Raw genomic sequence first — 287,342 nt, 5'->3', positions numbered from 1 at the left:
GGCGGAAACAATTGTGATAGATCTGTCGTCTTTTAGGTCATTGAGGGCTTTCCTTTCTTGGCGGGACACATTGGTCGTCTGCTGCTTGGTAGATGCCTTTGCTAGTATTAAGAGCCAATGGTAAACAAAATCCTACACAACCACCACAACCAAAGGGATGTGTTTATCAAATAGTATGCAATTGTGGGATTGCATACATCGGGGAGACAAAGCGACCATTAAATAAAAGGATAGATGACCACAAGTCGAAAGCAGCAACCAACAACTCAGCTGTAGCTGAACATTTGAACTCCAACCCTCGCCACAGAGTCCAATGGTCCAACGTAAAACCACTATGCAAGAATATAAGCAACAAGAGAGCGCGCCGATTACATGAAGCCATTCATATACGACGACACAAACCAACGATGAACAGAGATCAAGGATTGTTCCTTCCCAGGGCGTATGATATTCTTATCACATAATCAAGGCTAAGCATAATTCTTCTTTTTTCTTTCTTATCATATTTAATACTTATCAATATTCCAGTAATAACTTTAAGTTTGTAATAACCATCATAATATGCAAAAATGACAACTAATAATTCCCAACTATTTTTGCTTTTCAGGCATTTCTGCTTTTCAGGCCTGCGGTTATTGTAATTTAATGCACTCAATATTTCTAACCCTGCTTTTCCACATCACCATAACATCCAGTGAAGTACCACTCAATATTTTAAATTGTCAGCCTTCAGGGGACTATTCATCATTTGTGCAGTCATTGTTCTAAGGGTTTTTCGTATATCAGTGTAATCACTCGCATCAACATCCACATATCAATTATTTTGGTCATAACACAAATCAAATCTCATCTTCGTGGGATGTTGTCATTATCAAAACCTCATCAAATCGTTGTAAATACTCCACAACAATCCATCCTTTTACCATTTGTATTTATTTCAGTGAAAGGGGTCGTTGATAACATTTCATCAATTTTCATTTTCTTGCAACGTTTGTATTATTAAAACCCACTAATCATTGTGTATACTCCACAACAACTTATCCATTAATCAATTAGTCAATTTTTTAGGTTAATTGGTATTATTACTTATTAGCGTACAATTAAATCAGATTACCATTAGGTACACGTAATTAAGTTACATCCCTGGTTTGTCATCATTAACTTAGCATTGTGGTGTACATGTATATATTGTCCTGTCATATTTTCATTTTTTATCATAGCTTGATAATGACTAGAGAAGCCTAGTCGAAACGTCGCTCAGTAAAAAGCAGTAATTGTATTCCATAGAATTGTGACCTGTATACTCCAGTTCAATTACTAAATGCCATTGAAACAGTTTACATTTAACAGCACTTTGAACTACAACATAACTACAGTAAATTAATATTAATTTGGTTATCTAGTGGAGGATACTCAAAATATAAGTATGTCCTGTATAAAGTTGTTTTTCTTTTTTAAAAAAAAAAACGTTGACCCTTCATTTCTTTATGGGGAGATTATTTAGATTTCTTTTTAAAGCTCCCCTTATAGATGCATTATGTAAGATTAGATAAAGGTAATGAAAAGGGAACATCTTGAAACTTTTAGCCAAATTATTTCATTGTGACCTACGTTAGTGCTTTTGTGAACAAAGAATTCTTCGAAAATCGCCAATTGTCAATACTAATTTGTAAGCATCTGATTTCAGTTTTAGGGCTATTAAGCACAATTCATAGCATGTCCCAAGAGATTGGTCTTGAACTCATGAGCTGACCAGGCATATCTTTATGAAAACCAATAAACATTTATACAGTTTGACAACCCTTGTCTTATTAACTTAGTAACAACACTACACTCTACAGTGGCTGTACTTTGCATATTTCTAGAATTGTTGGGGAGACCGGAAAGGGGTGATGAAGTCATGCAGTAGGGCGAATGAACATAATAGAGGATCCTATCACCAATTAATTACACCGAATGAACAATCCTAAATATTCGTTACACGTAAATATCCTGTCATAATATAAATCAAACCGACTAAAAATAATAGATGGATTTTTTTTATTAATTAGGAACAAAAATATTTAGTCACTAGAACAATATTATTTCAAGGTTTAATTATTTATTTCCTTTCAAGAAAACTGTTACCAGTAAATCATTATAAAAATAACATGATTAAAACTAGGTGATATCAGTAAATTTACATAAAGACGCTGATCCACACATGGACTTCCCTAGGTCAGCCTTGAAAATACATTTCTATATATAATGAAATTAAATGGGTATGTGTTCTACATTTCTCCCCAAACCGGGCTAATGCAGGCGGGTATACGTCCTGCAATCTGCCCGTACATCATCGAATTTCAACAGTCAAGTGTTCCACCCTTACACGCTAGTACAGGAGCCACACCTCTGCTCCGAGTTCAATCCGATCAGCATTAATAAACAAAAATATTTTGAAACTGGAATAAAATTCAATTGAACGTACGATATATATTGAAGAGTAAACTTGAAATAAGAAGCAATCAACTAACAGAATTGGAAATGTCGAACTGTGTGTTGTATAATTCCGTAATATACTCTTCACTTTCATAACCATGCTCAGTTCACGATACAGTTTTCATTGTATCACCTTTACCGGTATGGGATTTTTACCTGTTCTTAGTTTGGTAACATTTACATTTGGATTATATTTGACAAATGGTTCTATGGTTCAAATGGAAAATTTCAAAATGTATCCCAGACAATATTGTCCAGGAGAACGAAAAATGTATGTTCAAGTAAAAAGTAAAGCAATGTGTGCTGTCAGGTTATTGCAAGAAGAAGAGAAAATAGCCAATATATGTAAAATGGAGAACAAACTATTTTGTGAAATCCTTAAAAATTCTGTGACTGAGTGCGAATCATCTATGGACAAATATTCAGCTTGCTCGGTTTTACTGTCCAAGAAGGTTTGTTGTTTTCTAGGTATTGCCATCTTTATCATGTCTGTTCATGGCTGCTGTCCACCGTTATCTTGTGTCTAAATGATAGCAAACGACATTTTTATTTCGTGGACGTATGCTTTCATCATTCTCTGGAGTTATACTCCAAGAAAACCCCATTAAGTCTTATCTTGTGGCACACAATAGTTAATCTATACAAAGCCTTTTAAATTAAAGATACATTATCTGAGATAAGATAAAGAGCTGGCAGTTGTCACTATAATGGTTAAAAACTAAATAATGTAAAGACAATTTGTTGAAAATTTCAGTCTGTACGATAAAAAACATAGTCTCGATCACCCATTTCAAATCGGATCATAATCCAGTAAATATCACAGGCTAGCGATGTCATTGAGAGTTGATTATGGTCTGGATAAGTTAATTAATGTCTAATAATTTAGATAACATTTCAGGCCTAAAGAAAGACCTGCAATTGGCAGAGTTAGCTCTTGCATAATGTATGTTTAACGTACCAACAAGCTAGGCCCCAACGGACTTATCGCTTACTGTATGTCATCTGTTAATTTTCGACTTCTTCCCCTATTATATATATTGAAGTTTGTTCAAAGAAAGCTGATCGCGCCCCTTGTTGTTCGGGTCGCTTAACGGTGTAGCTTTAAAATTTTCATAATTTTCTTAAGATAAGTATTCCGAAAAAAATGCAAAAATATTTAATACGATGCAGATTAGCTATATGGTACTCGTTTTGGTGATTTTGACACCACCATGTAAAGTCGTTTAATCTCTGTCCCGTTATACACTTTTCTAGAAATTACCAAGTGACCCTACAACAAGTGTATATTCTACAAGTACTAGTGTATCTACTACAACAATCGCAACTACTACATCAAGTCCAGCTACTACAACAAGTCCAACTACTACAGCTACTGGCATATCTCAGTCCTGTCAAAATGGCGGAAGTGTCACTCCAACAGGAAGTTGTTTATGCGTTGATGGTTGTTATGGAGATGTATGTCTTGAGTGTTATACAGGTAATCCAGGAATAATAAAATACTATATAATCTTTTGTAAATATACTAGTAAATCTGCTTTGGCTATATTTGGAACCATTTGATAAAAATAAATCTATTATTTCTCATGATTTGGCAGGTTATTTGCTTTAGAGGAGTTTTGAATTCAAAGGTGTTGAGCAAAAACATTTCCTTGTAACACTATACTTGAATACAGAAATCTTTACGTCAACGAGACGTAACATAGTTAGGGGAGTGAATCTAGGGAGCATGGTCCCCACTCCCCATCCCAAGGTGTGATCGGTGGTCCCCAGTATAATCATATATTTAGCACAAACTTTAGAATGTCATGGGGGTGGCCAGCAAATATCTATTGTACGTGAAAATAAAATGTACAATTATATACGATTCAAATTGCGTGTTTAATCCGCATGAGTTTATGATATTCCAATAATCGAATGTATTTGTTGTTTTCTTTTAGACTGTGACAGTGCCTATGAGGGCGGAATAAAGAATGGGCTAGCCAAGGTTCTCATCAAACCAGCGGATGCCCCGTCTCCGTTTTTTGTCTACTGTGGCATGAGTGACGCGGGAAGTAAAACCGTTGTGATGAAAACATCTAATGGGAACAGGAACCAGTTTGCCAAATCTTGGGATGAATTCAAGGTGTCATTTGGCGATGCTAATACCAGCGAAGGATATTGGGTAGGTCTAGAGTCCTTATTTTACATCCTGAAGGGCAAGGATTACACCGCCACTTTTCATCTGCTGACCTTGGCGACGGCTAGAGAGAGTCTGGTAAAATATGTAGGACTATCAATGCAAGATGAGAGCAATAATTACCGCCTATCATTCAAGTCTATACTTTATGACGGTCAAGCCGAAAATGGACTGGGGTCGACAACAGATACCCTAGTTTTTAGTACCAATGACAAAGATGTTAGCGGTTGTTGTGCAATCCACAATGCTCCATGGTGGTATGATGCCACAAATTGTTGGGATGCTCGTCCAATGACAACTGAATACGTCATGATGTGGCCTTTCAGCGATGTGGAGGAGGAAATAGAAGATTTTAACATCACCGTACATATCTAGGTGTAGATCAACAGTTTACTGTTATAAACAGTTTCCAATCAGTCATTCCTTCTAGGAAAGCGTCAGAAAAAAGTCTCTATTGATTTGGGTTATGGATTTGTTGGTGATCTTAGTACTTTCGTGCTTTATATGGATTTATTTCAATTGGGTTTGTCCCGGGAAAACTGTCACAAATAGTTCAGCAATATTTCTATTCTTGTTCACGTTATAATGATTTTAATTTCCAATCTTGGTGTATATTTAAAAGGCATTAAAGCTTTCAACAAGATAATAAATGCATTAGAACTTTAAACATTCAAAGATGTTACTACTTCCTGTACCCAAGCATCTTGTCATCAAAAATCCAGAAATATTTATACTTAGACACCTCCAGATTGTATCTCTCATACGAACTTTTTGTGTTATCACCTATCAACCGTCTATACAGTTATTAGGGGTTGATATTGAGGTACATTTACCTCCAATAGAAACATTTCACGTGCACAAGGTTGATACTTGGCGATAATCTTTATATTTTGTGTCGAGGTGTCAGTTAGATAGCAACGTTTTTGGATGTTTTTTATTCGAAATAAAAATCCTAAGAAATCGGTTGCTATCAACTACATATTTTACCCTGAAAGGGATGAGGTGTACAGCAAACAAAGACTAGACTTCCGATGCCAATTTATTTGAAAAGGTGGTCGAGATATGAAAATAAATACAAGATGAAATAACTTTATTTATCATCAAAATACTTAAACTAACTTTTTGTTAAGCTTTATTAACTTTCAAAAGTCTAAAAGAGAAACATATTAAAATTGGCTATTTCTCGGCAATGGAACATTATTATATTATCAGTATGTTTTTTTTTTTTAAAAATTGCAACTCGAGGATGTCATTCGTATTGAAAGGGATGAAAATAAGTTTTTGCTCAAATAACGTCACCTTGGGCGCAGACGGAAAATTTCGTATTCTCACTGATTATGGCCCATGTTGGCGTTGCTAAACTCATATGCTATTAATTAAATGCAAATTAATGGTGTATCACAGTGACAATAAGTGAAACCACAAGCGTGCGCTGAACTTTTGAAAAGCATGGATTGCTTTTGATTTATTTATCGATATGGACAGCTTAATACATTATAAACTTTACATTCTTAAATTAAGCAAAATGAAGAAATAGAATATATTCTTTTCAAAGGTCAGCGGTCAAAATTACTTCACATTCAACTTCCGACTACTCTACCGAAACTGAAATTTATGTTATAGGTCCGCTTCGTTACAAAAGAAACAGGACTTCAATGAATTGACAAATATTTCTCTACTGCATATGTTTTAATTTTCAATATTATACCCAACCATGAATGTTTTAATCATTATACATTGTTGTAATTAACACAATAATTAACGCACGAAAAATATTTTTACGTCTAAAAGTATACAAAAAGTGTTATTTCAAAGAAAATAAAACATACCGTAATCATTGTAAATCAATGCGAAGGCGCGTGACAGTGATTGTGCTTATGCTGTAAACTGTAACCGAAATCATATTAAATATTATGAAACATGTTTTGTCATAATATGTAACTAGGATGAGGGCCCCCATATGGGGGGGGGGGCTGAGGGTGGCATATGCTCGGGTCCGACGGCAAATTATCTAAGTGCATACCAGAAACATTCAAAGGGTGACCCATGAAGATTTATGGACTAGGCTAAGATAGGATATCACCGGCCTTTCCTTCCCCTAAACCTGTGTAACCAGTTCATATTTCAGCAAATAATTTTTTTTACACATAAGTTGATTTAATAATTAATTGTTTAGATAAAGTGTTAAAAGTATAAAAATTGTATTTTAAAATTTCTTCAACCATAAAAAATTAATTGAGTGCAGGTACTGGCTGAAGAAAGCAGTTACAAAATGCAAGGGAGGGGCATCAGTAAAACTTTTGCCCTGGGGTGCCACATAGGCTTGTGAGGGCAGGGACTAGGATTAAAATTGATTAGTGAATTGGCTACAACGGTCCCACTTATTAACTGACAAGCACTATTTATTTTGTCAATAACGCTGATGTGCCCGACAAGGAAATATATGTTATAGATATGCAAATGTTACACATAATCTAGATAAGAAACAATCTGATTAAAACACAGATCCTATTTCGTTTCGTTTTTTATAGCTCCAAATTTCGTTTTATTTGTCTGTACTAGACTAGGATCTGGAAGAGTTGATATATAACAGGCGTTGGCGCGAGGGATTAGCTAATGAAACCATCTGTTACGGCGATCCCCAATCCCATTCAGACATTCTGAACAAAATATTGTTTATAAAAAAAATAAATATACGTCGTGTACAAGAGAACCTTTAAGGGTCGCGCATGACTAAATTATGAATGGCCTATCCGAATTTGTTAAAAAAAACACCGCTTGGTTAACTTTACTGACAATATTTGCAGATAAACGAAACTTGAGTCACTACATTGGGCCGAGTATGTTTATTAGTTCTAAGAGTATAAGATTAAAGGGGGCAAGTCTCCGACTCAGTATCATCCACATTCTTCGACATTGCAAACATGACTTATTGGTCAATGTAAATAAATACTGATGTTATCTTACCATGAAACGACGATCTTCTGGATAACCAATATTTAAGACAAAATGAAAATTTTAAAATTGGCACACGAATCGTATAAGAATGCTTTCGAACGCTTTTTCTAATGAAGCTACTTGATGAACGAGACTAAACAGAAGAATACTACTGATGTAGACTGGAATAACCATACACCAAAGACTGCCATTCAATTTGGACGCTTCGCGTATTTCGCCGAACATAACTAATTAGAAATTACAGTAAAATCTGAAACGATTGAATGTAATTCAGCTTATATACATTCATATTACATTATTGTATGCATTGCTACCCATTTGTGTCCGTTTCTAGGTGCCAAAGAAAAGCGATTTAGCTCATTTAACTTATTCTAAAGATGTTACATGCATTATTAAAAAAAATTAAGTTTCCTAGGTAAAACTAAAGGCATCCATTCATAGCTAAAAACAAACACATTAGTGTACCACAAAGTTTTTAGCTACATTCTCGAAGCTAATCATATCCAACATTTAAATGATTTTCATAAAATATTGACAAAATTGTGGATAACTGAAATCATCGGTCGCGTTCTACTATTCACAAAAAAAACCCCAGCTCCTGTAAGTGATTAGTGGGGTATAACAACGATGATGTTTGTTTCTGGCGTTGTTTTGATAAAAAAAAAAAAAATTAAAGTAGCTAAATCTCTAACTCAATATCATCAAAAATCCTCGACATTGAAAATACGAATTATTTGTCAATTCAAATCAACATTGGTCTTGTGATCTTTCGGGGAAAAGATGGGCTTCTGATATCCAATATTCAAGACAAAATAAACATTTTACCATTGGTACACGAATCGTGTACCATAATGCGTTTCAGCGCCATTTGGAACAAGGGACTCAAAGAACGCGGCTAGACATATTCCACAAGTCGTGTCAAATGGTGACGCTATATTCTTATCTGGAAAGCATGCGCAATAAATATCATCGGTGTAGACTGGAATAACCAGACGCTAAAGATTGCCATTCAATTGAGACTTCTGGCGTATTTCGCCGAACATAACTGATTAGAAATTACAGTCAAAACAGAAACGGTTGAATGTAAATCAGTTTATATACATTCACATTACATTATTATATGCGTTGCGACCCATTTGTGTCAATTTCTAGGTCACAAGTATTAGCGATTTAGCTCCTTTAAAGCATAAAGAAAAACACAAAGAAACTAAATATCACTCAGTACATCGTTTTGAAGATGTCCCTAAAAATCAAGAGAAATCTACCAACACATGCGTGGGTCTTTCATATTAATTCATTTTTTTTTAAAAGTAGGAGATAATATAACTGACATGTTACCGTAATTCAAGCGTGTGTCGGGGATCGGTTGGGTATGTATTTCACAATACAGTCCCGGCGCGTTTATTATGAGTGATAAAAGAAACTTTTTCTATTTTCAAAGCTTATTTTCAGTAAAAAAAAAGGAGATCCTAAAACAGATCTTGGTATGTAAAAACATCATTTACATAACAATAGATACATTTTATATTAATAGAAATACATTCAGACATACCCCCTTGAGATTATTGTTATAATGATCAGGGGCGGATCCAGAGTGGGGAGGTTTGGGGGGTCCACCCCGCACAGCTACATAACATTTTTTGTAAAACGGGCGTGTTCTTTATCATCAAATGATGGGATGAGAGGTGCATTCAAAGCGCGAAATAATGATATAAACATATGTGATATCACAGTTAATGCTTTGCATCAATGAAATTGCATCACAATGTGATCCTATTAATTCATAATAAAGATTGACGTCGAACGGGGTTTTGGATCTCTCTCCTTAAAAAACTCAGTGTGCATGTATACCTACATAATTTGGAGACGATGATGGCATTTATGCATTGTCAAAGTCAAATTTCCATAACAGGAAACTGGCAACCCCTCTCCTCACATTTGGATTTTAAAATAAAAGCTATTAGTGTTTGCCTGTTATGTGTTAAAATATGTATGTTTTCATCCAGCGATATCTTATAGGAATTTCGTGAAACCGGGAATAGTATAACTGTTAAGCCGAAAGTGGTAGTGTAGTACCAGAAGGTCCATGATATACTCCCACTCGAGCTGTCCTCATACCCCAAATTGCAGCCTTAGGGCAGCCCTGGTGTAGCCGACATCCCCGAACAGATGGGTAGAATATGCTGTGTTACCAACTAAGAATACCTAGATGATATCATTAGAAAATAAAGTCCGGTTCTCCCTTGAATAACCTTCAATGCCAATTGGATACTTTTATATTAAACCAAATTAAGATATCCGAATCATGACCTAAACATTTACGGGGTCATGCTGATTAATTTGTTACCACGTGGGGGTGGATCGCGGCGACGAAGCGCGAACATACATAAATGACAGACATCTTTGATTTGATTTATATATAGATAACGTAATCTACATTTCATCACGTTTTAACGACCAAATATGTCATTTTATGCAGATACACGGTTTCTTAAATTGATTTAAAGATAGGCCTTTTAGAGACCCAACATTGAAAATGGAAAGGTCTTCAAAGAATACCGATATAATCTGAATGATTTCTACTCCCTTTTATGTCCTCCTAACACAATCCTCATTCCGTTCTACTCCACTAACCCCTGGGTTAATCTATGGGGAGGACACGTTTTCAAGTTATCTGCCCTTGATAATTGTGCTATTTTTATCGACCAATCCCATAAATCGTTAATTGTTAATTACAAAGGAAGTTGGCAAAGGGAAGTAACTCTAATCGGACAAGGGTTGGAGTTAGCCTAAATTAGAGAAGTCCAAATTATGCTAAATGCATATTTATTAACAACAAATTATACATGTATAATATTATATTAATGAAGACTGGACGTTTATGTAGGTTCAAAAGTTTTAACGCGAATCGATCGTTCGTTCGTTCGCTCGCGGAGTTTTACTCCACGTGATATCGTAGACAAGTACTGTGAAATCTTGTTCTTAGTGTTTAACGTCCGCTTCCACCGAAGGTGATATCGCAGACAAGTCTCTTTTTTTATCTTAGAGCACGCGTGGGGTCTTTCCTGTGGGAGTAAACCCACGAGGTTGAGAAGGCACATACGTTCACACCAGGGATCGAAATCACAGCCGGAAATTGCCAAGTATATGTTCAATAATAATAAACATTACAGAATGAAACATTTCAGACAAAGAACGAATAGTAATAATAATAACAAAAGCCAAACATATAGATGTTATACATATTTGAAATCGGCGAAACATAACTACAGATTTTGATAATACAATTAAATATAAATGAATTAGAAATATATACACTATTTACATAAATCATTCAGTAAATGGACATGAATATGGTTATCTACCCTTATAAAAATGAAGGCGAAACGACAGGTTTGTAAACTGTTCTTTGATTGGTTCGTAGACCCATAGCTACAATCAAGGCCAGGGCAGATAATTTGAAATCGTTGAAACCGAATGGATTAATCCAGGGTATAGTGGAGTAGAACGGAATGAGTACACTGGGGATACCGAGGATGAATCCTCACATGTGTTTGTTGGATAGATACACTCTCTAGATATTCGATAGAGAAGGGGAATCCAACAATCTGATTAAAATACAGATCTATATTTCGTTTCGTTCTTTTATAATTTCGATGGCTTACACTACATGAAGATCTGACCGGTTGCAGTAAAAGGTTGCTTCAGAGCTCGTTGACGTTTCTAGTGGTTTACCCAAAGTTCCGTGCATCGCACGCCAAGAAGTCGCCTTAACAGATGGTTTCATTGGCTAATCCCTCACGCAATCCAAAACGCAGGTTATATAACAACTCTTCCAGATCCTAGTGTAGTACAGACAAATAAAACGAAATTTTCTGATGTAAAAACGAAACGAAATAGGATCTGTGTTTTAATCAGATTGGGAATCCAAGAATTGCGAAAGATTATCAGCTTGGCTGTCTCTTTTTTACATGAAAAAATGATTAATACAGACCACCAAGTTAAATCAACCTTAAACCCAATTCGATTAGTAACTCAGATTTGATTAAAGGTCAAATGTTTACAATGCTTCGCAGTCCAATACATCCAGAAGTATTTTGTAATGTTTTGTCCTCGAACAGAATTCTTCCTTAGTAATCAGATGCCTATCGTCAATACCGATTTCATCAAATAGACTATCGGTGAATATTCTGGCTTCTTCCAGTGTCGATTCTTTATTAATCATTTTCTGCATGGCCTGCAAATATAAAGTTGTTAAAACAAAGTTTTAAAAATTGGGAATGGCTTAAAGTACGCTATAGATAAAACATGAAACATAAATATTAAGGACATAGACATCAAAATCTGTCTTAAATCATAGATACTTAATTTGGTTATAAGCTATGTGCCATAACCGACAAGAGTGGCACAGAATGGGGTAATTTTTAGCGTTTTTCGAAATTCTATTAGGATTATCGCCTGTATTATTGCTTAGATGCGTGCTGGGCGGGTACGCAAAAACAAAATAAACCGGAAATGGTTCATACCGCTCGAATCTGATGAGATTTCCTACCAGAGTATGGGGTGTGTGTGTGGCTATGTACCCTCCCTTCCGAGAATGTGCCCTCTCTTCTGAAAAGGTGCCCTCGAATTTCGAAAGAGTTACCTCAAATATGCAAGGAGATGCCCAAGTCAGTGTTATCATATTGCCCTAATGACAATATCGTGCCAGCTTTACCTGCTGCCATTCCTTTGTTTCAACCAAATCAAGGGATACTAAAACCAAAAACCAATCGCGCTCAATGCACGTACAATCACCATCGATCAATCCTCCCTGTTTTGTTGGCTTTCAGCTTCAGTGTGACAGGAAACCAGTTAACCTTGCTGGTGATCCACCCAGTGATCGACTGATCCTGGCTGGTATCCTCTGATTTAGGTTTCGATTTTAAAATCATTGCCGTTTGAAGCCATTTATAATCACAATTCCGCATTTAGCCAGGGTCGGGTTGGTTTTGTTGGGGCCCCATCGCAGTGAAAAATTCGTGAAACGATGAGAAAATGAAACTAGTTTGATTCACTATTCCTTTACCTCATAAATCATATTTCTCCTCGGATTGAGGCCATCTAAATTGTGTGTCCTCTCGCAAATGGCAAAAAATCACAAGGTTTCAATACGGGTTTCAACATTATAATCATAATCATAATGTCTAACCAGTGTCAAACATATATCGTGGGTCAGATATGCTAGAAATCGAATCTAGCATGTTCCACACATATAGTCAGTGTTGTGGGCATCTCTCATGGGAGGGTTGGGAACATTATCGCCAACGAGTTAGAAATGACTAAAGTTTCTGCAAGATGATGGTCAAAGCACCTGACTGGATCAGAAACGACGTGTCAGATTCCTGACGTCCCGTGACAATCTGCGCCGCTTTGATGCAGATCCTGATAATTTTTTGACCAGATTTGTAATCATGGATGAGACCTGTTTCGAAACATGAAAAAAGAAACTAGCCAGTCGTCATTTTGATGACGCCATGTCAGTTGTGAATGATTGGTTTTTTGGAGTTTTTTTTTTTAGTGTGGCTCAAGAAAATGGGGACTGTACAAAAAGAACTGGAAACAGATAGGCTTAGAACTGTTCAGCCAGACCTCATATTGTATACATTGACATGATATCTTAGTATTTCAAATGCAACACAAGACTTTGTATTGTTTTGTAGTTGACCATTTATTTATGAGATTTCAGAATGTTGTTTATGTTAGTTCATGGATCACAATCTATTCGCCAGAGTTACCATATTGTTCAAACATACATTATGCAAGAGCTAAATCTACCCATTGCCAGTCTTTCTCTAGGCCTGAAATGTTATCTAAATTATTAGTTAGCCAGACCATAATCAACTCTCGATGTCATCGCTAGTCTGTGGTATTTACTGGATTAGGAACCGATTTGCTGCTCAACTTTCATTCGTGATTAAATCATGAAATGGATAATCGAGAATATGTTTTTTTTTATTGTTCCTACTTTAGTAATGATGATCGAGGCTATGCCGAAAATTCAATCGCTAAATTCTCGGTCCCATAATCTATCTTTAAGAATCATATGTAATTTGTTTTAGTAGTGCTTAACACAGATGATAAATATTGCGTATTAATTTAACCTCTTAAATACCACTAGAAAGGCTGTGTTCCTTCATAGTGGTCCACAGTTAAAAATAATAAGGTAGTTTACACCACTTCGGGTGGAAACTAGTTGCCACCTAAATAGGGGTAACTCTTAGCCTTTAGTGGTGTAAACCGATAACACCCAACTAGTGTAGAACATTAGTGTAGTGCAATTAACGCCATATTTTACAAAAAATGTTGTAACGCAAGGTACGGTGTAAAATTTACACTTTATTCGGAGGAATGTTTCCCTAAAATAATTACATCGGTTGGTGTAAATGCAATAAAACACTTGTAGGGAGATAGTTCATCCCAAACACCCTTTAGCGGCTACAATTACACCTATCCTGGTGTTCAGTACTCATGAATATCGATTACACTTTTACCACCCAATAAACGCTGTATAATTAACGCTGTTTTATGATTTATTCCCCAATAATAGTTACACCCTTTGGTGTAAATGCAGTATAACACTGGTAGTGGTGTAGCTTATCCAAAACACCCCACAATAACACCTATTCGGGTGTTCAGTAGTCATGAATATCGGTTACACTTGTTAGGTGTAGTTCTTTAGTTGGTTACCCTTGGAAATGTATTACATTCAAAAAACGCTAGCTGTGGTGTAGAGTTTACACTTAATTAATACTGCTTATAGTTTTTAATTACACCCATTTTTAACAATGTATATGTCTACCTGTTTAGTATTGTTCCCAAAAATCTTTAAGAATATTTCAAGCACGACTCTCACTTGTCGGTCACGGTGTCTGGGAGGGGTGGGTTGGTGGACAAGAAAAGTGAGCCAATTCGTTCAGACGGGAGAAAAGACGAGATTGCAACATGGACAGAATTTGATGATGAATAGGCGGGGACACCACTGTCAAGACAACATGTTTCTTCTCGCATTGTAGAGGTAACCATTGAAATGGAAAATACCAAATTAGCCACAAAACGACCGTCCTTCCTATTTCGTTGAGACGTTAAACCACACCCAATTGTTCTTATAGAAATGTGATTTTTTAGGTACGATATTATTATGTATACAAAAATTAGGAATAGGGAATAAGTCATATGCATTTCGGCTTATAGAAATGATAAATAAGGGCGCTCTGTAAATATATCATATTTAAATATCAGTTGTAATGATATAAGCAATTTAATTTATGTAAATGTTTCATTGTAAGGGTTAGAGCAGATAAGTGTAAAAACTATGGAATCGAAGTACAGACACCTCTAGGGCTTATAGCGGATGATCAGTCAAGAGAGAGAAAGAGAGAGAGAAAGAGGGAGAGAGAAAGAGAGAGAGAAAGAGAGAGCGATGGTCTAACGTCCACTTGACACAAACTAGGTCATTTCGGGACTAAAACATGGTTCAATTTTATTTCAATAATTCTCTTGCGTGCCTGGGTCTTTAGTCGTGGGAGGAAACCGGAGGACCCGGAGAAAACACAAGGTTGGCCAGGCGAACCTACTCATTGTCACGTACAACCGTTGAATCAAAACCACGCCAGTTGACTCAATGACAGACCTTATGATACCCCGCGCACGTGCTAACTATTCGGCCACCCAACCCCCCGTTCAGTCAATAACGAATACACAATGTAATTATGTTATAATAAATAGAGATAACAAATATTTGTGTTGAAATAATTCGAAATGTATTTCTTTATTTTAATAACCGATTTTTTCCATGAAATATTTTTTAAATAATTATAATTCATGTATAATATTTTAACTGTCGTTTTTCGAGACACTGTACTGATATGTAAAATAACAGTAAAATGTCGAATGGTCTGCATTGACATAATTAGGCGTGATTTGTCTTTCTAGATATATACAAGCAATGTTTGCATTATAATATTATGTCAATAATAATTCATTGATAGAACTAAGTAAATGGGGATAATGTGTTAAATTTGAGACAAATGTTCAAATTGCCCGAGTTCCTGTCTATGGGGCGTCGTTTGTAAATTAATTATTTAGCTTTTTATATAGCAAAAAACACTAGATTTAATTTAAATTTATATATATAGTTAAATCTCGACTTTTGTGCAAATTTTTCACTTTTAATATTTATACTAAAAATACAACAAAAACTCAATATTTAACATAGTATATATAAATATTTCTTGATTTGTCTCTATTTTCATATTTAACATTTAGCATTGAATATTAAGACCAAAACAAGAGATTTGATGATATATAAAGATTTAGCTAAATATTTAGTTAAATGTTTAAACATTTAGCTAAATATATATTTAGTTAAATGTTAAAATATTTAGTTAAATTTTTATATATTTAGTTAAACATTTATATATTTAGCTAAATAATATATATTTAGCTAATTAATATATATTTAGCTAAATAATTATATATTTAGCTAAACATATAGTTAAATTTACAAAGCGCAACCGTACCACGCCGTTTGTAAAATAATTATTGTTGTAAGCGACTTCACACTAAACGATGACGTAGTGTACAACTTTCCATTGACTGCACAACAGAGTACTATCTGGTACCTGAACGCTCAGAATAGTTCTTACACCCGCAATTCGTTAATAATGCCTACATATATGTAACGTTAGATATCGATCACAAATATATATTTAGTTAAATATTTATACATTTAGCTAAACATATTTATTTAGCATGATATTTATATATTTAGTTAACTGTTTATATATTTAACTAAATATATATATTTAGTTAAATGTTTATATATTTAGTTAAATATTTATATATTTAACTAAATATATATATATAGCTAAATGTTTATATATTTAGCTAAATGTTTATATATTAAGCTAAATATTTAACTTTAGATTTTTCAGTGATTTAGTATTTAGCATTTATACCTAAGAAAAACAGCTCATTTAGCTATATATTTAACTAAGCGATGTGAAATCAAGATATAACATTTAAAGTTTTTCATAGACCAAAAACTCGACTTTTTGCTACAATATTTTTTGATATTTACATATATGCCATTTTTGTTCTAATATTTATCTAAATACATATATTCGGAGTTAAATCTAATGTTTTTTGCTATAAAAAAAATTAAATAATTATTTTACAAACGGCGCCCCATACCTGTCCCATAACCGATTTGCATGGTACTCGGCCGACAGCGAAAAATATTTAACTAAAACTGGACTGCTCCCAAACCAGCAGCAGGCAACACTATGGTGGCTGTTAGCGGCCATTCAAATGAATCTAAATCGTCGCCTTGTGAAGAAGGCGACAAGTCGACGAAATCACCCTCCGGCACGACAAAATAACCCGACGATCGTCGCCTTCATTTCGTCGACTTGTCGGGTCAATTCTGTCGACTTGTCGACTTGTCGCCTTCGACTTATTCACAACCCCACAAGTCGACAAGTCGACAAAATACAATTATTTCGACTTGTCGTGTGGCGACTTGTGGCCTCGGAAGTCAAATTCGAGCTTGCGCATTTGCTGATTGGATAACTTGCATGCGCACAGATTAACTTGTATTTTGTCGACTTGTCGGGTTGTGAATAAGTTGACGCGACAAGTCGACAAGTCTACAGAATTGACTCGACAAGTCGACGAAATAAAGGTGACGATCGTCGGGTTATTTTGTCGTGTTGGCGGGTTGATTTCGTCGACTTGTTGACTTCTTCATAAGGCGACGATTAACAGCCACCATACAACACGCTTTACGAACAAGAATTTGTATCAGACGGGTACCCCTTCGGTTCTCCCTGCCTAACAATCTAAAAATCATCAGGGAAATGTCACTTTGTTTCACGATTGAGGGGAATGCGGTCCTCCCATTATTTTTTTATTTTTTTTTATTTTTATACAAAACCTCAAATTTGCCTCTGTTGACCTCGCCATGATCTGTCAGTATGATTGAACTATTAATTGTACAATTCGATCAAATCTAAGCACGTTTACTTACATACGTTATATCTACTATTTCAGACTTTGTTATAAATCCATCACCATTGATATCATAAACATCAAACGCCCATTCCAGTTTGGTATTAATATCTTCACTTGTACTACAGCCAATTCCCATTAGAAACTCTTTTACATCTACCAAACCATTCTTATTTAGGTCAAACGTTCGGAACACGTGCTTGGTGAAAGGCCCTGGGTCTCCACTGAATGTCATATTATAAACCTCACAAAATTCTTGTTGTGTCAAAACCTTTTTATCTCCACAATGTTTTGAAAATATGGCTATCCATTCTTTTAGCTCCTCCTTGTCAAAATGATACTTTTTACAAAGATCTTCAAGATTTTCAGGTCCGATACGTCTCTGTGCTCCATGCTTATTCCCCATTGTACATGCGTTCGCATGGATGACTTACAAATATAATCTATAAGATGATAAGCAAAATAGAATATTGAAGAGCTACCCTTCTGTCCGAAACTGGTGAAATTGTACCTCTTAAGATTTCACTCGGCCTGTATAACTTCCTAGTTTTATCGTGTATTACTTAATCTAGACTGTAATATATATACTGTTTCATCTGACTGCACATAAGATATATTAAAGGTGTCGTACTTCAAACTCAAAACTTTAGGTCGAATTTTAAAAATAAAAAGTAAGTCTGTCGAATAATTCTGTTATAGAATCCTTACATGTTCACGTGAAATCGAATCACAAACCCCCACACCGAGTTTATGCCTTTCACGTTTTAAAATCACTTTGAACCTACAAAAAAATCCTTATAAAGGACATTCTAGTGTGTGGGACGATTTTAATAACGAATTATCGGAAAAGGTATTCATTCGATCAACTTCGTAAATGTAAGGTAATTGCTTTAAGTTGGTGTTGAGAAAATGTGGATGTTGAGTTAAGACACAAACTAAATAATGTGCTTATAATGTGTGAAAATGACATGCTTTTCGTGTATTTTATTAAAAATAGACTGTTTTTGAATACTAAGGTTGGTCTGCCACATAGTTTATTTTAGTCTTTCTGCAGCGGCTACTATGATTGTCTCTTTAAATTGCTTACACAATTAAGGTGTGTGAGGGGCATTTATACATAACATTTTAACAATGTATTCCGGCATGATTTAGAGGTATGATTTGTTAAAGTCACCTTGAATAGGCGAGATTGGGTGGCTTTGGTGAATAAGGGGGCTCATATTCTGAGTATAAAAACCATCAAAACAGTCTTTGTCATTGGTATTTTTAAATAACTGAATGAATTATTTGAAAATATGGAATACTTAGAACGCTTTAACAAAAAGCAACCTATATTTTTGAAAGGGTGTTATTTTCACTGTTTTTCTCCAAACTCACAATGACAGAACAATAAAAACAGAAGAATGCCCATCATGTGTACCGAACCCATACCCCTCGCAGTGTTTCGTTTTATTAGAGCTAATCCCAGTTAAAACTGCTGTAATGGAAGCAATTTCTGTTCCAAATTATGACTGGTCAATAGTCCGTCAATAGTCCGATTAACAACTAATAGCTAACTGCGTAACAATATCAGCACACTTTAAACAGAGCTCCAAATTAGACCAAATATGTTTACATAATGTTACGTCATGACTCACGGATTACGCCTAATTAATCAGTGCATAGCAGAATATTGCAGAAAAACTAATTGCGTGACAAACGGGGCTATCAAAACGAATACCATGTAAACAATACTGTTTGAAGACGAACAATACTTTCACCGTATTTAATACCTTGAATCACTGTCCAAAGTTTTAGGGAAGACCCCAGATTAAACGAAGGGCTGTCATATTGCTGTACTTGGGATAGATTTGATTGAACGGGAAGAATAGGCACACTCCCTCAAAAGCTCAAGTATCAGAAGCCAATCCAGCAATGGCCAGAGAGGGATTTAGTTTGATTTAGTTTAGTTAGTTTGATAATATGTCCGAAATTAAGTTTTAAACGATAATATTTAGTTCCCTCAATTCAATAGAATATGCTTTTGAGAAATTAGATGAGATATATCCATTACATCTGCTCACAGCGCCCGATAGCTTGGTCGTTGTCTGTTAATTCCATGCACTTTAAATCCGTGAACAATACTCTCGCGCCATTGTGTATCAAATCATTCAAGTATAAGGGTATAATCCTTTAATCCAGCCCCTGATAGTTCCTTTCCAGAGACTGGATTAATCAGTCTATGTTGAGATTCTGAAGCTGGCCTTTCCGCCAGTTCCCGATATCCTTCAAAGGCAGCCTCACACAATTCGCGACTAGCTTCTTTCAAGATCAACCATATTATGTATAAATACGTTTTCATTGTTTATTTCGCAAATAAGAGAACTTACACCGCGCAAAACACAAAAGTAATGCATCGAAAATGTGGGGCTTAACGTAATATCGCAAGGCAACCTAGGGGGTATGTTAGTGTCTAGTTCAGTGGTTCTCAACCTTTTTTTGCCAACCACACACCTTGGAAAATATGAAAAAATAGCGGCACACCTGGCTAAATATATATGAAAAATAATTGAATTTTGCAAAATAAAAAAAAAAATCATAGACGACATACAACAGTAGACAAATACTAGTCGATCATATAGACACATAGAGTGACTCAAACTAAATAAAGAAAAACACAGCATTGAACTAACTAGTAGACACCAGTGACGCAATCGGGATCAGGTGGTTTATCGCATTTTCTTAGTGTGCCTTTCAAAATTTCGCGGCACACGTAGGAAGATCCCTTGGCACACAGGTGTGCCGCGGCACACTTCTTGAGAATCACTGGTCTAGTTTAATAAGGACTCCTTAATACATTCTTCTTTCTGTATAGGCGGTTCACTCCACGTTCGACCACAAATTTTATTACCTCCAAAATCCTGGCCCCCATCTACATAGCATTGAACTATCCCACTAATTAAGAGATGATGAAGTTTCCTCATCTGAATTGAAAAGAAAAATAATCAATTCCTCATCATCGTCTTGTGGTTTAGATCCAATTCCAACTCACTTGCTGAAATCATGTTTGGACGAAATTCTACCCATTCTAACCTCCATTGTTAATGCATCGTTGATGTCTGGTATTTTTCCAACAGTCTTAAAAGAAGCTGAAAAAATCGAACCTTGACAAAAATATTCTTAAAAGATATAGACATGTGTCTAATTTATCGTTTGCCTCCAAATTGATTGAGAAAGTTGTCTCCATAAAATTTAAACAAAAGCTAAAACGCAATAATTTAAATGATAGTTTTCAGTCAGTCTATAAAAGTTTACACAGCACAGAAACGGCCTTGGTTCGAGTTTGTAATAACATTCTCTTAAAACTGGATGATAACGCTGTGAAACTTGTTCTATTAGATCTTAGTGCTGCATTTGATACTATTGATCAGGATGTACTTATTAAACGACTTCATGACAGATTTGGTATCAGGGGTTTGGCATTACAATGGTTCAATCTTACCTCAGTCAAAGAACACAATCCGTAAAAATCAATAATCAAAAATCAAAACCTGTGAACTTATGTTACGGTGTTCCACAAGGTTCTGTACTTGGTCCTCTCCTTTTCACAGCCCATACTTCACCTCTTGGAGACTTGATCAAAGAATTTGGTATTGATTATCATCTATATGCCGATGATTGACAACTCTATATTGCATTTAAACAAGGTACTCAAAAAGATGAAATATATAATTTACAACTCTGCATTCAGCCAATAAAAAAGTGGATGTCCACCAACTTTCTTAAACCAAACGACGAAAAAACAGAGATATTAACGATCGGATAAGTTTAGAAGATCACAAATAGACGAACCTCCAATCAATATCGGTGATATTGCTCTATGGGGGAGAAATGATGTTCGTGATTTTGGTGTACAGTTAGATTGTAACTTTGATTTTAAACACCATGTTTCAATGATATGTAAATCAACTAATTACCATCTTTTTAACATCGGTCGTATTAGAAACTTTATTGATCTAAAAACAGCAAAATTGTTAGTCAATTCACTTGTAACATCTCGTCTTGATTACTGCAATTCCATTCTGTTTAATATCCCCTCATATCAAATAAATCAGCTACAGAAGATCCAAAATAAGGCAGCCCGTATTGTAACAAGAACCAAACAACGTTATCATATTACTCCAGTATTAAAGATTCTACATTGGTTACCTATTGAATCGCGTATCAACTGGAAAATCCTCTCCTTAACGTACCTGGCTCTCCATTCTGAAGACTCTCCACACTATCTTCAATCTCTACTCCATCGATACACTCCAACTAGAACTCCCAGAATAACAATTTACTGGCACAACCAAAAACTAAATCGCCCTACGGTAAGAGATCTTTTGCTTACGCTGCACCAATGTTATGGAATTCTCTACCCGAACACATAAAAAACTCGCAATCCCTGGTAACTTTTAAAAAATTGTTAAAAACAGAACTTTTAAGCAAAGTTTCATGTAGTGATTGTGATGACTTTTAAAAATTTTAATACTTTTAAGCAAAGTTTTATGGAGTGTCTGTGATGACTTTTAAAAATTGCACTTGTCAACAAAGTTTTATGTAGCGATTGTGATGACTTTTAATAACCGAACTTTTTAGCTTGCGCTGTAATTTTAGTAACTTCATATTTCTTAAATTTTCCGTGATTATATGTATTATTCATTTTTATTTATTCTGCATCTACCATTTTTAGAAAATGTAATAGCGCCGCGCCCGCGTAGCAGTAATTTTTACTGGAATGCAGACGCTTTATAAATTCATTATATTATTATTATCTAAATTACTTCTTACTTATTTTATATGATTTCTATATACATTATTTTTTCATTCTCTTTTTTGTTTGGATATTGTTTTTATGGAAGAATCTAGATCATATAAACTGTTGTTATAAGCTGTAGTCGAAATGGGATCTAGTTTAGCTAGGGAGATGGTACATAAGTAGATATCATAAAACCACAAGACCGTATAAACTGCTTGTCATAATCTGTAGTTGAAATGGAATGTTGGCGAAATACCGTATAGGCTATTGAAGGAAACAATAATAAAAGACGTTCACTACGCGCTGTACCGTGGCGATGCAGTCATTCTACTTCATGTGCACAGCAAGTGTTTTTCTATTAACATAAGTGAGAGAGAGAGAGAGAGATCGGGGTTTAATGTCCACTCGACACAAACTCAGTTATTTCGGGCCTAACATATGGTTCAATTTATTTCAATAATTCGCTTGGGCGTAGGGGTCTTTTAGCAATGGGAGGAAACAGGGGGACCCGGAGAAAACCTACGAGGTTGGACAGGCGACCCTACAACCAGGGAATCGAAACCACGCCAGTTGACTTAATGACAGATCTTATGATACAGCGCACACGCGCTAACCATTGGACCATCCAACGGTTGGATTCCACCACCCCCCACCATTAACATAAATACTTAACATAGCATGAAGTTAACTTTCTTGTTCATTTAATGTATGTTTTTAAAATATATAATAAATACCACCTATATTATTTCAGTATACATGTAGATCCAGTCCAAAATTTACTGCGATAAGTTTGTCAATTTGTACGTCTTCTGTGAAAGATACACCTGGTGAACGATACTGCTTCACTGCTTTTGTGTAACCGATGTTTCTCGGGTGAAATTAAAATAATATCAAAATTTGCATAGTATTTAAGAAAAACATTGGCTGCCAGGCAACGAAACATGCGCCCACAAGTAGCTGTATGATACAGACCACAAAGAAAAATTGTTACATTATTACTGTTATTACTATGTCCTCTATAACCATTACAATACTAAGAGCCGGAGGACTGCATGATACATAAACAAAAGTCACATGACAAACCTGCGGACAAGACACGCAATATACACAGAAGTTGCATCTAAAAAACAACAAATCAAATAAATGGATCCGGAAGTCAATCGTAAGTTAGAATGCAACTTTCCTGACAACAATTCATATGGGGAGCACTGCTCACCTTCATTGACATCACTATTTCATTTTTCTGTAGTGAGGTGACAATTTGCAAAGAGGAGGTAAACAGATCTCATTATCTTGTAGATGTTTATTTTCAGTTATGATATTTACATGTATTCAAATTAAACTCAGATCCCAACTAAAATTTAACAAGTCGTTCAGAGATAAATAACTGCCTTTAAAGTAGTTCAAAGTCTTTAAGGTTTTTGATTTTTGGATAATGAATTTAGTATGTTTATTTGGATAATGAATTTAGCATGTTTAGTTGGAACACCAATTTTTCTGATTTTTGTGTAATTGTTTAGGAACTGGAAAATGTATTCTAGTTTTCATTGAATATGTGTCCATGTTTTGAGGATAGAAATTGTTTTTCTAAGAAATGCTTTCTAATAGCTAAAGTCAAACATGTTGATTATTAACAGAAAAAAAAAACCAACTTAATAATGAAGCAGTATGAAGTCATATTAGAAAGAAAAATCATGATAATGGAATAATGATGTCATAACTTGGTCTGAAGTTTCCTGCCATCAGACCACATAAGATTGTTAAAATTTCAAAATGATTATATTCACAGATCTTTTATTCTGGTAGTAGTCTGGAAACCAGGTCATATAATCTGCATTTCTTGTAAAATCAAATGTTCTGCCAAAGTTTGGCATATACATCTTATTGTTGTATGTTATACCTTGCCAGTTATGACTTGCGTTAGGCACATTTATTTCACAAGATATTAAAATGTCTAGAGTTATATTAATACTATCATCCTCTTCGTTTCTGTGTACTTATATACAGAACTGAAAAAAAAAATAAACAATAATTATCCTTCACAACTAATGCTTTTTTAACTTATCCTGAATGGGATTAAAAGCACATATTATTGTAATATGGGTGTATATAAAGTGATTTGCATTCAAATTTTATTTTTATTATATTGTAAATATGTATGTCGTTTGTGAATCAGCCATTGATTCTAGGATGTTTTTCTTTGTTCATTACAAATGGTGCTCGAAACCATTATTTTCAAAGTACACAACCTTGTGTACTGAATTTAAAGTTTTCATTGTTTCTTAAACATAGCATCCCATATTTTCATGGTAAGATAACACCATCAATATTGCTTTTATTGGACCAATATTGAATTCTAATTCGTGTTTTTGATTTCGAATATTATGGACCAATAGTGAGTGTAGAGGTTTAGCTCAAGATAAATTTTATGGCACAAATATAATCCTAGGACACCTTAGTATAGAAAAGTTTTTCATCAACTACTGAAACCATTATTTTAGTCCAAATAAATCTCATTAGCAATTTGGTGTAATCAGATGTCAGAACCAGCGGCTGCCAGGCAGGATACGCCCACATTTTCGAGAGATGGATAGAGAACAAGCTAAAAAGAAAGTGATTTTTCCTACAATCAAGGGCCATAATTCAGGAAATTACAATTCTATCTGCGCAAATATCGAAAAGAACCAAGTTTCAACAAAATCGGATAAAAATTGTGACCTCTATAGGGTCCTCAACCTTGATATACCATATTTTTACGCTATTTCAGAACGAAGTGCGGCCATTTTGTATGTCAGTTTTGGGCCGATTTTCACAAAATTCGAACTCAGCCATCCTTAGGGTGTAACGGTGATATAATAATACGTTTTTTTAAATCGGATAAAAATTATGACCTCTATAGGGTCCACAAGCTAAAAACGCGATTTTTCGTACAATCAGGGGCCATAATTCAAGAAGTAACGGTCTAATATGCGCGAATATCGAAAAGAACAGAGATCTTTGGGTTATAAACTTACATTTCAAGTTTCAACAAAATCGGATAACAATTATGACCTCTATAGTGTCCACAACCTTGATATACCATATTTTTATGCTATTTGAGAACGAACGGCGGCCATTTTGTCTGTCAATTTTGGGCTGATTTTCACGAAATTCAAACTCAGCCGTCCTAAGGGTGTAACGGTGATATAATAATATGGTTTTTTAAATCGGATAAATATTATGACCTCTATAGGGTCCACAAGCTAAAAACGCGATTTTTCGTACAATCAGGAGCCATAATTCAGGAAGTTACGGTCCGATATGCCCAATATAAAAAGGAACCGAGATCTTTGGGTTATAAACTTACATTTCAAGTTTCAACAAAATCGGATCAAAATTGTGACCTCTATAGGGTCCACAACCTTGATATACCATATTTTTATGCTATTTGAGAACGAACGGCGGCCATTTTGTCTGTCAATTTTGGGCCGATTTTCATGAAATTCGAACTCAGTCGTCCTTAGAATATCGACAGGAACCAAGATCTTTGGGTTATAAACTTACATTTCAAGTTTCAACAAAATCAGATAAAAATTGTGACGTCTACAGTGTTCACAAGCTAAAAACGTGATTTTTCGTAAAATCAGGGGCCATAATCCATGAAGTTAAAGTCCGATACATGCCAATATCGAAAGGAACCGAGATCTTAGCTAGGGTGATAAACCTATATTTCAAGTTTCATTGAAATCGGATAAAAACTTTGACCTGTAGACTGTTCACAAACAATTGTGGACGGACAGACGTCGGGACGTCCGGACGGACAGGGGCGACGACAATATACGTCCATATGAAAATGTGGGCGTATAAAAATCAATAAACATCTTGACACTGTTGTGGCCCTTTATTTATCAATACCCCTGGATAAAACATATTTTAAACTGGCCTAAATGAGACAAAATGCTTAGAAAAGCATCAAAGAGTCATGACCGTCTGTTATCCGCAAAAATCGACAATGCAGGAAATTTCAATTTAAACTTTAACAAAATGGCCATACAAACAAGAGAAATGTGAGAGACAGAGAGAAAGACCATCAGAGAAGGAACTTCATTCACACTGAACCTCTTTCTCACCTGAAACCGATAATGTCCAGATACAGAAGCACTGTGAATAACACTTGCCAATAAATAAGGCGCATGACCATCGATTTAACGTTGAATAAACAAACGCGCCAATCATTGTCACTGTTTTGATCTCACTCCACTCTAATCCTAAACATGATTGCACCCAAATGAGCAGAAATACTGTCTCAGAACTTCCAGACTTTATAAAATTCTGGTGTAATCCCGGAACACGCCCCTGTAAATCTCAGTCAATCAATATAATTCTTTTTGTTCTTCTACATGATGAAAGAATATGTAATAGTTTTAAGACAATAACTTACCATTATTGCCTCTAATAAATGCATCTCCATACTTATTTTTTAATTGACCATTTACATATTCTTCTGTTTGCTCTAAGGCAATATTCATATAACCATCTAAGCATGCCAAAACACCTTCAATATAATTCATAAAGAAATTTAAAATCTAAATTAAAACAAAGATAACAGTGAAGTTTTATGTAGGTAAACTACTAAACTTTTTTGCTGTTCTTAGAACATATCACTCCGATCACTGTGTTGGATACATCAAAGGGCACGCAATAGTTTCAAATGGTAATCACTGTAATTGTACAGTAACTATTGCTCCTACGAACACAATGACATCCATTTGTTCTTTATCAAATTTCTAAATGTGGCCGAAGGATTAGAAAAGTGCCATACATGTAAGTGTCATGGCAGTCCGTGATTACAACCAGCGGCTGCCAGGCAAGATACGCCCACATTTTGCAAGAGATGGATAGAGAACAAGCTAAAATAAAAAAAACGGTTTTCCATACAATCAGGGGCCATAATTCAGGAAGTTATGATCTGAAATGCACGAATATCGAAATGGACTGAGATATTTGGGATATAAAGATATACTATTCAAAAAAAGTAGGGGATATTTGATTTTGGGGGCATAATACTAAAATATGCAAATGACTACGAAAAAAGTCACTATAGAACCTAACAGAAGAAACATTTCCAGTTACATGTGACGCCCAAACGCACCAATAGCTACCGCATGGAATGCAGGTGATGCTTGGGATCATCATGGGGGTCCAACCCAAGATTTGCACGACTCTGACTTTGAATGTTACAGTCATTGTGGCATTGAATTCCAGGGTGGAAACATCAGTTTAATTGTTTTAGTGACCAGAAAACAAATTTTGATATGCGTCGGCTTACCCAAAATGAAAGGTTACGTGCCCTTGGCATGCTACAGATCGGCACAACACAGGCGGTTGTGGCGCGGACGATGAATGTTTCTCAGTCTGTCATAAGCAGGCTATGGTCCAGATACCGTGATACACAATCTGTACAGGACAGACCACGCTCAGGTCGACCAAGGGCGACAACTCAAGCCCAGGATCGATTTATCCGTACCTTGGCCTTGAGAAATCGTGTCATCACAGCAAATCAGATCAGCGCTCGTCTTCAAACAGACACTGGTGTGAGAGTGAGTGGCCAGACGATTCGGAATCGACTGCATAGGGGTCACCTTCGCGCCCGACGTCCTCGCGTGATCCCTTGTTTGAGAGATCATCACATTCAGGCAAGACGTCGTTGGTGTAGGGATCGTCAACACTGGGATAATCGACGCTGGAGCAATGTGATGTTTTCAGATGAGTCAAGGTTCACTGTTGATTTTTTGGACAGACGTAGGAGGGTGTGGCGTCGTCGAAACGAGCGCTTCCAAGACGTTAACGTCATCAGACATGATCGATTTGGGGGTGGTTCTGTTATGGTGTGGGGAGGCATCACTGTTGCTGGAAGAACGGCTTTACATGTTGTTGCAGGGCGTGTTACAGGCCAGTACTACCGGGACAACATCTTGGCAGTCCATGTTGTGCCGTTCGCACGACGTCATGGCCGCCGTTTCATCTTCCAGGATGACAACGCAAGATGTCACAGGGCCAGGATCGTTACAGGTTACCTCCAACAACAGAACATCACCACATTACCTTGGCCAGCACTGAGTCCCGACCTCTCCCCCATCGAGCATGTCTGGGACATGCTTGGACAGAGGTTACGTCAACGTCAACAAAGTCCTGCCAATGTCCAAGAACTTGCTGCTGCGTTGCAACAGGAATGGGACAATCTGGACCAAAATGACCTTAGACGTCTCATTAGGAGTATGCCACGTCGGATCAATGCTTGTTTGGCAAACAGAGGAGGATTTACCCGTTACTGACTTGGTTGTGATGCTGTGGTAACTTTGCTGTTTGACCCCGGCTATCATTTTACCCTTATAATGGTCAGTCTGTGCCTTACTTAGTCTAACGATCATTTGGAATAAATCGATGAATGTGAACTTCATTTCATTTTGTCATTTGTTTCTTCGTCAGTTTCATTAGGTGACTTTAATAACACTTAAAAATCAAATATCCCCTACTTTTTTTGAATAGTATATATTTTAAGTTATCAATATCTGATAACCACAAGCTAAAAACACCATTTTTTGTACAATCGGGCCATAATTCTGGAAGTTACAATCCGATATCCGCAAATATCGAAAGAAACCAAGATCTCTGGGTTATAAACATACATTTTAAGTTTCATCAAATTTAGATGAAAATTGTAACCTCTAAAGTGTCCACAAGATAAAAACGTGATTTTTCGTACAATCTGGGGCCATAATCCATGAAGTTTCGATCCTATACATGCCAATATCGAAAGGAACCAAGATCTTTCGGAGATAAACCTATAAATCGGATAAGAATTGTGACCTGTAGAGTGTCCACTAACAAATTGTGGACCGACGGATGTCTGGACGGACAGAGGCGACGACAATATAATTCCACATGAAAATGTGAGCGTATAAAAATCCCTATGACTTCAATAGTTAATGAACATTACTTGAGATAGCTATTGCACTTATAGTTCTTTTGAGAAATTATTGCTTACATTTGTGTTGCTGTATTGTAAAAACTTGTACATGTATATATGTAATAACAACTAATGGATTTAATAATGAATGCTTCCACGACGATTATCTCGTTTTTATCAAGCAAATGATAAATAGGTAAAACCCTAAGTATGTATACTGTAATATGAAGCCATAATTAAATATATAATATAAAAAGCACTTCAACTTTAGGCCATCACATCCTGTTCTTATTTAAGCATAATAGCTTAGGGTTATGTTTTACATTCTATTAAACATACATTATGCAAGAGCTAAATCTGTCTATTGCAGGTCTTTCTTTACGCCTGGAATGTTATCTAAATTATTAATTAGACATTAATTAACCTATCCAGGCCATAATCAACTTTAGTGGATTATGAGCCGATTTACTGCATAACTTTCCTTCACAATTTAACGATTAAATGGATAATCGAGACTATGCTGTTTATCATACTGACTTTAATAATGATGATCGAGGCTAGGCGGAAATTTAAATCGCTTAGTTCTCGGTTCATAGTGGATCAATTTGAATGAAATTTTCAGCAAATTGCTTTTACATTATCTAGTTTTTAACTATTATAGTCAGAACTGCCAAGTCATTATCGAATCTCCCATAATGTATCTTTAAGTAACAGTACATAATATTTATTAACAGATAATATATTAATCACTCAGTAAAGTACTACTTTGATCAAGTGCTTATACGTATACATGTACATCTTAAAATGCATGATTGCGCCTTTAAACAAAGGGGATGGACTCAACAAATTTCCTTTCTTTCCCTCCCATTCCCACCCAGCCTCTCAATCACAACTGGCTCTTCTGACAAGATTGTTAGGAAACATTTGTCTGCGATATCACCTTCAGTGGAAGCGGATGTTAAACCCTAAGAACATACAGATTTATATGTTATCAAAATGTTGCATGTTATAAGCCAGTAATTATAATTCCATATATAAGTTTTACTTCGCTAAATTCTTGTTGTATGATTAAGTGTAATTGATTGTCAATTCTTTACCTCTATAATCAACTCCTGAGTTCAGTTTAACCACTACTGGTCTACCAATTATTTGTTTTAGAAACTCACTAGGTGTCTGTTTATTACTCATCTTGATTAGCTGTAAAAAGGAAACAAGTGGTTACTATGCAATATACGAACGAAGAACAAGCTAAAAAGCAATTTTTCGTACGATCAGGGACCATAATTCAATATGTTACGGTCCGACATGCGACAAATACAAAAGCAACCAAGATCTTTGGAATATAAACATATCTTACGTTCCATCAAAATTGGATAAAATATGCAATATATCGAAAAGTTCTGAGATCTTTGGGATATAAACAAATATCTTAAGTTTATCAAAATCTTATAAAAAAAATGTGACCTGTAGAGAGTTCACAATACTTTTACACTATTTGGGTAAGAGGAGCAGCCATTTTGTCGTGCAGTATTAGTCCGATTTTCATGAAATTCGAACTTGAATGTAATTAGGGTGTAACGGTTATATGTTAGAATGTTTTTTAAAATCAGATAAAAATTGTGACCTCTACAGGGAATACAAGCTAAAGAAACGATTTCTGGTATATATCAGGAGCCATAATCCACAAAGTTACATGTGCGGTCTGATAAGCGTGAATAAATCGAAAGGAATCGAGATCTTTGGGTTATAGACGTACATTTCAAGTTTCATCAAAATCAGATCAAAATTGTGACATTTACTTTAGTGTGTCCACAAACTAAAAACATGACTTTTTGTACAACCAGGGGCCATAATCCATGAAGTTACAGTCTGATACATGTCAATATTGAAAGGAACTGAGATCTATGGGATGTAACCCTATAATTCAAGTTTCGTCAAACTCGAATAAAATTTGTGACCTGAAGAGGTGTCCACAAACAAAATGTGGACGGACAGGGGCGACAACAATATACGTCCACATGAAACTGTGGGCATATAGAAATTAATGTGCTATTATGTTATGCAGTTCTTATCTGTTTTACAACTTTCATACTCATAACGACTAAATAAATATTTCCGTGTCTCTTCTCAAGCAGAGCTAATTATTGTAGAAAAACAGCGCAAGTTTTGTATGCATAACAATTTCGTGGACTTTTTGTCATGTTCACTTTATGATTGTAGCGAGGAAATATCAGGCATTAACCAAGATATGAATGAGATGGATTTAACATTGAAGTCAATCGGGAGAGTCAGTGATAAAGGGAAATAACTACAATGGCATACATGGTGTAAAAAGTTACATTTTTTGCAAATTACCAAAGATTAATTGCAGGCTCCTGATATGCTACTACACACTTGATGATAATAGGTTATTACGGAATGTGTTGGATTGGAAATGAAATGAAATGGGTATAACATCCTACTGTCCTGCTCCTACTGGGCTAATGAAGACGGGCATACACCATTCAATGTGCTATGAGGGAAATTTTGCCCATGCAATTGCACTATGGCCTACTGTTATATCGAATTCCAACTGCCAGGGGATCTTTTACGTGCACGCCCATGTATACATTGGACCTCGGTTTTTCTGTCCCATCCGAATGACTAGACAGCTGTCCTTGTCAGCCCCTCTGTCCTGCACCTCTGACAAGGGGAAACAACATCGGACAAACCTGATGAACTTTCTCGGTCAATGCAGGGATCGAACACGCAACCGTCAGCCTGATCATTTAGCACTAACCCGTGCTAATCATTCGGCCATCCACTCCCACCCACCCCGTATAAAGGAAGACAACCTGAACAGACACATTTTTCCAATAGAGTGCAAAGTACACTTTGCACAATTTGACCCTCTGTTATTAAAACAATTTATGTACCAGTTACCAGTAATACAGGTTATTATTGTCCTTCTATTTATCATTTAGTACCAACAGCCACACATATCCAATTGAGTGTGAAGTACATTTTACACAATTTGCCTATCTGTTATTAAAATACCAGTAATTACCAGTAATATAGGTTAATGTCCTTCTATTTATCACCAACTGGGCTAATGAAGACTTCAAAAATGTTTGGACGTCAAAACTCTCTCCCTCTTTCTCTTCGCAATGCCCCCTCCCTGAACTCATTCCGCATCTATAACGGTGTGAGATTACTCCTACAACTGTGCATGCGCTAAACTGTAATCACACACCAAGGACATCCCACACCTTCAAAGAACAGGATAGGCCCCCTAAACTGGGTAAAACTGGCAATGTGCATGTCAATTTACCAAATCTCGTCTAAGCAAGGTTACATCATAGAAAGTTTTGTTACATATTTTTAACGTCAGTGTACTGTCAATGAAAATAATTCTCACACTTGTTTTTTTTTTTTTTAAACAAAATTAATCATACAATTTAGATTTAAATTAATATTGAATATTTTTTGTATCCCTTGAGAAACTTAAAGTAGCTAAGTCTCTAACTCAATATCATCCAAAGTCTTACACGTTGAAAACACAAATTATTTGTCAATTCAAATCAACATTGATGTTGTTATCTTACCGGGAAAAGGTAGGCTTCTGATATCCAATATTTAAGACAAAATAAACATTTTACCATTGGTACACGAATCGTGTACGGTTACCATAGTGCGTTTCGTCGTCATTTTAACAAGTGACCAGAAAGAGCAGGCTAGACATATTCCACAACTCATTTCATACGGCGACGCCATAACTTACCTGGAGAGCATACGCAAGACTGGAATAACCAGACGCTTGAAATTTCTATTCGGTTGAGACTCATGCCGTATTTCGCTGGACCTAACTGATTTGAAATTAGAGTCAAAATGGAAACAATTGAATGTAAATCAGTTTATATACAATCAGATTACATTTTTATATGAGTTGCGACCGATTTGGGTCAATTTTTAGGACCCAAATATTAGCGATTTAGCTCCTTTAATTGTAAAGGTGTTATCACATCACTCATCAGCCTCGCTCTACTCGGGCAATATGCCTGTACTAACATATTAGTGCATCCACCATCATACCGTGGTATTGCCTAATGGTAATGGTTCGGGGTAGGCTAACGGTAAATTGAAATTATGAACAATTTGGGAGCTGAAATTTTCATTAAATTTCCTGATTTTACCAGTGGAAAAAAACGGTGGTTATACTGGTTAACCCTGATATAGAGCGAAGCTCTACAGTATCGCGCGAAGCGCGGTGCTTGAGCAAAGCTCTTTTCCGGTAACACAGGAGCGTAGCTGAAATTGTCACCCACAGACTGTTGATTAAAAAAAATTCAGACCGGAACCGGATACACTGGGCAAAACAGGCAATGCGCATGTCAACTTACCAAATCTCGCCTAAGCGAGATTACGCGCCTCATATAACTATTTCTATGACGCGTCTAATCAATGACGTCACATATTTTTGACGTCAATGAAAATAATTCTCACACTTTTTTGTTCTTTTTTAAAAAACAAAATTAATGTATACAATTTAGATCTAGATCTAAATGAAAATCAATTTGGAAAAACTAAATTATTTAACATTTTTTGTATCACTTGAGAAAATTAATTATAAGGTTTTATATTTGACAATAATCAGCTTCGCTCTACTCAGGCAATGCCTGTTACATATTATTAAATGTAAGCATACTTAATTAAGAACTGTGAAAGCTTCTTGATACCGCCATTAATCAAGAATTCTCGTAAATTATCGCCGGAACAATTAGATTTGTGATTATCCAGTCAACCGCTAAGTGCAGTATAGTAATATCCAAGGACTGGAAAATCATATCTAAACTCTCGCGACATGCAAAACGAGATCCAAGATGTCAGCTTCCATGTCGTTAAATGCTTGCAGAGTATATTCTAATTTATTTACAATATCTAAACCACACCATGGTTATTTTCGTCAGTTAAATATTGTTCCTAAAGAGACCAAGAGTTATTGGACACCCAAGAGTTATTTTGGAAAAATGCCGTTTCTTTATTACGCAATGCCAGAGTCAACAAAATCGATTAAAGTGTCCTTGAACCTGTCTCCAGTTTCAACCCACACTCTTAGCAGACGACATAAACAACGCCAGCAGCAGGCTGGTTGGTTGTGCCTCAGAACCTGGCCTACTACCGTCGATTTAATCTCAACAGAACAGACATGTAGATTCCATAGCTCACCATTAGTGTTTCAAAACAATAAGGCATGTTGGAAATGCGGAAAGAAAATAGATGCTAAGAGTGAATTATTTTTCTGTGAGTGTGGTATTGTGCAAAAAGTGACACCAAATATATCTTACTTCACATTATTTGATTTATCAGAAAATTATAAAATTGATATTTGGAAACTGTACGAGGCATACATTAACTTACAGAAACGACTGCACCCCGATAAATTCACGCAAGCATCTGAAGTAAGGATCATGCATTTGCTTAGTATTTTTGTTTTTAGTGTAATCATCTTTAAATGTCTTTATATTTAAAGGACCTAAGTCCGAAACTCAAAATCCTCCAAAATCTTCGACATCGAAAACACGAATTATTGGTCAATTTAAATCAACATTGATGATGTAAACTTACCGGGAAACGATGAGCTTCTGATATCCGATATTTAAGATAAAATAATTTTTTTAACATTGGTATACACGAATCGTGTACCATAATGCGCTTCAGCCCCAGTTGTGAGAGACTCGAGGGACGAGGCTAGACACATTGCACCAAATCAAATGGAGTTATGTAGACTAGAATAACTAGACACTAGAAATTTGCACTCGATTGAGGTTGCTGACTTATTTCGCCGAACATAACTGATTTGAAATTGGAGTAAAAACGGAAACCATTAAATGTAAATCAGTTTATATACATTCATATTACAGTATTATATGCGTTGCGACCCACGTTTGTGAATTTCTAGGTCCCAAATGTTAGCGATTTAGCTCCTTTAAGTAAGACCCCCCAAAACAATTTGTAATTTAAATTAGATTTTATTTATATTTTTTTTTTCTTTTGTTCTGGAATAAGCTAAACTACATTGTAGTCCAACAGCTTGTATTTTTATTTACAGTGAGTACAGAGGGACATTGTAAACAGACAAACTGTCTTGTGCTATAATTAAGATGTAATTAAATGGTTTCTTTTTATGTATTTTAGGAGGAAAAGTTATATGCTGAAAAACAGTCATCCTTAATTAATAAGGCATACACAACTTTATCAAAGCCACTTAGCAGAGCAATCTACATGCTTAAAATTCACAATAAACCTATTGAAGAGGATAGTGCCTTATCAGATCCAGAATTTTTAGCTGAAGTTATGGAAATTAATGAAGAACTAGCAGAGTTATCTTCACCAGAAAATTTAAAGGATCTTGAAGAACAAAACTTGGATAAAATAGATTTGTGTATAAATCAAGTTGCAGAAGCATTTGACAATAATGACATAGTAGCTGCTCATAAATTAGTTGTTAAATATCAGTATTATGCTAATATAACTGAAAAAATAAAAGAAATTCATAGAAAATTGATGGTTTAAACTTAGAAGTACAGTATTTTAGAACATTTTTATGCATTGAATTTAATTATAAACTTACATTTATTATGTATATATATATTTATTAATTTTTTCAACATATATCAGGATAAGGATAAAACCAATCGAATACCAATGCAATATACCAGTTATTTATATAGCCATTGCGTGTCTCCTAAACCTTGTAATAATGTTAGAGAGTGAAACCAGTGGAACTATAAACTACATGTATCAGTTATTTTTGATTGTCCAGTGTATCCTCATAAGAACAAACCCTATGGAATATTAATGCATTTCTGCAAATATGTGTGGAGTTATTCTGCTAGTGAGTGTATGCTATAATGTGTTATTGTCCAACACTGATATAAAATTTGTATGATGATTTGTTATGTATACATATTTGTAGAATTAGTCAGTTTTATACCTCACATTGCCTTATTTTTTATATTGTCTAATTACAAAATATGGTGATCAGTTTTATACTTCCATCAAAATACTGATTGTATGCTCTTAATAGGTAAGATTAGATAAAGAGCTGACAGTTCTCATTATAATAGTTAACCAGCGGTTCTCATACAAGATACGCCCACATTTTGCAAGCGATGGATGGAGAACAAGCTAGAAAAAAAAATGTGATTTTTCGTACAATCAGGGGCCATAATCTATTAAGTTATTGTTTGGGATGTGTGAATATAGAAAGGAACCAAGATCTTTGGGATATAAACATGTGTTTTAAGTTTCATCAAAATTGGATAAAAATTGTGACCTCCATAGGGTAAACAACCTTGGTATTACGCATACTTTTACACTATTTGCGTTCAAGGAGCGGGCAGTTTTGGTCCGATTTTTACAAAATTCGAACTCAACCATCATTTAAACGATTTTGTGAACTCTAGAGGGTCCATAAGCTAAAATCGTGAGTTTTTTTCATACAGTCGGGTCATAATCGAAGAAGAAATAGTCCAATATCCACGAATAATAAAAGGGACCAAGATCTTTGTAATATAAACGCATGTTTTAAGTTTCATCAAAATCGGATCAAAATTGTGACCTCTAGAGGGTCCACAACCTTGATATTACATACTTTAACACTATTTGCGTACCGGAAGCGGCCATTTTGTCCATCAGTTTCGATCCGATTTTCACGAAATTCGAAGTCAACCATCTTTATGGTGTAACGGTAATATATTCAAACGTTTTATTAAAGCGGATAAATAATAAAAACTGTGACCTGTAGAAAGACCACAAGCTAAAAACACGTAAAATGTGGGCATATAAAAAATAGATAATGAAAAGAGAATATGCTGAAAATTTTAGTCAAATTACTTCACCCTGAGCCTAGATATTGGCGATACAATTATAGCCTAGCCTTGATACGATAATAAACAAAGTCTCGATTATCCATTTTTACTGTAACCTAAACCTAAAAACTAAACTACATGTAGTTAATATAGAGATAGGCTACCTAAAACTAAAGAAAAACCTGCAATAGGCAGATTTCGCTCTTGCATAATACATGTTTAATATGGGGATACCTAAAACTAAAAATGGACCAATACTTTTTGAAATATGTTTACAATTTAAACATACATTATGCAAGAGCTAAATCTGTCTATTGCAGGTCTTTCTTTGGGCCTGAAATGTTATATAAATTGTTAATTAGACATTAATTAACTTATCCAGACCATAATCAACTCTAGATGGCATCGCTAGCCTGCGATCTTAAGTGGATTGTGAGCCGATTTACTGCATAACTTTCCTTCTTGATTTAACGATTAAATGGATAATCGAGACTATGCTGCTTATCATACTGACTTTAGTAATGATGAACGAGGCTAGACGGAAATTTCATTTCGCTTAGTTCTGGGTTCATAGCGGATCAATTTCAATGAAATTTTCAGCAAATTGCCTTTACGTTATTTAGTTTTTAACTATTATACTGCCAACTCATTATCATATCTCCCATAATGTATCTTTAATGTTTATAATTTTATTATAGCACTACTGAAAGGTCGGGGTGGGGGGGTCGCCGAATGGTTAGCGCATGCATGTTGTATCATAAGGTCTGTCATTGAGTCAACTGGCGTGGTTTCGATTCCCCGGCTGTACGTGACAAGGAGTAGGGTGGCCTGACCAACCACATGGGTTTTCTCCGGGTCCTCCAGTCTCCTCCCTCTGCTAAAAGACCCCTACCCGCAAGCGAATTATTGAAATAAAATTGAGTGGAGTGGACGTTAAACCCCATTTCTCTCTCTCTCACTACTGAAAGGTCACGTTTAATTCTTTCTGGAAATATCTGTGCTAAATAATGTTTCTTCAAACATCTAAATGTATCACCGTAAATCATTTACATAGCATATAGGAACAAATACAGATACTGGGATGCATATATTGTGGTATTAACCAGACAATAGATTCTCGGAAGAAAATTTATTTAATAATATAAATATTTTGTGAATATGATAGTATTTAATATTTTATTAACAGCTTTTAGGAATTCCATTCTAGTTTATAACGGAAGGGAGCTAACCTCATTCAATTCTCTTCTGAGAAGGGAGCAGACCACAAATTACTACCCTTATTTGGTACCGGTAGTTCCATCTATATCTTCTTTTCTGTCTCCCTCTCTCCATTTCTGCATGGCCATGGCGTTGCGTTTCAATTGTAGATAATCTGAATCTAACCAAGAGTGATATCAAAGAAAAAGTAAGTCCCTTGTTTTAAAGTCTGGGAAAGCTATTCCATGAAGAATGTATCAATTTGTCGTCTCCCGGCCGGTGCATGTTATTCTTTAAGATACGTGTACCTTCCACGAACATATTTGTAGTGGAGTTATTTTCAATAAAAGGTTGGTATGTATGGAAAATAGAGATACTCAATTTTATAAGAAAAATACTGGATTCCAGGAACGCTATATAGGTGTTGATCAAATAGCTAACGGTTATACGCCCAGTAGACTCTGCGATTAAGGGTCGGAAAATGAAGAATAGTCCAAAAATTTACCCAGGCTTTGATATTTATAATAAATGGACAGTCAAGTCACGTGAGAAACAAGGCGGCTTAAAATTCTTGCGACATGGGGTAGATTTCTTGAGATCAGTATGTTTAGAGACGATTTGAAGAAAACCTTTGATATATGAATTAGTTTGAATATGTGTTCATAAAATCACAACTTTTACGCGTGAAGGCATCTTTAAAAGTAGCGCCCTGTCATCTGACAACGTTTAACTTTAATTAATATGATTTTCCCTAGATATTCTCAAACCCATATCACTGTAAAATGTACATGTGGAGAATTTTGGTTATATGTCTGGTTCAGTGGCGTATAACTAAAGTTTGGTTATTTACCACCCTCATCCTTGATTCTCTTTGCCATGTTCCTATAATATATATAAAATTAAAGAATCATATTATCTTACACGTTCGCCAAGACGATACTCTGGCACTGAAAAACATTCATATGATAATATATATATGGTGAATCTTTTGGAAGAGTATTTGCGGTTACATTCCAACAGTGATTGTCTGCTATTTGCATTGATGTCTGATTCTCACATCACAGGATCCCAAAGATGCCACGGATTTCTCTAAACATGTCCACGAATAAGCAAATAGACCATATATTCGTCTCTCGTATGGAGGACTTGCCGGCTTGGGAGAAGTTATATGAAAACCTGCGATGAGGAAGGATTCCCTATCAACGGGTCGCTTATTTCACAGTTTTCAGGATAAAGATTTTCGCCTTCATGCATATTCACCCCGAAATTTTTTCCATATACGCATTAGGTTTATATACTCTTCAAAAAAAGTAGGGGATATTCAGAAACAATCTAAAACTGTGGAAATGCTCTGCTGTTTTTATTAGAGGTAACCAGTGTATATTAATAACAGGAGAATTGCCTACACATGAACATAAACAGTTCATATGGGCGGCTTGTTTGAAGGCCCCATTTCACTCGCAAAAAGATACACTGCCAAAAGTGGAAATGGTCGTTTTTGATTTTTGTCTTAATAATGAGTAATTGCTCCACCAATCCTCAGACATTCAGCAATTCGTCGTGGCATGCTCCTAATCAACCGTCCACTTAGGATTTGGCGCAAGCTGACCCACTCCTCTTGCAGTGCCACGGCCAATTCTTGCAGTGTTGTCGGTTGACGTTGACATCGACGAACATGTCTCCCGATAAAATTAAACGTAACACACTAAAGCAAAGATACGCTAAACAGTAAATCGTATGCAAGAACCGATAGGAAAGCAAACATGGATAGGATAAACCAGCAAGCGGCAGTTTTCATCAACCCTTCCTTGAAGTGGCAAATTTGACAATGAACCCCTCCAACGTGTATGCCGCTATTGCGTGTCGCATGTGCAGTTCAGTGGTTCTGTTGGGGCGATAAGTTCTTCATCTGTGAACATGCTCTCAAAGCATGTCAAGTGTCCATTACTATTTATCATATCACAACCTGCGTAGGTATTTGCATTCCAATATCCCCTACTTTTTTTGAAGAGTATTCACAGAATGTTAGCTGCTACATTTGTAGTGGTGCATGGAGCACGACGGAAGACAAGACATCAGTAGATGAAACATTTCTAACAGATTATATTCGCAATATCAGCCTTTTATATGGCACATTATTTTCTACTCTTTGTTTTAAAAGTCCTAATTAAAAAAAAAAATTAAGACAAATAAAATTAAAGGCACAAGCCAAATTGTTCACGTATTTAAACAGTCTAAAATATTTATTTGGCATCTGTCTCTAAAATATTAAATTTATCACGGATAACCCACTCTTAAATAGGTATACTCAGGCTGATTATTTAACTTTTAATTATAAAATCAAAATCAAAATACCAACGTTAGACAATGTCCCGGCATGGATTCAACCAGATTTAAATTTGGTGGACAACAAAATGGCGGCGGTCTATAGCGAGCAGCCTAGACTGATTAAACTTTTATTCCACATAGACCTACCTTTGTAAATACTGCAAGTAATTGAACTATAATTAGACTGATATTCCTGTTAGAGATTCACCTTTCACAATATTCTAGTTTGCAGATTATTCATATTGCTTAGAACGGTGCCTCGGGGGCATTAAAATAAGGAGTTGTTATTTTCTAAATACGAACTTCTGATTTTTGAGAGAAAAAAACCCCCAAAACCTATTCATTTATTATCTAATTAATAGACATCGATGTAAACTTTAAAAAGTCATAACTTAGGTTATAAATTGTTCAGTTTGAAATTAGTTTGAATACATTTAATTATTATACACATGTAAGCTATTTATTGAATGTCCACTTAAATGTATTCGAATAGCAATCACCATATTCGAATATTTTCGAATATTTACATTATTTATTCTATTTGCTCTCAGATATCATTAAAGGCGACCTTCCTTGCCACATTTACATTCAAAGCTCATTTAGATTCCTAACTGCGGCTTGTATATATGGGGGTGGGGGTGGGGGTGGCCGAATGGTTAGCGTGTGTGCGATGTATCATAAGATCTGTCATCGAGTCAACTGGTTTCGATTCCCCGGTTGTACGTGACAAGGACTAGGGTCACCTTTCCAAGCTCGTGGGTTTTCTCCGGCTCCTCCGGTTTCCTCCCACTGCTAATGACCCCTACGCGAAAGCGCATTATTGAAATAAAATTGAACCGTATTATGTTAGTCCCGAAATGAACTAGTTTGTGTCGAGTGGACGTTAACCCCCTCTCCCTCCCTCCCTCTCCCTCAGCTTGTAAGGGTGCCACCCCTACATAGATATACCGTCTTCAGAGACAGTTATTCGGTAAAGTAGCCAGGGAGCTCGATGCTGTATTCTGGGTGAAAGCTAAATCAGTGAGTGACATCCTTGAGAGACTTCACATTATAATGTGTAGCGAATCTCACGTACGACGTCATCTATATATGCCATTGTGATGAATTTACTTCGATTCGTCATGAAGAAACAGCTGGGTGAACCCACATTCATCACCAACATGAAGAGACTGTTTTCTGCTTATATGGAAAAGTGACTAGACGACAATGATTTCCGTGAAATGATGGAAATTGCTGCAGTGCTAAACGCACGAATGAAAGAGGTGCCTTTCGTTTCGGATGCAGCGCGGAAGAATTCCTATACATTGCTGATGAAAAAACTTGTTTTGATGTCGTGGATGTCTAGTGCATTGTTCACAAGTCAACAGAGGTTTCACGTATTTAGTAATTGATTAGGAATTATAATAAATTGAATATAAACCACTGTAAATATATTGAAAATATCCGAATAGTATACAAATTTCAAGACCCGTCGAATATTCGAATAGTATCCGTGTTCGAATATCGATCTTTGGTGTACTACACTAAAAAGTATAAGCAAACAATTTTAGAGGGACATAGGACGTAAACTCAATTTTGTTTACGTTCCACTATTGTAAATGTCAATTGGTATCAACATGACGACCAAATATCCTAATGAAATAGAAAAATAGTGGTTTCTCAAAAAATTGAATTATAAACGAAAAATTGACAAAAAGTATAGATGCGTACCATTTCGCATTTTTCTCCAGCACTGTTCGGTTGGCTAATAATGCAACATAACATAAAATTCCACACTGATCCGCAGTGAATATTCGCTTGGCCTCTACAATCACTGATAAGGATGACATTGATGCGACTTAATGACTACAAAATATTAACTTTTTTCTTTCGACAAATTAAATTCTGAAACATTTTTTTTTAGTATTAGTTAAATAAATAAAGGTGTTTGAAGTATATCTTGATAAAAAATATTCCATATTTAGCGTAAATAGGTACAGAAAATAGTACGCGGGGGCGTAAAATGGGTAAACGATATAATTCTGCCCGTACCAGTTCATATTACTACGTTCGATGTAAACAACGCACGTGTGACCATCAATTTGACGTTTTTTTCTGTTTGTTTACTCTGAATTCTTTCAGAAGTACATTTTTTACCGTCTAATCTGATTGACCTGCTCGTGTTTGTTTTAAAACAACAAAAACAAGCCACAGAAGTAATCTTTTTTGGCGTTATCGATGCCATCTTGCTTTGTTGGTAAACATTGTGATGTGACGTCACCCTTAGAACTACAGCGGTCTGACCTTTTAAAGGTCAGTCATCTTGGACAGAGATAAAAGACGGATGTCGCATTTGGTCTGTAAAACAGATTGATAAAATTCGTGCACGTCTAGTCTCCCACAGGTGCGAGTTTTCTAGGGGCCATGTACAGTAGCGGATCTAGAAGCTGGGAATAGGGGGTGGGGTGGGGCGGTTCCAAATCTAGGGCGCGAATACCACCCCGCAATGAATGTCAACAAAATTGTGGCTATAACATGTCCCGGTAGAACATAGATACATGTAGTATTGTATACCGGTAATTATATAGTTGTTCGCCGATCGTTGTCTCGCCGGTTAGCAGTTATATCTAAGTTCATGTCATATGATGATTGTGGCTATAACACTGAGCAACCTGGGAAAATTTTGAAAAATTGAACCAATATCCTGGCATTTGAGGTCATTGCTGGGGGAAATTCTTGTGGACGAGAGGACCAGAATGTGAGTCAAAGGGACAGAATCTCGAGATCTGTCCCTGTCAATTCCGTCTGTTTTTCAAGAGTTGACAGAACATTTCTACAGTCTGACGCCCCACGACCCACACACCAGTTCACTATAAATTTCAGATATGTAACTGAGCTTTTAATTTTTTGGGACTGGGCCTGAAAATTTTAGTCAATGTCATGGCAAATAAAACCAAATTCTCGTTAATGAGAGGATAAGAAATGGGACAGAATCTTGAGACCTATCTGTCAATTTCGGCTGTTTTGTAAGAGTAGAAATAACAATTCTATAGTCTGTCGACCAACGACCCACTCACTAATGGTACTACTAACATAGTGATTTACTGTAACTGTGAATATGATAGATGGTATAAGAAAGAGGAGTTGAAGAATGATGACATAATGCAATTGAGCGCCGATATGTAACTGAGCTTTTAATTTTTGAGGACTAGGCCTGAGGGGACTTTATCTAAATGGGGCGCTTACTTGGTCTCTAAAATGCCATTACCTAGACTTTGGGGGGAGATTTTGCAGAATTCTGATGGTCAGAAAAAACTTACAACATGAGTAAAATACCTTTCAATTTCTCCTGGGATTGAATATGCAACAAGTAAAAATTCTTAAGTGAAATAGATCGCCTTAAAATTTCATAATTTAAAGATATTTTTTACGTATTTCTGAAACAAACTATACTTCCGATAACTTCTGATTGTCAGAAAACACTTACAACATGAGTAAAATACCTTTCAATTTCTCCTGGGATTGAATATGCAACAAGTAAAAATTCTTAAGTGAAATAGATCGCCTTAAAATTTCATAATTTAAAGATTTTTTTACGTATTTCCAAAACAAACTATACTTCCGATAACTTCTTACCAACCGCTCGACTAATATTATTCGTATGATGACAATCAAGAATATATTTTGAAATATCAAAATCTTCGTAACAAGCTCTCTCAATTTCTTAGACCAACATACCCATAATAGGGATTTTTTTTTCAAACATGTCAAGCCGACTAGGTTATCTTATACTATACCGTTGCAATTTAGGTGCACGGATTCACACAAAAATATTCCCTTCTATTTTGCCATTGTTTGTTTACCTCATTAATTTATTTAGTCTGAGACCGACTGCGGTGAGCACTTTTTGAGACCGACTATTTTTTTCCCATGGGTGGAAAACATTTCTTAGAACAACATACCCACAACAGAATAAGAGTGAAAAACATTTTTTTCAAACATGACAAGCATACTTTTGGTTATTTTATACTGTACTATAGTTTTGTGTGACGTATGTAATTTAGGCTCACAGATTCACGCAAATACATAGTATTTGGGATCTATTCTGGCATTGTTTATTTACCTCATTAAAGTCGCCGATGCATAATTTTGAGACCGACTGCAGTGGCTGCACTTATTTTGAGACCGACTACTTTTATCCCGGGGGGAAATTTTGTTCTTAGACCAACATACTTACAACAGAATAAGAGTGAAACACAACATTTTTTCAAACATGATAAGTTGACAAGGTTATTTTATACTAAAGTTTTGCGTGGGTAGCGTGACGTATGCAGTAAGCAGTTATTTTGAGACCGACTGCTGTTATTTTGGGACCGACTGCATTGATTTTGCGACCGACTATTTGTTTTCCTGGGAGGGGGGGGGGGATTTACCGCCCTGGCAACACACTAATTGACTGCTGTATTTCGGTTGATAATATAGGCCTATAGTTGAACGTGTTCAAGCGTGACACTACGGGGTAGATGTGTGACACTTTCGTCCAGGTTTGAGTTTACTATCCTTTCTAACTCAGACCAGAACGGCTTAAACGTGGCAAGAGCCACATACTTCTTGATAGTTTTACATAAGGTTCGCGCTAGGATGATGTGTTCACCCTAGCTTCTAAGCCGAGGAGGCTATGGATATGTTCCCCTTGAGCTCCGAAAAATGTTTTCCCTACGGTCTAATCATGATATCTGAAGGTAAATCAAACCAGCTCTCTCCTATATAGATATCATAATGCGTCATCTATTAGGGCGGGACATACCATTTTTGGGTAAGTGTTTCGTATAGGCACCGTTTTACGTCAACACTATTCTAGTTAATTGTATTAATAATAAATGTCGGTGAGTTAGTCTAAGATAGTAGTAGAACAATGCAAGCTACTTCATTACCCTAGTTTTCGTCACACATCATGTAGGTAACGAATTTCTATATTAAACAGAACACCTTTCTTATAACTAAAATAAACCCTATAGTATTACAACACGCCCCTTTGCAATGCGTTAAATAAGCAGGGTTGCTTAATTAACGCCTATTATGCAATAAATACAATACAATATCAATACTTAAAAGCTCTGACTATGTCAATTAAAATTTCAAGTCCTAATACTAAAATATAATTATACTGAAAAAAATTGTACAATAATATAAGTTCACTGATTCACTGCCAATATAAATACTCGGTTATAGTTCCAACACAATAAAAAAAAAAACCAACATTGTTTCAATGTCAATAAGTTCACTGTTTCTAACACTACATAATTTAAATCCTGTTCAGAATTTGTCTGTTATTTGCACTGTAAACTTTGGTGATCCGTTAACAATCCTTTCATTTCCTCTTTAGAACCATACATGTATCTGCTTATATGCCGGAATTCCGCTGTCTGGTTCGTCGTTGCTGTGCGTTAAGATAAGGTACATTACTTCCCGTAACCGACCAGTGTACTTGCTTAATCAGACCACTAATTATTCATTTACATTACCCTTAATTTATGACATTTATTTTAATATTAATTGGATACGGTTATAATTTAATCATATTCATACCCTTATGCTTATGTAAAATTAAACTTTTTTCCTCGTTGTGAATAAGCCCGTATTAATCCTTAATTGTATTTACTTTTAACTGAATAAACTATTGACGTTATAGAACTTAATCTGTCACTTTTTAAAATATTATACACTAATAGTATTAATTATTACGTCTCACCTACCTGTGCTATAAACCCACAGTTAACATTGAGTATATAGGATGGAAAGGTGTACCTTTCAATATATAACGTTGGTGAAGTGTCAAAAGGGTGTATCTAAGAATTTCTAAAGATTAAGAAATAGAACCTTTTGCATTTCAAAATTTCCAAAAATCAAGATACAACATTTGGACACATGATACCCAGAACAGTTCTAATTGGCATAGAAATACACAGCTTAGACAGAAATGTGCATATTAATTGGGAGATTTTAAAAATGCAAAAAAGTGTATTTGACTAATTTCCCGAGATACACCCTTTTGACACTTCACCGACGATAAGATACTCTACGGCCCACGAGAGGTTCTCATACGGTAAATAAATCAAATTAGACAGTTACGCCCTTTTTTCTAATTTCCATATAGTTACTCCCAATAATCATCTTAAATGTTTTTTGTCTCGTGAATTCATTGCTTTCTGAATTGGAAGAAAACAGCATCTTGAAATAAATGTGATCAATATTTATTTCAAGACCTGGTTGTACTCTACTCCTGGTTGTAATAACAATTCAACCACAAGCCGGAAGTTATTATATTCCTCACGTTTAACACATATAACAAATAACAATTAAAAAATAAGTTCTTGACTTTTCCGTTAACATTAGTATGGTTTTACGTATACACTACGCATGACATATCGGGGAATTCAAAATTTATTCGACAGCTAACCGCACATTCGAATCCCACTTTAAATTATCCATTTTACCATGGTATGTTTTCCCGCTTTTAACACATACTTTGAACTTATTTTCCTTTATACTTTTTTAACAAAACAACACGAAAATCTGGAAACGGGTACATTGCTTAAGCTACTCGCTATATTGCAGGACCCCGTGTTTCCTTTAAAAACTTCATTAGAACCTTATACCGACCCACACGCTATCCCGCGAATTTAAAAAGGGCCATTCAGTTTTAAATTTACTTCGGGCAAGCCTTTGCCCTGAACCTAAACGCATTTACCGCGATTTTACACAGGTCAATACCCGCTTAAACACATATACACATTACTTGAACAGAACAGTTCATTACATACATTTACAAAAACACGTCTTCAATCTCCCTAAGATTTTTCGAAGTGTTATTACGATCTATGTCTGAATAATTCTTATGGAGTTTTGCGTCAAACGCGCAAACCCTCCATTTCCGAACATTCTTCATGCCTAGACCGGAGACATCATTTATTTTCTTTTACCTAGCTTTACTGTTTCAATTTTAGGAATCTTTCGTTTCATTACTTTCATTATTTATTTCCTACGTTTATAGAAAGTTACCCATGTTTAAACCTAAACCATATTTTTTTTCCTATTTACTTAGATTTTCTTAATTTAATTATTTTAACATTTTAACGTCCCTTTTAACCTTTATTTTTTAAAGCAAATTCCTAACCTCTAAAATGTCATTAACTCTACCCCTTGGGCTTTTTGGCTTTCCATGGTCAATTTACCAGGAAATATGTACCTACCTAAAAACCACTGGGAACGTCTTCTTCTTGCAATGATTTCCTCCAGGGTCGACATCCTTAAAGTTGCAATTTCATATTTTTACGTTATATTTTTAAAATTTATTAAAATAAAGCCTTAAAATAGATGGTATCTATAAACAGTCCTACCTTGTTAAAGAATAATCCTATTAATCCTATAATTCATTATTGCCAGTTGAGAAATTGGCAAAAATATCATTTTCCTCTTCAAATTCAAACGTTTGAGAATAGCTACTCCATGGTGGAGAATAGAAAACAAGGGTGGTAATTGGGGGTAATTGTGTTATTATTTCCGGTGTAAATGAGTTTTAAGTGTGAGAATGACACCTATAATCGTATAATAGTGAGTTGACAACCTATTGAGCAAAAGACATAGAAATTATTATGTTTTGACTTTCTTAGAAAATATGAAATTGTAACTTTAAGTCAACGGCACCAAAAAGAGATTACTGTGACACTACGGGGTAGGTGTGTGACACTTTCGTCCAGGCGTTTTTTCGACTTCGCGTTGTGGGATAAATTATTTCAATCATCAATTAACTGACCCTGGAACACCGTTTATGTTGTTACTAAGTCTATATAATTTAACAAATACAGCAAACTACAAAGTTATGATAGTACTTTTCGAGTTATTAAAATATCCACGGTCTGAGTTTAATATCCTTTCTAACTCAGACCAGAACGGCTTAAACGTGGCAAGGGCCACATACTTCTTGATAGTTCTACATAAGGTTCGCGCGAGGATGATGTGTTCACCCTAGCTTCTAAGCCGAGGAGGCTATAGGTATGTTTCCCTTGAGCTCCGAATAATGTCTTCATGATATCTGAAGGTAAATCAAACCAGCTCTCTCCTATATAGATATTATAATGCGTCATCTATTAGGGCGGGACAATTACCATTTTTGGGTAAGTGTTTCGTATAGGCACCGTTTTACGTCAACACTATTCTAGTTAATTGTACTAATCCGTGCACGAGATGATTGGACTATAGTACCCTACTTCCAGCAATGGATACTGACATAAATGTCGGTGAGTTAGTCTAAGACAGTAGTAGAATAATGCAAGCTACTTCATTACCCTAGTTTTCGTCACACATCATGTAGGTAACGAATTCTGTATTAAACAGAACACCTTTCTTATAACTAAAATATACCCTATAGTATTACACAAGCAAAGGGCAAAAAGAGGTTTGCACTATAAACGGAAATCATATGGTCCAATGCGGTGCGAATCGAACATTTTGACAAAATGGATTCGATTTCGGGGATTCAGGGGCATAACATTAATGTGACCCCCTCCCCCATGAAAAAAATAAGTGCCGTCACTCCAGTTGGTCTAAAAATAATGCATCGGCGATTAAATCAATTAACGAGGTAAAGCCAAAATAGAAGGGAAAATTCCGTGTATGTATGATTGCTTTGATTATATATCACGATATGCGCCTGTTTTTCAAAGCTCAAATTAGTAAAACCTGTTGTGTATGCGTTCAGTAATGACACAGTAACGCCCCAATCAAGTATCGACTCGTGCGTACATGTGAGTGTGACCTGGCGGACACGATCGATCTTGACAAAATCGCCGATCCGTAATCAAACTTAAAGGAGCTAAGTCGCTAATATTTGGGACCTAGAAATTGACACAAATGGGTCGCAACGCATACAATAATGTAACATGAATGTATATAAATTGATTTACATTCAATCGTTTCTGTTTTTACTGTAATTTCTGTGATGGATAATGGCCGAAGACTGTCCATTATGTAAATAGAAAGAACAACTGAAGGGCGTTAGCCCCGAAGTTTTTCTTTGTATTTTCATCATGGACAGTCTGAGGCTATTATCAAACTTAAAACATGGCACCATAGAGATACAAATAATGGATAGTTTTCTAAAACAACAAGCCATAAAATAATGGATATATTCTTAAAACAACATGCACATGCTCATACAAGTTAATACAATGCAAGCATACACAGACAGTCCAAAATATTCGACATGGAGACGACATGTTTATAACATAGTTGAAAACAAATATTAACAATAATGAGAATATATGTGATAAGCATTTGGATACTGATTAAATTGGTAGTGTACTCAATATGGAAGATAATAGTCGTAAAAATTGTGATGTTCTTGGTATGGGAGAATGATAGCCGTCAAAGTTGTGATGGAAAGGCCGCTCACGAGAATGATTTAGATATTGATAATAATCTTAGTACTGTGGTTAATATGGAGGGTACTAGCCGTTCAAATTTTGAATTAAAATTTAATATATACTCTGATATAAGTGATCAAAGGCACAAACCAATTCACGAAATTCAAACTCAACTGTCATTATGGTGTAAAAATTGTGACCTGTATAGGTTCCACAGGCTCAAAACACGTTTTTTTTTTGTTCAATCAGGGGCCATAATTCAGGAAGTTATGGTCCGATATGTGCCAATATCGCAAGGAATCGAGATCTTTGGGTTATAACATGTTCAGTTTCATCAAAATGGGCTAATAATTGTGACCTCTAGTGTGTACAGTTGGGGGCCATAATCCATGAAGTTACGGTCTCATACAAGTCAATAACGAAAGGAACCAAGATATTTGGGATATATACCTATAATTTCAAGTTATAACCTGTAGAGTGTCCACAAAGGAGGTGTGAAAATGTGGGCGTATAAAAACGTATCATCGATCTAGTGCCGAACGTACTATTAAACGGACAAGTGGCATATAACGGACGGATTTAAGTGCAATTCTTTATGTAGACAAACACGTGAAATCAACGTTCGGTCATGTGACATTTCGGTAACTATGAGGTTTTAAAGTAATTTCATGTTCTGTAATTTAATTTGTTCAGAGAATAAATTATCCCAAAATACATGTTCATTTTTCAGATAAATGTCTATTATTGGTATTTTCTTAAACAAGCGTCTATTATTTATAAAACTGTTTAAGAAAAGCGTACATTCTCCTATATACGGGTTAAAAACATCAAAGGGTGACGTCATATCTATGTTTTAAAATCAGTTAGGTTCGGCGAAATACGCCAGTATTCTCAATCGAATTTCCATCTCTAGCGTCTGGTTATTCCACTCTACGCCGATAGTATTTATTGGGCATGCTCTCCAGATAAGAATATAGCGTCACCGTTTGACATAACTTGTGGAATATGCCTAGGCTCGTTTTTCGAGTCCCTTATTACACATAGCGCTGAAATGTATTATGGTACAAGATTCGTGTACCAATTGTAAAATGTTTATTTTGTCTTTAAATATTGGATATCAGAAGGCTATCTTTTCCCGTTAAGATCATAACATCAATGTTGATTTAAACCGACAAATAAATCGTGTTTTCAATGTCGAAGATTTTGGATGATATTGAGTTAGAGACTTAGCTACTTTAAGCGGACGCTTGATGAAAATATGAGGACATAGTCATATATTTGCTAATATAGTCACCACAACAATATATCGAAGATATAGGTCCATGTAAACGATGTATATTATCACTTTCATAAGTTGTCACAGATTCATTGCACATTCTAAATTCTTAAAAATAACATGAATTCCCATGCGTAGTACTCAATTTTACTCATGTTATAGCTTATATAAGTATTTTCCATTTCTGACCATCAGTAATCTTCCCCCAAAGTCCAGGAAATGGCATTTTTTCAGGGACTCTCGATTCAAAATCTCCCAGGGGCAGCATGCCCCCAGACCCCCCTAGAAAACTCGCACCAGCGGTGTTCGTGTTAGGGACATGTGCATCAGTTGATATGTACGCCCCTGAGTGCATTCTGGGGTATATTCTGACGAGTAACTCAAGTTAAATGTTGGATATTCAGCGCTTTATAAATAGATTATTATTATTATTATTATATTAATAATGCGAAACATTTTTTTTTGTTTGTATTAGAATATGACTTTCAAACATAAATCAAGATAAGAATCTCAGCCATATAACGTCATTTTCAAAGACAGTTACCAATAGTCGATCAAGTTACAAACATCGTATCAATTCAGGATCATTACCGGGCCCGTATCTAGACACCATTAAGCGGGGGGGGGGGGCATTACCTTTCGGTAGGGGGGCGAACATTTTGAGGAAATTTTCGGAAAGGTCATTCTAACAGACTGTTGTAATCATCATGCTATGTAGTTACCTAGGCGTCTAATAAGCATTTTAAAATAAGTATTCAAACAAACAAAAAATCGTGATTTTTTAAATTTATTTAAAACTATTTTAGATTAGTACAAAAAAATGGTTTATAAAGTAATGAGATACCGTGGGATTAATATGCGCATAGTCGCCTGAATTATACCTCCTCCTGCTTAGGGAAGCGTAGTTTTTTTAGGTTAATATAAGGAACTGTGTATACTTTAATGATTGTTAGCAATTTCTGAGAGCGGGGGGGCGAGCATTTCACGCGGGGGGGGGGGGGGGCATGCCCCCCACGCCCCCCTGTAGATACGGGCCCGATCATTACTGAACCCAAAACTTGCCCCCCCCCCCCCCCACACACACACATAAAAAGGACACATTTAGGGGCCCCAGTCGGAACATTTGTTCGACTTTACCCTACGTATATGCGATACTGAATAGACGACAATTGCTTTTTGTAAATTATTTGTATACTCTTCAAAGGAGGGGTTGGATGGCCGAATGGTTAGCATGTGCGCGCTGTATCATAAGGTCTGTCATTGAGTCAACTGGCGTGGTTTCGATTCCCCGGCTGTACGTGACAAGTAGTGTCGCCTGTCCAACCTTGTGGGTTTTCTCCGGGTCCTCCGGTTTCCTCCCAATGCTAAAGAAGACCCCTACGCGCAAGCGAATTATTGAAATAAAGTTGAATTAGCCGTGTGTTAGTCTCGAAATGACCCAGTCTGTGTCGAGTGGACGTTAAACCCCATCTCTCTTATTGAAAAAATCGAATCCTCGTGCGTCACACCATGGTCAGATTATGTTATTGTTTTTCTTTTATAATTTATTATTTAGTAGCCTACAATAGTAGCCATGGACCTTATATTAATATAATTATAAGGTTCATGATCGTAGCAGGAGCCTATGTGAAATTCAAGCGACAATACATTTGTGGTAGCCTTCACAAATTGGTCGATATCATATTTTTTTAAACGTACACCCAGAAGCCCTAAGATGAGTTTAAAAATAAAGGGTACGGTCATCAAAATATATTTTGATGCAACACTACGTTGGGCTTAATTACATACATATACATAACATAACGCATTCTTTGCCTATCGTCAGACGGCATCACGTCATTTGGGACTCACGTCATTTGGGACTCAACATAAACGACATTTGGGACTCAGTTGACGACGTTTGGGACTTGATTTGGGAATCAACACAAACGACATACACAAACGATCAGACTCGTTCAGTCGTTGTGCCTTTAACATCATGTAGGCTTGTATTTTAACCATGGGGCTATAAAATACCAACTTCTAGATTTAAAGGTATGCGATAAACTAATGTCAGGTTGTCGCGCTCTGCAATTTAAAAAAAACCGACTCAGCTATCATCACTATAAATTTTAAGTCAAGACCCTTAAAATACTGTCTTGACGGCGCTAAAAATAAATACTAGCTCTGTTTAACTGATCGACCAATCAGCTTTTGAGGTTGTTTACGTCTTGTTTTTCCGCTGAGAAGAAAGATTGTGACCTTTTGTGTATCAATTATTGAGCTAGATTTGACGATATTTTAGGATGGATTTAATTGTTTCACCGTAGATCATCATGTTATAGAACTCAGCTATACATATGTGAAAAGTATGGCGAAGAAAACTCGCCAGAAGCCATAATATAGGACATTTTCAAAGGAATAGTCGACGAGCAGAAGTTCAAGGCTGCTTGGTCGAGTTATTTTTTTTTTCACATTGGAAACGACAATATATTTCTGATAAAATATGGTACATGTCGTTTTTAGTAAGTTTTTGCGTGTCCCAACATTATTACCAATCCGTTTACCTGTGTGCTTAAAAGCCAGAGCTCGGGGAATGTCCTCAGTGCTGGCGGATGCTACCACGATATGACTATAATCGTGTTTGTGACCGTACTGATTTCATTCATTACTTCGGAAGTTGAATATATAATGCACGAACTGGGTGAAGAACAATATTCTAGACATATTATTTAGGTTACTACCATTCTAAACATACAAGCTACATAAAATGGATACTCTACGCCCACCGTTTATTATGAAGATTGTATTTGTGTGGATATTTATCATATTAAAATACGTCAGTTCAAAGGAAGACGTAGGTAAGTCATGCAATGAGATTATGTATAAACTTTCTAGGTCACGGTAACCCCGTTTTAGTCCAGAGCGGGCAAGTACACAACGTCTCGACCTAATTTAATGGGTATAAAATAAGGTAAAAGATTAGTTTTGACAGATAAAGAAGGTTGTCATTACACATACTGTAATTTATGTTTTATTATGGCTTCAATTTTGGTCACAATTACAACTAGAACTGTATACAAGACAAGCACAATATGGCAATATAATATGGATGCCCATGATGTCATGCATACTCATCCTGTGTAAGAGGCTGACTGTATAAAATATAGTAAATAATAATATTACATGGAAGACCTGTCAAGTGTCAAGTCTAGGATAGGTTGACTGTTCTATGAGGAAATCCTGAAGAGAAAGTCCTTTAAACAATATAGGTCATCTATTGGTGTCTTGCCAAAGGCATTGAAATGATTGTGATCCTAGTGTCTAAATAACCAGAGTAATTTGCTCTCCAAATTTAGGTAGTGCCTGATGTTAATATTTAAGTATTTTGATAAAATAATAAAAAAAAAACCTGCGATATAAATATTGTAATCGTTTTAATTGCTTTTAGACCTTTCTTTTCTTTTCAATACCGGTAAGCTTTTACATTCCATTTCCATATATTAGATACATGTATCAGCAGTTGTCCAAAATCCATTCTGATAAGATTTCTTTATAAATTACATGCGTATAATAGGCCTACTCATAGAGCGACGTTTACTGTCCAAAAAATTTCGGGATGTAATTTTTTTTTACCTTCGGTATATACATGTAGGACGAAACGGAGTATATCAGTATAGACAAATGCCGGACTTCTGCTGAAAATACGGTAATTTTGGAGGGATTTGAAACAGGTACGGGTCAGCAGTAGTCCGCACGCTTTCATTCTATCGTATTACGACATCACTTTATTTTTTAGGAATATTACTGACATAAATTTGAATACCGTACAGGAATTAAATATGAAAAATAACAAGGTGCACCTATTTTTTTTATTATGTACAAATTTGAATATTTTGTTGACACATGATTTTTGTGTGTGGTCTAAAGCTGCCTGATTAAGTAATGATAATAGTTACATGTACATGTATATCCCTTTATTTTCGGTAAATATGTCCGACAAGAAAAATTTAAAAATCCCTTCACTGCCTACATGGGTCTTCATGTACCTACATTGTACATGTACATATGTGTACATTGAGTTTCCATACCATACCAAATGATCCTTGATATTTTTCAGTGATACATGTACATGTAGGCCCTATAGACCTACGTACATGTATGTATGTCCTCTATAAAATGTCCCATAAATCAAATATTTTCATATTTTTGCAACATAATGTACATAACCTACATGTACTGTACATGTGTCTTATTCTACATTTATAAACATAAAGCATAAAGATAATATGATCGGTGTTACTTTTTATCCATTTCCGAAGCAGTCAATTAACAATAAACGATGTAAACACTGGGATGTGGGCATCCTCATAATGACCATTCTGTAATTTCAACAGAACGGCACCGGTACCATTATGTTTGTTCAACAAAAGGAAGATAGACTAATTTTAAAACATTGACAGCAGTTTTGTCTCGCACATTTAAATGAATAAAAATGTTCAGGTAGAGTTGTTATTTAAAACGATTTATATACATGTATGATGTATGTAAAAAAATGTAATTAAAAACGGTTATACATGTAGGCTACATGTAGCTATGTATCTCATTACACAGGGGCCTACATGTATATTCGGCAATAGTGTAGCCTACCTTTTTTTTTGTCCCCCACCTGTCCATCACACTTTTTGAGGCACAATAACTCTCCTTCTAATTGAGCTACAATATTCAAAAATTGGTTTAGATGTTCATTTGATGAATGCCTTAATGGAGTTTGCAGATGAGCATTGTCTGCTTGGACTGAGCAGAGATAAGCAATTTAATTGGTTGATTGATGCCTTGGGACACAATAACTTTGGTTCTTATTAAAGGGGCATTACGGTAGATTAGACAAAGAGTGACACTACAGTTCTCACTAATGTTTCAAAACTAGATAATGTAAAGGGAATTTGCTGATGACATCGAGAGTTGATTATGGTCTGGATACATATAAGTTGCATATATATGTTTAAGTGAGAGTGATGAAACTTTGTGTGTCTTGACTGAGTTCAATAATTAACATTTTCTGCTAAAGCTAAACAATTTCATTCGTTGATGCTTTGGTACAAGATACATGTAACTTTGATTATACATGTATGCATACATGTATGTATGTACATTAACTGATTGAGGGAAATTATGAAACAAGGTACCAGTACTTCAAAATGTTGACTGAGTTCGATCGTAGGCATTTTTTGCTTAGACGATTTATAGATACAGTAATCAGTTTTATGGCTCGATACATGTACTTTTCAAAAAGATAAATGTGCAATTAATTAATATGTGTCATCTATTTATTTGGGGATTGTGGCGGGAGACATCAGCTTATTGTTTTTATATGGTTGTATATTGCTGTCGCCCCTGTCCGTATGTACGTCTGTGGTCTGCAAATTCTTCTGAACACTCTACAGACTTATATATGATTGTTTTGAAATTCATACATGTTGTTTACATATGAAGAATCCTATTTAATTTCAGTGATTACCGTTAATGGCCCTTGTTTCATTTTGTTGCACCTTGTGAATTCTCTAACGACAAAACTTATCATCCGATCTGTATAAAATTTATATGCATCAATTAAATTAGTGAAACAAAAAAGCTTATTGAATTTCAGCAAATACATTTATTATGTATAGAGTTATGGCTCTTGTTTCACTTTATTGCACCTTGTGAACGCTCTAATGACAAAACTTATCATCTGATCTGTATGAAATTTAAAGTCTCTATCTCAGTGTTATCCATGTGTCTTCCACATTGCGAATACAACTTATTGGTCAGTTTAAATCAAGATTGATGTTGTTACATGTATCTTACTGTGAAAAGGTGGGCTTCTGATATCCAATATTTAAGACGAAATGAAAATTTAAAATCGACATGCAAATCACGTGCCAGAATGCTTTCGAGCGCTATGTAATGTACATGTAACAACTCGATGAACGAGGCTAAACATACATGTACATCTACAGGAGAATACTACTGGTGACTGGTGTACATGAAAGTAGACTGGAATACCCAGACTGCAATTCAGTTTTGACTCTTTGCATATTTCGTTGAACATAACTGATTAAATTACAGTAAAAACAAAACGATTGAATACAAATCATTGTAAACATGTACATTCATATTATTATATGTGTTGTGAGTTGTGACCCGTTTCTGTCGATTTCTAGGTGCCAAAGAATAGAGATTTAGATCCTTTAAATTATTAAAACGAAGACGCCTATTGAATTTCAGCAATTTGCATTAATTTACTTCTCACGAGTTATGGCCCTAGTTTCACTTTGTTATCATCCGATCTTTATAACATTTATATGCATCATTTAGCTTGAAACGAAGAAACTTATTGATTGAATTACAGAAGTTTCTGTTAATTACTTCTAGAGTTATGGCCTGTGTTTCACATTGAAACCCTGTGAATCCTTGAACAACAAAAGTTATCTTCTGATCTGTATACTATGAAATTTATATGCATCATTTGAATTAGTGAAACAATGAAAATGATTAAACTTCAGCAATTTAATTACTTCTAGAGTTATGGCCCATGTTTCACTTTTTTGGACCTTGTGAATGCTTGAACTTTGAACAACAAAAATTATCTTCTAATTTGTACATGTATGAAATTTATCTAAATCATTCAAATTACCGTAGTGAAACGAGAAGCTGCATTTCAACAATTTGTATAAATTTCTTCCAGAGTTACATGTAAAGGTGCTTGTTTGTTTTAGTTTGTAAAACCTTGTAAACCTTCAAATTGTCTTGTAAATGCCCCCCTGCCCCCATTACCTTCAAAAGAATAAATATGCGCCAATTCTTGTTGACCGCTGTGGGCGTATGTTTTGTTGCTTGGCAAGCTATCTTTAAAATTTACAGCTCCAATAGGATATGCTTAATGAATACAGCATAAACGAGAACATTATGTGGGCCATACAGAAACTCATACACCCTCTCCCACCCCTTAAAAAATGTAGGTGCTAAAATTCCAGTTTCTAGTTGTCCTCTAACATCAGATAAACCAATGATTTCCCATATAAATAATGATCCTGACCTTCAGGATAGTCGGCATACATGTTCGTATGTACAATGTAGTTATATGTAATGTAATGTATTAATTTATGTTAGTCATTCGGCCAAACTTGAAAAAGGCCAAAGTACAAAAACGGTGGTGAATGGCAGTGTTTTATACTCCATCACATGACCTTGCACTTGGAAAACCCCATTTTGATGTCATTCCAGAGTACATGTGGGTAGCTATTGCTGTTACACATTCCTCCATCTATTGTCCACAATTTCTTATGAACACTCTAACGACTACAGTTTAATATCCAATCTTTTTGAAATTTATGTTGTTTACATTATTAATTCTAGAGTTATGGCCTTTTTTGTTTCACTTTGTTTAATCTTATGAATGCTTTACATGGTAACTGCAAAAGTTATTGTCCAATCTGTATGAAATTCATTTATTATTTCTGGAGTTAGAGTTACCGGTATGGGCATGGCTCTTGTTTGACTTTGTGAACGCTTTAACGAAACAAGTTATTATTTGATCTGTATGAAATTTATATGCATTACATGTAGTTGGATTAGTAAAACGGAGAAGCCTATGGAATTACAACAATTTCTGTTAATCCATGTAACTTCTAGAATTACATGGACAACCCTTGTTTCGCTTTGCAGAACCTTGTGAATGCTCAAATGTCAAAAGTTATCATTTGATCTGTATGAAATTTATAGGATACATGTATATGTACGCTTTATTTAGCCCTTGTTTCTCACACCAAAGTTATCATTAGATCTGTATGACATTTACATGTATCTTATTTAAATTAGAAGAATTGAATACATGTAGCATGTCATATTTCCTTTAATGACTTTTAGAGTAAGTTACATGTGTACATGTATGGTCCTGCTTTCACTTCTAGAACATGTACATGTACATATAGAACCTTGTGAACGATGTAACAAAAAGTTATCATCTCTGATCTGCATGAAATATAGAAAAGCGAACAAATCTATATATTTAATTTCGACAATTTCTGTTAATTATTTCTAGAGTTATTTCCTTTAATGACTTTCAGAGAACTAGTACATTTGTACAAATGTACATGTATGGTCTTGCTTTCTTTTTGTAGAAGAATATACATGTACATGTATCAACTTATGAAAGCTGTAACAAAAAAGTTATCATCTGATCTGTATAAAATTTATATGCATAGAAAAGAAACAATAATTAATTTCAACAATTTCTGTTAATTATTTCTAGAGTTATTTCCCTTTTTATACGCCCACTTTTTCATGTGGATGTATATTGTTGTCGCCCCTGTCCGTTAGGACGTCACAATTCTTATCCGATTTTGCCGAAACTTGAAATATAGGTTTATCTCCAAAAGATCTCGGCTGCTTTCGATATTGGCATGTATTGGATCGAAACTTCATGGATTATGGCCCCTGTTTGTACGAAAAATCACGTTTTTAGCTTGTGGACACTATAGAGGTCACAATTTTTATCCAATTTTGTTGAAACTTGAAATATAAGTTTATAACCCAAAGATTTCGGTTCCTTTCGATATTCGCGCATACCGGACCTTAATTTCCTGAATTATGGCGCCTGATTGTACGAAAAATCACGTTTTTAGCTTATGGACCCTATAGAGGTTATAATTTTTATCCGATTTAAAAAAACGTTTTATTATATCACCGTTACGCCCTAAGGACGACTGAGTTCGAATTTCGTGAAAATCGCCCCAAAATTGACAGACAAAATGGCTGCCGTTCTTTCTCAAATAGGGTAAAGTATATCAAGGTTGTGGACCCTATAGAGGTCACAATTTTTATACGATTTTGTTGAAACTTGAAATGTAAGTTTATAACCCAAAGATCTCGGTTCCTTTCTATATTCAAGCATATCGGACTGTAACTTCCTGAATTATGGCCCCTGATTGTACGAAAAATCGCGTTTTTAGCTTGTGGACCCTTTAGAGGTCATAATTTTTATCCGATTTAAAAAAAAACATTTTATTTTATGACCGTTACACCCTAAGGACGGCTGAGTTCGAATTTCATGATTGTACGAAAAATCAAGTTTTTAGCTTGTGGACCCTATAGAGGTCATAATTTTTATTCAATTTAAAAAAACGTATTATTATATCACTGTTACACCCTAAGGACGACTGAGTTCGAATTTCGTGAAAATCGTCCCAAAACTGACAGAAAAAATGGCCGCCCCTCGTTCCTTTCGATATTTGCGCATATCGAATTGTAATTTCCTGAATTATGGCCCTTGATTGTAGGGAAAATCACTTTCTTTTTAGCTTGTTCTCTGTCCATCTCTCGAAAATGTGGGCGTATCCTGCCTGGCAGCCGCTGGTTATTCTTTGTAAAACCTTGTTAACAGTAACACTCGAACCATAAAAGTTATCATCTGATCTGTATGAAATTGATTTCAGTGTCTTGTAATGCTCCTGCAAGAAAATTAATATGCAACAACCCTTGTCAATGGCTTGTCCAATTTAGCTGCTATTGCCTGGCAACCTATCTTTAATTTTACATACATGTTTGTACTGTATCCCCGCGAAACAAATGTATTACAAACTTAGTACAACAAACAACCAGCCAAGGAATTTCATAATTTGTTACGTGTCTTGCAGTCTCTACTATTACTAATCGCTAGCGATTTCTTAACATCTTAATATGTACATGTATTTAACCACTTTTTTTTTCACTGACCCTGAAGCAAATTTGGATCTGAACACTTGGTCTTACTACATGACTGTGTTTCGATGAAGCTTGGAAAACTATAAATTTTACTTTGAAAAGATGTTCACTGCATGGAATATAAATGAATTTCAAGTTACTTACATGTATTATGTATTAACAGTCATTGCTCATGCTTAAAAATATTGTTCAATATTTTTGTTAACAGTAGAGGAGTACATGTATAATTTTTCATCAGTGTTATTGCCATTGCGTAAATTTGTCTTCAAACTTTTGTCAAAAATGTTACCTATTCTACATGTAGGCTACATGTACATGTAGCTACATATATGATTGTATGTCAAAATATTGGACAGTGCTGCTCCATGGGACTGTATTGTGGAATGTGTACAAATGTACATGTACCTCCTACAATTTAGAGAGATCAGACTGTCTGCTTTCCTCATTACATTTGTAATCTGATACAAGAATCCATGTTTATAGTGCAGGATACATTAGACTGTCTACATTCAGACTTCTTAAATAATGTGGTCATATTAAATGCTGTCACATCATGAGTACATGTACAATGTAGGTCCATTGTCCACTGTGGACATTCTAAAGACTGCATTCGTTTTCATCTGTTCTTTTTAGGTTTAGGTTAATGATGCTACTGTTATTGCCCTTGAGCACTTTGTAGAATCTTGTAAACACTCTCGACGACGAAGGTAATCTTCTGATCTCACTTACCGACCCTATTTCTCTTGGCCATGCATGTACATTGCCAAGAAATCTTACACACAGATTTGGTATGTCGGAGACAATCTCCCTTAAATTTCATTTTTTTAAATTCAAATCAACAGTCCCATCAAAATTTTGAAAAATTCACGGAGATGTCTTGTATTCATGAACTTCAAAATCATGATAATGATTTATCTATGAAATATGTTATATACATGTAAATTTATACTTTTACTTTATAAATATAGCCTAGAGAACATTCTGTTTGGGTGAAAGCCCTATACTACAAACCAGTATGACTGGTAAATAAATTTTTGAAAACAAGTACATTTCAGACACATGTGTACATGTATAATATAATGCAAAAACTTCCCAAAAGTTAATTAATCTGAATGTCAATTTCCAGACTGTTAACTAAATGTATGTGAATTTGCCACAGTATTGCTCTCACTGATTATTCTTGGGTCAGGTCCATCCTTAGGTGTTGGCCTGGGGACACAGAAGTTGACAAAGGAATGCGTTTTTTTGTCAGTATTTATCCGAAATATTTGTTAATTGTGGTACATGTACATACATGTACATGTATGTATATGATACAGATAAATCTTGTTCATTTGAAGTCTTTCTAATTATATACACCTCTTCGGTAATAAATGATCAACTATAAAGCATTTGTAAAAACCTTTACTGCCTTGTACTTGTACATGTAGGGTGTGTCGATTAATGGATTTTACTATACATGTACTGGTACATGTAGATCCAGGTATCGAATTTGCATGATAATTATACTTATCCGGCCAGATTTATTTCATTATAGTAAATTTGGTATACCGGTACAGTGCGGTACTTGCCATTGTGATCTCGTATTTAAATTTTATTGTAAGGCAAAGTTCACTTTTCCAAAGCCTTAAAGTTGTGTACAACTGTATGACTAACTGAAATTTTAATAGAAACGGGATATCAAATAACAAAACTTCAACTTCGAAGGAGTACTGAAATGTTTCCGTATGTCAGGTCACGGCTTGTCACGTCAACAATCAAGCTGCACCATGAGCTATTGAGCATAGTAACATCCAATGCCTATTAAAGTGGAAAAACATGTTATTTTCAACTCTTAATAAAACCGGAAGTTATACTTCAAGACCAAACTTTTTGGTATTACCGGTAGTTGTTAGTAGACGTCAGGGTCATCATGTACATGTATGCAAATTGCAATGGTCAAGGGTCATCGAAGGGCTAGGTCACCAGATAATAGGTCAAAAGTCAAAAATATTTCAAAGTTAAACCGGAAGTAAACAAATTGAATACATGTATATTATTTTGAAGTCATCAAAGTTTCAATTTGATACATGTACCTCAATTACTAACAGATACATGGCATCTTGAATGTTGAATAAAATGCTCAAGAAAATTTTTGTAAATCCTTGATGCTAAAGCTAATCGAACAAACATCCAAATTTCAAAAAAACATTAGTTAGATCCCGTATAGGATTCATTCAAAGAATCCAAAAACCAAACCCAACGACTGATGTGTTGAGAAACAACCGAGATATAGGCAATCTGAGATTATTTTTTGTCCCATCGGTAAAACACTGCCTGTATGTCAAAAATTTATATTTAATTTTAATAAAGAGTTCCACAGAGGCCAACCAACCACATTTAGGTTGGCAGAATGTTTGCACCATGTGCAGTTTTGGCTGCAAACTCAGATTAAAATCATCAAAAAAAAGAAAGGTCCAAAACACATAAAAACCCGTACATGTACATGTAGCATCATAAGTACAAATATCTACTCCTAGTTTTGGTCTGCCATTTACATCATCTTCCCTAAACATTATAAACCTACATGTACTTATTATAAGCCTAATTTTCAAGCCTTATTTTTATTTAAAAATGGACAAAATGCCAGAATTAACTGCTTATAATTTCAAGACCATTAATTTTCACAGTCGGAAGTACATGTACATGTACTTGTACATTAATTCAATCCTAAATAAATTTTTCTTGAAATTTGAGTTTGGGGGTCTTAATTCTTATATCAACATGTTCATTTGTATACTGTGATTGTTAATTTTTATCAAATCACTCTTAAAGATTTATTTGTTGATTTGAAGATCTACATGATCAGTAATATTATTCTTGTAAATGAAATGAGGTTTAACGTCCTTCATGTTAATGACTGGTCTAATGAAGACGGGCACACGCCATACAGTGTGCTATACAATGAGGAAAATTTTGCCTGGGCAGTGGCACTATGGCCTACCGTTATATTGAATTTGAACTGCCAAGGGATCTTGTATGTGCATGCCAATGTATACACAGGTCCTCGGTTTTTTGTCCCATCCGAATGACTAAACAGCTACCCTTGTCAGGCCCTCCGTCCTGCGCCGCTGGAAAATCCCAATGAAGTTTCTCTGTCATTGTTCTTGTAAGAGAATGATATATGACTATCCTCTAATTCACTACCACCGTGCAACTTACATGTATGTTCGACTCACTTTGCTATTTATACAATTACATGTACTAATTAAAGACTTACATGTACATTGCACTTACAACAAATTGAGTACCATTGTATCAAGCAAACTTCAATAAAAAATAAATTTGACAGTTTGCTTGCAGGCCTACAGTACGTGTATTACAAGATATCCTGCTTCTTATAATGGTGTCCTTATTGATTAAATGTCTAAACAAATTCTCTTTTATTTCAGCTTGTACAAGTAAAGATATTCGTAACGATGTTGACAACTTGAGGGAATTAGAGAATTGTACCACTATAGAAGGATACTTGCACATCACATTAATAGAACGAGGTGTGGAAGCAGATTTTGAAAAATATCAATTCCCGAAGCTGGTTGAAATCAGCGGTCATTTACTGCTTTACAGAGTTAGTGGATTGAAAACGTTAAGACGCATATTTCCGAATTTAGCAGTCATTCGAGGTCAGGAGTTATTTCATAACTATGCTTTAACTGCATATGAAATGCAAGACCTTGAAGAATTAGGTCTTGTCAGTTTAACCGCCATTAAGAGAGGAGCCGTCCGATTGGAAAAAAATTCAAAACTTTGTTATGTTGACACAATTGATTGGGCCAAATTGATTGATAGTAAGGAACCAAAAGATAATGTCTTCATTGAAAATAAAGATGAACAAGAATGTGTGAATATCTGCCCTGACAGCTGTGAAAGATCTAAAGTTGATGGGAAACTTGCAAAGCGTTGTTGGAGTTCAAGTGACTGTCAAAAAGGCATGAGTAAGTTAAATTTACTTTTATAATTCAAATGTCTCGTGTTTGTTTTTACAAGACTGATCTGTTATATAATTGTTAAAATATAACATCAAATGTCATGTACACATTAAAAAACAGGAGTTTATTTGATGAGAAAATGGCGTCTGAATAGGTTAGATTGAACAGTAAAAATGTCAATAAAGCATGATAAAAAAAACACATGCCAATAAATCCATTTCGTTATCTCAGTCTGTTATCAGCATGTCCGCTTACAAATTACTCAGTACTGAGCTGAACATCATGCAGTGGTTGGTTATTGCTCAGAAGCCATAATTTATGTACACATACACGTTCAGGTAGTCTGAGAGCTTTGATCTGCAAAATAATCCTGATAATAAATCATCTTTTTTTCCCCTACTTGAACTTGCCATATTTTACAGTTATATACATGTACTATAGTAGGAGCAGGTACATGTACATGCACCCGTGGGTATGCACTGAAAACCTGTATTTCTCAGTTACATAGAATATACATGTACAATGTAGGTACCAGTCGAACTTTACATGTACATTATATGCACTGAAAACCTGTATTTCACAGTTAGGTATATATCGTACATGTACATCTTGTACGCAAATAGTGTTGTGGACCCTCTAGAAATCACAATTTTTTTATTGATGTATATCCAAAAGATTGCAGCTCCTTTTGATATTTGCGCTTATCGGACCGTAACTTCCTAGACTATGGCCCCAGATAGTACGATAAATCATGTTTTTAACTTGTGGTCCCTCTGGAGCTCACAATTTTATGCGATATTAAAATCCTTCAAAATATCACTGTTACACCCTTATGACGCTTGAGTTTGAATTTTGTACAGATCGACCGAAACTGCACAACAAAATGGCCACTTTTCGCATGCAAATAGTGTAAAAGTATGTACATTTGCGGACCCTCTAGAGGTCACAATTTTTATCCGATTTTGATGAAACTTAAAATATATGTTTACGTGAAACTTAAAATATATGTTTACATGTATATCCCAAAGATCTCAGTTCCTGTTGATATTCCTGGATTATGGCTCCTGATGTATGAAAAATTGCTTTTTTTTTTAGTTTGTTCTGTCCATCGCTTCTACAATGTGGGCGTATCTTGTGTGACAACCGCTTGTACATGTACATGTATGTTTGTAATAATTATAATTATAAACGACCAGCGATGGGAAACAATTTTCTGAAAATAATATTAACATTTTAATTTTGCAAATGATTGGCCCATGCGCGGACCGGCCCGAGCCCAAAATCTGAAGAAGAAAAAAAACTATTGTTGCGACACTCCAGAATTGTTGAGCAAGTACACACTGTTTAGTATTATAAGAACCGTAAAGAAGGATAAATAAATGAAGAACAGGGATATTACAGGATAATATTATTAACAGTGTTAATCCCGCCCGAGCAACGTATACATGTATGTATCTATTTTATTGAAGGCATATGCAATAAAACAAAAATTCCCATCGAAAATGGGGTTTGGGGGCACCCCTGCTCAGCACTTTGTATCCATGACTAAGGCAGTTATCAATACCCCTGTCTTGTATAGAATGACTATTCCCAAAAAGAGGCAAACAAACTGCTTCCCATATTTCATAGGTGTTAAGAGATTCTTAGGAAGTAAACGGTTTAATTATTCTGTTGCTTAAGTGAGATATGACTAAATTTAATTGCTCAACTCAAAAATAAATAGATCACAATTACTTAAGTCATTTTTCTCAGCCTGTATTGACCCTACATTTTAAAAACCGCCACTGTCAAAATAAATATGGCTATTATCATGAATGATTTGAGTACAAAAACTGTATCTTCAGTGTCATCTAGCACATACATGTACATGTACAGACAGAGAAGTTTTTGTTTTTTTTCGCTTATCTAAAAACATAAAAAATGTGTTGAGCACTTGTGATATGATCGTGACGATATGTGGTCTTCCATGAAAATACTGATAAAGTACACCTCTATGGTACCTGCAATAAATTAATTACCTACAAGTAACATTATGTTAAAGAAAGTAACATTTATACATGTATGCTAAATATTGTTTTATATAATTAAGTAATGTGTTTTTATACGCCCACATTTTCATGTGGACGTGGACGTTAAGGCTGGGAATCGATATGAAATTTCAATATCGATTATCGGCAAGAATTTGTCAGCGATTATCGATAATAATCGATTATCAATCATTCTTCCGGAAAAACCGAACTTTACTGACCTGTTATTTGTGTTGATCGAGTTACAGTAGTGTTATTATCCTAGTCTAATACTGTGCCGATGTACGTAAAAAAAATCAATTAATGTAAAATAATTAGTTGCTAAATGTAGGATTAACTTGAGTATTATTCTAAGTTTTGTTCTTGATTTGAACCTTTTTTTTATTCCAATATCTCCGATAAATACAAAGACAATACATGTACATGGTTTCTCTTTGCAAGTTACTGGCGATCACACAGTGTTACTAATAATAGAATAAAATATAATAAAAGGCGTCTATTGATTGGACAATAAAAAAATAATTACCGGCTTTCAAAGTAGATTTTTTATGATTGGTTAATTTTGACGAAAACCAAAGTAGAATTCTTCCAAGAAATTACGAGAGATATAGATATTTTCCCGGGAAGTCAAAAACGTGTTTTGTATGGGCTGTATCTGACATGATTTAGTAATAAAAGCTGAGTTGATCATTAATAATACAATTAGTTTTATCGTGAAAGCAGACAATTTCTCTACAAATCAATCAAGAGCAAAAAAGGGAGATAATTCTAATTTTACTATATCACGTGTGATCGTCATTGTTCACAAAGTTCGTGACCTATTTTAGTTTCAACTAGTAATAACAACAAAAACAACGAAAATATTAAGATAATGTATTTAATCTTAAAGTTTAGTTTTTTTTACAATAATATATATTTAAAATGTGCCAGTTTGTAAGCAGAGGGGGGAAATAGTTGTTGTGTTGACGTTGTGTATTCGTTCATTCGTCTGCATGCCAGACTACGGCAAGTTCAGTCATGTGAAAGTGACCGTAACTTGCCGTCAGAAGGTAAATATATCGATATTTGAATTTCAGTATCGATTATCGTATCGCTAAATAACTTCTACCGATTATCGATTATATCGATATTTTTGCACAGCCTTAGTGGACGTACATGTATATTGTCGTTGCCCCTGTCCATCCAGAGGTCTATCCATCCACAATTTGTTTGTGGACACTGTACAGGTCACAATTTTTATCCGATTTTGACCAAACTTGAAATATAGGTCTATTTCCCAAAGATCTCGGTTCCTTTCGATATTCGCATGTATCGGACCATAGCTTCATGGATTATGGCCCCTGATTGTACAAAAAATCACGTTTTTAGTTTATGGACACTCTAGAGGTCATAATTTTGATCCGATTTTGATGAAACTTGAAATGCATGTTTATAACCCAAATATCTTGTTTCCTTTCGATATTCGCGCATATCGGATCAGAGCTTCCTGAATTACATGTATGGCCCCTCATTTTACGAAAAATTGCGTTTTTAGCTTGTGGTCTCTCTAGAGGTCACAATTTTTATCCCTTTAAAAAACTGTTTTAGTATATCACTGTTACACCCTAATAATGGTTGAGTTTGAATTTCGTGAAAATCGGATGAATACTGCGGGCCAAAATGGCCGCTTCTTGTACACAAATAGTGTAAAATATGGTATATCAAGGTTATAGAACCTCTAGAGGTCACAATATTCATGCTATTTTGATGAAACATGGAATGCCATGTTTACATGTATATCCCAAAGATTTTGGTTCCTTTTTATATTTGCGCATAATTGGATTGTAACTTCCTGAATTATGGCTCCTGATTGTACGAAAAATCACGCCTTTAACTTGTGGTCCCTCTAGAGGTCACAATTTTTATCCGATTTAAAAAAACGTTTTAGCATTTCACCATTACTCCCTAATGAGGATTGAATTTGACTATCACGAAAATCGGACGAAAACTGTCAGACAAAATGGACGTTCATATGGTATATGAATGTTATGGACCCTCTAGAGGTCACAATTTTCATCCGATTTTGATGAAACTTGGAATGCATGTTTATATCCCAAAGATCTTGATTCCTTTCAATATTCGTGCATATCGGATTGTAACTTCCTGAATTATGGCCCCTGATTGTACGAAAAATCACGCTTTTAACTTGAGGTCCCTATAGAGGTCACAATTTTTATCCGATTTAAAAAAACGTTTTAGCTTTTCACCGTTACACCATAATGACGGCTGAGTTCGAATTTCGTGAAAATCGGCCTAAAACTGACAGACAAAATGGCCGCCCTACGTTCTCAAATAGCGTAAAAATATGGTATATCAAGGTTGTGGACCCTATAGAGGTCACAATTTTTATCCGATTTTGTTGAAACTTGAAATGTAAGTTCATAACCCAAAGATCTCGGTTCCTTTCGATATTCGCGCATAACGGACGGTAACTTCCTGAATAATGGTCCCTGATTGTACAAAATATCGCGTTTTTATCTTGTGGGCCCTATAGAGGTCATAATTGTTATCCGATTTAAAAAACCATATTATTATATCACCGTTACACCCTAAGGACGGCCGAGTTCAAATTTCATGAAAATCGGCCCAAAACTGACAGACAAAATGGCCGCACTTTGTTCTCATATAGCGTAAAAATATGGTATATCTAGGTTGTGGCCCTATAGAGGTCACAATTTTAATCCAATTTTGATGAAACTTGAAATGTAAGTTTATAACCCAAAGATCTCGGTTCCTTTCGATATTCGCGCATATCGGACCGTAACTTCCTGAATTATGGCCCCTGATTGTACAAAAAATTGCGTTTTTAGCTTGTGGACCCTATGGAGGTCATAATTTTTATCCGATTTAAAAAAACGTATTATTATATCACTGTACACCCTAAGGATGACTGAGTTCGAATTTCGTGAAAATCGGCCCAAAACTGACAGACAAAATGGCCGCCCTTCGTTCTCAAATAGCGTAAAAATATGGTATATCAAGGTTGTGGACCCTATGGAGGTCACAATTTTAATTCAATTTTGATGAAACTTGAAATGTAAGTTTATAACCCAAAGATCTCGGTTCCTTTCGATATTCGCGCATATCGGAACGTAACTTCCTGAATTATGGCCCCTGATTGTACGAAAAATCGCGTTATTAGCTTGTGGACCCTATAGAGGTAATAATTTTTATCCGATTTAAAAAAATGTATTATTATATCACCGTTACACCCTAAGGATGACTGGGTTCGAATTTCGTTAAAATCGGCCCAAAACTGACAGACAAAATGGCCGCCCTTTGTTCTCAAATAGCTTAAAAATATGGTATATCAAGGTTGTGAAATGTAAGTTTATAACCCAAAGATCTCGGTTCCTTCCGATTTGGATGAAACTTTAAATATAGAATATATGTTTTTATCATAAAGATCTTCGTTCCTTTTGATAATCACACATATCCAAACGTAATTTCCTGGATTATGGCCCCTGATTGGTCGAAAAATCACATTTTTAGCTTGTGGATTCTCTATTTTTTTTACAATTTTAAAAATTGTTGAGATATATCACCATTCCAAAATGGTCATATTTACTATTTTGACTGATAATTTTGCAAATTTAACCATGATATTTTCTCTTAGAGTATGACAACGATTCGACTCCATAAAGAACTGGTATTATATTTTGGGGTCTTATAAAACAAGCTGCCGTATTTTGTTTCGCAGTACGCCAGTAGGGCCTATTTATTTGTTTGGCCTGTTTTTAATCCAAGCCAAGAGATTATCTACTGTTGATATATTGATTTTGTTTTAATTAAATGTTTAATTAATTTGAGTACATTTTAGTATAGATTAAGACGTGGAAAATTAGATATTGTCTTAAAATAGGGGGACTTTAAAAATGCAGTCTATGTGCACTGTGTACAAACAGCTACATGTACAGTAGCTGCAAGAGGCAAGTGTCACATTTCCTCTCAAGTTTTAATTTTTGCTAGAATTTTTTTTTTCTTTTAAACTGTAAAAAATAGTGTGATAAATATTATGAACCATATTGTGTTCGTGGTCTGACAACCTGTTGCACGATTTATTAATAAATAGGACAAATTTTAGCAGATCTACAATGTACATGTATAAACTGATTATTAAGTACATGTACATGAGTACACCTGCATGTGAATAACATGATAATACATGTATCTGCAAAGTATGTAACATTATGCCTACAGATACATTATTATTATTGTCTACATTGTTCATCCAACTTATATTTTATATACATGTAATGAAACACTACTATGATAATAATCTTATAGTACATGTACTTTAACATTTGTAATCTTACACTACATGTACATGTACATATTGTATTTGTAGTTCATGAGCATGTGGTGAAGTCATGCCATTTAGATAATGCATGTAAAGTTACCACCAATAATTAAAAGTAACTTCGCAATAATGAAGCTATCTTTTGTAACTGGATACAAAAATGGACAAATAGACTTTTTGGATCATTTTCATTGGTCCAGTCGGAGCAGAACTGTAGAACGTTAAACCCCATTTCATTTCATTTCATTTCTTTAAAAGCAGTGTTAATTTCTAAAGCCGACTGGTTTTGCTCCCAATGTTGGGTGAGAAAATTCCATAGGCCATAGGATTTTCCTGTATTTTTACCCCATGTTTGGATGGGTAGAAAAAGTCCTGGTCCCTTATATAGGTTGGTGTGTACATAAAAGAAGCCTTGGCAGTTGCGTTCTGAAATAATTTCCCCTATAGCACACTGCATAGAGTATGTCCATCTTCATCCGCCTGGTTGGTGCACAATACATGTACATGTACTTGTAGGATGTTAACCCCATTTCACTTTACTGACCAAAAGTGCTTATCATAACTAGATGTAGATACATACATGTACATGTATAACGTCATGTACACATACATGCATTTCAGTACCTTCCTGGGAAAAAATTGTACTATTCTGCAGGTATAAGATGGATAAATCTTTTAACTGGCATTATCAGAACACTTATATTCAATTGCTGGTTAGTGGGTCTTTCTGTCCTTTCGCAACTTTATTTCTGCTAGTGCCTAGCTACATTTTGGCACTTTTACCGATTAGTTTTAAACATCGTAAGAGAGTAAATTTTGAAAATGAAAAATAAAGAAAATAATACTAGTCGGATAGAATTTTCTTGGCGGGCTGGGATGATCACCATCTAATTTTTTTTATTTTGCCTAACTTCGAACATCGGCAACATAGATGTACATGTAAACATGTATAGCAATCTGATTGTTTGTATAAACAATATTTTATTCACAGAACTTGATTTATTAAGACTATTTACGGAAACATAAAAATTCTGCGTTTTTTTTTAAGCACTTGCCCATTATTTCTTTAATTTCAGGACACAGGGTTTGGTTGCATTATGTTTATATCACAAAGATCTTGGTTCTTTTCAATAATCGCGCACATCCAAACATAACAGCCTGGATTATGGCCCCTGACTGTTCGAAACATCGCATTTTTAGCTCTAGAGGTCACAATTTTTATCCGATTTTAAAAAACGTTTAAATGTATCACCGTTAAACCCTAATGACGGTTGAGTTCGAATTTTGTGAAAATCAGACCGAAACTGCCTGACAAAATGGCCGCTCCATGTATGCAAATAGTGTAAAAGTATGTAATATCTTGGTTGTGGACCCTGTAGAAGTCACAATTTTTATCCGATTTTGATGAAACTTAAATATATCTTTATAATATATCCGAAATATCTCAGTCCCTTTCGATATTTGCACATTTCAGACCATAACTTCCTGGATTATGGCCCCTGAGTGAATGAAAAATCTTTCTTTTTTTTGGCTTGATCTCTATCCATCTCCTGCAAAATGTGGGCATATCTTGCCTGGCATCCACTGGGATTCATTGGACGACAAACGGCACAATGATCATGTGACAAACACACGACTTGTATAGCCTTCAATAATAACAACAATATTTTAAAAAATAATCCACTCTGTCTATTGACCTAATTCCAACCCTTGTCATGTGTCATAAGGATTCAGCATTGGAGATTATGTTGGAAAAATATATTATTATTAATGACTGTTTCTCGGTGTATGAGGCATTTGATCAGGGGGTTATATTCAATGAAGATTTTTAAAATTTAACTAACAACTGGACAGTGAAACCATCAAATATATGATCCAATTATTATTTTGATATGTACTGGTGCCTGGAATGTATACGAAGCGTTGAAGACTCGTGGTTCACAAGCCATGCCAAAATCATCTTCCATTTAATTTTCACAATGCAACTTACTGGACCTGTAATGAATATTCAGCAAGCTTGTTTTGGTTTTCTTACTGGATTATCATTATTATTACCGTTAAATGTGATAATAAATCTACAAGTGTACTTTTTTTTTCTTTTTTAAGGCTGTGCTTCTAAATGTGGAGCTGGTAATTTTTGTAATTCTGTAAATGGTGAATGTTGTGATGGCTACTGTATTGGAGGTTGTACGGGACCGAGTAAAGCTGACTGCTTAGCCTGTAAAGAAGTACTGTATAAAAATCAGTGTGAACCACGTTGTGGACCAGGAACATATAAGGTGTGTATGAACTTAATTTCATTTTAAACTAAATAGTATTAAACATAAAAAGGTTGGTATCGCTTGATTACCTAGCTGTAGGTACATGTAATACATTTAGTATCATTTACTGGTACATGTGATCGTAGCCTTCAGACCATGGTTTATGTTCAGTTTCAGTACATTTTATTTTATGTGAAATTTGCCATTATTAGGGATCATTTAATTTATCTAATGTTTAAATTATGATTTCCTGACATTTATAACAGAGTTGTGGGAATCTAGACATAATACAATTTTTTAGGCCTGTTAAGCTATACATGTATAATCTAGATTGTAAACTGTAACAATCTAGTTAACCCTTGTACATGTACATGTACTGGTATTCAGTTGCTGTAACCGACATGTACAGCTGTATGCATGTACATGTATACGATCATCCACGTTCACTGATATATGTTTTGTTATTCCACATTCCTCCACTTTCAAAATTTAAGGATACAAAATTTAAGTTACATCTTTCTGCAAGATAAATCTGATACCATAATTATATTTTTTTTCTTGTCTACAGTACATGGAAAGACGTTGTTTAGAAGATAAACAGTGTATCAATATGGAAAGACGTATTGGCAAAGAAGAATGGAAAATTCTTCGCCGTCAAGCAGGACAAGAAGGAGAATGTGTAGAAGAATGTCCAAAAGGTTTTACTAAAAATGATTCTAGTGGAATTAGTGAATGTTCCAGATGTTCTGCCCATTGTCCAAAAGGTACGTGATTCTACTGTATGTATGAGCAAATGGATTAAGATGAAGTATTTAATATAAATAAACGAATCATTAGGGAATTAAAATAATTACTAAACAACCAAACTTTTGCTTATAGTTTATAGACTCGATTTACCAGATTGTCAATAATCATTGTCCTTACGATATTTAAATGATACAAACATAATGGCTTAGGTGTTATTTAGTGAATAATCTAGACTAGATGATTAAAATGAAAATCGTAGGTTATATGCCATTATGTCATCAATGTTCAGACAATCTCATAGACAAACAATTTAAGATAAAAACGGATTTAACATCCAACTGTTCTGCACCAACTGGGTTAATGCAGTGTACTATGAGGGATATTTTGCCCAGACGTCAATGTTTCTGTTGACTCCATCTATCAAGGGTTCTGTTACAAGCATGCCAATGAGTACATGGATGGACCTCAGTTGTCCTTTGGCAGGTGCGTCATCATGCTGCACCACTGAAGCTGGCAAACCAGTCTGAGAAATCCTTTGGAACTTCTAAGCCAACAAGTGCCTTGGATAAAACGTGGGACCTCCGGATTAGTGAGCAATCACCGTACTTACTGAGCCACTGTGGTTCGCTATAGATGAACAATATGGCGACATGTTGTCTTTGGGTACTATGGATGACTGTAACTGTCATCTGTCCAAGTAGATAATCAGTACTACAATGATTTAGCACCAACATATTTGTGTGAATGTAGAGGAGTTCTTTTTTCTCACATTGGGGAATGTTATTACTTTTTTACATTTACATGCAATATTTATCTTTTCTTATGAAGGGGGGTTGGATGGCTAAATGGTTAGCGTGCGCGCGCTGTATCATAAAGTCTGTCATTGAGTCGACTGGCGTGGTTTCGAATCCCCTGTTGTACGTGACAAGGAGTAGGGTCGCCTGTCCAACCTCGTGGGTTTTCTCCGGGTCCTCCGGTTTCCTCCCACTGCTAAAGACCCCTATGCGCAAGCGAATTATTGAAATAAAATAAAACCATATGTTAGTCCCGAAATGACCTAGTTTGTGTCGAGTGGACGTTAAACCCCATTTCTCTCTCTCTCTCTCTTTTTTCTAATGAAATTTGTAAAGACCAAGAAATAAATAATGTTTTTGTATTTTTTTTTTAGTGTGTACAGGCCGTGTAATTGACAGCATTGATTCAGCTCAAACATTAAAGGGCTGTACTACGATAACTGGACCACTAGAGATAGAAGTTGATGGCGGAAGTAAGTTCCAAGTTTTTATTATATTTATAGTCACACATACCCTTACTATTTTCTTTAAACATACATTATGCAAGAGCTAAATCTGCCGATTTCACGTCTTTCTTTATGCCTGAAATCTTCTCTAAATTATTAATTAGACATTAATTAACTTATCCAGGCCATAATCAATCTCTCGATGTCATCGCTAGCCTACTACGATAATTATTGGATTAGGATCCGAATTGCTGCTCAACTTTCATTCATGATTTAATCATGAAATGGATAATCGAGACTTATGTTTTTTATCGTACCGACTTTAGTAACGGTGATCGAGGCTAGGCAGAAAATTCAATTGCTAAATTCTCGGTTCAAAGTGGATCAATTTCACTAAAAAATTTAACATATTCCCTTTACATTATCTATTTTTTTTACTATTATAGTGAGAACTGCCAGCTCTTTATCTAATCTCGCATAATGTATCTTTAATTTAGAATGAGAACTACTGACATTAATAACAATATTAAGGACAAAAGTTCATACAGATGTCATCCTTGTTTAAGAAAATTATGCAAATATGTGAGACTATGTCAATGTGTACAAATCAAGAAATAACCAGTAAAGACATAAAATCATTTAAGATTAGACAACTCTGTCAACTGTGCCAGTACTTATGTTGTTTATTGTTTAAGGGCGTTGCCATGTCTTAAGATTCGCACTAACTTTTCAAACTATTTCTCTGTGATATTTTAGTACCTCTCTCCTTTTCCCTTAAAAACACAAATCGTCAACAGAAAGAAACGTTCACTGCGCCGGATGGGTCAGGATTGTTGGTGAAAGGGAGGGAATCCCTGACCTTGGTTGATCGAAAAATAGTATCCGAATTTGTTTTGAACGTTTCGATTAGTATAGTAGCTCGTCTTTCTTTGTTTCTCCATAGAAATATGCTTCTGTAGCCTGGTTTTGGTCATTTCTGATACACAGAAACTAGAGTAGGGGGAATTCATTCGATCTCGAATAACTAGTCTTTTTGACAGGTGCCAATAACGAAAAAATGGCTCCATTCATTTTCTTTGTTTTGTGGGACAAAGATCTCATATTATTTTCATAAACTACACAGACAGGAGCGGCAAAGTCTACTCATCGCTAATTCATGATATTTTGTCCAATTTTATACAAATAGTATTATTTATTACACGAATACATCACAATTCGAAAGGACCTTTTTTTTGTAACCAATGAAAACGTTGAAAAAATACAAGTTCTACTCAACCGATTTTAACAAACTTGGCATCAATTTGATGGGACCAATTGAGATTATATGAAATAGATTTTATTTCAGACCAGTTTACATAACGACCTATGAATTTTTTTTGATTTTCTGGAATTTTGGCATTATTATTGGCACCATGAAAAAACACTCCCGTAATTTTATTAAACACTAGCTTAGCTATTTGCATGCCAAAAATTATTTAATTCGGATCAGGCAAGACTGAGAAAATTGGGTATTTTTAAGCCAATTTCAAAATTTAATATCTCTAAATCAAGAAAAGATATGTGCCCAAACTATGACTTAAATCACAGCTTCAGATGTCTATTTAACGATCATACTAAATTTATGTGGAACAGAGTTTAAAAAATAATATAAAATTAATTGTAAAGTTACCATAGGTTAGACATGGCAACGCCCTTAACATGTAAAACCTGTAGAATGCAATATGTAGGCCAAATCATTACTCAGTTCAGCACTAGGCAAAAATAAAATAAGAATAAGGTAATATAAAGTTTAAAAAACCTGGCCACACCCCTTCATTAATCCCCCCATTTTAATATGCCTGGTCATAATTTCGTGCGTTCCATGTACAAAGAATTCCTGATAAAAATCAGAAAAAATTAAACATGCCATAGCAGAAAGTCTGTGAATGCATAGACTTGATTCAGTTTGGCCTTACGGTTTAAATGAGTTAAATTCAGGGGGTTTCAAAATCATTCATAATCATGCATAATTTTCCTTACTTGTAAAATTTTACCTTTATTATAAGCTACTTTTCATGTTTCGTATCATAAGTCAATGACTTCATCATTCCTATGATGTCAGAACTTCCTACAATGTCATAACTGACTTCTAATCATTTTGTATTTAATTCTTCAGCTAAACGATGTTTTTTTTTATTTTGATTTTGTATTCTATTAATTATTGTATATTAACACATGGAACTGTAGTCGTATATTGCCATTGCCTCTGTCCGTCGTCCACAATTTCTTGTGGACACTCTACAGACTACATTTATTATCTGATCAGTTTGAAATTTATTTATGCATTGTTTACATTAGTTAGACACAGAAGCCTATTAATTATTTAATTTCAACAATTTTTGTTAATTACTTCTAGAGTTATGGTTCTTGTTTTACTTTGTTGAAACTTCAGAATGCTCTAACGACTAAAATTATCATCTGATCTGCATTAAATTTACATGTACAATTTAAATTAGTAATATGAAGAATCATATTGAATTTCAACAATTTCCTATGATAACTTCTAGAGTTATGGCCCTCGTTGAACCTTGTGAATTAGATAAGAGAAAACGAAAAAAAATAGAAAAAGTCTGTGCATCACCAAGTATAGAATGAATAAAAACAAGGGAATGTACAGACTATTTCTATTTTTCTTGTTTTCTCTTATCTAGTGACATTCAATTACTTTTTTGAATTGTCTGATACTGTATCCTCTCACAGTCTCACATAACAACTTTTAGTCCTCAAAGGCGAAATTCGCCTGTGTATCTATTATCACTCATCACTTCAGTCAGCTACATGTATATAGAAGGATAACACATGTTTTCCTTTTTTCACTTCCGTTTCTTGAAATCTTCATTACGCATCTATTGTAGCAATGATCTCTGTGTTTGGATCGTGTTTAACCAATTCTATCACATGTGATAATGACCAACACCAATAGTGTCCTTTAAATCCAGAAGAAAGCTCTTTGTGTAAAATCAAAACTTAAAATATATTTTATCTCCAAAAGATCGCATTTTCTTTCGATATTGGCATGTATCACACCGTAACTTCATGGATTTAATGGCCCCTGATTGTTTGAAAAATCACTTTTTTAGCTTGGGATTCTCTAAAAGTCACAATTTTTATCCTATTTTGATGAAACTGAAAATGTATGCTTATATCCCAAAGATCTTGATTCCTTTCGAACTTCGAACATATCTGACACAAACTTCTTTATTGGGGCTCCTGATTGTAAAAAAATCTTGTTTTTACCTTGTGGTCCCTCCAGAGGTCACTATTTTTATCCAATTCAAAAAAACATTCGACTATATCACAGTTACACCATATTAATGGTTGAGTTCAAATTTCGTGAAAATCGTACTGAAACTGCTTGACAAAATGTGCCGCTCCCTGTACGCAAATAGTGTTAAAGTATGTAATATCAAGGTTGTGGACCCTCTAGAGGTCACAACTTTCATCCGATTTATATCCCAGATTTTGGTTCATTTCGATATTCATGCGTATCAGACTGTAACTTCCTGGATTATGGCCCATGATTATACAAAAAATTATGGGTTTTTTTTAGCTTGTCTGTCCATCCCTTACAAAATGTTGGTGTATTTTGCATGGCAACTGCTTTTCTAGCTTGTGAACCCTCTAGAGATCACAATTTTTATCCAATTTTAAAAAAGCGTTCGCATATATCACTGTTGGGAGATAAACTTATATTTCAAGTTTCGGCAAAATCGGATAAAAATTATGACCTGTAGAGTGTTCAGAAACAAATTGTGGACAGACAGGGGAAGAACAATATACGTCCACGCTATAATGTGGGCATTTAAAAATGGAATTACAGGAAAAGTTGATAAATCAAATGTGTAGTAATAAATCAGCTTATCCACCTACATTAAATGTTACTGTCAAATTGCATTGAATGAAGACAGATCATTTCTGCTATTATTTTCTTTTCATTGTAAAACGCAGAATAGTAGAACCTTGAACCCGATTTCATATTATTTTTATGGTTCTGTTTATTGTAGCTGTTGGACATATTCCTGAAGCAATGGCCTGAGAAATCCCTCTCTGGCCATTGCTGGATTGACTTCTGATACTTGAACTTTTGAGGGACTGTGTCTATTCTTCCTGTTTATTTAAATCTCTCCTAAGTACAGCAACATGACAGCCCTTCGTTTAATCTGGGTTCTTCCCTAAAACATAGGACAGTGATTTAAGATATTAAAAACAGTATTGTTCGTCTCCAAACAGTATTGTTTACATTGTAGATTGTAGCCATTTTGATAGCCTCACACAATCAGTTTTTCTGCAATATTCTACTATGCACTGGTTAATTGGGCGCAATAAATTTTGTGAGTCATGATGTATTGTTATGTAAACAAAATTTGGAGCTCTGTTTAAACCTGAATGATATTGTTACGCAGTTACAGGTATTGGTTGTTAATTGGACTATTGATCAGTCATAATTTGAGAAAGAAATTTGTGCTGAATATAGCAGTGCTTGAGTGGGATTAAGTCTAATCAAACAAAACACTGCGAGGAGTATGCTGTTGGATGGCTTTTGAAAACATTTTAACGAATTAAAGGTTCACACTTAACAGAAAACTCTTTTAAAACATATCTAATGGATTGAAAATGAGTTGAAAATAGAAGTATCGTTTTTATACGCCCACATTGAAATGTGGTCGTATATTGTTGTCGCCCCCGTCTGTCCGTCCGGCCGGCGCTCTATAGGCTAAAGTTAATATCCGATTGACTTTAAATTTATACACAGTGTTAAGGGTCGTGAGACGAAGAAGCCTATTGATTTTCAGCGATTTTCGATAATTACTGTCGGAGTTATGGCCCTTGATCACTTCAAAAAATCTTGTGGACGCTCTGGAGGACAAAGTTAATATTCGATTAACTTTAAATTTACACACAGTGTTTAAGGTCATGAAACAAAGAAGCCTATTCATTTTCAGCGATTTCTGATAATTTTTGCCAGAGTTATGGCCCTTGATCACTTTGAAAATTCTTGTGGACGCTCTAGAGGTCAAAGTTAATATCCGATTGACTTTAAATTTATACACAGTGTATAAGGTCATGAGACGAAGAAGCCTATTGATTTTCAACGATTTCCGATAATTACTGCCAGAGTTATGGCCCTTGATCACTTTGAAAAATCTTGTGGATGTGCTAGAGGCTAAAGTGAATATCTGATTGACTTTAAATGTATACATAGTGTTTAAGGTCATGAGACGAAGAAACCTATTGATTTTCAGCGATTTCCAATAATTACTGCCAGAGTTATGGCCCTTGATCACTTTGAAAAATCTTGTGGACGCTCTAGAGGCTAAAGTTAATATCCGATTGACTTTAAATTTATACACAGTGTTTACGGTCATGAGACGAAGAAGCCTATTGATTTTCAGCGATTTCTGATAATTTTTGCCAGAGTTATGGCCCTTGATCACTTTGAAAATTCTTGTGGACGCTCTAAAGGCTAAAGTTAATATCCGATTGACTTTAAATTTATACACAGTGTTTAAGATCTTGAGACGAACAAGTATATTGATTTTCAAGAATCTTTATGACTTGAACAGCTAAAAGTTTTGTATACTAAACGTTAGCATGGGGCAGAAACCAAACAAATTCTAATGGTTTTCTGATAATTACTTAATGAGTGGTTACTCTTAATCAGATTTTAATGTATTTCATTACCGAAAAAAGTACAAATATGTGACAACTCTTGTTGACTGCCCGGACAATATAGCTGCTGTGGGCGTATGTTTCGTTGCCTGGCAACCTATCTTTAATAGAGTTCATTGTATGTTGATTGTTACTTTATTTAGACTGTACATGTACTGATCTTTGGAAATGCAAACTTAGCTCACTGAAAAGTGCATACAAAAGCACTGTGCAACAATGCCAACAATATTAATTTGTTTTACACCAATCAAACTTTTGATCTTTTGGTTTGTGTTTTGAATTAGCTGTATCAAACACCCTGTTCCCTGCCTTCTGCAGAAAATTGGAATTTACAGAAAAGGGTCTGTCCATCTGTCACACCTTTTGGAACACAATGACTGAATGAGCACTTCTACTTGAAGTAGACTGTTCATAATTCAGAGTTGGTGCGGATGTTGTAAGGTATTTGGTGACATGACATTATACACTTTCATTGTTTCGTAAGGTGAATGTCTTGACTGGATTCAATGATTTCCAATGATTACTGCCAGAGTTATGGTTCTTGATCATGTGATAAAATCTTGTGGACGTGCTAGAGGCTAAAGTTAATATAAATTTATACACAGTAATCGATTCTAATGATTTCTGATAATTATTTAATGGGTTGTTACTCATAATCAGATTTTAGTGTTGCAAATGTTTTCATTACTGGCAAAAGTAAAAATATGCGACGGCTCTTGTTGACTGCTCGGACAACTTAGCTGCTGTGGGCGTATGTTTTGTTTCTAGCAACCTATCTTTATGTAAATGTAAAAGTATCTTGTTCTGCCTTTTTAACTTTAAAGCATAATAATAACAATTATTAATTATACACATCAAGACCAGAAACAACAAAACCAAAACAAAATACATCTGACTAGAAAGAATCAATCCAAATATACATACTTCATATCATGATCAGCTCATAATTTTTCAAACATCACAATATCCAAAATTCTTAATTTTTTGTTGATACTCCCAGATATAATTTCCTACATTTAATGTCATTTTTTTAGATCAAAAACAAAAGGGGTTGAGGTAAAGATCCTGACCTTAAAGCATTACTTTTATCACAATTGTATTCACGCTACATGTAGATTATTATAATCCGGATTATTTACTTGGACAAATGACATGAGCAAATTTCACTTAAAAGGCGTCAAACCCCTTTTATTTATGGTAGGTAAAAACAAAGTGCACTTTTTAGTTGATCTAATGTTATATTGATGAGTGATGAAACAAGATCTATACAATTACATTTTTTTTTTTGAAATATAAAAGCTGTAATATTCCTGTCTAAAAGATAAATATATATACCATACTTTCAGACCATACATAACAAATAAAATAATTTATCCTTGTTTACTTACATTAAGATGTATTTCAACATACTCCCACTTTAAGCTGCAGCATGATTACATACATAAATACTATGTGCCTAAAGATACAAATTTTAATTATATTTATGCTATTCAGGCACATGGCTCTAACTTAGTGTAAGCAAGACTTTAGACATTTAATGAAAGCTTTATTGACTTATTGTGTTGTTATTACAGGTCATATTGTTATGGAGCTAGAAGAGAGCTTAGGATATGTTGAGGAAGTTACCCATTACATTAAAGTCACAAGATCCTATCCAATTCTCTCTCTTCATTTCTTTAAAAATTTAAAGGTCATCCGAGGCGAGAAACTAGATCAGTCACAGTAAGACGATATATTTTTTGAATGATAGTCTGTGTGTGTAGGAGTAACTTAATATTTACGTGAAAGAATTTTTGATCAATAATGAGGCTGTTTAGGTCATGATGATTGATTGGAGTTAAACCATTCAACACAAGTCAACTTGTCCGCAGAAATCATCAGAAAAAGAAGTATAAATGGAACTCAGATATTTGTTTTATTTTAATTAAGCTTATTAAAGGAAGGGAAATTACAAGGCAATAATTGAGTCTCCAAAGGTTTTATGATAATATCTTTGTCTCTTAAAAAATACAGTAAGCTTACAAAATATAAATTAGCCCTTGGTGGTATATGCAATATACTTGACCCACCACCCAAAAATGAAGTTTAAGTTTTTAAATTGTGTATTAAAAATAGACAGGCAGTTCAGTGTAGACATCAAATAGGTGTCCTAAAAGTTTTTTTTTTTTATAAATATGGTTTTTCAGTTTAAGTTAAATTGGGAATAAAGTTTAAAATCAATACAAAGTAGATGTCACCAAATACTTATTCATAATTGGACATTAAAACTCTATTCTATAGGTAGAATTATCTTTTTGAGAATTGTGAATGATATTTGTAGGTGTCTCCATCTATTGTGTCTATTCAATGACATTTGATTTCAGTACGATAAATTGTTTAGGAAGTAAATTGCACGTATTATAACCATAATATTCGTCTTTTAGGGAATTTTAACCCCCAAGCACTTAGTTCATGTATATATTGTCTATGTGAACAGCCCAAAACTACTGTTCTTCAGACCAGGCAGTCTCAAACTGTCCGAGATGAGTGAATAGCTCTCTGTATCATAGGGCTATTTACTAGTTCTATAGGGAACCACAGATTTTCATGTGACGCAGTTGCTTTGGTGAGGTCTAAGGAACTCTAGTTTGGGCGGTTTCGGGTGGTTCCACTGCTAAAGGGTTAAGTAGAAGTATAAACAAGGATAATTAAATCTTATAGTCTTTCATTGTATTGACTTCCATGTATTGTTTAATCTACTTTCAGCTATAGCTTGAATATATTTGACAATCCAAATCTTCAAGAACTGTTTACACCAGAGGTTTCCAAGAATCTGAAAATTATCAATGGTCAAGCTAAATTTAATTTTAATCGCAAATTGTGTTTTCATAAAATCAAGGAGTTTTTAAAGAATGTTGGATTGTATAAAGAAGGAAGTGAAATGGCTGACGTTGAAAGTACAAATGGTGATTCTATTCCATGTAAGTGTGTCTTATAAATTATAATAAAAATTACTTGATTCAAAATTGGCTATTTCTACCGATAAATATATGATATGATATTTGGCAATGACATTGAACATGACTAAATATTGTGAATGACAATGATATCCTACCTTTTGAAATTATTGCGCAATACAGACAAATGTGTTTTGTCCATTTAATGGATGGAATATGTTGAGATAGGATCATTGATTTTTATGTGGGCAACATTGTTGTACATGTAATTTTCAAGCTTGTTAATGTTAATAGATATTCACAAATACAACTAAACCTAAGACATTAATAGAATCAGTAATAATTGACAATTCCACCAGAGTATTTAAAGATGGATTTATTTTAATACAATATAATATATTTTTTTTTTTATGCCCATGTTAGTTGAATGCTGATTTATTGTTTAAATGCTTTTCAAATATTCTATAAAGTTCAAATGATCAATTTTTTGATGGTATTTAGTACAGTTTTACTAGATTTCAAGAAATTGTGAACCTTTCAAATCAATATAGTTTCCTTTATCCATTGATGTGTTTGTGAAAAAGAATTATATTAATTGATTTCATTGAATTAGTATCATTGTATATCCTGACTCCTTTTTGGAGAGATTAAATGATCAATTTCCATTAGTTTTATTAAATACCAAAAAATGAAAACAGATTTGAGTTGAAAAACTAATGTACTGTATGTATTGCCATGTTTTGATTTTAATTTGTTCAAATAAACTGCTAGAAATTTTAATCTAACTAGATCTGCCAGGCAGATATGAACTTATGAAAGTTTGATATTCACAGTCACTTCCTGTCACAGGTCATGGGTTATATAAACAGTCTCAACAAGAAAAATTAATTATTAAAATCAGTCAAAAATTCACAAAGTTATAAGAGAGAGAAAGAGAAATGGGGTTTAACGTCCACTCGACACAAACTAGGTCATTTCCGGACTAACATGGTTTAATTTTTTTACATAATTCGCTTGCGCGTAGGGGTCTTTAGCAGTGGGAGGAAACCGGAGGACCCGGAGAAAACCCACGAGGCTGGACAGGCGACCCTACTCCTTGCCACGTACAACCGGGGATTCACAAAGTTGTAAGCTTAAATATAGCGAGAAACATTTCACCCGGGCAAACAAATAATCTGAAAAATAAAGGGAAATAACAGAGACTTGTATTGCTATAATCTGATTGACTTCCGGGGATCTCGGTGGCTAAGTGGGTAAGGCGCTGGCTCGCTAGCCTGGAGGTCGGGTGTTCGATCCCTGCATTGGCCGAGAAAGTTCATCCCGATTTTCCGGCGTGGTTCCCCCTTGTCAGTGATGCAGGACGGAGGGCCTGACAAGGACAGCTGTCTAGTCATTCGGATGAGACGAAAAACCGAGGTCCCGTGTACACATTGGCGTGCACGTAAAAGATCCCTTGACAGTTGGAATTCGATATAAGAGTAGGCCGTAGTGCCGCTGTCTGGGCAAAATTTCCCTCATAGCACACTGTATGGCGTATGCCCGTCTTCATTAGCCCAGTTCGGAGCAAAACAGTAGGACGTTAAACCCCATTTCATTTCATTTCATTTCTGATTGACTTCCCATTCCAGAAAAAATGATCAAGCCATTTAAAAACTGGACGGATCAGAAAATGAAATGAAAATGGAGAGTAAGAACTAAAAATACCGGGAAATTATTGAAAAATAAAATGAGATAAATTTAAATGGAACTTATATTTTCGGAGTCAGAATAACTTCAGCTGTTCGAATATTTAGGTCAAATTTGTACATTTTGAAAATTAAGGAAGTAAATTGTCTTGTAAACAACTTTGTCGGCACGAAATAGGTCAAGGCGAAATTCAACCCTGATCCTAGCTATCCAGAAATGGATTTATTTCGGAAATAAGAGACAAATTCTCCAAACCACGGCCTAATGTGTTTTGGGGTTTGTTTTTTTTTCAAAATTCTGCTCTGAACATTTTATAGGCACTCCTTCAAGGATTCAGAAAATATAACTTTGATCCTTTTAAATTTTCTCAAAGGGGAGACAAGTTAGAAAATTTCTAATGACATGGTTGAAGTTGGATCAGCCAAGTTTCATGAAAATCGTGATAATATTAAAGAAGTTGTCAAGTTGGATTTTACTTCCTGGATGAGATGTCAAGGAAGTAATTTATAAAATTTGAAAATTGGAAAGAGCAGATTGAAAGTAAATGTTTCAAGGTACTTAAAGAAAAAAGAATTAGTACAATAGGTCAAAAAGTCACAAAGTTACAGCTAGTAGGTCAACTGTTTTTGTAGGAAAATTCGGCAATTTGGGATTCATAAAACATTTTGAAAATATATTTAAACAGAAAACATCACCCATTCTTGCGGGGTAGGTAAAAGTTACAGAAAGATCCTATGATTATATTCTGTCTGAGATATAAGATTTGCAGGAAAAGAACAAAAAAAAAAAAATAATAATAACTAACAAAAACAATAAGCTTTCATATGAAATATGAAAGCTTAATTATCTGTTCATATACATGTACATACAGACAACTGATTGAAAATAAACCCACAGAAATTCAAAATGTCAGAATCTGTCTATCACCGCATTGTGTACTGTTTGTGCAGCAGACCAAGATTAGGATCTGGGGTAGTTGGACAGATTCTGAAATCACATAAAAAAAAAATATGTTAATCTTAAGAAAAATGACCAGTTAATATGGTTTATATACATGTAGAGCTTCAATAATTTCTGATTCTTCTGTATTTCTAGGCGAAGTTACCAAGATTAATCTGAGTGTTATAAACTTAACCCCAGACTTCGCTCATTTACAGTGGGAGAAGTTTAAAGGACAGGATGAACGGAAATTACTCAGTTATGTTGTTCATTACAGAGAGGTGTAAGTAGGAATTACTGTTTACTGTTAGACAATTATCTGTTGGGATAATGTGTTTTGTAAATAATTTTGTATATAAACTATAAATGGATTGATTCTGGTACCATCTGGAATGAAAGAAGACTTTAAATCCCATTTGTTATTGTGTGATGCCCTTTAAAAAATTTATATCAAATGTCTGGGTTATGTTGTGTTCAGATTTATAAGGACATTAAAGTATTCATTTCATAGATCTATTTAATTTTTTAAACAGTGCAATATTTGATTTATTAATATTTCAAATATGAGAAAAAATAAATAGTAAAAACATGCAGATATAATTTCACTAGCTTTTCAGAAATAAAAAAATTAATGAGGTTTCCTTTATCAAACATAAAACATTTGATTTAGATTCTAATGAACAGATTGATTTTACATCAAATTAAAAAAAAATCGTCTTGGCTATTATGTCCATATTATATGTACTTTTGAAAATTTATGTGGGTGTTTTATATTACAGGAAATCTAAGAATATAAACATATTTCAAGGAAGAGATGCTTGTTCTGAATCTGTGTAAGTAATAATATTATATTGGTATAGTTGGACTGGATTACTAATTACCAATTATATTTTACATTTACAGTGTTGTATAAACAGGATATATATTTCACATAATGACAAATAGAGTAGCTTCCAGTCTGTGATAAAAGAATATTATTATTAAGAATACCGGTATCTAACAGAATATCCAAAACAATTTACTCTGTAGGCTATTGAACATATTAAATTAAAAGGTCATGTTTACTTTTGATTTTTCTGTACTTAATTTTAAAAGAATTTTATAATTTAAATTATGCTAATAAGTTTGATTGGTATTTTGTTTAAAAAGTTACCCCTCCATTATTCAATGCTATTTGCAGGTGAACCCTACTTGCCACTCTCAATGAAATTTGCTTCATATCCTTTAAAGCTACCAAGTCATGCTGCTTGTTATAGAAAAGCTAAGTTAAATAAGGGTTTAGAATTTATGTGAGGTCTCCTCTTTATGCTTACTTCTCCAACATGTTGCTTTGTTAGAACCAGGTAATCTAGATCAGAAACGACCAAAGTCTTTTATTAATCATTATGCTTGACATTTGGTTGAGAACTTCTCAATTTCTAGGCATATTGCATGATAGATTCATAGTTTAGTATATGATTTAGTCTTTCCTGGTGCATGTGCTTTTTAATGCTCTGTTTATTTTTTTTATTCAGATGGAAGACAAAAGAAGTGGAAGCAGAAAAGAGCGGTCCTCCGCAGGAAGTCTTGACCAATCTAACACCCTGGACTCTGTATGCTGCCTACATTCAAACCTATACAATTGGAGGTGCTAGCAAAACTGCTATATCAAACGTCACCTACTTCAGAACACTGGCAACAAGTATGTCCATTTTATTTTTATAAGTATTAAACTGCTACATAAATATATCAGTAAATTGCACTGTACAAACCTCAGAACGTTTTTGGCGTCCATATGTCAAAATAAGTATAAAGGGAGTATTTTTCTATATAATAAATGTTTTTATGTAGCAAGAATATATTTTTTAAACTGCTTTAAGCAATAGAAACAAACTTGAAACTACATATTTTTATGAAAATGAAGGAAATTCGAAAATGTATATTGCTGTCTCTGCTGTCCGCCATCCACAATTTCTTGTGAACACTCTACAGTAATTCGGGCCTTGATGATATTTTTTAAAAACTTGATGGGATTGTTCATCTAGAACATAATCCAATTTTAAAATTTTGAACTGTAACATAGGATACTTAAGTACTCTTGTCTCCCATATCATGGACAGCTCAAATAAATAAAGCCGGTGGAGGCCCCATTTTGGTTGTGTGGTCTTATATTGTCTACCAATACCACATTTATCATCCGTATGATTTTATAACAGAATGTTGCAGCAGATTAATTAGAACTTTATATTTTACACGGATACTGGAATATGATTGATATGTCAGATATATTAATTTGTACAAAACTGTCTTTCAGATCCAACGGGTCCAGTCAATTTACAAGTCGATGCTGAAATTGAGGGAGAGCTGCATGTTAGATGGAAACCACCAAAATTTCCAAATGGCAATGTAACATTTTACAAGGTGTACTGGCAACGGCAGATGCTGAAAAGAGAAGAATTCGATAAGAGAGATTATTGTAAAGAACGTAAGAAAAGATTTATATGTCTAATATTGCTGAATTGATACTGTATATAACTTAGGCAACACAAATAAAATAACTTGTTTCTCGGGCACCGCCCGCACGCAAAATTGGTTGCGCGTGCAGTCTATTTATTAGTCTTGATGAAAAAAAATAAATATGTAACGCCCGCCCGCACATCGACAAGCAAGTCGTAAAAAAAATATCCCGCATGTACCTACATCCGCCATACATGTATATCTATTCAAATGTATTAAAACTGATTCAGATGAACATGCTGTCTTTTTTATCCGAACAATGGCGAAGTTTGGCAGATTTGCCTTTTTTATTGATATCGAAAGAACCTCCATTTTGTATCACGTGATATTAATTACCTCCCCTGATAAACTAGAATTTGATTCGTGTTAAAAGTCATTGGCAACAATATTTCAATCATTCGATCGTAATCGGCTCATTATTGCCGGCTTCAGTCGGTCCTTTTGATAAAATAATGAACCGTAGAACAGGTTAATTAATTATAGCTAAGAATACGATACGATGACGATAGTCGTCATAATGCATACCTTAGAATCTGGGTCATTATTAGCACATTTACGGTAGTTTCGATAATCCGGAAAATAATAATTGGATTACCGATTTGATGGTTTTACTGACCAGTTGTTAGTTAGATTTAAATAGTCATTCAATATAAACACCGGATAGAACACCGAATATCCTGAGAAACACACCGAATATCCCAAGAAACAGTATTTCCGGCAATCTCCAATACCGATGACACGGTGTGACATGCATTGGTTGGAATTCGGTAAATAATTATAAATAAACCGGCGATACTAGATTTAGTTTTAAATACTGTTTACCATGATTATTATTTTTGATACACCTGGTGAAAGAGGCTTAGTTTTTAAAAATATTGTTGTCTTTATGGAGGGCTATTACATAGTCGTATGGAATTTTATTTTAAACCAATTTCAATTATGTGAATTAAATATGGAAAATTATTTTCCTTTCAGTCAGTGTTCAGTCTCAGTGTTTTAGTAGACTTGATTTTGGGTTTATGTTTTAAGTATGTACAATAAAGTTGAATATAACGGAAAGCAAAAACGTAAACAAGTAATGACTTTCTCATTTAAAAAAAAAAAAAAAAAAAAAAGAAAGACCGCCCTCCCGCCCCAACAATTTTCAGCAATAGCCAAATTTTATTTTGCACCATCAATGAGTAAAAAAAAAAAAGAAACCGCCCTCCCTCCCTACAGTTTCAGCTGTCAGTTGCCCGAGAAACAAGACATTTATTTTGTGTGGCCTTAGCTAGACTTAATGGTTACAATGACTTAATGGTTACAATGAATGTTATTTAATGTATTTAGATGAGTTTTCTAACTCTTTTACCAATGTGTCTATAGCCGAGTTGTAGCTGAGTTAACTTTTATTCCAATCATCATGATTAAGTTCTTGTAGTGCCAAGTCTCATGGTTTTGTTTTGTGGTGTAAGGGGAGACAACAGTGGTAAATGAAGAGTTATTTCCCTTACAAAATAAAACCATTTCTTGACTGCCCTGTGGAATATTTTTTACCAATACATATTAAAAAAAATATATATTTTTCTTTGGAGTTTGAATACATTTTCCAATTAATGAAATATTATATTTTTATACGCCCACATTTTCATGTGGACGTATATTGTCGTCGCCCCTGTCCGGCCGTCCGGCCACAATTTGTTTGTGGACTCTCTACAGGTTACAATTCTTGTCCGATTTTGACGAAACTTGAAATATAGGTTTGTCCCCAAAAGATCTCGGCTGCTTTCGATATTGGCGTGTATCAGATCGAAACTTCATGGATTATGGCCCCTGTTTGTACGAAAAATCACGTTTTTAGCTTGTGGACCCTATAGAGGTCACAATTTTTATCCGATTTTGTTGATACTTGACATGTAAGTTTATAACCCAAAGATCTCAGTTTCTTTCGATATTCGTGCATATCGGACCATAACTTCCTGAATTATGGCCCCTGATTATACGAAAAATCGCGTTTTTAGCTTGTGGACCCTATAGAGGTCATAATTTTTATCTGATTTAAAAAAACGTATGGCTCCTTTCGATATTGTCGCATATTGGATCGTAACTTCCTGAATTATGGCCCCTGATTATACGAAAAATCGTATTTTTAGCTTGTGGACCTTATATAGGTCATAATTTTTATCTGATTTAAAAAAAACGTATTATTATATCACCGTTACACCCTAAAGAAGGTTGAGTTCGAATTTGGGGAAAATCGGACCAAAATTGCCGGACAAAATGGCCGCCGTTTGTACACGAATAGTGTAAAAATAGGGTAAATCAAGGTTGTGGACCCTGTATGGGTCACAATTTTAATTCGATTGTGATGTAACTTGAAATGCATGTTTGTAACCTAAAGATCTTGGTTCCTAACGATATTGTCGCATATCGGATCGTAATTTCCTGAATTATGGCCCCTGATTATACGAAAAATCACGTTTTTAGCTTGTGGACCCTATATAGGTCATAATTTTTATCCAATTTAAAAAAACGTATTATTATATCACCGTTACATCCTAAGGAAGGTTGAGTTCAAATTTGGGGAAAATCGGACCAAAATTGCCGGACAAAATGGCCGCCGTTTGTACGCGAATAGTGTAAAAATATGGTATATGTCAAGGTTGTGGACCCCGTATGGGTCTCAATTTTAATTCGATTTTGATGAAACTTGAAAAGCATGTTTATAACCTAAAGATCTTGGTTCCTTTCGATATTGTCGCATATCGGATCATAACTTCCTGAATTATAGCCCCTGATTGTACGCAGAATCGTCTTTTTTAGCTTGTGGTCCCTCTGGAGGTCACAATTATTATCCGATTTAAAAAAAACGTTTAATTATATCACCGTTACACCGTATTGAAGGTTGAGTTCGAATTTCGTGAAAATCAGACCAAAATTGCCGGACAAAATGGCCTCCGCTTGTACACGAATAGTGTAAAAATATGGTATATGTCAAGGTTGTGGACCCTGTAGAGGTCACAATTTTAATTCGATTTTGATGAAACTTGAAATGCATGTTTATAACCTAAAGATCTTGGTTCCTTTCGATATTGTCGCATATCGGATCGTAACTTCATGAATTATGGCCCCTGATTATACGAAAAATCGCCCCTTTTAGCTTGTGGTCCCTTGAAGGTCACAGTTATTATCTGATTGTAAAAATCATTTGAATATATCACCGTAACACCATAAGAAAGGTTGAGTTCAAATTTCCTGAAAATCAAACCAAAACTGCCGGACAAAGTGGCCGCCGCTTGTACGCGAAAGGTGTAAAAATATGGTATATCAAGGTTGTGGACCCTTTAGAGGTTACAATTTTAATCCGATTTTGATGAAACTTGAAATGCATGTTTATAACCCAAAGATCTTGGTTCCTTTCGATATTTGCGCATATTGAATTGTAACTTCATGAATTATGGCCCTTGATTGTAGGAAAAATCACTTTCTTTTTAGCTTGTTCTCTATCCATCTCTCAAAAATGTGGGCGTATCCTGCCTGGCAACTGCTGGTTTAGTTTGCAGTTGACTTAATATATAGTCTGCTTAGATAATTTGATAAAATATAATCTTTTCTAGTCTTCAGTATAGTCTGGGCCCTGGGGTTAGCTACTGTTTTAGTGATAAATGTTTCATCCATATTTTTTTTCCAGCTTTAGACATTGATGATGATAAGAAAGTTAGTAGAGCTAATGCTGAAGAACCAAAGAAGAATATAACACTACCGACCGGTGATCAGTGTTGTCGATGTCCAAAATCTCGTAAAGAATTAGAGGAAGAAGAAAGAATTCGATTGAATGAAATTGCCTTTGAAAATGCATTACATGATACAGTTTATCAGAAAAGGTTTGCTTAATGAATTACTGTATAAACACTCCCATAACTAAGATAAGTGTTGAAAATGTTCTATTGCCATCTGTTTGTTATTATATAAGGCTTAACGCCTGCTTCCATCGAGGGTGATATCGCAGACAAAAGTTTCCTAAGAATCTTGCCAGAAGAGCCGGTATTGATTGAGAGGCTAGTCCGGTATAGAGTGCAAGTGGGAGGGCAAGAAAGGAAATGAAATGAAATGGGGTTTAACATCTTATTGTTCTGCTCCAGTCCAACTGGGGAAATTTTTGCCTCCATCACTTTGATTAAAGATGCTTTTTGAGATACTGTGTCTAATGGACCATTCTTACTCCAATTTAGAGGCATAACTCCTCGGAACTAATATTAAAAATAGAATCCTTATTCAGGACCATTGAATGATGGCTTGGAGGTGCTAGAGAATTGATATATGTTAAGGTTTTTCACTGGCTGGTAGTAGGACTACAGGCCCAACTGCCAATCAGTTACCACACCGTACTTTACTTGTATTTAAATCATTGATAGCAAGAGTATCTATAGAATGGTTGTAAATATTCAGATTTCTGGGAATAAATTCTATATAAATTTATTCCCCATTTTAGACCTTCAAGTGAGATCCGTAAAAAACGTGAAGTACCAACACAAGCAGATATTGAAAATGGTAAAGAGAAGTATATGAAATATGATGTGCGTGATGGTACCCAAGTATTAGATAAAATGGTTTTAAATGGTACCAATAATACTAATCCAGATAATGAAACTATAGAAAATGAAAGGAAGGAGATTATTGTACGTTATGCTACTGAAGTCATTTTGCCAAATCTGGGTCATTCTCAACCATATTATGTAGAGGTAATATCAATTCATATACTTAAAAGCCACATCGTCATTTGACGGATTTTAAATCCATTGCAATCAACAATGTTGTGAAAAATGATTTTCTAAAAGAGATACCAGTCCCAAATTGTTCGCAAAGATTTTTTTTCAACATTTGGCATTCTTTAGAATGTTTAATAAAGTCAATATGGGTACACTTTAGCGAGGATTAAGCTGTAAAAAATGAGATATTTACATACCAGAAATACAGGACATGTTCACATAAGACAAATAATTGAAGAACATAGCACAATTAGATACATATTTCTATACAACTGTGCAATGGCAGTCAGTGTCTATCATTCAACAAATTACAAAACTAAAATGGAGAAATAAAAACATTAAATCTATCTGATTAATTTGTTTTCGTTGGTTTATGAACTTGTCTAAACACCTTTGTAGAATATTTTCACAAGGAAAACAAGTCTATCTTAAAAACTCATAATGGCATTACAAATACACTGGTATGACGTGTCCACAAATGTACGCATACCCAACCTGTACCCTATATATTATTTTAGTGATGGTCCAATATGGCTACTATCAGTTTTACCGATACAAGATATTGACAGCGAAAAATAGTGTTGGATATAAATCTATTACACATTAAAATGCTCTGAATGTCATGATAATCAATGTCATTGTTAGTCTGGAAAAGCCTGTTACTAATTTACCTTGGGAATCAAACCTAACGTGATGCTTTTTGAAAGAATAATTGGGTCACGCTTCCTATGCAGTCAAAAATACACACCATTTATTATGAACTTAATTATTTACTGTATGATGAATTAATAAAGTCGAGGTTATCATTCTATTGCAATATAATTCACTAAACTGATCGGCAAGACGGCAACCTGTATGTCTATAATAGATGTCAGAATGATTTATGTGATAATGATACAACATCAAAGCGATAGCTTCCCATCCGTCACGTGACATTCTCCCACCATTTTTATAGGGTAGAAAATCAACCATCTATTTGGAACTTAACTTATGTGTTTGTAATATTATGAATTAATAAAGTATGACGTATATTATGAGTTACATGTATTAAATGTTGAGTATTGACCGATACCGATTTCTACCGATAGGCCACTTATCGACCAATTACCGATGTTTAAACCAATTATTGGACCATCACTAATAGATATATATATATATATATATATATATATATATATATATATATATATATATATATATTTTACTGTTACAGATATTAGCTTGTCTTGATGAAAAGAAAAATGGTCAAGATATGTGTACAGATATAGGTAATAGTGCAATAGCCAATGCCAGAACCCTGCCTTCACGTAAGTTAACTCTTAGATTGTCATTTTATTTTTATGTACACTGATTTATTGTGGACCTATATTATCATCATCACAGTTTAGTGCACACACTAGATTTGTTTTAATATTTACAGAAACACAAACACAATTCAGAATTTGTTTAGATGAAAAATAGTAGAGTAGTAGTGGATGCCTTGGTGTCTACCGTTGATATGATGTTTTATATTCATGAGATCTCCAACAAGTGCAAATTTGGTTTAGTTACAGAGTTATTGCACTTGACTTGAAAATACATCAAAAGTAGTCAATGAAGACATTAGATACTACATTTGTCGTTTTGATTTTGATGTGACATTGTGTGAATAAGTGGTCTTGTCCTTGTTTAGCAGTTGTCATTTCCCAAACCTTGCTTACCTGGATATTTTGGCATGCATTTTAGATCTGGAACAGGCGGCTTTGCTGCTGATAAGCCACCATTTATGGTCAGTTTTACTTGATCACACTTGGTTATTGTATAAAGAAAATTGTAACCGTTTGAAAACACAAGTGAAAATATTACCGGGCAACCATCTTGTTTCTCCATTGACAGATATTAATAAGATTGTTCTGAAAACAATGTTTCATTTACTGGTTTATGTACTGCTAAATAATGTGGACGTATATTGTTGTCACCCCTGTTCGTCTGTTCACATTTTGTTTGTGGACACTCTATAGGTCACAAGTTTTATCAGATTTTGACGAAACTTGAAATATAGGTTTATCTCCCAAAGATCTTGGTTCCTTTCGATATGTGCACATTTTGAACCATAACTTCCAGAATTGTACAGAAAATCACATTTTTAGCTTGTGGCCACTCTTAGAGGTCCCAATTTTTACTCAGTTTTACTGAAACTTGTAATGTATGTTTATAACCTAAAGATCATGATTCGTTTTGATATTCGCACACATCGAACTGTAACTTCTTGGATGATGGCCCCTGATTGTATGAAAAAGTTGCGATTTTAGCTCGTGGACCCTTTAGAGGTCACAATTTTTGTTCCGATTTTAAAAATCGTTTAAATATATCATCATTACACCCCGATGATGGTTGAGTTCAAATTTCGTAAAAATTGGAATGTAACTGCCGAACAAACGTATGTTATTGTTAAAGTATATAATACCAAGCTTGTGTACCCACTACATAGTACATGTCACAATCTTTGTCCAATTTTGATGAAACTTAAATATATGTTTATATACCAAAGATCTTGGTTCCTTTCGTTATTTGTGTAGATCAAACTATAACTTCCTGAATTTTGGCCCCTGATTATACGAAAAATCACATTTTTAGCTTGTGGATCTTCTAGAATCTAGAGGTCACAATTTTTATCCAATTTTAAAAACTGTTTAAATACATCACCTTTACACCATAATGAAAGCTGAGTTCAAATAGAAAAGAACCTGCCGACAAAATGGCAGCTCTTTGTACACAGATTTTGTAAAAGTATGTTATACGATGGTTGTGGACCCACTAGAGGTCACAATCTTTGTCTGATTTTGATGAAACTTAAAATATATCTTTAGATCCCAAAGAACTCCCTTTAGATATTCGCACATTTCAGACCTTAACTTCCTGGATTGTGACCCCTGATTTTACGAAAAATCATGTTTATGTTTTAGCTTGTTGTCTGTCCATCTCTTGCAAAATGTGGGCGTATCTTGCATGGCAACTGCTTGTTTAATATATTGACTAATTTATGCAGCAGAAATTTCCTGGATTCCAAAGTTGAAGTTTAATTCAGTGTTTTTTGTATATATTGTATGTATAATCCTTATGATTGTTTATTTGTATTTGTAGCTACTGCTGATACTATAAATAGTACATCTATAACTAGTCGTAATATCAATAAAACAGTTGTATTCATAAACTGGGAATCACCTGTAGCACCTAATGGATTAATTATCACGTTCGAAGTAGAATATCAGAAAATAAGCATGAATGATGTAAGTAAAATAACTATTGTTAATGAATGCAAAAACAGTTCTCTCCCTTTTGATGGTTACCGATATGTGCAAAAATCATTGTTCCGACTTAGTGTGGGGATCACGTGGATAAGACGCTGACTCGCTAGCCTGGAGGTCGGGTGTTCGATCCCTGCATTGGCCAAGAAAGTTCATCCAGATTTTCCGGCGTGGTTCCCCCTTGTCAGTGATGCAGGACGGAGGACCTGACAAGGACAGCTGTCTAGTCCTTCGGATAAGACAAAAAACCGAGGTCCGGTGTATACTTTGGAATGCACGTAAAAGATCCCTTGACAGTTGGAATTCGATATAAGAGTAGGTGATAGTGCTGCTGCCCGGGCAAAATTTCCCTCATAGCACACTGTATGGCGTATGCCCGTCTTCATTAGCCCAGTATAGGAGCAGAACAGTAGGACATTAAACCCCATTTCATTTCATTTCATTTCCGACTTAGTGTAGATGTTCATTAGGATAATACCTTGACTGAATTCCAGTGATGAACATTTTCTTCTTGGGCTAAAAGCAGTTTGATTAGTTGATGCTTTGGAGCATGAAAAGTGAATGAGATTGATGAAACTTGGTGTATTAACTGATTGTTGACTTTATTTTTAGGAATATCGTACAAGACTGTGTATTAATTATACTAAATACAGAGCCTATAAAGGTTATAAACTAGAGAAACTGAGTCCTGGTAATTACTCCTATCAAATACGAGCTACTTCATTAGCTGGAAATGGATCATGGACACCAAAGAGATATTTTTTTATTCCATCAACAGGCAGTAAGTATCGCTCACATATTCTTGCAAATATCCAAATTCCTGTTCTTTTTACTAATTTTGTATCCTCTATTTTTTTAAAATATGATGAATTAAAGATATTTCTTCAATCTTAATTAAGGTTGTCTATATATCTGACCCACAAATCTTTTATTTATAGCATATATCTCCATTGACAATAAGCTCAAGATAGTCACAATGACTTAATTTGTTTAAGATATGCAGGTGATTACTACATGTGTAAGAACTGTGTTAATATTAATGTCGGTGAGATATAATATATTTTTATTTTTCTCTACAGTTGTATCATCAATAAGTAAGAGTGTTATAGCGGGTATCTGTGTAGGAGTTTTTATTATACTCATATTAACTATTCTTATTGTCTGGTTTGCTGCCAAAAACAAGTAAGTTATCACAATATATCTATTGTGCATGTACCTGTATTTGCTATTCATGAAAGATTAGATAGTAACTTTTTGCTAGATACAATTACAACTCTTTATTAAACATAGTTTTAATATAATTTTAATGATAATGTTTTATGTTTGTTAATGTAGAATATAAAGATTTATTGGACTTGTAATTTAATCTTAAAAATTTTTTGTAACATGATACAGCAAAGTGTAATTATAATCTCTTGTTTATTTAGATTTGCCAAAGATCCAGAGATGACTATCGTTTCACACAATCCTAATTATCTACCTTCAGAAGATGGTAAGTTACACTGTTGTTATTTAGGTCAAAAATACATACAATATTATAGAATGGAAGGCGTCATTGATCAGCTAGAAGTAAAAAAAAAATACTAATGGCGTTGGAATCGGTAGCCTTCGTGGCTCAGTAAGTATGGAGCTGGCTCACTAACCTGGAGGTCCCTGTTTTGGCCCGGTCAGTTTTATCAGAATTTTTCAGTCTGATTGGCCATTGTCAGTGGTGGCAAGGAAAAAGAATCTAGCCATTGGGATAGTATGAAAAATTGAGGTCCACCTGTGTAGTTGTTTGCTTTGCATGTAATAGAACCCTTGAAAAATGGAATTATACGAAGAGTAGGTTCGAACAACACTGGGCCAAATATCTTTCATAGCACACACTACATGACATATGCCTGTCTTTATTAGACCGATTGGTGCAATAGGGCATTAAACAATATTTTATTTTGTGTAGCAATTATCAAAGTGAATATAAGTTAATGTTTATATTGCTGAATGTTGTCATCTATATTATGGCCCAATATCAGGTTCCACAATTTGATCAAATAATAACTGCAAATTTCAATAATACAACTACAGCTACATACACTGTAAACCAGGTATCATTTAATCTTGTGTATCTAGCACTAATTTCTATCACATTCGTTTAATATCCAATCTTTGTTTAAAAATTTGTAAAAACTGTTTAAAATCACCATAAATTGTTTAATTTGTACTTCTGTCCAGTTTAAAGCTGACCATTCAATTCTGATGAGTGTCCAATTTACAAGCGTTTAATTTCTCAATCACTGTTAAAAAATAAACAACCCAATTGATTAATGATGTGTAATGATTCATTTTTGAACAGTGGTCAGGAAATTAAATACTTATAAATTGGACACTCATTATCAAAATTAATCAGTCAACTTTAAACTGGACACAAGTATAAATTAGATGATTTGGGGTGATTTTAAATGATTTTTACAAATTTTTAAACAAAGATTTGATATTTAACGAATGTAAAAGAAATTAGATTGGGTTACAGTGATAGCTTATGGCTAGTTTTGGAAGCAGAAAATATTTAAAAACATATGTGTATGTATATAGTCCCTAAAATATGAGTAAGAGAAGATTGGATGTGTATTGTTTTGTAACTTGTTTCTGTAGTGTATATACCAGATGAATGGGAAGTTGATAGAGATAAAATTAAGTTATTAAAAGAGATTGGTGAAGGATCATTTGGTATGGTGTGGGAAGGTTTAACTTCAGATACATGTATACCACCGTATAAAGAAAATATAGCAGTTGCTGTAAAGGTACGGTAAAACATAATATAATCTGTCTGCCCTCAAATCTTTCAATATCTTGTTGAATTCCTGGTATTGCTTGTTCATATTAAATTTATTCCTTTATTCGAATTATTTAGCCATTATCGAAGGTTCAAATTATTTAGCCTTTAACAGAGGTTTCAATTATTTTGGTGGGACAAAATTTCCTGCATAGTACACTGTATGGCATATGCCCATCTTCATTATCCCAGTCGGAGCAGAACAGTAGGTTGTTAAACCCCATTTCCTTTTGTTTCATTTCATTTAGCTTCGGAATATATCTGAACTACTATGAAAAGTATATTTGTTACCCAAAACAACATTTGTTTTCCCTAGAAATTACATTGCAAAGAATATAGTATATACATATTTATGAATAATAAATATATATTTCAGACTGTAAATGATCACGCTGGTGTCCAAGATAAAATGAATTTCCTGAAAGAAGCATCTATTATGAAGTAGGTTCTATTACATCAGATTTAAGTTGACTTTAAGTCGACTTTAAAGTAGCTAAGTCACTTACTCAATATCATCCACAAACATGACTTATTGCTCAAACTAAATCAATATTGATGTTGTTATCTAACCATCAAAATATGAGCTTCTGGTATCCAATATTTAAGACACAATGAAAATTTTAAACTTGGCACACGAATCGCATGCCAGAATGCTTAAGACCGCCATTTCTAATGAAGTGACTGGATGAATGAGGCTAAGCATATCCCACAAAGGAAGACTGGAATAACTGGACACCAAAGACATAACTGATTAGAAATTACAGTAAAAACAGTACCGATTGAATGTTAATCAGTTTATATACATTCATATTACATTATTTTATGCATTACAACCCATTCGTGTCCATTTCTAGGTGCCAAAGAATAGCGATTAAGCTCCTTTAAAGCCATATTTTTCAGACAATATCTAATTTCGCTTGGCTAAATCAATGCTAAAATGCATTCAAAAAAAAAAATTAACATCAATTTAAGAAAACAAAACCAAAATACAGAAGTTTAGATTTAGGCAGATTAAAAAGAGATCAATCTGTAAATAGATTTTTCCCAACATTTTAAGTTGATGAAACCTTGTTTATGTTGTCTGCAGAGGATGCTGAATGGTGCAAAAATTTTATTAATTGTACCTTTATAAATACTGATGAATAGAATTGAACTATTTTTGGACTGCTGTTCATGGTAATACTTTGTAAATAATGATAGATTTTTGGTTTTGACTGTAGACTATAGACAGCCCTTCCATTGTTATTTCCGTCTTGAATATCATTTTATAGAGAATATATTATAATACATGTTTTTTATTAGGGCATTTTCGTGTCATCATGTAGTAAAACTATTGGGTGTTGTATCTAAAGGACAACCAGCTCTTGTTATAATGGAATTAATGAAACAAGGTGATCTCAAGAATTATCTACGCTGTCATAGACCTGATGTTGAGGTAAACTTCATTTTCCTACTGATTTTACAGTGGTGTTGATCGTAATCTACACAATATTATATTATTATCAAATAGTTAATAACCCAAACCTTCAAAGATAAACCCACACAATAAATACTAATACATATTAGAAAGTATTTGATCAACATTCATCAAGCAAGGTCATGTGTTCGATTTGTCCATGGTGCATATGGTCTTTTAAGAAAAGTATCATTTAGCTTTTTAGGTGATCACATTTACTGACTAAATAGATAAGCCTCCATTGATCACCAACTAATGTCTACATAAAAATAAATGACAAATCTCCTGACATAATTCTTATTTTTGTCCGACTTGTCATTACTTTTCACTGAAACATAAGATGGAATTAAATGGGCTTTAACGTCCTACTTCTTTACACAGACTGGGCTAATAAAGATGGGCATATGCCATACAGTGTTCTGTGAGAGAAAATTTGCCAGGACTATGTCCTAATCTTTATTTCGAATTGCAACTGTCAAGGGTTATTTTATGTGCATGCCACATACTGATCAAAGAGAAATGTTTCCCCGAAAAATCCTGAGGAACTTTCTTGGCCCTCACCACTAGTGAACCTGATACCGCATGGTTAATAAGCAAGGGTTGTACTCACAGAGACACTGCCCTTTTACTTGTAACAGTAAATGGACCAATCAATTTTAACAAGATTCTTGAAACAGTAAATGGACCAGTCAATTTTAATAATTTTATTGTGTTAATGAAATGTGGTAAAATTCTGTGACAGTACATTTTTGATTGGAACAAATGCAGCATAGTATTTCAATTTATTTGTTAATTCTGTTTCAAGTATTTAGCAAATGGAGATATTTGATTGCAACTTATTTTTCAGGAAAATGAAGGAAAGCAACCACCCACTCTCAAGGAAATATTACAAATGGCTGGAGAAATAGCTGATGGAATGGCATATTTAGCTGATAAAAAATTTGTTCACAGAGATTTAGCTGCAAGAAATTGTATGGTAGCTGAAGATAATACTGTTAAAATTGGAGGTAAATACCAATACCATAAACTATTTACTGGAGAAATAATTTCAAAATAATTAAATCCGGTTATTTTAAAAACAATGTGACACTGTTCTATGAATTATTTCAGATTTTGGTATGACCAGAGATATCTATATGACAGATTACTACAGAAAAGGTGGTAAAGGTCTTTTACCAGTCCGTTGGATGGCACCAGAATCATTAAAAGATGGAATATTTACAACTATGTCAGATGTTTGGTATGAAATGAAATGATTAGATTTTACTAAGCATGAACATTTTAGTTAAATGGAATACCCTGACATGTGTTTCAGTTTAAAGAATACCTCTTTGATAATAGATCTAAAAGTCAATTGTAGACAGTTATCATTCTGGGACATATCTCAGGAACCATTAGGAAATAGGTATAGAAACATCTGTTGGTATTACCTTGTAGTTTTCCACCTCGTGGGTTTTCTCCGGTTCCTCCGGTTTCCTCCCACTGCTAAAGACGCCTATGCGCAAGCGAATTATTGAAATAAAATTAAACCATATGTTTGTCCCGAAATGACCTAGTTTGTGTCAAGTGGACGTTAAACCCCATTTCTCTCTCTCTCTCTCTCTCTTGTAGTTTTCCACAATGAAACACATGGAATTGGTAAAGTAACATCTAATGATCTGTTAAATCATATAGTAGTTGTCCACAGTGAATCTCTTGGAATCAATAAAGTAACCCCTAATGATCTGTTAAATCATATAGTAGTTGTGAACAATGAAACTCTTGGAATCAGTAAAGTAACCCCAGATGATCAGTTAAATCAATTTTGTAATAAGACCAGCTACCAAAGTATGATATGCCAGATATGATGAGTGCAAATAATGGATTTCATTATTTAAAACAATATTGTTTATTGACATGAATATGATTTATGATAAATATTATTCTGCCATATAGTAAATAGACAATTTACTTTGTAATTAGGTCTTATGGAGTTGTTTTATGGGAAATGGCTACACTAGCAGCTCAGCCATATCAAGGTTTATCAAATGAAGAAGTTTTAAAATACGTATCGGATGGAAAATTCATGGAAAAACCAGAAGGTTGTCCAGATAAATTGTAAGTTCATCTTTCTATTAGTGATACATGTGGTAAAAAAAGTTATATACTATTCAAAAAAAGTAGGGGATATTTGATTTTGGGGGCATAATACTAAAATATGCAAATGACTACGAAAAAAGTCACTATAGAACCTAACAGAAGAAACATTTCCAGTTACATGTGACGCCCAAACGCACCAATAGCTACCGCATGGAATGCAGGTGATGCTTGGGATCATCATGGGGGTCCAACCCAAGATTTGCACGACTCTGACTTTGAATGTTACAGTCATTGTGGCATTGAATTCCAGGGTGGAAACATCAGTTTAATTGTTTTAGTGACCAGAAAACAAATTTTGATATGCGTCGGCTTACCCAAAATGAAAGGTTACGTGCCCTTGGCATGCTACAGATTGGCACAACACAGGCGGTTGTGGCGCGGACGATGAATGTTTCTCAGTCTGTCATAAGCAGGCTATGGTCCAGATACCGTGATACACAATCTGTACAGGACAGACCACGCTCAGGTCGACCAAGGGCGACAACTCAAGCCCAGGATCGATTTATCCGTACCTTGGCCTTGAGAAATCGTGTCATCACAGCAAATCAGATCAGCGCTCGTCTTCAAACAGACACTGGTGTGAGAGTGAGTGGCCAGACGATTCGGAATCGACTGCATAGGGGTCACCTTCGCGCCCGACGTCCTCGCGTGATCCCTTGTTTGAGAGATCATCACATTCAGGCAAGACGTCGTTGGTGTAGGGATCGTCAACACTGGGATAATCGACGCTGGAGCAATGTGATGTTTTCAGATGAGTCAAGGTTCACTGTTGATTTTTGGGACAGACGTAGGAGGGTGTGGCGTCGTCGAAACGAGCGCTTCCAAGACGTTAACGTCATCAGACATGATCGATTGGCGGGTGGTTCTGTTATGGTGTGGGGAGGCATCACTGTTGCTGGAAGAACGGCTTTACATGTTGTTGCAGGGCGTGTTACAGGCCAGTACTACCGGGACAACATCTTGGCAGTCCATGTTGTGCCGTTCGCACGACGTCATGGCCGCCGTTTCATCTTCCAGGATGACAACGCAAGATGTCACAGGGCCAGGATCGTTACAGGTTACCTCCAACAACAGAACATCACCACATTACCTTGGCCAGCACTGAGTCCCGACCTCTCCCCCATCGAGCATGTCTGGGACATGCTTGGACAGAGGTTACGTCAACGTCAACAACGTCCTGCCAATGTCCAAGAACTTGCTGCTGCGTTGCAACAGGAATGGGACAATCTGGACCACAATGACCTTAGACGTCTCATTAGGAGTATGCCACGTCGGATCAATGCTTGTTTGGCAAACAGAGGAGGATTTACCCGTTACTGACTTGGTTGTGATGCTGTGGTAACTTTGCTGTTTGACCCCGGGTATCATTTTACCCTTATAATGGTCAGTCTGTGCCTTACTTAGTCTAACGATCATTTGGAATAAATCGATGAATGTGAACTTCATTTCATTTTGTCATTTGTTTCTTCGTCAGTTTCATTAGGTGACTTTAATAACACTTAAAAATCAAATATCCCCTACTTTTTTTGAATAGTATAGTTGCTAATTACTCCTGGCAATGTTACCACATTATGTGCTGGTGTATTTAACTTGATAAGAAGAAACTCCACCTGTTGTTTTTCGATGATTTCAAACTGATAACTGCCGATTTTCAGTTTGTAATAAAAGCTCTATAATCTGTTGGACTTTTCTTGCATGGAATTTTCATAGGTTGTTCAGCTTCATAGTGATCTCATGATGTTAAGAAGAAAATACTTTGTATTAGTTACAATTCTCTTATGTCAATAAAATGATCAATTACAAAACCTTTCAAAATAAGTCCACAATTATCACAAAGCCTTCAATATTATATGGCCCCTAATAAAACTATCTCTGTTTTTTTCCCTACAGATATGAGTTAATGCTACAGTGCTGGTGTTATAGAGACAGACAGAGACCAACATTTAAACAAATTATAGAAATGTTAGTTCCAGATTTAAATCCAAACTTTGAGCTAGTCTCGTATTTCTTTAGCGATGAAAATAAACCTGATGGACCTGAATTTAATGATATAGAAGAAAATGATTTGGAGAACATTGATATTGATACTTACGATGGAGATATGGACGATCAAAGTGATTATAATCTTCATGATGAATCAACAATACCATTTATAGAACATGACTTGCATAACACAGAATTAAACAAATCTCCGTCACGAACAATACGTGCCAGTACCTCGGGTCCGTGTGAATGTGTTATGCTGGAGGAAATGGGTGATTTACCCAATGGACATCGTACAAGTAATTGCTCCAGTCCTAACAGTGCAATAGGTAACAGTGACGGCAGTAAAGAAAGTAGTAAAAGTAGTGACGGCAGTTACACACAAAGAAATGGTATGCCAAATGGTCATATACATTTCAGACTTCCACATACAACCCAATGCTAGCGATTGTTGAGTCATGATGTTGATAATTTATGGTGTGTAAAGTGAATCGTCAGTGTGTGTGTATAATCTATCTATTGATGGACATTGTGTGAATTGTTTTTATGTTAAAACAAATGGATTATATATGGATCTCAGCCTTCCTCTCTGTCAGTCAGTTAAACATCCAACTATTAAAACCTCATCTTGTTTTCTGTGTTGTATGTTTTGTTGCTAACTAAGACCAGCCATTAAACGTTTGGTTTTGTGCGAGTGTGTGTGTGTGTGTGTGTGTGTGCGTGTGTTATTTTGTTGTGAATCTCTCTCTTCTCTCTTATTCTTCATTTCATGTTAATGTTTCATTCGACCAACAGAATTACATTAATGTAATATATAGTCTATAGTGCTCATACAATTAACAGACTGTGTGCTATATTGACTGTTAAATATTTTAACTGAAGACCTGGCCAGAGTTGACCAAAGATAAAGTGTACAATATTCATTCAAAAATGAGCACCAAAATACATTAAAGCATGGTTAGTTTTGTTTGTTACATTGTAATAAATGGGAAGGACTTCTTTGATTTTAATTTGCAATGTACATTAGATATACTATTTAAAATTATACATCCTAGGAATTAGCCAACTATGATATTGGCTGGAGGACTTTACAAAAGGTTCTAGTCGAAATATTACAAAGACTAAAGACTTCCTTAAATACAACATTTTAATGGAAACAAACACTACTATAGTAATGTTCATGCTTGTATCAATGAAGTCTTGTTTGTTTTGACATAAAACATTCATGAACATTGATATTATTAAATCATTATTTTTTAGTAAACCTCAGACTATTTAAGTGCCATCAAATTTACGTCATTTATGAATGTGTGAATTTGTTCATTATCATGTAGAAATGTTTTAAGGATGTGATCCCGGTTAGAGAACACTAGACCATAAAATTTCACAGATAGTCTTAGCTTGAAATGATGGGACCGAGACAGTCAAACTCTGGATCAAACGTACATGTTGTGCAAACAAGCTATCAAACTGTGTTTCATCCAAACGTATATATTCTCAATCTCTGCTTTATTAACTGAAACGAAATACAGTTACAATGAATTGACTTTTAATTTCATTTTTGGCTTCTTCTATACAATCTGAAATATGGATGTAACCACAATTTTGTTTTACTTGGGAGTTAATGATAACTAAAAAGAAAACCTCATATCTTGCATAACCCATTTTTACATAACCAATTGGTTACACAAATTAACTTTTCATATTTGAAAAAACAAAAAATAAAGGTTACGCAGATCTTAAACCCATCTGTTGTCTGGTTATTGCCAATGTCTGAAATTTCACTGCTTGTACATCGTAAATGAATCTTAAATGTCTATTTCTCTTAAAATCTACATAAAACAAAGCTATTTGGAAATTCTCAAAATAGGCCTACATTTGTATCCATAATTTATTGTTTGTAGACCAATATGTTGTATCAGTATTATAAAATCATTGTTTACTGATGAAATACATGTTTGCTAAATTACTGAATCATGCTACTGAATTAGCTGAATATTTAAAGTTCCACAAATTTCTCTTTGTTATGAATAAACTTTACCAAATTTCAGTATTAGTCAAGGTATCTGAGATAATCAAACGAGGCAAATTCAACACTTTTAAAGTAGAGTTTTGGGTTGAAAGACCCTAATAACATTGCGAATAAATTTGAGAAAATATAAAAAATGTATTTATTTAATAAAGGTAATTATCTGCTATGTTACTATTATATTAGAAACAACAACTACGCACAAAAAAGTGTATTTTATGCTAAAACAAATAAGTGCTAAACATTTTACTGGTCACATACTTAAATCTACATTTATAAATGTGAATATACATGGGTTATAAAAGCATAATATCTTGCATTTCGCACTGTATTTCAATTTAATAGGGTTAATACATTTTAAAAATAATATGAACTTAGCAGTTAGCAAGGTATTTCCGAAAATAATATTCTTTCATTAGGATTTAGGGGAATACCCCATTATAATTGACACTCAGAGGTTTGTGTTTTTAAACTGTCTTGTTTCTCAATACGGAAAAGTACATTTATATATTTGATTCTAGTTAAATTAGCAATTCTGGAACCTAGAGTCGTTTTTAAGTCTTAGAATGGTTAAGGTATGGAGAACCAAGAGATTAGAAGAATTTTGTATGTACACAATATGTTCACATTGTTATCTGATAATGATATAAATCTTGCCAAATTGTATTAAATATTTTTAATTTTTGTCTATTTTGTAGAATGCTCGATGTGTTTGTGTTATAACAAAGCTATAATAACTTTTAATCATCTTTTTCAAGTCAATCAGTTTTATGTTATAAATAGGTACACTATTCTTTTCGTCAGCAAATTTTATTTCAATTTCAATTGTGCACATGTAAATATGTTATGAATATAATAATATACTGTCATAATGAATGGTGAGAGATATGTATAATGTAAAATCTATATAGTAAGCTATATTTTATCTTTGTCTATACTTGTAAATTGTATTATAAACCTTTAAGATAATTTATTGAGACATGTTATAGGAAAAATGTTTTTATAATCGCTGTAGCCTAGATGTACACTTCATTACCGGTAAATTGATTTCCTACTGTATGTTCACCACAAAAAAGTACAAATTTACATATTTTTATTTAATTCCACATCACTTTACATTGTTTCTTATTCAGTATAAAATTAAAAACCACATACAACTTTATTTTTTATAGATTATTTAACAGTCATGAAATGATCTTGTGATCTTAAACATACACTGACTCTTTATGAATGTTTATGGTCACTGATTATGCACAAGTTTATGTAGTGCTGGTTCTTCCAGTTTTCATTGGACTGAAGTTTTCTCCACATACACATAAAAAATCAACCATCAAAATTTGTCTTGAATATTGACAGGAGAAACCCACCCCTGCTTCATACTGACACTCTCTTGAAATAAAGTATTATTAACAGGAGACAAATATTTACCAAATCTAAAAGTTTACGTCTAATTTTCAGAAGATTTACAATAAAAAAAAAGTACACAAATACTATTATAATGGAACATTTCAAATAAAACAGACTATTCAATTTTAGAACATCTTATTTTAAGTATCCTTAATAAATTAATAAAAGAGTGAGTAATTAATTTTAATTTTGTTATGACATTGTTTTACTGGAGAAATTTGATGAAATAGTTATAATTGTTAATGCTTGCTCCATGTAAATTAAATGAATTACTTGGGAATATGTTATGTTTTTGTACAGAATTTTTTTTTTTTTAATTGGCAGTTATTTTAGATTGAACATTCTTGTTAGGTTATTTATAAGTCATATCCCCTTTATTTTTATAGCCCTTTATTTGAACCAACCTGAAGTTTAAGGTAGTAACTTAGAAAACATGTATATATTAGTTTTTCAATCAAAGACATATGATGTAGGTAATATAAATGTTTAAAACCACTCAGTGTACATAGCACAGTTTACAGAAGCTTTAGTTATTTTAGTAATGTTTTAATCTAAATTTTAACCACATCTGTTGTTAATGTGTGCATATCGCTTGATTTTACCTCTAAAAAAACATTCATAATTACTCCAAAGATTTGTTTTAGAACTATTTTAAAGTTAGAAAACCCCCTGCCAGCAACGTATATTTACATTTCAATTCTTTATCTTAATTATGCTTTATTTACATTATATTGGGAATTAGCAATGCAATATATCAAGGGGATTCCCTTTTTGGAATAAAGATGCAATCAGAGTGGTGGATGACTTAACAGGACACATTAAATTCCATTTTTATGTCATTTTGGGTAATCAGAGAATTACGATTTCTGACAATGAACATTTTTTCTTTACCCCTCACAAATTTATGGATAACTACTACTAGATTATTTAACTCTTCGATTTTGTCTTTTTGAAGAAAACAATGATTGATAAAGACAATAGAATTTTTGTCAAGATGTCAGTTTAATAAATCTAGTAGTTGTTATCTTTACAATTTTGTGATAAGCCATGTATCGCGAACAGAATAATTTTGTTGGGGCTGCTCTAACTTAATGTATTAAAATTTATGAAAAAAAAATATTTTAGGAAGCTTTCTAAATAATTTTTAGAATAAAAATAAATCATAGGCAAATCATGTTAATTATGAGGATAACTATTAGGAACTGGTTTACATTGATTGGTATTGCTATAAACTAATGATTAATAACAAGGGATTATTCCTCTAATATCCAGGATTAAAGTGACATCATGCATGCTCCATATCATCGATATTATGGTTATGTTTCACAGATAATTCACCTAGTCAAATTTAACTATTTTAGAACAATCTTTAGGGGGGGAAAAAACGCCTATCTAAAATTATAATTAAAAATGGTGGGCCTCTATTTCAAAACTATTTGCTCAAGTCTTCCTTTCGATCACAAATCATTATTCACATTTTCTGTACATGTATATTTTCTTTTATGATGTCTTGTCAATCATTAACCAAATTGGTCTTATCAAATCATATATCATATGGATATTTTGTCTTTATATTTATTTCAATTCCGTTTAATAACATAGATAAGATGTTTCACAACCACATTATAGTTACAAGCTCGCATTAAGTGTGTTTTAAACATGTATGCATATTTTGGAATCAGCCTGGGTTTTTTTGGTTTGTTTTTTAATAATATAAATTGTATTATTGTAAATGTAACAAAAATGATAGTTTTCTATTGAAGCAAATGTTAGACAATAACATAGATGTATTTGGCAAGACTTTTCTAGGTTCAATAATTATATTGATTGAAACTACATATTTACCACAATAATTAATTTGGATTGACAAAACAAACATTTTTATTTCATGAAATCAATAGTTCAATCTGCTTTCTCACAATTTTCCAAACCACACCTTATTTTATGATTTTAATAACCACAACCTAGAAGATAAATAAAGGTATTAATGCAGGCAGTAACATAAATATTATCATTTGTTATTACTTCTACTCTCCTCATTCTGCCTAATATCACATTCAAAAAAATGTTTACATTAGATACAAGTGATATTTATCATTAGAACTGTGTAAAATATCCGGGTAACATATTTGAGTATGGTAATCCTGGAGTTAATAGGATTACAAAATCAATTTTGTGGCCTATATTCATTCATTCAGCACAAATGAATATTTTTTAGAACTATATGTGATAAATCTATAGAAGCTATTTATATTGTAACATTTTTTTTTAGAAATATGTATTTTATATAATTATATTATATATACCATTTCTATCACACTTATATTAACAGGCTTTCTTGTTGTCATGACAACCACATTTTACAGCTTATAAAACAGACAATCTAGTTCTAGATTTTTTGTGATACTTTGTTTTAATATGTTTAGTTTTTCATTGTATTATATGTCCATCTCTCACCTGTTAAATGCTGTCAATATGTGTACTAACCAGTGAATGGTTGTACAGAATCAGCCAATGATTTCATTGTAAATATAGACAATTATTAATGTATTTATGTATATAAAATCCAGTTGTAGATGTCACAAGAGTTTTGTCTACTGTTCAACATATTCTGCACTGATTCGCAGTCTTTTTCACAGCAAAAAGTTGTTGGGTTAGGTGGCCTTCATCGTCAATAGAAGGCTTGATCTCGCTTTAACTACGTACATCTTATCAAGGCCTTCACCTTATCAAGGCCTTCACGTAATACCCTGCATATTGTGGCACTAATTTCGATTGGATACACGCCCAACTTGTGAGCCTATCAGATTCCTCGATCGTCGCGAATACCAAGTCTCGTGCTTTCAAGCTAAAATGTCTACCTGTGATAATCGAGTTGCAAAGTTCAAGGTTCATTCAATGTCAAGGTTTCCGTGGAGGTCGCGATGTCACAACCTCTGATTGGACGCTACTGCTCACGTGTCTGTAGATAACATAGCTATAAGTTCGGGAATTGTGAAGTAAACAAGCAACGGCCAGATGTTGTGAAACCCGCAGTCGTTGCTTCAGGAACATGGGTGGCCCTACAGTTTAAGGTGTGTGTGTTAGATTTTACGGTCTGTCATTGAGTCAGGTGGCGTGATACAAAATATTTTTTTTATCCAGATATTCTTCAATAACTTTTTTGTCTTAATTTATAAAAAAATGTTTTACAATTCAATTTGCAGAAGAAAAAAAATTAATATTGGTAGCTAATTAACGTGCACAAATGTCACCCCTTTTAAGTGTTCAAAACTAAAAAAAAACATCCCAATAAGGAATTTACTGTTTTAACTTACACATGATTCTAAATATAGGAGTTGAACTGGATGTTGTATATTCTTTCTATCTATTCTTGGTTTTAATCTTTGCTGATGAACCCCAAACTTCACTTCACATATATTGATTATGCCATCTCACCCCCCCCCCCCACCCCAAAGGATTAATACTGAATTAACGTAGTTTCATTCTCGGATGACATCACTTGTTGAAACCTCAATATCTAACCGCTCCTGCTACAATGCTTTAAAAATCTCTGTAGATAATAAATATATTGAAAATTCCACTAAAATTACTTTATTCAGAGCAAAGTTATGAGTGTTTGAAGTTTTGACAAGATGAAGCAGAGAGAGACTTGATTGTCAATTCAAGTACCATTGCTGTGTAACAAACGAAGTCTTGATTATCATCTTTAACATTAATTTATTAAATTGAGCAGATGTTCTAATCTATTTAATATCTCATCCATCTCGGTTATCCCCTTTAACTTTAAATTATTACATTGAGTGGGTGTTCTAATCCATTTAATACCTCGTCCATCCGGTGGCCTAGAGAGTTGATTATGAGCTCGCAGAGACAACTGTCAAAGGTGTTTTTTTCTTTGCAGGAAATCTTCTGAAGCTTTGGAGAAATGAATGTGGAGTTAAATCTGGTACGATGAAATACTCTGGATGCATATCCATATCTTCGACAAATCTCCTTAATTTGTTTTGAATAACGAGCCATAAGTCTGTGTAATTGAAAGCTGGTGCTTCTCCATACCAGTGGTTCATTTCAATCCATTCCTAAATTGCAAAGGTCCTGGAACAGATCTAGAATTACTCAATAAATGGTGATTTTAAAGGATCGGAAAATCCGGAAAAGACACCAAGAACATGACATTTTGTTAAGTCAATATCTTTCACAAATTATCTTACCATCGTATATCGAATATATTCGACGGGATTCCATTTGACGCCTAACATCTGATTGTTTATGGAATTAAGTTTCTATCAAAATACTAATTTAGAAAGAAATCATCATCGATAATGACAATTTTACTTAACTTTGTTTCGTCTGAATTTACTTCGCTTGACTTTTTCTTCTGATTGAATTCTCTTGATTTGATGCCGGGGCGCTGTGTGGTCATTGCTAGCCCCCCTTAACATCCTCTGAAAATTTCAAGTGCCTACGATCACGGGAACTGGTAGAGTTACGAAAGTGCAATAGCGCCCGTTGAATTTGAGGTAGATTTTCTTCTGCTGAATCCACCGTCATTCAGTCTAATTTATGTTTTTGATAGAATTCGTATGCTGAATTTTCATCATTGGTGCACAATGGCGGGGAACCAGAGTTGATAAATTATACACGTTAGTCTAGCACGATAGCGGCCCTACCGTAAGCCGATTGCTATATGACCTGTAACATAGGCGTACGGGCCCGATGACAGTTAGGGGGGCAGAACCCGAAATGCCCGAAAAATTTCGGGTTTACAGACAGCGGCGCCGGTCTTCCTTGAGAGGCGAAGAAACAAAGTTTACCTTGCATGGCCCCCCCCCCTCCACCCAAGAAAAATTTGGAATATTTGACGGCTGGAAACACGTTTTCCTGGTATTTCAGCCCGTGAACAAAGCAACTTCAAAGTGGTCTAATAATATAGTCTAATTTTGGTGCCTCCTAATTCCAATCAATCGTTCACAGTCCACGGAGACGGGATTGTCATTGTTGGGAGAAAATTTTGAAAATTTAACTGCTATTCCAGCCTGTGAATACAGCAACTTCAATTTGGTTCAATATAGCCTACCTGGCTGACCCGAATTCCAAACAACCAATCAATCGTCGCGGGGTATGGGGGCCCCACCAATCCTCCCGGAGAAAATTTTGAAAATTTAACCACCGCAAATGCGTTTTCTGCTATTCTAGCCCGTGTAAGCAACTCCAAAAGTATCCAATGTTGCAGCTGCATTCACAAATAACAATCGATGCCCGAAAAATGTCGCACAAATTAGAGTGGCTCCAGACAAAATGTTTTAATCCATAGTCAACTCAGTACAAGTAAAAGAAAAGTAAAATTGGTGTTTTTTTAGGGCTCGATGACAGTTGGGGAAGCAAAATTAGAAATGCCCGAAAAATTTCAGGTTTACAGAGAGCGGCGAAGGTTTTCTTCGAAAGACGAAGAAGCGGAGCTGACCTTGTATGGACCGCCCAAGAAAATTTTGGAATATTTGACGGCCGCAAACGCGTTTTACTGCTATTCCAGCACGTAAAATTAGTGTTTTATTAGATTTCGAGCACTTTATTTTGCCAAGTAGATGAAATAAAATTTTTTTTTCACTTTACCCGTCTGTCCGAAAAGTCAGCTTGCCCGAAAGTTAGGGGGGGAGTTGCCCCCCCCCCCCACCTGCCCCCCTGGCTCGTACGCCTATATGACCAGACCTAGCAAAAAATCTAAATGGTCAATCCCTTCAATATTTATTATCAGATGATTGTGACACGTTTGGCCTTTGTGGTTAGAAAGATTACAGCCATCGGAATATTTTTTAAAAAAATGTTATTTGCTAAGAATTGTCATGAATTTGACATCATATCAACGGAGAGAGAATTACTAGTCTGAATCCAACTGGTTTCTGCGGCTGCAAGAAAAAAGAGTTATCCCCCTTGTACTGTAAGTCGAAGAAAGTTCCAGATGGAAGTGTCAAAAAGTGTTTTTGCTCTTTATAGGTCAGATGGCTTATGTCGACCGTCCGTCTGTATGACATGAAGATTTATCCCGAAACCACTTCGGTCCGTATACAAATGTCTTTTCGCTAAACTATTTGTATGCCCGCCTGTCTAACCGTCAGTCCGACCAAAAAAATAGACTACATTTTCGTTTTCAACTCCTTCGACTCTAAAAGCTAAAAGCTAAGACCCATTGCAGATTTCGTCACTCATATAGGTCACGAGATGTTAAAAGGGTTATCTGAGTTAGGAAACATGAGTGTTGACGGGAGTGTGGGTTAACCCTTTTTAAATCTCGCGACCCATGATGGAATCTGCAATGGCCCTTAACTTTTAGCCATAACCTGATGGACGCCCCCTTCAGACTGTCCGTCCGACGTAAACAATAGACTATGGACTAGACTACATTTTCGATCGTTTTCGACTTCTTCGGAATCGCTGTGATCACCGCCAATTTTCATGTGTAGGAAAACCCATGACCAAAAAAACATTTTTTTTTTTACCAGAACCGTGTTTGGATGTCTAATGTAGGCAGTGAAACCTACAGAGCCGGATTACATTAAGCTTGTATGTAGCACCTGGCTGAAAATGTCACTGGGGTCCTTGCACCAACAGTGGAAATGGGGCATATATTGATGATATTCTAGTCAATGATCATCACAGTTGCAGAAATGCAGTTTATCACCCAATAATACATTCTACAGTAGATATCGCTTGTGTGATAGGGCCTATATTTCATAATCTACTGCGATATCTCCTTAGGAGATATCGCTTTACATGAATTTGATTGTCAGTTGAAAAGGAACGACTTTTTTTTTATTTTCAAAGAACAGTTCACTTCTTATTAAAAGTAACTTTTTTAATACATTCTACAGTAGATATCGCTTGTGTGATAGGGCCTATATTTCATAATCTACTGCGATATCCCCTTAGGAGATATCGCTTTACATGAATTTGATTGTCAGTTGAAAAGGAACGACTTTTTTTTTATTTTCAAAGAACAGTTCACTTCTTATTAAAAGTAACTTTTTTATTATTAAAAATAACTATTGTTATTCAATTGACCTTGATGGAAACACTGGTTCAATATAAAGGACTTTGCAATGGTTGAATTGCTGTCAAAAAATGATGTATCACTACGCCGTAATGTTCAGTAAAAGTGAAATCTACAGCAAAGAATTATATTTATTTATTTGTGCATGTTAGAAGGGATTGGGTGATAAATAAAATCTCCTACTCGTCTTTTTTGATATCAAAAAATATCAACACTCGTCGATAAAGTAAAAAAAAAACTCGGTAGAGCCTCGTTTTTAGTTACTTTATCAACTTGTGTTGATATTTTTTGATATCAAAAAAGACTGGTAGGAGATTCTCTATTTATATATCAGTACGGTAGATAATAATATAAAAAATTATATGCAGATTTTTATTAATAGGCCTAGCTTTTGCCTTTTTCTTTGGTGATAAATATGGTCGAATCGTGTTGTGAATATATGTTACCTAGACTTTAATGTGTAATATTTTTTTTTTTTTTTTTTTTTTTTGGTTTAAGGCCACAAGTTAAGTTGAAAACATTAAATATTTATATATTAATTTATACACAGATTATGTAAACATGTTAACACGATCCATATGTTTCACGTTACGGTTATAATTTCTAATATCCAAATATTGTACACATATTACCAGGTTAATTTTACCCCCCCCCCCCGTCCTTTGTCCCTAGTGCTTCAGATCCTTAAAAAAGTTCAGAACTTAAAACCCAAGCTTAAAACATGAAATAACCCAATGTTTCATAATCTTAATTATACACAGGTCTAACACAAGAATAGGCATCAACCCACATTTAAACCCCTGCTTTAAGATGCACATTGTCATAAAATGTATATAATCACAAGCCAGCATGTACCATGATTTATCTCTAGATTTATTTTACAAGCGCAACATGCACTTGAGAGAAACATGTCAATATTTGTCATATAACTCGTAAATAGATTCTTAAAATAACAGCTGCGGTGGCGTATTTTGAAATAAGTGAACCTTCGCAAAAGTTTGGAAATGAAATGTAAATTAACGTCTACTTTTCTGACCCAGATGCGCTAACGACGAGGTATTGTTTTGCCCGGATAGCTGTGTTTCCACAAAATGAAACGACACTATCCATCCAAGACCATACTTAAAAGTGTATACCTGTCCACTTTAATATGTTTTTCAATATTTTCCAAGAGTAATCGGTCACTGTTCTGTTCAATTGTGAGATGCACATTATCTAAGACGTAAGTGATACAAGTTATTCCTCACTGCCTTATATAATTGAAAGATGTACAACTCAAACTCTTGACTAATAAATATTCTCATTGGTCGTGTTGATCTGTGCTAATCGTAGCATACTATAAATCAGCAACAAGGACTAGCCCTTCTTCACTAGCCAGTTTGTAGAGAGAAGTAGGACGTAGCAACATCAAACCCTTCTTCACTAGCCAGTTTGTAGCGAGAAGTAGGCCGTAGCAACATCATAGCCCTTCTTCCCTAGACCGTTTGTAGAGAGAAGTAGGACGTAGCAACATCATAACCCTTCTTCGTTAGCCAGTTTGTAGCGAGAAGTAGGATGTAGCAACATTATAACCCTTCTTCCCTAGACCGTTTGTAGCGAGCAGTAGGCCGTAGCAACATCATAGCCCTTCTTCACTAGCCAGTTTGTAGCGAGAAGTAGGATGTAGCAATATTATAACCCTTCTTCCCTAGACCGTTTGTAGAGAGAAGTAGGACGTAGCAACATCATAACCCTTCTTCACTAGCCAGTTTGTAGCGAGAAGTAGGATGTAGCAACATTATAACCCTTCTTCCCTAGACCGTTTGTAGAGAGAAGTAGGACGTAGCAACATCATAACCCTTCTTCGTTAGCCCGTTTGTAGCGAGAAGTAGGACGTTAACCCTCATTTCATTTGTAACATGATAAATCAGTTTTGGGCTCCATATGAATAACTGTTGGCAGCGTGAAGTTGAATCGTTATTCGTTATTCACTGATAACGAATAACAAATAACGAAGTGGGCCACCTCGTTATTCGCGAATCACTTTTATACTGCTAAGGGATACTTTGCAATCCAATATTCTAATGTTGTCTAGTTATCGTTTTTAATTAAATCCTGAAATATCTCTATGAATAATACCTGAATAACTTCATATGTGAATAACGAATAACGGGGCACCGTGTCCCTCTTCATTCGCCAGTAAGGCAGGCCACCTCGTTATTCGTTATTCACCGGTTGAATAACAATCTGATTTGTTTAATATCAACTACATGTATACGTCATTTAATCTGTTTTATCCAGCTAGGGGATACTTTGCAATTTATTATTATATTGTTGTCTAGTTATCATTTTTAATTAAATCCCTATTAAAGATACCCATGTTTAATGCTACTGGGGGATACTTGGCATCCATCATTCTAGTGATGGCTAGCTCCATATTGAATCCCGAACAACAAGTTGATAAACTGCATAGGTACATTGAGTTAAGTCATCGGTTTAAAAGGTTAGTCTCTGTCACTTTATTATTTGATCTCACCCACTCTATGAAAACCCAAATTTGACCTTTATTTTGCATCTCGGAACTTAGGCTATAAAGCATGATGTAAATTAATTACTTGATGTCAATATCACACTCCATTCTTTCATTCCCTGGATTACAATAGGCAGATTTTCGGATGTTGAAACTGCCAATTTTAAAAACTATTCATCCATTTTATTGATGATCGATAACGCATTTCACCATTTATTTTCTTTATTGTTATAGGTCTTTGTATTTATGTAGCATAAATGCTCAACCGACTGCTCTTAAATGTACTGTCACTTTCACCACTTAAAAATAACCGCCATGTCAGGAAGCGATATTCATAAGCATGCTGCTTGTTTTCGTATCCTTTAGACTGTACAATTGTATGATTATGTGTAATTATACTGAATAAAATATTCATTAAACCAAGTTGAATAACGAATAACGAGGTAGCATATCCCTCGTTATTCGTTATTGGTGAATAACATAAAACTATTCAACTGCCATTGTGGTTCCATATTAAAACAGGGAACCAAACAGTTACGTAACTTGATTTCAGTACTTAACGCAATTTAGATATAAATAGAACATTCACATGTCCCTCAGACTGAAAACAAACAGCAAACAAGTAAGGTGTTTATGTATATTCTTCCAGCATGCTGATTCAGTCTAATCTCAGATTAGAATGTTTTCACGGGACTCTCTAATCTAAATGGCAAATGACAAATGAATGACGAATGATAAGAAATTTCTAAACAATTATTTGTTATAAAAATAAAGTCATGTACGATTACACAGCTTTGTTTAATTCTACGGAACACACTATGGAATAGTTCCCAGCTTTGTTTATGGAATGGGTTATTGAGATGGGTAGTTTGTGGGGTCAATATCCTTTTTTGCCCAAGGACACTGGACGAATGACAGGAGTTCACTGGACGTATGACCGGTTCACAAGGCGAATGACAGGTTCACCAGACGAATGAAAAATAGACTGGCACAGGTTCATCAGACAAAAAACAAATATAATGATAGAGCTCAAGACGAGGAAGGGGGTCACGGTGGCTAAGTGGGTAAGACGCTGGCTCGCTAGCCTGGAGGTCGGGTGTTCGATCCCTGCATTGGCCGAGAAAGTTCATCCAGATTTTCAGGCGTGTCAGTGATGTAGGACGGGGGGCCTGACAAGTACAGCTGTCTAGTCATTCGGGTGAGACGAAAAACCGAGGTCCCGTGTACACATTGGCGTACACGTAAAAGATCCCTTGACAGTTGGAATTCGATATAAGAGTAGGCCGTAGTGCCGCTGTCCGGGCAAAATTTCCCTCATAGCACATTGTATGGCGTATGCCCGTCTTCATTAGCCCAGTTCGGAGCAAAACAGTGGGACGTTAAACCCCATTTCATCTCAAGACGAGGAATGGCAAGTAGAATGACACATGTTCACTGGTCGAATGACAGAGGTTCCACTGGTCGAATGACAGAGGTTCATCGGTCGAATGACAGAGGTTCATCGGTCGAATGACAGAGGTTTACCAGAAGAATGAAAAGATAATGACAGGGATTCATCAGACGAATGGCAAAATGAAAGAATGGCAGTGCTTCACAGACGAATGGCAAAAAGAATGACAGAGCTTCACCAGACGAATGGCAAAAGAATGACAGAGTTTCACCAGACAAATGACAAAAAGAATCGAAGATCACGAGACGAATGACACTGAGAATGCCAGGTTCACCAGGCGAATGACAAAGGTAGACTATAGGCGAATGACAGGGGTTCATCAAGTGAATGACGAAGAGAATATCGGGTTCACTATAAGAATGACAAAGAGAATTAACAGAGATACATGTACATCAGACGAATAAAAAACAGAATGTTAGAGCTCGAGAAAAGAGAATGACTAGTTCCGCCATACAAATGACAAAAATAATGACAGGCGTTCACAGGACGAATGACAGAGGAAGAATGAAGGCGAATGAAAAAGAGATTGACAAAGGTTGACAAGACGAATTACAAAGGGAATGACAGGTTACCCAGTTGAACAGTTAAATGACAAAAAGAGAGAGAGAGAGAGAGAGGGGGGGGGGGGGAGAGATTATTAAATTGTAAATAGTTATTAAAAATGAACTATTTTTATTTACTTGACCTTGATGGAAACACTTGGTCAAAATACAGGACTTTGCAATGGTTGAATTGCTGTCAAAAAATGATGTATCACTATACGCCGTAATGTAATCCGGTTCAGTAAAAGTGAAATCTATAGCAAAGAATTATATTTATTTATTTGTGCAAAAAGAAAGGATTGGGTGATAAATAAAATCTCTTTTTTGATAACAAAAACGACTCGTAGGAGATTCTATATATACATTCATATTGCATGTTACGTGTATATATATACTATTCAAAAAAAGTAGGGGATATTTGATTTTGGGGGCATAATACTAAAATATGCAAATGACTACGAAAAAAGTCACTATAGAACCTAACAGAAGAAACATTTCCAGTTACATGTGACGCCCAAACGCACCAATAGCTACCGCATGGAATGAAGGTGATGCTTGGGATCATCATGGGGGTCCAACCCAAGATTTGCACGACTCTGACTTTGAATGTTACAGTCATTGTGGCATTGTGCCCTTGGCATGCTACAGATCGGCACAACACAGGCGGTTGTGGCGCGGACGATGAATGTTTCTCAGTCTGTCATAAGCAGGCTATGGTCCAGATACCGTGATACACAATCTGTACAGGACAGACCACGCTCAGGTCGACCAAGGGCGACAACTCAAGCCCAGGATCGATTTATCCGTACCTTGGCCTTGAGAAATCGTGTCATCACAGCAAATCAGATCAGCGCTCGTCTTCAAACAGACACTGGTGTGAGAGTGAGTGGCCAGACGATTCGGAATCGACTGCATAGGGGTCACCTTCGCGCCCGACGTCCTCGCGTGATCCGTTGTTTGAGAGATCATCACATTCAGGCAAGACGTCGTTGGTGTAGGGATCGTCAACACTGGGATAATCGACGCTGGAGCAGTGTGATGTTTTCAGATGAGTCAAGGTTCACTGTTGATTTTTTGGACAGACGTAGGAGGTTGTGGCGTCGTCGAAACGAGCGCTTCCAAGACGTTAACGTCATCAGACATGATCGATTTGGGGGTGGTTCTGTTATGGTGTGGGGAGGCATCACTGTTGCTGGAAGAACGGCTTTACATGTTGTTGCAGGGCGTGTTACAGGCCAGTACTACCGGGACAACATCTTGGCAGTCCATGTTGTGCCGTTCGCACGACGTCATGGCCGCCGTTTCATCTTCCAGGATGACAACGCAAGATGTCACAGGGCCAGGATCGTTACAGGTTACCTCCAACAACAGAACATCACCACATTACCTTGGCCAGCACTGAGTCCCGACCTCTCCCCCATCGAGCATGTCTGGGACATGCTTGGACAGAGGTTACGTCAACGTCAACAACGTCCTGCCAATGTCCAAGAACTTGCTGCTGCGTTGCAACAGGAATGGGACAATCTGGACCAAAATGACCTTAGACGTCTCATTAGGAGTATGCCACGTCGGATCAATGCTTGTTTGGCAAACAGAGGAGGATTTACCCGTTACTGACTTGGTTGTGATGCTGTGGTAACTTTGCTGTTTGACCCCGGGTATCATTTTACCCTTATAATGGTCAGTCTGTGCCTTACTTAGTCTAACGATCATTTGGAATAAATCGATGAATGTGAACTTCATTCCATTTTGTCATTTGTTTCTTCGTCAGTTTCATTAGGTGACTTTAATAACACTTAAAAATCAAATATCCCCTACTTTTTTTGAATAGTATATATGCGTTGTCTTTTGCTAGGTGCCAAAGAACAGAGATTTAGCTTATTTAAGGTGATTTAACAGTATAATCTCAATGCATTCTCACACAAGCATTATATATTAAACATTGTTCCATAAAATAGCTAAAGAAAGTTGGCCTGCAGGGAGAAATTACTTGTTTAGAAATTTCTTGTCATTCATCGTTCAGATTAGGGGGTTCCTGTTTTGATCTTATTGCATGTTTAATCTACCAATCTCCTGTTGAGCTTTTCCAACCTCAATTCAATTCCCTTGATTTAAGTCAAAAAGTAAAGTATTTATTTATCATTTTTAGCAAGAGCTGCCAGTGGGATCGCTTTGAAATGATATTTTGCCGCTAATGAGAAAGTGGGTGGCATATAGATAAAGCTATTTCCAAACGTTTGTTCGAAATAGGGAAGAGGTTACACAATCCCAGATTTTCAATTTATGTCGCTGTCATTTACAACAAAGGCCATTTAATAACACAACAAATTCTAAGCATATGTTCTCAATTGTTTGATCACTTTACCCCAGTAATATTGGCCAGGCACTTGACTAGTACTGATGTTGATCTTGGTAGATAACTGCCATCATGCTGTAATAGAACTAAGCTCAACTTGGCTACCCATAAGTACGCGGCGCGAAAATCTGCCAAAACTCTAAAACTACGTTGACACAACGTATCATACGTGACGATACGGATACGCGATACGAATGGGAAAAATTCCACTTGCTAAAGTCTTTATCGAGGGCTCATTAAGCCGCACCGATGTCATCCCTATCAGTGTTTGTAACTGCCTGGCGAATATTCACAGCTGATCAGTGTGGAAATGGGAGGGTACCATCTCACCTCGCCCTCACTTCCGAAAATTCGTGTAATAATCACATTTGATTTCCGTCTCTTAGCTCCTCTTTTATTACATTAATTTCTGGAATTGTTCATTCTTTCTATTGCACTTTTCATATTATCCATTTCTTGATTTTCATCTGCTCACTCACCTGTGCGAGCTTTGTTGTGTATCATGTCCCCCCAATGATTCCGCCTTCTTCTGTTTAATATTATTTTCTAAAGATTCTATCATTTAGTTTATCAACAGAAAAGCTTGCCACAAAATTGTTGTCAACTCGACCCACTTTCTCTCTTTTGGTTCGAAAGTTCCCGAGGCGGCGAATTCGAGTGTTTATTTTCTTTATTCTCCGCTTTCGTGTTAGTTTTGTTGTATTTTAGCCTATCCGTGTGAACCTGAATAAATAAGCAAGTTTTACCTTTATTAGAATAAATAATATATTCTGGTCTGCGACTGCGACAAAACGGCAATAGAAGGTTTAAACATAGAACTAGAATACTAACGGGAACGCCCACCGTGTGACGTCACTACCTTATGTGACGGCGGGCTTCTGACGCTGATATCGGGCACAGCGTACTTCCGGTTTCTGCTCGCACTAACAAAATGCCTGGCGCGAATTGTGTTTTGTTCGGATGTTCCGCCTGCAATAAAAGAAATCGGGGTTGATCATTCTATCGCTAACCCAAAAACAACAGAGTGGAGAGAGAATCATTACGTATCATACAGTCTACCAGATCAGACCCGATAAATGACAAGACCTTGACAATATGTTCAAGACACGTTGAGCCGGATTATTTCGTTGAAAAAGTAAGTGAAAACTCAAAAGAAATTAATTATGTAGATTCTAGTTGGCAGTCCACCCTGACAACCTACAATGAAACAATGAAGTTAAGTTAAACCCATACTAGCTGAATGTCTGTATTTTCATGTTTGCCCGTTAGATTTTACCCCTTCTCTCATCAAAGTTGTATGCATATAGGTTTGTTTACATTAGTGCCGTAGCTAGGCCTAGTCTACTTTCAATTTGTTATGAAATTGACGATTACTACACCCGATGAGTGTGTGACAGCATGACGATTCTCTCTCAACAATCTTCTTTTACTTTAATTTTATGAATTACTAATTTAACTGAGCAGCTCCATAAAAATTAAAATTGTATATTTATTTATGACTGACCTTGACCTGTCAAATCCTTTTATTTTTAAATTCCGAAATAATCTTGTTCCCGGTATGAATAAATAACAAGCATGGAAAAAAAATAATTATATCTGAACCTTTTGTTTTGTATGTAGGAACCTTTTTATTTTGATTTTATGAATATTTCAGATGTTTACAAAAATTCTGGGTCCACATATCCAAGATTAAAAGAAGGGTTAGGGAGACTATCAACCTTAATTCTTCTACAGAAAAGCGTAACAACAAAGAAATTGAATCCAAGGAAGTCACCGGTAACTTAAATTTCTGTTAACTTAATTATAATTATGAACATTCGATGTTTTCTTATAAAAGATCAGTATATGAACATTTAATTCATCAATATTAAACAGACATTATGCAAGAGCTAAATCTGTCAAATTGCAGGTCTTTCTTTAGGCCTGGAATGTTATCTAAATTATTAATTAGACATTAATTAACTTATCCAGACCATAATCAACGCTCGATGGCATCGCTAGCCTGTGATATATACTGGATTAGAGCCCAGTCTGCTACTTCTGATTAAATCAAAAAATGGATAATCGAGACCATGTTTTTTTTTTATCGTACCGACCTTAGTAATGATGATCGAGGCTAGGCCCAAAATTCAACCACTAAATACTCGGTTCAGGGTGGATCAATTTGACTGAAATTTTCAGCAAATTCCCTTTACATTATCTAGTTTTTAACTATTATGATGAGAACTGCTAGCTCTTTCTGTAATCTCCCATAATTTTATTTATAAATACTTGTATGAATATCCGATTCTTCTTTATATTTACTTTTGTAATTTTTTCGATTTTATTCAGAAACCGAGAAAATTAGGAATACATGTATGAGAATCCAATTCTTCTTGTTTTAATTGAGTTTTATGAATTTGTCTATTTTATTCAGAGTCCAAGGAAAACCGAGGAAACTCAATGTTTACATATGAACGAAGTAACCTTTCAGATGTTGCAGAAATCATTTTTATGTCAAATGCCTGCTTTGTGGCTATGTCAGTCTTCAAGTGATTATATCTATCTGTTTAAAACTGAAGATAAAAGTGTAACATACCATTTAACCATTGACAAGGACTTGAATTGTGAAGTACAATATAATCATTTTTGTTTCCTGTTCAAATTAAAGTTACATCTATAGATTTACTTATAAGAACTGTTGAGAATATGAAGATATGTAGGGGCATAATATCAAAACATTTACAGTCTTATTCTCAATGTCAGCCTACAACTGTAAGATATATCAGACAGGTTGATCTTTTCATGAACACAAATAAGTCAACATATAAATTACGAAATCTGTGTACTTGCTTCTGTATGTAATAGTTTTCTTGAGGACACTCAAATCGAAATTTGTTTAAGTTGTCGACAGATTAACAGAGATTTACAGAGAAAGTAAATAGCAATAATAATAGTTTATTTCACATATATGGCTACATAGCACATTGAATATTCAGATTTTGATTGAAAATATATAATTCAAAGAATCAATATTTACATACTTGTAAATGTAATTTACAATTCAAAAATAGCTTAGCAATAATATATAGTTGCCATAGTTCTATGGTTTAAACGGCCTTTTCATTTCTATTTTTTATCCATAATATCAGTAGCAATAGTACAAGGTTGAATTTTCTTTTCGTAGACGTCTTCTAACTACTACTTCAATTAATTAAAACAGTAAATTTAATTTTCCCAATAAAGTTCATTATGTTCATTGCCACTGAGCTATGGAAGGTTCTTCAACAACACCCTTCCTTCACGACTAAATATCAAACCAACGAAAAAGTTTTGTTGTCACCGGAAATGTTCCTATGCACACGCTTCCGACATGGTGGTGCTGTTCCGAAATCCAACCGAGTAAGAATGACAGGAAATTCGAAATCCGTCCGGTGGGATGGCCGAATTTTTAGCAAGTGCGCGCTGTATCATAAGGGCTGTCATTGAGTCAACTGGTGTGGTGTCCCCGGTTGTACCTGACAAGGAGTAGGGTCGCCTGTCCAACCTCGTGGGTTTTCTCCAAGTCCCCCGGTTTCCTCCCACTACTAAAAACCCATACGCGCAAGCGAATTACTGAAATAGGCTACAATCGAACTATGTGTTAGTCCCGAAATGACCTAGTTTGTGTCGAGTGGAGGTTAAACCCCATTTCTCTCTCTCTCCCTCCTGGATTATTGCCTTTGGTTGTACGAAAAAATCGCATTTTCAGCTTGTGGACCCTCAAGAGTTCACAATTTTCATTTGAGTTGACAAACCGTTCAAAGTTATCCCCGCAACATCATAATCATGGATGATTTTGAATTTCTTGGAAATGGCCCCTCCCCTTGCAAATAGTGTAATATATACCAATGTTGTGGATCCCCTATAGCTCGATTTGGATGAAACTTACATGTGTTAAGAATCAAAAGATCTGTCTGGCCTGATGTGAGTTTGATTTAGTGCCCATCGGACGTTCCGTTCTGGAGTTATGCCCCCTGCCTTTAACGCAATATGTAAAATATGTACCAAGTTTGTGGACCTTCTAGAGGCCACAATTTTTGTCCGAATTAGATGAAGCTCAAAACACGTGCTAAGAGATCTCGGATGAGTTTGAGTTTGGTGTGCATCAGACCTTCCGTTTTTAAAATTTTGGTTTGAAGCACTGGTGTCATGATAGGACGAACCCTTCCGTTCTCGAGTTGATAGAGTCATCAGATTTATTTCGAATTTGGTGTGCATCACTGGGGTCCTGAGAGGACGAATCTTATCGATATTCAGTGATCCGTTAAACCTTCCGTTCTGAAATTACCGCCGTTCGCGTAAACCTAGTGAACGCGATAGAGGCTACAGTTTTTAACCCCAAAAAATTCTAAAGCGATGTGAAACATTTGGACAAGAAGATGATTGCTCCGTCAATTTATTACAAAATACTCACGTATCTTGCATGTCAACCGCTCATTGTGCTCGTGATATTCCAGCCTGGTTTACGCTTGTCAATGGTGCAGGGAGTACTTAGCTCCAAATTAATCACGAGGCTCGGTGGGACACAGCCTCCACCCCACCCTCACCCACATCAGGGTGCCGCGACAAAAAATATCAGTTGCTCAAAAAGCGATTGAGCATGTCAGACCGAGGACTCCATCTGCTAGTGGCAGTGATAGATGCGATAGAGGCTACAGTTTTTAACCAAAAACAATTCTAATTCGATGTGAAACATTGGGACAATGAGATGATGAATCCTATTGATTTTCCACGTGCTCCGTCAATTTATTGCAAAATACTCACGTATCTTACATGTCCACTGCTCATTGTGCTCGTGATATTCCAGCCTGATTTACGCTTGTCAATGGTGCAGGGAGTACTTAGCGACAAATTAATCACGAGGCTCGGTGGGACACAGCCTCCACCCCCACCCTCACCCACATCAGGGGACCGCGACAAAAAATATGTCAGTTGCGCACAAAGCGATGTGAGAATGTCGGATCGAGGACTCCATCTGCTAGTGGCAGTGATTTGGGCACTCCGAGGCCCTCCATCTGATTTTCAAAGTCTCGGACATCAGGTCCCCTTCAATCCATGGTGGGCGCCATCTTCAATAGAAGGCTTGATCTCGCTTTAACTACGTACATCTTATCAAGGCTTACACGTAATACCCTGCATATTGCGGCACTAATTTCGATTGGGTACAAGCCCAACTTGTGAGCCTATCAGATTCCTAGTTCGTCGCAAATACCAAGTCTCGCGCTTTCAAGCTAAAATGTCTACCCGTGATAATCGAGTTGCAAAGTTCATGGTTCATTCCGTGTCAAGGTTTCCGTGGAGGTCGCGATGTCACAACCTCTGATTGGACGCTATTGCTCACGTGTCTGTAGATAACACAGCTATAAGTTCGGGAATTGTGAAGTAAACAAGCAACGGCCAGATGTTGTGAAACTTGCAGTCGTTGCTTCAGGAACATGGGTGGGCGCGTGTTGCGGTTGACATCCGAGAATTCGGTGTGATCCGTGTTTCTTTTATTTAGCGGGAAAAGTGTATAAAGAAACCGCATTAAAATCCTCTTTAGCGGCAATATTTTGGTTACAACGTGCTGTGATGGTGAAATAGGGACCTGTCGACGTCATAATATTCATAGAGACGGTTGAAAGACGGGAGTTTTATAGCGAAATTTGGCTCAGAGTGACGTACATATTGTAGTTAGCTGTATGATCATACATGAAATAGTCTCATTTCTTGACTGAATCTCGTATTATCGTATGGTTCTTACCTAGTGTTCGATGTTCGTCAAAAATCGACTCCGGTCGGTTACTATATAACGTTACGGTCTTTGCGTATATGACTTCCCGTATCAAGATATCTCCGTTATTTATCATTGACCGACTTCAAATTAGGTTTGATGTAGTTACATTAATGTGTGGAATAATAATGCCAATGTTCTGGTCATTTGTGTTAGGTTGGAGGCCCCCACATATCCAAGGCCTAAGGGCCCCCACCATGCTTAATCAGGCGCTGGGCGTATTCTTGACAAGGAACAGTGTTTAGTCGTTCGAATAGGACGAAAAGGCGTGGAATCGTTGACAGTTGGAATTTGAAATAAGAGTGGGCCATAGCGAGCAAAATTTTTCTCATAGCACACTGCATGACGTATGCTCTTCTTCATTAGCCCTTGTGTGGAAGAAAAGTAGGACGTTATTTCATATCATTTGTTGAAGCCCATCTTCACTACCCCGGTCGGACCATTTTCATATATTTGTTGAAGCGTACGAAACCATTTCGCTTTCAGCATATTATGAATTAATCCTGGATGGAGTGTTATGTGGCACGCTCTGTAGTTATTTGGATATTATAGCATAAACTTGAAGTTTCGATCCACAAAAAAAAATCATCCTGAATTTATACAAGAACACCCGTAATATAACTGAATTCACCATCTTAAATAAAGCCCGCTTTGTATATCTATCACATGGATTTAAGTAGTTGATGGAGAAAGCCTGGTTTTTGTTTTTGCTACTTTATATAATTAGGAGCACAGCGCTTTTAACATGGTCAATCTCTAGACTGATTGAAAAGATATTTCTGACATGTTTTTTGCTCCATAATTTGATGATCTCACTTAGATGAACGTAATAGACGTTAGGAATAATACTTTCTTTTTATTTTCCTCTACATTTACGTTTCTGATGTGTCACATGTTCGCAACCCATATGATGCTACTTATATGTATGACTACAGGTTTTATACGTTAAGACTTGCTATCAGCTTATATTATTTTTGAAAGCCCGTGGTCAGGGCTGCAGAAGGAAAACATTTGTAAAAGGTTTGTTTTCTATTTGCGGTTTAAATTCTACTATCACAAAATTTATTTATTTTAGTCGTATATTGATTACAATGGTCGTCAGATATTCGTCGCCCATAATACACCAACAATAATCTCTGCGATACCACATTGGTGGAAGCGGACGTTTAGTCACATGAACGAATGATTGAAGTGCTAGTTAGTGCAAGATTTTCGATTGACTCTTACGAATGTTAAAGAGACAAGCTGGCGTTGTTTACATTCGTCGTAAGAAAGACCTATACGCCCGTGCAAATACCGATAACACAAGTATCGATCGATTGATGACACATTTTGGTCAAACTATCGATGTCGATCTCGATGGAAAAATTACACATAGCATTTTCACGTGGACGTATATTGTCGTCGCCCCTGGACGCCTGGGCGTCTACAGGTCACAATTTTTATCACATTTTTAGCTTCTGGATACTCTAGAGGTCACATTTTTTATCCGATGTTGATCAAACTTGAAATGTATGTTTATAACCAAAAGATCTCGCGGTTCCTTTCGATATTCGCCCATATCGGACCGTAACTTCCTGGGTTGAGGCCCCTGCATGATTGTAAGAAAAATCACGTTTTTAGCTTTTGAACCCCCAAGAGCTAACAAATTTTATCCAAATTTTGATAAAACTTAAAATATATGTTTATTAGTCTGGAGGCTCAGCGCGGGGGGGGGGGGGGGTCCATCAAATGGGCACAAAACCAGACCCAACTTTTCTAGAGTAAACTTTTGCGTAGAATACCATGACGAGTGATAATCAGTCCGCCGTTGGGGCGTTTTCGAGATATTCGGGGTCAAAGGTCAAATGGGTTCATATGCACTGAAAGTGAATGCGCGGTCACTCTTGTATCATGAAAATAAGCTGAATATGATCGAAAGTAATCACACTTTCAATAAAAATGTAAACTTGCTAAATTCACCTTTGTTCTTTGTGACCCCAGAGGTCAAATGGTCACATATTCCGTTTTAGCACTAGGAAGATTTAAAGTAATAAATGTTGGCGTAAAATATAAAATCTAAAGCGAAACCTGTTCTAATTAATAATAGGAACATTTAAAATTTATCTTTAGGTGGTCTTAGCACCGAACTTTTACTTTGAAACGTCAAAAATGAACTTGCATAACAGAACCAAAACGCTTCGGACCCTGTTTCAAAACTACGTAAAAACTGTTTAAGCAAAATCTCTCCGAATTAGTTTTACAACAAATGCTATACATAATGTTTCATGGCTGGACTTCAGCCTGTAGGCCGCATCACAAAGCCTACCAAAATTACCAATACGACATATATATCCTGTGAACTACTACGTACAATGCATTCGTCGGTTTTATCTGCGTCCATGTTCCGGAGAACTTCATAAAAACTCATAAAAAATTTGCAAAGTTTTAATCTCGTCGTCACAGATTAACTTCGGTTTTCCTAGACTGGGATTCTCGGAAATCCACGCGGCCTGCAGGCTGGAGTCCAACACTGAAACTATTCAATTGTTTATCAGATAACTAGTATCGTTATGTATAACAATCGTTGTGAAAAAAAATTGGAGAGATTTCGATTTGACAGTTTTTGCGTATTTTTGAAACAGGTTTCAAAGTGTGTTTGTTCTGTTATGCAAGATCATTTTCGACGTTCCAAAGTCCCTAAAGATAAATTTTAAATGTTCCTATTATTAATTAGAACAGGTTTAGCTTTAGTTTTTATATTTTACGTTGACATTTTATTGCTTTAAATCTTCCTAGTGCAAAAACGGTAAATTTCACCTTTTCACCTCCAGGGTCACTAAGACTAAAGGTGGATTTAGCAAGTTTACAATTTTGATGAAAGTGTGATTACTTTCGATTATTTTCAGCTTCTTTTCATAATACAAGAATGACTGTACATTCACTTTCAGTGCAAATGAACTCATTTGACCTTTGACCCCGAATATCTCGAAAAATCCCCAACGGCGGACTGATTACCACTCGGCATCGTATTCTACGCAAAATTTTACTCTAGTTAAGTTGGGTTTGGTTTTGTGACCATTTGATGGACATCCCCCCCCCCCGCGCTGAGCCTCCGGTCTATATATATTTCCCTTCGATACTCGCGTGTATTGGGACGTAACTTCCTGGATTATGGCCCCTGATTGTACGAAACATGTTGGTGTTTTAGCTTCTTCTCTGTCCATCTCTTGCAAAATGTGGGCATATCTTGCATGGCAACCGCTTGTTAAAGTGAAGAATGGGCTTATAATGGAATTTTACAAAATACCTTTATAATAAACTATAGACATTAAAATGTAATGCTATGAAGTGATTGGTTGTGTTTGTTTTATGGAATTATAAAGACATATAGGAATAAAAGATTTCATTCAGTGTATATAAAATTTATTTTATAGTTCTACAACCTTACATCATCTTGCATTTTCATACGTCCATATTGCACTTTTGGCCGAGACAGTACCTCGGGATTTTTTTCAGCGTGGTTTCTCGTTGCCCCATTTTGTCCCTTGCATAGATGTCCCTTGCAAGTTGGGTTTGGTTTTGTGCCCATTTGATGGACATCCCCCCCCCCCCCGCGCTGAGCCTCCGGACTATATATATTTCCCTTCGATACTCGCGTGTATTGGGACGTAACTTCCTGGATTATGGCCCCTGATTGTACGAAACATGTTGGTGTTTTAGCTTCTTCTCTGTCCATCTCTTGCAAAATGTGGGCATATCTTGCATGGCAACCGCTTGTTAAAGTGAAGAATGGGCTTATAATGGAATTTTACAAAATACCTTTATAATAAACTATAGACATTAAAATGTAATGCTATGAAGTGATTGGTTGTGTTTGTTTTATGGAATTATAAAGACATATAGGAATAAAAGATTTCATTCAGTGTATATAAAATTTATTTTATAGTTCTACAACCTTACATCATCTTGCATTTTCATACGTCCATATTGCACTTTTGGCCGAGACAGTACCTCGGGATTTTTTTCAGCGTGGTTTCTCGTTGCCCCATTTTGTCCCTTGCATAGATGTGGGACTTCTCTTAATTTTTAATTACACAAATGAAGTGAATCCAGCATTAGTGTCACGACAGTGTTTCCCTATATAATGTCGGCCCAGGGAAGTTTTCCCATTTTAAACATGGAGCCCCAATAGGCCATTAACTCTATCCTGTATATGGATGAACACTTTTTCGGGGTCAAAAGTCAGATGTAAAGTGTTGTCTAATTTTCACAAAATGTTTTATTATTACTACAATCCCATGAATCAATGTTTTTATTCGGCAATTATTTATACAAAATATGGATTTTGGTTATAAATCTAAATTCACAAAATGTTGCTATTTTTTTATTCCAACAAAAAAATCTCAAAAATCAACACATAAACTCGCATAAATTCGACGGTCTTATATTTTACCCAAATCAAAGTGGTTTGGTCGTTTTTAGTTAAAGTAGCTAAGTCTCTAACTCAATATCATCTAAAGTCTTCCAAATTGAAAACACGAATTATTTGTCAATTTGAATCAACACCGATGTTGTGATCTTACCGGGAAAAGATGGGCTTCTGATATCCAATTTTATAACAGGGCACGCGAAGAACGAGGCTAGACATATTCCACAAGTCATGTCAAACGGTGACGGCATATTCTTATCTGGAGAGCCTGCGCAATAAACACTATCGGTGTAGACTGGTATAACCAGACGCTAGAGATTGTCATTCGATTGAGACTTCTGGCGTATTTCGCCGAACATAACTGAATGCAAAATCAGTTTATATATATTTAGATTACATTATTATATGCGTTGCAACCCATTTGTGTCAATTTCTAGGTCCCAAATATTAGCGATTTACATACATTATGCAAGAGCTAAATCTGCCGATTTCAGGTCTTTCTTTAGGCCTGAAATGTTATCTAAATTATTCATTAGACATTAATTAACTTATCCAGACCATAATCAACTCTCGATGTCATCGCTAGTCTGCCATATTTACTGGATTTTGATCCGATTTGCTGCTCAACTTTCATTCATGATTTAATCATGAAATGGATAATCGAGACTATGTTTTTATCGTACCGACTTTAGTAATGATGATCGAGGCTAGGCCGAAAATTCAATCGCTAAATTTTTGGTTCAGAGTGGATCAATTTGCCAGAAATTTTCAGCAAATTCCCTTCACATTATCTAGTTTTTAACTATTATAGTGAGAACTGTCAGCTCTTTATCTAATCTCCCATAATATATTTTTAACATAAGGGGCTTTATAAATTTTATATATATATAAAAAAGGGATTCATTTGTACTTTGTCATATAAATGCACTTGCTCTAGATCTTATCTGAGACAGGTGCTAGAAAATAAATGAAAATATAGGCCTATGATGCATTGATTTTCAAATACAAAATATTGCATGTAAAGTAGCGATATAGTTTTTTATTAGAGAGCTTAATTTGGTTTTAATATGGGCCTTATTGCTTCAGCTGTTCAACGATATAACTAATTTCAACATTTTAAAATGCGCACATTTTGTATTTATTTTTATTTTAATTTTTAAACCGTATAAATATTATTTATTTTTAAATAGAATTTAGTTGATTGTATATTTGTTCTATTCAAAGAAAATCGAAAAATCATCTGTATTTAAAAAGCCTGAAAACAAAAGAAGAGTTATCTGCAGGTTTAATAAAACGCCTTGCAATATGCGTTGTTTCCTTTGATCAGGACAGGATTAAGACTTTTTTTTTATTTAAAGCCTTAAACAACCAAGATTATTATGTAATTCAAATATAAGTTATTCAATATAAAACTCTAGGCCCTACTAAACCGTAAAACCGTTTTTCACCATTACGTTCTTCAAAACTATAATAATACTAATAAATTATTATTATCATTAATATTCTTGAATTTGTATGGATACGTTTATTTCGGGATTTTTTTTTTTATTGTTAGTTTGTTGAGCCTCTTTTTGTTGTCCCTGGTAGTGGTCCAGCTTCATTTTTGGTTTTGAAAAAGACCCAGTCTTGCTCGACTTACCTTGATGCACTAAGTATAGTCTATGCTTATTGCTTTGATTTAAACAATCTTTGAAGTTTTTTTTTTAAATATTCAGGGGGATATTTGAATATCGATATATTTATTGGGGCTACGGCAACTCTAATTTTATATTATATCTTTAACACATGTACGGTAGACCTATCATTTTTCAAACATCAAAAATATTTAAGAATTTCACAGAAGTCTATTTTAAAATACGTCTGCCTGAAGAAAAATGTCACGTAACCGTTTTTATAGCGTCTTGAATTATGTATCGACAGAAATGTCGTGGTAATATTTTTTTTTTAGCCCAGCCTACTTTGATGTAGTATATCATAATTGCCATGTGCACGACGCACGCCTGTCCTTCGAACAACTGATCAAGCTGGTGTGGTTATGTCGACTAGCTCTGTGTTGTACATTGACCAATCAAATTTAGAGGCTGTTTACTTCTTGTTTTTCACCGAGAAGGATTTTGACCTTACGGCTATGTGCCGTTTTCTCAACACTTTCTGCTTAATTGTTGCTGCGAGTGACGTTGTCAAAGACAATGAGACAGAAATCCATCGCCACGCTCTGCTTTAAGTTGTTAACGGTGAATATGGCTGGCATTATAAGGCTCAGTCCGTGTGGTGCGTAGAATTTTTGGATAAAGTACAAGAGAACGTGAACGCGGGTTCAAGGCTGTTATATTTTAACGTTATGTTGACAGTACAGTTACTTGAAACTAGTGAATATTACTCAAGCCATCAAAGTGATTAATGTTATAACTATTTTATTCGCGATGTGACGTTTGTGTAAAATCACAAGATGCTGCTCAGCGAAACACTTTATTATTGCTAAAAGTGAAACTGAGCTATTGGGACCATGTCCCGAAACAGTGATATATCATTTCATTCAGCAACTCAAACTTGTGTAGGCCAGACTAGCCTAATTTGTATTTGGCTGGTGTAAAAATTAGCCTTTTTACTAAAAACGAAAAAAAAAAACAGCTAAATTATTTATATACTGTACAATAAATGCACCCAAAGTCGACTAATCTATAATACTAATACAATGGTTTATGTATGTACAAGTTATTTGTTGTGTAGTGTTGTGTTGGGGTTGTATAGTGTTGTGCCAACCTTTGCCAAGTATGAGAAATCGCAAGGTGAGTATAGGAGGGAGTACCGTATGGTATAACAGGTTATCATGACCTGCAATGTTTACCTACCCTGGTTCCAGGGTAGACATATTACTGTCGACAACTTCCTCAAACAAAACATAGTTTTTATTTAACATTAAAACCCCAACGTGTTTCATTTTTCCACTGTTATCCTGCCTTGTATAGTAGAATATGTAGAATAATTTACAACAATTGTACAAGCTTATTTTGAAATGACTGGTACATGAGGGTTAATAAATCTATTATTGCACTTTGAGTTGCAACATAAGTAGATAATATTAAAACTACCAGACCAGAATTTTTAGAAATATCTTTTTTAGACAAAACATAAATGTACCAGAAGGTGGTTTGTTCATTTCTATTTGGCATACTTGATTGATCTTTCTTTTCCCTTGTTCATAATAAGAATTGAATTTATTTTCTGTATACATCGGCCTTCACTTTATAATAGTTTTTATCTGTTGAACTAGACTTTTTTCATATTTTACCAGTGTCATATTATAAGATAACAGATATTGCATCAAAATATCCAGTCACATCAGGACTGGACAGCATGCTACAGAACGAAAGGAAATGAAATGGGGTTTAACGTCCTACTGTTCTGCTCTGACTGGGCTAATGAAGATGGGTATACGCCATACAGTGTACTAAGAGGAAATTTTGCCCAGACAGCGGCGCTATGGCCTACTCTTATATCGAATTTCAGTGGTGGCTAAGTGGGTAAGACGCTGGCTTGCTAGCCTGGAGGTTGGGTGTTTGATCCCTGCATTGGTCGAGAAAGTTCATCCAGATTTTCCGGCGTGGTTCCCCCTTGTTAGTGATGTTGGACGGAGGGTCTGACAAGGACAGCTGTCTAGTCTTTGAATGGATGAAAAACCGAGGTCTCGTGTACACATTGGTGTGCACATAAAAGATCCCTTGACAGTTGTTCTGCGCCACTGACAAGTTGGATCCACTTTAATGGAGAATGAAATACTTTAGAAACAGCATACTACATGTATGTTGGTAGGTCTAGAATTATTTACAATCATTAAGTACAAATTTGTATTGATCTAGGGGAGTGTTAAAATTTTTTTAAAAGTTGACAAAATTTTAAAAGTTTAACCAGGTTTGTTCTGATCTGTAGAAAATATTGTGCATCAGTGCTGGAGAAGAATTTAACAAAGACGTTTTTAATCCCTACGGTACATTCTATGGTTGGTGGTAACCAAAAGATAATGCAGATTGATTGACTAGCAACATTTACAAGTGATCAAGAAGCTTTTGTTATGGAACAAAGGCCTTACTGCAGACCAAACATGTTTTGGAATTCAAAATTCACACTCAGTAGAATTCATTTTCATTCGAATTCATTTGAGGATAACTGTTAAAAAGTTTACATTTAATTATTTATCTCTACATACTTAAAATTATTACACTATATATATATTATAAATTATTTAATAATATTTGACTGGGCATAAATAATGGCTTATAGCAACATCTGCCTGGTTTTCGCCAAGTAAATTGGTTTCAAATTTTTATCTTGTTCATAAAATGAAAATCGCTATAAATGATAGTTACATTATATGCAATATGTGCAATTGGTTTGTTGCTCAGAAAATATTTAATTATCTTTAGATTTTGTTTTATTTGTCCTGGTATATAGAGAATCACTGAGAAGTTGTACAATTAATGTATCCTCTTAGTGAAAAAGAAAAAAAACCCAACTGAATTAGTTAAGACCATATTTACCTCGTAATGAATGTTGCTTACAGAAGACATAACACTGGCAGTGACACTGTCGTCAGTGTCATTGTCATCACCTTTGGATGACACTTATGACAAAGTGTTTGTTTAAAGTTTATTAAAACCTCAATATCTTCATCAAATTTATATAGAAATTTTAAAACAGGGAATTCAGTACCATAAATATGACAAGAATGTGTGTTTTGGGGCAAATTTTGACTTTGATTTACTGCTGTGTACATGTAAGTGTGCACCATGGAGGCTTACCTATTCATTAAGTTACATATCACTGATCAGATTTTCTTTATTATAAACTCCACACAGACCAAGTGACAAGTGATACATGATACAATAATACTTCCTTGTTAAATATGTTTTATCCTTTCTGACTCCAGCAAAAATAAACTGGTACTTATAATGTTAAAAAGATCAAAGCTTGTATTTTAAAAAATTTTGGGGGTTAGTCTTCTTGCAAAATTTGACTTATTGACAGTGCAAATTTGTAACTAATTTTTAAACAGATTTTAATGCGCCTTCACAGATTCAATACCTTTCTATGAAATTTTTATTGTATATAAAACAATCATTTGCTTCGAAACCAAGCATTCAGGAAATAGAAAAACATCGAACCAGGCTAATGACAACACTAAATTACACTAAATATTATTAGAGATATGACCATTATTTGCCTCCCAAATGTTTTGCTTGATTTGTCATCTCTGACATGGTATATTTGATCACCAGTGGTTCAAGACTACCTGGCAAGTAAAAGTGCCTAGTCGTTTGGATAGGTGTAAAACTGAGGTCCTGTGTACACATTGACATGTACATGTAAGTACCCTGGCACTTGGAATTTGAAGAATATAGTAGACAGAAACTGTAAAATTTTCCTCATAGGACACTGCATTGTATATACATAAATGTACATGTACAATGTACATGTATTGCCTGGATTTAACTTTGACTCTACATGTACATGGGCTATTGACTATTTGACAGTTACTAAATTGTACATTACATATATGTATATAATGCCTAAATTATGATTTAGATCAGATTTGAATTTTAATACAGAGTATATAATATATTAAGAATTTTAATGCTTTGATTACTTCATCAAATGAGTACTTTATGAAAGCTTCAAGCAACAGGGGCTTTAACATGGCTCACAAGTGTGTTTGTTATACACAAATAGTTGTTTTTATACAAAATGTAGGTTATACACATTCATACCTTAGAATAATGTAGCATAAACATTTTGATACAAATGTATTTTCCCTGTAACTACTGAATCAGTTTGCTTTATTTGGATTTTAAAGAAATTGAATATCACCTGGTTTTAGTAAAATAAACAAAGAAATTGGCATTATTACATGTAATGTAATCTTGAATAACAAGATTTAATTTCATAATAAGAATATTTTTTTAAAGCATCAATACGAAACCATGTATGTTCTGTCTAGTGCATGGAATTATATATAATAAATAATGCCTAAAAATAGAAGAAAAAAAATGTGACAGGTGTTTTTCTAACATCTAAATGTACCATCAATTGGTTATTAATAGTGTTTTTCTTTTAGCTATTAACATTTGCTATTCAGAGACGTGACAAAAGGCTTGAGAACATTAATACATTTATATAGTACTTATTTTATACCTACATATAAAAAAGGTAAAAAAGCACAAAGTTATGACTTTGCACTGTTAGGTTTTCGTTCGTAAAATTCGGTGATTTTTAATTCGTAAAACATTTTGAAAATGGTTTCAATCCACAGCCACCACCCATTCATATGAAAGCTTAAACATACATTATGCAAGAGCTAAATCTGCCAATTGCAGGTCTTTCTTGATTCCTGAAATGTTATCTAAATTATTAATTAGACATTAATTAACTTAAACAGACCATAATCAACTCTCGATGTCATCGCTAGCCTGGATTATTTACTGGATTATAATCCGTTCTGCTGCTTAACGCTCATTCATGATTATATCAAAAAATGGATAATCAAGACTATGTTTTTTATCGTACCGACTTTAGTAATGATGATCAAGGTTAGGCCCAAAATTCAATCGCTAAATTCTCGGTTCAGAGTGGATCAATTTGACTGAAACTTTCAGCAAATCCCCTTTACATTATCTTGTTTTTAATATTATAGTTAGAACTGCCAGCTCTTTATCTAATCTCCCATAATGTAACTTTAAATACAGGTAAATATACGACCATAACCTCAGTAAATATTTCATATTCAATGGAAGTATATGTAGGTATAAAATAAGTACTATATAAATGTATTAATGTTCTCAAGCCTTTTGTCACGTCTCTGAATAGCAAATGTTAATAGCTAAAAGAAAAACACTATTAATAACCAATTGATGGTACATTTAGATGTTAGAAAAACACCTGTCACGTTTTTTTTTTTCTATTTTTAGGCATTATTTATTATATATAATTCCATGCACTAGACAGAACATACATGGTTTCGTATTGATGCTTTAAAAATATTCTTATTATGAAATTAAATCTTGTTATTAATTCTTTTTTTTGAGTTTTTGAATTTCAAAAATTTGTCTCAGTGATTTCGTCCGGGAAGTTGACATCTTCTTTAATATAAGCACAATTTTCATGAAATTTGGAATGTTAGTAGATCTGACTGATTCAACTTCAACGATGTCATTAGAAATTTTCTAACTTATCTACCTTTGGAGAAATTAAGGATCAAAGTTTTCAAAAAATCGAAAAATAGTAGGTCAGACCGCCTTGAATTTTTTTTTTTCTACATTACTAGCTAAGACACTACTGATGAGAACACAAAATATGAAGTTTATCAATCTACCTTTGGAGAAATTAAGGATCAAAGTTTTCAAAAAATCGAAAAATAGTAGGTCAGACCGCCTTGAATTTTTTTTTTTCTACATTACTAGCTAAGACACTACTGATGAGAACACAAAATATGAAGTTTATCAATCGAACCGAAAGTGTCACCATCTTAAAACGTGAAAAATCCCTAAGGTTTTTTCATTCTTTTATATACAGACATGGGAGTTACATTTTCAGAATCCTTGAAAGAATGCCTATAAAACTATCGAAGCACGGAGCAAAATTTTGATTTTGTTCAACTGATGGTCACCAATTTGAATTGAATATGTAAAACAGTGAAAAGTCTACGTTAACAGGCTTACTTAAAAATGAACACAATAGGCTGTAGTTTGTAGAATCAGGGTCAAATTTTGGGTATTTGAAAATTTCCACTTTGCCGTTTTTCGTACCGACAAAGTTGTATTCGAGTATAAAATCCACATTAACAGCTTGAAAATAATCAGAATAGGCAGCCGTTGCGTGAATTCGTCTCCTGTTTCCGAAATTAATAATTTCTGGTTAGCCTTGCTCATGATCAAATTTTTGGTATTTATGAAAATTTCAAAATTTCAAATTTCCACTTAGGCGTTTTTTGTGCCGACAAAGTTGTTTACTGGAAAATTTTTTTTTCTTAATTTTCCAAATTTGCAAATTTGACCGTAATATTGGAATACATGTAGCTGGGATCAATCCGATTCCAAAAATATAAGTTTCATTCAAAGTTATCTCACTTTATGTTTCGATATTTACCCGTCATATTTTCTTTTTTTCCTGCGATTTTCAGCGCATTTTCTGACCCTTACCGTTTTTAAACGCTTGATCGATTTCTCTGAAACTTCTGGAACAGGAAGTCAATCCGATTCCAGCAATATAAGTCTCAGTTATCTCCTTTTATTTTTTAGATTATATTTTTCGCCCAGGGGAATATTTCTCGTTATATTTAAGCTTATAACTTTCAGGGTCGTAGAAAAAATGAAAAGAATAATTTTGTCCAATTCGTCTAAAAAACCTTTTTCTGCTGAACAATTTATTGGGGGGGGTATTAGACCGGCCATGGAGCGGCCACATGTTGTATGTGGCCAGTGGCTTTAACGGGCCGCCACGCCATCACTGGAGTCTGGAATGGGTTGGTATAATAGACTTTCTGGACCGGGTGTGCTGAGTGTGGGCCGGAATTCGGAAACCTGAAATGGGGATTCCGAATTTCATCCGAAAATTTCATCGGATTCACCCGACACTGTCGCATGCAAATTTACTAATCATTGAGTCACCTGCACCCTGTTTGTGGGGATACGCCAGAAACATCTGCCGATGGTTCGTAACTCCATTAATTAATAATATGACGATATAATAATTTCACAGGTTGATGGTTGTAAATTACTTGCAGGTTGGGGTTTTGGCCTAAATTAATCGATTTATGAGATATATTATTTGACAGAGATTATAATCAGATATGCCACCAAATCGCATATTTGGGGTTCATTTTTCAAAATTTTCCAGGGGGAGAGCCCCGCGGACCCTCCGTCTGGACTCTGCGGTCAGTTAAAGGGGCCGCTCTGACACAGGAGCCCGGGATGGTTCCCGGCCCCAATCCGCCCCTGATAACTTGCCGAGTTTTTGACCGTTTTCAATAATTATTTTTTCTTTTTGACATTCTAATATAAGCCATGACATGTGACAGGAAGTGACCATGAATATGAAAGCTTTCATGTCTGCCTGGTGGATCTAGTTAATCATAATATTTCACACCTTATGTTTATTATATATATGTAATGTACATTATTGTAGTATATACATGTATATAATTGTTCTTCAGGAAAAGAATGTTTTGGTTATTGCAGATTTTGTTTGTGCTGATTAAATTGTTTGCAAAGTGGGTGTGTTAAAGTGTTAGATGCCCTTCTAATTTCTGACTTCAGTAAATACTGTAAGTTTCAATAAGATTACGATTCGGTTTTCCTTACAATTAATAGCAAGCATACATGTATATAGATGTATTAATTGGGGGACTCAAGGGAAGCTGTAGGCCTCCTGAATGTGTCTAGCTAGCTAGAGAGATGCTGTTTTGAGCAAAATAAGCAATTTTCATGTCAGAAAAACTGTTTTATGTTGAGTGAAAGTGAAACCCCATGGCCATTTCTCTGGGTTAACACATTTACTTTAGATCATAAGGTCTGTTCTTAAGTCCATTGGCGTGGTTTCAATTTCCAACTTGTAATTGACAAGGAGTAGGGTGACCTGTCCAACATTTTGAGTTTTCTCTAGTTTCCTCTTATTGAAATAAATTTGACCAATGTTAATTGTTTCTGGAATTCTTGACCTTAATCACTTTGCAGAGTATCCACTAACAAACATTATCATCCAATCTGCATTATTTGAAATAGATGTTGTTCAGATTTGTGAAACAAAGCAGTCTATCAAATGTCACCATTTTCCTGTAACTATTTCTGGCCATTATTCTATAACAAGGCAAGTCATCATCTTGCCTACTTTAAATTTATCTTCTTTTTTTTTTTTTTGGGATGAATAACATTTTAATGACAATTTTATGCTTGATTATGTCATATGATCTTGTCAACGCTCAAGTGTGTTTTTATTTACCTAAAGAATTACAATGGGACAACCATATATATATATATATTTGGATGACTTGACTACTGTGTGATATGTTTTGTGGCCTGACAAACATCATTATTATTGTCTGATATCTTTGACTACTGTTAACATGTATAGTAGGTAATAAATATACTTTACTATAAGCTTGATTTTTACTGAACATAGGTACAGATCCTTACACAGGTATGAAATACAGGGTTTTTATGTGGTTGGATAACTTTATATATAAAATTTACACTGTGTATTTACTATTTAAACAATGTTTAAATGTGTGAAATAGGTGTGGTTTAATTGTCAAGAGCGAGACATTAAGTACTAATATTTGATTGTTTCAATATATTACGCAATGTCTTAAGCTTGAGACCATTAAACAACTTAACATACAGACACTTGCATGTGCTTTGCAATAAAATATGTCACGCGGGTCCAAATTTCAACTAGTATGAGTAATGTACGCTTGGCACATTGCCCGTACCATTATTTGAAATAATGATATGGGCAATGTGCCAAGCGTATTTGAAATAATGGTACGTCAACATAAAAGAATGATGTCACATCTATATTTTAATATGATAAATGGATCGGCTGCTTATATAATTTTTACTTTTATTGAATTATATTATTAAACACACAAACATAAAAGGACAATGGGAATATGAGTTCAAAGTGAAATTCATTATTCCATCCATTGTTCAAAATCATAAAACTAAATGGGAAGTCCAAAATCACTGAATCTATTTCAGCGTTATTTGGTATTGCATTTAGTTTTGGACAGAATATTTTTTCTTCGGTTTGTAGTATAATTAACTGGTCGTCAAAAGGATTATCTGGAGTCTTGGTGATCTTTAATTAAGTCATCAAGATTATTATGCTGCTATCTTTTCAAAGCTATTTTGATAAAAACTTCCATTAGTATTATCTTTGATCATATACCAAACAAATTTATTAATTAAAATAAGATGTAGTTGTTATTGTTACTACTGTATGTTTGGTGATACATTACATGTGTTCAATATTTAAGAATCAACTCTCTTTAGATTCAGTAGACAGTACACACAATAAATTTCCTTATAGATTACCTGCCAAACAGCTCATTAATTTAAGCACAAACTTTCAAGCAAGGTCAATCCTTTGGGTTGCTTGTTTGTTTTGCTAAATGATCCACAGTAAATACTCACTGATATGGAATAATTCCAAATGTATATTAAATTACTAAACAATATTTTAAATTATTAAGAAAAAAAATAAAGGTGTTTCAAGTACATGTACATCTGTATAAAAAATATTTCCTATTTCGTGTAAATGGGTACATAAAATAGTATACAGAGGCGTAAAATGAGTTAAAAGTTGACACGTGTGACAAACAATATGATGTTTTTTAAAAGTTTGTTTGCCCTTATTGAACTTACTCTGAATTCTCTCAAAAATGCATTATTTAGCATCTCATCTTATTGACTTGCTTTGTTTAAAATAACAAAAACATGCAACAGAAGTGTTAGGATATGACGTCATCTGTAAAAGTATACAGGACTTGACCTTAAATGAAATGGGTTTAACCATGGCTCATGCTGTCGGTCGCCAAAGTCGGAATTTGTGATAAAAATATGAAATATATTTAGTCCTAATAATTGTTAATCCAATCAGTGATTATTTGATGTTTCCTTTGGTCTTTATATTGTCGTTGCTCATGTCCATCCGTTCACAATTTTTTTATGAGATTTTGAAGAAACTTGAAATATAGGTTTATTTCCCAGAGATCTTAGTTCCTTTCTATATTGGCATGTATCGGACTGTAGAAAATTTTTTGTGGACACTCTACACTCTACAGGTCACAATTTTTATGCGATTTTGATGAAACTTGAAATATAGGTCTATCTCCCAAAGATCTCGGTTCCTCTCGGACCATAACTTCATGGATTATTGCCCCTGATTCTCACAATTTTTTATTCGATTTTGATAAAACTTGAAATTTGGGTTTATAACCCGAAGATCTCGGTTCATTTTGATATTTGTGCATATCAGACTGTAACTTCCTGGATTATGGCCCTGATTGTACGAAAAATCGTGTTTTTAGCTTGTGGTCTCTCTAGCGGTCACCATTTTTATCATCTGATTTAAAAAAAACCATTTGAATATATCACCGTACACCAGACTAAAAGTCAGCAAAAATAAAATCTGCTTATCTTAAAACTGGGTTAATGTATTATGTAAAGACGGATTTTGTAAGTCGTTGGACATTGTATATTTAAGTTATAACAGTAATTGTTTTCTCCTACCTGAGAAATAAAACTGTTACATGCTGTCTTTTTATATCACACATTTTTTGGCAGATAAAATATTCCAGTCGGCAGAAAAAAATTTAAACATTTTTTTATATAAAAATTATTATTTATTTGTGAAATTTATTTAAGTGTTGCGTAATTTAAATTGATTGCAATTTTTATACCACAAGATTAAACTGATTGAAAGTTTTATACTTTTAAACTAAACAGATTGTAAGTTTTATACTTTTAGATTAAATTGATTGAAAGGTTTATACTTTTAAACTAAATTGATTGTAAGTTTTATACTTCTAGATTAAATTGATTGAAAGGTTTATACTTTTTAACTAAATTGATTGTAAGTTTTATACTTCTAGATTAAATTGATTGTAAGTTTGATATGTTTAAGTTTAACTGATTGTAAGTTTGATACGTTTAAATTTAACTGATTTTAAATTTTATACTTTTAAACTAAATTGATTGAAAGTTTGATACATTTAAATTTAACTGATTGTAAGTTTTATACTTTTAAACTGAATTGATTGAAAATTTGATACATTTACGGTTTTGCTCGAATTTAGTTCTATACTGTTTGTAAACTTTACAAAGAGGTAATTAAAAACACAGCATAATCTACAAAATTTTATTACTCGCTGGAAACATTAGAGAATTTTAACGACTGAACTACATCTCCTTTAAGTATTGGTAGCAAAAGTATTTAATATCTAAGTATAATTTGATAATGAATAGCCTGTACATATACATTGTTTATAGTTTTCCTTTTCCTGTAAGTTAATTCAGGAATCGATATATTTTGTCCCTTTACAACAAATATATTTTTCAAGCTAGAGTAATAAGTCTGTATATAGACAGTGTTATATAATGAAAATAATGAGTATTTTCTGCATGATGTCATATAAATCAATACAGCTTTAATGAATACCAATTAGCAAGTTAGTAATGGTTGCCAATCTCTCTTGGGATGAAATGCAATGATACCAAGACAGTTATATTTTGATCAATATTGCAAACGTATAACAAATATCTGTAGAAGGAAACCCACTACATGTAGATAAGCGATTGTAGCATTTCTATTGGAACACGTTGAAATCTGATCATGTTGTCACCCCTGCTTATCTGAATTTCTTGTGGACTCTCAATAGGCTAACGTTATCAACAGATTGACTTGATTTTTATAATTTATACCCAGTGTACATGTTCATGAGACAAAGACACCCTATTGAATTTTAATGATTTCCAATAATTACTGTCAGTGTTATTGCCCTTGATTACTTTGAAGAATCCTGGTTAAGGTATCATTTGAGTATATGTAACTTGAAATACTTACACTGTTATATTTTCATGAGATAAGGAATCATATTGGTTTTCAGTGATTTCTGATAATTACTGTCAGATTTATGGTCCTTAATCATTTAAAGTAATCTTGTGAATGCTCTGAGGCTGAAGTTGTCATTTGATTGACTTGAAATTTATGCACAGTGTTAATGTTTACGAGAGGAAGAAGTGTTGGTTAGTCCGTCTACAATTGCTTGTGAACACTCTTTAGCACTACATAGTTATCATTCTATTTCATTTCAATTTTGGACAACTACTTACAGAATTACGGCCCAAATCAGTTACCAACAATTGACTTGAAATTTATATACTGTATACTGTTTATGTCAGTGAGAAGATGCCTGATTACCAGTACATGCTTTTTTAAGAACTAGAAGCATATCAAATTCTAATCATTTCTGTTGTTGCCCTTGATCACATTTTAGTGTGTTGTATATTACAAAAGAATAGACATGTATGGACTGCTGGAACGATTTAATTGTTGTGGGTGTATGTTTTGTTGCCTGGCATCCTGTCTTTGTCAGTTGTAAATTACAATATCTGCAGAATGCTTATTTTAGTCTATTGCATTTAGCTTTATAGCAATTGTTAAATAACAATATAATATTTGGTAAGCTATTTTTTTTTTATTCGATTGCCGGTAATTGATTGTTATACCTGAGGGCATGATAATGTCGGGACATGTAAGGACTCAAGGGAGATCAGTTCACTACTACAAGAATAGATGATATGCAATCAATGATTCCTGACATCCGCGGTTAACAGTTGGCTTTAATACAGAAATAAAGGTTATTTTTAGAATTAAAAGCTGTTATGTGAAACAGAACGGAGAAATAAATTATTTTGTTATTGTAGAAAAGATTTTTGACTAAGACATCTATAATATTGAGGATGACATTTTCATCAAGGAAATTGGCTAGTATGATCATTTGTCAAATGATTTATCTGTTATGTGAAGTATAACAGGTTTTGATTTGTTTACAACTGATGTGTTAATTAATTTGGTGAGAGTGATACATGTATCTCATTATGACCTTCATAATTAATAGCATAATCTATCGGCAAATTTTTGTGACCATTCTACATATTTCATATGCCCACATTGAAATGTAGCAAAACTGTTATAGTTTTTGACTTTGATCAGAAAGAAAAAGCTTGTGGACCCTCTAGCTAGACACTCAGTGTTTTACATTTCATATTGATGATTACTGTAAGAGACTAACGTTATCATCTGATTGATTTCAATGATTTTTGTGCTGTAAAACCAAGCTTAGACACAAGGCATCTGTCACAGACATCGCCCATTACAAATTATTACACATGTATATACATGTACAAGTCTGGACCCTGTTTCACAAAAACTTAAGCTAAAATCACTAACAGATTTTATCTAAAATCAAAATGAAATTTTATGTGTTTCATGAAGATCGATTATAACTTGAAATTGAATTTTAAAAGATTCTAGTTAAAATTGATTGCACCTGCGCAGTTCTGTTTTTCATCAACTGGCATATGGTTTAACAAATATGCCTCGAAACTGAAAACTGCTGACGGGTTGAACTAATGCTTACAATATCAGGGGGGAGAACTAACACAGTTACAGTGTGAAGGCATACGTTGTAGCAATGTTTGTACATGGTCAGACAGTGGTAGAGAAATGAAATAAATGAGATTGTTGCGTATTATTTGTTGCGAAATGTATCGGTGGGTTGGCCTTGAACTTGTATGCTGCTTCCATGACCTTGGCATTTCAATGGAAATAATGTGTACCGTTGAGCTAAATCGCTTGAATTTCATATTTTTTTGGTATTTTGGATAACAGAAACTAATGAGAATTGCCACTTACCGGTACGGTACATCCATACATACGATGGAGCATAGGGATGTGAGGCCGGACTCAAACAATTAATCTAGGCTGTAAATTATTGTGGAATTTTAAAAGTATTTAACCACTTTGAAACTAATCCACCAAATAGACAATGTTTCGATGTCTAGATCTGAAATTCCATCCCCACATACCCTTTCAATGATACTTTGAAAGTGACAGATGCCTTATATCCATGCTTGTATACATGTATGTATATATATACATACACATGTTGTGTAATAATTTGTGTCTGACAATGTCTGTGACAAGTGCCTTATGTCCAGACTTGTGTAGAATAGTTCAATGTATTGTTTCTGTTAGTGCTAGGAAGAACTATTATACTATCAAATTTTTAATAACATATCTGGCTGTGTATCTGATAAATCAAAACTGTCACATATAAATCAGACATGTTCTTAAGGAATGTATTTCACAAGTATTTAATGAACTGAATGATCCCATATTCTGTCATATTTATAAATAGTGTCGAACAGTATACCTGTGGGGTTATTGAGCTGTTGCATGACTACTACATCACAGACAAGGGACAAAGGCTAATCGATGTATTCATAAGGAATAAATCTACAAATCCCACTTACATAAAGTTTTACTAAAAAATGATTTATTACATGATTATCATGAAAACTCATGCAATGGTGCCATAAAAAATAGCGTTTAGCTGATAACTACACTTTAAATCTTGAAACAGACAGAGTTCATGATGTTTTATTTCTGTCTTGCTGTGTTGGATTTGTTTGACAATCCTTTTAGAGCTAGCATGGACAACTTTATTGCAGGTGGCCCTGATCTGTGTTATAATGTTGACAGTTATATCTAAAATAAAATTATTGAGATTACCGACCAGGCAACAAAATCCTAGCAATCCATAGAGGTGGTTGCATTTTAATTCTGATATAGTCAGTTAGTCACCTAGAGCACTTACATAAGACATTAAAAAGTGACCATAGACAACAACCCAATAGATAATTATGGTCCTGGAAATCAATAACATTTGATAGATTTATTACACATGCTGACACGAACAATGTTTATAAATTTTAAGTCAATCGGATTTTAACTTAAGAGTTCCCACAAGACAAAAGATGTTTCAAAGTACTCAAGGACAATAACTCTGAAAATATTTATCAGAAATCATGGAAAATCAATACACGTCTTGCCAGTTGATCATTATTTCACAATGTACAAAATATTTTTCTAAATAATCAGGAGCAATTACTAGAGTGTCACGTCCATATTTACACAAATAAAATAATTTTGACATTTATGCTTTCCATGACTGATCTTGAAATCTGATCTCATTGATCTCTATTTTAACCATGCATATTTTGATAAAGATCATAATATACATTAAAGTGTGAATCTCACGCTAGCAACAAAACAAAGATTTACATAAAACATATTTGATGGCCTTTATGAAAAAGGCAGAAGTCAATATTAAATACATGTAATGGTTAGTTTCTCATTATATTACTATACTCGTCTAACTTGTAGATCCTGTTTTTTTTATGGAAGACCCAATGAATACAACACAACAATGCTGTGTTTCTCTTTTAATTCTACATTAACATTCAGAAAGGATAGATTCAAAATTATATACATTGTATGCTCCATGTATAAATGTAAAGATGTTATAGTCATACTACTTTTTGTATTGCCGTCGCCTCCGTCCGCTCACTGATCCGTTTGTCATTCACAATTTCTTGTGAACACTCTACAGACTAAATTTTATTTGGATTAGTGAAACAAAAAATCCTATTTAATTTCACCAATTTCCGTAAATTACTTCTAGAGTTATGGGTACTTATTACGCCATCTTTAATATCCGAAAAATGTTGAAGAAAATTTTCGCAAATCTTTGATTCTATAACTAATCGAGCAAACTTCCGAATATAAAAAAAAACAAACTGTGAGAGCCCCTAAGGGATTAGTCCAAAGAATCCAAAAATGAAAACCTGACGAAGATCCGATGAGAAATAACCGAGAAATGGCCTTTTTTTGTCCTATCCGTAAAACGATTTGACCCAATTTATATTTGATACACAGTTCCACGGAGGCCAGCAGAATATGTATCTAGGTTGGCAAAATGTTTGCACCATGCACAGTTTTGGCTGCAAACTGTGACTAAAATCGGCAAAAAAGAAATAATAAAGAGAGAGAGAGAGAGAGAGAGAGAGAGAGAGAGAGAGAGAGATGGGGTTTAACGTCCACACGACACAAACTAGGTCATTTCGGGACTAACACATGGTTCAATTTTATTTCAATAATTCGCTTGCGCATAGGGGTCTTTAGCAGTGGGAGGAAACCGGAGGACCCGGAGAAAACCCACGAGGTTGGACAGGCGACCCTACTCCTTGCCACGTACAACCGGGAAATCGAAACCCCGCCAGTTGACTCAATGACAGACCGTATGATACAGCGTGCGCATGCTAACCTTTCGGCCATCCAACCCCCCAGAAATAATAAAAACTCTTACAAAGACAATACATGTTTCAAGCGAAGGTCTGAAACACGTTCTAATATTATGTTCGGGTAATGGTCTTGTTTGTGTTTTTGAAAGACCATATACCAGGATTGTTTTGTCACATGGATTTGTTAGGCATTCTCTATGGACTTGTTTTCAGGATCTGTGGTAAGGTTCAGGGTTCTATTTCTGAAAAAAAAAGCATTCATCTTGTGCATGGAAATAATATACTAGAAATTTTCTTCTTTGAGATGTTTTTGACAAATTTAATTTGGGATGATCAAATGCAGACAGAAACCTCACAATAAAAGCACTGAGTTGCTTATAACTTCTTGTAAACAATTCTGCGTTGTAAATTGACTTATTGTTTGTTCTGTTCAGATTAGTAAAACAGAAGAGTCATATACATTTTTATATGCCAGCATCATCCACAATTTTAAAAAATTTGTATGTCATTTACATTTATTAGATCAAGAAGCCTACTGAATTACTGAGATATATTTTAATAACTTTTTTAATTAACACCAACTAAGGAATCAGAATACGGCAACTGTTTGGATGACTTGGCTACAGTGTGCATGGTTTGTTGCCTGGCAGCACTCATTTAAATGTTTTCATTCAAATTTATACTAAATAATAAACAGGAAAGAGATTAGACAGAATTTTTTGTAATTTAAGATAAATAGGTAGACAGATCTGTCATTGAGAACTTATCATTCAGGTAATTGTTAAATATGAGATAATACATGGACTTCAATTCTGATTTAAAGGGACTTTGTCAGCACCGATCTCGAACTTGACAGATGAACTAACAACATGTTTTGCCATACCCAGTTAAATTGGTTTCAAAATATTGTGTTTCGAAAGCAACAAAAGAACTAATTAATATAAACTTGATGCTTAGCTTTGAAGATGTTTGAAGTAAGCGATCAATGTTTGGATGAAAAGTCTGGATCAGGGGCTGACTGTGTAGCTTTATTGCCCATGGGCCAACTGGTTTCCATGGGCCCCCATCGCAGTGAAGAATACCTGATGTGACAACAACTGAAACTCACTAGATTCACCATACCTTGACCTCACTCCAAGATCAAATTTCTCCTTGCATTTACAAATTATAGCTTTCAATGGATGCAAGGATGAATTATTTATTTTGAAAAAAATATGTTGACCCTATGACGTCAGACATTGATTAATCCATCAGCATTGACATGTCTAGTGGTTTATGCACAGTTCCGTGCATCAAAAGGCAAAGAACTCACGGTAACAGACCGTTCCATAGGCTAATCCCTGACATCATCCAGAACACGTCAATGATAACAACTCTTCCTGATCCTAGTGCAGTAAAGACAAGTAAAACAAAATTTGAACTATAAAAACGAAACGAAATGAATCGTGTTTAATCAGATTGCAAAGTACCTTGATTATTGATAGAAATAATGTGGAAATCATACATTTACGGTTCTATTTCAGTGTATTATTAGTGTGACATCAACACCTCTCAACACCAGCTTATGTCTACGAGTATTGAACTGCATTATGTTAAACACAGTTGTAATATCTGGCAATATCTCTTTAATACACATGTTTATTGTACATGCTGTAGGTTTTGGGTTTCATGGTGGACACATGCAGTGTAAATAGTTCACTGATCTCTGTTAGGATTACAGTTTATGAAATTTGACAGCTTCCTGTTTACTAAGTTAGAGAAAAATCAAATTTTTTGAGTTAAAATAAAACTTAGATATTGAATGTACATGTAGTATGTGTTATACAAGTCACAATTCCATGGAATACAATTACTACTGAGCAACGTTTCGACTAGGCTTCTCTAGTCATTGTCAAGCAATGATAATGACTAGAGAAGCCTAGTCGAAACGTCACTAGTAAATGTATTCCATAAAATTGTGACCTGTATATTCTAGTTCAATTACTAAATGTCATTGAAACAATGTAACAGGTTATTAAAATACATTATCTTCAAGCAATGCATTAAAGGATAAGTCCCAGGAGCGGTGGCTCAGTAGATATAAGTAACATGCTGGCTTGCTAACTAGGAGGTCTCGGGTTCGCCCCCCCGATGTTGTTCGAGAAAGTTGCTTAGGATTTTCTCTTGGTGCAGGACGGGGAGGGCCTGTGTATACATTGGTGTGCACGTAAAAGAACCCAACAGTTGGAATTTGAAATCAGAGTAGACCGTAGTGCCGCTATCCAGGCACAATTTCTTTCATAGCACACTATATGGTGAATACCTGTAGCCCAATCGACGCAGAAAAGTAGGACATAAAAACCCATTTCATTCATTCATTCATTCAAAAAAAGTGTTTGTTTAACGAAATATGACAAAATATTTTGCTATGGAAAACATCTCTGTTTGATGTCCTGTGTAAATTATTTGAAAAGCTTTAAATTCAATTTATAATCAATAGATTTACAAACACAAGATAGAGTATCAGGTGATATGATAGCTTTCATTTGTATTTAATTTTACATTGTCGATAATTTAATGCTTTTGATCACTTCCAGCTCCACTTCATTTTTTGATCAATATGGCATTTAAATGTAGCATGAGCCTAGTAGGTCTATTGTCAGTTTCTATAGACAACCATTGTCATAACAGGTATCAAATTACGTGTTATTTTTATGCACGGATAATGCATGTCATCAGACAAACGAAGTATGTCAGATGTTGGAAGATTGTCATGATCTTAGGTTGACATGTCACTTATGTCCATGATATTATTACCATATTCTGTCAATACTCATCCACCGTTGTCTACTGCTGTGGAAATCTAATTTGTTATATATGGATGTGTTTGATCTATTGGGTGAAATTGCTACAATGATAAATGATAATTTTGTGTGTGAAATATCAGTTGTTATGTGGGTGGAACGGGTTGACATTAGATTACCCAGATGTCAAGATAAAAACTACACATACATCTACAAATATCGCTAGGAGATTAAATAAAAAACAAAGTTATTATGGGTTGTTATGACAATAGAATATTATTACACACAGCATCATATACCTATTAAATATATATATAAAGTTGATACGAATATAAAACATATTGGTAGTCAAGGCAGGTTGTGATTCATGAAATAACATTTTCTAATACATGTAAAATGAGTGCGTAACATCAAGGTGGCCAGTATAAAGACATGGTAGCCAGTCAAATTTTTAGAAACATTATATCGCATGTCATTAAGAAGAAAAGATTAACAGATTACCTATATTCACACTTTCAATTTGACGAAAACTCAAAGTATCTAATACTGAATTATTTTACAATCATGCCCTCACCTAATATTCAAATCCTATGGACCAGCTACATGTATCAGCTTGCAGAGAGAGTTACCTTTTAAAACAAGACTTCTAGGGTCCCAGAAAGACACATGGGAACCTATAGATACTCCAGAATTTGGGGCAATTACACGGTCGAGTCTGGACACAGATAATCTGAACAATTTTTATATGCCCACATTTTCATGTGGATGTATATTGTTGTCGCCCCTGTCCATCCATCCACATTTTGTTTGTGGACAGTCTATAGATGACAATTTTTATACGATATTGATGACACTTGAAATATAGGTTTATCTCCCAAAGATCTTGGTTCCTTTCGATATTGGCATGTATTGGACAGTAACTTGATGGATTATGACCCTTGATTGTGTGAAACAAAATGCGTCACAATTTTTATCTAATTTTGATGAAACTTGAAATGTCTGTTTATAACCCAAAGATCTCGGTTCCTTTTAATATTTGCACATATTGGACTGTAACTTCCTGTATTACTATTATGGCCCATAATTTTACAAAAAGTAGCTTTTTTGGCTTGTGGTCCCTCATGAAAATCAGACTGAAAATGCCCCCCAAAATGACCGCTCCTTATACGCAAATAGTGTAAATGTATGGAATATCAAGATTGTGGACCTATAATTTTACATCATATACGTTTTTTTTTTTTTTTTTTAGCTTGTTCTCTGTCCATCTCTTGCAAAATGTGGGCATACCTTGCGTGGCAACCGCTTGTTGAAAATGAAGAAATCTAATGCTTTTCAATAATTTTCTTAATTAATTTCCATGTTATTCATCTGGGTTTAGGTTATCATCCGATGGGTTTGTGAAATTTATACACAGTGTTTCTATTCAGGGGACTAAAGATTAAAAACTTTTAAATTTTCAACAATTTTTAATAACTTGAACCTCTAAAGTTGACAAAGTTGTCATCATGGGGTCTGTGAAATTTGTATTCTGAATTAATATTAATCAGAAAGAAGACTGTCTATTTAGAAGATTTTGTAGTTAATTCTTTGTATGACAAGTTGCTACTTAATTGTAATACTAATAGATATTCTATAAATCTCGATATAATTTACATTATGTCTGACCCAGGATAATGATGGCTACTGGATAGTTAGCTTATTTCATGTCTGGTATAAAATCTTATGTATCCTTTTCACTTTTCACTCTTAGGCATTTTAGTTCTAAACATTAAATTGATTCTTATGGTGTTTTTTGGTTGTTCAATTTAAAATTGTTTTAAATAATTGTTGATAACATGGAGATTTGATCATCTTTTCATGCTCAACATCCTTTTTTTTGTTGTTATTTCAACAGAATGTGATCATTATTGTATTCAATCATTTCACTGAAGACTTTTATAACACAAATCATTTCCTCCAAGTTCCAATATATGGCATCAACTTAACACTTGAAATCTTGGGTTTTTAGATTCATTGCTATTGCTTGTGAGCTTTGTTGAAGACAAAATATAAAATAGGATTGTATTGCATTCTTTAACTTGTAATGATTCTCAAGTAATGACAGTTTGAGTCTTCAGTGCTTGTTTAACCATATTCTAAGAGTTTAGAATCCCCAATAATGGCAGTGTGTCATGTTAGTATTAGGTATAGTTGAAAATACTTGAGATGACATATTCAGTGTGAAAATCTCTTCTATAAACAGGTGGCTGATTATTCTGGTTATCATTGTAAACTGCATAATACTTGTACATGTAGATGTCCCATTTGAAACTTTTACAAAATGATAGCGACAGATGAAGTGAAATGAGATTTTACATCTTACTTTTCTGCATAAGACAGGAATACACCATTCAGTGTGCTATACATGTAAGGGGAATTCTGCCCGGACAGCATCATTTCCATCTGCTCCACATTTAAATCAAACATGACTTCTTTTAATGTGCATGTCTATGTGTACATAGGTGGACCTAGGTTTACCGTTCCATCCAAACTGCTAGACACTTTATACTTGCTAGACCCTTCATCCAGCACCACTGAAAAGGGCTTGAAAATCCCAGAGAGTTTTCTTGGCCAACAACGCGACAAAACCTAGCCACAAGAGCCATGCCATTATAAAATATGAAGTTAAATGCACAGTGATCATTTTGCCTGCCTTTATATATAATGGTTCATTAGGCCTATACATGCACTGTTGACTTGATCATATAAATAAAGGTTCATTACATGTACCTGGGGAAAACTCTAATCACTTTTCATCATAAACTACTGGACAGTGACAATAGTTATAACCGTTAAAGTACTTAACAACCAGTCAACCAAAATGTTAACAGTAATTATAAATTGGTTGTCAACTCTAACCAGTCTATCATATATAACAATAACCAAACAAATGTAAGTTTGATACAAACTCTTGTGTATCCTTGACATTGAAATGGGGTAATATATTGTGAATATTCTATCAAATTTTAACAATACTGTATAGTAATTCTTCGAATTAGTGAAACTAAGAAGCCCATTTTTAGTTTAAACAATTTCTGTTATTTAATTCTGGAGTTAAATGTATCAGCCTTGTTGACTTTGTAAAATTTTATGAGCACAATAATCAATGACTATTATCATCTGATGTGCTTGAAGAGAATCCGTATATACAGTATAGAGATTTTGCTATTTATTTACTGATCGATTCACAATCTAGTGGACTGCCCTCAGGTGACTTAATTTATAGCTGTTGTGGGCATAGTTTCATAACCTACCTTTAACCTAGCTTTTCAATTAGTGATATTGCAAGCTCTATACTATTTTCAAAAATTAATCATAATTTGGTTGGTTTACTAATTTTATATTTCATTTTTTGGTTTAGTGGTGTCAGCTTTTGACCCAAATCAAAGAGTTCTGGTAATTTTGTAATAAAGCTCATTGTCACAGTATGAAACGTGTTTGTGGTATCAGGACTAAAATACAGGACTAATTTATTATCTATATATTAAGATGTCAAGGAATTTGAGAATTTTCATTAAAACAAAGTATGCTATGTATTGAAGATGATTTAGTCCATAAACATGTAGTCACATTACAAGAAATTATTAATATTTTTTTATGGAAATAGTAAACAGATCTACATGTCTTTCTCAAACAGGTGTATAATTTAATCACTTCACATCTCATATTGAATTTATCCCTAATGAATAGAAAAAAATAATTCTATCAAGGAACAAAATATTTTGGCCATTATCATATCATACATGTACAAACATATATAATATTACCATATTATGGAAAAAAAATCCAGAAATCTATTATTTTTGCAGAATCCTCATCTATTGAAGAAATTCAAGTAGTGACATAAACACTAATAACATTGGATGCATTACTGTTGATGAATGTGCTAACTCAAATTAATTTTTTTCTATTTCAGTTTGCCCAAGTATTAAGTTGCGTGATGTAGATTACATGGAAGAATTGGAAAATTGTACAATTGTGGAAGGAAATTTAGAAATAACTTTAATGGAATTTCAGCCACATACCTACCCTAAACTAAGAGAAATAACAGGTTACATGCTGCTTTATCGTGTTCATGGTTTGAGAACATTAAGTGATGTGTTTCCTAATCTAGCGGTAATCCGAGGGGAGAATATCATGTATAATTATGCCTTGGTTGTTTATGAGATGCCCGACTTGGAAGAAATTGGACTGACAAGTTTGTCTGTAATAATGAGAGGAGCAGTTCGATTGGAGAAGAATAATAAACTATGTTACATCAATACTGTTGATTGGTCTCGATTAACGGCAACAGCTAAATCTGAAGATAATCTTTTTCTCAATAATAGACATGAATCAGAGTGTGTCAATATCTGTCCAAAACACTGTCCAAAATTGCCTGGTAAAAAAGTACAACATTGTTGGAACGCCGATAGTTGTCAGGTCTATATTGGTAAGTACAATACTTCAAATCAAATCTATTTAAAAAGACTACTTACACACATGAAAAAATTCTAACATAATTACTCAGTTCTTCATAATATAATGCCATTAACACTACGAAAAAGAATGGTATTCAATCTGGATTTCTATACATGCACCACTAAATTCTTAGAACCCTCACATACTCTGTTTGCAAATATTCAGATTTGATTCAGATAGAACATTGACTTATGATTTTGTTTGTACTGGGAACGGTAACTATTAATATAGTTGGCATTGTAATGAATGGTTCAATTTACAGTAGACTAAATAGAAGTTTATATTTATCATACATGTATCTAGTTTAAATAAGGCACGAATACAAACATGAATTGTGCATTAAATAGTAAATTTATATACAACTACAATATTGAATATTTTCTCTTTTAAGTCTCCCTGATATGACTGAAAGATATGAACCAAACGTTGGTTTAAGGCCATTTCATTTATAACCCGTTTCATAAACAAGCTACCTCCACCAATGAGTATTGCTCAATTTGCTGTCATATTTTAATCCAGTAAAATCCAAGTACATTTGCAAGGATTAAAATGTATGAAATAAGATATTGTCCAAAAAATGTAAAATGTAAGTTGTAGTAAAAGGTTAAAACTGATCTTGAAAGGTCAAATGTAACAATATTGGCTTCTTATTGTAAAAAATATTATATAAAAAAACATATCCTGTATTAAATGATTATTTCTTTTAAAAACCCCCCACAAAAACCTGTAGGCTAATTGAAATCATTTAAGAAGTATAACTGATGCATGACAGGTCCCACAATAATGCACTTATTATGTTATAACTTTACCCAATTACAGTAATGTACTATCATTGCACTTACATGTAACATCATATGTTAAAACATAATATTATTATGTACAGTAAAAAGATTATTTGGTGTTCCAAACCAGTATCTTGTGAAAATAAAATAGAGTTTAACATCTTATTTTTCTGTACCAACTGGGCTATCGATGACAGAAATATTTATATCTATAAAGTGTCCCTACTCTTCATTGAATTCCAAAGGTTTCTTTTATGTGCATGACAAGTACTTGTAAACTTGGAGGGACCCCGGTTTTCATACAGCCCACACAATTAGGTGCTTTTTTTCCTTTACAGACTTCAAAACACTGGTTACTGAGTCAAATTGGAATCACCTTAATATGCATTAAGTTAAACATATTGACTGACAGCCAAGTAGACAAGTAGTCTTATTGGAAACCACTAACTGTCAGTATTATATAACTATTAACTAAAAAAACATAAGAATATTGATATTTTTAATGTGTTTTTCAGAGTAACACTAGGATAATTGAGATTTTTAATGTGTTTTTCACAGTAATAATTTACGATAAAACTTTTGAGTGGATTATAATATTGTTATAGATTACTGTTAATTTAGTTTTACTGTTTTAATAAGCCACTCATGTCATCCATAACTTTTAATTTAGTTTCTACAGTTCTATTTAACCACTCATGTCAGCCATAACTTTTAATTTAGTTTCTACAGTTCTATTTAACCACTCATGTCAGCCATAGCTTTTCATCATACCATTGTGATGAGATTTTGGTGTTTCAAAAGTGATTTGTGAATCATTTGATAGCCCAGGCATCTTGACCTTGGCAAATTGTTAATTAACTTGATTAATTGGCATATCAGTCGTTAATCTTATTGATTTATCTATCAAATAATGGACGTATGAATAGTACATCATAAAACAACAAGCTTTTTAATTAGATCAATATGGAAGTAAATACAGCCCTATAGTCATACAAACCCTTCATTCATACAAATGCCTTTATTAATTTATCATACGATATCTCATTAAGGGGTAACTAGATGCAAAAATACTATTAATACATTACCTTGACAGATCGTATTGATTCAATATATAACTTTACAGCTAATGTTGTTGATTTGTTATTGGTAATGGTAAAATGATAGAGATCTGATTTGTGAAAACCTGATCTTTTCAATTTGTTGTTTTTCTATTACCATCAGACTGATTCAGCTAAATTGTTGCAAGAGTTTTAAAAATCTAATGTCAAATGATGAAATTTTTTGTTATCTATAGGTTTGATAAATTGTTAGTTTGCCTGATACTGAAATTGGTTTTATTTTTTGGTTATTGTAGTAAACATTTTGTATATTTTATGCAATGTGCCAATATAAGAATGGATGCATGAAATTCTAGACTATGTAGGGCCTACTGTTGCCATGTATTTGATTTAATGTGGATGACCCATTTTGGTGTCCCCTGCATCTGTCAAACTTTTTTTGTGAATGATTTACACATACAGTTGTTGTTAGGTTCTCCAATCAAAATTCTCACCATTTGTGTGTAGACTTTTTAGTTCTGGGTAGAATTTTTAAAAACTATGTTAAATTTTTCTATAAGGTAAAGGAAGAACCCTGTTGAACTAGAAAGCTTTTGGATCATTACCAATCTTTTCAGCACCAATCTTATTAAGACATTGCATACTTGTTCCATGTGTGAAATAACCCAGAGGACACATAACAGTCCAACCATTTGTTGTGTAATAATGGAGATGCAGGCGGATAGAAAAAACCCACTATTTATAGCAAATGAGACAGTTTCCTCGACCAGGGGCATGTGCAGTAAAATGATGTCCCGGCATGACTGACCGTGGAGCCTCTAGCATGGGTATGGGGTCATCCCCCCCCAAAAGAATTTTTGAAGGTTAGCGTGTGCGCATTCTATCATAAACATATGGTTTAATTTTATTTCAATAATTCGCTTGTGCGTAGGGGTCTTTAGCAGTGGGAGGAAACTGGAGGACCCGGATAAAACCCACGAGGCTGGACAGGCGACCCTACGCCTTGCCACGTACAACTGGGGAATCGAAACCACACCCTTTGACTCAATGACAGACCTCATGATACAGCACGCACATGCTAATCATTCGGCCATCCAACCCCCTATTTAATATATTTAATTCATTTACATATATCCCTGGGTTAATTATTTACATCTGTTGCAGAACACTTTCTGCAAACCAGATACCTTTGGTTCTAGTATCCCTCAGGTAGTGCTTTCTAAAAGTCGTTTCACCTGTCCATCAACCCGCTGCCAGGATATCTGAAATATTACATCCCACATTAAAAGCAGCGGAAGTAGCTCCCGTAACAGATTGAGCTTTAAAACAGATGTTATCAACAAAAATCGACAAACTGAAGATCGTATTCTACTACTAAGTACTTATATACTAAAGTCATAAACAATTAGCAATCGCTAATATAAAATGATGATATACCACAGTATAGAAATACACAGCATAAGCAATTAGCAATCGCTAATATAAAATGATGATATACCACAGTATAGAAATACACAGCATGTAGTGACAGTCAGTAATTTCAACAAGTAATAAGACATTTGTTGTCATTCAACCTAACCTTATATGCATCGTGCGTGGGTCATAGGTCACAGATAATGTGCAGTGGATAGATACTTTTCTTCTTTAAAGTTGAATTGTTTATACAGTCAATACGAGAATTATGCAATATAAACCGGAGATGCCCGAAGGGCATATATATAGTGGAATATATTTCCATAGATGCTAGTGTTTTGGAGAAATATAAAAATTTATGCTGCGATGAGTGTTTTGGGGATGAAGGAAGGATTAAAAAGTCCTGTACATTTCAATAATGAAATCAAATGCCTATCAGCCATTGAACTTACTAGATATATCATTAAACAAGATGAGATTAAATATTTATATCTCGGTGGTTGACATTAGGACACAATAACTGATAATGATAAATCAAATTGTTGAAATTCTAATTTGTAAGATTGAAAAGGACTGCATGATGCCCTTAGTGGTTACAAGTCATGTAGATCAACCAGACTCTATCAAAACCCCTGCCTTTATCAAAATATATAAAATATTCATTGTTTTTTCATGCCTTTTTCTACTTCTGAGTGCATATTATTACATCTAATATCTGACTTGAAATAAATATTTTAGTTGTACCTGACAAAATGAACTGGCACTGACGATATTACAGGTACCGAAGGAACTGTGCATGGCAAAGCTTTTATTTGTATCTGAAAATGTCTGACAGGTGTCTTATTTCCAGACTTGTCTGTTATTTATAGTCTTCGTATTTGATAAAATAACATATAATATTTTGTCATAACTTGTTAAACCACTCATAGATATGAACCTTTTGAATACCTGCATTATAGGAATGAACACTATTGAAATTCAACTTCACCCTTGTCCTTCCATTATTTTTATACCTCCACATGAAATTATTGTTGTCTTCCCTGTCCGTTCATATTTTGTTTGTGGACACTCTACAAGTCACAATTTTTATCTGATTTTGACGACACTTGAAATATAGGTTTATCTCCCAAAGATCTTGGTTCCTTTTAATATTTACATGTTTCAGACCATAACTTTATGGATTATTATTGCCCCTGATTCTAGAGGTCACAATTTTGATCTAATTAGATGAATCTTGAAATGTATGTTCATATCCCAAAGATCTCGGTTCCTATCCACATTCGCCCATATCAGACTGTAACTTCCTGGATTATGGCCCCTGATTGTACGAAAAATCGCTTTCATATTTTAAAAACCATTCATGCCCTAATGATGGTTGAGTTCCAATTTCATGTAAATCAGACAGAAATTGCCCCACAAAATGGTTGCCCCTCGTATGCTTATAGTGTAAAAGTATGTAATATCAAGGTTGTGGACAGCCTGGAGGTCACAATTTTTATCGGATTTTGATGAAACTTAAAATATATATTTATATCCCAAAGATCTTGGTTCCTGACGGACCATAACTTCATGGTTTATGGCCCCTGATTGTACAATAACACACATTTTTAGCTTGTTGGACACTCTATAGGTCATAATTTTTATCCGATTTTGATAAAACTTAAAATATTTTTTTATATCCCAAAGATCTTGGCTCTTTTTGATATTGTCGCATATCGGTCTGTAACATCCTGGATTATGGGCTCTGTCCAGTTTTGCATAATGTGGGCGTATCTTGCATGGCAACCACTTGACGTTAAAGTTATTAAAACTTTATAATCAAAACTTTATATTTGAGATTTTTCTTCTCAAATTTTGGATTACTGTGAAATCCTCTTTGAACTTCAAGCTTTAAAATGGTGACAGCTCCAATGACATAACTGTTACTCAGCATATGTTTCTTTGCCAGGCAGCATACCTTTGAAATGTTTATTTAATTTTTGTAAGGCGTCTGCATTTTCATTTGATATTGCTGAATTTGCAAACTAAAATAGCTGAATGGAAAAAAACAAAACAAACAACATGTACAAATCATGTTTTTACCAATTTTGATTACATCAATTTATCATGTTGAGAAATTCTTTGTATGTAGCTAGTTAAAAGACAAGTTTTAAGTTCAGGAAAAAAAGAGTTTTTGCAGAGGGAAATGAACTTTAAAGAGGCTGTATTATTTGAGAAATTCTTTATATCTTACTACATGTACATGTATGTTTAAAGACAAATTTAAATTTAGGAAGAAAGTGTTTTGTAGAGGGAAATGAACTTTAAAGTCACTATATTATTTTCACCAAGACACAAAATGTTAAGAACAGTTGTTAGAGCATCAGGGGCCAAGGGGTTGTCACCCTGACTCTTCTTATCATTATTGGGTCTTAATACGTATATAATGAGGACGTAATTTTATGTGAATCTGGCCAATCAAGTAACACCAAATCAAATAACACCAGATCAAAATGTACTTGACCACAAAAGTAAGCATGCCTGTTTAAAAAGATGTTAGGAAACGGTGCACATATATTAAATAACTATAAAATTTAAAGTCTTGTCATGTGACAGCATGACAAATTACTTGCATGGATATTATGCAAAACGGAAAAAAAATAACGTTGTGCATCATACTGTTATTATTTTATGCAGGCTTGGGAATATTGATATTTACTGGATTAGTATCTGACATTTTAACAGATCTATATTTATAAAAAAAAAAAATACAGAGGAAATACAAAGCAATGCCAGACACCATACCCTGGATTGTGAAAATACACTCTGAAATTTCACAATTTCAGTGAAATCCCATTGAGAGATTTGGTCAAAATATTATTGAAATTTCAGTGAGATTTGTGAAATTCCATTCACTGAAATTCCTTTGAAATTTTACTAAAGTCTTATTGATATTTTAGTAAAAGGTTATTACTTTTTCAGGGTCTTTAACATGCATTCTGAAAAACCCAAACAATTACAATATATACATTTATTATTTCTTATCCCTAAAATTTCTGTATTCTGTTTTCTTTTTCTTCTTCTGCAGTCTTTCATCTTTCATGATAATGAAAATATTTGGCCTGAAATATTAAATAAAGATGGGCGTGCCATGCAGTGTTCCAAAAGATCTGACAGTGGAGTTTTCACCTACTCTTCATCAAATTCCTATTGCTAAGGACCTCAGGTTTTCCATTCCATCAGATTGAGTAGGCGCTGTTACTTGTCAGTTTCTTCGTCCTGCCCTACTGACAAAGGAAATCAATGGTTACAAAAAATTCTATGCTTTTTTTTACTAAAGAAACCAGTAATAAATATTTTTGAAAAATGATCTTATTCCATACCAAACTATATACATACGACTAAAATACAGTATTTGTGACAAAAGTGTCTCATCAGGGTGAAAAAATAAATTGCCTTGCCATTCAAGTATCAATATTTAATATTTTGGTCATTAAAATTTATACTTTTTCTTGCTTCAGCAGCTGTTACAAATACACTTGTGTGAAGTTTTTAAGTATGGGTCACTGTATGGCCACTTTATGGTTACCAGGGCTATCAGTAATGTTTCACAGTTAATTAGCAGAACTGCTAATCAAAAAGTCCAGTTTTGCCAAAATTGATTAGCAAATTTAAAAATTGATTAGCAGTTTTTTTTCAGTTTCAACATCAAACACCTACATGTAAATAACAAGATATTACTTTAATTCATAACAAATGATTAGATTTCATTCTTAGATTTTTTTTAGCACTGCCACATGTAGTTGTGACAGTTTGTGAATGTGATATAGACTTTTAGTTAGGTCTTATGTCTGAGGCCAATTCTTGGCAGTGACTTCCGAAGCCCCACTCATTTTAATTGTTATTTCTTTGTTACTTTAGAAAACAATTTCGTCTGCTTTTTATCGTGTATTACTATTTTTGTTCAATCGGGTGCACCTTGATTAACTATACACATGCAAATTCTTACTTTGATTTATCATTTTACACTACGTTAACATGTATTTATTTTTTTATATTTTATTTACAATACGTGGAGGACACACTGGATTTATTTCTTTCAAAATGAATACTGATATAATTACTTCAAATTGACATGTCTTGCAACGTGAGTGGTACTACTTGAGTCCCTATTTCCGGTTTAATAGTAACTATTCATAGAGTTATGTCCCTGTATTATATACTATAATGAATTGTGTCTGGGTAGTTCGAGAAGAAAATGTTACACGAAAAATTTGGTTTTGTTTATAAAATTTTATTTGACATTTTATTTTATACATGTTGAAAGTGTTGAGAAAGACTTCTAGTCTTCAAAATGTGAATTATCCTTGTGTCAATATCCAAAATGACAGGCATATTAATAAATCGCAGTTATTGCGAATCAAAAACATAAGATTTTAATTTTTGATCAGCAACGGACAAAATATGTATCGCAAATTGCGCTGCGGTACTAGTTGTCGGCAGCCCTGATGGTTACAGACACAATGTTGTGTCCGTAACCTTTAAAAAGTAAAAAAAAATCAGCTTCAAATTCAAATGAATAAAAAATATTTTAGATTCTCATATTGCACATTGAAAAGTATATTATTACTGGAGATCACATTTTTATTGTAAGTTTTCAGTGTTTTTCTTGTACATCACTGTGATTCTGAAAATTTGACAGAAACACATGTTTTTGTAATTTAATCATAACACCCTTAATACACTGTCTATTTGTATATTTCAACTACCAAAATTTATTATAGAAAATGTTCTATAAGCACGTATTGATAGTCTTTCCAAAAAAGTCACAGAAATATATGAATTTGAGTTTCAAAATACAATTTTTTGAAGTGAGACAGCATAATGCCAAAAAAATGGCTATTTTGGGGACATTGTTATTGTTGTAACTCAACAACAAAGATATCCTATTCAAAAAAAGTAGGGGATATTTGATTTTGGGGGCATAATACTAAAATATGCAAATGACTACGAAAAAAGTCACTATAGAACCTAACAGAAGAAACATTTCCAGTTACATGTGACGCCCAAACGCACCAATAGCTACCGCATGGAATGCAGGTGATGCTTGGGATCATCATGGGGGTCCAACCCAAGATTTGCACGACTCTGACTTTGAATGTTACAGTCATTGTGGCATTGAATTCCAAGGTGGAAACATCAGTTTAATTGTTTTAGTGACCAGAAAACAAATTTTGATATGCGTCGGCTTACCCAAAATGAAAGGTTACGTGCCCTTGGCATGCTACAGATCGGCACAACACAGGCGGTTGTGGCGCGGACGATGAATGTTTCTCAGTCTGTCATAAGCAGGCTATGGTCCAGATACCGTGATACACAATCTGTACAGGACAGACCACGCTCAGGTCGACCAAGGGCGACAACTCAAGCCCAGGATCGATTTATCCGTACCTTGGCCTTGAGAAATCGTGTCATCACAGCAAATCAGATCAGCGCTCGTCTTCAAACAGACACTGGTGTGAGAGTGAGTGGCCAGACGATTCGGAATCGACTGCATAGGGGTCACCTTCGCGCCCGACGTCCTCGCGTGATCCCTTGTTTGAGAGATCATCACATTCAGGCAAGACGTCGTTGGTGTAGGGATCGTCAACACTGGGATAATCGACGCTGGGGCAATGTGATGTTTTCAGATGAGTCAAGGTTCACTGTTGATTTTTTGGACAGACGTAGGAGGGTGTGGCGTCGTCGAAACGAGCGCTTCCAAGACTTTAACGTCATCAGACATGATCGATTTGGGGGTGGTTCTGTTATGGTGTGGGGAGGCATCACTGTTGCTGGAAGAACGGCTTTACATGTTGTTGCAGGGCGTGTTACAGGCCAGTACTACCGGGACAACATCTTGGCAGTCCATGTTGTGCCGTTCGCACGACGTCATGGCCGCCGTTTCATCTTCCAGGATGACAACGCAAGATGTCACAGGGCCAGGATCGTTACAGGTTACCTCCAACAACAGAACATCACCACATTACCTTGGCCAGCACTGAGTCCCGACCTCTCCCCCATCGAGCATGTCTGGGACATGCTTGGACAGAGGTTACGTCAACGTCAACAACGTCCTGCCAATGTCCAAGAACTTGCTGCTGCGTTGCAACAGGAATGGGACAATCTGGACCAAAATGACCTTAGACGTCTCATTAGGAGTATGCCACGTCGGATCAATGCTTGTTTGGCAAACAGAGGAGGATTTACCCGTTACTGACTTGGTTGTGATGCTGTGGTAACTTTGCTGTTTGACCCCGGGTATCATTTTACCCTTATAATGGTCAGTCTGTGCCTTACTTAGTCTAACGATCATTTGGAATAAATCGATGAATGTGAACTTCATTTCATTTTGTCATTTGTTTTTTCGTCAGTTTCATTAGGTGACTTTAATAACACTTAAAAATCAAATATCCCCTACTTTTTTTGAATAGTATATATATTAACACCAAAAAATTGAAAACTGGACAAATACTGTGTTTTAACCGATATAGCATTTTTTCCGGGGGTCTCAACCTTACACATATAAGTAGATCCATTTTTATACGCCCACATTGAAATGTGGTTGTATATTGTCGTCACCCCCGTCCGTCCGCCCGTATGTCCGGCGGTCCGTCCGTCCGTCCGGCGTCCACAATTGCTTGTGGACGCTCTAGAGGCTAAAGCTAATATCCGATTGACTTTAAATTTATACACAGTGTTTAAGGTCATGAGACAAAGAAGCCTATTGATTTTCCGCGATTTCCGATAATTACTGCCAGAGTTATGGCCCTTGATCACTTCAAAAAATCTTGTGGACGCTCTAGAGGCCAAAGTTAATATCCGATTGACTTTAAATTTATACACAGTGTTTAAGGTCATGAGACGAAGAAGTCTATTGATTTTCAGCGATTTCCGATAATTACTGCCAGAGTTATGGCCCTTGATCACTTCAAAAAATCTTGTGGATGCTCTAGAGGCCAAAGTTAATATCCGATTGACTTTAAATTTATACACAGTGTTTAAGGTCATGAGACGAAGAATCCTATTGATTTTCTGCGATTTCCGATAATTACTGCCAGAGTTATGGCCCTTGATCACTTCAAAAAATCTTGTGGACGCTCTAGAGGCCAAAGTTAATATCCGATTGACTTTAAATTTATACTGCCAGAGTTATGGCCCTTGATCACTTCAAAAAATCTTGTGGACGCTCTAGAGGCGAAAGTTAATATCCGATTGACTTTAAATTTATACACAGTGTTTAAGGTCATGAGACGAAGAATCCTATTGATTTTCTGCGATTTCCGATAATTACTGCCAGAGTTATGGCCCTTGATCACTTCAAAAAACCTTGTGGATGCTCCAAAGGCTAAAGTCCATATCTGATTGACTTTAAATTTATACACAGTGTTTGAGGTCACGAGGCGAAGAACCCTATTGATTTTCAAAGATTTCTGATAATTACTGCCAAAGTTATGGCCCTTGATCACTTTGAAAAATCTTGTGGACGCTCTAGAGGCCAAAGTTAATATCCAGTTGACTTCAGATTGATACACAGAGTTTAAGATCTTGAGGCGAACAAGTATATTGATTTTCAATGAATTTTTATGACTTGGAACAGCTAAATCCATGATACAGTATTAAAAGTTTTGTATACAAAACGTTAGCATGGGGAAGAACTTTATAAAAACCAAACAAATTCTAATGGTTTTCTGAGTTGTTGCTCTTAATCAGATTTTAGTGTATTATAAATGTTTCATTACCGAAAAAAGTAAAAATATGCGACAACTCTTGTTGACTGCCCGGACGATTTAGCTGCTGTGTGCGTATGTTTTGTTGCCTGGCAACCTATCTTATAATTAATTACTGCAAAATTTACCCAACAAACCATTATGTCAGAGGTGTTTAATTGGTGGTATAAATTAGACTTACCATCCCTTCAAAGCTGAAACTTACTGTATGTGATAAACTAATAGTAATATAGATTAGTTAAGATGTACACAAAGTTACACAGTTGGGTTAAATTTCTGTTTATGTTAGTTTTCATATTTATGAAGCCAACCCATTATCTATTTCATGCTGTCTTTCTGAATGCTTATATTTTTAAATAATATAATAAAATTCTATACATCATAGAACTGTTGTTAAATAGTTAACAGCTATGTATTCACATGACTCTGCGATTCAGGTGCTAAAGAGTTATGTTTTTAAGTGGTCAAAAATGGAATAAATTCCTATGATCCTTTTAAACTTAAAGGCTCCTAAAGTCACCAAAAAATTAAGGAACCAGAGGATTAACTGATTGAAGAATGTTTACACTTGGCAAGACCAATAAACCAGTATGTTTTGATTATGAGGCAATATTCATTTTCGACCAAAAAAACAAAATTTGGTGGAATTGCGTAATTTGATTTTGAGTATAAAAATATGGCTGTTTACAATGCTAATATAGAGAAAATGTAAAATTATTTAAGAATGCTGAGTTGGCGACAGTGTGCTGAATATTTGTTGTATTGGTTTTTAATCATGTGATAATTGGAAAACACGAATATAGCCATAAATAGATAAAGTAAAAATACATTGTGTAATTACAATCAAATATGGCAAACTTGAACTAAATCAAACAGTATAGCTTGTTATGGAAGGATTTCCTAATTATTGTTTCTTTTATTGACTTGTGGGGGTTGGATGGCCGAAGGGTTAGCGTGTGCGCGTTGCATCATAAGGTCTGTCATTGACTCAACTGGAGGGGTTTCGATTCCCCAGTTGTGCGTGCCAAAGAGTAGGGTCGCCCGTCTTACCTCATGGGTTTTCTCCCACTGCTAAAATTGAACCATGTTAGTCCCGAAATGACCTAGATTGTGTCAGTGGACCTCTCTCTCTCTCTCTCTCTCTCTCTATCTCTCTTTCTCTCTCTTTTCTTATTGGTTTTAATAATTAAAAGAGAACAGCTTGAAACAAACAGAAACCACTGGTAATGTAAACTCCAAATTGCCATAACTTGAAGCCAATTGATTAAGTATGGTATAATAGTACCCAAAGGATCAGTTGTATCAGAATAAATAACTGTTCTAATGGAGGTGGATCTCACCTCTTTTATAGTAACATCACAGGAATGAAAAATACAGTCATACATCTATAGTTCTAATAAATAGTACAACACCCAGGAATACCTACCTGTCAGGCTGTAGTCATTACGGCCTGTGTCCAAGTCATGACCTGCCTCCATTACACTTGTCAGTCCTCTTCTTTATATACAGATCATTTATAATGGTACCTATCAACAACCTTATTTGTATTTAACCAGCATTAATAAGATATAATAATAGAATATCACTATTTTTATCTGTGGGGAGATATTGATTAACTAAGTTAATGTGACATCTGAACAGTTGAAATATTACAATCTGTGAACAATTTTAGATTATTGGGGATTAAAGAAAGTATATATGCTTTTAACAATATTTCTTTATTTTAAAGTCATGGTGGCTCAGCCGTTGAGGTGCTGGCTTGCTAACCTAGCGGCTCGGGATCAATCCTGTAGGTTCCTTACAGCATGGTTCTCCATGTCAGAAAGGAATAGTGTCTGGTTGTTTGGATGGGACAAAACATTGAGGTCCCTTTTACACATTGTATTTTACCAGATTGTACATGAACTTTTTGTGACAAATTTTTGTCCCATTCAAACTAAACACACACTTGCTATAGCCTGGCTCAGTTTAATCATTACATTGTAATTTTGTCTGATTTGTTCTTCTAATAGCAATATTTGCATAGATGCTATTGTTTTGGAGAAATATAAAAACTAATGATGTGATGAAGTGTTTTGGCGATGAAGGAAGGATTAAAAACTTCTGACTAGAGTGATAGTGGGGAAGGACATCTTTCAAACTATGATGTTTATAAGTCCTGTACATTTCAATAATGAAATCAAATGCCTATCAGCCATTGAACCTACTAGATATATCATTAAACAAGATGATATTAAATATTTATATCTTGGTGGTTGACATTAGGACACAATAACTGATAATGATAAATCAAATTGTTGAAATTACTTATAAATATATTTAATGGAAGACTTTCACGAGGTAAAATGAAATAGGATAACCTCAACATGTCAAATCGATAAAGTATTCTAATTTGTAAGATTGAAAAGGACTGCATGATACCCTTAGTGGTTACAAGTCATGTAGATCAACCAACATCTATCAAAACCCCTGCCTTTATCAAAATATATAAAATATTCATTGTTATATCATGTCTTTTGCTACTTCTGAGTGCATATAGTACATACATCTAATATCTGGCTTGAAATAAAAATGAACTGGCACCTGACACTTGTTGGAAATGTATTATTATAGATATCAATAAAAATCCTGAAAAATAAATCGATAAGATATGACAGGTACCAGAGGCTGTTTTAATCATACACTTACAGTACACCTACCTGTTATATAAAAAAACCAGGTATTATATCATATTGTAATATACATGTAATGTATTCAACAGAATTGTAAGAGAAACTGATCATGAGGTCATGAACTTTTGGAATACATAAGACATGATTAAAAACGGTTTTGTATTATTGTTGTGTAAATAGAAGTTATATAAATTTTGTATATGAGCTTTAATAAGATAGAACTGAGCTGTTTATGTTAAATAAGTCATTGATTTTTTATATGATCAAGAATTAGGTGAATATCCATTGTTACTTTTATCTATTGAGACCTATCAGAACAGGAGGCTGGGGAGGCTTCAGTTCTCCCCAAAATTTATATGTGTTCCTTAGTTTGAAAACTTTCCATTTTGGCTCGCTGTACTGTCAGTCCCCTTAATATGAATTTCTTTCTGAAGGGCCTTCTTCATGTGACTGAATTTTAAATTTGTTAAATTTTCATACAAACATTTTATCAGGCGAGATTAAAAAGAGATAAAAACCATTTCCAGAGTGAAACAGAATTGTTTTTGAATGGGCAGTGCCAGATTTATATAAAGAGAGACCCTAGTCTATTCCACCTATTAGAGCCCTCCCAATCCCCCAACCTCATGACTAGAGAAAAGTAAGATGTGTTTTAAACAGAATTCAGCAAAGCCGAAAATGATAATGGATGTTTAAGACTACATGTATAGTGCATGTAAGAAATGATTATTACAGTGTCAAAAATATTATACATCTTGACCAGAGATCCCCTCGATCTTGAGACGGTAGGCTTCAGTCTGCCAAGCCTATATATGTAAATCTGGAGTTGAATGCAGAGAAAATAAACCACAAAAACCATGTTCAAAATAAACACAACAGAATAATTTACCACAAAACACAGCACAAAGGAGTTTGAAATGTCACTCTCCCTATTTTTTTTGGTGGATTGAAAGTCAGATGACAGTCAGTGTATTTTCGCTTGGATTACATCCCTTAAAATAGGTTATACAATGTTATCGTAAGCTTTATTTGTTCAACTTTACAAAAAGACATTCTGATCTTTTTATGCTCAGAAGAAAACATTGGCGCACCACCCATCTCTATTTCTGAACCCCCCAAAGCATGATTTTTCATTTTATTTGAATGTGAAGTAACCAGATAAATAAAAACACCATAAATAATTACCTGTAGTTGCCATAGATGGTAAAATGAGTAGATAAAAGTTTCCTGTAGAATTGTATCAATCTACAACTATACATGATGAAAGAAACAAGAAACATTAATAAACACAATAAAGTACAGATAATAAAACTAAACCTAATAAAGTACATAATAAACCCAATAAAAGTATGTAAATAGTTTCAGTCCAGCTTCAATTACAGATATATTCATTGATAGGAAATGATATTAAGATCAATGAAGCAATTATTCAGCAATTGATGAATGATATAAACCATTACTACATTTGTAAACAATTTCTCTTTAGTGCAATATTGAAAATAGGGAAATATTCTGATACCCTGTCACATTATGCATAAAGTATAACTTTTAAATCTTTGACAAATCAAAAATTTAAAGGTGTATGGGAATAAATTGCTTTTTAAAAGAAAAAAAGATCAAAGAAGCAACATGACAAATTAAGAATTCAATAAAAAATATTTCATTATTTAAACTTTTAAAATGGGCTATAAAAATGTTATTTTGGTATGAAAATAGATTGGAGATTAACACAAAAATATTGGCTATACAGTATAGTAGATAAAATCAAACATATTTGAAACCATAAAGATGGCAGCTTAAAATCAATACAGAACTTGTGATAGGATTGATGGATTTCAATTGATGGAGTCATTTTGATTTTATAAGGTCTTCACGATATTTGATGAAATCTTTGATGCCTCATTAAATGGACTTAAATCATGTTAGGATCGTTGGATTTCAATAAAAAAATTTTTTTTATTTAAGAGCCCATTTGATTGTACAAGTTTGTGGTAGGCCAAAAATAATATAGACAACTGTATAAATAACTTTATTGTAAGATTCAATGTAACTTCAAATGTATTTAAGTGTGTCTTGCAATGGATTAAATATAAACTATTTAAAACTTTTTGTATGCCATTATATGGATGTCAACTGTGGAACCTAACTAAAAAATCTACCAAGAAATTTGACTGTGCCTGGCGCAAAAGTGTAAGACGCATATTTAGTATTCCATATAGAACTCATAATGTCCTATTACATTTGATTTGTAATGATCAACCTTTTGATGTCCAAATTCATAAACGGTTTGTAAAATTTATTGTATCTTGTTTTAAACAGTAAAAACAAATGCACACACATATGTGGTGGACTACTTGCACTAAATGGTAGCCAATCAAATGCAAGTGATAATATTAATTTTGTGAAAAACATGAAATGTATAAGAATGTCTTCTGTTCAATGAAAAAAACTGAAATAATAAGTAGGATGTTAAATGTTGCCACTAACAAATATAAAATTAATGACCTGCAAACTGCTGCCGCTATAAATGACATGTTATTTATGAAACATTCTCATGAAGTCTGTGATAAAGAATAAATAAACGAGATTATAGAGTATTTATGTACAAAATAATTCAATTTACTTTAATTAAACATTATTTATTTATGAAACTGTAAATAATTGTAAAATTATTGTAAATTTTATTATTAGTATTACTACCATTATTATTATTATAATTATCGCATCTGTACATGGATACCTTTGTGTATGAAATAAATATATTATATTATAATGGCCTTCTTTTAATCTGATTACATGTGAATCAAAGCTGGCTGATCTTTCGGTTTTGCTTTCTGTTTTAAATGTTAAGAAATTACTTGTGTTTGTAATTATGCCATCAGCGATGTTTGATTGTGCTTTAATTTTATTTTACTAATATGCAAGGTATACTTGAAAACCTCGTATTTTGTCCAAATTATACGTTGTTGTCAATAAATATTGAAAAGAAAGTGCTCAAGCCATCTTTATTATTATCCTTCTGGAAAAATTCCATGTAAATCCTCATGTTTTAGTTAACTTACGGGATAATCTGTAGATCACTGTTGGCTTTCCATCTAAGCCAACAACAAGAAAAATGTAATTATGTTAAAACCTAATCTTCACCATGATCTAAAATTTCTGTAGAAACTTGGAAATTGTAGATAGGAATGAGCTATTGGATGAAATTAGTGATAAGAATTACTAAATTTAGGAGTTGAAAGATACATTATGGGAGATTAAATAAAGAGTTGACAGTTCTCACTATAATAGTTAAAAACTAGATAATGTAAAGGCAATTTGCTGAAAATTTCAGTCAAATTGATCCACTCGGAATTGAGATTTTAGCGATTGGATTTTCGGCCTAGCCTCGATCATCATTACTAAAGTCGGTACGATAAAAAACATAGTCTTGATTATCCATTTCATGATTAAATCATGAATGGAAGTTGAGCTGCAAATCTGAACGTAATCCAGTAAATATCGCAGGCTAGCGTTGACATCGAGAGTTGATTATTGTCTGGATAAGTTAATTAATGTCTAATTAATAATTTAGATATTACATTTCAGGCCTAAAGAAAGACCTGCAATAGACAGATTTAGCTCTTGCATAATGTATGTTTAATAAAGGAGTCTTAAGATGAAAATTTTATTATTATATGGGCATTTCTATAATCAGGCGCTATTATATGTCTTTGTTTTTCTAATGGAGTTGTCTCTGGCAAGAATTTCAAACAAACTATACATTTAGTTTGGAAGACTAAACTCTGTGGTGCATTTAGAGGGTGGATGGGGTTGCCCCATTCCTCACACACACAGTTTAGGCCATCAAAAATATGTTGTTGTTTTTTACCAGACACTGCCAATAAGTGGAAAAATGACTAAAAGCAAGTTACATAAAAGTATGTATCCTCAGGCTGAGTTAAGTCATGTATTCTAATCCAACCTCAAAACTTCCTATTAAATGCTTGCCCTGAGAAAGGTGAACCAGGATGGAAAAATCTGGAGATTTTTTTTTCTCCATGCCGGAATTCAAACCTGGGAGGGACATTCTAGTCGAGAATCCAGTGCCTTTAAATCTTGTTTCCCGGGAGCCCTCATTCATTCCATTATTGATGGAGTAGAATAGATACTTGAATGAGTATAAGACTTTCTTGGGAGACACTTGATGTTTACATTTTTAGGCGACTCTCCATATTTTTGAGAAAGATTATTAGCTATTGATAATTCATCAACTAATCAGTATTAACAGCTGAAACTGATGGAATGAGTTGAGTACAAAAGATTATAACAGAATTAATCGACCAGAAGTAGCCTCAGGGATTTTCCAAGTCTTACTTTAACTGGTTAGTCATTGCCATTTTATCTTCAAGATTATATCTACATGTCTGGGCATGGAATTTAGCACTCAAGGTTACAGATTTTTGTGATCGATTGAGAAAATTGTCTTTTGTACTACTATTTATATATAAAGTTGTATTTGTATGTCAATATAAATGAATTGATTTTTCCTGGGCAATTTTAAAACCTCTATTCCTCTTTACTCCTCATTTGTAGGAATTAAATTCAATAATCTTTTAAATTGATCAGACACGTCAGGCCTCCATTACCTCAACTAATGTATTTTGAAAGAAAACCATTGATACGGCCATCGTAGCCTTTGTTGGCGTCTTAATCGGTGTTCTGCCCCAAGCAACGTGTTTTTACTGTTTCAAGTAATCAGATTCTACAGTTACGATATGGAAAATGTCATCTTAAAATGATACCTAAGGCTTCATCAATATCTATGTCAATCAATATAATATGGGAGGGGCTAAGGCAAGTGATTGACAAGCATTAAACTTAATCACATACTGTCTGTATTATATTTCCTACACTTTTTATGATGTACAAGTCTTCTTCTAACCAGTTGCATCAGTTCTCTGAGAATCCTCACCACCTGCGACTGCAACTCACATAAACATTTTAAATCGATGTGCTTTTGAGTCCTTGTAATAAAACCATGTGCATTATACCAGTGTATTATATGAAAATATTGATTTTCTGTCTAATTCAAATGTTGATTACCATAAATAGTATACCATTATTTACAATAAAATATAATAGAGTGTATATAAGTACACAGGTTGTTCAAAAATGTCTAATTGTTATTATACCTATTGTCCATGACCTGCCAATGTGCAATCCATCTGGTGCATGAGTAACTAAGGTCAAAACTATTATGTAAAATATTATAAAACCAGAAAGAATGTTACATTTTATTTACCGAAGTAACGTGATATAAGATACATGTACATCATGATAAAATTTAAATTGGAAATTTCCGAGAACTGCTATTTTATATCTATTGTTAAGTAAATGTTACATCAATAACATGTTTGAGTTTAAAAATTAATTTGATCTTATAATTAGACCAGGAAAATCTTCCTTGTATTGCTGCGCTGATGATAATTTATATATTAGTTACGGGATATTTTTGTCTTAAAATTAAAAGATCAATATGAACATGACAAGGAAGTTAGCACAAGTTTCACACTCTAATTAATATTTAAAGCTCACATATTTTTGTCCTTGATATCTCTTCAGTGGAAGCAGATGTTAAATAAAGCTATTTCACACACATATTTATGCTTAAAATGCCAATATTACATTTTGTTGTTCCCAGGCTTTCAAAAAAAAGAAGCTGACTATTAGAATAGGTTCATTCGTATGTCCGTCTTTCACACTTTTATGACACAATAGTATCTTCTAATGAATGTTGAAACTTGGTGTTTATCATGAGAATACCTTGATGGAGTTTGATGAGGATTTATCTGCTTAGGTTAAGCGGAGGTAAGAATTTACTTAGTTGATGTCTTAATTGGGACACGATAACTTTGATGGTATAGTTTCATTATATCAATACCTTGATTAAGTCTAATAATAAGAATTTTCTGCTCAGGTTGAGCAGAGTGATAAGTAATTTGATTGGTTAGGACTTTGGAGCACAATAACATTGATGCTAATTGATGAAAGTAGTGTAGAGTTTTATTACATCAATACCTTGACTAAGTTCGATGATAAGCATATTTTCTGCCTACGCTAAGTAGCGATAAGCAATATGATTGTTGAGTACTCTGCTTTTAGGTAGAATGTTCAAACTTAAAGTAGAATTCCATTAGTTGCATTTTTGTGGGTGCTTTATGAAAGATAAGTGTGCAATTAATTGATATGTCATCTATTTGAGGAGTTGGCTTGTTTCAATAGCACAAAGGTTAAACAATGACACAAATTTCTTTGTTACACTTAATAACTTCTGATAATTTTTTTAACTGAAACTTGGGTAAATTGGAAAAGTAATTAGATATCCCAAATCTTTTATTACAATTACATTCAATTTAGTCTGAAAAATTAGAATTATATTCCTGTAGTGTCTAAATGATGAAGCTGAAGTTTACTGCATTGTCACTTGCTAAGACTTGCTTGATTAATGGAACTTGATTAATTATTTTTAGCCTAATCCAACCCAACCAACAGATGAGCATTTTCCGATAAATATTTTTTGTGGCAATATCACTTTAAAAAAGATATTTGATAGTTGCATATATGAGGTCACATTATGAGAAACTGATTACTGTTATTGAAAAAAATTATATTCTTGTTATTTTGAAGCAAACAGGACAAATGTAATATTATTTTCTGACTTCCCAGTAAGGGTGTGTGTTTACATCATTATAGTAAATTTACACTTGAAGGTGAAGGTCACTATCCCTGCAATTTTAAGTAAAAAATTTTTCCACCTTTACAGAGTCTGCCTTGCAAAACAAACACTGATAAATTTCGAATTCACAGGTGTGGATTATATGACGTCAATTAATTCACACATAGATTGTAACTGACATCCCTGGCAAATCATGATTGTGAATGTATGATCTTAAAAAAGGCAAATCAAAATTGTGAAGAACTTTGAGTATGAGTTTAATAAAAAAAACACAATTCCCAGCAATTACTCAAGTATTTTTTTTTTTAATTCAAAAACTAATTATTAATTGTAGATGATATTAATAAATCAAGATATAAAAAAGGAAATTGCAATAATTCATCAACTTGCTGCCCCAGCAGGATTAAAAATATGAATTTTGCTCTTGTTCTGAAACCGTATTGTATGACTCTTTATTTATCAGAAAGTGATTAAAATCTCTAATCACAACACAATCTCTGGTGTTTTACTTTGTACATGTACTTAGCCCTATACATCACTCAAACAGACTCAGAGTAAGTAGCATTACCAAGTCGCATCAGCAGAGAAATCATGGTTGAAATATCAAGGGGACTGTAGGCCCAGTTCATGGAGGGTTTGGAAATATTGAAATAAAATTGAACCATGTGTTAGTCCCGAAATAACCTGGTTTTTGTCGAGTGGATGTTAAACTCTCTCTCTTTAGGGCCAGTTCCTAAAGGAAGTCGTCTGCTTTCATGTCTGGCCCACCATATAGAAATTAGAAACACAGCTTTACTATAGAGCATAGCAATGGTTAATGACATGATAATGCTCGTAACTATTTGTCCAAAAACTGAAACCATGAATAGGCAACTGTTGGAAACATGGACATCTAAATTGGATAAATCTGGTTAAAGATAGACACCAGAGTCACTAGAAGTAGCTTTACCCTTTGATATATATGATTCAAAAAGATATTGGAAAGTGAAGTATATATAAAACAAATTATTAAAAAAATAAGGGACCCAAGATTTGTAGAATCAAAAGCACAAGCTAAAGTCTGATTAAGAACATGCACTGTCAGAGACTGTACATGTAAAACTGTTAAATATTAATGCTGATAGTAAAGTAAAGAGTCAGCATTAATGTCATATTTTCTCTGTAGATCTGAAACATGTGGTGTACACTGGTGGATTTAATTTGTTTGGTCTTCATTTATAAGCGAAAACCAGTGATGCTGTTGTCAGTTTGAAAACGTCTATTACTAAATCATCAGGTTTAATTAAATACTTTTGTAATTGAAATATGGTTCACTTGATACAAAATAGAGAGCAATGCCCTAAGTTTTTGATTATGGGCCAAATGGGAATTGGTACAGCGCAAGATGTTTAACATGTGGTAATTTCTTACCATTTTGGGATTTCTAGGTCTTTGTGGTGGTACATTTCTTAGTTATTTGATTAGTAAAATGCATATGGTCCAGGTAATTTTGGTTCAGTCAAAATTACTGCAATACATTTTAGCTACATGGTTGTTAACTTTTAAAAACAATTGGTATACTAGAAAGAGGGGTATGCACACCCACCCACCCACCCACATTCTCTCACCCTCTTTTTGTACACCAGATTTCTGTTTTGGTGTTTTGTCCTCTAGCAGGATCTGGAATAGTCATTATATGTATTGTCATCTGTCTCTGTCCTATTTTTGTACTTCCTAGTGGTAAAGTTATCATCCAATTAACTTTAATTATACCTAGTCTGTAAATTCATTAAATAAAGGAGCTTGTCAAGATTTCTGCATTTACTGAATGAGTTTTGGCCTTAACCACTTTGAAAATTTTCGTAGATGCTGTAGCGGGTCAAGATATTAACTGATGACCTGAAATTGATACTCATTGTTTATGTGCATGAGGCAAAAGATCCTATTGATTTTCTGTTTAACCCTGTTTTAAGGGAGACGTGCATAGAATTCTTGAAGTTATGTTTAAACAGGTCTGTGATATAGTATCAGAGATTCAGATTGTGACTTGTGACTTACCTCCCATGACTACAATATATTCAGACCTATATCTGGTGGAATCAAAAGTATTAAAAAACAGACCGTAATTTAGATCTGTATTTTTGATCATATTGGATTCCCAATTTTTCAAGACATGTATCCATGTGTCAAGGATGATGTCTGTGCAGTGTGACTAGTGGTTTGAAGGGTAGGGTAGTAGTAGATCCATGTGTGTAAGGATATTTATTACTTGTAAATATATCAGTAAAGAACCCAACATGTTATAATCATCTGATCAAAATCTTGAAGGGTGTTGATCAACTTGATGATTTGCAATGCCAAGCCAAAAAAACTTACTTGGTATTTTTCATATGGAATTATATTTAGAAAACTTTTATCACTAAGATAGTGTTACATTCCTCTTCTCAGTGTCTGCTGACTAGTGCTGACATAAGAATGAATAATGACATCAAAATAGTTGGATGGCCGAAAACAATTTTTTTTTATCTGTTAAAGATCAATAAAACTAATTATTGAAACAGTCACAAGTTGTTAGAGGATAAAATTCTACACAAACTCAAGATCTAAACAAACAAGTTCGCAGTGCTGATCAATGCCATCGCTTTTAACACACACTTGTATCACCACAAGAATTGATACAAGTCTAATTTTGATTTCATGCGTCCTTGAGAGAAAGCTTAGATTAATATTGTCTGCATCTTTAAAGTCTAAATTATAAAAAGATTGAAAATGATTACTAAGATGGTTTATTTCATTCTATTGTTTTCTAATTGTTCTTAATGTCATATATCTATGACATATTGTATTTTATTGTGTTTGACATATTGAAAAGGTATATTGTCCTTAATTGTATACTTAAGAATTAATGCTATCAATTGATTAAAGATTATATTCAAATAACCAGGAAAAATATTTTGGTTGCCTAAAACAGTAAGTGTCTTGCCTATTGAAAATATGATAGTACTGCCATGATGGTTAACATTTCATTTACACAAGTTTCAATGAGAGAGTGACACTACTGCATATAACACGAATTGAAAGATAATTAAAGAGGAAAATATTTTAGTACTTTACATGTCTCTTTAAAACAAATTAAGAGAGCAACAGTTCTCTGCACATGGAAATTTCTTGCTGTAACCCCAACTTCCCAGCACATATAGCAACATATGGTTGATCGGATTTCTTGGTTTATTTCATTTATTATAGTGAATTTTCAGTTTATAGTTAGGACTTTACATGTCAAAAGAAATATCAATGACCAGGTGTGTTAAACTGAAGATATGTCATAGACGAGACAACTCTTCATTATTCATTGATAAAGTACAAGACTACTTGTATTATTGGTATTACAGATTGAATGGTTGTAGGCCTATTAAGTGTGATCATCAAAAATTAAATGGAGAATTGTGTTTTGTTTTATCAGTACAAACAACCTGTTCTTTTTAAAAATGGGCCTGTGCTATAACTGCTGTGGCAAGAATAATTTAAAGACCATTTTTTTCAGAAGTTAGAGAGAGAGAGAGGAGAGAGAGAGGGAGGGTTTTACGGACACAAACTAGGTCATTTCAGAACTAACATATGATTCAATTTTATTTCATTAATTCCCTTGCACGTACATGTAGGGCCTTCAGCAATGGGAGGAAACTGGAGGACTCAGAGAAAACCCACAAGGTTGGACAGGCGACCCTACTTCTTGTCACATAAAACCAGGGAATTGAAACCACGCCAGTTGACTCAGTGACAGACCTTGTATTAATTATTCGGAATAATGATTTGTCGACAGCCTTATCATTGGTAATTACCAATCAACTAATCATTAATCTGTGACAATTGATTAGTATTATTCAATTACACGATCCGCTTGTTGATGAATTTTCATTACTAGTATTTTGGTTAACACAACAGCAATCAATACATGATCAGAATTTTAAGGTTTTTTTCTGCCACTTCGCATGTACCCTCAAAAATTATCGCCAAAATCCTTGAGACAGCCATATTACCACAATGCTTTGCACGGTGTGTTTGGGCCGATCAGCAAACAAACTGGGCTGACTGTATAGCAACAAGTGGGGTTTGTTTATGTTTTGTAGGGGTTTTAAAACTTATTTGTATTCGTTCAAAATGAATTCATCCACAATACTTTGGTCATGTGTATAAACTAGAGATTCGCCACCTTACAATCATGCCAATCATTATGTAAAAGGATTGACCAGTCGTCCCGCTGCGAGCAGAGAAAAATAACTAATTTCGCTGAGAATTTTAAGAAAAAAGACAGATTTATGAATTCGGTACTCCAAATTAAGGTGTTTTAAAATGTTTTATTGCTATTTTGATCTTTTGTATCGAAAGATAGTATATTTATAGACTCATTTTTGTGAAAACCTCAATTTCGATCAAAATCAATATTTACACTTGTTTTATCTGTAGCTCATTATTAGACTTTGCTCATTCCAGCTCATTTTGCCAGCACAGGTCACAAATACTGAAAATATATTGTGCAATATGGTGTGCGAAAAGACTAAAGTCACCAAAAATAAAATCTGATTTTAGCAAATTATCTCAAAACTGGGCTAATGTATTACGTAAAGACAGGTTTTTAAGTTGTTGTGTATTGTAATTATACCGGTAATTGTTTTATAATAGGGGGATCACGTGGCTAAGTGGGTAAAACGCTGGCCTGCTAGCCTGGAGATCGGGTGTTCGATCCCTGCATTGGCTGAGAAAGTTAGTCCAGATTTTCCGGCGTGGTTCCCCCTTGTCAGTGATGCAGGATGGAGGGCCTGACAAGGACAGCTGCCTAGTCATTCGGATGGGACAAAAAACCGAGGCCCCGTGTACACATTGGCGTGCACGTAAAAGATCCCTTGACAGTTGGAATTTGATATAAGAGTAGGCCGTGGTGCCACTGTTCGGGCAAAATTTCCCTCATAGCACACTGTATGGTGTATGCCCTCTTCATTAGCCCAGTTCGGAGCAGAACAGTAGGACGTTAAACCCCATTTCATTTCATTTCATTTCGTTTTATTATAGACCTACCTGAGAAATAAAATTGTTACAATTTATTACACAATTTTGGCAGATATATTCCAGTTGTCGGAAAAAATATCTAAACATTTAATTATATACAAATTATTATCCATTTTGGAAGAAATAAATTGAAAGCCAGTTTTCAATTCATCATATCTTGGATAATAGTTTAATACTGAATGGAATTGAACCATTTTGCATCGATATTCCTTTGACAATAATGTAGTCGGTAAGGAATTTAAATTCAAGGGACTTTTATAAAGTTATATGTAAAGAAAGGGCAGATTCTCAGACATGTTGACGACAATACATTAAAGGAGCATTATGTAAGATAAAGAGCTGACAGACAGTTCTCGCTATAATAGTTAAAAAAAAGTAGATAAGGAAAAGGGAATATGTTGAAAATTTAAGTCAAATTACTTCACTCTGAGCCGAGATCAGATTTAAATTTGTTGAAAATCTAAGACTATACAATGGCATCAAGAGTTGATTATGGTCTTAGTTAGTTAATATCTAATTAATAATTTATATAATATTTAAGAGATAAAGAAAGACCTGCAATAAGCAGATTCAGCTTTTGCATAATACCTATAAGCTACTAATTTATATTAAGGATGATATAATGGAATATTTCTAATATTATGTAAGAAAAATGAGTTATCGATCAACCGATTTTATGTATGTAGAGTACTGTGCAGCATAATGATTGAACTATGTTTGTAGAGTGAGCTAAGAAACCTGTAATGTTTACAATTGTCAGGTAAAGGAATAGTAATATGCCATACAATACAACTGATCTGTAATAATCAGGGGACAATCAGGTTAATATATCTAACCCCAATTCCACTTCACACTTTAAACAGACTGTTGTTCGTAACGGTCTTCTTTTATTTCAACCACCTGCCATTCATTATGTCTATCTCTCTTAGTTTAATACCCAGAAATATTGATATTGTCTTCGATCAATTCTCTGTATTAACATCATACCTAATAATTAGTTTCGATTAGCACTAATGTTCGTCATACTGATAGATCTCCTTGGGCAATATTTTACAAAGAGAATTTTTATATGCCCACATTGAAATCTGGTCCTGTATTTATCATTCCTTCCATTGGCTAGTGTGAATGTTTGTTTTGTTGCCTGGCAACCCTAACTTATGGCTTGTGAACACTCCTGTTGCCTACAAAAGAATGAATATGCTCTTTGTAGACTGCTTGGATGACTTACTTACAATTGTTGCATTTTATGAAAGCTTCTGAAACTGATATGGATCAGATTTGTTGACCAAAGTTTTTTAAAATTCAGTGGTATTGTTCAGTAGGGTATATGAAAAGCCCTATCGATTTTCCATATATTTGAAAAAATCTCACAAATTTTAAAAGTATATTTTTTATTTATATTTTGAACGATTTGAAGCATTATTTGACACAATGTATCGTGTATCCGGAATCCGGAATGATTTTGCAATATATTGTCCTGCTAACTCTTAATATTGAACAATGTTATCTAGGGTGTTGACACTGTTCAAGTATCCTATAGATATCCTATTTCTAATACAATTGATGGTTTTGTTACTATTAATACAGTGACCAGATTCAGGGTGTAGGAACTACACGTCATATTAAGTACTTATAGCCCTCAGCAATCTATATTATTTAAGAAATAAAATTGTGTAGTGACACCTCATCAGTTATTATGTCCTAACAAGAAAAAGGAGCCCTCATGCTAGGTTTTAGTCTTCAAATTCAATCAGTATACTATTATTGCAGATTTGTGCATAAAACAATGATACATGAGTATTTTCCTTTGATAGATATGCGAGGGTATCGTTAAAGGATTCTTATTAACAGGGAAAATAGTTGTTTATCTGTAAGGGTGAATAAAGAGGTAGAAATAATGAGCATTTTCCATTGATAAGATACATATCATTATTGATATCTTTTAAAAAAAAAAAAAAAGATACTAATTAACAACTATAGCTCCCCATTTATCAGCAAATGTAAAAATTGTATATGGTAGATCCTAGTGAACATAAAAATATTCTGAAAAAGCTTCTAAAGAAGTTTCTCCTATGTGTATGTGTATTTCCTATTTGATCAGGGGTACCCAAGCTAGCTAGATTCAAATTGCTACTAACCCAGGAATAAATAGCTTACAAAATACATTTTACCCTGTGATGTTAGCAACATACAGCTAGCATCATATAGGGGTCAAATCGCGTCAATACAACGGAAAACAACCGGAAAACTACCGAAAAACACCATGTTATACTGAATACCGGAAAACACCGGAAAAGCACTAAATACCAGAAAACACACTAAATACCGGAAAACACCCTAAATAGGTAACAAAGAGCCTGGTCCTCTGTTTGCAGAGGGTTAGGGTTAGGGCTAGGGTTAGGTTTAGGATGTTTTCCGGTATTTAGTGTGTTTTCCAGTATTTAGTGTTTTTCCGGTGTTTTCCGGTATTCAGTATAACATGGTGTTTTCCGGGTGTTTTCCGGTGTTTTCCGGTATATAGTATAGCCCGTCAAATCGCTGTACATGCTCTCTTCTTTTCTTGTGGACATCTCATTTGTGACTGGAATCTACTGTTCAAGACTGCAACTTAACAAAGCTTGCTGGAAACCTTGGGTTGTTTTAGCTCATAATAGTTGTAGAATTCATTTTAGAAGATTAAAGCAAAATAAATAAGGACATTGGCAGTCCAGATTATATATATATAAAAGAAATGAGGAAATTTCCAGCACAGATTAAATCAAAACAAATAAGGACAGAATAGCCAATATTAAATTTAAAAAATAAGGATATTGTAATCCCTGTTTCTATTTACTTTTCATTGAATTCCAGCCAATGATTCTGTTACATGAACACCACTGTGGCTACCTCCAGTATTAAAGCCCCTAGAATATATTATTTATTAACCAGTCTGAATTACACTAATTTAGACTGTATGTTGGATTTATTTTTCAATATTTCAATAATTTTAGTTGTTTTGTCGTGCTGACACGATTCAGAATTCCAATTTTTATCAAAGCTGTTTCTAATGTTTTGTATAAAATAGTCTCAACAATCAAGTTGTTGACTGGTTAGTAGACTGGTTTACTACATTTGATGTCCAGGTTTAAATTGATATAAATCAGTTGATACTGTATGACCTTATATTTATTGATAATAAATGGGGAAACTAACCGTCAGGCTTGTCATAGATATGACTTACCAATATTAGGAAGTTTTATTTATCATATAGAACTCTACTATGAGAAGAAGGAGCCAATTGATTTTCAACACTTTTTGATTTCCGCTATTGCTGCCGTTGGCCTAGGGGACCTGACAAACTCCAGTTTTTGTTTATTGAAGGAAAAGTTTGTTATTATAATATCTAGCAATCTGTCACTTTTGTTCTACTTTTAAAAAAACTTGTTGCTCAATATATAATTTAATTATTAAACATGTATATTTTCAGATTGTCCTTGTAAATTTTGTATTGCTAATACGAAAGAATGTTGCCATCCAAATTGTACAGGAGGATGTACAGGACCATCAATTAAAGATTGTGTGGCATGTAAAAATGTTTTGTATAAAAATGAATGTAGAGAAACCTGCCCGGATAATACGTATAAGGTAAGATACATTATGTGTATATTATGATATTACAAAAATAAAAATGTTTATTAATAGCTATGTTGATCTTTTTAATTGAAATTAGATGATTGCTCTTAATTACCCCTTGAAATGTGGCCATAGATTGTTGGAATACAATCTGATTAAAATACAGATCTATATTTCATTTCGATGGCCTACACTACATGAAGATCTGATCAGTTGTAGTGTAACGTCATGTCAGGTGTCATACAAGTGGCTTTTGATCTTATGACGTTTCTAGTGGTTTACCCACAGTTCCGTGCACCTCACGCCAAAACTTTGCCGTAACAGACCGTTTCATTGGCTAATCCGTCACTTCATCCAAAACGCGGGTTATATAACAACTCTTCCAGATGTAGTAAAGACAAGTAAAACAAAATTTTGAACTATAAAAAACGAAACGAAAGAAGATCTATGTGTTAATCAGATTGGTTGGCATGACTAGGTGTAGATTGTTGTCACCCTGGGATGGAAGCTTATTTTTAACATTTTGAGTTATGGCTATTGATCAATTTGAAAATATTGTTGACGCTCTTATCTCGAGGTTAAAATTATCATCCAATTAACTTGAATTTGTACACAGTGTTAATGTTCATGAGACAAAGAAGCTCATTTATTTTCAACAATATCTGATAATCACTCTAAGAGTTATGGTCCTTGATCAATTTGAATAATAATGCCGGTATGCAACTAACTTTGTTGACATGTTTCTTTGCCTGTACGACCTGCCTTTTGAAAAAACTTGTTGAAATTATGCCTTTATGAATATAAACACTATAGGAATTCACAGGAAGTCATAAAATATATTACAGATAGTCGTTGATTTGTTAACACCTAAAATACAGTTACAGGAAGTTGTTGATAGAAGTCCTGTTTCCTTTGCTTGCTTAAATTTTCTCCGGGGTCTCCATTTTGAGAAAGTTTTGTGAGACTTTGTAGACAGACTGTTGAGAGTTTTAAGATCCTTATGGGAATTTAGAGCTGTTAATTGTCTGTAAAATATTTATTTCAGACACAACAAATCCATGTAGTGTTGGGCATAATTTTGGTTGAATGTAATTGTACCATTCGAAGAAGCTTAAAGTTATCAATATTGGATAACTCGGGCCTAATTCTCTAAACATCCAGATTTGATTTTACTACGAGAAGAATATTAAGGGATAGTAATAATGATATTACTTTGAATCGTGAAGAAGTAAAATTGTCTCATTAAAGAAGACTGTGGAGAGAAAGGGGCTTGGGAACCATTTAATTTGTAATCTAAGAAATCAATAGAGATTTAATCCCACTAGATTTAATGTTAATCAAATTCAGTGATAAGTTCTGGATATGAATTAATAAAATGAATTGCTGTTTTGAACATTTTTATTATCTCTGGCCAAAAGGGAGGCATATTGAAATGAGATTTTGTTGTCTGTCCGTCTGTCTGTCATTCCATCTCTGTTTTGTTTCTTTGCCAATCTCATAAACTGCTTTAAGAAATCTCAATGAAACTTTGTACACACATCAAGCTATTATAGAGGTTTTTCCTTTTGCTATTAGAAATTTCTTTAATTTAATTGTTTTTGTGAATGCATGGAAATAAATTTGACTAGATAATGTGAGTAGTAGACAGATTCCAAAGGCTGGATTAGTTGTATTTAGTCACTAAATGGCAAGCCAAATATCTTTTCTTTAAGTTAACAGAATTTTGAAAAATCATTGTGGCTGACAGTATCTTAAGTCTGGCCTGTTAATTTTTGCAGACAGTATCAAAAGTAAACTGTTATGAAATTTTGTGGTCTTTCATCCAGCTCTGAGTGTCACCCACTGAAATACATTTCATTCCCCAGTTTTTATACGCCCACATTTTCCTGTGGACGTATATTGTCGTTGCCCCTGTCCGTCCGGACATCCGTCCACAATTGTTTGTGAACAGTCTACAGGTCACAATTTTTATTCGATTTCAATGAAACTTGAAATATAGGTTTATCACCCTAAGATCTCGGTTCCTGTCGATATTGGTATGTATCGGACTGTAACTTCATGGATTATGGCCCCTGATTGTACGAAAAATCACATTTTTAGCTTGTGAACACTGTAGAGGTCACAATTTTTATCCAATTTTGGTTTAAACTTGAAATGTATGCATATAACCCAAAGATCTCGGTTCCTTTCAATATTCGTGCATATCGGAACGTAACTTCCTGAATTATGGCCCCTGATTGTACAAAAAATCGCATTTTTAGCTAGTGGACCCTATAGAGGTCATAATTTTTATCCAATTTAAAAAAACGTATTATTATATCACCGTTACACCCTAAGGACGACTGAGTTTGAATTTCGTGAAAATCAGCCCAAAACTGATAGACAAAATGCCCCTCGTTCTCAAATAGCGTAAAAATATGGTATATCAAGGTTGTAGACCCTATAGAGGTCACAATTTTTATCCGATTTTGTTGAAACTTGAAATGTAAGTATAACCCAAAGATCTCGGTTCCTTTCGATATTTGCACATATCGAATTGTAATTTCATGAATTATGGCCCTTGATTGTAGGAAAAATCACTTTCGTTTTAGCTTGTTCTCTATCCATCTCTCTAAAATGTGGGCGTATCCTGCCTGGCAGCCGCTGGTTACCTTCCGTTGTCCTAACATTAATGGGCATCGCCTGGAAAATAGGAATAGGGTGTCTTATTTTAAGGACACAGTAATTAAACAACAAGATAGAAATGGGATGGAACATGCAACTATCTGACGACAGGTCTGACTCGTGAACAGATTTCAAGAATCTAAAGTTTGTTCACAGTGTAACTCTAATGTTTCTTGAATTACTCCCCGTAGAATATTTGTGACATTGATTTAGAATAATAACGCAGAATCAAATGCGCAGCATGCGCTTTTAAAAGATAATACCACTGAATATACATTACATTGTTTCATATAAGAATTTTAAAAAATTTACCAGCATCACAGATTTAACAAAGATTCCAATTGAGGGGGATGAGTTATGTGATGTGGACAGTGTTGTCTGCAATGATATATATGGTAATGAAGTTAGTCCCTAACCACCCAGTCTCTACTAAGTTTTAAGCTTGCTTCATTGTTCACTCTGGACTTGAAATGTGTTCCTATTATTGAGGTTTATGCATATATGTATGAATGAGCATCCATGTAAAAGAGCCGTTGAACATTGAATTTCAAAGAATAGTTGATAGGAAGGCTCATGTACGTCCTGCATGTTATTCTGAACATGTGATAACGAGAGGTTAAATCAAATTTTATTTCTTACATTAAATTGATTTTACAGTGGAAAAATAGATTATGTTTAACAAAAAAAGAATGTAACAGAAAGATGACACCAAAAAGAGGCAATAAAAATGAATGGCATTATAAAACTCTTGAGTCTGATCTTCTGAATAACAAGACAGAAAAGATATGTGCTAAAGAATGTCCTACTGGTTATACTATAGTTGATAGTCGATGTGTCAAATGTAAAGATCAGTGTCCTAAAGGTATGTATATATTGATTGGATTAAAATATATATTGGAACCAATATTTATATTTGAAGAGCTTCCTGTTTTAATAATAGGATATGAATATCTGCCTTACTCCTATTTGTTTCATTGTTTAAAGGACAATATTGGTGCCAGTCATTATCACATATGTGATAGAGCTGGTTAAACACATTCCAAATATAATTTTAACACCGAGATCATTGCTACGATAGCTGAGTAATACAGTTTTCCAGAATCGGAAGTGACGAACGCCAAAGGAAAACACGAATCATCTCTCTATATAACTGACTGATGTGACGAGTTATAACGGATATACGGCCGAATTTCTGCTCACTAATAATTCATTCGAAGACCAAAAGTTGTTGTATGAGATTGTGAGAGGATACCTGACAATTCATAAAAAGAATTGACTGCCACTAGATAAGTGAACACGAAAGAAAAACAGAAAAAGTCCGTGCATTACCATGTTTTTATAAGATATAGAATGAATATAAACAAGGGAATGTACGGACTATTTCTATTTTTCTCGTGTTCTCTTATCTAATGACATTCAATTACTTTATTGAATTGTCAGGTATTCTCTTACAGTCCCATATATCAACTTTTGGTCTTCGAAGGAATTATCAGTGAGCAGAAATTCGGCCGTATATCCGTTATCACTCGTCACATCAGTCAGTTATATAGAGAGATGACTCGTGTTTTTCGTTTGGCGTTCGTCACTTCCGACTCAGGAAACCTGTATTACTCAGCTATCGTAGCAATGATCTCTGTGTTAAAATTATATTTGGAATGTGTTTAACCAGCTCTATCACATATGTGATAATGACTGGCACCAATATTGTCCTTTAAGTACGTGGAACTGTCAATTCCAATACATAATTCACGATTACATATATACTTATTGATAAACGTTTACTAATTTAATTGAGGGAAGTTTCAAAGAGTATTCTACAGGCCTTCTCGTCTAAAAAATCATGATGGGTAAAAAACTGAAAATCACTCTCCTGGAATTGCAGACAGGAGATAATGCGTGCAATCATATGTAATGCACTTTATTTGATGAATAAAACACTGCATTGCTATTATAATATTATAATATTTTGTTTTAAATAAAAAAGAAAAATAGATGCACCTCAGTATTTTTGTACGCCCACATTGTCATGTGGACGTATATTGTTGTAGCCTTTGTCCGGACATCCGTCCACAATTTCTATCCAGTCTACAGGTTGCAATTTTTATTTGATTTTTACGTAAACTTGAAATATAGATATATCTTTCAAATATCTTGGTTTCTTTCGATATCGGCATGTATCAGAACGTAACTTTACTCTAGAGGTCACAATTTTTTTTTGATTTTGATGAAACTTGAAATGTATGTTTTTTTATAACCCAAAGGTTGTTTCTTTCGATTTTTACGCATATCGGACCGTAACTTCCTGGATTATGACCCCTGATTTTTAGCTTGTGGTCCCTCACTGTATGCAAATGTAATATCAAGATGGTGGACCCTCTAGAGAACTCAATTTTGATCTGATTTTGATGAAAATTAAAAGATGTGTTTATATCCTAAAGATCTCGGTTCCTTTCGATATTCCCGCATATCAGACCATCACTTCTTGGATTATGGCTCCTGATTGTAAGAAAAATCACGTTGAAATATATTACGGTTACACCATAATGAAAGTTGAGTTCAAATTTCGGGAAAATCAAAACTTAACTGCCAGAGAAAAATGACCGTTTCTTGTATGCAAATAGTGTAAAAGTATGTAATACGAAGGTTGTGGAGCCTCTAGAGGTCACAATATTTGTCCAATTTTGATGAAACTAAAAATATATGTTTATATCCCAAAGATTTTAGTATCTTCGTTATTCGCGCATTTCACACCATAACTTCCTTGATTATGGACCCTGATTTTATGAAAAATCTCATGTTATTTTTTTTAGTTTGATCTATATCCATCTTTTGCAAAATGTGGGCGTATCTTGCATGGCAACCGCTGGTCTATATTTACTTCCTGTAACGACTTTTAAGTTCACGTCAGTTAATTAATAATATTCCTCAATAATTAATTCCTTCATTTATATAATAGAAAATGATATACTTGTAGTTCGTAATGTCTAAACATCATTTATATTCTTTATAAAAGAGTATTTTAAAATTCATCGATAGTTAAAATCACTCATAAAAAAGCATGGCAATCATCTTTCACGTATTATCGGGTCTTGTTTGTTATTCACGCCCGTGTCAAGCCTGAAGTTTTCTCATCAAAATTAACCATTAGCAACTGTTTTCATGCAAGATCACAGTATAATGCTACTATTGCCGAGAATTTAAAAATGGAGTGTTTGCTGCCAAAGTTGTGCATTATGGATTAGCAGAAAATAAGTTAACCTGTGTTCATTAAAATCTAATAATAGGGAACGCTTTCAGGTGTGTACAATGTTAGTCAAATTTAGTTGCCTAGTGATTGTTTCTTTGGGTTGGAAAATTATTAAAATAGCGTGATGGCGTCCACGTACGTGACCAATTCTTATGAAGGAAAATGATCACAGATAACAAAAATTTTGTGTGATCATGAGCTATTTAATGGGAAGTAAATACGAAGTAAACATCACATTTTTTGGGAAATAAAATACGCAGTTGGAAGAGAGATTTCAGAGGACTGAGGATATCACCTAGATTGGGATTTAGACAAGGGATGGAGCGCAAGAGCGCGCCTCAAACGTGAAGGCCTGTATTCTATCATCGCTTTCAAGCATGAACAGTAACAAATGTGTAGGGAAATATATAGACAGAAAATAACAAATCAGAAATCATACAGGGCAAGAATATGATCAAAGGCATTTCAGACAGCAGACTAAAACAATCACATATTCTCGATCAGGAGTTTAGTCATTGTTCACTGTATGTGAACTGGTGGTGCCCAAATTCCGATACGTGTCAGCAGCAGTTATCAATAAATAAATTAGATAAGATTTTGTGTTTTTTTGTGTTTACTCGCAGAAGCTGAGTGAAGTTGACTAAAAACAGACATAAGACACTGCCATCCATTAGAATATAAAATATATAGGTTATTAACACTGCTTAAAGCTAAACAGTTAAGACGTTAGACATGTTAAGTAAATATTTAAAAGTCTGTTTCTATTCACATGCTGGGTAAATAGAGTCTGCATATCTTGAAAGCTTTGAAGATTTTATGTGTAAATGAAATTATGAAATTTCTGAAATTAAAGATTTTGTGAGCTGTTTATAAGATATTTATTTATAAAAGACATTCTTAGTGCAAAAAGCTCTATATTTTAATCAATCCATGTGACATATGATAGGCAGCTCTATGATGATCAATTATTATTTATTCATACATTTATTCAAAATGTAATCAATTGGAGTGCACTGAGTGCCTGATAAAGTTAGATATTGTTGGAAAAATCTAAATTACGATCAACGGATTAAATGTTAAAAAAAGGGGTTAATAAGAAAGATCAGCTTTATTATTAGTAGGTTTGCCAATTTGAGCTTGAGCAAATCATCCTTGGAAAAGCTAAGCTCCTTTCAAGCATGACTCAAGTTAGACTTGCAATCACTGTTTGACCATAAGCACAAGTTCGATAAGATTATTTAATCTCAACACCTATTTCAGGTTGTATACAATTCATATACATAACATATAAAAATATTTATGTAGTAGTGGCAGACTTTCTTGTGTACATATAATACATATGTATTTAGCTGCTGAATCTGTTGCTGAACTTCTTTGAGTTATGAACAGACACAATACAAGCTGTTTTTGACGACCGAGATTGTATGATTTGACAAAATAGAATTGAGTGTCAAGATCAGGTATCGGTGTCAATCTCTTGGATAAAAAAAATTATGCTAAGAATTAACCGAACTATAACTGGAACATTGTAACATGCCTTCATTGACGTAGACCTACATATTTCACATTCAATGGCTGTATTTAGTCTACATACATGTTGAAAACCCTGGCTTTAATCTGCATCACTCCAGATTTAGATAACCCTGACTCATATACAACTTATCAAGCTGATTGAAACAGATCAAGATGTCAATGATCAGGCCTGAAAATGGTTATTTTCATGTATTAAAAATATCAACAAAAATACAGAAAATTGACAAATCTGCGCAGACATGTACAGTAATAGTGCCTCTGACTGGTAGCATGGACCTTACATAGAGGCACAGGATTACAAAATGATGGTCGATATCATTATTACATATAATTACCTGTACTAAAAAGTGCTATTCCAAAATCTATTTCTTTGATGTCTTGCAAGAGAACTTCCGATAATGGAAGATGGCCTTGGCCAAGGTCCACTGCTTCATTTTACAGATCTGTGACGTTATGTAAAAGTGAATTTGAATATATATATTATTTTTGAATTTATAAATTTTAACAGAATGTTTAGGAGGTATTGTTGATAGCATTGATTCAGCGCAGGTGTTTAGTGGATGTACTATTATTAATGGGGCAATAGTAATACAGATAGACGGAGGCAGTAAGTACACATTCTTTCACAAATATCCTATATAAATCAGACATCCCCTTTATCCTTACTTTGGCTTCAGTTACTTACCGAATCTTGCAAAATCCTCTTGTTACAGTGAATGGAATAAGACTTTGACTGTCGTCATGATATGTTAGACAAAATTTACTGCCTGCTACTACACAGGCTTATATGACAGATGCTATATTTGAACATTCTGTAAAAATATTAAGGCAATTTGAGCCACAACTCCAATAGAACCATTTAGGGAAAATTGAAAAAAAGATGTTGGTGATCGTCAGTCTTGCTATTGTCAACAGCTGTATTAAATGAAGAACTGGATTTAATATGCCGACATGGAAATGTAGTCGTATATTGCCGACGTCCATGTTTGTCTGTCGTCCACAATTTCTTGTGAACACCCTACAAACGATGTTTTTCATCTGACTGTTTTGAAATTGATACATTTTGTTTACATTAGTGAGATGAAGAAGCCCATTTAATTTCAATAATTCCATTAAATTCTTCTCAAATTTTGGCCCTTGTTTCATTTGTTGCTCTTTGTTAATGCTTTAACGTCAAAAGTTATCTCATTTGTAGAAATTTATAAGCATCATTTAAATTAGTGAAATGAAGAAACCTATTGAATTTCACCAATTTCCATTAATTATGTCTAAAGTTATGGCCCTAGTTTCACCCTTTTAAACCTTGTGAATGACAAAAGTTATCATCCAATCTGTATGAAATTTATATTCATAAGTTAGATTAGTGAAACAAAGAATCTTTTTGAATTTCAGCATTTTCTGTTAATTACTTCTAGAGTTATGGCCCTTGTTTCACTTTGTTGAACCCCGTGAATGCTCCATTTACAATAGTTACCATCTGATCTGTATGGATTTTAAATGCATTATTTAGATCAATAAAATGAATAAGTCTATTAAATTTCAACAATTCCCTTGTTTCACTTTTTTGAGCCATGTGAACGCTCTAACAACCAAAATTATCATCCGATCTGTATGAAATTTATATGAATAATTTACATTAGCTATGACTTTTGTTTGACTTTGAACCTTGTGAATGCTCTATCGACAATAGTCATCATCTGATCTGTGTAAAATTTATATTTTTAGATCGATAAAACGAATAAGCCTACCAAATTTCAACAATTTCCGTTAATTACTTCTAGAGTTATTGCCTTTGTTTCACTTTGTTGAACCATGTGAATGCTATAACAACTAAAGTTATCATCCGATCTGTATGAAATTTATATGCATTACAGTAGAATCCTTATGAGCAGCCGCTCCTATTCAGCGACATCTCCTTGTAAGCGGTCATGATAAATTCCCCACCATAGAAATTCTATTGTTTCATCTCTTTAATCAACGGTCACACCTCTAACACGACCAGCGGTCACTGTTTTAGTTATAAATTTAACAAAACTTTGCCTATTCCACGACCATTGTTGAATGATACCGTCTTGTCGTACTTCGTAGCACCTTCGGTAATCCTGTGATTAATAGTTAATTATCTGGACCCACCGATTAGGTAAAAAGAACTGTGAAAATAACAATAAACCCGCGATTATCTTTTGTTAAATTACAAACCCTGATCTGCTGATCATTGTTTTCACACGTAACGAGAAACATTATTTGATATTGATTGAATCAACTATAAGAACCGACAAAGCCGAGTTTTGTCACGATCATCTAGTATCTATTGTCCATTGCCACTTTGTTGCTAAACAGAAGTTTTAACGCCTTCTATATTACATACAGAGTTACACCTCCCTGACAATCGGTGACAAATTTGGACAAAAATAGATCGATATTATCGATCACATCACGATGGTAGACAGTAGTATCAATGAAGGTACAGAATGACACGTTTACATCAGAGATTTGATTATCCACCCTTGATACTCCTGCTATTTTTATAGACTAATCGAGTGAGCGAAGGGAAGTAACTCAAATTTTATTGCGACTATTGTTGTTTTGTGGTGAACGAAAAAAAATGACGCTAAGACTGATATGTAAACTGTTTTTTGATTGGTTCGTAGAATCGAGTTACGGCCAAGGGCAGATCATTTGAATTCATGAAAACCACGTGAATGGACCCAGAGGTTGGTAGAGTAGAATGGAACGATGGCACCGGGGATACCAAGAATGGGTCAAACTGGGTGTAGGTATATGTTCATTAGGTGAATGTCTTGAGTGAGTCTGATGGTGAACATCAAGCAATTTAATTTGTCAATGATATGGACTACAAAAACTTTGATTTTATTTGATATAGAACGTTTAAATTGGTGTAGATTTTCCACAGTCAAATATCTTGACTGAGTTTGATTATGAGCATTTTCTGCTTAGTCTGAGCAGTTTATTTGTTGATGCTTTGGAACACACTAATTTTGTCTCTAATTCGGTGAGAGTGATGAAACTTGGTTTATAGTTAAAATACATCAATAACGAGACTATGTATGATGATGAACATATTTTGCTCAGGTTAAGCAGAGAATTGCTCAGAGTGTCATACATAGATAAGTGAAAGTGTTTATTAAGTGTCATTTATTTTGTCGGGGACACTTGTCTTACTGTTGTTGGTTTGTTAAAAATTTATAACAATATGGCTACTTAAAGATAGATAGTAATGTTATAAATTATTTGGTAGTAATCTACTGTGGGGTCTGGTTCTTAGACTGGATGGTACTGATAAAGAATTTCTGCCAACTAAACAAAGCATAGAAAATAGATGGACATATATCCTATGAATGATTATAAGCTAAATCAGTAGAGTCGTTTAAATGCATAAAGCCTTTAGATCTCCTTTCTGTTGTTAATTATTTTTTATTATACATGTAATATTTTGTTTCTCTTGATCATATAAGTTATTCAGGCTTGTAATAGTTTTTATGTGCCCACTTTGAAATGCAATTGTATATTATTGTCAGCCCTGTTTAAAATTAACATTAGCAAAATAGCATAAATTGTGATAGAGATAATGATCTATACAAATTCAAGATGTAATTAAATTACATGTTTGTTTGTAGACGGGATTGTGTGTGTTCTATGTCTGCTATCTTGACAAAGTTATCAGAGTAGTAAAAGAGTAGTAAAGGTTTGACAGGCCGGTAGATCTGTTTAGCTGCTGAATCAATCGATGATGACTGGCAGAGAGAGTAGATACATATAGATACTTCATTGTAAATTTAATTTTCTGTACTATATTTCGTGAAGCGCACATGAGTACTTAGTCTTAGTCGTTGAAGTTGTGCGCTATACAAATGTGCAATAATATTAATGATAATAGTACGAAAGAGATTTTAAATTGAATAGAGTGGTGGTTTAATCGTCATAAATTTTTGTGTTATACTACCCTTTTTCAGTTATCTATAATATTATAAATTAAATGTATTAAATATATATTTTACAGGTAACATTGGTATAGAGCTTGAAAATAGTCTGGGTGCTATAGAGCAAGTGACATATTATATAAAGATAGTAAGGTCTTATCCAATTCTGTCGCTACATTTCTTTAAAAACCTCAAAGTTATTCATGGACGAGGTCCAGGTGGTACTAATACAGAAGAGATTAAGAAGTAAGAACAACAAATTATTTATATTATTATTGAATGTAGTAATGATTTTTTGATCTAGTTATTATTGTGCACAAGACATGCTCTAAGTGTGAATGAATCATATGATCAGTCAATTGGATAAATGTGTTTTGTGGAAATGAAATGAAGTGAGGTTTAGCATCCTACTTTTCTGCATCAGCCAGGCTCATGAAGGGTTTGCCCAGATATTGACATCTCCACACACTCTTCATTGAATTCAAACTGTACAGAAGAACTGGGATCGAAGACATCATACATGTACACACTGAGTCAACGTGACTGCAAGTTATCTGGAAGCTGCTGTTTTTAATCTTTTGATTGTATCCATTGGTTCTTAATCATTCATCCAAGTTTTTTATAGTTCTGTTTGGAACAACTTTGCTAATTGATTCACATGATGGATTGTATTACTATGGAATGTTCCATTATAAGCCACGTTTGTACCTAAAAAATCAGTGACAGCCTTGACTCAGTCATTTCTTTTTGTTCAGAGAAATGCATAAAGAAAATTGAATTTTGGTATTTTGTATTTTATTTTTCAGTTACAGTCTAATCGTTGTGGATAATCCTAATCTAAAGGAACTATTCTTACCTAAAGTTTCAAAAAGACTTAAAATGAAGAGAGGAAAGGCTAAGTTTCACTACAATCGTAAATTATGTTACTGGAAAATCAAGGAATTTTTAACAGATGTTGACCTGGTCAATAGAACCACAAAAAATGATGTTAATCCTGACTCAAATGGTGATTCTATTCCTTGTAAGTAAAGATTATAATTCATCATGGATAAAGTCTCTGTATGTCATTTGTTTTAAGTCTGACGAGTTGTTTTGGGAGTTCACGTTAGAGGTCATACAAGAAACTTTTGACTCTATGATGTCAGACATTTGATTTACCAATCAGCATCGATGTTTCTAGTGGATTACCCACAGTTCCGTGCACATCACACCAAAAGCTTCATTGGCTAATCCCTCAGATCATCCAGAACATGTCAATGATAACAACTCAACCAGATCCTAGTGTAGTAAAACAAAATTTTGAACTATAAAAAATGAAACAAAATAGGATCTGTGTTTTAATCAGATTGTGCTAAAATGTACTAGAATTGATTATTTAACATCTAATTATGAAATTAAAGTGTCAATGGTAGATAATCTTCTGTTTTGGCTTTAATGGTAATTGGAATATAAAAAGGACCCTCAAAATATTTTAATGAAGACTATATAGGTGGCACTAGTTTTTGACCATATTTCATTTATATTGTCTACGGATGATGCCATATGTTGACAAATTTTCAGGACATCATATTAACATTGAATATAATTGAACTAGTTCCTCAAATGATGTTTACAGACTTTAAATGCTAATATGCCACCTAAATAAAGTAAAAGTAAAAAAAATCAAATAAAAGGCAAGGCCATTCAAATACAAATCAGTACTGCTCTCTGTCACAGTGCTTGTTTATATGGTGGAACATGTTCGTTAAATGCTGCTATACAATGCTTTCTTTATGATTACTTTCTAGGACCTTCAATGTTTAAAATTATCTCTTTGTTTTAAAGTGCACTTTGCTTAGAATTTTTCATTGGATAGAAAAATCAAAATCCAATTAAATATATGTGTTGCGGACCAAGCCCTTTATCTGGCATATTTGGGGTTTGATGGCCGAATTTTTATCATAATGCCTGTCATTGAGTCAACTGGTGTGGATTCAAATCCCCAGTTGTACGTAACAAGGAGTAGGGTCGCCTGTCCAACCTTGTGGGTTTTCTCCGGGTACTCCGGTTTTCCTCCACTGCTAAAGACCCCTACGCGCAAGCGAATTAGTGAAATAAAATTAAACCATATTTTAGTCCCGAAATGACCTAGTTTGTGTTGAGTGGACGTTAAACCCCATTTCTCTCTCTCTCTTATCTGGCATATTCGAAAACTTACAAATGCACAGTGTGGCCTTATATACAATAATACTGGTACATAAATAATCATCTCGAAACAAACATTTCTTTAGAAAAATGTAGTTTATGTTTATTCATTCCTTAAAGTTCATTACATGTCGTAAGTTTTAACTTCCTTCTGTTTCTTTTCAATGTTTTTTTTCTTTATTGCGAGAAGTAAACCATTCACTGATTTCTGTATGAATGTTCTATTGCAGTAGCTACTTGTCATTTATCTTGAAAAAGACATTAAGAATAATAGATGGTTATAAATTTCTTTCTTGTAAATGGCTTCATATATTTTGTTTTGAAATTAGCCTTTATTAGATTCTTTACAGGTTTTTTGTTTAAACGTGTGAAAAAATTGATTAGAATTAAATTGAAAATTTGTTTTACATTTATTTCTGACATTGAAGAATGCTTTTATTTTACATTTTGCTTTGTATTGTCTGTCTTTTCGAAAGAGAGACAGAGAATGGGGTTTTACATCTATTCAACACAAACTAGGTCAAATCGGGACTAACGTAGGGTTCAATTTATTTCAATAATCCACTTGCACGTAGAGGTCTTTATTACCTGTATGAGGATCCTGAGAAAACCATGAGGTTGGACAGGCGGAACAACTCTTTGTCATGTAGAAGTCTAACACAGGTTAGATCATTCAGCCACCTATTCTCCCCTGTCTGTTTAAAACATATTCAGTCTATGATTAACCATATGATTGTAAAGATTATAATTATAAGGATAGAATTCTCCATAGTTGACAGTACTCTTGTGCTACAACTTCATTAGCTTATCTGTCCATGAACTTGGAACCACTTCTGTTTGGTTAACTTTGATTTCTTCCATTGCACCATATATATGTAGGCAGTCTATAGTATAGAGCAAAAAAGTGACCCTTAACAATAAAAAATCACACCCCTGAACATATACCTTGATGTAATACGTATTAAATTGTCACTACTTATTCATAAAGATACATTATGGAAGATTAGATAAAGAGCTGGTAGTTCTCACTATAATAGTTAAAAACTAGATAATGTAAAGGGAATATGCTGAAAATTTCAGTTGCTTCATTGTAGGCCAAGAAAACCTTTTTTTAAAATCTTTGTAGCCTCGATTGTCATTGTTAGCACTGTCACGATAAGTAACAAAGTATCGATTATCCATTTTTGCGTTTAATCATCAACAGATGTAGAACAGAAGATCGAGGCAGATTATATGACATCGAGATTTGATTATGGTCTTTTCATGTTAATAAATATTTAATCAATAGTTTATCGTCAGTGATGTTGCAAAAGGTTGTATCTTCGGTTTTTGATGAAAGATGATTTTTTGCATTTCTAATTTCCCAATCGTAGGGCGCATCTTTTTATCTAATAATCGTATCTCTAGTCCAATTGAATACTTTTTTATGATCATCAGAAAGAAGCAACAAAAGATTGTATAAACTATATTAATTACTAATTTTAAGTGTCAAATTGTCTGAACTCGGTACACAAAAAAATGACAGTGGATTTCTTTAAATGGACTGTATGAGATTTTTTCCTGGTTGATACAACGTTGAACCGTAAAAGATCGATCTCGTATCTTTTATAGAAAAACAGTTACAGTTTCCTGTAAAGTTAGGAAAAAAGGAGATATGACGTTTTGCAACTTCACTGACGTTATGTAACAGTTCAGGCCTAAAAAGAAAGATCTGCAATAGTCAGATTTATATCTTGCATAATGTATCTTTATGTAATTAGATACGGTACTGCATAGTTAGGTTTCTTAGTATTAATTTGAGAATTAAAGTGACCTAAAAGAGACAAATTGTTTTTTGCATATTTATGTACATTAAACTTGATGACTGATGGTCTCTGGCTTAAGATACCAGTAATCTATTTTTGGTGTTGACATGATTTAAAACAAGATTTCTTTCTGTGTTATAGGTGAGGTTACCACATTAAATCTTCAAGTAGAAAAAATATCTGCTAAAGAAGCTATATTAAGATGGGATAAATTTACATTAGCTGATGAACGAATGTTATTTAGTTATGTTGTTTATTATAGAAAAGTGTAAGTATGGGTATGAAAGATGAAGTTTTAAACTTTTATAAGATTAAGAGCACCCTAATGAATACAGTTGACATTAATGTACTTATGTACATATACATTTTAAATTTGCCGACATGGAAATATGTATGTACCATTTTCTTCTGAACACTCCCCACAGACTACATTTATCAAGATATAAGCATTTACTAAACTTCAGTACCCAAATGCATATTCAGTGTACAGGTCATTTTGCTCATCACCTACCACATAAACAAACATCGGATATATATCCACAGGATTTTGTCCTGAATAATTGTTTTCAGTCTGTGGCCACGAACATAATTGTTTTTATGCGACAGTAGTGTTGCAAAAAGGTTGTGGTGTTCAAAGCTACAAATATTGTAAATATTACAGTGAGATTTCTGGAATAGAATAAGAATCTAGGTCTTTATGGAAAGGAGCAAGAGAATTAAAGTTCAAGGCATGATTATAGTTGAAGAACTTGAATTTAGGAATAGAAAGAGAAATCATATGGAAAAGACCTAATAAAACTGATGGACCTTAAAACCTCTGAAAATTGGTATCTTCTTCAGTCTTTTCAACTCCTGAAACTTGTGAAATGCTTTTATATCCTGTAGACTATTTTATTGATCCTTGATTGAAGTAATTTCTCCATAAACATGTCTTTAAATAAACTTCTTTCTATTTTTAGAACATCAAAAAGTGTTGACATATTTCAAGGAAGAGATGCTTGTTCTCAGTCAGTGTAAGTAGATAGATAAAATTAATGACATTCTAACTTGAAGTCTGACATGTCTTATTGGAATGAAATCTAAATTTAAAGTTTGACATGCCTTATTGAAATAGAATCCAAATTAAGTTGAACATGCCACTGCCCGTCCATTCACATTTTGTATAATTACTACTCATCCCAATTATCATTGATAATAGGCTGGACTGATTAAGTAATTAAGTGATCAACGTATTTATCATGTTATACCATCGATACAATAATCTTGAGAAAGTACTTAATCCATGTACACCATCCAATACAGAGCTCTGTGTATTGCGACTGGCGTAGGGCAAGGGACTGGGAGAGAGGCACTACTGCAAGAAGTCGGGGAGTTGCCCCTATCCCTGAGAAGAAAAGAACTAGCGACAAGGTACTGGGCTAAGATCTCACAACTGGGCGAAAGATCCCCAACCTTTGTCCGTCTACAAAATACAAGATATGTGAGAGATCCTAGAAAAAAAAGCTTCGGCCAGGGTATCAGGGAAACAATCAAGGAACTGCAACTGGGGAAGCTCGGATAAATGAACACGATCCCCCAGCGATCGCCCCTTGGACGCTCCCTATACCGCCGGATAATCTAGATCTACTACAGAAAACCGACAAGAAAAACAACCCCACTGCTGCACGTGCTTTCTCTCTAGAACACCTGGAAGACAACTGGCCGTCTGATGACTGGGACCATATGTACACGGATGGCTCACGCAATCCTGAAGGGGGCACCAGTTCGTTTGGAATATACCTGCCAAACGGGGAACAGGGAATAAGCAGGAAACTGCCCAATAACTGTTCGGTGTACACTGTAGAGCTTGTGGCCATTCGTGACACTATATCATGGATTTCCCATCAAAAGACTAGTAAGTTCGTCATTCCAAAATGACAACTCGGACTCAAGACCAGAAGTCATTTTCGAAATCAGGCAGCTGTACCAGAGGGTTTTAGAGAAGGGAAGCAAAGTAGAACTCGTGTGGATTCAATCACATGTCAACATTAGAGGAAACGAGGAGGCAGATCGACTCGCCAATGAAGGTCTCAAGGACACAGCACCACTCCGCACCATAGACTACAGCACCGCGGAAATCTACAGTATGGTCAAAAGACAGGTCAATTCAATCTGGGAATTAAATCTCGTTGAACTTGACACATACAGATTCCGGCTGGATGACAAGATCTACACAAAGACAACACTCAATCACCCTAGAAGAGATATTTGTAGACTTATATCGAAGCTAAGGGTGAAAGAGCGGCTGCGAGACTACAAAAACCAAGTTATCATCTGTGAGTGCGGAGAAGAATGTACCACCAACCATGTCCTGGTAGACTGCGAGGTATACAAGGAGGAGAGAAGGGAACTAGTGAGAACAATGGAGACCAACAACATACCATTCAACACTAAGAACCTACTCTTCCCGAGACCAGATCTGAAACTGCAAATCTTCGAACAAATCCACGCCCTAATGGACACAATTGGACTAAGTAGAATAGTGAAGTAAGAGGGGGTCATGGTGGTTAGACGGGCCCGGCATCTAAACACTAAACTACATAGGGGATTTATTCCAAACTGGCAGGATAGTGGAGTAAGGGGAAGTCACGATCAGACGGACTCGGCATCTAAACACTATTCCACCAAAAACAGACACCAAACCTACAGAGTGGGATAGTGGAGTAAGGGGAGGTCACGATAAGGCTGGCCTGGCACCTAAACACAAACCCCACAAAGATGACATCTACCAAACTAGCAGGATAGTGGAGTAAGGGGGAGTTACGGTCAGATGAACTCGGCACCTAAACACTATTCCGCAAATAAAACTGATACCAAATCCAGAGAGTGGGATAGCGGAGTACGTGGATGCCACGATAAGACGTACCTGGCACCTAAACACTAAAACGATGACATCTACCAATCCAGAAGCAGACGAGATCATCTACCAAACAATATGTTTTATATTAAATAAAGGGAAGAACTTCCCACTAAACCAAATCCATGGCCTAAGGCCAAATGGAAAGATTGCAAAATCATATTCTAAAAAACAGGAATCAGCTTCGGCTCTCCTATGTCTTGTCTGCGATATCACTTATGTGGAAGCAGACGTTTAAACACCAAGAACGAACGAACGAACTTAATCTATGTGATTACCTTGTGTAATCTCCTTGAGGTTAGCTGACAGCATGTAGAAACTAGGCATAGAAGTCACATATCCTAATAGTATAAAACATATTAGCAACCCAAATCAGTTGATAGTCATAACTTTAAAAATGCTTGGATTCTTATCTACTGCCTAGTCCTCTACCAAGAATATGTGACGATACTGACACACCCGTGTCCACTGTTTCTACTTCAAGTTCTTTGCCGTCACACAATAATTTTATCAGGAACCACCTGGCAACCTATTATTTGCCATTACTCAATATTTTAACTATTTTTCATTCACCGAAAACAAAATATTCCGTACATAGACTCAAAATGTACCCATGTGAATCACTGCCTATTATTAGCTATAAACCATGAACTTATTTTCCGTAATGAAACTACGTCTTTTAAGACTCCATATAGAAATTCCCATCTACAGTGGCATTTTTCTGCAATCTCGCTGTCGCACGGATATCATCGCTTATCATATAAGGCAGTGCTTACTATGAAACTAATAATATGCTTGATTTTGGACCCATTTTACTCGCAAAGAGATACACTGTCAAAAGTGAAAATGGACGTTTTTGATTTTTGTCTTAATAATGAGTAATCGCTCCACCAATCCTCAGACTTTCAGCAATTCATCGTGGCATGCTCCTAATTAACCGTCCAATCAGGATTTTGGGCAATCTGACCCACTCCCCTTGCAATGCCACGGCCAATTCTTGCAGTGTTGTTGGTTGACGTTTACGAACACATCTCCAGATCAAATTAAACGTAACACACTAATGCAAAGATACACTAAACAGTAAATCTTATGCAAGAACCGATAGGAAAGCAAACATGGATAGGATAAACCAGCAAGCGGCAGTTTTCATCAACCCTTCCTTGAAGTGTCAAATTTGACAATGAACCCCTCCCACGTGTATGGCGCTATTTCGTGTCGCACATGCAGCTCAGTGGTTCTGTTGGGACGATAAGTTATTTATCTGTGAACATACTCTCAAAGCATGTCAAGTGTCCATGACTATATCATATCACAACCTGCATAGGTATTTGCATTCCAATATCCCCTACTTTTTTTGAAGAGTATATTTAAACAGATTATTCTTTTAGTCATATTTGAAAATGTTTCTGCCTTTGCCTGTGTTTTGAATTTCAGTGAATCATGAAAGAGTTACCGCTCTTGCTTCAATAACTATACTGATAATTTATTTGTCTCACACCTTTTCTGTTACACAAAACAAACTAGTTGCATGGGAAATAACTCTTGTTTTCTAGGAACTGTATATATTTTACAAATACAGGCTTGTTTACTTACAGATGGAAAAACTTTGAAAAAGAACCTGATAAAGAAAAAGATCCAAATTATATGATAGGTTTGATGTATAATCTAACCCCATGGACCTTGTATGCAACTTATATACAACCATTTACTGTCGGTTCCGCACCAAAATCAGCCATTTCTAATATAGTTTACTTCAGAACTAAACCTGACAGTAAGTAATATCCACACATATATATATATATATATCAGTATATTTTTAGGGATTTATAGATGACATATTCTACTATATTTGTTCAAAGTAACAATGAATCTATTTACAGTTACACCACTATGCTAATGTTGTGGAAGTAAATTGTAGCTGAACGTAATGTCCCTTTGATTAAATCTAGTAATTGTTGTTGCCAATAGATGCATCCAATTACTCTTACTTTAATTAAGCTATAAGTATTTTCTGTCATCTATAATTAACCTTGATTAATATATTTAAGAATTTGAAATATTAGTATATTAGTACTATTACAGTAGAATGCAGAAGTCTGGTATAATTACTTTTATTTATTTCTACCTTTAGAACCATCAAGACCAACAAATTTGAAAATATTAGCTAAAGATAAAGGAGAATTACAGGTTCGATGGAATCCACCAGATGAACCAAATGGAAACGTAACACATTATTTAGTTTATTGGAAGCTGCAAGCGTTAGCGCATGAAGATTTTGATCAGAGGGATTATTGTTTAGAACGTGAGTCACTGATTATGTAATAAGATAATATTAATGATAAAACTAATAAGAATCTAGAACAGGGCCGTCATTCCAAAACAAATGTCATTCTGAAAGTTTATGTTGCATTTACTTTTGGCCACTGTAGTTCGGTGATCATGTTGGCTGAGTGGGTAAGACGCTGGCTCGCTAGCCTGGCGGTCGGGTGTTCGATCCCTGCATTGGCCGAGAAAGTTCTCAGATTTTCCGGCGTGGTTCGCCCTTGTCAGTGATGCAGTAGGGAGGGCCTGACAAGGACAGCTGTCTAGTCATTCGGATGAGAAGAAAAACCGAGGTCCCGTATACACATTGGCGTGCACGTAAAGATCCCTTGACAATTGGAATTCGATATAAGAGTAGGCCGTAGTGCTGCTGTCCAGGCAAAATTTCCCTCATAGCACACTGTATGGCGTATGCCCGTCTTCATTAGCCCAGATCGGAGCAAAACAGTAGGACGTTAAACCCCATTTCATTCCACTGTAGTTCCAGATATTGTATTGCAACTTGGGTAATTTAGTCAACTAGTCATTTTCAAACCAGACAAATATCACTAACTTTAAAGCAGTGTTTGATAATAACATATTATCCATTTTGAATTTGAATTGTCTGCTTGTTTGTGTTTTTCTGAGTATTATGTCTTGTCTGTGTATTTGTTTTTGTGTAAATTTTGTGTGGTGCACTTACTATATCTGATAATTACTGTCAGACTTATAGCCTTTGATCTTGTGGATGTTCTAGAGGTTATGTTATTATCTGATTGTCCGCAGTGTTTATGTTCATAATTTGAAGAAGTCAGTTATCTCAAATTTTAATTTATCATCTAATTACCGGTACATGTTTTGTCGAAGAAAGCAGGGGACTATTAAAATGTGTTTGTCCGTGTGTCTGTCTGTCTGGCTGTCTGTCGTCACACTTGTAGGGACACAATAACTCTCCTTCTAATTAAGCTAGAGTGTAAACTTGGCGTAGTGTTTATTAGGTGAATGAATGCCTTGATGGAGTTTGAAGATGAACATTTTCTGCTTAGGGTAAGCAGAGATGAGCAATTTGATTGGTTGATACTTTAAGACACGATAACTTTAGTTCTAATTAAACATATGTTATGCAAGAGCTAAATCGGCCTATTGCAGGTCTTTCTTTGAGCCTGAAATGTTAATTAGACATTAATTATATCCAGACCATAATCAACCCTCGATGTCATCGCTAGCCTGCGATATTTACTGGATTAGGATCCGATCTGCTGCTTTACGCTCATTCATGATTAAATCAAGAAATGGATAATCAAGACTATGTATTTTATCGTACCGACTATAGTAATGATGGTTGAGGCTAGGCCGAAAATTCAATGGCTAAATTCTCGGTTCAGAGTGGATCAATTTGACTGAAATTTTCAGCAAATTCCCTTTACATTATCAAGTTTTTAACTATTATAGTGAGAACTGCCAGCTCTTTATCTCATCTCCCATAATGTATCTTTAATCATTATTACAGCTATTGTTGGGAATAGTAACAAGAATAAAGCTAAAGAAAGGTTTTTGGAAGAAGAAGAAGCAGGCAATAAAACAGTCACAGATGAAAATAGCTGCTGTACTTGTCCAAAATCAAAGAAAGAAATTGAAGAATCTAAGAAGAATCGATTAAATCAAATTGAATTTGAGAATCGTCTGAGAGATATTTTTATTAAAAAAGTGTAAGTATATAATATACAGACTTATGATATACCCACCGAGAAAAATATTGGAATATTGACACAAAAATCTTTTATGGTCAGTACAAGTATAGTAAACATTGGATCTGATTTATTTCCATCTGTTCGTGTCGGAGATACTGTTTGATTAAGCCAAATTTTATATGAATAAGGGGAGGGTGGATAGCTGAATGGTTAGCGTGTACTTACTGTATCATAAAGTCTGTTATCGAGTCAACTGGCGGGGTTTTGATTCCTCGGTTGTACGTGACAAGGAGTAGGGTCGCCTGTCCAAACTTGTGTGTTTTCTCCGGGTCCTCCGGTTTCCTCCCACTGCTAAAGACCCCTACGCGCAATTGAAATATTGAAATAAAATTAAACCATATGTTAGTCCCGAAATGACCTAGAGTGTGTCAAGTGGACGTTAAACCCCATTTCTCTCTCTCTCTCTCTCTCTCTCTCTATGAATAAGGTCAGTGTACCTGGGAATCACTGCCTTAAAATAGAGTCTTAATGGATACATATTTATATTATAAAAGTTAGTTTACATTATATTCTAATTCCTTTTTTCTTTTTACAGGCCTCATTCTAAAGCTCTGAAAACTGTTGTTGATAAAGAAATGAATGTCCACAAATTATTTGATCGAAATAAAAAACTCCGTCAAAGGCAACAAAAACCATCAGAATCGGACATTGAAAAAGGGAAGAGGCGATATACTGCAGACAGTCCAAAAGTCAAAGAGAAAATAAATAAAATAGTAAATGCAGAAATGAATGAAACTTTAAACGGGATTATTAATGGAACGTTTAATGGAACAGTTAATGGTACTAATGAAGAAAATATAACAGAAGATACAAGTCCAGATTTTACTGCCATGCAAGCCATAGTTTATGGTACCAATATAATCATTCCTAATCTCGGACATTTTGAAATTTATCATATCACGGTACAGTACTAAATTAATTTCAGTTTCTATCTATGTATTAAAGTAACATTCTGTAGAAATTTGTATGTGTTGTTAAGTGACATAAAGAAAATAAATTGATTTCAAATATTTCCAATAATAACCACTATTATTATTGCCTTTAATCACTTTAATATTGTGAATTGTCCAACAGCGGACATTAGCACCTGATGAACTTGAAATTTATATACTTTATACACTTATAACCTATGAAAATTGTATACACAAATTGATGAATGGATAACGTGCTGTGGAATATATACAATGATTTAAACAGGTTTTAATAATCACACACCCTGATATATTTGATGGTTTTATTTATGAGTTCATTCAATATTATAAAACTGATATTTTATTAACTTTATGTTTGTAGGTATTGGCTTGTTTGGAAACATTGCAAAATGGTAATTACCTTTGTAGTGACGCCTCAGGATCAACTATCGGTATTGGTAAAACACTTGCGTCTCGTAAGTTTTACTTTAAATGTAATTTTTTACTCTGAATTGATGAATTTATTATTGATTAAATGGAATTAAAATTCCACAGAAAATGCAAAAGGCATTGGGTATTCTAGAAAGCATAAGTCTACCTGCTTCAGTCACAGCATCCATGAGTACTTACAGCTAGATATAATTTCAACTATAGGGTATTGGTCATTACTAAAGTCAAAGTTTAAATTCAGAAGTTCTGTATGAACTTTTAAACGTTTTTAATCGTCATTTAAAGGATTTTAAATTCATTGCATATCTTGGATGTGATATAGTCAAAACAAGCCACCTACATGTATAATCTTCACCAAATCTTTGGTTGGGCCATTTTTTATTACTATCATATTCCGGTTAAAATACAGAGTGACTAATGTTAACATTATATGCTGGCTAATATACAAATGCTATTATTATTAACATCATATAATTTTGGTCATTTTATCTAACAGCCACAGCAGATAATATTAATGATACAACTGTACAAGTGAGGATAAATAATACCAGTGAAGTTATAATAACCTGGCAATCTCCACCCAATCCAAATGGATTAATTATAACATTTGAAGTGGAATATAAAATAATCAATCCAAATAATGTAAGTAAAATAAGGATGTTTTTAAATGCACTCAAATTTTAAACACCCATGTGCACATTGTTATAAGGTTCGTTATAGTTGTCAACCTGACTTTCCACCATTCCATCTTAAGACTCTAAGAAACAACAGTTACGACTGGACTGTTTTGAAATTTTAATAGCGCTATCAGTTTAATAAAAGGAAGCATCCTATTGATTTTTGCTGATAATTTGAATTTAAGTTCTTTCAGAACACTTGGTAAAATTTTGCTACATATTTCGTGAAAACAAAAATATTCAAAACCATAAATAATTGCTTTTCTCAAAAGTTCATACTTTAATAAAGATTTAAGTTTTTATAATTCTATAACAAAACATCAATCCATTATTTATCCAGCTCATGAAGAAATAAAAATTATATGGGTTTGGCCTTACAAACAATATCTCTCAGAATTGTGTCTGTTGATTAGGACTCTTCCAGAGGCCACAGTTGTTATTGAATAATTGTCAAATTATAACTCTTACAGTGACTAGCCTATACGGTAGATCTATTTTTGCACAATAAATGTTGCTGTAAAGCGGTGGACACACTAGCCGAATGATTCGCCTGAATCGTTCGGCCGAATCAATCGTCGTCGAAATTCGCCTAGTGTGTCCACTGTCATTCGGCCGAATGATTCGCCTGAATCAAACAGGTTTGATATATTCGGCCGAATATTTATTTGCCTGGTGTGTCCGCTTCGCCGAAGCATTCGGCCGAATATAGAATTCATTAGCCAATCACCACTCAAATCGAGAAGTCACGTGATAGATTGAAGACATCGTCGCCACCATGTTTAATCATGTGACGTGAAAGGTGATGCAATCGACAGGTTGAATCGGGCGAAGCATTCGGCTAGTGTGTCCACCCATTCGGCCGAATATATGCATATTCTGCAAAAATTGTTGAAAACACCTTTATGTAGGCCAGTGTTTCAATACTTAATAAATAACTAGGTCAAAATTTGTTATGGTCTCAAGTTCAATCCTGTGGATCCATCATATCACTTTTGAATGTATGTATTTATTATTATTTTTAAACAGATTAATCCTGTACGTATTTGTTTACCCCATAAAAAATATCGAGAAATAAATGGGTACCGTTTTGAAAAAGTAACACCAGGCAATTACACGTTTAAAATACGGGCTACATCTTTAGCTGGAAATGGAACTTGGACTGTACCTAAATATTTTCATATAAAACCCCCAACAGGTAAGATGTTTACAAATTTCCAAATATATACTTTATGTTAATTATTCTAGTCAAATGAATATATGCGGTAAAGGATTCTAGTTATAATTCTTGGTAAAAGCTCATTAAAAAATGATGGTTTAGGAAATGTAGGAAAATTACTGGTTTGATAAGTTACTTAAAGTATTTATTTGTGTGTTGCAAAAAACATCGCAATAATTTCATTCTCAAAAAGAAAAATATTGTTTTAGAAAATAAAGTCACAAGGATCTTTGTTATACGCCCTCATTTTCATGTGGACGTATTATGCTGTTGCTCCTGTCTGTCCGGGGGGGTGGATGGCCGAATGGTTAGCACGCGCGCGCTGTATCATACGGTCTGTCATTAAGTCAACTGGAGGGATTTTGATTCCCCGGTTGTACGTGACAAGGAGTAGGGTCGTCTGTCCAACCTCGTGGATTTTCTCCGGGTCCTCCGGTTTCCTCCCACTGCTAAAGATCCCTATGCGCAAGCAAATTATTGAAATAAAAATGAACCATGTGTTAGTCCCGAAATGACCTACATGTAGTTTGCGTCAAGTGGACGTTAAACCCCATTTCTCTCTCCTGTCTGTCCGGACCTCCACAATTTGTTTGTGGACGCTCTACAGGTCACAATTTTTATCCGATTTTGACGAAACATGAAATATAGATCTCTCTCCCTAAGATCTTGGTTCCTTTCGATATTGGCATGTATCAGACCATAACTTCATGGATTATGGCCCCTGATTGTACAAAAAATAACGTTTTTAGCTTGTGGACATTCTAGAGGTCACAATTTTCATCTGATCTTGATGAAACTTGATATGTATATTTATAACCCATATATATCCCCGTTACACCATAATGTCGATTGAGTTTGAAGTTTGTGAAAATCGGACCAAAACTGCCGGACAAAATGGCCGCTCCTTGTACACAAATAGTGTAAAAGTATGTGATACCAAGGTTGTGGACCCTCTAGAAGTCACAATTGTTATCCGATTTTAATGAAACTTGAAATATATGTTTATAACCCAATGATCTTGGTTCCTTTGGTATTCTCGCATATCAGACAGTAACTTCCTGCATTATGGCCCCTGATTGTACGAAAAATCGTGTTTTTTTAGCATGTGGATTCTCTAGAGGTCAATATTTTTATCCGATTTTAAAAAACGATTAAATATATCACCATTCCACCATAATAAAGGTTGACTTTTAATTTTGGGAAAATCAAAACGAAACTGCCCAACAAAATGTCCACTCTTTGTACGCAAACTGTGTAAAAGTATATAATATGAAGGTTGTAGACCCTTTAGAGGTCACAGTTTTTATCCGATTTTGATGAAACTTAAAATATATCTTTATATCCCAAAGATCTCACTCCCTTTTGATATGTGCAGATTTCAGAGCATAACTTTCTGGATTATGGCCCCTGATTGTACGGAAAATCGCTTTTGTTTTTTAGCTTGTTCTCTATCCATCTCTTGCCTGTCTATAACTACGGTAATAGTATTGACGAGTAGTTGACAAAGAAGTTAATCAACTTAATGGCAAGTAAGGTGTTAATTATTGGGAAGATAATTAATGTCTAATCACATTGTTTTGTTCACTTCTAAAATTTTAAGTTTAATGTCTTCAAGTTTATCACACCTATCCAAATTCGATGAAATAAACATTCATTTTCAAGAAGAAACAATTATCACTACATTAAAAGTAAGGAATATTGGAGCTACCATTGACCCTAACCTTTCATTCAAGTGTCATATATAGTCAATATGTTCATCAGCTTTTTACCACCTTAAACAGATCTCCCGAATACAGAAATATCTCACTCCAGAAATAACAGAAAATCTCATCCAAGCCTTCATCACTACAAAACTAGACTACCACAATGCTCTGCTCTATGGACTTCCTGACTATCAAGTCAGAAAACTACAAAACATTCAAAACTTTGCAGCACGACTTTTAACTAAAACAAGGAAATTTGATCATATCAAACCAGTACTCCGTTCCCTACACTGGCTGCCCGTCAAAAAACGAATTGTTTTCAAAATCTTGCTGCAAACTCATAAAGCCTTGAACGACAAATCACACCATTAATTATTTTTAAAACAGCTGTTAAACCGATGTGAGAACAACACAAGAGCCTTGAGGTCATCATCAACAAATAAACTGTTAACTCCATCTGTGAAATTATAACTAGAAAAACTAACTTTTTCATTCTCAGGTCCTACCTGTGGAATAATCTTCCCAAAGAATTATGGATGGTTAAATCGATTGACCAATTCAAACTCGAGTTGAAAACATGCCTATTCAACAATTAGTTCTTTCATAGTGTTAGTTGATTGGAAGCGCATTAGAAAATTTAACGTAATCTTACGCTATATAAATCTATTATTATTATTATATTATTATTATTATTATTATTATTATCCCTGATGATGTTTTTAGCTTGTTGACCCTTTAGAGGTCGCAATTTTTATCCTTTAATACTTATGAAACTTAAATTAAAATATATGTTTATATCCCAAAGATCTTGGTTCCTGTCGATATTGACGCATGTCAGACCATAACATCCTGGATTATGGCCCCTGATTGTACGAAAAATCCCTTTTTTTTAGCTTGTTCTCTGTCCAGCTCTTGCTTGTTTAAATATTCAAAAGACTCTTCCGACAACCGTTACCAATTGCTCTGCTTCACAATTCACAATTTTTATCCAATTTTGATGAAAATTAAAATATATGATTATATCCCAAACTAGAGTCAACAACTTTTGTCGAATCAAAAGTTCTTGGATGATTTCTACTTTGTTTGTGAACATTCGAGAGTTCAGTTATTCTGTAGCTCTCAGTGGATGTTACAGACATTGCCATCGTTTCCTGTTTTTTTCCCCAGATTTAGAAATGGTTCACACCTTTCAAAAGATGCTAATTAAAATGTTTAAAGCATGGTCTAAACCAGTTCATTGTTGACTGTTCTTCTTTCCATGAACATGAAGGATTTAAATGCAAATGCTGATAATTTAACATTACAATTTTTATATTATTTGTTAGATGAAAAAGTTTTAATGGGAACAGTTATAGCTGTAATAGTGATAGTAGTCATACTGGTCAGTATCATCATAGGTATTGTTGTATGGTTTGTTGCAAAAAGCAAGTAAGTACCACTATATTTAACAATGCTTGGAGAATTAGAATGCCTTCAACATTATTCATGTTAGTTTTTATAGATCTCACATTGTCTGTGTTTTGCTGATTTATTTACCATAAAGGGGAAGTCCCCAATTCCACAGAAACTTGCAGTTCTAATGATTGCTATGACTGGTTTCATTGGGGACCTTTTTTTTTAACCTTTGAGCGATGTTTACTCAACGTACCAATGAAACTTATCAAAAGAAATCCAGAGATTTCAGATGAATTTATAGATTTTTTGTGCCTAAAGAATCATTTTCAAGATGACATAACTTATGTTATCAGCAAAATATTTAAATTTGAAAATGGAAATACACATTATATTTCGCAACATTTGACAGGATTCGCCTTTTGTAAAACCTTTTTGAATTTTAAAAAGTATCAAATGACAGAATTGGCTATTTCTCGGCATTGATGAGAATGTCGGCATATCTTGTCCAATTCAGACGTCTGTGCACAATTTGTTTGTGGACACTCTTCAGGTCACAATTTTTATCCAATTTTGACACAACTAGAAATAGGTTTATATACAAAAGATATTGGTTCCTTTCGATATTGGCATTTATAGGACTGTAACTTCATTATGGCCCCTGATCGCAAGAAAAATCACGTTTTTAGCTTGTGGACACTCTTAGAGATCACAATTTTCATCCGCTTTTGATAAAACTTGAAATGCATATTTATAATAACCCAACGATCTTGTTCCTTTCGATATTCGCGCTATTCGGATCTTAACTTCCTGAATTATGGCCCCTCATAGTATGAAAAATCACGTTTTTAGCTTGTGGTCCCTCTACATGTTACAATTTTTATCCGATTTAAAAAAACATTCAAATATATAACCGTTACACCATAATGTCGCTTGAGTTCAAATTTCATGAAAATTGGACCAAAACTGTCAGACAAAATGGCCGCTCCTTGTATGCAAACAGTGTAAAAATATGGTATATCAAGGTTGTGGACGCTCTGGATGCCACAATTTTGATCTGATTTTAATAAAACTTGAATGCATGTTTATAATGGATCCTTTAGATATTCGCGCATATTGTAATTGGATCGTATATAACTTCCTGAATTAAGGCCCCTGATCGAACGGAAAATCACCTATTTAGCTTGTGGTCCCACTTCAGTCACAATTTTTATTCGATTTAAAAAAACGTTCGCATATATCATCGTTACACCGTCATGTCAGTTGGATTCGAATTTTGAGAAAATCAAAATGAAACTGCTGGACAAAATCACTGCTCTTTGTACTCAAATTGTGTAAAAGTATTTAATACGAAGGTTGTGGAACCTCCAGAGGTCATAATTTGTATCCGATTTTGATGAAACTTAAAATATATCTTTATATCCCAGAGATCTCAGTCACTTTCGATATTTGTGCATTTCAGACCATAACTTTTTGTTTAATGTCCCCTGATTGTACGGAAAATTGCTTTTGTTTTTAGTTTGTTCTCTATCTATCTCGTGCAAAATTTGGGTGTATCTTGCATGGCTACTGCTGTTTTTTTTTAGCTTGTTCTCTATCTATTTCTTGCAAAATGTGGGCCTATCCTGCCTGGCAACTGCTGATTGTCAGATTTTGATTAAACTTAAAATATATGTTATTATCCCAAAGATCTCAGTTTCTGTCAATATTCGCGCATTTCAAACTATAATTTACTGGATTATGGCCCCAGATTGTACGAAAAATCATGTTTTTTATTGTCCCCCGCCTTTCGAAGAAAGCAGGGGACTATTAAAATGGGTTCGTCCGTCTGTCTGTCCGTCTGTCCGTCCGTCTGTCTGTCCGTCTGTCTGTCCGTCACACTTTTTGGGACACAATAACTCTCTTCCTAATTGAGCTAGAATGTTCAAACTTGGTGTATGTGTTTATTAGGTCAATGCCTTGATGGAGTTCGAAGATGAGCATTTTCCGCTTAGGGTAAGCAGAGATAAGCAATTTGATTGGTTGATGCTTTGGGACACGATAACTCTCTTCCTAATTGGGCTAGAATGTTCAAACTTGGTGTATGTGTTGATTAGGTCAATGCCTTGATGGAGTTCGAAGATGAGCATTTTCCGCTTAGGGTAAGCAGAGATAAGCAATTTGATTGGTTGATGCTTTGGGACACGATAACTTTTAATTGAGCTAGAATGTTCAAACTTGGTGTATGTGTTTATTAGGTCAATGCCTTGATGGAGTTCGAAGATGAGCATTTTCCGCTTAGGGTAAGCAGAGATAAGCAATTTGATTGGTTGATACTTTGGGGCACGATAACTCTCTTCCTAATTGAGCTAGAATGTTCAAACTTGGTGTATGTGTTGATTAGGTCAATGCCTTGATGGAGTTCGAAGATGAGCATTTTCCGCATAGGGTAAGCAGAGATAAGCAATTTGATTGGTTGATGCTTTGGGACACGATAACTTTAGTTCTAATTAAGTGAGATTGATGAAACTTGGTGTATAGATTTATTATATGAATACCTTAACTAAGTTCGATAATGAACATTTTTTGCTGAGGGTAAGCAGAGTGATAAGCAATTTTATTGGTAGAAACTTTGGAACACAATAACTCTCCTTCTAATTGAGGTAGAATGTTCAAACTTGGCATAGGTGTCTATTAGGTGAATGTTTAAACTTGATGTATATGTAGATGTTCATTAGGTGAATGTCTTGACTGAGTTCAATAATTAACATTTCGAGCTGAAGCTAAGCAGAGCTAATCGATTTCATTTGTCGATGGTTTGGGACAAGATAATCTTGATTCTATCTGATAGAGAGTGATGAAACTTAGTGAAAAAAATAAATGTGCGATTAATTAATATGTGTCATCTATTTATTTTGCAATTTCGGCGGGGGACATCAGCCTCACTGTTGGCTTGTTTGTTAGCTTGTTGTCTATCCAGCTCTTGTTGGAAGTTTAGGTTATAAAAGTTATTAATAAATATTTAAAATAAGAAACAGTTGGATGCATTGTAAACGGCTAATTTTTACACCGTTTTTTTCCCTTTTGTATCAAAATGGTCCAAAAATGTGAACATTTTGTGTACTTTTACTAGACATATTATTCTAGATATATCAGATTTATGTAAATTAAAATTTGGTTTTGAAAAGGCATTAAAATTTTTAGTTTATGTCAAAATTCACACTTTGCACCATGGAGCATATTAACTGTATGAATTTTGTTTTATACAAATTACTTTAAATAATTGATCTAAGTCCCTATAACTAAATTATCGAATTGCAGCAAAAGTAAATTAGTAAGAGAATATTCATAAATAACAAGGCTTTTTGTAAAAACTCAAATCTGCAAAGATTGGTCAAATCAAATAAATTATCAAATGTTAGAATTACGGCAATATTTTAAAACGACATTCGCTGCTTTCAGACATTATTAAGTGATAATAATCCAAATTCTAATAACAACCTTTATAAAAACAATAAGTATATGAAATATGAAAGCTTTATGAGGGAATTTTCCCTGAAATAAATTCTATCAGGGAAATATTTTGAGGTTGCTATTATATAATGGATTTTAGTAATTGCAATGTGCTTTACCAGAATTAATTCTGGAAACTAAAGTATAAATGATCCTTTTTCAGATTTTCTAAAGATCAGGATATGACAACAGTATCTATAAACCCAAGTTATATGCCTACTGCTGATGGTAAGTTACAAAGATAATATTCTCTTCAGATGATCAAAATCTTTTTAACTTGATAACAAATTATGCACCTTCTTCGAAATGGGGTATATTCTAATTCTGTTGAATTTCGGTGTTTTTCGATTATTGCAATGAAAAATGATTACAACAAATAATTACTATTGATTAAGTTAACTTTTGTCAAAATGGCAGAGATTTTATACAGAATACAAACGGATCTTTATTTTATTGATACACAATTCGATAAAATTTATTGCCTTCTCAGACTAAACAGCTATGAACATGTTTTTCTTTGCCTGGCAACCTATCTTTTATTGCGTGTCCTACTTTGACAAACTGCTTCACAGTGGTAATACAAAAGCCTTCTTTAATTGATGATTGACCGTTAAGGTCACGCCCAGTAAAATTCTATGAGTTACGTAACTTACGTTGCATCATATGGCATTGATAACACTTAACACTTGCTTTGTTTACATTGGACATAGAAATACAAACTTGTATTTTATTTATTGTAGTGTGATTTTTTTTTTGTATTGTACTGTGGGTTTTTTTGTATTGTAGTGTATATTCCTGATGAATGGGAGATAGAACGAGATAAAATCAAGTTTATTAAGGAGTTAGGTCAAGGGTCATTTGGTATGGTGTGGGAAGGTATTGCTAAAGATATACAACCTGGTGTAAGAGGAAGCATCCGAGTAGCTGTAAAGGTAATATTAGAAATTCTAGACAAATAGCTTAGATGTGTTTACTGTTTATTAGTAACACTTTAAAGACAAAGATATAGACCTGTACTGAATAATAAGAAAAAGAGGTTTCGATCTAGGCTAAATGAAACCAATGCGCAGTCATTATACATGTTGAAAATATCAGTGGCGTTTTGTTTTTTAAATGGATATTTATCAGTGATCATGCATTTTCGAATTTGATCAAATTTCAACAACTATATTGATGCATATCTCGACATTTGGATCAATCTGAAATCGAGTCTCAATAAGGACACTAATCTTTTGACACTTTGTGATGGAAAAAGATCTTAATTTTTATTCCTTTGAACAACATGCATACCTAGTTTAGAGGGGACTGGCCGGGCCAAAAAAGGGATGGATGGTTTTTTTATAAGACAATGCAGCAATGCAGGACAAAACCTACTGGTGTACGATATAAATTTAAAACATTAATACGTATATGTCAATATCAGTTTCAAAGTGAATCCAAAAAGAACATTCCAAACACAAATAATCAATATCAATATCAGCAAGGTGTTGCAGAAAGTATGCATACTTAGTCTTGAGCATAACTATGAATCTAAGATAATTAAATTAAAAAGTCTAGGGCTATATGGGACCAGATTCCTAAATCAGTGGTAGTAAGCTTGTATGAGCATTACTTCATTTGACAGCAGATGAAAATAATCAATTAAACAATTTGAATTCAAGGCATTCCTAGTTGTCGAGGTTTAATGTACGTTTTAACGATATATGATTCATGCATTTTGTTCTTTCTATATTTTCTCACGTTGGCAGTTGGTGGTTCTTATAGATATTTTAGTTTCAAACTGATATCCTCATCTAACAGCTAGCAAGTATTAGAGAACTGGAAATCATCTGTGTTACTTTTTGTGTCACTCAATCATCATAATGTCTATGGTTTCATAACAACCTGCTAATTTCAAAATTGTATATGGAATATTCTCTATCACATATACATTATCTGTGGGTGATGACATAGCTTTTAAGGACTTAGAATTTAATGTGTGACAATTTTATTTCTAGATTGTAAATGAAGATGCTAATTGGTATGATAAAATGAACTTTTTAAAAGAGGCTTCCATAATGAAGTAAGTTGGGCACCCATAACCCAAAATTTGAATAAAAAAAGCTAGAAAGTAAAATAATACTGGCAGTAATCTAATATTTTTATACGCGCACATGGAAATGTGGTCGTATATTGCCATCATCCCCATCCATACGTCCGTCTGTTGCCCACAATTTCTTGTGAACACTCTAGAATATTTCTTCTGGAGTTTCACTTTGAACCTTGTGAATGTTCAAATGACAAAAATTCTAATCTTATCTGTATTAAATTTATATGCATTATTTGAATTAGTAAAACGAAAAAGCCGGTTGAATTTCAGCATCTGTGTATTACTTCCAGAGTTAAGGCCCTTGTTTCAGTTTGTAGAACCTTATTGTGAACCCTCAAACAACAAAAATTATAATCTGATCTGTATAATCTACAAAAGAATAAATGTGCGACAACCCTTGTCGACCGCTGGGATGATTTAGCTGCTCTGGGCGTATGTTTTGTTGCCTGGCAACCTATCTTGAAATTTCATCATATTCTTGACAAAAATTAAATGCATAAATTCATATGACAAAATCCAAATCTTGTTCTCACAGGTAAAAAGAATGGATTTTTATCATAGCTCATTTCTATATTTTTATTCTCCAGAGCCTTTAAATGTCACCATGTAGTAAAACTACTGGGTGTTGTATCTAAAGGACAACCAGCTCTAGTTATAATGGAGTTAATGGCAAATGGTGACTTAAAAAATTTCCTTAGATCTCATAGACCAGATTCTGAAGTGAGTACAAATATTGTTTTAATTCATTGCAAAAAACACCAGTATAGTATTCTACATTTAAAAGCTAGTCACACAATATCACTTAAAGGGTCGGATCTCAATCTTGGATGTTGTGCCAATAATGCACACAGTAAGGTGATGAATAATGGTGATTGTTGGTTTGTTCGTTGAGCTTAATGTCAACTTTCACCGAGATTGATATCACAGAAAATGATGATATTGTGTTGTTGTTGTCGAGCTTAACGCCCACTACCCCCTAGAGACACAACAATGATGACATTCCATGCTATATATATATATACTATTCAAAAAAAGTAGGGGATATTTGATTTTTAAGTGTTATTAAAGTCACCTAATGAAACTGACGAAGAAACAAATGACAAAATGAAATGAAGTTCACATTCATCGATTTATTCCAAATGATCGTTAGACTAAGTAAGGCACAGACTGACCATTATAAGGGTAAAATGATACCCGGGGTCAAACAGCAAAGTTACCACAGCATCACAAAAAGTCAGTAACGGGTAAATCCTCCTCTGTTTGCCAAACAAGCATTGATCCGACGTGGCATACTCCTAATGAGACGTCTAAGGTCATTTTGGTCCAGATTGTCCCATTCCTGTTGCAACGCAGCAGCAAGTTCTTGGACATTGGCAGGACGTTGTTGACGTTGACGTAACCTCTGTCCAAGCATGTCCCAGACATGCTCGATGGGGGAGAGGTCGGGACTCAGTGCTGGCCAAGGTAATGTGGTGATGTTCTGTTGTTGGAGGTAACCTGTAACGATCCTGGCCCTGTGACATCTTGCGTTGTCATCCTGGAAGATGAAACGGCGGCCATGACGTCGTGCGAACGGCACAACATGGACTGCCAAGATGTTGTCCCGGTAGTACTGGCCTTTAACACGCCCTGCAACAACATGTAAAGCCGTTCTTCCAGCAACAGTGATGCCTCCCCACACCATAACAGAACCACCCCCAAATCGATCATGTCTGATGATGTTAACGTCTTGGAAGCGCTCGTTTCGACGACGCCACACCCTCCTACGTCTGTCCAAAAAATCAACAGTGAACCTTGACTCATCTGAAAACATCACATTGCTCCAGCGTCGATTATCCCAGTGTTGACGATCCCTACACCAACGACGTCTTGCCTGAATGTGATGATCTCTCAAACAAGGGATCACGCGAGGACGTCGGGCGCGAAGGTGACCCCTATGCAGTCGATTCCGAATCGTCTGGCCACTCACTCTCACACCAGTGTCTGTTTGAAGACGAGCGCTGATCTGATTTGCTGTGATGACACGATTTCTCAAGGCCAAGGTACGGATAAATCGATCCTGGGCTTGAGTTGTCGCCCTTGGTCGACCTGAGCGTGGTCTGTCCTGTACAGATTGTGTATCACGGTATCTGGACCATAGCCTGGTTATGACAGACTGAGAAACATTCATCGTCCGCGCCACAACCGCCTGTGTTGTGCCGATCTGTAGCATGCCAAGGGCACGTAACCTTTCATTTTGGGTAAGCCGACGCATATCAAAATTTGTTTTCTGGTCACTAAAACAATTAAACTGATGTTTCCACCCTGGAATTCAATGCCACAATGACTGTAACATTCAAAGTCAGAGTCGTGCAAATCTTGGGTTGGACCCCCATGATGATCCCAAGCATCACCTGCATTCCATGCGGTAGCTATTGGTGCGTTTGGGCGTCACATGTAACTGGAAATGTTTCTTCTGTTAGGTTTTATAGTGACTTTTTTCGTAGTCATTTGCATATTTTAGTATTATGCCCCCAAAATCAAATATCCCCTACTTTTTTTGAATAGTATATTTAAATGTATAGGGTTTCACATCAGAAGTTCAATGTCAATAGAAAAACGTGGACAGTCAATGGTAAACATACTAGTGTGTAGCAGTAACTTATTAAGTGTCATTAATTATTAGCCATCAGCAATCACGTTAATTTGTGTGAATTACGAGAAATAGTTTTTACTTCCAGCGATAAGTTACACACTTTTCAATCACGCCCATGGCTAGTTATTTGCATCTTTCCTTGTTACTATTCTTAGACAGGTAGATATTTACCTTTGGTTTAGATATTAACCCCATTAAGGTACAAACTTGATCTTTGTCTGCGATATTACCATTGGTGGAAGCAGACAGTAAACCCCACAAACGAACAAACGCAATTCATTTCAGTTAAATTGTCTCAGTGTTTTGTTCATCAAGTTTTTCAGTATAAACATGTTTTATTTACCATAAAACAGTGAAGTACAACCATAGCATACTTTAATTTTTGGGATACATATATCCAATTTTCCTCTTTTTTAGCCAATGATTTCATACATTTCTTTTTAAAAATAGGAAGAAAATCGTCCACCACCACCTACATTAAAAGAAATATTACAAATATTGGGAGAAATAGCTGATGGAATGGCATATTTAGCTGATAAAAAATTTGTTCATAGAGATTTAGCTGCCAGAAATTGTATGGTATCAGAAGCCAATGTTGTAAAGATAGGAGGTAAATTTGACCAGATATTTTATCATTGTACACTTAAAATGGTTTACAGGCCTGACAAACTATCAGCCACTGATGAATTAGTATCTGTCATTTTAAAAGATACATTCCCACGAAAGTATTTATCAGATAGTATTTCCAATAATAGTATGGCAATTTTGGTATATATGGAAAGTAGAGACACCTAATCTTATTTCAAAAATAATACTAGATTCCCCGAACAACATTTATGGGGCGCCCACAAGGCAAAAATGTAAGTGTCTCCCTAACTGGCAGACTCTCAGTTTCCTCTTTGCTCGACATAATATTTTTTAAATTTGTGTACGAGGCCGTATACATGTCTTCAATGATGAGAGATGTGAAGCAGTATTATGGCCCTGGTTGTGATACAGTGTTTGGTATCTGTTGATTGAATGGCTAGCGGTTGTGATAACATTGAGAAATTTTAATGTACAAAAGACTTTAATGGGGGATAAAGAAAGGGGCAGAGGATAAATCGAAAATTTACTAAGACTTCTATTATTTATGGTAAATGGACAATGAATAACAAAAAATACAAGCTGGAAATGGATTTTCCCCACAAGTCAAGTAACATGATCAACAAGGGTTGCCTTAAATAGATTGAGGAACTTTCCTTCTAATTAAAATGTTTTGAGAGGGATTTGGAGCAAAATTTCAATAGATAAATTGGTTTGAACATGTTTTTAGTTCACATATATCATCAAATCATACAGTTTGTACTGGGAAGGTATCTTTAACATTGTGCTGGGCATGTATTAAAAATATCAATAAAAACACTGAAGGAAGACATCTGTGCCAGACAAAATGTCAGGCACCAGAACGGTTGTGTCTGACAAAGCCTGAATTTGTGTCAGTCAATGTCTGTGATAGGTGTCTTAAGTTATATAATTTGTCTGATGAATATACTTATTATTTGTTATTTTTAACCTTATTAATTGTCTATGATTTGGCACGACCAATACAGTCTGTAATTATATTCTATCGATCTGTTATTGAGTCATGATACTGACTGGTAGGATAGTGCAAGATAAAGTTAGCTTAGAATGAAAATTATGTAGCAAAAATAGGACAGAGAAAAGGGAGATGACTACATCACAGAATGACTCAGAAGAGCTGGACAAAGGGTGTTACAAACTCTATTATCTTAGATCAGTCACTGACAGTTTTAGGTAGCAACCAACCACACTATACCATTAGAATCAACCTTGTATACAATTGGCTTTGAAGATTCTCAAAGCTGTGCACTGTATAGTATACAACAGCTAAAGTTTTAAGATCACATGATCTTAACACTATTAAAAGAAAATATGTCGGATGTCAGTGTTTCTCTGAGTAAAAGTGTTTATTAATATGTGTGATAAACTCTCATGCTATTTACAAATGTAAATATTATTTGTACTTTTATTTCCTTATCGTGTTGTATTACAAACTGTGACTGGCCTTTTAAACTGTTCAACAATTTGATTTATATATTAAATTTCTGTTTTACAGATTTTGGTATGACCAGAGATATCTATATGACAGATTACTACAGAAAAGGGGGTAAAGGTCTTTTACCAGTTCGTTGGATGGCACCAGAATCATTACAAGATGGAATATTTACAACCATGTCCGATGTCTGGTAAATATAAAATGCTAAGTGAATCATTTTTTGTTGACCCTCAGTAGACAGTGTTCAGACCATTTTGTTTGGTAGTGCAATATGTCCGATTTAGTATATTATTTGATAAAGATTTGTATTTGATATTTGACTTTCAAAATTGTTCACCAAGGTAAGATAGACCTACTGCTTGATCATCATCATCAATCATCATCATTTGAAAATAGAAATTCAATGCAAATTCTAAAACTATAAATCTGATGGTTTTTGTTTATAATTAGATCAGATGGGAATATGCATCTAAATACTGTTTTCATGAAATGAAATGAAATGAAATGGGGTTTAACGTCCTGCTGTTCTGCTCCAAACTGCGCTAATGAAGACGGGCATACGCCATACAGTGTGCTATGAGGAAAATTTTGCCCAGGCAGTGGCACTATGGCCTCCTCTTATTTTGAATTTCAACTGTCAATGCGTACACGGGACCTCAGTTTTTCCTTACATCCGAATGACTAGACAGGCTAGACTGTTTTTTTGTCAATAATCAAAGGGCAATTTCAATTTGGATTAACTGTGACTGAATATTGGCACAAGAATTGGTTTTAATAACAATACCGAAGTTAAATTATTTATCAAACTTTATATTTAGGTCCTTTGGGGTTGTTTTATGGGAATTGGCCACACTAGCAGCACAGCCATATCAAGGTTTATCAAATGAAGAAGTTTTAAAATATGTATCGGATGGAAGAATTATGGACAGACCAGAAGGTTGTCCAGATAAATTGTATGTATATAATGTTTTACTATAATAGTTCAAAAATAAATATTGAAAAATGAATATGTTGACGATTTTATTCAAGATGTAGAGTAGATAATTTATTATCATAGCAACAGTACATGTCAACTGATACTAAGTCTCGGTTACCTATTTTATCGTTAAATTTTTAAATCTTGCGGCTGTTCAAATCCATTTAAATTTCGGTCATCCAATGTTCTAGAGAGTTGATTATAAATGAAATGAAATGTAATGGGGTTTACCGTCCTACTGTTCTGCTCCGACTGGGCTAATGGAGATGGGACTTGATTACAGTCTTATCATGTTAATAGATGTCTAAATAATAGTTTAGATAACATTTAAAGTCGAAAGAAAGACCTGCAATAGGCTGATTTAACTCTTAGATAATCCATCTTTAGATATCATATGCAATTATTTATAATACTATAAAATTAGGTCTGTCTGCCTAGATATATTTTGGTGATTCAGGGGGGTACATAGTGTGTGGAAGACTCTTACTCTCAGAAGCCATATCTTAGTCCAGTACAACTATCTGAATGACTGAGGTATTTGTCACAGAATACAAAGTTTAAGTTTCCAAGTTGGTTTATCTGTCAAGTGCCTTATACGATTTCAGTGAATTAATTACGTTTATAATGCCAAATTTGCATGATTAGTAACAATTTTATAAGTTTTATCAAATGAGGGACTGCTCCTTTATCGCTCTGTTTTATCATGGTTTTTTTTTTCCTGTAGATATGCGTTAATGTTACAGTGCTGGTGTTATAGAGACAGACAGAGACCAACATTTAAACAAATTATAGAAATGTTAGTTCCAGATTTAAATCCAAACTTTGAGCAAGTCTCGTATTTCTTTAGTGATGAAAATAAACCTGATGGACCTGAATTTAATGATATAGAAGAAAACGATTTGGAGAACATTGATATTGATACTTACGATGGAGATATGGACGATCAAAGTGATTATAATCTTCAAGATGAATCAACAATACCATTTATAGAACATGACTTGCATAACACAGAATTAAACAAATCTCCGTCACGAACAATACGTGCCAGTACCTCGGGTCCGTGTGAATGTGTTATGCTGGAGGAAATGGGTGATTTACCCAATGGACATCATACAAGTAATTGCTCCAGTCCTAACAGTGCAATAGGTAACAGTGACGGCAGTAAAGAAAGTAGTAAAAGTAGTGACGGCAGTTACACACAAAGAAATGGTATGCCAAATGGTCATATACATTTCAGACTTCCACATACAACTCAATGCTAGCGATTGTTGAGTCATGATGTTGATAATTTATGGTGTGTAAAGTGAATCGTCAGTGTGTGTGTATAATCTATCTATTGATGGACATTGTGTGAATTGTTTTTATGTTAAAACAAATGGATTATACATGGATCTCAGCCTTCCTCTCGATGTCTGTTAGTATATTGTATACTTTAATAACCCGGTAACTTTATGTTTTTATGTTGAATGAATGAAATCGTATATGTTGATTGTGCATCTCCAAAGTCATTCTTACTTTATCATGAGTTATAAAAAATACCTAAAAATCACTACAACTAGCTTTAATTATATCATACAGTGCATTGCAGCCAAATAAGATTGATGAATCTTTGATTGACCAAGGGCTGCTTTAAGTGCCATCAATATATATATATATATATATATACCTCAGATATTGATTCAACTGTGAAATACTAACAGTTATACATATCTACACATACTTTTAATACGTCTTTAAAATTTCTATTGTCTGATTTCTAAATCTTTAATTGTAACTTACAAGATGTTTAAATCTAGAAAGAAATAGTGCTGTTAAGTTGATTTGTTAATGTTATTTTTTATTTGTTTCTTTGTAACTTGTGATCCAAAAATCTTTGTTTCTGGTTGTTATTTTTTTTTATTTTAGGAGGGGGTATTCTTTTTACAAATAAGCAATTTAGTACTTGTTAATGTTCACATTTTACATTGAATACCGTTAATTTCACCCACAATAACTTGCATGTGTCTAGGTCATTTGCAGTATGTGTAGTCGACAGTGCTAAATTATGGAAGAATAACATTGCCCATATTATTTCAATGTTCACGGTGCAAAATGCATATGTCAGCAGTTCAAAACATTTTAGTTTTACAATTTGCAATTTCCATTGCTCCACAATACCATTGTCACAGTGTTAAAATACAGAATACACTTTTCAGTAATGTTACGGTGGTATGGTCTTACCCACTTAGCCACCGTGGCTCTCTACTTTGAAAAAAAAAGTTGAAGTGAAGAAGGGGCTGGGGGGGTAGGAAGTAAAAATGTGGGGCTTATCGAAGGCTCGGATTAGCTATACCGAGTGCATGATTTCACAGAAGTCATGGTCATCCAGTGGATTCCTATTGCATGGTAAGCAGACTTATTGTATGCCAGCTTGATCTCTGCCCCTTCTACGGACGTTAAACTTGTAGATTAATTGCGTAAATTATTAATTTTCCGAGTTCAAACTTTTTTCTGTATGCAAATGAGCTTCATTGTAGATCCCATATATGGTATATGTTTTAACATGCTAAGTGTGTTCTATTAGGCAAAATGAAGAATGGAGAAGTGTAATGTGCAAAATAACTATTATACTGTATTTTGTATTATTGAAAAATCTATTACATATTTTAACACTGTGACATTGGTATTGTGGAGCAATGGAAATATCAAATTGTAAAACAAAAATACGTATATTGAACTGTTGACATACGCATTTTGTACAGTGAACATTGAAATAATATTGGCAATGTTATCCTTCCATACTAAATGGGTGATGCATGTGTTATCTATTATGGTTGTCTAATATTCAATGAGTAATGTACATTGGTTCATATGAATAGTCAGATTGTTCAGTGTTTTCTTTCAAAGTTTTGATTGATCTTTTTGTTACGATTTTGCTTTATTGTATCTATATTTAGATATCAAGAACTTTGTTACACTCTCTAAAAGTTTGAGAAGTCATTATTATTAATTTCTGAGAGTTTGCATCAAAGCAAGGAAATGAATTTGTCTATTATGCTATTTGTAAATTGTTAGATATTAATGTTATTATATATACCAGTAGATGTAATTGAATGATACTATTACTAGTCAGTAGTATTGAAATCTACACTGAAATACATTTCACACGCATACCGGTAATTCAATTAGGGGTTAATTTATGGCAGATTGTTATAACAGAATAAGATTCTTTTGATTAGATCTGATATTTTATTCCGGAACAATGTTAAATTAACCATCCCATCATTTAGATTTCATTTCATTTCTTTATAGTTGTGTTGTACAAAAATGGATTAAAAAAATGATGAAATATTATCTTGGAAAAACCTTTGGATTTTATCAAGTCATGTTTCTTTTTTATTTGGATGCAATCGAAAAAGGATCTGTAGCAGGTGTCATGTTTTAGTAATTTTTGCCGGTCTTGATTGATCGGCAGTGAAATTGAACAACTGGACAACTTACCTCTCAGTCAGTTTATATGCCATAAAATTATAATTTCAAAAAAATTTAACCATGAAACACAATAAATACTGTTCAATTTATATTCCGGGTTATTTATTTGTCAAAACACCTAGAAATATAACAAAAAAACAATTTTGGGATAATGATAAAATTCAGCATACTCTTTGAAAAAATATATCTTGTTAAACAAAATACGCCATTTTTAGATTGACTGAAAGTCCTGAACTATATTTAGTGAATTAGAGGAAAAGCTAAAGGCACTGATAATGCAGTTATAACAAGTGTAATGATGCTTTCCAGACAAAATTGTATACCTATTGATTATTGATCATATAAAATAACACTTCTAATGTAGGGAGTATTGAGATTTATGGATTTCAATCAATTGAATAACTAATCTAATCAAATATGCATCTAATTTTTAAATTCCTGGACTTGTTCTGTTCAGTTTTAACATTTGATAATAATCATGAGGTTTCTTTTTCTTGTTATGAAAGGTTTTTGGTCATCGTTTTGATTTTGTGAATGTTATCGAAATGTTATAAATAAATGTGATTTACTTGAACTTTTATGACAAATAATTTTGTGTGAAACAACAATATTATTATATATAAGCTAATATACATGTGCCTTTTTATTAAATCAACATGTGCTAGATTATTATTATTATTATTACATGTGTATATACATATATTATACAATCAGTGTCGTTTGTGTCTTTGACAATTCTTTTTTATTCAACAAAAATTTAGTATGCATTTTGTGAAATCTCTAGATATTTTTGTTATTTTTTAAATTTTATTGGAAAGTTACAGTACAATGTCCTGAAGCTTTACTGTTGCAAACTCAACACAAAATTACGACTCACTCCAAATATTCCAAACCATTTTGCCTTCATTCTTGATCACTGACTTCTTAAAGAATTAATATTGAAATAATTGAATTGAACTGAATTTTATTATGACACAATATAATTTGGTTTAATTTGCATGTAATATATTCATTTGCACAATGTATAATAATGGTAAACTTTTACTTTACAAAACTTAATACATATGACCTAATATAAGTACCAAAAAATGATAGATTGTTCCATAACACCACATAATATTTTTCTTAACATCAGATCAGATCATCCCAGAGGACCATTAATCATAAGGTGTAGGATAAATATTTCTTAAGCAAGACTTGTATTTCGTGTCCCCAAAACAGAAAGGATAATCTATATGCCTCATACACGTTATCCTCCAGACCATTTTAAATATTTTGTAAGATTTAAAGCAGAAAATTATTTTTTTTAAATACAACCATAAAACTTCATGTCATTCATGGAATAGTTCATTACATGCTCTATTTTGTGTCAAAAGGATGTGTTATTTTGTGTTTTGAGGTCGTTAAGCAGTTAGTAAAACCACTAATATTACCTCCTGCAATATATAACAACATTCATCAGGGTAATATTATATCCTTTATCTATTAATCTCTCACAAAGCCATCAATTCCGAGAAATTTGCGTGGTTCAATTTATGTTATTAATCACATTTTTTTTTTTAAATGTTTCTTCAAATCTATTTGAGAGAATATTTAAGAATTATGCTTTTTATATTCATGATATATTAAGGTTATATATAGTTTTTTTTATTATTATTGATGCGAAGAAATAATATACAAAAATTACTTTTAAAAGCTTTAAAAATGTTAGCAAATAAACTTCATTATATTGTAGATTATTGGCTTTCTGCCATACCCTCATATATTTTTAAAAAGAAAAATGAATCTAATCATTGTTTTCTGTACATGGGTTTTACTGTGTGACAAATCAGCTATATTGTAATAAAACAACAATCAAAGAATACAGAAAACTGTCTCATTAATTTATTAATTGTTTTAATTCTGTGTAGTTTTTTTTCTTAGAATCTTTATGTAATAGATATGTTATGCTTTTGGTATATTGATCATTTTTATAGGTATGCTGTAAATCATGCAAAATGCATATATATACATATTTGTGATAATTAAATTTGTTGATATTACCAACCGCCACCGGTTAAATGATTTGTTTTTAAAATCGATCTACATGCACATTTTGTATTGATTTAATTCTTTTACTTCTTTTTACCACTGCAATTTTAAAGAAGCTTATTTTCAAACAACCACATTTTTAAATTTCAGAAACAAGCAGTCTCAAAGTAGATATATTGTGATATTGTTATTATTTTTGATATGCTTAATTAATCATTTAATCTCATTGTATTATAATTTCATATCATATACCCACGATGCAGTCAATGTCCTACTGATATATTGTTAGGCTACATTAGTCATAATATCATTGTATATAACCAGTATTAATTATGGTTGTATTTATGTAAATAAAATGCGGATGTAGATGACAGTTGTTTCTGTGTGCATATTTTTCCCTTGATTGAACTTGTCAGGTGCTGGGCTCCTGTGTTAGTAATTTTAGATTCTTGAACTTTAACATTATCTGTGGATATTCAAACAGCCCGTAGTGATCCTTCATGTATTTCTTGTGAATGGATTTATCACAGTCATTACACGTCTTGCATATTTAATTAGCATATTGCAATCTGATTGGTTAGTTCTTTGTGTCCGATAAAAGGATTTGTGAAACTTAAAATATAACATATTAACAGTTTCTATGAAATGTCGAATTTCAATGGCATCCGCACGCACATACATGTATATTTAATTAGCAATTCCGAGAACGCTGTTAGAGCGCCTCTAGCATTCCAAATTCCAAAATAAAACCCTTTAAAATACATGATAATGAAAGAGACAAAAGCCTGATTATTCACAATTTTCGTATCATGAGCAATTCGTCTCATAAAAAAATCTTTTTAATTTGACATCCAATACACCAATCTTCATCAAGAAAATAGAATAAGCTTTAAGAACGAGACAGTAGATTTAGAGACACGATTCTTGCATGAGCTCATAGTCGGGAGCAAGTGTTGACGAGACACTATAATGAGACATAATGAGAGTGCAAGAGCCGGTTCAGTGGTTGCACTGTGTCTTGCTCTCTGGTTTTTCTTATAATTTTATAGATTTAAATTGATTTTAGCTACTATCTTTTACTTGTGACTTGGGGAGTTACCTTGGCTCATTTTTATACAAAAATTTCTATTGGAAGTGTTTTAGATTTTGTACAATTTGCAAATTTTAAAATAACAAAAGTGTGGTGAGTTCATGAAGTGAGTAATAATCATGATAACCTATTGTAGAGAAAAACTAATCAGCTTGAATAAAAACCTACAGTTTATAGATCACAGGATGAAAAACAACATTGAACAGTTTTCAGATCTTATAGTAAACACCAAAGAAAATATTTGTACTTTGTTTGAAGTTATACAACCTAAAATAAGGGTAACTAATAAACCTAGACCAACAAGAAAAGACAGGGGTGTTAACCATAACAACCTCAGATCTATTGATACAAAAAGTAGTGAAAAGTCTGGTAATGTACTAAATTCATTTAATCTCTGTGTTTTAAATTGTCAGTCAATTAGGAATAAAACTGATGAACTTCAGGAATATTTGCTAGATAATGATTTGGACATATTTGTAGCCGTTGAAACATGGCTTAAACCAAATGATACGGTTACTCTACACAAACTTTTGCCATCAAATTATTCTGCAGTTACTGAAAATCGAATAGGTCGTAGAGGAGGCGGACTAGCTGTTTTTCATAAATCGGTACTAGAAACATCAAAAAATCAGTCCCTTGGTCCTTTCACGTCTTTTGAGCACCTTGACATACTTGTAAAATGTACAAATGAAGTCCTTAGAATTGTTTGTTTATACCGTCCACCTTCATCCAGTCGTGATGTTTTTCTCAGTGAATTCACTGATCTACTGTACGAAACTTTTGACTCATCTTCTCGTTTACTACTTGTTGGGGATTTAAATCTACATCTCGATGATGTCAAGTGTAGCATATCAAATAGATTTTATGATATTTTAGATTCATTTAATCTTAAACAGCATACTACTGGCAGTACGCACAGAAAAGGTCATTTACTTGATGTGGTGATAACTAGGGTTTTAGACGACACTGTGGAAGATGTCCATATTTGTGATGACCTGGTCTCAGACCACTTTAGCATATTTACCAAGCTCAAGATAAAAAAACCCGTACCTAAACAACAGACAATTACATATAGAAAAATACGTAATATTAACATTGAAGATTTTCGATCAGATATTATTAACTCTAAAATATTAAAGGAACTCGACAGAGCAAATATTGATCAACAAATTAATCTTTATAATGACACTCTAAGAAATATTCTGGATGACCATGCTCCCATTAAAAAAGCCAAATTTACTATTCGACCAAATCGTAAATGGTTTACTGATGAAATTCGACAGAGTAAAATCCATAGACGGTCCATGGAAAGACTTTGGCGAAATTCTAATCTTGAGATTAATAGACAGCTATATACTCAAGCGCGGAACAAAACAAATAATTTGATTGGTAGAGTAAAAAAAGACTATATTTTAGAACAAATCAATGTTAATAAGGATAACCCAAAAGTACTTCAAAACATAGTCAATAGTATCCTGAAACCGCATAATCAACAAATACTACCAGATTACACCCATGATGCTGACCTTGCTGAAGAGTTTTCTAAATATTTTTGTGACAAGATTGATAATATTAGGACTGAACTTGAAACAGACAATAACTCCGAGACAACATGTCTATCTGTTATATCACCACCTTCTCAAGTCATGTCAGAATTTTCCCCGACATCAGACAAAGAAATCAAGCAACTCGTTGCCAAATCATCGTCTTCGACATGCGAGTTAGATCCGCTTCCATCACCGCTTCTGAAACTGTGCATCGAAGAATTGTGTCCTGTTCTTACTTATATTGTAAATACATCATTATCAACTGGTACCTTCCCTGATGTTCTGAAAAAAGCTTTAGTTTTTCCCTTAATCAAAAAAAGTACTTTAGACAGTAACATCTTCAAAAATTATCGGCCAGTATCTAACCTATCATTTTTATCTAAACTTGTGGAAAAAGCAGTATCTGTTAGATTTAAAGATCATTTAAAATTTCAGCATCTGGACGAACCCTTTCAATCCGCATACAAAAAACTCCATAGTACAGAAACGGCTTTACTCCGAGTGCAAAATGATATTTTAATTAATCTAGATAATAAAAATGTAGTTTTTCTTGTTCTTCTTGACCTAAGTGCTGCTTTTGATACCATCGACCAAGCACTTCTACTTACACGTTTAAAAGATTATTTTGGAATTACTGGCTATGCCCTGAAATGGTTTGAATCATATCTCACTTCACGAAAACAGTCTGTTGTCATAAATAAGCAGTCATCAAAACCAGTAGACATAAAATATGGAATTCCGCAAGGATCAGTACTCGGTCCGTTATTATTTACGGCTTATACTTGCCCTCTTGGTAAACTTCTTAGAGATCACAATTTAGACTATCATATATACGCAGACGACACACAACTGTATGTGGCTGTAACACCCGACAACGAAAGTAAACAAATCATTCAGTTGGAGAAATGTATTGATAATGTAAAAAACTGGATGAAAAACAACTTTTTAAAACTAAACGATGATAAAACTGAATTATTAAAAATAGGAACCGATCATAGACTCTCATCAATTATTACAAAATATGTTAAAGTGGGTGGTGCTGTCATACATCCAAGTAACAGTGTACGGAACCTCGGTGTTAAATTTGGGAAAAATTTTGACATGAAAGAACATGTGTCGAATATGTGTAAATCCGCCAATTTTCAACTATATAATATAGGTCGCATAAGAAACTTTATTGATACTGATACTTCTAAAATGCTTGTCAACTCACTTGTAACCTCCCGCCTTGATTATTGTAATTCTTTATTGTTTAACTTGCCTTCTCTTCAGCTAAATAGATTACAAAAAATTCAAAACAAAGCCGCTCGAGTCATTACTAGAACTAAACTATGTGAACATATCACCCCTATTTTACACCAACTGCATTGGCTGCCAGTTACTAGCAGAATTGAATTTAAAATACTCTCTCTAACATATGCTGTCATTAATATTGAAGACTCACCTGACTACCTCAAACAACTAGTGACCCCATATATTCCTACACGCACACTTAGATCACAAAACAAAAACTTGCTAATGCCCTATCATGCAAAATCCTCATTTGGGGAAAGGTCTTATAGTTTTGCTGCTTTTAAACTATGGAATAAGTTACCTTCTGAAATTAAAGATTCCCCTTCCCTGCCTGTTTTTAAGAAAAAGTTAAAGACCCACCTTTTTAAAAGCCATTTTAATTGCTAAATGCTTAAGCTTTTTCAGAGTTTACTTTTTTATTATTGTATACCATATTTTATTCTAATTGTGCAATGTTCTTATTATTGAGATGTTTTATATTTTATACCTTTACAATAATGTAATAGCGCCATAGAGCAATCTAAGTATTGGATTATAGGCGCTCTATAAATAAATTATTATTATTATTATTATTATATCATTTAAAAATGAATAGACTAGTAAAAAGGTTGAAAACTTTCATATGACATGGGTATACATGTATACCCCAGAAAAGGGCAGGGTACTATTTGTATACCCTGGTACACGGGTTCCGGCGCCCATCATGGACATTATAAACTCTTCTTTTAAAGATTCAAAGTGCACAGAATGTTCAAGAGTTGTGCCTGTCACGTCCCTTAGTAAATAAACAAGAACAAAGTAAAAAGAAAACATGGCTTCACCTGAGTCTGCACTATACACCGGTCTCAAACCTACAAGCTTTATATCAAAACTTCTTGACAAAATTTAATGTATTGCAGAACAATTATAAACATTTAAATGAAAGTATTCTTATCGTAAATTTCATTCTTTAGAAACCGTGCCTTGTTGATGAAGAGTTTAAATTTATACCTTGATCCCCATCGATAGACGTCCAGTCTGCATTAGCCCAGTCGAAGTAGACGTTAAACCCCATTGCATTTCCATCGATAGCCAAAACCACCGTGTATATTAGACATGTCTGCAGCATTTGACAGTGTTGAAAACAATATTTTATGATGGAGATGATTTTGCATTCGTATCTAATTTGGCCAAGTTAATCAGTTCTTGTTAACAATGTGAGAGCAAACTTGTTTCATTCGGGTGTTCCATGACAAGTCAGTATCTTGGGACCAATTACATTGTATAGAACGGTCTGTGACATTGCTTGAGAGTAGCTTAATTGGGACCGATTCTGTTGTATATGACCTTATGCAACATTGCTTGAGAGCCAATCTGATTAAAATACACATCTATATTTCGTTTCGTTTTTTTTATACTTTCGATGGCCTACACTACATGAAGATCTGACCGGTTGTAGTGTTAGGTCGCGTCAGAGGTCATACGAGCGGCTTTTGACCCTATGACGTCAGACATCAGCAGTGATATTTCTAGTGGATTACCCACAGTTCCGTGCACCACACGCCAAAAGCTCGATGTAACAGTCCGTTTCATTGGCTAAACTCTCACATCATCCAGAAACACGTCAATGATAACAACAAAGACAAGTAAAACGAAATTTTGAACTATAAAAACGAAACGAAATAGGATCTGTGTTTTAACCACATTGCTTGAGAGTATTCTCATTGAAACGTTGCAGTTAAAAACACGGGGAATGATATCCATAAGCTGACGCCCCTGATATTGTATATTGCTTTTACTAAATGCTCAAGTGACCTACCAAACTCTGATAGCTCCCGTTCACTAATATATTTCACGTACAAGAGACTTAACTCGTTAATGCCAATTTGGACGTTGTTTCTTTGTTGCACTGTTGCACATACATAATGTAAATGCTTTTACCCATTTGGTTTCAGCGAGGTTAGTCCGCCATTTCATGGTGAAAATGTAATAACAAAAATAGGTCAGCTAATCAAATCGGAGAATATACCTGTTATGTAACACTATAGAGGTTATCAAGTCTATTGACGCACCACAATTGAGTAATTAAACAGTTGTGGTTATGGGTAAAGACAAAGGACATACTTTTAGCCCAATCTGATTAAAACACAGATCCTATTTCGTTTTATTTTTTATAGTTCAAAATTTCGTTTTACTCGTCTTTACTACTAGGATCTGGAAGAGTTTTTATCATTGGCGTATTCTGTATGGTGTGAGGGATTAGCCAATGAAACGGTCTGTTACGGTGAGCTTTTGGCGTGAGCTGCACGGAACTAAGGGTATTCCACTAGAAACATCAATGCTAGTTGGTTAATCAAATATCTGACGTTATAGGGTCAAAAGCCGCTCGTATGACCCCTGACGCAACTCCCCAAAAGAACTGGTCAGATCGAAACGAACTATAGATCTGTATTTTAATTTAACTACTATCCGAACTATCCTTTACTTTGGTTGCCTCCAAGGTTTTGATATTTATTGCCAACGCCTTATTTATTCCAACTTCTATTACCTCGATGGAATAATGCTCTTTCAATAAATTGTTTTTTAGCTCACCTAATCTGACAATCCGGATGTCTTCATCTGTAACAAAGAAAATGGTATATTATTTTTGGTATGGCGCGGATGACTTAATTTATAAGAGTGATAATTTTTGATATATTATGTTTCTTTAGAATACACACCGTTCTCCACCTCGTTTCACTAGAATGTCCGAGCATGCGATTTGCAGACCGTCCCAATTGTGAATTTAATATTTAAATCTGAATCATTCATTATTTCTTTCAGCAAATCGGCAACATCAGCAATTCCTTCATTCCGAATAAAGAATACATCGTCTCTGTATCGTTTCAATATTTTTCTAAATATAATCTGTAATCAACGCCATATTAAATTTCTACAATTGAGTATTTTTCCTCTTGTAATCCCATTGTTGAATTAGATAATTGCGTAGTTAATTGCAGTGCCGCCTTGGTACGAATCGCTATACCAAGAATTTGTTTTTAATTTGTTTCGCCAAATGTTTGGCTTTTAGGACGATTTTTTTAAAAAATATTCTCTCATGATTGTATACAGGATGTTTGTCTAGCCAATGTTCTACCTAGGTCATGGGAAATGTTGACATGGTTACAAAAAAAGTCGCCAACATTTTGATTTTGATACAATCGATTAACAAAATCTATGTCACCCCGAATAACCGATTGTACATTTGGCACGTACATCTTAATTAAGGTACCAATGAGATTTAATGGTCTGGCAGCATCCACTCCACAGGCAATTATTGTTCTGAAGGGGAGATCGTCTGGTCGGAGAACACTGCTAAATTCTGCATTTTGGTGATTTATAGACTCCTTAATCATCTTGGATTTATGGATTTTTGGAAGACCATAAAACTGAGTTGTTTTGTAATCAAATTTCCGGAGATAATCCTGTTCGTTGTCCACCAGTTCGTTACTTGTGTTCTTGAAATTAAACCTTTTATTCAACCGGTAGTTCTTTTATCATGGTTGGAATCTATGGTTGTATATAAGCCTTCACTTATTTCTTTGCTCTCATAGTATTCCACATCCTTGAAAACGATGTCACCTCTTTATCGCTTTCTTTAATAACGATTGTGTGGTTGGTTTTCAAAGAGTTGATTTTGTTTATCCTTATACCCAATGGATGTTGCGTTGCTGTTTATGTGTGGGTGGTAACTTGGTTAAAGATGCATTATGTAAGATTTAGATAAAGAGCTGGCTGTTCTTGTTATAGTAGATCCAAAATAGATAATTCAAAATTAATAATTTGAAAATTTCATTCGAATTATTTTATTCTGGGCAACGTTATCACTGTTTCAAGTTTTGACATAGATTGTTTATTATCGTAGCAACGTTACTTGTTAATCGAAACTCAGCCTCGCTTTCTCCATTTTTAAAGATGCATTATTCAAGAGCTCAATCTGCCAAATATTATAACTATTAACTATTATAGCGATAACTGCCAGTTTTTGATCTAAATCGTACATAATGCATCTTTAAATTAAATCATAATGGCGATCGTATTTCAATCTGTTTAGATCTGCGCCACCCGATGAACTAGGGAGTTGTTTATATGCTTGTCATATGAATAAATGTCTAAATAATAATTTATATATCATTTGAAGCCAAAATAAAAACGTGCAATAGGCAAATTTAGCTCTTACAAAATGCATCTTTAAGTAATCGATGAAGTCGTCACGTCTGAATAGGGATAAGATGTTTTAAAAGCTTATAATTAGGTGCCCTCGAATTAACACGTTCAATGACGTGATGTGTCTGGTAATCCATATTTGGTCATAGTTTTCACACCTGTCATTACTGCACTCACCCCCTTTATTAGTACCAGACATATTAGTCTTAGCAAGTGACAATCAAGTAAAATGTGTCTGGCTGATCCTGGAGGCCAGTCTTTAAAATGAGCTGAACTGGCTCCGAATACTTTTGACATCATTCGCCAGGAAGCAGAGATCTTCGAGTTGGTACTCTAACTCAATGCCTTTAAAAAGATATTTTATTGTCCCCCGCCTTTTAAATAAAGCTGGGGCTATTAAAATGGGTTCTTTCGCCCGTTTGTCCGTCACACGTATTGGGACCCAATAACTATGTAGCCTATTTTGCACTATATTATAAATTGGATGAAAATAGTTTTGAACATGATTGGGATTAAACAGTGAACTTCACAAGTGCAAGCATCCTCGATTCAAATATTTACCTGCTGCTAAACTACTCATGGAGTAAGAATGTAGTTCCTAAAAATTGTCCACTTGACTTAAAGAGGATCACGTGGATAATTTTAAAACGTCGTCGTAGACTCGATTGTCTACCTAGCGAAATTTGGTGAGTCTTGCCACTGGTTGACGGAATCTAAACTAGAAAAACTTTGACCCCAATTATTATATCGACTGAAAAAGAATCAGTTTCAGGCGAGTTATTTGTGTTTGAATTAGAAATCGGATTCAGATCACATGGTTGTAACAGACTTTAGACATTACACTTAGTCATATATGCTATTTTTGAAATATTTTCCACGTTAAAGGCCCCTGTGTCTCTGATCAGACGGTGTCCGTCAGCGAATAGCGTCCGATCATAGACCGTTCCTAAAGGAGCTAATCCGGATGTAGTGCGTCTATATATAAAGCAACTCTCTTTCCCCACTTTGTTGACTTTTTGGTCTAGATTTGAAGACACTTGTTTGAAATTTCATTGTATGTCTGGTTATGGTAAACAGTACTCATGATTTTCAGGCGGAAAGATCTGGAAGTAAAGCGATATGAATTTGCCCACGTGACTATTGCTCGAAAAATAAATGCTAACTAGCTGTAGTTCCCTGCAGGTAGCGTGGCTTTTGTGGTCAGAGTGATTAATTAGGGAAATCCCCTACCAAAATAACGTCAACGTCAAAATAGATTCCTATAGTGTTGGTCCTGAGACGAGATGGAATGCTGGTTGGTGAAACTGTCGTAGGCGACGGCTCACTACTGCATTTATTTTTCTAAAAACATGCACTTTGCTCAGTAAATAATGAACCGATTAGCTCAAATGAATGTTAAATTTCACTTTGAATTTAATACAAGGAAACGCCAATGAAAATTACCAAATGATGGATCTATTGAACTCCATTCCATTCCTTAATTTTTATAGAAACGATGTGTTTGATTTTTGTAAGTTCATCGGGTGCTGGATGGGGAGGCTCACACTGATCCGCAGTGAATATTTGCTAGGCCGCTACAATCACTGATAAGGATGACATCGATGCGGCTTAATGAGCCAGAAATATTAACTTTTTTCCTGCGACAAATAAAATTCTAAAACATTTTTTTTATGTATTGGAAAAATAAATAAAGGCGTTTGACGTATTTGTAGGTAAAAATTATTTCCTATTTAGTGTAAATGGGTATTAAAATGACTAAAATGCAGCATTCTCTCCGAAGCAGTAACGTCTTATGTAAACAAAGCACGCGCCATTCAGCCAATGATTGACGCCGCGTGCTGTGACAGCACGTGTTAAGGCAATCATCTTTGACAGAGATATATCACTAGACTCGTAATTCTCTGTGAAACAGATTGGGAGAGGCTGGCAAGGAACGCTATCTAACCGTTCGGATGAAAGGACAAACCGAGACCACTGCAAGGGGTACACCTGTCTTCATTATCTGGAATAGGGCAGTAGGTCGTTAAACCTCATTTCATCCCATTTTCACTTCATTTACTGATTAAGTGGTGATTCCGTATAAAAACAAAACCAACTAGAAAGATTATTGACACACTGGCCGCTTAGAAAATGGCTCTTGAGAAACCATAATAATATGTCGGCCACGGGATCGAATATCGATGTGAACTAGAATGACGCAACAACCTCAGGATTTGACAAAGGATATAAAAATGGCCACAGAATTTTAAGGCGAAAAGCAGATCACATTTTTTGCATTTATTATTCATAAATTTGAAGGGGTGTCATTATTGACAATACAAGGGTGGTGGAATTTGTAGCACCCCTACCCCACCCCACCATGTATGTCGTTCTGACGGGCTTACAATTACCCGCTTTGACGTGAAAATGAGTAGGGTCGCCTTCAAACCTCGTGGGTTTTCTCCGGTCCTCCCTTTTCCCTCCACTGACCCCTACGCGCAAGCGAATTAATGAAATAAAATTGAACCATATTATGTTAGTCCCGAAACGACCTAGTTTGTGTCGAGTTGGTTTCGAATCCCCGGTTGTACGTGACAAGGAGTAGGGGCGCCTGTCCAACCTCGTGGGTTTTCTCCAGGTCCTCCGGTTTCCTCCCACTGCTAAAGACCCCTATGCACAAGCGAATTATTGAAATAAAATTAAACCATATGTTAGTCCTGAAATGACCTAGTTTGTGTCGAGTGGACGTTAAACCCCATTTCTCTCTCTTTTTGTGTCGAGTTGACGTTAAACCTCATTTTTCACTCTCACTCCGACCGGCGTGCAATTTCATGTTTTTTCAGACCTGCATCAACCATCTGGTCTACACCTTTTATAGAATTTATCAACAGATTATAACAAAAAAATTAAATTTGCACTCGGTTATGTTTTTGTTATTCTTTTCTAATCTGTCATCGTGAAATAGAAAGGGGTCATAATAGGTTCAAGGTTGTATAATTAATAATTGTGCAGGACAGTTAGTTTAAAATTTAGCACATCGCCTTATCAGCACCGGAATGAATAATTTTAAAATCTCTTACACGAACTCCATCTAAAGTTAGACGGGTTCCTGCAATTTTGAACTGTGTTGCACGACAGTATGATGTACTCGCGTGTTGTTCAGACTGATATTATAATGGCGGTTACATTACACAATTGATCAAAATTAGACAGAGATGTTCATCAGCCTTTCATCGGAATTTCCAGACAATGGCTTTTATGTTTTTGAGTGATTATTGGCGTAAATATTGTTATTTATTTCCTGTAATATATTGTTTAGTTTCAGTATATTCAAATGATAACGAGAAAATAAGAAGTAAGTAAATTCAATTTAAATTAATTTAATAAATTTTCCATCGCATAGTATATCGGTTTAACACTCATCATCTAACCTTAACGGTTATATTTCGATTAAATGGATATAGAAATGAATTAGAGCTGTGATTATTAAACGCGCCATTGTCGTTCAATAGACTGTCGATATTTCATTTATTTCAGGAAAATTGTATAGAAAAAAGACTGCATTTCACTGAACTGTTTAATTGGAGTGTTTAGAGATCAATCCTGGAGTGGACATCATCACGTGATGAATATCCAATTCTCAGTTTTATAGTAAATAATCTTCTCTACTTTTTAGGTTGTTCTCCCACTTCAGTGTGTCAAAAATACACAGGTGCTTTTTACCGGCATTTACCGAAGAATGCCGATTGAATCTTTGACGTAATCATTTTTGTGTAGGTGTATTTCTCGGTCAAATGTTGTAGTCGAATGTAGTATCAAGTCAATGACATTATTTTGTCCCCCCGCCTTTCACATATTTTGGGAACTCTGCTTCTAGAATGAGCTATCGTGTTTAAAGTAAGTGTAGGTGTTTATTAGGGGAATGTCTTGATGATGAGCAATTTAATTGATCGATGCTTGGACATGGTATAACTTTGATTTTAATTGCGCGAGAATTCTGAATTTTTAGTTCTCTTCAAAAAAGTAGGGGATATTCAGAAACAATACAAAACTGCGGAAATGCACTGCTGTTTTTATTAGAGGCAACCAGTGTATGTTAATAACAGGCCTATTACCTACACATGAACATAAACAATTCACATGGGCGGCTTATCTGACGGCCCCATTTCACTCGCAAAGTGATACACCGTCAAAAGTGAAAATGGACGTTTTTGATTTTTGTCTTAATAATGAGTAATTGCTCCAACAATCCCCAGACATTCAGCAATTCAACCGTCCAATCACGATTTGGGGCAATCTAACCCACTCCTTTTGCAGTGCCACGGCCAATTCTTGCAGTGTTGTCGGTTAACGTTGACGTCGACGAACACGTCTCCCGATCAAATTAAACGTAACACACTAAAGCAAAGATACGCTAAACAGTAAATCTTATGCAAGAACCGATAGGAAAGCAAACATGGATAGATAAACCAGCACGCGGCAGTTTTCATCAACTCTTCCTTGAAGTGTCAAATTAGACAATGAACCCCTCCCACGTGTATGGCGCTATTGCTTGTCGCACATGCAGCTCAGTGATTCTGTTGGGGCGATAAGTTCTTCATCTGTGAACATACTCCCCAAAAATGTCAAATGTCCATGACTATTTAATCACAACCTGCATAGGTATTTGCATTTCAATATCCCCTACTTTTTTGTAAGACTATATAATATAGTTTCATCACAGCAATACCTTGATGGGGAATTTTCAGCTCAAGACTAAAATAAAGATTCCAATTTTTGCACAACAACTCTGGAACACAATAACCATTTGGATTGGTCGAGATTTTGGTACACAAGAACTTTACTTGTAATTGGGGTACAATGTTCAAACTTGGTGTATTCGTAGATGTTCATAGATTTCTATGAATAGGTCTAGCATTTTCCGTCGATGCTCTGGGACATAACATCGAATTTGATTTAGGGATGGTGATGAAACTGGGTCATGGGTGTATATTATATCTACATCAAAACCTAGACTAAGTTCAATTATGAGCATTTTCTGCTTACGCTAGGTGTACATAAGCAGGCTGATTGATCGATGCTTTGAAAAAAGTTATATGTCAAATTAATTAATGGGTCATTCCATGTCATGTGGACCAGTGCTTGTAAAGTGATCCCCTCAGAATATTATGAAAATAATATTATTATGTTATAGTACATACAAATTTATGTACAACTACAGAGTTATATGTCTCTAGCATTAATATTGACTGAGATATGGCCTTTTAAATAGGGGTACCCATTCGCAATTTTTGCAACTACTATTCTATGATTCGATTTTGGTGTACTGATTCTGTATCTTCTATTTAGAGACAATATTCTTGAAATTAAGAATTCGCTACCGAATTTTATCGAACAAGTACCGTCAACTTTTTTAAGTGCCAAAAATTGATATTTGTGCACCCCCTCCCCACCCCACAAACAAGCAATTGCCATGCAAGATACGCCTAGATTTTGCAAGAGATGGACAGAGAACAAGCTAAAAAAAAGAAGCGATTTTTCGTAAAATCAGTGGTCATAATCCAGTCCGATACGCCCAAATATCGCAAGGAACAAAGGTAGTTGGGTTATAAACATACATTTCAAGTTTCATCAAAATCGGATAAAAATCTTAACGTCTAGAGTATCCACAACTTTGGTACATTACATACTTTTACACTATTTGATACAACGAGCGGTCATTTTGTCCGGCAGTTTCGGTCAGAGTTTTACGAAATTGGAACTCATCCTTCACTGATGCGTAACGGTAATATATTTAAACGTTTTATTTTTAATTAAATATATTGTGACTTCTAGTGAGGTCCACAGGCTAAAAATGCGATTTTTCGAACGATCGGAGGCCATAATCCTGGGAGTTACGCTCGGATATGCGCGATTATCGAAAGGAACCAAGATCTTTTTGATATAAACATAAATTTAAAGTTTCATTAAATTCGGATCAAAATTGTGTCCTCTAGAGGGTTCACTATTTGCGTACGAGGTGCGGCCATTTTGTCCGGCAGTTTCGATTTTAACTATCATTAGGGTGTAACGGTAATATATTCAAATGGTTTTGTAAATCGGATAATAATTGTGACCTCTAAAAACGCGATTTTTCGTACAATCAGAGGCCATAATTCCGGATGTTACGATACGATATGCGCGAATATCGAAAAAAAAACCCAAGATCTTTGGGTTATAAACATTTATGTCAAGTTTCATTAAAATCCGAGGAAATTTGTGACCTCTAGAGTGCCACAAGCTAAAAGGGTGACTTTTCTTTCAATCAGGTGCCATAATCAATGAAGTTATGGTTCGATACAATCTGATTAAAACCCAGATCCTATTTCGTTTCGGTTTTTTTTTATTGTTAAAAATTTCGTTTTTTTGTCTTTACTACAAAGTTTCATATTTTTCGTGGAAGGCTCCTATACATGGTTAGCGGTTGAAAAAGAGTGATTTTAGCTATATTCCTGTGTGGTCCATTTTCAAAGATAATTTCATAAGAAACCAACTAAAATATGGCTTTTAATAAAATTTATTCAAACTATATCCATTGATACATTATACATGTGACAGGTAACAACTTCTAATATAATGTACTAAAATTTCTACACTGTATCGAAATATTAATTTTTTTCATAAGTATCAATTTTTGGTACTTAAGGGTTGACGGTACTTGTCATAGGAGCCACGGTGGCTAAGCGGGTATGACGCTGGCTGGAGGTCGCGTGTTCGATCCCTAAATTGGCCGAGAAAGATCATCGGGATTTTCCGACGTGGTTTCCCCCTTGTCAGTGTAGCAGGACGGAGGGCTTGACAAGGAAAGTTGTCTAGTCATTCGGATGTCACAAAAAACCGAGGTCCCGTGTACACATTGGCGTGCACGTAAAAGATCTCTGGACAGTTGGATATAAGAGTAGGCCATAGTACCGCTGCCCGGGCAAAATTTTCCCCATAGCACACTGTATGGCGCATGCCCGTCTTCATTAGCCCAGTCAGGAGCAGAACAGCAGGACATTAAACCCCATTTCATATAACATTCTCTTACAAACTCCATAATTTCAAGAATATAGACTGACTAGACGGAATATATTCAGATCACAAAAAGGGGCCATGTAATAGTTTCAAAACTTGTGAAAGCCTTACCCCAATTCAAATGGTCATATCTCAGTCAATATTAATGCTATACATTCATATAACTTTGCAGCTTTACATATTCTGTATGTACTATGACATGAATTTTTTTAATAATTTTGTGAGGGGGTTACATTACAACTTTCTGAGAATTTGATCCAGTTGGAATGACCCCCAATATGTGTCATCTAGTTAGTTTGCGACTGAAGAGGGTGGGGTGGGGCATTCTCAGCCTCAATGTTGGCTTATTTCAAGTTTGCCTATTCTATAGCTATAGCATTTTCTATAAGTGTAAGGTGCACTGAAATTGCTTGACGGGTCGTATGACGTAGAATTTCAGTCAAAAGTCAGTGCTGTGTTGTTAGTGCTTTTACATCTCCGATGTTTCAAATGCTGAATGTAACGTGTAAAGTGTATTAAGTCAAATTTTAAAAAATCTTGCCTTATTGAATGGTTGTAGCACCATGAGCCTTCTGTCTGACGTGGAGAGCGTCTATGGGAAACCGGTCGCCACATCCTACGTACGACCCATGCATCTTTTCTTACTACATATTTCTGTAGCCTTGTGATCGTCTAGAATTTGTCTCTAGCTGTCTTTACTTCTGCTTCACGTTGTGTATTTACTTCTTCCAGTTTCTTAAGACGTTTGTCTTACCAGGAATAATAATGCATAGTTCGCTTCTACATTTTATATAGCATATAACTGAATACAGGTATACAAGCATAGCACAAATTACAATACTATATAGCTAAAACCACGTCTCCACCCTATCCAGCCTCTCGGCTGTCAGATGTACCCTCGATCTCTGGAATCTAATGCAAGTCTGACTTACAGGGTTCCCTGGTTTCTTTTAAAGGTAAATGAATATCATGCACCATAAAGCGTGATCATGGCCCTGAACTTGTGTAATTAACAAAATGATTGGTTACTTTAAATCAAATGATGCAATTAAAATAATTCCACTCACGTGTAATTCTGGTGGTAAATAATTGACATATTTTGGTTAAAGAGCTCTTTTTTTATATGTCAACTGTCAATTACAGACTAAGTTGATTTAGTGCACACTATAAATGTGAATATGTTTGAAATTATTAACTTGCCAAAGATATTAATTAATGAAATATAAAGCCATCTTATTTCAAGAGCAAAAATTCTAGCAATATTATTATATGGTAAGCCGACTTATTGTATGGTTACTTATTGTATGCCAGGTTTATTTCGGCAAAAAAAGGGTGCCGTGTGAACTAATTTGCATGCTGACTTGATTTCATGTTCTCAATCTGTTTCACAGAGATCTTCTAATATCTCTGTAACAGATGACTGTTTCGAAACGTGACGTAAAATCACGCGGCATCAATCATCGGGTCAATAGCGCTTGCATTGTTTACATAAGACGTTACTGATTCGGGCTAAATGGTGAATTTTACTTATTTTAATACCCATTTACACTCAATAGGAAATGATTGTTACCTACAAATAATTCAAACGTCTTTTTATACGTCCACATTCATAATGTGAACGTATTATGCCGTCGCCCCTGTCTGTGTGTGTGTGTGTGTGTATGTATGTATGTGTGTGTGTGTGTGTGTGTGTGTGTGTGTGTGTGTGTGTCTGTGGTTCGCCTACAGGGCGCAATTCTTCATGGATTTTCTTCAAACTTGGTATACTTATTCCTTATACCCCAAGGAAGATCCCTATTGTTTTTGGTGCATGCCCGACCCCCCGGGGCAGAGCCACGCCCATTTCTAGTATTTGTTTGTTTGTCGTCTACAGGCCACATTTCTTAACTAATAATCTTGAAACTTTGCATACACATTCTTTGTACCCTAAGGAACATCCCTATCGTTTGGGGTGCATGCCCAACCCCCAGGGGCAGAGCCACGCCCATTTTCTTTTCGTGTGTCTTTGTGTCGCCTACAGGGCGCAATTCTTACTGGATTTTCTTCAAACTTGGTATACTTATTCCTTATACCCCAAGGAAGATCCCTATTGTTTTTGGTGCATGCCCGACCCCCAGGGGCAGAGCCACGCCCATTTCTAGTATTTGTTTGTTTGTCGTCTACAGGCCACATTTCTTAACTTATAATCTTGCATACACATTCTTTGTACCCTAAGGAACATCCCTATCGTTTGGGGTACATGCCCAACCCCCAGGGGCAGAGCCACGCCCATTTCCCATTTTCTTTTCGTGTGTCTTTGTGTCGCCTACAGGGCGCAATTCTTACTGGATTTTCTTCAAACTTGGTATACTTATTCCTTATACCCCAAGGAAGATCCCTATTGTTTTTGGTGCATGCCCGACCCCCAGGGGCAGAGCCACGCCCATTTCTAGTTTTAAAAAGTACCATATCAATCAAAGCAGGAATGTGGACGTATATTGCAGCGGTAGCGATGCTCTTGTTTTATTTTTCTAATAAATGAAAAAAATGTTTTAGAATTTAAATTGACGGAAGAAAAAAGTTAATATTTGAGACTCATTAAGTCGCATCGAGGTCATCCTTATCAGTGATTGTAGCGGCCTAGCGAATATTCACTACTGATCATTGTGTCATGTTCTATGTAAAAAGTTACGACACAAAAGACAAATGTTGAAGGAGAGAATACATTGCCTGCGTGTCAAATGAGAAGATGTTAGAGTTTAAAGTTCTGTGTAGATGGAGTTAGGCGTGTTGTGGAAATTTTAAAAAATCTAATGTGAAATGTTGAATGACAAAAGGTAGATGTCAAACGTGCAATGTAAAAGCGAAGATACCAAATAAATTAAGTTTTATTGAATTGGTAATATCACAAAATGAATTATACGCAGAACAAATGTAATTTGCCAAAAGTGAAGATGCCAATTTACCACTGTTGTGATGTAATAGAGCTAATTCTTTTTGCACAGAACTAAAAAAAAACCACAACCACTTTATTTGTATTTGTCAGTATTGCAAGAATTGTTTTACATTTGGCACGTTACCTTCAGCATTTGGAACATTGGAGATGTAAAAGCACTAACAACACAGCACTGACTTTTGACTCAAATTCCCCTATCATTCGGTTGAGTTTCGCTAGTCATTTTTGATCATGGTTTTATTTTTATCGCCCACTTGCAGGATGGCATCACAGTGCATTTGATTCATCACACTAACATTGAATAGTTCAATTTGCTCAGTTTCATTGGTTTTATTTCTCATTTTTTTGTCAATTTGATTAAAACACAGATCCTATTTGATTTCATTTTTTAAAGTTTAAAATTTCGTTTTACTTGTCTTTACTACACTAGGATCTGGAAGAGTTGTTATATTACCGGCTTTCTGGTTGAAGTGAGGGATTAGCCAATGCAACTGTCTGTTACGGAACTGCGGGTAAACCACTAGAAACGTCAACGCTGATTGTCGTGATTGATTAATCAATGTCTGGCGTCATAGGGTCAAAAGCCACTCGAACGATGGCTGACGCGACCTTCCAGTTCAACTTGTCAGATCTTCATGTAGTGTAGGCCATCGAAAGTATAAAACAACGAAACGAAATATGGATCTGTGTTTTAATCAGATTGTATTTTTGTTTGTTTGTCAGCTTGTTATTATTAAACCTTTTAGATTCGAGCTCTTACTCATAATGTACTTTTTTTTAAAAAAAAAAACCAACCACTGGCTGAGCGATTTACACACACCAATGACAGTGTTTACCAGGTAAGGAACCGAAGAGCTGGTAAACATAAACAAAGGAGAATACCAGTTATTACCCTCAATAAACCGAACATTAAATAGTTCAAATTGCCCAGTCCCACTGTGCTTTATTTAATTTACTGCCCCCCCCCCCCGTGAAACCTTCCTACCAGTGCTGGATTAAGACCCGCAGAGGCCCTAAGTAGCCTACATAAAAGATTATGTTGCTCCCGTGTATATGTAATTCAATATATACACAATAATTAACTACAAACAAGCACGCAAATAGGTTTTTTTCTGGAATTTTATACATGTCATTATCAGTTGCGACAAGAGACATTATGTGCTGCACTTATTAATATGATTCCCCAAGCGCGTAATAATTTTACTTAATAGTTAATCCAGCCCTGCTGCCTTTCTTCGCTACTAATATTTCTTTGGTTCTTTGCAAAATATCATTACCGTTAATATTAGGTTCATTTAAGACCGAGCGATTTTAAAGCTCTGCATGACTGATGATAAAAGGTTGACCAGACGCTTCCAAATGTTTCGTGGTCTCTCATAAATATGTTAGACATATCAGTTACCTGTACTTCGAAATCCCCGTTTTTCAAAATAATTTGAAAACTTTTCTATGGAATATTCAGTATTAAACTGGAAATTTCTGTGAAATTTAGGAATGAAATGTTTCATTCCCTTCTACAATGGACTTAATTCTGTTATTTTACGGAATAAACGGTGGAATGATCAGAAATTTCCGTGAAATATAGGGATAAAATGTTTTATTCCATTCAATAATGGACTTAATTCTGTTATATTATGGAATAAACTGTGGAATGACCAGGAATTTCCGTGAAATTTAGGGATAAAATGTTTTATTCCATTCTATAATGGGTTTAATTCTGTTATTTTACGGGATAAACGGTGGAATGACCAGGAATTTACGGATTATTTCGGTTTGCAAATGCAACGATACGTAATCGTATACATATATTATTCCTAATAATTATCATTCATTTCATGTTATTAACCATAATATGAAGAATCATATGTATAAATGTATAAAAATATTTTTTTAACGCTCCGTGCGTATATGTTGTATTATCTGGTAATTAAACACGCTTAAATCCGGATAGTACATGTATAACCGATTGGCCAGTGTAAGCAGGTTTTTCTGTGGCAGAATTTACATACAGCGACTTGATAGGACCGCAAGTTTACGTCTAAAAAGCCTCTAACCGGTCCAATAACTGACGAGTTTCTGTTTGTGATACCTCGTGCCCGTCTCTCGATTAGGATATTCTCAATTCTTATATTAGCGGAAAGAGGTTGTATTGCGTATAAAGATATCACTTCGGTGGAAGCGGACGTTAAATAAAGCTATTTCACAACACGCGTATAAAGTCAATGGTTAATTCAATGAAATTTTTATCACTTTCATGCTCAGGAAACAAAAATTACCAGGTTTATTTTTCTGTATTTGAAAATGGAATTTATGTTAATTGAAGGAATTTCTGTAAATTACAGGAAAAACAAATACGGATAAAATTTTCCTGGTAATTTTTGTTTCCGAAATTCTTTTACGTTTTTTCGCGGATTTTTTTGTTACAGTGTACTTTAATGACCGGTTCTCACCAGACTTAAAATGCTTAATTTCTGCATTGCCACCATGTTAATATTCTAATAATACTTAAATAAATCTTATACACTTTTTACTTCGACATTCTATAAGAAAAATTTAAAACCTGTAATTCTTTATTTTTCTATTATCGGTTTATTAGAGAATAAAATTGATATAAATGCTAATGAAAGCTTAATTTTAAGCCAAATTACATAATTGATCTATTGACATTTAATTCATCTCTTCTTTCTGTATTGTACTATTGTCAGACTATACCAGGAAGACTATATAAATTAGTGAAAGATTAAACATACACATGCAAACATGCAAGAGATAATTCTGCCTATTGGAGGTCTTTCTTTAGGCCTCAAATTTTATCTAAATTATTAATTAGACATTAATTAACTTATCCAGACCATAATCAACTCTCGATGGCATCGCTAGCCTGCGATGTTTATTGGATTAGGTTCCGATTTGCTGGTTGACTTCCATTCATAATTTAATCATGGAATGGATGATCAAGACTATGTTTTTTTTAGTAATGATGATCGAGGCTAGGCCGAAAATTCAATCGCTAAAATCTCGATTCAGAGTGGATCAATTTGACTGAAATTTTCAGCAAATTCCTTTTACATTATCTAGTGTTTAACTATTATAGTGAGAACTGCCAGCTCTTTATCTCATCTCCCATAATGTATCTTTAAGTTTTATAGCCAGATTACATTTATTTCATCGTATTATTCCTATATTGGCTATTGTCAAACTATACCAGGAAGAAAATGTAAATTAATGTCATGTTATGTATTATATACTTTTAACCTTTTGTTGTACGTAACCTAATATCTAAATGAATGTTTTGTACTTTAACTGCAGAATCACACAATAAAATAGCCTTGACATTAAAATAGTATCTATATTTTTGATCTTGCCTGTATGGGCATTTTTTCAAAATAACCGCACAGATTGGTTTCCATGTTAGGTACCATATTCCATTGAAATACTACGTAATTTTGACTTTTGAAGGCCATCAGACATCAGGCGTGTATTACCTTTACATCACGAAAATTATTCTGGACACTTTTTATTAATCTGCCTCTGAATTTAGTAGAATTTGACCAAATCGACGGTTTACCTGTCATTACTTCAAGCAGTAATAATAACACCAATCGTCTGTACGCGTCACATCCGGAACTTGAGCGCCGATGTCATAGCAAACTTCTTTACTTGAATATTATATTGTTAAAACCTTTGCTCTCATATGTGTAACATTTTTGTCCGGCTGCATTATCCTTTAACTGGCGAATGGAAAATTTACGCGAATAGAAATTTTATTTATTACATAATATGATTGTTATTTTCGACACAGCACGTCGGCTATGTTCTAGAATTAAAAGAATGATTAGAATTTGATATGGGTGCAATTATCAATAGGCGCATCTAATGAAATATGCGTAGGAGGGTTTTGTGCTTGGGAAATACTAAAAGATGCCTTCCCGCGTATCAACTGTCTAATTTGATGATATATTTGGACTAAAATATATTCAAACTAACTTATCTCCGAATCCCTCTCAAACCATTTTAATGAAATTTTCAGAATGAATCAATCATTAACTAAAATGTTATTACGTTATTATAGTTTTCAAAACGTAAACGATTTTGTTCACAATTATACAATTATATTTTTAATATATATGGTCTCATTCTCTGATGTTTGTGCCCGATAAATGAAAATGCGTCGCCCGAAAAATGGACGGTTCACCGCTGGCCCCTACGCCTATGCAATCAAGATCATTGCGAGACTAGCACATGATGCAATTTTATTTCAATAATTGCTTGTGTGTACAAACTCCACGTGGTTAGGCCATATTCATTGTCACGTACAAGTCTGGGATAAAAACCACTCCACTTGATTATGGACCAAACAGTTCCTTATGCAGTGTTTACTTCTTAGTTCTAAGTTCGGCATTTGACAGCCCACTACTAGCGTCCTCTGTCGTCATAATATTCAGGTTAGATGGATTTGACTAAATGTTTTTGCAAGATTGGTATTAAAAGGGGATTGGTCTGTGGAAATTTTTTGTTTGAAATTTTTATTTTTGGCTTAAGTGCAATTTTTTGATTTTCTAAAAGAAAATTTATCATTATATTAAATCACAATTAAATTAAACAAAGATACAATTTAGAAATCTGATATGACAAATGTCTGATATGTAAAACAAATATTGATTTTAAGATACAGATGTTAATTTTAGTGTACTAATGTCGAAATACGACAACAAATAAAGAAACAAGAATTAAGTACTATGAATTAAGAACTGAGAATATTAAGAACACCGAATAAAGAGCTGCTTGGTCTTCCATATTTGATTCAATGAAAGACCTTATGATCTAAAGTCAGTAAGCCACCTTGCGGTTATATTAGTTGAAATAATTATATAACCCCCTCCGGTTTCTAAAATCTACGTCTAGTCTACGAAGACACAACATAGCATAGTTATTTTGTATGAAATTTGAGAATGTTTTATCATTTGACATTATACATGTATAGTACGGCACGTTTCGTAACATAGATATGATTATTTTAATGACCGGCCGTTGATACGAGAAACGACACAGTACTATAATATGAAATAAAAATAAACCCACATGTTGATAGAATCAAAACCTTATTGATCAAACCCTTCTTTTTTATTATCTAATACATGAAGTATCGTCAGGGTCAGATTAACCTTGTTTGGGGCCCATGACAAATCAATGGGGTGGGGAAAGAGCCCAATTAAAAATAAGCGAAGTCTCCAGTGGAGGATGTGTATTGGGGGTGTTTTGTGTTGATGGGGGGAGGGAGGTGTGATTCCCCAGAAGATATTGAAAAAAGATTCGAATTGATGCGGGGGGTTGGATGGCCGAATGGTTAGCACGTACGCGCTGTATCATAAAGCCTGTCATTGAGTCAACTGGCGTGGTTTCGAATCCCCGGTTGTACGTGACAAGGAGTAGGGTCGCCTGTCCAACCTCGTGGGTTTTCTCCGGTTCCTCCGGTTTCCTCCCACTGCTAAAGACCCCTATGCGCAAGCGAATTATTGAAATAAAAAATTAAACCATATGTTAGTCCCGAAATGACCTAGTTTGTGTCGAGTGGACGTTAAACCGCATCTCTCCCTCTCTCTCTCTCTCTCTCTCTCTCGATTTGATGCATGCTGATGTATATTTTGGACGAATAACACAACTTTAAATAAAATAGAAAAATTGACATTTTTTTTATATATTAGAACATAAATTTCGAAATTCAATCAAGGTATAGGAATCCCAGCCAGCATAGGCGTGGCGTACGAACCCCCCACCCCCTGACTTTTCGGGCAGACGGGTAAAGTGTGAAAAACAAATTATGATATAATCTAGTTGGCATAATAAAGTGCCCGAAGTCTAATAAAGCACTAATTTTACTATTCTGTTTATTCAGTACTGCCAATTTGTACAGAGTTGACAATGGATTAACTCATTTCGTTTGGAGCCACTCTGCTTGAATCTACTAACTTTACTTTTCTTTTCATTTAATGCCCCGAATTTATACTGAATTCACTATGCATTAAAACATTTTGTCTAGGCTACACCGCTATGTGCGACATTTTCTGGCATTGATTAATATTTGTGAATGCATACAGCTCCAACAGTCTGATTGGTTGCGAAACCATTGGACAACTTTGAAGTTGCTTGACTCACGGGCTAGAATAGTAGTAAAACGCATCTGTGGGGTTTAAATTTTCTAAATTTTCTCGGGGAGCGCGATTTTCCCATACCCCACGGCGGCCGGCGTAATGAACTAAACGATTAATTGGTTGAATGGAATTCAGTTAGGCTATATTGGACCACATTGGTATTACTTTATTCACGGGCTGAAATAACAAGAAAACCCGTTTGCGTCCAAACTTTCTTGTGGAGGTCCCTCCCTATGGTAAGCTCGCTGACGACCGGCGTCGCCGTCTGTAAACGGGAACCTTTTCGGGCATTTTAGGTTTGCCCCCTAACACGTATTGGGGTCGTACGTCTATGCCAGCCAGTTCCTTTTAAAGACAGTCAAAATTTAGTCGAATTAAAATCCAATAATTGTCGTTCTTTGTCCGATTGTTACAAGAAATCAAATTTAAGATCATGCCCCAAAACCTATTATATCCGTATTAATTTATGAATGATCTCACATTTCGAACTGGCGCCACTATAAACATATAGATGTCAGCCAGAGGATTTCAAGCCAAAGTCAAAATAGGCTATATTGGACCACATTGGTATTGCTTTCTTCACGGGCTGAAATAGCAAGAAAACCCGTTTGCGTCAAAGCGTGTAAAAGGGACCCTATCGAATGTAACAGCCAAGGGCCTGTTTCACGAAATTTTAACTAAGATAAAATCCAAATTTTAGTAATTTGATTGGATAATATTAGATTGATTTTAGTGCTTAGCCAATCAAAATTGAAGTATCTACTAAAATTTGGATGTTATCTTTAGTTAAGATTTCGAGAAACAGGGCCCAGGAATTAAATGTGGGCCAAGGTTGTGAACCCAATGAGGGCTCATAGAATGACCGTCATATTTTTAAATCTAAATTAGAATTTATCCATCATCCAATAGAACTATTTAGGGTGTAAATGTTTAGCCTCAAGCTTCCTGGGTTATTTTCATATCGATCAATCCCAGCACGAAACGATGTTTTTGATGAATACTTATTCGTATCGATAATTTTATTTGTTGTTACACTTCACAAAACTTTCCGTGAACGATATTCAGTTTCTTCCTGGATCTATTTTGTCTTTCTCCATATATCATTTTATGTAGACCTATTATATCGCGCATGTGGTGGCCAGTTCATTGACATTAAGTGGGTAGATGTACTGTAGTGACCAGACTCTAATGACGGTACCTCTTTCTTGCTATAGCGCCGGGACGCAACTGGTTACAGCGCTATAGGGCTATACTGTGGTTCACGAGAGACCCCCCCCCCCCCCCCCTGTGGACCATGTGATTGACCGGAAGGTCAGATTTCTCTTTTTCATCATCGTCGTGGGCCCCCTTTCCCCTTCTTGACAGCCTTGATCATATCGACACTCAGGTATAATCTCCCGTCTCTCATGCAATGCCTAAATCGGCTTAGGAATATCTTGGTTCATTGGAATTAAATGGGAAGACGCTACTTAATATTTTATGTATAATGGTAGGGTTATGCGACAGCGTAAATGGAAGAAAAATTATACATACAATGCCGTTCGACTGCAAAATTGTCTACATTTAAATTTGGCTTCAAACTATTTCCTAGTGTAATAGTCATTGACCAAAGAATTAATTAGTGTAAAACTCTATATTTATTACCTAGACAATAGAGGCTACATGTATATCTACTTCCTGTTGAAAATTTCAAGATTATTTTTTGAATCTGAATTTAAGCAATTAATGTCAAAGACAAAATGTAGGCCAAACTAAGATGGAAATGTTGTCAGAAATAATATAATAATTTTACGTGTTGACGTTAAGCAGACGGAATACAAATATAAAATGCACCTAAATAGACCACCCAAATTACCAAATAAAATATAGATATGTTTAATGCAGCTGCCCTTGATATATTTTAGTGAATCAAACGTGGTAGTTGGATTATGTAGAAGGCGTTTAAAAACCGCTAGTCCGGTTTCTGTGGTTGGTCATAAGTCCCCAAGTTAAAAACTTCACTCATACAATTTAAGAATATATGATTTACGTAACACCTACGAACGGCTCTATATTTTAAGCTAGTTTTGGCTAGTTCGTCACAATTTGTATACTTAAAGATGCATTCCCACGAAATTATTTATTGGATCCTTTTTTCCAGTAAAAGTATATATGGAAAGTAGAAACACACACTGGGTTGCCTGAAAATACTGGGTTGTCAGAAAAATACCCAATGGATGATGGATAAATTCTAATTTAGATTTAAAAATATGACGGTCATTCTATGAGCCCTCATTCGGTTCCGCTTGAATGTCGTAGGGGGCGCTTAGTTTTGTTGTTAAAATGGCTATAGCTGGTGTGAGAACAGTCAAAGATTTAAATGTACTCTGTGATTTAAATGCACGGAAAAGGAAGTGGTCAGAGGATACTTCAAAAATTTATTTAGGCTTCGATATTTATGGTAAATGCACAGCGATAGTTAAATTGATCTGAATATGCTTTCAGTCCAGATATATCACCCAAATCACATATGGTTTGTACGAGGAAAAGCATCTTTAATTAAACCCACATATATCAACGTATCATATGGAATCTGGTGCTGCTTTTTTTTAACTTTCCAATAAAACATTTATCACATGACACGTTTATAGCTTATACATATTTACAGTTTCGTAGTTAAAAGACAGGCAGGAAAAAAAGAATGAACGTTGAAATGAAATGAGGTTTAATGTAACACTTTTCTCCACCAGCTGGGCTAATGATTACTGACATATCATTTTGTTTGTAATGTACATCAGGAGACATAATTGTTAGTAAAAAGTAAAAAAAGGTAGATAGGCTTAATATTTATTTACAAAAACAAATCTCTAAGGAGAGGAAATTGGTTTCCCATTGTTCGCATACATGTGATCAGCTATGAAACCACAATTGTCTAAGTTTAGCATGCTAATTCATTAAATATATTTCTAAACCATTAATAATTAAACTGCAGTAACATAAAATGTTTGCATCTGTAAACAATTAGATGTGCCAGTTTGTCAACACACAGCTAGCTACCTGTAGCGATGGAGGAGTAAATAAATCGAATGTTACTAGATTATATTCTAAGATGTCAATCGTGAATCAGGAAATAATTATCCTTTAGGTGTAATGATATATCCGGCAGTGTATGTGCGAATAGTGATTAAAATCAAAATTCCCTTTTATGTAACATTCCTACTCCATGTAACTCTATTATGGCTTAAAGTCATCTTTTTTTTCTTGCCTTTTGTTTTTATCTCAATTCTTGATAGTGCGTTTTACTCAAGCAAGCGGTCCAAGGTTTAAAAACAGTTTGTAAACAAAATTTCGAATAAACTCTGACCTGTAACGGGTTTACAAGGTTTTAGCGAAAGGTGCAATTACTCCGCGAAAGTACCTTGTCCGATAGGGTTTGTCGTAACTGAACAATCACTGCAAGTGTGGAAAAAATCTCATTGACTCTACTCTGCAGAGATTTTACAAGAATAATGAACGTAGCGACGGACAGGTAGGGGTGACAGCTATATACTCCCATATATTATTTGAATATATCAAAAGAGTACATTTTTTTTACTTATTTCAGAAAAGACAGGTAGTTGGTATACTCTTTGATCTCTATACAGCGAACGAAGTTATAACAAACCCCGAAAAGAATTGGATTTGTGTCATGTTTTAATTAATCATATACCCGTCTTATTTCAGTTTGCCCAAGTATTAAGTTGCGTGATGTAGATTACATGGAAGAATTGGAAAATTGTACAATTGTGGAAGGAAATTTAGAAATAACTTTAATGGAATTTCAGCCACATACCTACCCTAAACTAAGAGAAATAACAGGTTACATGCTGCTTTATCGTGTTCATGGTTTGAGAACATTAAGTGATGTGTTTCCTAATCTAGCGGTAATCCGAGGAGAGAATACGTTTTATGATTTTTCATTGGTCATTTATGAAATGCCAGATCTGTGCGATATTGGACTACCGAGCCTTTCTATTATTATAAAAGGGGGCATTCTATTGGAGAAAAACTACAACTTATGTTACATCAACACCGTCGATTGGTCTAGAATAATCTCTTTAGACAAATCAGTCGTCTACTTCCTAAATAATAAAGAGGAATCTCGATGTGTCAACAAATGTCCAGCACAATGCACTAGGAATATAAGCACAGCAGGAAAACCCCAAGAGTATTGCTGGAATAGTAGAAACTGTCAACGGAATATTGGTAGGTATCAAGAAGGGAGAGAACCAAAGATGGGTCATTACATGAAATATATATATATATATATATATCCAACCCGAAGACAATATTGTCGGCTTTTGTGTAGATTATATGTTCTTGCTTGTCTGATTTGCATTAATCAATTTACTTTTTGTTTCCGATTACATTGACATCTAATCAGCTTACTAGCAAATAAAGCAAATCAATATTTTATATCCATATTTGTTTTCAATTTTATTAATGATCCTTTTTTATAAGCCCTGTGTCACGTTGTCTGTTTAAAGGGCGTATATGTTTATTCTTACAATAGACGAAAATGAGTAAAAAGCCAATATTAATGTAATGTGAATACATTCGTTTATACGCGGATCTTGTCTACACGTTTGTCCTTTTGTCATTTTATCGATTTTGAACAGCCATTTTTAAATATTTTTGAGAACCCACTGATTGTATTAAATATTGGATATGAGGATTCCATAATTCTCTTTTTCCCTGATAGGAGTTTGCATTAAAAGGGTGGAGTATTTATACTTTATTGTTATCATTGTATATTCCATACATACTATTAATCTGTATATATGTTTTTGGTTATAGCAAATAGTTGCACGGTAAGATAACATCAATATTAACTGAAATAGTCCAGTATTGCATATCAAAATCGCGTTTCCAATTTCGAGCTATAAGCCCTTTAACTATAAAATGTTAAATACAAATTACATTGTACTACCACATTTTTGTAACCCTATAGACAGCGTACTGGATTAATCCTAGAGCAGTCCCAATTTATGGGAAACATTTGCGCAATTGAAAATTATAGTGGACTAAAATGGATTCGTGGGTCTGTCTGTACTTCTGTCTGTCAGTCACAAGGTTTTGGACTTAATACCTCAAATTCAATTAAAATGTTAAACATGTTGTTGAAAAAAATTTGGTGAATGCCCTGACTGAGTTCGATGGCTAAGCAGGCGCTGGTCTGTATGTCGTCACCTCTTGGTCAAGAACTGACCGGGAAGACAATAATTTGGTTTCTAACAAAGGTAGAAACTCGGTGTAAATGTTCATTTTCTGCTTATGCTAAACAGATTTGTCGATGCGTTAGAATACGATAACTCTGATTGTAACAACAGTAGCATTTTAAAATGTTCATTAGGCGAATATATTGACAAAGTTCGGTACTTTCTATTACGACAACTCTAGATTCTAATAATGAAGCTTATTGTTTGTGTTGCGGTTTAATACATTGACTAAGGTAGATAATGAGCATGATCTACCCGATTTAACCTTAGTGGTACGTAATTTGATAGCTCGTTGTTTTATACAAAGATAAATGTGCAAGTAATTAATCATGTTCATCTATTTATTTCGGGGATTATGGCTGGGGACATCTGCATCGCTGTTGGCTTTCTTAACTATTCGGTTTTGTATTTTTGTCTATCACAAGGTTGTCCTGGTCATTGCAAATATTGCATTAACGATACCAATCAATGTTGCCATTCATTTTGTATTGGTGGATGTGATGGATCAACTGTTAAAGACTGTGTAGCATGTAAAAATGTCTCATATGAAAACGAATGCAAGGAATCCTGCCCTAACAATACATACTTGGTGAGCTATTTTTTAGTATTTTGATCATGTTACACTTTATTTTCAAACGATAAATTTTTCCATAGATTTATTGATTAGATCTCTGGTTGAGATATATCCACAATACCACAGTTGTGGAGATTTGATAGGGCTTACTTGGTCCTAACCATCATTCTTTGTCAAGGTGTTTCTTATTTGTTATTCGTTAAATGATTGTCATTTATACACCCTCAGACCGTGGCGACGTCCTTCTGCGCTGCTTCGGTGATGGAAAATGGTCTTAGAACGCGTCAAGATCGCCATAAGCGTGGTGAAAACGCCATATATAGTGTTGTGATCTCCATGGTCGCTAATGAGTCACGGCGTTTGTTTTGAACTCTGCGATCTGGCCTGGAAAGCTGTGGGAACGCGACTTTTTCAAATTTGTAATATTTTGGGATATTTTCTCGCGTTGTGTTCATGTTTGCCGGTGACCTTATGGCAGCGCAATAAGGACGCCACCCTACCTGACGAGAGCATAAAGCCTGTTTATACAGAGTGCGAACTCGAACGCGGCGATAGCGAACCCGAACGCGAACGCGACTTTTGAGCAGTTTCACCGTTCAAATAGGGCGCGAACCCAAACGCGGAAAACCGTCGACGGCTTTCGTGATGGCTTGTCTTTTTCTAGCTGTGAGAGATAAATTTTGTTATTTGCTACCATGGCTCAGGTGGAATAAGACACAGACGAGATCTTGGCACTGTATTTGTACACAATACAAAAAAGGAAGAGAAAGAGGCGAATATCATTCCTTGAAATTTTACAGAGAAGAAGTGAGTTTGAAGAATACCATCACCTCGTAGAAGAACTATATTGTCCATTCTGCTTTTACAAGTAGACTGTGAATATTGCACACTAGTGGGAACGATCAGGCCTCGCGGTTTCTATTTGTGGAAATGATGCCATGGGAAGTGCCCGCTGATTGGTTCATTGGGAAAAAGTTCGCGCGAACATCTGAAAAATTCGCTCGGGAGGCAATCAAGGCGGTCGTTCGCGCGAACCAATATTTGTTCGGGTTCGGGTTCGCGCTCTGTAGGAAGGGGGCCTCTAAAAATGACTAAAGCATTCCAGGACGAAAAGCCGCGTTCGTGTTCGCGTTCGCGCTCTGTATACCCCCCCCCCCCACTTTATAAGCAATAATACAAGATAACATTCATAACAGGGGAGTTAGTTTGTGCATCACAAATCTCAACAGCCCGACAGTCACGAAATGATGAATAATGAGCAGCTCACATTTCGTGATTCAAATCTATTTTTACTTTAATAAAGATGATATTTACGAATACGTGAAAGCATCAAAGTTAAAGCATGTTATTTAATGCAGAGAAGTCCACACTCCTTATTATTAACAATGTAATTCATTCATTCAAACAGATTATAAAACAGGGATAAACATCTCATTACCTGTATGATATATAACAATACATAGTTTTATTCTAAATTATAATATTAAGCATAATATTATTATAAAACTTAGGAAGTGCCTGTCAACATACTATTAATAGGGTCAACCTATTAATATTATTGAATATCTAGTCCCCTATACTATTTATAATAAAAGTGACCTTGATCTAATTATAGCTGACATTAGTCTCGACTACCTTGAAAAGTATTATTTTGTTGTACTCGTTTTTGGAGAAAGAGGCCCAGTATTTATACTTTATTGTTATCTATGTATATTTCATGCATACGCAAATTGTGTACGCGGTCAAAACAGTACAAATATTATATATACATTAGGGTAAAAGTCTAAATACTACAATAAATGTCTATATATTACAGTAAATGTCGAAGTAAGTATCTATATATTACAGTAAATATACAGTACACATGTTTATATCACAGTCAACATCTATATATTACAATAATATATTACAGTATATGTCTATATTACTGTAAATGTCTGTTTACTACTCTAAACGTCTATATATTACTGTAAATATCTGTATTTTAGTGGAATGAAAGACTGTGTCTGAGTAAAGAAGACTGTGTTAAAAAGACAACATCAAAGAGAGGACTTAAAAATGAATGGTATTATAAAACCTTGGAGATGGATCTGCCCAATGTTGGCAGGAAAAATATTTGCGCACAGGAATGTCCCGAGGGTTACACATTGAAGGGGAGTCGATGTGTTAAGTGTCAAGACCGCTGTCCGAAAGGTACAAATATACACGAAAACAAACTGAGAATAATATATCATTTGTATATATTAGTATATCAATGTAAAAGTTGCACAGGTTATTAAAAATTAATACAACGAAGTCTTTTAATAAATTTAAACAGTTATAGATCTATAAATTATCCGAATATTTATCATCTTTACCTCAGGATCCCAATATGTCCTATGTTTCAAATTTGTTTTAGCATAATATAATACTCTTTAAATAGAGTAACTACATTATTGTAATGATATTACGTACAGTCTTTATATTAATTTGATCATAGAATGTTTGGGAGGTCTTGTTGATAGTATTCGTTCTGCGCAGAATTATACTGGATGTACTATTATTAATGGACCTATTGTTATTAAGATCGATGGAGGCAGTAAGTATATAGTCACAAACACCATAAGTTATTTTAGATTGAGAATCTTATATTGCGTCTTTCAGTGTGCTGAAATAGTGTAGTGATTGAATTTGAATGAGACATAACGATATCTCTAAGTTTCTGTTTTGGCACAGACATTTAAACAGTATTAGCTTTCTAAAACATCTCAAGCCATTTTCCACTAAGATAACTTATGTCGATGTTAGTTATATTATGTATATGTGTTAGTTAAAGGTTGTAAATGGCATCAGATCGGCTGTTGATGATGTATTCGACACCGTCGATCCATCTGTACTCCTCCAAAAATGAAATGTTGAATTTGGAATACAGAAAATGCTTTGAGTTGCTGCTGAAGTTGAACGATAACAAGGCAGAAGTCCTGTTGTGTGACACCAAAGAACAACTTCTGAACATCAGTCAAAAGTCAATAACAATCGCGGACTCCACAATCAAATTGATTGATAACCTGAAAGATCTTGGCGTTTATCTTGATTCGGAGCTCGGCTCGGAGAAACAAGCTTCTTTCATTGGAGGTCATACGCCAAATCCGCAATTTGATCACAAAAGATGCAGAACATGCGCAGGTTCGATGTTTAATCTTATCTACTGCAGTAGCCTTCTGTCATGCATAAGCAACAGCTTATACAAAATAGTGGTCATAATTGCCATATCACACCCCTGTTAAAGGATTTACATTGGCTTCCAGTGGAAAGCAGAATTAAGTTCAAACTTCTGTGCATAGCATACAAATGTCAAAAGGTGAAGCACCAAACTACTTGTCCCCAAAGCTTGGTTATTATGTCCCCAAAGGGTTCTTCAGTTCCAACATAAACTTGTGATACCCAACTATAGACTTAAGACATTAGGTCATAGATGTTTAAAATACACTGTACAAAACCTATGGAATTCATCAAACTTGACCGTAAAGAATTCACAATCGCTTGGCTGTTTTAAGAAGAATTTAAAGACAGACTGCTTATTAACATTAACTGTGTTTCTATCTTGTGAAAAGTGAAGAGCTAAATGCGCCTTGATAGATCTGTGCGCATTATAAGAACTCACTGTTATTATTAGTTAAACCTCGCTACCACAAACTTGGCTATTTCAAAAACACTCTCGAGGGTTAGCTATATATTTTATAATCTGGAAGAATATGACCATTTATTTACCATTAATATATTATATGCATATTTTTACGTTTTCATTGGTGATATTCTGTATTGATATTCTGTATGTTATTTTTTTCAAGTTAATATCGACGAAAAGCTAGAAAAAAGTCTGGGTGCCATAGAAGAAGTTACATATTATATAAAGATAGTAAAATCTTACCCAATTCTATCTCTACATTTCTTTAAAAACCTTAAAGTTATTCATGGACGAGGTCCAGGTGATTTTAACAGAAAACCAAACAAGTAAGCAACAAATACGTTATCAAATTCCTCTCCAAACCCGCCCCCAAAAATCGATAAAAAAAAACTCCATGGAAAATGTTAAAATTATTATGCTAAAATAGCCATAAACACGTTTTTATTTGTAATTTAGTCGTTGTTAATGGGAATGTCTGGGTTAAAATTATTCAACCATTCTCTGACTTTCAAATCTGTTTATTTCCTAAAAACCTCCAAATATTGTACACAGCGATTCTATTCACTCTGATTCTTAGATAAGAATAAACCCTTTTCGCTTGAGAAAGAGAGAGAAATGGGGTTAAACGTCCACTCGACACAAACTAGGTCATTTTGGGACTAACATATGGTTTAATTTTATTTCAATAATTCGCTTGCGCGAAGGGGTCTTTAGCAGTGGGAGGAAACCGGAGGACCCGGAGAAAACCCACGAGGTTGGACAGGCGACCCTACTCCTTGTCACGTACAACCGGGGATTCGAAACCACGCCAGTCGACTCAATGACAGACTTTATGATACAGCGCGCGCACGCTTTTCACTTGACATGAATTGTTTCTTTTATACCTTTAAAGTGTACCCCATCTTTTAATTATGTTTAGTGAACCAGCAAGGTCTTGTTCACTGACTTTTGTTTTTGGATAAACTAAAATTGTCAACATAGCCCCTGTCTTTAAGGGACAGGAATGGTATTATAGGGAGATACCATTATTGAAAACAATTGAACAGTCAAACTGAATGGATATTGTTATGTTTGGGTAAGCTTTTAACACATTCAGAGCTCACAAGAAACGTGTTCCCAAGCCGTTTGAACTAACCGTGTACGCATTGGCTTACACGTAAACATATCCTTGACAGTTGGAATTTAAAGAATGTATGCGAGAACACAACCATACGGGCAGAATTGTCCTTCTAGTACTGCACAGGTGACCACAGATAAAAATATCCGTGTGTTAGACTGAAAAAAATCGACCCTTTTCCTGTTACGTTTGTGCCGAATGAAATAGGCCTTGTACTTTCAGACTAAATACCGGCAGCAAATTTAAATAATTTGCCGGAAATTGAATAACATCAATGTATAACAGAGTCGTATATATATTGTGCGAAATTGTCCCGGTTCATCTGATTTTCCCAGGTCCCCCTGATTCCTCGATTAACGCCATTGATATTTTGATGTTGCCTATGAATGCTCATATTTGAGTTATTTACAGATACAGTCTTGTAGTTATAGACAACCCCAACCTCCAAGAACTCTTTCCACCAGAAATATCCAAAAATCTGGTGATCAAACGAGGAAAGGCACAGTTTCAGTACAATCGTAAATTATGTTATTCTAAAATCCAAAGCTTTCTATCTGATGTGGGTCTGGTTAACCGCACAAACAGAGATGATGATAACCCAGATTTAAATGGTGATTCTATTCCATGTAAGTTGAGTTAATTGTTGATTGGAATTTTTTTATCTTCAAAATGTATAAATTCACCTTCGCATCCACTGATATTTATAATGGCCTAGATTCGAAGAGAAAAATGATCTTAGAGTCGATTGCGGGAAAGGCGAATCATGCTAGTTTCGTTTTCTCGTCATGGAAACCTGTTGGTCCTAGGACCAGAGCTACCCAGTCTGTCCCTGCAACACAGGTACATTTAGTGGTGTATCATAGTTTACAGGAAAATATAGGATATTTTAGAGGTAGGCGAGTTGGTGTCATTTATATAGAGCAACATTTATGTTTATATACTCTTCAAAAAAAGGAGGGGATATTGAAATGCAAATACCTATGCAGGTTGTGATATGATAAATAGTCATGGACACTTGACATGCTTTGAGAGTATGTTCACAGATGAAGAATTTATCGCCCCAACAGAACCACTGAGCTGCACATGCGACACGCAATAGCGCCATACACGTGGGAGGGGTTCATTGTCAAATTTGGCACTTCATGGAAGGGTTGATGAAAACTGCCGCGTGCTGGTTTGTCTATCCATGTTTGCTTTCCTATCGGTTTTTGCATAAGATTTACTGTTTAGCGTATCTATGTTTTAGTGTGTTACGTTTAATTTGATCGGGAGACGTGTTCATCGATGTCAACGTCAACCGACAACACTGCAAGAATTGGCCGTGGCACTGCAAGAGGAGTGTGCCAGATTGCCCCAAATCTTGATCGGACGGTTGATTAGGAGCATGCCACGATGAATTGCTGAATGTCTGAGGATTGGTGGAGCAATTACTCCCTATTAAGACAAAAAACAAAAACGTCCATTTTCACTTTTGACAGTGTATCTCTTTGCGAGTGAAATGGGGCCGTCAGATAAGCCGCCCATATGAACTGTTTATGTTCATGTGTAGGCAATTGACATACACTGGTTACCTCTAATAAAAACAGCTGTGCATTTCCGCAGTTTTGTATTGTTTCTGAATATCCCCTACTTTTTTGAGTATATGTAACTGCGGATGAGGCATGATGAAACCTTATGTAAGCTATGTTGTCGAGCACTGTATATTAGGACAGGACTCAGAACCTGACAAGGCACAGCATCTAGTCGTTCGGATGGGACGAAAACCGAGGTCCCGTCTACACATTTACACGTACGTAAAAGAACCCATAAATAAAAGTAGGCCACGGTGTGCCGCTGTCAGGGTAACCTTTCTCTCATAGCAAACTGTATGACGTATGCCCTTCTTTATTAACCCAGTGGGAGCAGAACAGTAGGACATTAAACCCCATTACATTTCATTTTATTTCTTATCATTCCCAGGCTGATGGACGGTACTGAATTGTCATGACTATTTTTATACCAAACATTTTAAACTAAGGCGCGATCTTCGTAGATATTAATTGTACTAAACCAAAAAATGCCGCCCCTAATCATGCAGTTAATAAAATAGCAATTGCAAATTAAGTATAGTCTAGGTAGGGTCAACTTTTATCAAAGATTAAATTGGGTTTGTGAAACACACTGCTATTCAAATTTTAATCTCTCAAAGTAAATCATGACAGTTTACTTTTAGGTGCCGTGACAATTTTAAAGCTTGAAGTTCATCAAGTAGCAGAACGAGAAGCCATTTTAAGATGGCAGAAATTCTTTTTACCTGATCAAAATATGCTGTTTGGATATGTGGTTTACTACAGAAAAGTGTGAGTTTAATACCGTAGTGTTCTTAATCGCATTTGGACGTGCCAAACCTATAAAAGCTCGATGATCTCTTGGATTCATTCGGAGCAAATAGACTCCGCAAAGCATAAAGATAACGGTGGAATATCATGATGTTATCCGACAATAAAAAGACTTGTAAATTGTCTTACAACTTTATTATGAATTTGTTATTTCAGAGAAACTAAAAATGTGGATATTTTTCAAGGAAGAGATGCGTGTTCTCGATCTGAGTGAGTTGTGAAGCACAGATTTGTGTATTATCTTTTTGATATAACGAATGAAAATATTAAAGGGACAATAAACAACCAGAATAATAGTTCAATTTATAGCTTATGTTGAACTGCAATCAACAGTACACTTTTAAAAAAATTAATATGTGCCCATCTGAATTTATATTATATGCCATTGACTTTGTCGAAATAGTCCAAGAGCTCGGGGATATTTATTACTGATTTTAATGCCAAGATTGTCCATTTTCTGGATATGTGAGTCTTACAAATTTAAAGCTGATCGATTTTTCTAATTTGACTTAACGCACGACCTTGTTGAAACAAAAATGATATTTGAAATATGGCGTAGAAATATATATTTGATAATGAAATTTCATGTTACAACCGTCTTTATAAAAGCTGAAAATGTTATTCAACGTAATAATGAAATTTTTGTATTATGTAACCAAATATTCCTTTTTTCCAAACCAGAAGTTAAGTCGAACTGGATTTTCCTCTCAAACATGAATAACCTCTCTGGCAAGTTTCTTAGCAACACCAGTCTGCGATATGATCATTGATGGAAGCGGATGTTAATCCTCAACAACTTGCAGAAGTTTAAGATTATGTTTTTTTTTATTTTTGTCACTTCCTTTTTTTTAAAAAAAAAAAAAATAGGTGGAAAAAGTTCGAAAAGGACCCAGAAATAAATAACCAAAGCCCTGAAATAATTGGTATTATGTACAACTTAACAGCCTGGACATTATACGCAGCGTATGTTCAACCTCTTATTGTCGGTTCAGCTCCCAAAACAGCGATTTCTAATATAGTCTACTTTAAAACAAAACCCCTAAGTAAGTATAAAAATAACGTTTTAGTTATAGGCTACAGTGATATATTTTTATTGAAAAATGTTATATAAGATGCGTACATAAAAATGAATTGTGAATACCGAGTGTCATTAAAGGCATTGGATATTATGATATTAATTTGTAGGTAGTACAGTCGCCACTTATGATTTTAATCATATTCAAATGCAAGCCCGCTTGTTTGCCAAACCTTATTGATTTTCACACTGCATAATCCTGTTGGTGTCCACAGCATTTATACAAATTTGTAAAACGGAACTGGTTCTATGCACTGGGTAATCTTGTTCTTGTTCTTGAGTACAATCGATATGAAACTTGGCATCCTTGTTCTTTTGATAATTTGGGCGTCACAATTCCAAGATGGCTGGTTCCTGATTCATAGTAAGGTCGAACTACTGAATTAGAGTTCTTTAGCACAACATTACATATTTATCTGTGCTGGCGGATGCATCCGTTGTTTCATGTCAAAACACGTTGACGTTCTTTTTAAGACCCATCAAGACCAACAAATTTAAAGATATTAGCGAAAGAAAGTGGAGAGCTACTTGTTCAATGGAATCCACCAGATGAACCAAATGGAAACGTAACACATTATTTAGTTTATTGGAAATTACAGACTTTAGCCTTGACGGAATTTTATAAAAGAGATTACTGTTCATTACGTAAGTTGCTCACCATTACATAATTTTATTATCCGATACGATTTCAGAATTTTACGACAATAAGAAATACGAATGGTTGTCATGGTTTTACACACCCATACATAATGAGGGAGTAAATTGTCACCACTATGCAATAGTTTACAATTATTGTAAACACTCATCAAATTTGCTGCAAGTGAAATAAAGCGAAACATCTTGAAAGCCACCCTTAAAATACTGTTGGTTGGTGTTTGTTGTTTTGTTGCTAAGCTTACTTTGTGATACTTTAAAATACTTTTTCATAATATTAGTAAACGATTTTAAAAACCATGTGGTTATAGCAGAACATCCCACACACCATCGTCTGATTCTGGAGTATGTGCCTTATTTTTGAAGCTAGGGTAGACATGTTAGCAGGAATGTAAATATGTGGTTTGCTGTGTAGCCGTTCGTATATCTGGGGACTCTATTAATGTGCTGTCTCGTGTTTAAATGTACTTCCTACTGGTTCAGTCCATGGGACGCCCCTCTAGCTTACTCGGTAGAGGTGTATAAATTCTATTCCTAGGGTCGCCGGTCAGATTAGGAATGATAAAATGTGTACAGCTTATAAGTCCCCATGTATTTCTTTTTTAAATTAGAAAGAAGAGAAAATAAACAATTAGTTTAACAATTCTTGTTTTAAGCGCTTGATTTTGAACAAAAGACGCATGGATTTGAGCAAAGGTGGTTGGAAGACAAAACGATCAGAAATACCACATTATCTGTTGAAACTAACTGTTGTACCTGTCGAAAGCCGGATGAGGAAGAGGCTGATAAAGCGATTGTTGAACACCCAGATCCGCACCAATTTGAGATTCTTCTACGCAACATCGTCTATATGAAATTGTAAATATGTTTATGATCATGATCACCTTTAAGCTGAGTTATTTCATTTGATCTAAATGGAATGAATGTTAATACAGAATGAGGAAAACAAATCAATTTCAACATTAATTTATAAAGAAAGTGATTTTTTTTCCTTTTTAAAATTACAGAGTTTTTTTTTTCAAAACGCATTCATGGTTGATCTGTTTGTATATGCTGAACTAACACATTTCTGTTGTACTTATGTATTTAGACCACAATCCAAAGTGTTGAAAAATGTCTTAAAAGAATTGAAAGAACTAAAAGAGACAGGTTTAATGAAAAAGAGAAAGCACCTGTTGCCATTTTCAGTGACGGACTTGATGAATGTTGAGGTACCAACCCAATCCAACCAGACGGATGTAAAGAAGCAGGAGTTATATCCCATGACTGATAATCGAAGTAATTCAGTGTCAATAGCACCGTTTCCCGAACTAAATTATTTCCAACCAAAAGTGCCCACAACGAAGAAAAAGAACACATTGCCATTTACACTCGCTGATCTGATGGCAATCCCTGTTCCTTCATCTTCAAAGAATAATAAAGATAGGTATAAACGTAGAGTCCCAAAGATTGAAGAAATTGGTAATGGTAAAAGTGTGGGAAGAGTCGAGGAGGATAAAGATTTCACCGACTACCACGCTATAGTGTATGATACATACATCATCCTTCCAAATCTGGGAAATTTTGAGTCTTACAGTATCAAGGTAATATTTTATTTGAAGAACGTAACTAGTCTTTGAATCGATGTTTTAAAGAATTGTACCTATAAAAGTAAGAAATCAGTTTAACAAAAAGGGAATTAACATCTTACAGGTGTATGCTTGTCAGGAACCCTTAGAAACAGGACAATATTTATGTGGTGACGAATCTGAATCCGCTATTGGCAGTGGCAGAACACTGCCATCACGTAAGTACAATGTACTAACTATTCCGGAGTTTCAAAGCAATTGGCTATTTTATTAGTTAAATATATTATTTATCATATTATATGTGAATACCCAAATCTCTAATTAATGAGACTCGGATTGAAATTAAATGGGCTTAACGTTTAAGCTTTCTGCAACAGTCTGGCTTATGAATACGATCATGTGCTATACAGTGTGCTATAAGGGAAATTTTGCTCGGACAGAGTCACGTCTACTCTCATTTTGAATTTCCACCGTGAGGAGGTCTATAACACGTTGTCTACGGTATAGATGGACCTATGTTTTAATTCCATCCAAACGACGATACACTTTTACTTCCAGGCCATCCGTCCCAACCACTGGCGACAAGGCGTAACCATGTTATAAAATCCCAAGGAACTTTCTCGGGCTCCTTGTTAATGAGCCAGAATTTATCTTAAGAACATTGATTGAGGTTATGATAGTACACAGATATACCCGGTGAGCTAAACTGCTCAATTGTTATCAGATTGCAGTTTTTATTTTCAGTCCAATAATGACTATTTAACAATGTTCTAACTTTTAAAGCCACTGCAGACCTAATTAATTCGTCCTCCATTGAAGTGAATATAAATGAAACCGGTGATGTCTTGATTCTTTGGGAAGCCCCCACTGATCCAAATGGTGTAATAATATCATTTGATATAGGATATAGAAAGCTTGGCGATCATGGAGTAAGTATTTACGTATTCTTAGTTTTAACATTTTGTTCCACTTTCAATCAGCGTTAAACTTAAACGTAGAGGGAGCATTGAAATGCCAAACGGCACAGATTTATCTCCACTTTTTAATCTTCTACCCAGTAGCTTCTCATGCTGAACCCCAGACCTATATCATTATACAAATTAGTTGAAGTGTCGATGGGTGTCGTGTACGAGGCATGGAGTGCATACTCTTTCTAGAACACTAGATACATCTTCCGATTTGTGGGGTTCACATAGTTATCAATTTTTATGTTGTACTTTTCACCATGGCCTATTTATTATCGTCTACTCAAAAGTATCGGCATCGGAATTGCAGGTCCAAATAATCACTTTAGTTAGAAATAAGTGGTGACGGATGTTGTACACTAGGTAGGATATTCTTACTCTTTCTAGAAGGCAAGATAGAACTTCTTATACATATATGTTAAATATGTAAGTATATTACTGGTGAGTCAACTATTTCAGAATTCTGTTTCCAGGATACGCGGGTTTGTTTGTCACAGAACAAATACCTGGAAAACTCCGGTGTTCTGTTACAGCAGATTAAACCCGGTAATTACTCCTTTAGAATTCGAGCCACATCCTTAGCTACAAATGGAACTTGGACGGAGGCAAGATATTTTCATATACAAGCACCTGCTGGTAAGATTATAAACGATAAACAAACTTGTCTTTTGAAATATGTTAATGTTATCTTCTGGGCTTCTACTCTCTTCTTCTTGAGAACAATGCCTTCGTCACCGGAAGTTGCCGTTCGTGACCGGAATCAACCATTCGTGACTGCAACTTGACGAAGCTCGCTCGAAACTGTCGAACTGGCCCAATCGACAAAGGCTGAGTATCAAAACCTGTCACATCAGGTTATTTACATTTTCATAAAAAAAAGATTCCATTTATTGGGTATGAAAATGAAAAAAATGGGCAATTCACTTTATTCCACGAATTCCGGTCGAGGTCTTCATGTTACAAAAATTGCGAAAGAGTAATGGTCAAGATTAATGGCTGAGAGTAACATTCCACGTTAGACATTTATAGAGCTTTACCAGTTAATTAACACACACAGAGAGAGAGAGAGAGAGAGAGAGAGAGAGAGAGAGAGTTTAACGTCCACTCGACACAAACTAGGTCATTTCGGGACTAACATATGGTTTAATTTTTAATTTGTCACGTACAACTGGGGATTCTAAACCACGCCAGATGACTCAATGACAGTTCGGCCATTCAATCCCCCAGTTAATTAACAAGTAAGGTCTCGGGATGACATTTGTGACAAGAAAACGTCCATTAGGGTAGTCAGACGACAACACTCCTTGTTTTGTTACAAACCCCAAGATGCACATGACTTGCATGTTGACAATCATGCCTTGTGATCCAATGTGCACGTGTCCTTGTCGTATCACCTTCTAGTATTCTTTATAAACAGAACCTTCAAACCAAAACCGATATCTTTATCAAAAGCAATATTAATGGACTTTACAGGTGTCAAGAAGCCAAGTTTATATGGAACTTATATATCCGTGACCGTTGTCTCTGCTATATTACTTATAACAATCGTTGCACTCACTGTCTGGTTCTTAACTCAATCTAAGTAAGTTGTTTTAGCTAATTGTTCAAACTGCCTCTAAGTAATTGTATTAACTAAATCTAAGTAGGCTTTCGGATTGAAACTAAATCTAAGTAATTTTTTTTTTAAAAACCAAATCTATAAGTAAGTTGTTTAAAACTAAACTAAGTATAAGCTGTTTAAAACAAAATCTTAGTAAGTTGTTTAAAATTAATCTCAGTATAAAGTAATCTATTTAGATATTCTGGTGGTTTTCGGCCCAAAGTGTTTATGTCATAGCTCTGTCCTTGGCCCATTCTTCCACCCAGCCCTTTACTCTATGAACCAAATTAAGTATAAAGTTGATCTTAGGGCACATAAGGGCACTGAACAGGTTGTCTGATTTCAACCTAATGTGGTATGTGTTTTGCGTGGGTGATACATATTTAGATTTGATCAAATGAAGTTGATTGGCTTCATAGGGATTTCTTCTTCTAAGCCTCTTGTTGCATTGCGACTAAATTTAATTCGGATGTTGTTTGGGTGGTGCTTATTGATATTCACATTTGATAAAATGAAGTTGTTTATTCCTTTGAGGCAAATTTAGACCGTTTTCACACATTTAGTCAGTTCCATCTTCGAAACCACATCGGCACCATAGGTTCATGTCAAAGGCAACTAAAAGAGACAAATTTAGACATTGGTCGCGATTACTTCTATTAAATCAAATGATAGATTTAATACAAAAACATTGGGTTTACTGCTGGGGTTGTGAGTATTCAGATTTGATCAAATGAAGTTGCTCGGTACGAATAGGGACACCTTTAAGCGGAAAATTCTGAACAGTGGTTTGTTGACTTTAGGTGCTTATGGAAATATGTATACAGTAAGATTGCTAGACAGCAACAACTGTCAGATATAGTCATTACTTCATGGATAGAGTTTGCGTCGTGTTTAGTGCGTTACATGGGTCTTGTTAGGTGCGTTATGGTATATATACCTATTAATTAATATTTAATTCTCATCTCATACCAGTTTAAATCAAACAATCGTATAATTCTCCATCTGGTTGTATCTGACTTTACTTACAGGGTCAAGGCCGAAAACATGACAACCATTTCCTACAATCCAGCTTATGCCGCTATCTGTGGTAGTAAGTCATAATCAATTTTTGCTACACCATATTTTTTGTTATCAGTTTTGAATTGAGAATGTTTTATTCAATAAATCTTATGTTTGGCGCAATATAGCCCGGTTGGAGCTGGCGTGCCATAAAACCACATTTCATTTCATTTCATTTCAATAAATCTTTGTTTTAATCCTGAAGCTTTTTGTGAGTATTATTAACGATTTTATTTCTGTATATTTTAGTATATTATGCAGATGAATGGGAATTAGCCAGGGATCAGGTTGAATTTGTGAAGGCAATTGGTAAAGGAACATTTGGTATGGTGTGGGAAGGTGTACTAAATGATGAACTTGATCAAAGTAATAAAACAAGAGTAGCTATAAAAGTAAGTAGAATTAAGTGTGTTCTAAATGTCAATATAATTGTATTACAATATAATTTAGTATATAGATTATAAGATTTTACATTGCTGCATTGTTGATACTCTCGAAGCAATGGTAGCAAGCGGGTATTATCAGCCCTTTAGCAAGCTGTTATTGACGTTTGTTTTCATCGTTCTATTCAGTTGCCTTGTCGACTAATCGATAATTTTCTCGTCTACTTCATTCAAGATTTTATAAATGTATAGTATCTTTCGGAAGAGAAATATTAGGAGTGACAACATACCCAGGGAGATAACCAAGTGAATTAATTATAGTAACGCTGCCGAACTGATAATGCTTGCAACCATTGTTCCATTAAGAGAAAGCTTTTGTCCCATAATGGCTGTGATCTAGATACCATTGTTTAAATAACAGTTAAAGTGACTGTGTTAGAATATATCTCAACTCAATACCAAAAGATTAGATTCATTTAAAGACACAATATACTCATAACTGGAAATGAAATGAAATGGGGTTTAACGTCCTACGCTTCTGCACCTAACCTGGGTTAAATTGAAGACGGGCATACGCCATACAGTGTGCTATGAGGGAAATTTTGCCCGGGCAGCGGCGCTACGGCCTACTCTTATATCGAATTCCAACTGCCAAGGGATCTTTTACGTGCACGCCAATGTGTACACGGGACCTCGGTTTTTTGTCCCATCCGAACGACTATGCAGCTGTCTTGTCAGGCCCTCCGTTCTGCATCACTGACAAGGGGAAACCACGCCGGAAAATCGAGATGAACTTTCTCGGCCAATGCAGGGATCGAACACTCGACCTCCAGGCTAGCGAGCCAGCGCCTTACCCACTTAGCCACGTGATCCCCTCATAACTGGAAAATAATTACAGACTTCCAGATACAACAAACAGTAGTCTTACGAAAGCGCACTGGTCAGCGCATGATAACCACTCCTCGCATTAGTATATGTTGTGACCAACTAAAGTTCACATCACTTTCCATTTATTTCAAGCCGCCATCTTTGTTGCTACTGATGTACATGAACATCGAGCGAAAGTTGGTATCTAACCTATATATTTTTTGTTTTAATCGTCTGAATTACTATCTAAATGAACGCTTCTCCGAGAGAGAGAGAGAGAGAGAGAGAGAGAGAGAGAGTTTAACGTCCACTCGACACAAACTAGGTCATTTCGGGACTAACACGTCGTTCAATTTTATTTCAGTATTTTGCTTGCGCGTAGGGGTCTTTAGCAGTGGGAGGAAACAGGAGTACCCGGAGAAAACCCACGAGGTTGGATAGGCAACCTATTCCTTGCCACTTGCAACCGGGAAATCGAAACCACGCCAGTTGACTCAATGGCAGACCTTATGATACCGCGCGTACGAGCTAACCACTGCCCTTTATAGTATATCTTTTTCTCTCATTTTCTCCTTTAAAGACTGTGGTTCGCAGTAGTCGAATGTCCCGGTTTCGAATCCGGTGTGGGTCCAGAAGACCCTCCAATGTTTTTCAAGTTCGACCTTTACTTCTCGGGTAGTAGCGCCTGCCTGCGAGGCTGAAAAGAAATATGTGCCCCAAATCGTTCTGGTGATACGGAAAATAGCGCTCCACCCGTACACGGTGGCATCCACGTAAAATAACCCGTATATAATGGAAATCAAAAGTATAGATGGAAACGTCACTGTTTGAACAAAATTCCAGTATTTTCGTCCTTAAATATTTCAAAAACTGATATTTACTAATGGTCTGGTATCTCAATAGCAACTATGTCGTTTTATGATGATAAACATTTCCTTTCATTGGTTTAAACTTATAACATTTGGAGACCGAAATGGGGTAAAGGAGGTATACGACCTTCATTTATACTTATACTAATTAACATGCGACCTACTTCGCTTTATAATTCGATTATCATTGGATTTATTTTGAAATTATATAAACAGGTTATGAATGGAAATGTAAGTTGGTATGATAGACGAAACTTTCTAAAAGAGGCCTCTATAATGAAGTAAGTCCAACACGTTATAGCAATTTTACCCAAACCACTGAACGTTAAATAGATATTTTGTAGTCAATCCAATGCATTTAACACTTAAATTCAGGAGGGTGTGGTATATGCGTTCATCTTATGTGGAAGTTTATTGTCATCGCCCACGTCCGTCGGTTAATCAAACTTCCATGGAGAGGCCTATCGAAATTGTGAAACGTGCGTCAATTTTAGGCAGAGTTATTGTCCTTGTCATCGAAACACTCCGGTTTGAGCTTATTTACTATGACTGTTTTTGACTACTTCCAAAAACCTACTGATGGGTGTATATTGGTTACCTGGCAAGCTTATGTTCTTGAAAGTGGACCAATAGCTTATTGGGGATGGCCTTGATCGATTACATAAACGTCGATCAGTAAAATATCGAGTGATGAACTGCTCCATCTCTCATCACCATCTTTGAGGCCCTGGCCAATCAACATCCAATGAACAGACCAGGTGTAACACTACACTAGGCTTATGTCCCAAAACAGTGCTGGTATTTTAGAACTGCTCTTACTGTACATTTTTGGACCGGGTTAGCCACAATTAATTTTATATGCATTAGCTCCATACAACTTCGCGAGATAACCTAGGTCGGAATTACAGACCACAACACAGACGTGCTTGCAGAAATATGTAAACGTTCACTGCTTCATAATCTTAAATCACAGAGTTACGACCCATTTTACGGCTTCACTTTTAAAGCATATGGACACAATAAATGATAGAGTTTGTGGGAAAATTTAAAAAACTGGTGCAGTTCATCATGGAATTATAATATTTTTTATGGACAGCATCTCCCGTAACCCGTGTGTATATCAGATAGTTGGTATATTTAACAAGTGATTATTACTTCCCATACTATAGATAGTAGATTTATTAGAATAATTACGATCCATAATATCCAATTTTACTCTATAGAGCCTTTAATTGTCATCATGTAGTAAAACTCTTGGGTGTTGTATCAAAAGGACAACCAGCTCTAGTTATAATGGAATTAATGGTCAATGGAGATTTACAGAAGTTTTTACGTCTTCACAGACCGGATGCTGAGGTAAGCTCTTTTCAATTAGAAGAAAGCAAACCGTTAAATGCGTGTTGAAATTGCAAAGAAGAAAATTTAAAGATTGGAGTTCGCGCCATATACAGGGTCTAATCGCCGATAGTGATATCTTCTCCTTGTGGACAGGTCGAATATCACCGGAAGCAACTGTTCATAATCGGATTCAGACCACCATCGGTATCCGCAGTGATATCGTTCCGTTCTATTCCAGTACACAGGGTTCATTCACGGGGTTTTCACGGATTCAAATTATCTACCCTTGATCGTTTTTGATTCTACGGATCAATCATAAAACTTGACTAGGTGTCTCCCCCGTGAATGAACCCAGAGTATTGTGGAGTAGAACGGAACGATACCACTGGCGATACCGAGGGTGGATTCAGACGTTCAAAACCGCAACTTGACGAAGCTCTTGCTGGAAACTACAATCGTGGCGCCAGACGTAGTCTCGTAAACATATACTGGACCTTAACCACATATCATGACATATGGACGGTATATTGCGTGTGTAGTGCTCATTCGCATGAGTAACTTGATTGAGACGTTGTCGACTTCTTTTTCTAAACCATTCAGTGGATTTCAAACAAATGGTACATATGTTGCTTAGGTAATGATTATTCAAACGGTGTCTATGACTCTCCCAAAATGACGAACGGCGAACGCCAAAAAATTGGGATAATGCGACTTGATGATCAGGATTCCTTAATTTCCCGCGTATATTTTTACTCTCCTGTAAAAATTAGAACTACCGGAAAACTCACAATGAAATTGGCCCCGTTTATCGATCATAAAACTTAGTTAAGTGAATAGAAGACAAGTGTTATATTTTTGCATGGATGGCAAACATTGTTAGAGTTTCCAATGGATAACGAAAGGGCTAACTCATATTGACTAACTGATTATTGAAGATAACTTTATTGTTTCAACATAGCAGTAACACATGACAGGAAGTGGCTGCACTTGATTAGTGAATGCCAGCTCTGTGTTGTACTTAATTAACAAGCCCATCTTACTCTGTTGTATTTGCTTACAATTTAAAGTTCCTCATACAAAATACAACAACATATAATAGTATTAAAATTAATAGACGCCTTCTCGTATTATCACCACATAGCATTTCTTCGTTTCGTTGTGAATTTTCCGGTATTTCCAATTTTTTTCAAGAGAATAAAAAAAAAAAAAAAAAAAAAAAAAAAAATACGCGGATTATAAAGGAATCCCGATCATCAGGTCGCATTATCCCATTTTTTGGCATTCGCCGCTTAGAGAGAACCACAGACTCAGATTATTCAAATTTGTTCGCATGAATAACAAAACCTTCCGTTCTATTCTGGAATTTTAGAACTAATAGCGTGTTTTAAAAAAAACATTGGAATACACTAAATGTCTTAATGGATTTTGTTTCCAATAAAGGGAGAGAATTGCTTACCACCACCAACTTTAATGGAAATTTTACAGATAATAGGACAAATAGCTGATGGAATGGCCTATTTAACGGATAAAAAGTTAGTTCACAGAGATCTAGCTGCCAGAAATTGTATGGTGGCACAAGATAATTCGGTGAAAATAGGGGGTAAATAGTTTATTTCATCTTTGGGTGTGTGTTTCGATCTTTAATATATATGTATATAGATTCATGGCAGTACGTATTTATGTATACAAATCTTATATAAGATATTAGAAGTCACAGAAATTAACTTAAATGGGGTTTAACGTCCCACTGTTCTGCTCTGACTGTGGCCTACTCTTATAACTGCCAAGGGGAATCCACGTCTGAAAATCTCGATGGACTTTTTCGACCAATGCAGGGATCGAACACGCGACCTCCAGGCTAGCGAGCTAGCGACCCAGCGTCTTACCCACTTAGCCACCGTGACTCCATTAGAAGTCACATTTGGAAGGGTGAAATGAAATTGAGTTTGATATCCTACTTTTTGCACCATCGGGCTTAATGAAGACCGAAATATAAACCTGCTTGGTTTTTGTTAAAATACAGCTTTGATAAGACTAGGACCTAAACTAAGTTTTATTTTCCAAAACGGGACCAAAGCAGACCCTAATTGCATCTGTAATTATGCTGATATGGGACTAACCCTCTGAGGTTGGGAGAGAGAGAGAGAGAGAGAGAGAGAGAGAGAGAGAGAGAGAAATGGGGTTTAACGTCCACTCGACACAAACTAGGTCATTTCGGAACTAACACATGGTTCAATTTTATTTCTATAATTCGCTTGCGCGTAGGGGTCTTTAGCAGTGGGAGGAAACCGGAGGACCCGGAGAAAACCAACGAGGTAGGGCGACCCTACTCCTTGTCACGTACAACCGGGGATTCGAAACCACGCGAGTAGACTCAATGACAGACCTTAAGATACAGCACGCACACGCTAACCATTCGGCCACCCAACCCACTCTGAGGTTGGGACACGCAGTTCCAAACAGTACTCAAAATCTGAATATTCAAAATTAATTACATTTTTTATTCTCAATTATTTGTTCTTAATAACAGATTTTGGTATGACCCGAGAAATATATAAAACTGATTATTATAGAATTGGTGGGAAAAGTCTTTTACCAGTTCGTTGGATGGCACCAGAATCATTAAAAGATGGTATATATACCAATATGTCTGATGTCTGGTAAGTCTGCTTGTTAATTCCATGCATTAAAACATAAGGCGTTTGTTATGCATGTATACTCCTGAGATAAGGGGTTGAGGGGGGCATAGAGTCAACTGGCGTGGTTTCGATTTCCCGGTTGTAAGTTTGTGTCGACTGGACGTTAAACACACACGTTAAGCATACCCTTCCTGGTTCAAGACACAAAGCCCTGCTTGTAGCTAGACGATGGGTCCTAAATGCCCATATGCATTCAGTATTTAAAGCTAAACTTTGCTTTAGGTACACCAGGGGTTAATTGGGGGTAATTGGTGTAGGGTAAATGATGCAACCCGACTTCGCTTATTGGTTGAATGTGCGCTACCAATAGACAATCCAACGCCGACAAACCACCAGAACGGATGAGATTGTTTGATTTTACTTATGTATGTGTAAACACTTAAAAACAACTTGTAACCCATGCTCCTCTTCTGGGTGCACCCCAATCCCTGTATTAAGATTTCAGCTTTGAGATAAGGCATCGTAACCATGATAGCGACTGGGAATTTCTGTGCACGAAGACATGTCACTGACAAATCGGGAACTGAAAATCAGTATGATGTATGCAGCTTTATTCCAAAATCGAGTGAATCTAAAAGCCAGACATTTTATATTTCAAGGTCTTATGGTATTGTTTTATGGGAAATAACAACACTAGCGGCCCAGCCATATCAGGGATTATCAAATGAGGAGGTATTAAAATATGTATCCGATGGAAAATTATTGGGAAAACCTGACGGGTGTCCGGATCAATTGTAAGTTTGTCATTTTTAAATTTATATTTGGCAGCAAAATTTCCAGAACCTTTTGGCCAAATGTCGAGTAGGCTAGAAGCACCCTATGTTCTCCGTTCGTTAAGTTTTTACATTTTCGATTTCGATTTGTGTAGGTATATATTGCATGGATAGTGTTTATTTAGACGTCTTCGCACATAGGTTCTGATTCAAATCATGCAGGGGGGTTGGATGGCCGAATGGTTAGCACGTGCGTGCTGTATCATAAGGCCTGTCATTGAGTCAACTGGCGTGGTTTCGAATCCCCGGTTGTACGTGACAAGGAGTAGGGTCGCCTGTCTAGCTTAGTGGGTTTTCTCCAGGTCCTCCGGTTTCTTTCCACTGCTAAAGACCCTTATACGCGCAAGCGAATTATTGAAATAAAATTAAACCATATGTTAGTCCCGAAATGACCTAGTTTGTGTCGAGTGGACGTTAAACCCCATCTCTCTCTCTCTCTCTCTCTCTCTCTCTCTCTCTCTCAAATCATGCACATTTCGGTAAGAAAAGGTTCTGTTGATCGGTCTCACGTTATCTTCTTACAAACAAGATTCTTGTTCAGTGTTGTTCCCTAACTTTGGAATTTTGCTTGCTACTGATTTAGATTTGATAAAATTTAGTCACACGGCACCTTGGCGAGGCCAATTTAAAAGTTTTTCCCGTCTTTCTTCTAAGCCACTTAATATATTCCATAAATGTTGTTTTAAACCGGGGATCACGTGGCTAAGTGGGTAAGACGCTGGCTCGCTAGCCTGAAGGTCGGGTGTTCGATCCCTGCATTGGCCGAGAAAGTTCATCCAGATTTTCCGGCGTGGTTCTCCCTTGTCAGTGATGCAGGACGGAGGGGCTGACAAGGAAAGCTGTCCAGTCGTTCGGATGGGACGAAAAACCGAGGTCCCGTGTACACATTGGCGTGCACGTAAAAGATCCCTTGGCAGCTGGAATTGGATATAAGAGTAGGCCGCAGTGCCGCTGTCAGGGCAAAATTTCCCTCATAGCACACTGTATGGCGTATGCCCGTCTTCATTAGCCCAGTTCGGAGCAAAACAGTAGGACATTAAACCCCATTTCATTTCATTTCATTTGTTTTAAACCAAATTTATTAAGTACAGTGCATGGGAAGTACTTGTTCAAATTTGTGAAGTATGGTACTTTGGAAGTACTTCAAATTTGTTAAGTATAATGTTTGGTGGTTGTTTAGTTTTTTGGACCAATAGTTTGTTTCTCTTCTTCTAAAATATCAAAAAGGAATCGGACCATATTTGCTATATATGTTGATTTAGACTTTTTTACTTACCACTTGAATAACACATTTAGAAAGGGTTGTTTTTGTTTGTTTGTGCAAATGTGTGTAAAATGAAGTTGCTTGGCTCCACGAATTGGCAAATGTAGACATTTTTTTTCACAAGCAGAAAAATTATTAAGAAATTAATAGCCCAATCCAAGCCATGGCGCATGATACAGCACAGGACGATTGTTTCGTTTCATATCAATTTTTAGACTAAACGCCTTTTAAAAAAATCTGTAAAATCTTAACATTGGCTCAGGTTGAATTATCTGAAATAGACAGTGTCTAAAAAGAAATCAACTTGTCAATTTAATTTGAGTCAGGGGCGGATCCAGGAATTTTTGCAGGTTCCTGAGACAATGTATTCCCCCCCCCCCCCCTCCCGCATGGTCTCTATCGTCATTTTGGCGTATATACATACACATTGAGCTTTTTAAACAGAGAATTTCAACACCTCGTTTGACGTCAATTTTTATTATGAATTAATACAATGACATTGTGATTCAATTTTATGGATGCAAAGCATTAATTGTGATATCACATAATGTCTATATCATTATCTCGTGCTTTGAGTGCCCATCCTGTCCCACATCTGACGATAAAGGATAAAGTACACGGCCCAGAAACTTTTCTCATAAAAATTGTTAATTTACAAAAAAAAATTATGTAGCTGAGCAGGGGGGGAGGGGTTCCCATCCCCCACCCCCCCTCTGGATTTGCCCCTGTTGAGTTGACACATTCATTCTTCTTTTCATAAATTACTTTTTATAAGTATGTTTACTTTTGTGTATATTCAGATACGACTTAATGTTACAATGCTGGTGTTATAGAGACAGACAGAGACCAACATTTAAACAAATTATAGAAATGTTAGTTCCCGATTTAAATCCAGACTTTGAGCAAGTCTCGTATTTCTTTAGTGATGAAAATAAACCTGATAGACCCGAACTTAATGTCATAGAAGAAAGTGATAGAGACATAGATGATTAAAGTGATCTTCAGAATTAATCCACGGTTTAATCTTTCTTAAACGCAGTATTGGTGCAGATCGTTGTAGATATACTCCGAAAGGACCTATTAGTGTTATCACCAGTGCCTTCAATAACTAGTACCAGACATTAATAATACATGGATATGAAAGGATTACCCTGGCGCATTGTTAAGTTTCCTAACGGGTTGTTGATTGTTAAGTTATCTAATATGGACCAGGAACCGAGCATGGCGCCATCGCCGCCATCTTAGAATTGTGGCCTCAGTCGCGGTTAATGGATGTGAAATTATCTAACGAAAGCATGCCGAGTTTCATGTCGATCGGGGCTTTAAGACTCTTTTCGAAGAACGTTGCTCCAAAGAACTATAAGATGGATACACTTGGTGCTCAGTTTCTGACCCAACCAGAACTAGATGAATAGAGCTTGGAGCCCAGTTCATAAATACAAAATGACAAATCATTATAATAGTGCTGGATTTCAACATAAGTTATAAAGAATAATAAATAAACATCGCAATTTCTGTTCATCAAAACCAATTCAGTATTATAAAGCATTTTAACATTACCCACTCTTCAAAACAAATCATAACCCACTCGTCACAATTGAACATTGAAAATTCTTTATATTAAACAATTTTAACATCCCTCACTGTACAAAAATGAGTATACTTTTTCCATCACATTTATCGTTACCCACTCATCATATTTTAATCTTGGACGGTCTTCTAAATAAAGAATGTGAACAATGTTGACCAGTCGAAGAAGAGTATTACTTTCCATCAAATATATCATTACCTAGTCATCATGTGTACATAGAGTCATATAGAAGAATCCTATTGAAATTAAGAATAAT

The 287,342-nt window shown here is 34.8% G+C and overlaps 4 protein-coding genes and 2 long non-coding RNA genes across 6 annotated transcripts; all 6 read left to right on the top strand.

Annotated features, from left to right (window-relative positions):
- Positions 1 to 34,244: 34,244 nt before the first annotated feature.
- Positions 34,245 to 38,358, top strand: LOC126817992 (iron-sulfur cluster co-chaperone protein HscB). The gene is made up of 2 exons (XM_050545170.2): positions 34,245 to 34,829; positions 35,566 to 38,358. The coding sequence occupies exons 1-2, from the start codon at positions 34,251 to 34,253 to the stop codon at positions 35,941 to 35,943; spliced, it is 957 nt and encodes a 318-aa protein (XP_050401127.2). The 5' UTR covers positions 34,245 to 34,250; the 3' UTR covers positions 35,944 to 38,358.
- Positions 38,359 to 53,676: 15,318 nt separating this feature from the next.
- On the top strand, positions 53,677 to 111,969 carry LOC126817983 (putative molluscan insulin-related peptide(s) receptor). The gene is made up of 25 exons (XM_050545158.2): positions 53,677 to 54,286; positions 64,604 to 65,146; positions 73,613 to 73,785; positions 74,336 to 74,531; positions 75,683 to 75,781; positions 83,038 to 83,185; positions 84,209 to 84,423; positions 87,181 to 87,307; positions 87,804 to 87,857; positions 88,539 to 88,705; positions 89,318 to 89,488; positions 93,191 to 93,383; positions 93,992 to 94,241; positions 95,482 to 95,575; positions 97,392 to 97,537; positions 98,168 to 98,336; positions 98,635 to 98,737; positions 98,983 to 99,047; positions 100,190 to 100,338; positions 100,747 to 100,811; positions 101,673 to 101,805; positions 102,674 to 102,833; positions 102,937 to 103,066; positions 103,789 to 103,923; positions 105,856 to 111,969. The coding sequence occupies exons 1-25, from the start codon at positions 54,196 to 54,198 to the stop codon at positions 106,391 to 106,393; spliced, it is 4,314 nt and encodes a 1,437-aa protein (XP_050401115.2). The 5' UTR covers positions 53,677 to 54,195; the 3' UTR covers positions 106,394 to 111,969.
- Positions 111,970 to 124,116: 12,147 nt separating this feature from the next.
- LOC126811213 (uncharacterized) lies at positions 124,117 to 126,251 on the top strand. Its single transcript, XR_007675434.2, has 3 exons — positions 124,117 to 124,427; positions 124,947 to 125,068; positions 125,709 to 126,251. It is a non-coding gene; the product is annotated as an uncharacterized LOC126811213 (long non-coding RNA).
- Positions 126,252 to 135,605: 9,354 nt separating this feature from the next.
- LOC126818035 (putative molluscan insulin-related peptide(s) receptor) lies at positions 135,606 to 270,602 on the top strand. The gene is made up of 22 exons (XM_050545210.2): positions 135,606 to 136,286; positions 158,154 to 158,669; positions 187,602 to 187,759; positions 191,069 to 191,273; positions 195,700 to 195,798; positions 199,213 to 199,378; positions 199,939 to 200,153; positions 203,263 to 203,389; positions 204,081 to 204,134; positions 207,613 to 207,788; positions 208,149 to 208,319; positions 209,829 to 210,027; positions 210,605 to 210,971; positions 211,363 to 211,456; positions 211,927 to 212,072; positions 213,134 to 213,302; positions 216,352 to 216,454; positions 220,074 to 220,138; positions 220,697 to 220,842; positions 221,908 to 221,972; positions 222,587 to 222,723; positions 270,538 to 270,602. Exons 1-22 carry the CDS (start codon positions 136,193 to 136,195, stop codon positions 270,600 to 270,602), a joined length of 3,537 nt encoding a protein of 1,178 aa, XP_050401167.2. The 5' UTR covers positions 135,606 to 136,192.
- A 2,055-nt stretch (positions 270,603 to 272,657) lies between these two features.
- LOC126817995 (uncharacterized) lies at positions 272,658 to 274,544 on the top strand. Its single transcript, XR_007679143.2, has 4 exons — positions 272,658 to 272,968; positions 273,201 to 273,693; positions 273,803 to 273,896; positions 274,462 to 274,544. It is a non-coding gene; the product is annotated as an uncharacterized LOC126817995 (long non-coding RNA).
- Positions 274,545 to 276,146: 1,602 nt separating this feature from the next.
- LOC126817991 (insulin-like growth factor 1 receptor) lies at positions 276,147 to 283,423 on the top strand. The gene is made up of 7 exons (XM_050545169.2): positions 276,147 to 276,225; positions 277,272 to 277,333; positions 277,552 to 277,694; positions 279,638 to 279,702; positions 280,645 to 280,777; positions 282,200 to 282,359; positions 283,290 to 283,423. Exons 2-7 carry the CDS (start codon positions 277,288 to 277,290, stop codon positions 283,421 to 283,423), a joined length of 681 nt encoding a protein of 226 aa, XP_050401126.2. The 5' UTR covers positions 276,147 to 276,225; positions 277,272 to 277,287.
- The last annotated feature ends 3,919 nt before the right edge of the window (positions 283,424 to 287,342 follow it).

This window comes from Patella vulgata, chromosome 4 (genome assembly GCF_932274485.2).
Source record: "Patella vulgata chromosome 4, xgPatVulg1.2, whole genome shotgun sequence".
Taxonomy (NCBI): Eukaryota; Metazoa; Mollusca; class Gastropoda; family Patellidae; genus Patella; species Patella vulgata.
The sequence above is the reverse complement of the archived record's forward strand: the minus strand, read 5'-3'. Positions and strand labels throughout refer to the sequence as shown.

What these genes read in the sequence shown, in the direction of transcription:
- LOC126817992 (XM_050545170.2), top strand. Translation starts at nt 34,251, where the DNA reads ATGTCAGCTTCCATGTCGTTAAATGCTTGCAGAGTATATTCTAATTTA. An exon ending in AATTCACGCAAGCATCTGAA is followed by an intron (nt 34,830 to 35,565) that starts GTAAGGATCATG and finishes TATGTATTTTAG; the next exon opens with GAGGAAAAGTTATATGCTGA.
- LOC126817983 (XM_050545158.2), top strand. Translation starts at nt 54,196, where the DNA reads ATGGATACTCTACGCCCACCGTTTATTATGAAGATTGTATTTGTGTGG. An exon ending in GATGCTTGTTCTGAATCTGT is followed by an intron (nt 87,858 to 88,538) that starts GTAAGTAATAAT and finishes TTTTTTATTCAG; the next exon opens with ATGGAAGACAAAAGAAGTGG. An exon ending in GATACAGTTTATCAGAAAAG is followed by an intron (nt 93,384 to 93,991) that starts GTTTGCTTAATG and finishes TCCCCATTTTAG; the next exon opens with ACCTTCAAGTGAGATCCGTA.
- LOC126818035 (XM_050545210.2), top strand. Translation starts at nt 136,193, where the DNA reads ATGGTTTATGTATGTACAAGTTATTTGTTGTGTAGTGTTGTGTTGGGG. An exon ending in AATACAGATAGACGGAGGCA is followed by an intron (nt 195,799 to 199,212) that starts GTAAGTACACAT and finishes TATATTTTACAG; the next exon opens with GTAACATTGGTATAGAGCTT. An exon ending in TAGACCAGATTCTGAAGTGA is followed by an intron (nt 222,724 to 270,537) that starts GTACAAATATTG and finishes TTGTTATTTCAG; the next exon opens with AGAAACTAAAAATGTGGATA.
- LOC126817991 (XM_050545169.2), top strand. Translation starts at nt 277,288, where the DNA reads ATGACAACCATTTCCTACAATCCAGCTTATGCCGCTATCTGTGGTA. An exon ending in AAAGAGGCCTCTATAATGAA is followed by an intron (nt 279,703 to 280,644) that starts GTAAGTCCAACA and finishes TTTACTCTATAG; the next exon opens with AGCCTTTAATTGTCATCATG. An exon ending in TAATTCGGTGAAAATAGGGG is followed by an intron (nt 282,360 to 283,289) that starts GTAAATAGTTTA and finishes TCTTAATAACAG; the next exon opens with ATTTTGGTATGACCCGAGAA.